Source organism: Falco cherrug, chromosome 5 (genome assembly GCF_023634085.1).
Source record: "Falco cherrug isolate bFalChe1 chromosome 5, bFalChe1.pri, whole genome shotgun sequence".
In the NCBI taxonomy this organism is placed as follows: Eukaryota; Metazoa; Chordata; class Aves; order Falconiformes; family Falconidae; genus Falco; species Falco cherrug.
In genome coordinates, this window is record NC_073701.1 from 90,046,031 (window position 1) to 90,334,388 (window position 288,358).

General features: G+C 37.7%; 2 protein-coding genes and 1 long non-coding RNA gene across 9 annotated transcripts; 2 read left to right on the forward strand and 1 right to left on the reverse strand.

Annotated features, from left to right (window-relative positions):
* Window positions 1-28,021: 28,021 nt before the first annotated feature.
* On the reverse strand, window positions 28,022-208,142 carry TBC1D22A (TBC1 domain family member 22A). Of its 3 annotated transcripts, XM_055712205.1 has the most exons (13): window positions 207,947-208,142; window positions 205,300-205,356; window positions 202,786-203,126; window positions 201,863-202,042; window positions 176,241-176,311; window positions 169,524-169,652; window positions 168,509-168,571; window positions 160,734-160,848; window positions 137,262-137,368; window positions 121,569-121,644; window positions 105,883-106,010; window positions 61,410-61,505; window positions 28,022-31,303 (listed from the first exon to the last, which is right to left on the reverse strand). In XM_055712205.1, exons 1-13 carry the CDS (start codon window positions 208,006-208,008, stop codon window positions 31,175-31,177), a joined length of 1,554 nt encoding a protein of 517 aa, XP_055568180.1. In that variant the 5' UTR covers window positions 208,009-208,142; the 3' UTR covers window positions 28,022-31,174. The 3 variants fall into 3 exon arrangements, with proteins under 3 accessions (XP_055568180.1, XP_055568182.1, XP_055568181.1); XM_055712207.1 differs by lacking the exons at window positions 28,022-31,303; window positions 61,410-61,505 and adding an exon at window positions 75,334-75,630 and having other exon boundaries at window positions 207,947-208,126; XM_055712206.1 differs by lacking the exons at window positions 28,022-31,303; window positions 61,410-61,505 and adding an exon at window positions 77,838-80,537 and having other exon boundaries at window positions 207,947-208,126.
* A 1,909-nt stretch (window positions 208,143-210,051) lies between these two features.
* On the forward strand, window positions 210,052-217,563 carry LOC114017862 (uncharacterized). The gene is made up of 3 exons (XR_003563150.2): window positions 210,052-210,352; window positions 211,445-211,499; window positions 217,252-217,563. It is a non-coding gene; the product is annotated as an uncharacterized LOC114017862 (long non-coding RNA).
* Window positions 217,564-236,590: 19,027 nt separating this feature from the next.
* On the forward strand, window positions 236,591-276,115 carry CERK (ceramide kinase). Of its 5 annotated transcripts, XM_055712201.1 has the most exons (14): window positions 236,752-236,882; window positions 238,148-238,279; window positions 246,136-246,249; window positions 247,416-247,538; window positions 249,527-249,652; window positions 250,183-250,246; window positions 254,062-254,207; window positions 261,366-261,440; window positions 261,521-261,673; window positions 262,482-262,587; window positions 265,192-265,262; window positions 269,737-269,942; window positions 272,265-272,473; window positions 273,406-276,115. In XM_055712201.1, the coding sequence occupies exons 2-14, from the start codon at window positions 238,264-238,266 to the stop codon at window positions 273,503-273,505; spliced, it is 1,509 nt and encodes a 502-aa protein (XP_055568176.1). In that variant the 5' UTR covers window positions 236,752-236,882; window positions 238,148-238,263; the 3' UTR covers window positions 273,506-276,115. The 5 variants fall into 5 exon arrangements, with proteins under 5 accessions (XP_055568175.1, XP_055568174.1, XP_055568176.1 ...); XM_055712200.1 differs by lacking the exon at window positions 238,148-238,279 and having other exon boundaries at window positions 236,591-236,882; window positions 269,740-269,942; XM_055712199.1 differs by lacking the exon at window positions 238,148-238,279 and having other exon boundaries at window positions 236,592-236,882.
* The last annotated feature ends 12,243 nt before the right edge of the window (window positions 276,116-288,358 follow it).

Consider the following 288,358-nt stretch of genomic DNA (forward strand, 5'->3'; position numbering starts at 1 on the left):
CTGAGGTGTTTAGAGCTCCACTTTGCAGGATACTAAACATAAGGCTGCACTGGAGCACTTAAACATCAACTTACTGTTCAGCACATGCGCAGTCCACTCCAGCTGTAAGCACCTGTTCACATATTTAAACTTAAGTATGAGATTATGTTCTCAGGTGGATCAGGGTTCATGGGCTCAGCCGCAGAGTTGAGCCTTGTGTTTTCCTGTGGTGTCTAGAGGTGCTGCTCAGCACAGAACCATGTCCATGCAGCATCGAGCTCTCCAGAGCCAGATCCAAACCACGGCATTTTTTGTAACACATCAATGTGTGGAGACTCTATGCCTTCAAGTGCTGACATTTAATTTCAGTAAAATCAAAGATAATACTGGCAGAAATACCCATCTGCCAATCAGCACATTAAAAAGTAGCTGTCTATTGATGTATCAAGCCACCTGACCTGCCTTCTGTTGAATAATTCCCCCATGCTATTCAGCCACCAACCCAGATACTCCCTAAATTAAACCAGATTTCCTACACTACTATTGCAATAATTTTCACATACATCCTAGATTGCTTTTCAGTACAATGGTCTGTTCCTTGTAACACAAGAGGAAATACAACCTGAAATATAAATTTGGAAATGAATAGAGTCCAAGTAATTATAAAACCTGATATTGGAATATATTATAGTTATGAAAAGCGTACCAGAGAAATTGGAATAAATTGAAAACTGGAAGGAGAGAGGATATTAAAAGGACATAGAAAAGTATAGTGCAGGGATCAAATTTACTGATGTGAATATCTGAACAAACTCAAAAGTGATATTGCCACACATACTAAATGGTTAAGAGAATTATAACAGGAAATAAAAATAATTGTGTATCTCCTACAAAGCTGTCTCATTTTCTGCTTACAAAAGCAGATGATTAGTGTCGCTTGAATATCAAGTTTTTGACATGCAAACCTGACGAGAAGTGATTGAGTTTCAGTAAGTTATCCCTAAGCCAGACTTTCTTGTACATTTACCTTATCTAGTTGCATTCCCTATCTAGGCTTTTTCTGCAAATATCATGAGAATTTTATATCTTACTTTGGATCAAGATCTTAATTTAAGCTTTCTAAAGTATGTTCTGTTACTGAAAGTAAAAATAAAAATAAAAAAATAGAACCACACAAATTCTAAACCCACTTATTCTCTCTGTCCTTTGAACAATCCACTGTTTTGCAAAGAATAAGTACCAAAAGTTAAATTTAATCTTCAGAAGTATATGCTCAGTTTTATAGCACTTCCAAAACACCAAAGCAACTGAAGATTGAATAATACATTTAAATAAATAAATAGTATTCTCGAAACGGATAGATTAAAAGCCAGTTTTGGCCAGCATTATTTTTAATCCTTTATGAAGCATGTATTGCACATTTAAATAATTAAGATACAGATAGACTACGGGATTGGATTACTAACCACTGGTGCTTGAAAGTAACCCCTACAGCGATGCACAGTTGCCCCCAACCCTGAAGTTACTGAACTTTCCATCAGTAAAATATCCCAAGCACCTGGTGGTTTTGTACCTCAGGAAGTTAGAAGCCTGACTTGAGCATCTGACTCCAGAAAAATAAAGAGCAGCTTCAATATTGTGAGAGTCTGCGTTGGCTCCCTCCAGGGTCAGGTCCCAAGCAGCAGAAAGAGTGGCTCTGACTGTAAGCTTCTTTAAAGGTTTCTTAAAGTTCAGTTGAGAGCTTGGGCATACAGCTCACAGCTGAGTTAGGAGCGATAAGGGCCTGAAAGTCTCTTTTATGGACTTTTTGGACATGCTCCAAATGCACGTGGCTTCAGTAAGGCTCACAAGTTTAAAGCTAAACAGATGCTGAGAAACCCATGGATCCAGGGACTGCAACAATCTTTTGGAAAGAGCTGTGGATGTTCAATCAAATAGCAGCGGTGGCCCAGCCCGCCCACCTGGCTGCAGAGATTGCAAGGTAAGCTGAAGAAGCTTGTTAAGAAATGCTTCAAGCAAAACTAAACAGAGAAAATCATTGTAAGGAGAAAAGGGGAACACTTCAAACACAGCCTAAAATGATTATTCTGCAAATAAGTTGCTGCCTTCAATCTCAGTAAAAATACCTGTTTGCATAAAGCCAGATGCCAGAAGAGCAGTGCGCGCTTTAATGTGTAAAGCAAGGGGAGAGACATCCTTGGAGTCACCCAGAGCACAGCACATCCTGGCAGGAAGCTGCTTCTCTGCTCCATTTCCCCCGCGCTGTCCCCACGAAAGCTCCTCTGCAGCTTCAGCTGGCAGCTCAGCCTCGCCAGGACTAGCTGTGGAGAGAAGAGTGCTTGTTCAGCCTGCCTCCGGGGGCTTGCCCTTGCCATCCTCCCCTGGTTGCTGCCAAGGCTTGCAGCAGACCTGCCGTCCTTGCAGGGCAGCCGCCCTCACAGCCGCAGCAACACGTGAGGTGCAGGCACAGGAGCCCCTGCCTGACATCCCTCCCCAGCCGCAGTTACCTCCCTCAGAACCCAATTTCAGCAACAAAAATGGGAACTCAGTTGTTCACCAGAAAGACCAGTTTAGGGACTATTTTGCCAAGTTTCTTTGAAAACAAAACTTAGCTGAAATAATGATGCAAATGCACACCAGCCAGCCTGTATGACTAATTCCTTCTCTCCTTACAGCCTCTTTCATTCCTTAGTTCAGAACGCAGCAGGATTTGAAAACAGCCAGAGGTCCTCTGGGTGGAGCAAGGCTTTTGTTTTTGCGGTGTCTTCAACACCGCATTATCTCCAGCTGCTCCCTGCTCTCTTCTCTGGAAACCCAGGAGTGGAGGAGGCAGTGGGCCTTCCCTGGTGTGCAGGCAATGATACCATGGGCTGCTGCAGGGCTGGAACCCCCCCAGACCTGGGCTTTGTTAAAAAGACCTGTCCTGTCCAAAGGAAGGGGGCTCAGGCTTGGCGACCTTCCCACAGAGGCTGTGGTGCTTCACCCCTGCCACCAAAAAGCAGCTTTTTCTTCTCCTGAGTACTGACCCCCACCAGAAGAGTTCTAGCACTACTCACCACTCTTTAATGAGACTGGGGTTGCATTGGTATTTCCTCTCTTTGGATGGTTTCATTTGTGGAACTGCCAGGAACAGAGGCTGAACTTCATGAGGAGTTGCTGCATCCTGTAGCCTGGTAGGGGTGAGGCTGTCACCACTCCCTGTTCCCAGGGCCATCCCGAAGGGACCCAAAGGTCCACACTGCCTATTGAGGACCCATGGGGTTCCAGGGGCCATTTAAACCATTTAAACCAGATCTTCTGTTCCCTCCAGCAGCCAGCTCTCAGACTCTCTGGTCTCTCCAGTGCCCATCCCAGACTGGGAGGGCTGTTTCCCTGAATGGGCTACTGGGGCTCCCTGTCCTGCCATCTCTTGTGTCCCTGTGTTCTTTCACGTGTGTGTGGAGATAGGTTTTTATTCTCATAATTTTAAAACTTGAGTTAGTATTTGCACTTTGTGCTGAAATGAGAATTTCGACTATGGAAACTATAATATTGGTAGGTATTTAAATTTTACTGGTATCCATGTGATCAGCAAAAAGATGTACCTTTTAGGAATGTCTTCATATTTCTGCACTGTAATCATAGCTTGCTTCAAATGGGCTGAGACTTATCCAAAAGGATTAAGGAAAAGATCATGCTGTTTTTACAGCTGTTGCTTCCTCTGATGCCTGGCTGTGTACCCCCAAACTAGAAAGAGCTTCTCTGGTAAAGCAATTGAAAACCTTGGGAGTGAGATATATAAAGACACTGTACACCTAATTTTATATTTGAGACATTTCCAGCCGATTCTTCTATTTCCATTTAGTAGGTCACTTACAAAGAAAAGAACATAAATTATTAATGGAAGACAATAGGTCTTCTTGGTTTGGTTTTTTTTTTTAATCATTCCCACTGGGCTCCGATCAGTGAAGTTACACCAGAGATGAACTGTACCACAAACAGGTGTGGTTGGTTGTTTTTGTTTTTTGGTTTTTTTTTACAGTCTACTTTGTACTAGTCAAAATGCATAAGTAAAGTGCTAATCAAATTATTTCAGAAGTTACATCCTACTGTTCAGTGGTTATTCGGACGCATTACTGCAAAGCCAGAACCAACTTTCAGGCTTTTGTCTTTCTTGCCAGTCTGAAAGTACATGTACTTGTACAACACAGAAGAAAAAAATAATGTTATTGTGTTCACAGCACAGATTTTGTGTCATCAAATGTTACCTGTTCATGCTGCATGTGTTACTGTTCATAAATAAACATACGTTCAAATTGTATCAGTAAAAAAGCATTACCATGATTATTGGCAAAACATTTTTTGGAGCTAAAAACGCACCCTGAAATGCAAAACTACCTACTGTAGCTCTCAACTTACTGAACTCAGTGGGATTTAACACAGGTCCAGTAAAGCCAGTAACCCAATTTTTGACAGATTTGGGGTAAAAGGGATCTGTCTTTTTGATATTACACTCCTTCTTTTCCTTCTCATCTCTATAGTTGAAAATACTGTTTGTTTCCAATTATTTTTTATTAAGCTTCTAAAATAAATCGGGCTTTTTAATTACGGAAATAGAAAAATGAAAAGCAATTTGAAACACAGAATGATTCTTTCTGCCATAAGAGGTGGAAGATAATTACTACCAGAGTAAAGTATTATTTGTAAAAGACACCAGGAGAGAAAGAGCTTTTCAGAGTCACCAGTAGCAATTACACGCTAACCTCTGCAGGAATCTCCATGGTCACTGAACGCTATCAATGCTTGTGTGAAAAATCCTCTCGTTAAGGTATTTCAGCATCTCTCAAAAGCACTAAGATAGGTATAACCTATTTTGCAAAATGCAACACTAGAACAACACTGGCAAATCTACGTATGCAGCAGTTGACATCCATGGGTTTCTGAAAGTCTAATGACTAAAAACACCCACCCACCACTGCTGCTGCCAGGTGAGCAGTGAAGGAAGCATGTCTGTAGACAAGTTTTAATTGACTTTTATGTGGCCTCTTCTATGGACTTTTTTTGTGCAGAAGCAGGTAACAGTACTTAAAATGCTAAGTGTGTGCTTGGAGTTGTGTCTTACATGACTGCCTTTGGAGGAGGAAGATGATACTCGCGATGGGAAGCGGCAGTAAAAACCACTCTGGTGTAGACAAAAATTTTAGATGTTGCTCCGTGGGAAGCCATGTGTGGTTCAGAAGTGCAGGGATATGTTAGATTACAAGAGTTAGTGCAGGCTAAGTAATGAAAAACATGCAGAAGCACATTCTGCAGTTATGAGTAATTTTTCTGTCACAACTATCATTTTTATTAGCTGCAATACTAATTGAGTTTCTTTGCAGTTACTTCAGTTCATCTCATTATTAACAGAAAATATATTAAATTGTGAATCAGAGCCTGTGGTGATCTCATGGAGGTAGGTTCATAATGAAGGACTAAAAGTGCCCAATTCTACAGCTATGTTGCATGGCACTGCAGAGGGAATTCACTGGGATCTCGCTAGATCTTCAGCTTCTGAAGCTGACAGGTTTACATGCCACAGAGAGATTGTGAAGGGTGGGAAGAAATATAATGTGTAGGAACCAGCAATTGTTCCCATACTGCCGTGAGAGTTTTTTAGACCCTTAGGTGCAGTGTGAGCTAGTGGACCCCAAGCAGGAGCAGTGCCACAGCCCACTCAGCTGCCTTTTGTGACTTAAAGCCATGCTAGCTGGTTGCATCTTTTGCTTGCAGGGCTTATGAGCAGAGCTCCCTACAAACCTGACATCACCCCACAAAGACGGCTCAGATCCCGAGCTTAGTTGGAATAACAGGTCAGCATCACTTTTGTTTTTCCGCATAGCACAGGGGAACAGCTGCGCATTAATTCTGACCAAACTGTCTCTGAATTGCGTTTTTTTTTTTTTTTCACGTGAAAACCAGTCTGGCAAATCTGCCTTGTGCCACATCACACAGCAAATTGATCAGTTGGTGAACTGATCAGTTTGCAAATAACAAATCGGTTGCATCAAAATTCTGTAATAATGATCTGGACTCTTTTTGTTTTCTTTTTACTGTAAAATATTTTGTATGCATACATTTGTATGTATGACCAATATTTGGTCATTATATTTCTAATTTTAAAAGATTATCAGGAAGTGCTGTTAGTAATTGACTTTGGGGCTAGGAAGCAGGACGAGACATGAAATGTTAAGGCTGGAATTTCCCCTGCTATCTGGAAGGACGTTGTGTGTAGTGAGCTGTAACCTTTGGCATGTCTGATCTCCAACCTCAAGGTTACCTGCTTGCAGGTCTGCCCATTGTGGACACAGCCAGGGTATTCACAAGTTTGGTTTATGCGGGTGAGAAGAAACAGAGATTATAGCACAAAGCGATGAAAGAACCAAAGAAGGTGACTTAGAGCTATAAAATATTAGTGCCATCAGGTGGGCTGAACCGAACGCCTGCCAGGGAGAGGCTGGGCATGAACAATTTTGTAAGCAGCAGGGGAGTGAGAGACTGATGAGTCAGTTCAGGAACAGGGTAGTCTCTGCAGGTGAAACAAAAAGCCAGTATCAATGAATCAAATGTATTCCGAAGAGAAGAAAGTCCCTGCGTTTGCCTGTAAGCCTTTGATTTTTTGCCTGCGTTTTTCTACCTGCAAAGCTATATGTTCTGTGTTTTGTTGTAGGGTATGTTCTTAGACCTCAAAGTCACAACAGACCTTACTTTTTTCAGTCTGTGAATTTTCACCTAACATTGATTTGCATGGAGCTGCTTTGAGCTAAAACTGTGTCTTCTAGGTAAGTATTACGAGCTGAGCCATTCAACACCCTCTTTGACAGACTGCTGTAAGGGATGATCCCACTGGTGAAGATCTGAGCTCCGTTTCCTGTCTGAACTCCCGAACCAGCTTTGGCTCAAGGCCGTGGCTGCTCACCATCTTCTTGTGTAACTCGAGAGAGCTCTTAGGTACCAAATTGATTTTTCCTGGGAGAAGCTGACACACTATGAACAAGTAATCTCTCTGTCCTTTTTGGTAAGGGTAACCATAGAAATCTCTTCAAACTTGATATTATTAGGCCTATTTTCCAGCCTCCAATCATATTTGAAGTTCTTTTCATCAGCCCTTTCAATTTTTCAATGTTTTTTGTTTGTTCAGCATTTGCCCTAGGACTATTCTTATGTATTTGATGAATTTACAGAAAGAAAACCCCTTCTCAGCTTCCCTTCTGCTAGGTTAAAGAAGCTGAGCTCTCATCTTCTAAAGCTGTTTCCACTCCTCCATCCTACTAGCCTTTTTCTGCACCCAGTCAAAACAGAAATCCCCTTTCTTGAACAGCAGTGACTTGAAGTACACACACATATTTTACTCATCATTTGTCCCCCGTGACAATGATTTTTTTATGGCTGCCTCAGAAGTCTCTGGGTTTTTTTTTCAGGAGCTGCTAAATACTAACATTTGCGCCTCTGGGTCACATAATTTTTTCCCCAGTTTGAACTTTACCATGTTCCCTCTGTCTTTGGCGGTAAATAAGTTCTGGAATATTGAGGAATGTCTTTTTTAGTCATTCCCTTGTTGTCCATATCTGCTACCTGGTATCCAGTGATAACCAGCAATCCAAGCGTGCTATCTGTGCCAGCAAGCCATGCTGCCACTTCAGACGGATGTGCTTGAGAATGAATGAGAGAGAACAGGGTTCTGCAGGGACTTCAGAAACCCTGCTTCAGTTGCCATTTGTAGTTAAATACAAACACATCCCTATCTCCAAAAGAATACCTGATATTCATATTTATTCTCTCTTTTAGGAATCACAAACTAATTCTTGCTGTTTAGCTCTGGTTATTCACTGAAACAGAGATTGTTTGCTCAAGGACCGAAAACCTTGAGTCACTCAGAAGTGTAAAGATCTGAGCCTCATGCATCTCACAGACACACAGAAACCTCTTTCTTAGGGGTCAGTAACAGCACGTAATAGCCAAAAAGACTGAAAAATGCACAGGAAGCTTATTCACCATAGTAGCTTTTTTCCAGCCCTCTGCATTTAAAGGTGGTCAACTTGTTATGCAGGGAATTAGTGCCATGGGACATGGCTGTTGGATAGTCAAGGTCATTTTGAAATGTGTCTGTCACCAATATTGACACACTCAAGCATCTGCGGTGCAACATTGAGAACTTTTAGTGTGACTTCCCAGGGCGCACACATTAAGGAATCAATTTGGCTTTTGGCCTCCCTGCATTTAACTGACTGGTAGCTACTTACCCAAAGCATAAGAGCATCAGCCATCAAAATGATTGTAGAGTTCAACTGTATTTCATTGGAGTGAAACTGAAAGTCCTGCTAAAGGAAGGGGAGCGACAAGAAGGTCTTGTTCTACCATTTCTGTTGACTGTTGCCTTCTAAACAAAGAGAATATAATATGATAAACACAATAAATCCATTTTTCAAGTGAACGCCTAAGTATTAACAGTAAACCAACATGTTCTAAAGGACTGTCAGAACAAAAAAACTCATTAAAGAAATAGGAAGATGACATCTTTTACATCTCAAATTCTCAGACCTGTTGCAAATTAATGCCTAGTCGTGCTCAGCAAGTGAAAGGGCACACTTCTGCACCTGTATTTTCATATATCTCATAGTATGACTTTGAAAGAGCCCCAGCTGTGTAACATCTAGACTCAGTGAAAGACCAGCCACTGAGATCAATACAGACACTCAGAACCCTGCAATACCGATAGGCCATTACAGCATTCTAAAATCAATGGACTATTTAACAAGGTGCTAATGTAACTCCATTGAGACCAAGACAGTAAGCCTGTCACAGCATGCTTGTGACAGATTTTTGCAGAATTGTTTTCAATTTCTGTGTATTTTTGAGAAAAGGACGCTCCTGATAACTGATAAATAGCAGTTATCTTTGTGCATGGCATCCTAAACACCAATCCACCCCCAGCCTGCCCCCGCTACGCAGCTGACATGCTGTTGTACTAACGCTGTTCTGCTAGAACCAGCCCAGCTGTAAAGCCAGTCCTATCTAGCAGTGGTTCAGCAAGGCAGCTCCCTACCTACACGCAGCATCCAAAGTTGTTCTAGTACACTGACATGAGGTGTACCACAGCTAAAGAAAGCAATGCTCAAAGCAACCTCTTCAGCTGCAGCCAATTATTTAAACTCTCACAGAGCAAGCTATACAGGATATTCCTCAAAGGTCACCTCTAACAATGTAGGCCAGTGAAATACCCCCTCCTAACATCTAATACACAGAGCAGATGCCACAGCAGGAATATTGATGGAAAACTTTTTCTCTACATGGAAATGTGTGATCTGCAACTACTATTTTATGATCCCAAAGTGAGAAAAAGTATGAGAGAACTGGAATGACATTGCTGTAATCTATCATTTCGGTCAACCAGTCTCAGGCAGTCATTAGATGCCAGTTCTCTACAGCAAAGGCAGTGTAAGAATTTCCCATTCTGTCCATCCACCCCTGCTGCAATTTTCTGCACCCATCAGTTGTACAAGTATCTGCTGGGAAAATATTCTAAACTGGACCAGTAAAATGGCTGATACTGTAAGAATGGTCAGATAACATAAGAAGCTGTTGGACGATGCTGCTATGGTACAAATTAAGATGCCAGCAGTATACTGATGGACTGGGGAAACCTTTAGTTCACAAGCAGGAAAAGCAGGATCTTTACTAAGTTGCCTAATCTACGGAAACTGTTGCTCCAAAGTTTTTCCATGATGTAGCATTTGTACACCGGACTTAGAGATTGCAGAGTGAAAAGGGAGAGAGATTTTTTAAAAAGCAGAGTTGTGAAGTCACTCAAAAGGGCAGATGCAGCTTGCAACGGTTATTTTACACTTTATATCTCAGGAACTGACAGTAAAGCAGCCAGGTAAAAGGACAGAGGACGTGGGCTCCATATCCCCCTTCCAACTAATATCTGAAGCTGTGGAATTGCACATGGCTTGCCAAGGAGAAGATTTTTCTTTTTCACTCATCCATCTTGCTTTCCTCCTTTCCTTTCTCCTTGATCCTAGTCACTTTCATCTGCTCCCTGCATTCTGCCAGCTTTTGTTTGAGATGTTTTCAATTCACTAATCCAGTAATTTTTAAACTTACTTTAAGGTTTTGTCTTCTCCTGGGCACATTTAATCGGATCACATATTGGACTGCTGGATGCTAGATCCAGCACAAAGCAAGCAGTGCATAGCTAGGAACCACAGAAGTAGTGGTGGGTACCGTCACATTTAAACCGCTTTGTCTGGCTCGTGATGCTGCACGGAGCCATACGCTGGATACCTAAACTCAGGTAATGTTCTCAGGCTGTTTTCGATGGGATAGGACGCTGCAGTCAGTAGCCATTGAAGGTGATACTGAATTGTGGTTAAATTCTTTGGGTCCTGATTTCAAGAATCTGGAATTTTCAACTACCTGGCAAGAATTAGAGACATTTCTGCAAAACAAGCTTTTTTTTGCCCTGGCTGCTAAGTATTAAACATTAGCATATTCTTGAAGCTTGGCGTAAAGTATTTCTTTGAGACTGTTTTTTATAAAACATATCCATCTGCAATTATAAACTAAATAGCTTTATAATTAAAAGACATACTTGGCCTTCTTTATCCTGTGAAGGTTTGCGTGAAATTGGAGCCTTGCTGTGTTTTTTTTTTACATAATTGAACCTTTTCACAAATGACTTCTTCATAGCTCTTAATTAAAATGTATATTAGCTTTTTATTTAAAGAGCACAAATTCATCAAAACAAATAACAGCCCAAGTTGTCACTGAATTGTTGCCTCTGTGTTTCCTTGTCACCTAGTTAAGAGATGTGGAAAGTAATACAGAGGTGTAGATGACATTTCATTCTTCTTCACTGGCGTCACTACAGACTCCCAGCACTTCTCCACCTGTCCTCCCCCAGGACCACAGAAACAGCAGCTCCTTTGGAGCATTAGTGCTGTTTGCAGTTCACTGATAATGCCTTTCTACTAAACTATTGTTTTACCTGCCTTTCACCATTAAAAGTGTTCATGCCTACATTAATACACCCCTTCTCTTTTCCAGAGCCCTAAGAATCATCTGTCAAAAGTATTTCTACTCAAACGGAAGAAAACATAATCCCCTTCCTTGGACAACATGTTAGTTTAAGTTACCTTTATCTCTCCTATGATAGTACTACTTAATTTCAGAGCAAATTAATTTTCTTTTCTGTCATAGCCTCCAACCTTGTCATATTTTGTCTGCATCATAGCACAGTACAGTAAGTCTATGACAAAATATGAATTAATTTTCCGTGGCTGCAGGAAAAAATTGTGTGTTTTTGTAGGCTGCAGTAATTGGGTGATCCTACTGGGACGCCCTCTTTGTCACTGCAGGATTTGAAGTGGCAGGTGTTTAGGTGTGATGCAGATTCATCCTCTCATGCCTGCACTGCCTAACAGCATGAAGGCAAATCCAAAGCTTCCAAAAGCCTGTAAAACTCTGATAATCCTGCTAAGATTTACTGCAACTGTTCCAAGAAAGAGATACGAGCGAGTCCTGAGATTAGATAAAAAAGAAGCATTTTTTTTAAAACGATAAGCAAGTCCACTCTGAAGGAAGAAAGTCTGTAATTCACCTTAAGTATTATCCAAGGAGAAACTAATTCCTGTCAGATGCAGGGTCAAGTTTTATGTGGAGCCTTTTTGACTTGTAATCAGTTTGGCTATGAATAAACATATGTGCTCTGAGTAACCGTGGAGTGAAGATAAAATATGACCACAAACACATCTATTCCGACTGTCTTGGAGGTCTGTGGAAAGGCTGCCATTGATTTTGATGGGATTTGGGTGTAATTCTGTCCTTCAGCACAGGTGCTTTTATTCAGGACATTTTGGTTCTCTCAGTGTCAGAACAAATGCAGCCCACATTATCATCAGAACAAATCAGAACAGCACGGTACTTCTGAAAATTAAGCTAGCAAATCTTTCAGAGAGAAGATGTGTTACCTCCAGATGACTCCTTCTCTACTGGTGATGAGCACCAGTTCAAGTGCTAGCTTAAATGGGAAAAGGGTTTTCAGCACAGCTCAAAAAAGCAGGCAGAGATTTTCTGAAGTTGGAGGTCGTTGTCCTTCCGTAAGTGGCATTTTGCTTAGCATACAAATTCTGGCACACTCATTGATGACAGCCATCACTAACCAGTGGATGTGCTTTCTAAAGTGGAGGGAATAAAAATACATAATTCTGGTTTGCAATGGCCAGTGCATTAACAAAAGGGTTCACTATTTCAGTGATTTCTGTAACTACCAACACAATGTCACAAACAGCTGTTTCTCAGACACATCAGCTATAAAAGTGAATTCATTTCACAGTGCTGAGAGCCACGTGCTAAGTTCTTCCCGGTACATGACAAACAGGGTCATACAAAATTTAAAATCATACTTTTGATTGCTAGAGCAATGGAAAAGAAGAAAAGAAAAAAGAAAAAATCATTTTCTATCACTTGAAATATTCGTATTTAAACTTCTGACTGGACCAGAAGTTACAGGGAAGTTGTAGGGCTTTTGAGGCAAGGCTGGAAGCATCTGTTTAAAGTAGATCAAATAAGACAGTCATACGGGTCTAGTCTGACCATAACGTTATTGGACAGTAGGTCAATGGTTGAGCCTAACTTTGGCACTCTATATAGCCTGTTGGTAATTTTCTGTTACAAAAAATTTGTGTCAGAAAGCATTCAGAAAATGAAAACAAAACTCCTTGTGGAAACAAGTCAATATCAGTGACTCTTTCCACTGAGCAGAAGCAAAGACTCCATAGACCCTTGTCAGTCAGACTGGATTCCACTGGAATATTTGTAGTTTTCAGCCAGCTTATCCTCAGCTCCCAGCAGGATGAACTCCTTGGGGCCGTACCCCAGCCATCAGTCCCTACACACCGTTTGAATCACACGACCTGGGGAGGCAGGAATGATGGGGATACCCTGGCTGAGCAGCCCGGGTGTCAGGTCCTACCTGGGCCACCCAGGGCAGTCTGTCAGCTCAGTGCAATGCCAGCTCCTAGTAGCACCGACACCCCTTGTTCCTTCATCCTTCCTCCTTTCCCACTGCATGTCAGATGCTTTTCCTGACTAGTGCTGGCCACTGAAGGACAGTTCCTTCTGTCAGACCTCTGCGCTTCACTGCTGGGAATAGCTGTGGGGGTTCCGGTTGGCTGAGGAGGAGCCTGCTGTCCTGTCCTTAGGATCACCACCCAAAAATGATGGAGCCCTACAGTTTTGCCAGTTACTCTGAAACTACTCCTAGGAAAGGGTAGGAAAAGCCAAAAGCAAATCTGTATACTACCTTCAATCACCACAACTCCGCTGTCTGTGGAAACAGTTGGACAGAAATGAAGGGAAACGAAGCATGCCTCACGTGGCTGCTCTGTCGGCATGGTCCAGCTGAGAAGTTGCCAGCCACTCCCAGTCCTTCTGTTGAGGACGCTTTCATCCAACCTCCTGTCCTCCATTTGTACTCTTGGAAGAGGATGGGGTTAAGGAAGTCCTGGTTTCTTTTACAATCCAGCTCCACCTTTGGTTGAACTCAGATTCAGAACTCTCCCTGATTTATTGTTTATTACCCCAAGCAGAAATATCTCTACCTCCCTTACACAAGCTCATTGCCTGTTACAACCACTTTGCACAGGTAAAGCCTACTGCCACTCTCAGCTGGCCTTGGCTGACCAGAAGCAGCCATGTCTGGCTAAGCCTTAATGAAGTGCTGATTCATCATAAGAGCTTTTCTGGGGATGTCACGCAAAAGCAGGAACAAATCTTGTCATACGTAAACTTCAAGCTCTACATATACATCCAACTTGTTAATCATATTTAAAAGGATGTCACAACCAGACTGATGCATGCTGTTTAGTACCAATGGTCAGTGCAGACAGGATGGTAACCCCCTCTGGGATGACAATGAATTTGGGGATGCTCATATCATCCTCTTTCCTATGAACTTGACTTTAAAGATTGACTTTGAAGACAATTAAGTGAAGCTTTTGTAGGTAACTAAGAACAACTGGATTTGAAAGCCATATGCTTTCACATTGCTGGAATGAATCATCGCAATATTTCAGAGGCACATTTTTAACTCTTCCACTGGAGGTTTTTGTCACCTTTCAGACTATAGCTTTTCAAACTATCAAAAAATATAGTAGGATGGCAGTTAAATTTCCTGGACTCTGCAAGCAGACACTCAAAGTTTGGGTTTTCTAGGAAGCACCTTTCAAACAACACACAGATATAAGTGATGCAGCTAACTCAAGGCATGGTAGACAGCACATCTGTAGCCAAGCTGTCTGAAGTAGTTGAAAGAAGACAAACTTTCAGTCATCCACACTGGAAAATCATAGTGTTTGGTTTTCACAAGATAAAGAGACCCCTGCATTGTTTGCTACTGAAAAGTGCTGTTTATAGTCTGCTTAGGTGAAATAATGTACTTTATTTCACGAAATTTAAAAGAACTGAAGAGTTACTTTTAAAATAGCATTCTGTATTGCCTGAAAGTTTTTACTGCAAAGCATAAGACACAGAGGTAAATGTCATCTGCATCCAGAGGCTGAGAGCTAAACTGGCAGTGCTTACATATGAAACAGTGAGTAATACAATGATAGCAGTCTGCTCTTCTTCAAATATGAGCTTGGAGACGTCAGTGCTGGTACTCGTCAGAGTAATAACATTGTGCATTATTAAAGACAAGATCTCAACTGCTGCTTGATGTTAATATAAGACACCTGAACATATTCTGAGAGGCTCCATGTCAGTCCAATATGGGCACTGCAGTTTTTACTTACAGTATAATTACCACCTTCTCTTACACTTTGAGAGTTTATTTCCTGTTTTGTCAGGCAATCTTTAATCTCTTCTCCTTAAAAAAAAAAATTAAGATTGAAAGTCCAGAAATAACTTGTAAGAGCTACCTACAGTTCTCCATATCTTTATTTGAAGAAGAAGAAAGTTTAGAGTCAGCTGAATCTCTGTCCCACCGTCTTCACTTTTCCTGGAGTAGAATTCCTCTGTTCCTGTTTTCCAAGACCGAGCAATACCGGCAGCAGCTGTGAGTAGATTCGCAAAGAGCCTCATGCAGGATCTGAGTTTAAATTCTGGCTGTTCACATGCTGTGTGCTAGCATATGTTATAAGCAACTATAAATTGTGTACAGATGTGTGCTAGAATTCCAGTGTAGCCAAGCTAACACTGAGTAACATCTCGTGTGCTTTGTAATTATACATAATGAATGTGCTGTCATAGAACAAAGTCCATGTTTGTGGCAGTATTTATCCACTGGCTTTGGAAGCAAGGGGTAAGAATTATGGTGTGAATTTTTAATCAGGATTTTTAATATGAGATATGCAAACCAAAGGCTGATTTGTGGACAACGTTTTGTATGAGAGGCTGTGCTTAAATGAGCACACAAATAGGACTTGAAAAAGATTCATTTAGAATATGTTTTGGAAGTCTAAAGGCAAAAACATTTACTTATGAGTAAAAAGAGAAAGTTTGCAAACATTGTCCTAGTTGGAAAAGCAAAGCGCCAACAAATAGAGGGAAGCACAGTAAAGGAAACAGGTGGAGCAGGCAGAGAAAGGCCACTATAAGGACCAGGAAGAGCAGGGCTGAGGGGCTATGAGCTCACTGTAAAGTAGGGTTTGAAGAAGAAATGGTGGGAATATTGACCGTCTTTATTGCCTGCTGCATGGAAGGGGCAGACCCTCATTGCCCGCCACCAGATATGCCCTTTCCGTGGGTCCAACAGAACAGCAGCACTGCTTTTCTCTTCTGGCCAATGGAAAACGCCAAGTAGCTAACAGCCTGCCTAAAAGAAATAACGCTTTTCAGTGAGCTGTGTGAACAAAATAGAGGAAAAAGCAAGGTAAAGGCCTGAACATACTCTCAAAATGTGAGCACAGGTTAGCTAGCAGCTGTCAGAAGATCAGACTTCTGTGGCCTCTCCCACTCAGAGCCCTCAGGAGAGGACTCTCAGCATGTGTTTTATGCTGATCTAAATCAAGGTTGCTCTGGTCTGACCATCCTTCTCATTTGCAGCTTTTTATGCCCTTCTCCTCTGTGTCTTTAGCACAGGCATTCATTTGATTGCATACTGAAATGGTTCAGGGAGCTGGAAAACCCAAAAACTTACCATGAAATAAAATAATTAGGTTTCAGCCAGGTAAGTTCCCTGAAAAGGATCCATATGAAGTCAAAGAGACGCCAGGGCTGATGCAAGAGATGGGACAGAGGTGTGCAGCCTTGGCCCACAGGGAAAGTGCAGTTTACAGTTACTGAGTCCTCGATTACCTTAAGCTGCTGTGGAAGCACACCACAATGCCTCTCGGCAGATATCACAAGCTGCTTTGAAACCCCATAGATAAACTTTTGCCCCTTTCAGGTAACAGGGAGAGAGAGACCTTTTTTATAAACTAAGATGCTTTGTGTTTCCCCCAGGTTGCCGTCCTGGTTGAAAGAGGACTTGTGGGTTTAATGAGAGTGTCCTCCAAATAGACAGCAGCAGCAAATCATTAGTGAACAGCATCAGCTCTGACAGAGCCACAGTTTTCAAGATTCATCCTGTGTTTGAAGGTGATTCGCTACATCAAAGCTAAGAAAATATAATAATAAGAGAAAGGAAAAAAGTCCGTTACAGTTTGGTTATATCTTGCATTTTTGTTATTCAGCTTACCTTTTGGTATAGATCTTCTTTGTGCTTGAATTACACGTTCCAGTGCATTTCTCCACACACACAGTATTTGCATCATTTGGCAGAGAACATGAAAACCTAAATGACGATCAGACTTCCCAGACTGTGCTGGAAAGGGTCTGTTAACAGAAAACACATGCAGTTCAATCACATCATATTAAATCAGCAGCATTCTTAACACTGAAGCATGGCATCTTATTATTTATTGACTGTTTACTCTTGACTCCCTGGGCCTGTACCTCACGAGCCTGATTAGCTGCATATCTGATGGTTACGTTTCCTCCTCTGTTAACATCGTTGGCTTAATCTGTGCAGGTCATTTTGCTGACCCACTTTGTCCAAATTTGTGATACTGCTTGGTACCCTCAGAGTCTACCTTACAACGTTGATACAGCTTAACACTGGCTGGTCTCCAGCCTCCCTCCGCTGCAAACAAAAAGCTGAATACTCCCATCTCTTATCTGGGAGGGCCAGCTGCAGCTGTTCTTCCTAGCTCAATTTTAACTGTATATTGCTGAAAGATTAGGTGCTATATACAAATTCAAAGTGAACATTTTGAAAAAATATCTATGGACAACATGTAAAAGCACAGAAGAATTAACACTGGGAAGGGCTGTAGTTCAAAAATCCCAGGTAACATTAGCTTGTCTGCCTACAGACTGTACCAGTCAATGAGCAACGTAGTTTTCTGCTGTTTTATTGTCCCACTGCCTTTTTTCCCCAATGGATGCTATGCTATTTCTTTGAGACGTCTCACAAGGCAAGCTATATCTGACCACATCACGTAGCAATGTTTCCTGACTTTCTGGAAGAACTGGGCTGAATTACATGACATTATGCCATATAATGATGGTCATAGGCAGCACTTAAGCAGTTGCTAGGCCAGGGTGAACTGCAGCAGAGGAAGAGAACTCAGCGGCAAATTTTGACTTGAGGAACTTTTGTAAGGGATGGTCTTTCATCTAAGTGTTTTAAACTTCAGCTTAATAGTGTCGTTGTGTTGGGCAATTGAGGAGTTCAGCAGCAATGTGCAGGAATCCACAAAGAACCTGCCATCAGCTTTCAGACCAGAGTCATAGTAGAGCTGGTATCAGCGTACAGGGTAACTTGGTAAGAAAGCAAAATATTAAGTTAGTGTATCATACATGCAGAATAACCCTGACCTCAACAACAACAAATCAGCTATTGTTACTGGTCCTACCCATTTTAATATTTTTTAGAGAAAAACAACATAAGAGGACTTGCTCCATCCCAAAGGATAGGTGTTGCTGCACGAAAGCAGGACTAACTACATTGTTAGGACTTCAGCAGTAAGATATAACATGCTCCACTGCATTCCCAACCAGCATTTCCTACTTAACAGATAAGGAATTTGTTTGGTGATTAAATTATTTCCATCAAATGCCCTCCTCTTTCCAGCTATGCTGGTTGTCCTTTTGTTGTTCTATTGACCTCCATTTTCCAGGCCATTGCACTTCCAAACAGCAGCCACAGAAGCATTATCCGATTAAGGAAACAATTAATTTGCAGATTTTAACATATCTGGGACTTTACTAGTATCTAGTTGCATTTCTTCATCAGCTGGTTTGTTTCAGGAGATTTTGCATGCCTTCTCTACCATTTTAGTTGATCACCCTGGTTTATTAGAAGCAATGCCATAGTTGCTAGGAGCAATGCCCAAGTACTAGACTGTAGAGGACTGAAGGCGGTGGGCTGATCAGCATTGATAACATGCAGCTGTGGGCTTGCCTCAGAGGCGGTGGGTTGATTGACATGGACGATGTGCAGCTGTAGCTCGTTCCTGCTAAGTGGTTAAATAGCCCTGAGGATGGTGGGAGAGGGGGTTGGGTGGGGGAGGAGCAGTGTGGTCTGGCCTCTGGAGGTGGAAGAAACAGCGTGGATGCTAGAATCTGACTGAGGGTAAAAGCCTTGTTGCTGCACTAGACCACTGTCTTGGTTTCAGCTGGGATAGAGTCAATTTTCTTCTTGGTAGCTGGTGCAGGGCTGGGTTTTGGATTTCCTGTGGCAGTAATGTTTATAACATGTTTTTAGTTATTGCTGGGTAATGTTTATGCTAAGACAAGGAGTCTTCAGTTTCTCAGGCTTTGCCAGCGAAAGGGCTGGAGGGATGCAAGAACTGGGAGGGGACACAGCCAGGACAGCTGACCTGAACTAGCCAAAGGGATGTTCCATACCATGTGGCGTGATGTTCAGTATATAAAGTGTGGGGGGTGTTTGGCTGTGGCCTGCTGATTGGTGCTTGGGAACTGGCTGGGCATTGGTCCATGGGCGGTGAGCAACTGTATTGTGCGTCATTTGTTTTCTTTTCTCCCTTCCCTTTGGATTTTATTCCTTTTCCCTTCTCCCACTTTTTCATTAAAGTTGTTGTTGTTGTTATCGTGATTGTTGGGTTTTTTTTATTTTACTTCATTTTAATTATTGTTCTTATCTCAACCCCGAGTTTTACATTCCTTCCTGATTCTCCTCCCCATCCCTGGGGTGGCTGTGGGGACGTGGTGGGGAGTAAGTGAGTGGCTGTGTGGTACTTAGTTACCGGCTGGGTTAAAGCACGGCAACCACATCGCACCTGATGTGCAATAGTGTGGCTCCAGAGCTCCCCAGATCTCACAGGCTGAGAGAGAGAGCTGCTTGGAAGATTTGCTGCGGGAGGTGATTGTCTTGCCTAAGGACAAGTGAGCTCAAACTTGAAAAGGTGACATAAGCACCACAGCTGAACTTTTTCTGTAAGGACTTTGGTATGGTCTCCCCACTGCAGCAGGGACACCGTGTTGCCTTGTGTAAAAATGAGGCAGGAACGTGATTTTGCTTTCCTCCTTCGTGACACCATTGGCCAGTATCTGTCTTTGTAACCAAGAAACAACAGCAACTTTAATTGGGATTCATCCCTACGCTATGCACGCGCTCTTTTTGTCTCCTTCCATTTCAATATTGAACCAGGCTGCAGAGATGAAATCTGGCCCTGTGGTATTACTCAAGGTGAACAGCTGAAGGATTCAGATAGTCGCTCTCTGAATGAGCTTGCAGAGGCTAAGTAGCTAGATCAGGAGAGTACAGGTGGAAAGCGATAAATCCCACAATCGGAGGCATTTACAACAGGCTATGAGACTCTTCTTTGTGCTGTTTGTTGCTTTAGGCTGGGATTTTTAAATCCCAGTCTTTGTTGTTTTCCCAGCTTTGCTTGCTCAAGGCAAAAGTGATGGTTGAATACCTCACGCAGAGGCTCCTAATTCTGACTGGGATATCCAGCGATACACACTTAAATGAGAAACAGCACTAGTATGCAGGATTAGGTCGTTCTGGTCTTACTGCTGCTGGTATTTCACTAGTTTTACCATATGGCAGATGTGTTCAGTATGCTATTTTCCTATATGGAATTTCAGCCCGTATGCCAAAGCTTAGCATGATGTACACTAAAGGCCACATTTTGCCTGGTTTGCTCCCCTGCAGTTGCTGACCAGTCCCCAAACAGCAACAGAAACAACATGCTGGATTTTCTTGGTTCTGAAAACAGCATCATGACAGGTTAAGCAAATGTCTTTTGGCCGACCCTGATACTGAAGGAAAGCAAGTAATTTCTGAAGACTGGCTTGTAATGTAATTATCCCTGTATGGCATAAGCTTTTGGACAGCGGTTATTTTTGCTGTTCTAACGTTACAGCTACGGACGTGATTGCTAAAGTCTTCTTTTGTATGCTCAGAAATAAAGGGTTACTGCGCAGGAGCTGATTGCTAAGAGTGCAGCTTCTGGCTCTCTGCAACCGTAGGAATGATGCGCCCTCCCGTGTACCAGCTCCGAAGTGTTTTTACAGCTACAGCGTTTGGAGACCAAAGATGCCTCTCTAGAGATTTAGAGATACTTTTTTAAAAAAAAAAACACCAAAATTTTGTTGAATAGCAACTCTGCCAAAAAGTCTCTTTCAGTCATCTGGAATTTAATGATAAAATTTTTAATGTGGAAGAAATGGAGAAGCTTAGACTTGCAAAATAGCAATAAAAACAGTGGGGCTGGCTCCCCCTCACCTGGCTTTTCTGTTTATGCAGTGAACCCAAGTCAGAAAAAGGGGGTGGGGGGTGGGAAGAGTACATTCCCAGAGTTTTTGCTATGCCCAGGGATGGTCTAATAAGATTTTGTACATCCACCTTTCATAAAATCAGTGAAACTTCTGCAAATAGAGCAGGTTAAAAAAAAGAAACATTTCAAGGTAACAGACACTTTGCATAAAGTTCTTTAAAGGATTTAGCATCAGATGTACATTTTAATTTCAGGGAACCAGTAGAGTTTAGCTAGAACTCCTGAACAAATCTTTAATTTTTTATATACTTTGATTTCAACACCATCATCCCTGTATCAGTTCACCACAAAACAGTGGTCATCAGTATCTATGTCCAACTATATCAGTTACTGCATTTTTCAAGAGTCTATGTTTCGTCCTAGGATATTAGAGCATATCAGTAGACTGTAAGTCTTAGCTGACCATGAGAGTCTTGGTTGACAAGGAAAACTCCTGGAGATAATTCTAGTTCAAAATGCATAAGAGTTATGCAAGCTATTTCTTTGTATTTTTCCTCTAAAAATGGCACGGAGTGGGATGTGGAGGTATCCCAAGTGTCCATTTTCATGTAGCTGACTAGTCCATCTCTGCTCTCAGCGCATCTCTTGCCCAGAGTGACTGGGAGCAGGACACAGGTTAGAGGTTGTCACTGTCTCCATATCTTTGTTTCTGCATGGTCCCTGGAAGCAACCTAAAGAGGTCAGCTGAGTAATTGAGTACTATGAATAATACTTTTTTGGGTGACAACATAGGTGCCTCAAAATGTGCTTTGCCTTCTCTCTTTGCACTGCTATCCAAAGTGGTACAAATTGCACTAGTGTCTCTGAGTTAGAGATGTATTGGACTGCCTTCCTTTCAACAGATTATCCAAACAGATCAATTTCTGTCTTCTTTTTTTTTTTTTTTTTCCTCTTTCAAAAGAGAGTAGTATTTTTGTCTTTGGATGGTTTTCAGGCTATTTCTTTTCATCTGCTATTGTAAGTTGGGAAATTCCATATATATATTTTTTTTCCCCATTGATCTATTTTGCCTAGTCACCATAAACTTCAATCTTCTTCCTCTGCTGCATTTATTCCATCAGTTGTCTTAACCTGCAGTTTCTTTAATAGCCCTTGTTCACATATGAGATTTTCATAGCTTTGAGCTACTTCATTTCTCTAGAGAGGAAATTAATTTGCACTTTAAACATAAGCAACACTTAGTCTCCATTCAGACACTGGCAGCTCTTACGCTGTGGGCTGCCTCAGATCTATCAGTAATTTTTTTTTTTACCTCAATTTGTTTCTTTCCTTTAATAAAAAAGAATGTTAGTGGAACCTGATTTCAGATCCTGAGATTACACTTCCTTTCACCCAGACCAACCAAGAAAGAAACTTACCAATTACTTCTGAAGTTAAAATCACTTGCTTTTCGATAAGCCAGAAGCCGATGCTGTATCACTTCCTCATTCTGCAGCTCCTGTTACTATGTCTTAAAAGCCAGAAGGAAAAAAGCTTATAAAGAAGACTCTATAAAAGCAGAGATTGAAGTTTGTGCTATTACTAAATGCTCAAATATATTTACTTTATACAATATAAAGTTACCACACAATATAACAGACTAGGAAGATGCTTTTGCAGTTCTAATACTGAAAGCCCAAAGTTGGATGTGACAAAAAAATCCAAAAGTATACACAAATGCTTCCCAGAGGCTTTTTTTGAATTGAGTTTACAACATAGCTGGTAGTACTTATTAGTCACCACGAGATTGTTCCAGATACATATTCTCATACATGCCGGACCTCAGGATCCCAAAGCTACACTGTTTGAAAGCAAACTTATATTCACGGTGGTTGTATTATTCCATTCTGTACTGATACCAGCCAGGTACGTTGGCCAAGTTCCATGGCACGTACCAATCATGGGGCCTATTCCCTCTAACCATGGGTTTCCTCCAACCATTTCTCCTGGCCCTTAAGTTAGGTGAAGGCTGGGGTTATCCTGCCTGTCAGAAAGGAGTCTAACAGGATTTACATGAAAAGCTCAGAGCAGTCTAATCAACTGACAGCGGTAATTCAGAAGGAAGGTGTGCATCTTCACAATATTCCTGCTCAGTAAAACTTGATGTTCTTTCTCTTAGATCTGTTTGATAAGTTGGAATTGAGAGCGCACCACTGCTGTCTTACAGAAACTTTCCCCACCAATACTTCACAAGAAAGTTGTGTAAAATACAATCAATATGTGCAAGTAGCAAGACAAAAGGTTAATGTTATTAATTTGGTTGAGGAACAATGATTTAAAGTGAGCCAGTTTGGGTCTGATGCAGACGTGGGTCTAGCTAACTGAAGAGAGGATGACATGGAGACTTGGCATTTCTAAAGATTTATGTTCCAAAGTTTGCCTTTTCTCTCAACTTGGAGAAACAACACAACCCCGTTCGTAAAGATTAGTGCAAGGTATAAAAGGCTTTGAGAACTCGTCTAACCTTTGATATGCAAATGCTGTATATGCATGTAAAGTAATGTGATGTATAGATAGCTGTTGGACTCATGCTAAACTTGAGCAACAACCTCAGATTTTTCAGTATTGGTATTCTTCAACCAACAGTTTAGTTTTACAACAATAAAGTTACTCTGTTTATCCCTTGGATTGATGTTACTGGTGTGTTACTTATTTTTTTGAGGGGTTTGGTTTTTTGTGTGGTGGTTTTTGTTTTTTTTAAATAATACACTCAGGACACAATCAGGCCATTTTGTTGCTGACATACTGTTTCTGTCTTCCACAGAAATATGCAACTACATGAAGCAAACACAGTTTCAAATTAAATTTTTCGGTTGGGAATCCAGTCTGCTAAGCGAGACCTCCTCTGGGCATTTCTCAAGTCCTTACTCCCTGCCAGATTATCACCGTCCCAGCCAACACTTCCCTGTAGCGTTCAGCATTCTGCCTAGGACACTGACAAATGCACGGTCCATTCTGTGAGGTAGGATCTTTTATCTTCCTCACTGTCTGGAAAACAGATTATACAGTTTGGACACTACTTAAATAGGAAAAGTAAACCTTACCATTCCTATTACTTTTGGCTAGACAGAATGGGAACTTGTCCTATACATTTTACTTAGCAGCATATAATATTTATTTACATAACAGGTGGTAGGAAGAAGATCCCAGTGCAATGATCTAAATTTTAAAATGAAGTAATTTGTCAACATTTCTTTTTTCACTCATTCCAATTTGCACGGAAGGATACTAAGTTTTACCTCTGGCTGTACTATAGGGCTATAGTTTATTCACAGCAAGAAAGAGCAAATATAAACAGCAAGCTAATGGCCTGAACTGCTATCTAACCGAAGCTAAAGCTTACCTAAGTGAAGCTGATGTTACAGAACAGTAGCTGCAACAAACAAGTCAGTGTGTCCTTCAGATTATAGCTTATTTGGGCCATGTGAACATAAAATTTGAACTTGAAGTGTGTATTTTAAAAATGCATCTGAGAGAATTTGTGATTCTTTCTAATGTATGTACAGAAATGCCGTTTCAAATTAAAATTGCTAGCAGCCACTTCAAATTGGGAAAATGCCAATGCTGACACCTAGCTATGGGCATGTCCTCCAGACAACTTTAGTGCCAGTGGGGAGAGAGAGAAATTTTTTGGGTGCCACTCACTTGGCATGGTTCAGAGGTCTACTCAGAGGCAGGGGTGATGGCACCTGGAAGGACCTGTTTCTCTCCATCAGCTAGGAAAGGAATGTATGCCAAGCTGAGAGACAGATGTCTAAGTTTTTGACATACTTTAGATCTGGGGAGATAATAACTTGCATAAATATAACAAAGTGACTAACTTAACCAACACTAACTCTTAAGTTGTCCACAGTGATCCCTCTGTCAGGCCGGTTATTTTGTGTTTACCACTTTTCTTGGGGAGTGCTTGTTGGATTTGGGTATCATTTGCTGACTACAATTACTTTTAATTGATTTGACAGCATATTCAATATTATTTTCAGAGCGTTTCCATAACGAATACAAGTTTCCACAAACACACACATGTCCTTGGATGGGGAAAGATGGATTTTTTTCTTATTCTTTTGTGGATAACAGAAATAGTATTAGCCAGTGCGATCTGAATTACCACTTTTGCATCACAGAGGATGACTGTGCGCGTTCAACAACAGGCTGGCCTTTACCATCAAAACATTCACATAAAATGTTTCTTGAGCAGCCTTTGTAGTAAGAATGTAATCTTCACCTGAATGTGAAGATGTTTGTTGCCCGGCATTTTGATGACAGTGATGGAAAGAAATGCACTCCTTTTTCAAACTTACATAAATTTTTTCCACTGATGCAATAATAATAAAGTATCTGGGAAAAATATAACAAGAAAACTTTCTTTACTGATATGCCAAATTTATTCATTCCTGCATGCAAAAGCTGAATTATTTATTTGCATGAAACAATATATTCTACACAGTTGCAGCAAATATTTGTTGTCTTAGGATAAATTTTTACTTGATCAGGTAGGTATAGGGCTAAATTTTTTTTTCTCCATATATATATATATATATATATATGTATATATATAGCCTGTTCTTAACGACAGACTAAAAGTGCTTCTGCAACCTGCTTTGAGCTGGAGTTACTTGCTTATTTTAAGACCAAAAGTGATGAAAGATTGCCAAGTCTGTTGAGTTCCCTTAGTTGTTAAAATGACATGAGTGAAACTGCCATCTAACTACGATAAGCCTGGGCATCTTGTTACCTCCTGTGAGCTGTCATGACAGCTACGTACTTTGTATTTCTGCTGCTGCTAAAAGAGTGAACGGGCTGATCAAATGGGCTGGTAGCAGGAACTGTTCACTGGAAATCTCAGTTCTTTCTGGAGGAAGATGGAAATACATGAAAATATCTAACCTGGATTTCAGAAAGCTCTAATGTCAGAGACTGCATCCTGAGTTTAAGCTGAAGTTGTCCAAATACCCCAAGAAGTGCCTTTCCTTATCCCTTCTGGAATTCAGAAATTAATGAGAGTAAAAATAATCTGTTCTCCTTGTTTGTTTTTGTTTTTTCTTCTATTGCTTTCAAATTCAGAAGTCTTCCCATGAGGAAGATCTCTGAGTAGGCACAGGTAATTGATGGCTGGATAAGAAATTCCTGGAATGAAGTGGATTGGGCTCCAAAATCCAGATCTCACAGAAATGAAATATCACATATGATACATAACAGGAAAATCAAAGCAAATACGTACACTAAATCTTGATTAATTTGACAACAAAGGCAGAACAACAGACACTGCAGTAGACTTCTGCTAGAAATTTTTGCACTTTATGACTTAGATTTCTAGATAATTTTGTATTAGGGACAAAATGAATACCTGTACTGTAGTTCAGACTTCTAAGCTTGTTTCTGGAGCATAAGTTTCCAAGGATCTCCATATGTCTTGGTGACAAATTCAGACTAATTTTCTGTGTTGAGGAAGCTTGATCACAAGCATAATGTGGATTCCAGTTCAAACAACTATGCTTTACTGACTATGCACATAAATTCTCATTTGGAATCTTACAGGGAGTTTTTGTCAAAAAAAAAAAAAAGCCTACATTTCAGAGCACCTGTCTCTGAAAGGCCTTCTGTAGTATCACATCTTTCTCAGGCTCTCATTTCTGGCACATGTTTTGACTCAAATGTGAGGTATGCACAGAAGATTCTGAAGTGTTAAAAGGTTCTTTGATATGGTGCCACAGCAATTTAATTATTTACTCCAGTGCTGCCTCAGCTACACCAAGATTAAGGAATGACGGGATGCAAGATTTTAGCTTTAATTTATAAAACTGCAAATGACCTGGAATTAAATTGCTCAGGAACTTCACTCTCCATCATACAGTGATTAGAAGCACTTGAGCTCAAGTTCATTACCATGGCAATGGCACAGCATCCTGCCTGCGTGATTGCTGGACCAGGAGCTTTTTCACCTCACCTCTTTCTCCCAGCTCCAAAGAATCTGAAGCAGTACAAAGCACTTGCCTTTCTCCCCACTCTGTTTTCAAGGAGGAAGGGACCTGAAGTGGGGAGCAGATTTCTGGGAAGTCCTTTCTGTTGCACTTCACATTTATATCTGTGGGATATCTGCCCAGGACATAAGATAGGTATCCAGGACTGCTTTTGTACAAGAAAATCAATAAACAAACAGCTTTCAGCTGTGCTTCCCAGCACATTCCTTGTGAGACCTTGGGGCCTTTACTCCACCTTCTTGACCTCTTCTGCTTTTGAAAAAGCAATTTGAAAAATCTCTCCTTGCTGATTTTCTGCAGTGTCTTCAGAAGATTCTAGCAGATGAAGAAGCATGATTACAATTCATGGTCACTCACACACGTTAACAAAGATTGCCTGTTGCATCCCTGTGTCTTTTCCCCTGAGTGCTGTGTGGAGTTTTAAACAGAGAAGTTAGTAACTTTTCCTTCCGTATAACCAGGTTTGTATATTTTTCTCACCAGACTCATCTGGATTACTGGACATCTCCCACCAGCTTACTAAACATAGTATCAGATTCACAGAATGGTTTGGGTTGGAAGGGACCTTAAAGCTCATCTAGTTCCAAGCCCCTGCCATGGGCAGGGACACCTGCCACCAGACCAGGTTGCTCCAAGCCCCATCCAGCCTGGCCTGGAACACTGCCAGGGATGGGGCAGCCACAGCTGCTCTGGGCAGCCTGTGCCAGTGCCCCACAATAAAGAATTTCTTCCTAATATCTAATCTAGATCTACCCTTGAGCTTCTTATATGTACAGGACATCTCTCTTTGCTTGTTAATGTACTTAAAACAATCTTTACCTTTCCAGATCTTATTCATCGCACATCACTACCTTTTACTGTGTCCCCCCCATGGAGCTGAAGCTTTCTCTCCTTCCTCATCTTCAGGGACATACAGAATTCTGTACCTCCTCCGTTTGCTTTGCCCTGATTTGCTCCATCTGGCCCCCCGTTTAATTCTGCTGTGGTGCCAAATCTATCTTCATCTGCTTTTTGCAGAAAATGCTCAGTACCTTGTATGTATATGGTTTAAACAGAGACATACCTTTGGAAGCTGTCTTATTAACTGGCAAAATCTACAAGATACAAGGGCAGAGAGTTACAGAAATGTAATTGTGAAGACGGGTTTTGCTACTGCATTTGCTCTTGTGATACAGGGTTCTGAGACCATAAAACATAAACACACCAAAACATGCTTTGATGTAGTACGAAATGTGCTTGATGAAAACAATAAAAAAAGCTTTCCACTCCATATAGCACTTCATAAATATGCATTTATTTCCTCATCTTTCATCACTTTTATAGTTTTAACCGTTGCCTCAGTGGTAATATTTGTCAGAAGCATACAATGGAACTTCAGATACTTCTACTCTGTAGTTCTGAAGTTAAATTCATGGGTCTTTCCATAAGGAACCGAGCCAAAAAATAATTAAACTAATTTCTTATAACATATTACAGAGTTACACCAGATTTCAACTTACATTTCTATCCTATTCCAGGTACTGTATTTACATAGTTAACTAATTTGTTTATTTACATTTTTCAATTTCTGCGGTCATATATGTTTTTATATCGTACATTCTTGTTTAAATTTTTATTACAGAAATTCTTTAACGCACATTTTAGACACTACAATTTCATTATTACACATGAGTTCTAGGAAATTACTGCCTGGTTTCACTAGCGATGTGTCAAGATGCCTCCTTCATAAGAAAATACGTATTAGAAAGGAATTTTATAATATCCAGAATCCTGAATTTTGAAAAAAATAAGTACATGGGATGTAATAATGATAATGTTATTTCTTTTTCTATGTATTATTTTGTTTGGAATGACATTACCTGAGATGTAGAATTGTTAAAGGTAAGGTGTGTTTTTAAAAATAGAATGAAATACTTTCTGTAAATCTTAAAGTATTGAAAATTTGAAATTTTACATAAATGTTGGCCTCCTATTTACTGAACACTATTCCTATCTGTATAGATATATAAATGTTATTTATATATCTATATCATATTTTCCAGAAAAGTCTATATCTACATAAATAAGCGTTGTTATTATATTAGGAAACTTCCCACTACCCTTAAAAAGCAATGTGCTCAAGTACAATATTCAACTTCTGACACAGACACAAGAGTAAATGTGACCTCTAATGGGAATACTTCCTTCCAAGGGACGTAAGAGGTACCTGTTGAATTTGGAAGACATGGCAGACAACTTATGTGGACCCGATGAAGGAAATTTTGTATATCCAGTCCCATAAATGTTATGCAGGAGCATCTGACAGCAGACAACTTTGGGTCAACTTTCCATGTTACATGTAACTACCTAAATAACATCTTAATAGAAAAAAGTTAATTATAGAAAATCCTTACAACATTGTACATTTAATGCTGTGTGTCTTCTCTCATTACAATAATACGCATTTCTATTAACAAATGATTGTAAATACTAAGTTTAAAGCAAATGGTCATAAATTTCAGGTTTCTTTTATTCTGCTGTTGGTAGATATTCTGTTAGGCACAATATGACATTCTTTGTAAACATAAATTTTGATACATTAGTAGACCATGAACTGAAGTTACAGAAGACAGTATATGCACATTTAAGAAACACAGCCCCACCACACCCTCTAGGCACAAATGCAGCAATCTAGGAGGCCTGATCTCGTATCCATCGCAACTGAAACCCCCAGCTGATACCGCTGGAACAGAAATGCATCCTAGCCACCAAACAGTCCAGCTTCTGAATTCATTCAGTTTTTTCTCTTCTACCAAAGTTTTCATATAATTTACAATACAGATCTCCATCACATGTTGGTAAAAATGTATTTTTATTCTATTTACCCTGAAACAACCTTATTATTATAACATCAGTGTCAGGAACTAAGGCCCCTAAAGCAAGCAATGTAACGTAGCACATCTAGAAAGCTTTCTTCAAAATATGTATCTACGTATTTTTAAGAACTTGAAAATAATCTTCCAATAACAAGTCATAAGAAAAAACCTCTTCAATATCTTTTATTTCCCAAACTTAAAAGTGCACTACATTTTTCGTGCAACTTTGTGCAACTTGAGAACTGAACTGAGGAATAACAATTCTGAGCTTCCAGTATATTGCTTATTGCAACTCTCACCCTTAATAACCTATATGTGTAGGGTAGGCACAAATTAATATGAGTTATTTACATCCAACGACGCAACATCAGAATTCTTATCTGAGAAGATTTGTTGAAAATAAATAGTGCACTTAAACTGTGTTTTAAGAAATTATTCAGTATCCCATGATTATAGGAAGAAACATTAATTTCATTCTATAAAGTTATAGAAGATTTTTATTCTGCTAATGACATGAGAGTGATCTGAGTACATAGTTACTGTTACTGAGAACTATCTTCTTGCTTCCTCTGAATACTCAGAAAAAAGGTATTAAATGGTTTAACAAATAAGCTTTGGAAAGCTATATTAATTTTCCTTTTCTAACATGCTAGAAATGGAGACTAAGGCAACAACTGAGATAGATAAAACTATATCTTGCTTTGTAAACCAAGCTTCTTCATATGTTTCTTAAAAGTGAACTTTCATGCTGAGAAATTGAAAGGCCTTGAAAGAAACACTTTAATTATTTTGACAAGACCAGATCTTCTGTTTTATTTGATATTTTAAGAACACTCTAAAATACACAGAAAGGGATTTATTTTCATGTTACAGATGAGTCTTCAACTTTAAGTAACTCCTTTGTATGGCTAAAATGCTTCTACAGCACCCTGCAAGACTGAGTAATGTTTAGAAAAATGAAACCAATTTCCATTCCAACCTTCTATATTCTTACATTATTGAAGTCTTCTAACCTAATTCCATGGAAAAACAACAGATGGTGTGCGACTATCAGTGTCTTCTGAGTTATAACCAGACCTTGAAACACTGGCCTGGCTGTCTCATATGGTCTTTACAACTATGAAAAGTTCTTTTTTTCCACTCAAAGTAAGTAACTTCTAGTGACTAAAACTGGCTGATAGAAGTCATGGCAGGTGACACTGAAGTAATGACAAAATCATTCCATAAGTACTTTTAAGTCTTAGGTACACATAAAAATTGCTTGACAGAAATTAGTCAGACTGTAGTTCTCCTAATTAGAGAAGGGGGAAAAAAGAAGAAAGTTATGTGATAGACTTCTGAACTCATTTTTCATGCTGTGCAAAAAAGTTCACTTCTAAGTTCATTCAATGTTTGATATCCTGCGCTGTCCATTTCTTTGGTATTCTGTTCTCATTCTGCAAATTCTAACAGAATTTTAATGGTCATCTTAATTCAAACGAAAGAGCAATGAGCTGAAAGCACAACCAGAACAACAGATGCCGTAATACTGCAGAAAACATTGGTCTTAATAATTTCTGGCTCTTTATGTTCATTTCTTGTAATGATTGGGGGCATCCGCAAATGCAAACTTCAGTCTGTAGGCCTCTGCTAGGAGTACGCTAATCTCTTCATTTCCCCAGTGTACCGTGGGCAAATTTTGTAAAAATATTAACAATTCCTAGATGGAGAGAGAAAAAAAAAGAAAAAGATACCAGTGTAATAGCAATGCATCACTTATACAGCGATTATTTATAAGCAATCACCCATGTAACACCAAACAAACCTGCGATCCCATTAGGTTTAGTGATTTTCCTGTAACTTGCATAGATACTTGCTATGAATGTCAGATACAAGATTATTCTTTCAAGTTCAGACACCAGCTATTAATTGTAGATGAACTATGTTTTCTAGCGTTGAGAAAAATAAAATTAAAAAGAAAAAGCCTCACTTGCTCTGTAAATGCTATCTGAAAGAAAGCAACACTGCCCAAGTGTGTGAATTCTTTGACACTTGTCCTTGTATAAATATACCGCTACTGGTGCACCCTGTCATGGATGAGACCCTAGTTGTACTCAGACAAAAAAGAACGCACATGCAACGTATCAGAACCATGCTATTAGACTTCTAAGAGGTAAATAGTGTTAGTATATCCATTTTATAGCTGGCAATCGAGACAAAATGCTCGTGGGTACTGGAGTCACTAGAAATTACTAGAAATCTAATTCCGAGCTCTCTAAGTCCAAAATGGTTTAAAACAGGTCCCAGTGTTCTTTTAGATTTGCTGTATTTCCTACATTATATTAGCACCTGTATACATCTTCCATACTTGCCAATTCCAACCAGCTCTAGAAGTTTTCCCATATTGTTTTGCATATGGCTCTTTAAAAATTCCCCATATAACTTCCACATTTAAGATCTTCAACCTACTTTCAGTCTGTAGCATCTGTTGCCCAGCTCATTCCAATATCCCTGTGCTAGGTGTGAAGACAAGGAATACCTACATTTCCTCTTTAGGCAGCTATAAAATATTCATTTAATTTTTAATACTTTAAATGTTTTTATAACCTCTTTATCAGGCAGGTTAGAGGTAGACAGCTACAGATAAAGCAAAGTGGCTGACTACATTGCAGAAGTGCTACAATTCTCTTCCCTAATTAGTCTCTTCACATGCAAACGTGAAGAATATCTGTGACTTCTGGTGCTGCTGCTTTCTAGGTGTGCCTTGTATATAGCACAGCAAACAAGAGTTCAATTTCTTTCAACAGTAATTATATAGCAATACAGATCAAATTAATCAATAGAAGTAATTTCAAATGATAAGTTGAATTCAATTTGAAAAGGTCATAAAAGATGGATTCCTGCTTTTATCGGGTGTATGTTTTATTGTAGTAACATGGTATCAGCAAATATGACCTATGTCCTGTTGGCCAAAACTCCAGGATTGTAGCTCTGTGCTACACTGTGAGGCACAGTCAGATCCCACTGATTCCACTTTGAAGGATCCTTCAAAAGGGTTACGTGAAAAACGTTTGCTTCCTATTCCATCACCGAATGGTGCAAAGGGTGCTCAACTATGCTACAATATATAAAATACATTTAAACTTATGTAGAAGTACAGAATGTACTTTTAAAGTACCTGTACTTTCAAAACATCATTTTCCATAGATAAATGAACTTGTATTCTAGAACTAGCCTATTCACCATGTAATCAAGACATGACAGTGGTAAACTTGCTGGAAGTACTGTGGTATAAAAGTACCTTTAAAAGTACGAAAAGTAAGAGGTCTGTATTTTAAACAACACAGCAATAAAACTTGGGAGTAATACTGCCTGTTAAGCAATGGCTGTTATCAGATACAAAATTATTCTTGAGGGAAAAAAATAAACTTATCACACAAGATCTAATACATATATGTAAAAGAAAATCCCAGACTACCAGACAGATATCTCCAAAAGACGACTATTTCTAAAGCCCTTATTCTTCAGTGTATTCCTCAGTTTCCTCTAAAGGTCTGTTCCTTGTAAACTAAATCAAAACGGAATATTAATAAACCTTCACATTGTTAATAATTATTACAAAGTTATCAGCCTCTTTCTCCTCACTGAGATTGTAACCCAATGAAATTCCAGCCCATTCAATCAATCTTCAAAAAATCCCAAACCCAGAAGCTACGGAAAGCAAATTTTATCATGTTTTGAAATACAGTTTATTAGCAAATTCCCTTACAGTATGAAGTCCACTATAATCCCTTTATTCAATACAGCTTTTAGGATAAGATTTGGCAATAATACTGGTTATTTGGTAATTGCTATCTATAGTTGTTATGCTATTTATTGTCACATCACCCCAACACTGACTCCATATGTGGATCTGGAAGGAAGGAACATCAAAACCAATTACATAACAAGTAACATGTTGATAGTCAATAAACCATAAAAACGTTATTCCAGTAAGTAGAGCACAGAGATCTCTCCTGTCATAATCAAAGCAATTAATCTACTTTGGAAACTCAGTTCTGGCCTTTTTTCTGTGTGAATTATTGACAAAGTTCAACTGCAGGGTGTGTTTTTTTAACAGAAGAAACTTAACAGAACATTAAAACCAGTAATAGAATAGTGTTCTTATTTCTAGTTAATAAAAAAATGGAAATAACTACAGTTAAAATCAGACTTGAACATACTGAGGACATTAATAGAGTTAGTTTTTAATGTCAAAACTGAGAACCAGTCTATTAATTTCACAAATAAAGGCAGTCCTAAACCACAGTATTTTTCTACGGGAATTGTTAATCCTTCCTGCGGCTAACTGCAATGTAATTACAGTCTGAGTACTTCTTGTCTACCACAGCTCTATTTTGTACTGACAGGCAGAACTTGCAAACTTACTATATTTTATGATCATGAACTTTTCAAAATTATACTGCAGGACCGCATATAACTAAATGAAAGGTAAATTAACTTTATATATAATCTTTCATTACTTAATAAGGAATCGCTAACAGCTATATTTTGAACAAGAGCTATATCTGTTACACACTATGCACACATAGAAAACACCGCAAAATTTATGCTGGCAATGTGATTAAACAGCTTATTTTACAAGAGTTATTTGTACTTTCAGAAGTTGTGCTTCAAATTTTAGAACACAGCACCTACTTTTAAAGAACTAATGAAGTGCAATACTACTAAAATTCATTTAGAGGAATTATTGAGACAAGCTAAGGAGGAAACCAATTATGGCCAGAAAAACTGTCCATTTATCTTTTTAGATAATATAAAACGGAACTAAAGCGTATGCATACATACAAAGTATTCTAAATGTTTTTATGGGAAAATGTATAATGTGGTGCCAGAGAGAGCCAGGACTGTACAGTGGTTCAAAAAACTTTTTTTCCAACCAGATGTAACCACTATACAGGCAAGATAAATGCTTAGTATAGGAATGATTTAATTCCCATTTCCTTTACAACATTCTTTTTCACTTGCTTGTATTTGGGACGGTCAAGTGTGAAAGGAAAGGGTGGCATGCGTGGCTAGTACCAAGCGGGCATCCTGTCCGTGGACTTGGTCCCTCCCCTGCGCTGCACAGTGATGCAGCCAGACAGATGTGCCAGAGCTGCTGCCTGAGCGCCTCAGCAGCTGCAGCGGCCAGGCTGGTAACGTGCTGTGCAATGCTAATCTCTAGTCCTCTTCCCAGATATTTAGGATGAAGGATACCCCTTGCTTCGGGACTTGGCCAAGCTCCGTTCAAATCCTCCCCCTGCAGCCCGCTATCGAAGCGGTAACAAACGCACTGGCTGGTAACATGGGAGCACAGGTCCAGCACACACTGCAGAGCCCAGCTGACCTTGGTCACTTGCCTCAGAGCTACCTTTCCCTGCTCTCTGCCCCGCGCTGTTAGCTACTGCACCCAACAAACAGGGCTCTAGTCCTGAGACGAGTTCCCTTTTCTTTCTTGAGTACCGTTTTTCCTCTTTCAATGCGCTCAGCAATATTTCCTACACTGCTGCCACTTCTTATTTCTCCAGCTGCCCTACCCCGCCACATGGAGTTGCAAATAATGAGCTGTATTTCTGGAGTGCTGTGCATCTTATTAATTATCTATGTCTTGGAGTCAGAGAAAACATTTCTTTCCTATTGGGCACAGCTGGAATTAAGAAAACTAAGATTTCAAAAACCTAACGTTAAAGAGATAGGAAGAACAGGTCATCTACTGCAGCTTAAGAAATCCCTGCTGCAGATACAGGTTAAGAGGTGTAAGTGGACCTGGATCCTTCAGTGGTGGAGCTGAACACCCGCATTGCTACCTGAGCATGCAAGCTCCGTGCCACAGGGCACATGCAAGGGTAGGCAGCGATGGCTGAGGGAGCACCAACAGTCCAGCCGGGGTCCTGGACACAGTAATGCCCTCCTTGTTCTTGTAATTTCAAAGACGATGGGTAAACCTAAACTTTGATAAGCAGAAGATGGGGAAACACTGGTTTATCTATGCTAAGTGTTAGGAGCCTGCAGTGCCTTTAAGCCTGTACTGGACACAGTCTGAAGGATTTAGGAGAGATATGTTCTTGGCAAGTCATAAATCAGTGTCACTCTAGAATTCCCACCTTGAATGTGAAAGTTCATATCCTGTCCTGTGACAATTTAGAGGAAAAAGCACCAAATCAAAAAAACCCAACCCCAATATCTGTTGAAATACTGAACGTTCAACTTTGTAAATTCCATCCTAAATTTGACATTTTATTGTACGTTTCTCTATTGCACATTACCTAAATTATGCGTCTAGAATTTCTTGGAAGGGTTACTAATTCTTTCCAAAGAATTGCCTATTAAACAATAATGATTATTTATCTCAATTTTGCTTTCTTTCGTACTCCATGACATCTTAATCATCAGACCACAGCATACAGAACTCAGAACAGTATGAAACCAACTACAGAAAAAAAGGTTATTCAGAGTTCTAACTAGGCTTGTTGTATGTAAAAAAGGATGCTGTGAAAAACATATCTAAATAGGCTAAAGGTTAATTTTTCCTACCAGCTTACATTCAGCAACTCAAGTGCATAGTGATCTTCAACAACCATATATTTTTTTATTCCTTGATTCAAATAGAATTTTTTTATTCTTCGTTTCAACTGAACGATCTCCAAATAATCTTCTGAAAACATACAGAAATATACTATCCTTATAATTAATTTCAGGTTCCTAAGGCGAACTTCATAGAAACACACCTTAACATTCTGAAAATGAAAGCTTATGAGAAGTTGATGGCATTATCGTTTCCCTTTCATGTTTTTCTTTTCATGACTTCTGAAAAAGATTCCTGGACTCAGCATATTAAAACCACTAAAATAGCAATTAAAGTCCTGTTTCATCCAGTATGGATCTCTTATACAAGTCATTAGCAACCTTAATTGTTAATCATAATATACGTGGTTCTAAAGAACCATGTCAGAGAAGCTATGCTCACTTAGCTGAAGAGAAGATTTCCATCTTCATTTACATGGCTATGAAAATATATAAATTAATATCGTTTAAAAGTACATTAAAGGACCACACCTTAGCTGATATTGTAGGTAGCCTTATGTCCTTGTTCTCAAATGAAAACAAAACCCCAAACCACAAGTAATCCCCATCCCTACATCTTAAAGCAGGAAACAAATTTGCACATTAGATCTTTTTCTTAACGAAACTTACTATCTACAGGTTATGACATACAATTTTATAAGGCAAGGTTAAGAACATAGGCTTAAAAACAAAGCAAGCATTACCACCGAACCTAACAGATGTTCAACTCCATAAACAAACACCTTATTTTTGTAATACCTTTTTAACTGCCTCAAAATGCTTCAAAATTACATGCATGTGAAAAAGAAGAAGTTAAGGTACTGACACAGAATATTAAATACCCAAGAAAGAAAAGGAAGTCACCTTATTCGAACACTGATATAAATTCATACTTAAATCAGCCGGTCAAATAAAACCAGTCTTAAGTTCTTCCTTACATTTAAACTACAGAAAACAGAACTTGCATTTTAAAAATCTCATATGAAAATTAAGTATCTGAGGAAGCATCCAAGAAGATTTCTTAGTACTCCAATTGCTACAGCACAGAGCAGAATGGTCCTGAAGCACTCAGATTATTCTTTTTGCCATATTGTTCTATGAAATATTGCTATATTTTTTGGTATTTGGAGATATGTGTACTTCTTATGCACCAAAATATAAATCTTAGCAAATTAATAGTAAAAGCTCAAGTACATCACTTGTACTAGCTCTATGCAAAAAGCATCAAATAAAGGAAAAAAGGGAAATATCCAGAGTATAACAAGTCAAAGATCAGAAGTCATTCTATTAAAAAAAATATGAAAACAACCACCACCCAATCATAGAAACTGCTGTACCAACTAAGACTGCAGCGATTATGGCAGAATTTCATTTCTGAAATGAATTTCTAATGAGTAAGTTACTATATTCTATCATTTTTTTCTGTAGTCAAGCAACATCAAAATATTTGTACAGCAGATTGCAACAGAAAATTTACAATTCTGTCTCTCCATAAAGTCCATATGCTACCCACTCTTCTTGGTTTGGTTTTCCTGACCATAATTTGGCAATGCATTTTAAGTTGAACAGTTTGTACAGCTTCAAATTCACACATATTCCCCTCTCTACAATGACTTAAATTTTAACACTGTAGTATAATAGCTAAAGGCTCAGCAAAAAAGACAGACAATCATAAAATACCAATATAATGAATCACAGGGAGAAGAGTGTATCAAAATTTTATATATTTCAGACTTAAAGCAATTAGTATGTTTTGACAAAAAAGGTATTTCACACTGTAAGTGGTTCTGAATAAAATCTTGTTTTAGAGAAAACATATATTAAGGATTGCTGATGCAAAATTACCTGTACATATAACTTTAGTACGGTCTGAGATATATAACTTTTACATCCAATAAATATGTCACAATGCAGCAGCTACTTAAACTAGTGTATTTTTAGAAGTAAAAAAAGTTCCTAAACATAATTCAAATGGAATATTTTTGTACTCTATGGATACAGGACTGAAAGAGGCCATTTCTCTTATGTCGCTCGATCTCCCATACCACATGAAGCCATATAAAGGTGTTTTATTCTGAATAATAAATAAACGTTCCCCACTTTTGCCGTGTCAAAACCCACAAAGTGTTTGTGCACCTCTAACAGACTGAAGGACATCAATACAGAGAACCAATGAGCTGACGGCGGAAGAGAAGAACCAAACCACCTCCAAGAAAATATCGCAGTTGAAGGACAGATAAAGAGCCGGCCCAGAGTCCTACGTCTCTACATCAGCAGGGAATCTGATAACTGAAAACTTCTAAGAGCCTGAGAATCCTCACAAAAATCGGTAACTACTAATCCAAAAGTCCCTTCAACTCTGAGAAGAACACCACTGTTCACATGAAGAAATTCTTAAGCTTCCTTGATGAGCAAAGCACGCAGGCACAAAAGCACAAGAGAGAGGATCACCCAAGCCACACAGGTTCTCTCAACATACAAAACCAACAACATCCCCCCACCCACCCCCCAATCTCTATCTGTTCCTTGATGCCTTAGGAGAAAAATATATGGAATTGCATTTCCTTTGTACCTCTTAGAAGAAATGATGCTTCAGCTGGCAAAAAGTTCCAAAAGTGCTTCAACAGACAGTTAGGCTGAGACATTAATTCAAATTAACACAATATAATTCAATTGTACACAACAAGCTAAAAAATAAAAATATTCTGAAACAGCATAAATACTATGTAAGAAAGATAATTAACAACTGTGCTCAAGACATTTTTCAGTCTGTTTGGGGACAAGAAGAAACAGAAATCAGAATTAATCTTACTGTATCACACAATAACATAAATCTATCAAGCTTTGTCAGAAAATATACACTGCTTTTTACCTCCTGATATTTTACATAGAAGTTGCTTTACCTAATTCTTTATAAATCAAAATGGAACAATTTATATCCTTTGGATCTTTCACCAACATTATGTTATGACTCCAATCTTTACCCTCATTACAAAGCAATTCAAATGCATTCTAGAAGATAATCATACTCCCTCTCAAGCTTTGTTTTACAAGGTTAAATAAGCCACATTCTTTTAATTCTCTCTGCTAGGGCCAGTTCTTCATTTCCCAGTCTATTGTTGTTTTTGTAAACATAATTCTGAAGAGATTACATAAAAAACAAACACATAATTCTCATGCGAGTCCCAGAGAGATGCAATTTTTCAAAAGCATATAGACAAAGAATATATTACTGGGACTACGGAAAAATAATAATTCTAAATGGAGTACATGGAAGCTCTAAGGTACATACAAATATCCTAAGGCCCTAGAGTTCTTAGACAATTACAATACTAACACATTTTATTTATATACTATTTAATCACCTTTCTTACATACCACTATACTGATAGAAATAGAAACCTACAACTTCAGCTTCAGTCAGCCAGAACTTGAGATCAAATTTCTATATAAGATGATGAACGCCTCAACTTCCATGGAAAAGAGTTTGCAAACCAACAGCTGAATACAGGATTTATTCTTTGCTTATCTACAAACCAACAGCCTCCAGACACAGACACAGAGAACCGAATGTCTTTTCAGTACAGTGGGTGACAATGGGCTGGGTTAACCTTTTCTGACTGCTGATTTTTAAGATTTGGAAGATTAAAGTCCTAAAAGAATTTAGCCCATGAGTAGCTCTTGGTAATCCTAGTCCGTATATGTAATGAAATAAACAAGTTTACTCTCTAAAACTTCACAAAAATCTGCATGTTGAAAGCAGTGGCCCCTGTCATGGTATCAATGCCCAGCAGAGTGGTCTGGCCGAGGAGCGCTCTGACAACTCCAGAGCAGCTCCAGATCGGTCACCAAAGATCAAGCAAGTAAAAATCCTTAATTTTCTACTATGTAAGGACAAATCTTACTAAAAAGATGGTAAAAGCAATATGGAGAGAGAAATACTGTTTCCATAGCAATTATTGTAGCATGACAAAATTATATCTTTTATAAAACCATACCTTGTGGATCAAATACCATTTTGTTTAAATAAATGAAAATGACCAAATGATGTTTAAGGGTTTGGCCAAAACTGTAGTAACAGTTCTAGTGGAAAAATACCTCAGTGGCGCATTACATGGTATAACGTAAGTGTTTGATGGGCTGGTTTGCCCACAGTGACTACATCCCTCACCTGTTAGCAGGCAGATGAGAGGAGGAATTCCCGTATTTATCACAGCAATCTCCAAGAGAAGAAACTATTGCACAGCTTGGAAGATACTGCTGTTTCTCACAGGAAAGAATAAAGACATCAACTACATGAAATATAACTTTCAGAGGTATGTTGCTGGTGGCAATTTCGGTTTGTTTTAACAGGCCTGCCCGCAAGCTGGCAATTCAGAGGCAGCTCCATGCTCTCTTTTCTCGGGGCAGCAATCTTTAAGAAAGGATGTGGTAGAGAACAGCAGCTATTAAGGATTTCAAATGTCCCCGTTTAGCCTGTTGTCCTATGCAGATCAGCACCTGAAACTACGCATGCGATGAAAAAGAATTAACACAAAGCTTTAGTGAATCAGTTCCTGAGGACTGGATGCGACCATTGCTATTCACTCAGCTAACAGCAAGCAAATGCTACTTTGCAGAAAACAAATTAGTATGGGATAAATGGGAGCTCCTACTATATTTGCAAAGGGATGTCTATTGTAGAAAACACTATAGAGAGCAAACGACTTGTCATGTATAAAGATCTTGCTCTTTATGGCAGCTGAAAGAGCTAGCTAGGAGGCTATGATGGCAATAATAAATCTGCTGTAACGGCATTTCTGGAAGAATTTTAAATCCAATTTGTTTACAAGTACATGACAAAACAATAGGCATTTTAATTCTTGTTATTTTTACTGTCTTGCAGTTGCAATGAGACAATTTTGTTGTAAGATAGCAAAATCTACATGCCCCAGCATTTAGGAAACCATAGGAGAGCACAGAAGATTGCAAGAAAGAAAATTAATCCTTCTCCATCTGCTTGTCTCAAAGAAGGGCATATGTCACTTCATCCTATTATTCAGCTCATACTCCAAAAGCTTTTAGTTTCTCTTTGTTCTCTTATCGGTAGTTTTGATTGAGTTTGGTAGTCAAGTGTACAGGCTCCCGTGATTTTAGTCTTCTCCAGGGTTACACACTGATAAAGCCAATAATTGACATTGTTATGCAGCAGTTTCTGCTGAAGAAATAAACATGGAAAGAAAACAGTTTTCTTTGTAGAGAGATGTCTCCAGTGACAGCTGTGAATTACCAACTAAATGGAAACCCTGCCAGTGCATTTAGTTTAGCAGGTCACTTAAATTGCTCAGGAAGAGCAGGATTTTTTTTTCTTTGTTTCAGAAAATCCTTTTTATATTGAAATGGAGAAAACACAGAGATCCCTTTGTGGTATTTACTGAAAATAAATAAAAACATTTGTTGATGAGAGAAAAATAACTTATAGTTATCATAAAGTCCTTTTTCTGGAAACTTACAGGACAGTAAAATCGAATTGTCATTGTGTGGAAGATTTGATTTAAAACTTGGATAGTAACAGCACCTCTGTAAAATACAGCCATAAAGCAAGGCCTACGGGAAATCTCTCCGGATTATACCCTCCCTGCATCACATCCTTCCCTTCCTTTAGCAGCAAGCAGGCCAAACACAACTGACAACTCGCGCAGATAAGAGGGGCCCCTAATCTTGCAAGGTGTTCCTCCCCGCCTGCAAAATGCATTGCTGGACCTCTGCGGAGTACCCTCTCAGCATCCTTAGAGCTGTAAAGCTCTGAACAGAAATCAGATGCATTTCCTGTTACCTCATATAGGCTTCCAAGATAAGGAAAGACACAACCTACTGTCAGAACAAAAGTAACTTTGTTTTAGAGTTCAATTATGTACTTGGACATGGTGATAAAAATTAAAAAATAATAATGAAAAAAGCAGTGATTACTCAACAACTTTTTTAAACAAAATTGTGCTTTTTCTCTGCAACTAGGGTACACAGGGATCCAAATTTAGACTTATATTTTATGATAGCAATGTGGTTCTAACAGTGTGCTGCTTAGTCAGTACAGGTAACTGCATATCACATAACCAGACATCAAAATGTTTAAGAGGTAACTGCATGAAGGCAAAAACATTATACATATTTTAGAAATGGCAACTGCTATTTCAAAATTGTACTCTAAGGCCAATTCACTGTCTGTTTCAACAACTGTGAGAACTTCAGATGTTTTCTGTATCTATACACGATAGCAACCATGTATGTCAGTGGGAGTATTATGTGTCAGATACACAACAGAAATTCTGGGCTGATTCCTAGAGTCATAGATGCTAAAGCCAGGAAAGATCATAACTTATCTTGGTCTGACCTCTTGTGTAGATACTAGGAACTAAACCTGAACCTTTTTTTTTTTTTCCTCCTTTCAGGAAAAACATCAATTTGAAAACCTTAAGAGCTGCAGAAATTCATTACTTATTTTGTTAGTGAGTTAGGATTTTTTTTCATATCCAATTTCTCATATAATCATCAATTCAACTATTGGTTTTACTTTTGACAAATTCAACATCTTAAGCACTTCAGTCATCCTCTCTGAACCCTCTCTCTGTCTTTGACTTCAGACAGCAGAACTGGATGCAATATTACTGGATGCAATTCCAGGGCCAGGTCGGATGAGGCTTTGAGCAACCTGGTCTAGTGGCAGGTGTCCCTGCCCATGGCAGCAGGGTTGGAACTAGGTGAGCTTTAAGGTCCCTTCCAACCCAAACAATTCAACGATTCTACAATTTGAAAAAAAAAACCAAACAAAAAAACCCAAACAACAAAACCAACAACAAAAAACCACACCCAAAACCAAACAAACCTCCAAAAGGCAAAACAAGCTCTTATATTTATTAATTTAAGAATCCAATTACCTCCATGTGCCACAGCATCATTATGGGAACTCATATTGAGTGAGCTGCCAGCAATGCCCCTGAGGATATTTTCAGAAGCCATGCATCCCAGGCTACAGTCCCTCACTCCAGAGACATGACCTGTTCTCCTTATCCTGTATTTGCAAAAATTTTTCATTTCACCATATCAACATACAGCTTGCATGAAGAGGTTAACTGAACAAGTGATTCGAGACTGGTTTATGTAACTGCTCCCTTCTCCTCACTTTGCCAGAACGGTAAATCTGTGTCATCCACAGATTTTTATTATCCGGTGTTTTATTAATGGAAATGCTGAATAGCATCATGCCAATTACTGATTCCCACAGAAGTTCACTAGACAAACCTCCTTGTGAACATGATTAGCTAAAAAATATTTTTTAGTCCTCCTGGTAGGATGTCATATTATGTTCTGCTGATACTGTTCAATGCTATCTAAAAATAAAAAGAAAATAATAACCACAGTATGAAATTATTATCTTGCACATTTACATCTATCAACTAAATACATAATATCACCAAAGAATAAAATCCAGTTTCACTGTCTGGTCTGTTATCTAGTATAGTTTCACTTTTCAGGAATAAAGATAGAAAAGAAGCTGTTAGGAATGACACTACAGAAAGGAAGTTTCATATGTTTTTCTTAACTGACTGTAAGAAAACTGGATATGTAACTAGATAAATAATAATTATTAGAAAAATTCTAAGTAAAATGGATAGAATTTAATACTTGTAATTAAAACTATACCTTTATTACCTTCATGAACATAGTATTTTTCTTCCCACAGGGTCTTCTGAGACAGATCAACAAAAATTGTCATCACAGGCACAGGAAGAACTTACATGTTACAAGCTTGTCATCAAAATCCATAAAGGAAAATAAAGGTATTTTTTCAGGCAATAAGAATAAATATTATTATTGTTAGCTGGACACTTTGTGGACTAGAAAACCAGTCTCTTTACAGTATTATCCTCTGATACGTTAGAGCTTCCCTATCCATGGTCTTCCTGAAAATTAGGAAAAGCCTTTGGACAGCACTCTCAAGTGTACAATGATGCCTACCCATGAAAAGAACAAACCCATTGCTAAGAAGAGTTCTGATAAGCTGCAAGTGGTAGATACATTAACTAAAAGTAATTGTAGATTCAAAATCTTCATGGAAGAAAAAATAAATACCTCAGACTACCCAAACAGCTAAAAGTATTCAAAATAATTTTAACTGGAGAGGATTTCTGTCTGAAAAGTAAAAAAACCCCACCTCCATAAACAAAGGTAATAAAACGTCAAATGCTTTCATTACAGTTTCACATTAGTGACCTACATTGTATCACTTACTGGTAAGTGATCATGCTGCCACAAGGGAAATGATGACACGCTCAGCAAGACTGAAATGGGATGAGACAGCATCCTTGCAGCCCCAGCAAAGCATGAAGCCAGTCTACTTATGACGGCTGGAACCACTCCAACCCTGATGCTACCTCATTTACTTTCTAATATTCTGTTGAGATGCGAAGTTGCAGTACAGATTTGGAAAGCTACAACAATCCACTGTTGATTCATGCTGTTAAATCACGCTGTTATTACGTTATATTTATGCCTCTATCACACTGCTTTATGATGGGAGACTTCATTATGGTCAGAGTCAGAGCAGATGATGAATGACACGTGCAGAAGAAACAACACTTGCCTGCATTAAAATATATAAAGTCTACATACATCAGATGAAATTAATTCTAGTGATAAAGCAGCATTACAAGTTTCAGATACAGACACACAGAACTGTATTTCAATGATTATACAAACACACAGGCATGTTTTGCCAAATGAAAGATTTAGCTGTTAATCACATGAGGACAGCAGTTAAGACTGCAACAAGAGGTTTTTTTTTTCTTTGATCCAAGAGACTATATTTATCTGTGTGCTCTTTGTATCTTCAGGAATTCTGTGCTCTGGATTTTTCTAGTGCTTCTTACAGTGCATCTTCAGCAACCCTATTTAGCAACTATAATCAAATGATTTGAAAAAAGATTCCTAGGAACCTGAACAGCAGGAAAAGATAATAAATCATTCTCTTCTATAATTTCACCCTCTGGATTACTGACAAGATTTTATCTGAAAAGCCAAAACTTGGACACCTCTAGATTTTAATACCTGATCTGATGTCAAATGGGTAGATTGAAACATTTCTAAAGAAAACACGCTCACAGATGTCACCTACATAAGACAGATGACACAATATATAACCTGAACAACTGAAAAAATTGTTAAAAGTATGAAATGTTTAAAAATTGGTAAATCTTAGTATATACCCAATTTGACTTCTAGCAAAGCATCAACATCCTTAACTTGGGTATGATTATACATTTAATGCAGAGTGAATGGGCCAAGAAAGAAGATACATTAAGGATCATCAGAGCATCAGCTGCAAACATGACCCATCTGCATTTCAGTCACATAGCTACAGCTGCTCTTAGCTAGTAACTAACCAGCAGCTGCTCCTTCAATGATTTTGACAATTAGACTGTCCCTTCTTCCATCTCCTCCTTGCATCCAGGGTAAAAATGCTCTTACCACACTATCAAAATTAATATAAATTTATGTCTGAATTTCAGAAATATTACCAATATACACAAGTGAATATAGCAGCAATCTGAAATGCTTTACCATAGTGCTGCTGCTTTTATGCAAAACAGACTGAAACATGCATCCTTTACGTAGATATATGTGTGAAAATCATGCAAGTAATGTAAACCTTATCTTTGCACTAAATTTTCCATTAGAGGGCTGGGTAATTAGCCAGCAGAAAACTCTCTTACATTTACAACGTGAGCAAATTTTAGTAACCAACTGTAGATGAAAACATAACCAACGAAAGCAAGCCCAAACACTATGGACTGATTTTTTAAAAGCTTTTCTTATACTTTAGGTTTCACCGATATAAGCTAGTTAAGAGATGGAAGTCTTGTGGTCCAGTGTGAGGTCCTACTGATATCCTTGGAATCCCTTATACTATTAAGTAGGGCTTTAATGGAATAAGTGATGTCAGTAATAACAAAGCACAGAATTCACCTGAGTTCTCAGATATTTTGAGTCATAGTGATGAACTTTATCTTCTGTGAAAATAATGACTGACTACATACTATCATCTGAATAAAAAGGTGTCATTAATATGTGGCCATCTTTCAAAACAGAACTGAAATTTAGAGATTTGCCCATAAAAATATTGTGAATAAGAACTCAGGTCTCACTTTTAAGTTGGTCCTTATTCCAACTACTAAACATTACTGTGCATTGATCACCTGAAGGAACTTCCTATCAAAAACTTCATATTTCAATCTCTAATTTTGATCATGTCTTAAATTCAGTCATTTCATTAGAAAGTATAATTTTGGATACTGAATTTCTTTTGCTGAATATCTAGACTTTAGTCACTCTGAAATATTTTCCAATCTGTTCAATTTTGTGATATCCATTGAATTACTTAAGGAAAAATAACATGATCTAAAATACGTTAAGTTAAATTTGTATTTATTCTGTGTCTAATTCTCTCCTCATGAAGTCTGTAGAAATGGGCATTACAAAGGAAATGTTAAAACACCTTTCAATTTCATGTTTTTAGCACTAATTATTTTTTTTTGGTCCACTTTCTCAGTTCTGTTCATACTCCCCATATCACTTTTGGTGGTATTAGTTTCAGTATAATTTGTTGACCCACTGATAGCCTAGCATTGCTTTTCTACAGTAGTTGTCTTCTATTATGTAGATATTTTTATCCTAAGGCTCAATATGTTAAGACAGGCACTTTACTGAAGACAAAATATGATAATTCTGCAATTACGACAAACTCAACATTTAATCTGAGGAAAAAATAATTATGATGAAACCATTCACAATACAGCACAACTGCCATGTAGCAAAAATGAAATCTGGACTGATAAGAACATCCAATGGAATCTGCAAGAATTAAAGATCCCATCCAGTTCCAAGAAGTGTACGGTTCTGTTAAAAGGGGATAATTCAAACATCACAGAAAGTTATACATTATGTGCTGTTTCAGTGCACTAATCAAAGTTGGAATGTAAATAAATAATATATTAAAAAGAACAGTTGTGTTTTGTGGGTTTTTTTTTGTTTGTTTGTTTGTTTTTTACCAAATAGATAGCATAGACAGTCTTTTCTGATTTGGATGTTTTGGTTGGGTTTTGGTGGGTTTTTTTGTTGTGGTGTTTTGGCTTTTTTTTTTTTTTGGTGGAGATTCAATACCTTTGAAATTTTGCCCATCCTAAAATTTCTGGTTGTAATTTCATTTTCTGTTGGTAGAAAGTCTTACCTAGTTTTGGTACTCCCTTAAGATCAGCAAAGAACAGCATATCCAGAATGAAACAGCACTTTTTCAAAACAGGGATGACACAACAACGTGGATGTAAAAACCTCAGCTCAGCTTTTCATCTCATTTCCTGCCTGGATCTTACATGCAGCATTAACAATGACAGGCGTTAGTCTCAACTATAAAATGGGAAGAGTAAAACCTTCACATCTTGATAAAACACTCTGCAAATTATACTTGAATTTCTCTGCTTATTTGCAAAATATTTTTGGGTTTGGAGCCTATTTATTGAACTTATATTTTATTGTTTTTTTTAATGTGCCCAAGTGAGTATGCTTTGAAAATAAGTACAACTGTATTTATGTAACAGCAGTGTGCCTCTGGAGCCCTGAGGACCTACTCAAAATATTCAAAAGACTATGCCTTTTTTCTCTCCATGTACAACTTTTCAACAGTAGCATTTACTAAAAATGGTGAGTTGCATTTGTCAAATAACTCAACTGAAGTCAAATCTGAATTATTATTCTGGTTCACTTGAAGCCATCCAAAGACCTGGAGGATTATCAAGGAACTACCTCATGGGGAAGCGAAGGAAAATCGGTCCTTATTTTAGCATCTTTCTGTCCTGGTTTTGACTGCAACAGAATTAATTTTCTTCTTGGTGGTTGGTACAGTGCTGCGTTTGGGATTTAGTATGAGAGAATAATGTTGATAACACACTGAAGTTTTAGTTAGGGTAAGCACTACCTAGCAGTAAGTCAAGGACTTTTCAAATTTCCCATGCCCTGCCAGTGAGCAGGTGCACAGGCAGCTAAAAGGGAGCAGAGCCAGGACAGCTGACCCAAAATAGCCAGAGGGTTGTTCCATACCATAGAACGTCATGCTCAGTATGTAAACTGGGGAAAGGTGGCCGGGGGGGCTGACTGGTGCTCGGGGTCTGGCCGGGCATTGATCAGCGGGTGATGAGCAACTGTATTATGCATCACTTGTTTCTTTTTCCCTTAGGTTTTATTCCTCTTTTTCCCTCTCTCCTTCATTACAATTAATATTGTTGTTGCTGTTGTTGTTATTTTTTTTTTTTTAACTTTTTTCCAATTATGATACTATTCTTATCTCAACCCACAGGTCTTACTTTTTTCTGGTTGTCTTCCCCATCCCACTGCGGGAGTGTGGGGGATAACTGAGTGAGCAGCTGCATAGGATTTAGCTGTTGGCTGGGGTTAAACCACAACACTGCTTATTAGACAAATTACATTCTTCATATCCATTGGGTTTATGTATATACTTTTCACCTCATTCTTTTTTCTAGAATAAGTGAAATAGAATTCTATTTCAATTATGACATACAATGCAATTTTTAGATGCAGTCAGAACTACTTAACCATTCCAGCTTCTCACATAAAAGTAAATACAAATTTGTGCCAAGACCATAATTTTAAAAGTTTACCAAAAGTTATTTTTTTTTTTAAAAAAAAACACTTATTGACAAAATTACTAATTACTTACACACTGTCAAAAGTCCTCTTTCTTGAGGACTGATTTATGAATTCTAGAAGAATGTTACATTTTCATAAATCTGGATTCATTGTGCCATGTGCAGACTTGCAGCATTAATGATATGTGTTTTTCTGAACACTACAGATTTGCTAAAGCATTTCACCCTGTACGTTCTGTAGTTAAACATAATAAACCTGTGGATCCCCTGTATCTTGGAAAAAACTTTATTATTTTTGTTTGTTGTTTGTTTGGTTTTTTTTAAAAAGAAAAATAACTATCATCACCCTGTGTAATATCCTGATAATACGTAGAAACATAAAATACATATGGGTGCCATCAGTTGTAACAATACTTCTATGGTTCTGTTTTGAAAAAAACCAAACAAACCACCAAAACAACCACCACCAAGAAAACATGTAACTCATTAGAAACAGCATTGTAAAATTATTTTCTCATCTCAAACAGCTGGATGACAGTAAGTTACTTCCCATGTTTATGACACTGTTGTAAAATAACTATTATAGAATTTTATCTTACTTTTTGTAATCACTTCTGAGTCTTTTATTGAGAAGTATAATTCAGCATAGATTAAAGTTAGATGTAGTGACCAAACAGAAAGTTACAGAGTTTCCCAGTATAAATACCCATGAAGTATCTGGAGAAATCACTTTATATGATTGCCATAGGTCCAGTCAGTGAGTGACGTTTGCATCATTTCTGCTTTGTAGTTTACTCCAAACAACAACAGCATAACATGCTACAAAATCCAGCATCATTTAACCATGGCAACATTTTGTCATTTCTAGATTTTCAGAATATACATACTTAAGGGGAAAAAAAAAAAAAAAAAAGTCCAAGTACTGCTCTTCACCTCAGGAAAATGTTATCCATCATTAAATACCTTATGTGTGAATGCTTTAGGAACTCATCAGAATGTATGTATCCAAAACCTAGAGTTTCTATAACACTGTTCAGAAAGAAACCTTTAAAACAACAATGATTATACTACATTTGGTCCAGGCCAATGTCATTCACTCCAAAAGTTGCATTTGCTATTAATTTTTGTTGCTACATCTGGGCCTATTTATTGGGTGTCAGTTCATTCTGCAAGGACAACTTTCAACAAAAACAACTGAGTAAGGGACATAAAGCCATATTAAACATTTTCCTGCAATTAAAACAACAACGTTAATGAAAACAATAGAGGGGAAAAAAACAATCTAGCACAAATTTCACCAAGCAATTTTCATTAAAAAATTGAGAATTAATTCCTGGGGCAAATAGGAAAAGCTAACCAATGACACTGTAAGGTTAATGGGATCAATCTAATCACATTCAAAATATGCAATTTTCAGAGAGTATAATGAAATAAAGATTTCGGTAAACTGCAGAACTTTGCAGATATGTAACACTAGGTAGTTAGCTTTACAAGACTGAACTGTGAGGATCCTACAGTTTTTACAGTACCCAAGTTTAAGAAAAATTATTACTACGCCACTGTTACTGGAATGATCTCTAAAGTTCTATATTCAGTAACTCTTCATGTCCCCTGTTTTTTGTAATCCTTTGCATTTCCTTCAAGAAACACTGATTCTGAAGAGACTGTTACAGTACGTAGTCAGGGACCAAGTGATATGTGGGTAATACCTTTTTTTAGGTTGCTCTGCTTATTAGCCTCTATGCAAAATGGGTAGTAATGAAAAGGTTTAAAGCTAATCAATAAAATGCATTAAATCAGTTATTGACAAGATTATACAAAGTACATAGTATGATTTTACAGAAGAACTGTAAGTAAAATAAAAATGCACTCTAGAGTTCACTCAGTTACAGAAAAGGGATAAATTTCATTATTAAACAAGAGTTAAAATTATTAGGTTCAGAAATAGAAATTAGGCATTTGTTGGTACATTTAAAAATCATCTTCCTATGACTCCCACATGGATGTGTTTTCCACCAAAAACATCTTGGATTCAAAGCTGTAATACTAAATTCCTTAAACTCAAATAATAATAATAAAAAAATAGAGCTGCACACAAAGGGGGAACACTTGGGACTCTCTCATAGTCAAGTAACTCTGGCCCAAAGAATGAATGCATGCAGAAGAAACATACATATTTACCATGAAAACATTCAGAAATTAAAGGTACCTTTTTCAACTGATACAAGTTGTACAAATACTATATTCCACAGTTTTTGTCCACACCAAAACAAGTTTTACAAGTGGAATTATGTTCAGCATCTCTTCCCTCTATACAGCAGTCGCCACTGGATTTGCTCCTGGATGCCTAAGAGCTTTCATCCCTCCTCCTTACTGACAAGGTCTCTAGTAACAGTCGGTACAGGAACCGATACATGGGCTTGCAAAGAGACACTCAAATCTTCAAAGTAGTCTTCAAGGAATATTCAATATTCAGACCACTAAATGTAGGCATTTAACAGATTAATTCTAATTTCTGCCAATGCCATGATCTCTTGTAACTAATAGTGTGACATAAATATTTGCAGAGCATAAGGTGAGATCAGAACGACTGATTCACACTCATGTCTTTCCTCTGACTACAAATATAACTTAAAGTGACTTTATTTCTGATTTAGACCTGGCTCACAATATTGGCTTTATTTCATTAATCCTTAAGCCTAACTACGTAATGTAACCTGTTTTCAATATAACTGGTCTCTGTAACATGGTGCATATCTACATATAATATTTATACTGAACTATTCACCTGGTTAACATCTCTCTTCTGTTACTTAAAAGATTAATATTTGAAAAATAAGGAAGACAAATATTAGCTAATCAGCTAATGTTGCATATAATTGATTCAGTACATACAAATGACCGCTCATTTTGTCATATAATTGCTTTGCTCTTTTTGACGAACACAGAAAAATAATAGAATTACAACTTGGTCCTAATAATATAAGGTATTACAACCTCAGCTGTCAAATATACTACATCTGTTGTCAAAGGTTTTGTTCTACATGAATGAAGGGGTAGAAGTTAATGAATTGCTGTATATTGCACATGAAATCCAAGCACAAAACTGCACTTTCAGTGCTTATATTTGAACTTTTTAATTTGATGCATCATCTAAAATTGCAACTTTCCCTGACTATCACAGAAGCTAACTATTCCAATAGCAACCTAATTTGGAACTAACTGAAGAAAAATACTGTCTAAATGCAGTATTTCAAATGGCATGAACACTTACATGGAGGTAAAAACAGAGTATTCAGTATTATAAATTACTAAAATTTATATTATATTACTATAATAGCCTCTTGAAAATTATATTTTAAATAGTAAACAAATATAAAAATGTTACATACTCATACTTGTGTGTACTGAGTTAAAATATGTCACTCATTAGAACAATTTGCAGACATGAGATTTATTAAGACCCTTGCTCTCCAAGCATACTTCCCACCTACTTGCAAGAAAAAGTAACTGGCGATCACTGGAAAACAACGCTCTATTCTTCTTACCTCTTCCACCTCTAGAAATAGCCACTGTAGCTTTTACCGTGCTGTGTCTCATTCCCTTTTAGATGTTCTCAACTAATGTGCTTAGGGAAGAAGGCATTTATTACTATGTCCCAGTATCTTGATTTTCAGATTTGTCAAACTCCTGAGTAGTAAATGACTTGATAAATGCATGTGCCTTGAAATTACACCTAAAACAAGTCATGGTAAAAATGAAATTAAAGTTATTAAATCTCAGCACTCAAAAAGTACAGTTAAAAGTATTTATAAGATTAAAACAATAAATATATTTCTTCTGCTTTTACCAATACCAAAACCCGAAGACTGTTGTCCTGTTTCTTACCACCAAGGTTTCACCCTTCTACTATTTCATGCTGCATTTCCAAGAAGAGAGGTCCTACAGATACAGTACGCTGGTCCTGTAGAGCTAGTCTCCTTCAGCAGGGATTTTGAAAATTTCTTTCCGTTTCGGTAATCCTACTTCAGTTTAAATTATTTTTAATTTAAATTATATTCTCTAGACTAGAAGATGGGTCTGTTAAAAACTAGGCAGATCTTCCAAGGTAAGCCATGGCCGCAGTAATTAGGTATTTACCTCTTTCCATAAGCAGCTAGATCTGCTACTCAAGGATTTTGCTCAATTGCTTTGGAGAGAGCATGGCTTAGTTTTCACTGACCCCTGTGATTTATCTGACAAGATCAGATCAGTTCATAGCACAGAGTAATTTCCGAGTTTCAGCAGCAAATATATATACTCAAGCTACTAACAATTCGGTATCATCATACTATAACTTGCAATTTTACTAGGTACAACTGATCAAAATATTTTGAGGAGTACCTACAACTTCTGGGAGGAAGTGTTAGGCTTGAAAGAGGGCAACACAAACAGATGTAGAAGTTTCAAATTCAGATAGAGATCCTAAAACTTATGTGTATTACTGGAGGTAAGTTAAATACTACCTTTTTAAAAAAGCCAGACATGAGTAATGTATTATTATTATGAACTCTTGGCCAATAAACTCAAGAAAAAAAAAAGGGGGGTGAATTTAGGTATAAAACTATGCACACGGCTATCTGAATACAATATAAATCAGAAGTGGGGTTTTTTTGTATGGTTGGGGTTTTTTTAATGGTTTTTATTCTCAGCTTTGTACATTTCAAGCCAATTTTTTCGGGACAACCAATGTATAAAATAGGAAAAATAGGCCTACAGTCTCATCAGAAGGAAATGATCACAGAAAGCTACACTGAAGCTTCAGAGGTAAGGAAAGGGTAGTGTCAGGAGTTTTATTTCCTTTTTCATGCTTCTTAAACCATTTTTAGTGTACTATACAAACTGGTCAGCATCTTCCAGTAACTTTCTAGACAGAGGGCAACTCCTCCTCCTGATACAAGGCAAGTACCACTACTTTCCCAAAGTTAAAAGAAGGATGACGTACAGTCTCTCTTATATTTTAGTTTAATATTGAAATTTTGCAATAATAATTTCTGTAGGACAAAACTTGTATTTCTAAGAATATATGATAAAATGTCTCTGTTTAATCTACAATATACTTACATGTGGAGATCAAGTAAAGATACTCATGATAATCAAAAGATGCAGAAGCTTTTGATCAAATTCAGTAGGTTTGCTAACAGAGCAGTTAAATTGAGACTGTAATAACTGAAGTCGGGACCAATGGACACACGATGTTTTTTTCCCCCATAAGACTGCATTTAGATACAAGTTTTACCAGTCACCTCATTCTCTGTTGATTAAGCAATTTGCATTCAAAAATAATGTCAGTAACTTTATTGTAAGTTGGCTCTTCTCAATATAAATAATTTAACAGTGCTAACTCCCAGTCATCTACTACTCGTACTCAGAGATTAAGGAGCAACCTCTTTAGATTGCTAGCTATGATGTTCAAAGTCTAAAACAGCAAAGCTTACAGTTTCTTGCAACATGTGACAATATATTGAATGTCTTCCAAAAGTGCTCACAGCAGGGAATAAAATCACAGCAATGTTAGTAGTCAGGCTCTTTAAAGTTAGAAAGATTTCCATGTTCACAGTCCTTCACTCTTTACTGGTTTTGGTACTTTCACAGAAAAGACCCTGTTAGCTTCTGCACACGGATGAGTGAGGGCACAGGATCCAGACCCACAAAACTATCTAATCATAGAGGTTACAGAAAAGAGGGGTAAACACTCCCCTGTTCAGAAAACTAATCTGTTCAGAAACATTACTTTTTTTTTTTTTAATGAAGAAGCATTTATTTTTACTGCAGTAGCAACAGGAACTAAATTTCTAGCACAGTACACACCAAGAAGCTAAATTAAAAATATATTTATTAGTTACGCCTCATATCATAAGAAGTGACAACTCCTGTACTTTAATGCAGAAAAAGTAACTATTTAAAAATTCACATCATAGACTAGGAACAAGACCACAAAAGATTAAGGAAACCTGTATTACTGTAGTTGAGCATAAACAGGTGGTATAAAATTATGTTTCTGATATAGGAGCAGGTCATATAGCAGATAAACACTATGAAGGATATTAACATTAAACTTTTTAAACTAAAACCTGTTACTTATGCAGACAGCAATATGAATTTAATTTGTCTTCCAAGCATCTTGTTTATTCAGTCACCTCTGTAACTATCTACTTACTCCACTTTCAGGGTGCAAAGTTTTATTATTTAACCTGAGTAGCTGTAGCAAATATACACTGACAGGTGTATGGAATCTGATTTGTTTCTTTAAAATCTTCTCTTTCAAGTTATTTTAGCTCATGTACAAGAATCCACTTTAACAAAAATGTTAGCTCATGTGAAAAGTGAAATAAAAAATATGCCCATAATAAATGCAATAGTCCAAATGCTGATAAATACAAGCTACAGACTCCTTTGTGATTGTATCCAAGGCTGTAATACTGTACTGATGAAAACTGGCAGACAAGTCCAAGAATGAAATAAGGAGACAAAGCTGGAGGGGCATGGAACATTGGGAGGGGACACAGCCAGGACAGCTGACCCGAACTGGCCAAAGGAATATTCCATACCATATGGTGTCATGCTGAGCGTATAAGCTGAAGAAAGAAGGAAGGGGAGGGACATTCAGCGTTACGGCATTTGTTTTCCCAAGTTACCGTTACGCATGATGGAGCCCTGCTGTCCTGGGGATGGCTGAACACCTGCCTGCCCATGGGAAGTAGTCAATGAATTCCTTGGTTTGCTTTGCTTGCCTGCACGGCTTTAGCTTTACATGTTAAATTGTCTTTATCTCAACTCACAAGTTTTCTCACTTCTACTTGTCCCATGCTCTCCCCCACCCCACTGCAGGGCAAGCGAGCGAGCGGCTGCGTGGGGCTTTGTCACCAGCCAGGGCTAAGCCATGACAGCCTCCTCCGCTTTCATGTGAAAGAAGGGGGCAAAGTATCCAAGTGAGCTGAGATTTAGGAAGAAGAGTAGATAGTAGCAAACCTTCTAACCTTACACTAATTCCAATTAAGTAATCATTGAAAAGGGAAGGAAAGGCAAAAGAAACTAAAGGTTCTGACAGCACTCACTCCACCACCAAGCTAAAGATGCACTTCAAAGTCACCCTCTACCTGACTTTCCTTAAAATGCAGGCCCTGTGAAATGTTTCACTATCCTCTGAAACAGGCCTCCATCTTAAAACTAATGTATACAAAACCTAAGTTTTACAGCAAAAAGAAACCTGACAACAACTTCATAAGGCATGAACATTTACATATGTGGTTACAATGACCTTAATTTCCCTAAAATTGTATTGATCATGTGATGGCGGAAGATGGTGGTTCACATTAGCATTTGAACTATCATTAGCTTGTAATACTGCACCATAAGTAAACGTGAAAAAAAAAAGAAAAGCATTTGTCTAAATCTTAATAGGACAGACAAGTGTGAACATACTCATTCTGGTCATGAGGTCAATAAGGCTTACTCCCTAGTATTTATGTAAAAAAATGATTAAATCATCATTATTTTAAAGGTTATATAAATCAGAATAAAGGACAGTCACTACCATGAAGATTTTATGGCTCAAGTATAAACCAAGAGACAACAAATTCACAGAAAAATGAAAAGAAGCAACGCAAAACTAGTCAATGTGATTGTAAAGCGCCATCAACAGACTCAAGCCTACCTGTCAAATCTATTCTGGGTTGTGCAGAAAAACAGAACTTACATAAGGATTCAGAGGAAAGTAACTGAATATCTGCATTAGGTGCCCTATTTAAGCAAGACGGTCAACCTAGGAGATAGCACAGATACTTTCTTGCAAGCTCAAGTACGTGATGAGGCTGTCATCACAGGCTGATAAACTGGCAGTCAGCATCTCAACACGGAATATGAGATGACACTAAGGTGTTGGAATTAGTCCATTAAAGGCTCTGAAAGAGAAAGCATCTAAGTTTTCCTTGGCGCTATAAAGGAAAGGGAGCTAAAGGAGATGCAAAGCAAGAAAAAATGATGGATTGAAAAATGATCTTTACAGCTTCTTTGCAGTCTGGGTGAATATAAATGAAGCAAAAATGCATTTGTCAAAGCCAAAGAAAAGGACATCACAGTAATAAAGATGTGAGCTGATGACAGCATGGGTGAAAATGTCTGTTAGACAGACAGAAAAGCCTGTATCTTAGAATCATGAAGAAGAAAAAATCTGCAAGACAGATTCCTTACCACAACATATTGAATATATTTTTGTAGCTCAGCCACGCCAACAAAATGATAACTTACTTAAAATGAAAATTTGGACTAAATCTCCAATACTTAACAGTTAAACCAGTGTCAGTCCAACATTACTATTAGCCTATATTCAGTTTGACAGCTGAATCTAGTCCCTGAAGTCCTGTTTCCTTACAAATCTTTCAGATACCTTGTACATGACACCATTAAACTCAGCCATATTTTCTATTAATGTTTTAATTCTAAATATGCTCAAAATCATGCAAAATGAATGTTTTATCACTTAACAGCATCAACTATTCACAACTCTCAAGAATTCAGAAGAATTCTGGACTTATTGCTGTAGTGATGAAAATGGATTACACTATGTCAAAGTAACACATACTGATGAATAGGAAGGTCTTCATTACTTGCATCCTTAATCACTTAAGCTTAGATAGTAGAAATTAAATTTCACATTTGGCATTCACATCTCAAATCATATTTTATGACATTTAAAAACCCACTGTGTTTATAGCTATATTAAATTTCCTGCTTTTTTTTCATTTTTTAATCCGACACTAGTATGGAACCAGTGAATTAACAAAGAACACTTATACCATCAACAGAAAAATCACAAGCCAAGAACGACCCATTTGGTCCTATAAAACACATTGGTTACAAAGGAAAACTTGAGCCAGGATTAAAACGTCTTCTGTTTCCTGCCTGCCCACTGTGTTCTGTGTTCCCCCACATGTGAGGTACGAATAGAGCTACAGAGCTACCCAAACCAGCTTTCTGTACCTGGGTATGTGGAGCATCCTACGTAGGTTAAAGCAGACCCTCTGTAGAAGTGAGAACCGTGAGAGAGTAACAAGCTCTAATTATAACTAAAACTCTATCATTCTTTTCAATAATATTAGTCTTTGTATTATACGTGGGCATGAAATATTTAAAATGTCTACCTGAACACATACCGGTATAATTTCAGTTATAAAAAGTGACCCTGGGAAATTTCGAAAACTGCATGTAGCAAATTTTGTTCTCACTATATAGTATTGCATCACATAGCTCATTGCATTAAATAGTAAATTTCCAAACAGGATTAAACCTGACTAGAAAGGTTACTGATACCTCTATTAAGCAGGACAAAAATGTAAGCAACTATAAACACCTAGCCAAACAAAACCATTTGACATTTCCCTCCTCCCCAGCTTCCTAAAAGCAAACGTTTTCTCTTGGGACACTGCAGTTTGAAATAGCTGCACTTCATTCTCCAGTGTACTGTATTTTATAGTAGTCAGACAGAAACAGTTTATGAGGACACAGAATGAAGAAGTGACATGTGGAAGGTCAAGAGGTCCAAGTTTTTCTATGGCAGAAAGATGGGAAAACTTCTGCAGACAATGTTGTAAATTGTTCTAGATTTACATATAAAGCATCACCTTTCTCCTCACTTGTCTGTTGCTAAAACTTACATTAACCTGCAAATCTCATGTTTCAGAGGAAGTCTACACTGATATCTTACACTAGACCAAACAGACAGCAATGAGAACAATAACTTGTTCAAACAGATTAAAATGAAGACAACTTCTGTCATGACTTGATTATCATCTTACAGTGAAAAAACTTTCCTACGTTGTCCTACAAACATGAAAAATACAGGATTAACATCAGTTTTATATGCTTGTGTTACAAGTTTATATATAAGCTATTTATATACATGTATACCTATAATACACACATATGATTATTTGAACATTTGGAGGTCTGAGTTGGAACATCTATTTCTTCCTCTACTTCCTTTATCAAAACTTGTTTCCACTGATACCATAACATTTAGTTCTACAGATGTAAACCAACGACCAGATAGTTTTCAGGTTGTATCACTCCATAGTATTAGTCCAGCCAGCCTAACTCCTTTCATTGCAGAATGTCTTTCTCTGCTAGACAACAATACACAAAAAGCCACCCTAAAACAAGAAGCACACACACGTGTGCTCTCTGTAAGAAGGAAGGAACTATTATCATAGAGGGCTGAACATTTGGCGTATAAGTCAATTAACTCATCTATTGATGTGAGGAAAAATAAACATCATACTTTTACTGATTGCTTAGGTTGCAGCAAGACATACTTAAGAGGATGGAAACAAGCATCTCCAGAGCAAAGAGTATTTTCTATCATTGTCTTGACTGTAACATTACTGATAATATACTTGATCAAATAATAAGCAAAAAGTATTGCATAACCAAGTCTTTTAAAACTGGTCTGTGATTCAAAACCTGCTCAGTGCCTCATCTGGCATATCACCACACCTGGTGTTCTGGGGAAATTATCCTGCCTTAAAATTCCTGTGAGGATTTTAATTCTACTGAAAGAGGTAAAACAGACACGTAAAAGAGCAGCATGAGTTTTCACAGCTGGAACTAAAGAACCAGGCCCTCTGACTGAGAATTAGGAGAGACTTCCCTTATCTCAATCATCTGCAGAAAAACAAATACAAGCCCTACCACGTGAAAGAGAAATGACTGGATGCATGTTTTGATGATTCTTGATACAGTTTGCAGAATGAAAAATTTAAGTACAAAAGGTACTATATAGCTATGACTTCTCAATAATGTGAATTCAGAGCAATCAGAGTACTCCAATAGCACATCCTGAACTCCCCAATTTTCCAGACTAGTTTAAATGTCTATTTCTTGAGCTACTACTTTGAAGACTAGGCAATGGTCTACAGCTATTATTAACAAAGCAGAAGAATAACAGATTTCGTTCTTGCCTGTGGGAGAGAACTATCATTTGGAGAATTGATAACACATTCGTTTAGTCATTTTAAAAGGTCATGTACACAACAAAGAAGGCCAAAGCTTTAAGTGATAACATATGATAGTGATAAAACTAGCACAAGTCTACAGATCCTCAAAATTATAATTGCATTTCTATGCTGTAAGCAAGCTAAAGCAGCGTGATGAATGTGTTCCAGTGTGTTCCTGATTTATGTACTTTGTAGTCTAGCTTACATAACCCATAAAGCAATTAATCCATAAAGAAATACCTTGATTATTAAATAAGCAAACAAACCTGAACATATGTAAGGAGAACAAAGCAAATCTTCATAGTAACGTACCTTGGGATTATTATTTACTTTAAGCATAGTTGTAATAGAGTCGGTACAGAGGGGAAAATTATGAACTTCGGTGCAGGAAATCAACAGGAAAAATTTAATAGGAAGGATTAAAAGTGAACAATTGTAGTTGAGAGGCATGGCTGCCAACATTAAAGTTGTTTTTGACAAAATAACATAAATTGAGAAAATCTGACAGCATCAGCAGGTAGCATAAATTGATGTTGTTATGTTGTGCCCTTAGGCATTTATTTATTGCAAACATAGGCAATGTTAAAGTGCTCTGAATAAATCATTTTATGAAGAAAGATAAAATAGATTGAAGCGATACACAAATTTACACAATGGTTCATTTGTACAGGGCGACAGAGTTCAGTCAGATGGAGAGAAAATATGCTGGTAACGGGCAGTTTCCCCAGGGCAGGCCATGGGGGGGGCTCTGCAGCGTGGCTTGTTTACCGTCAGCCTGTAAACAGGACTTCAAGGCCTTCCAGGCATCGCATGTGTATCACAGGGTAAAATTCAATATAAAGGATTTCTATGGAAGTGAACTGTCACCAGTTCACAAACATAACTGAACTGCTACAGGGGTATGCAAATGGTTTCCCTATTTGCCATATTCAAATCTCATTTCAAACAACTCCCTGGTAACGTTCTTTGCTGCAAAAATCTAAGGTTTTGAAATGTAGGGACCCGAAGTAAATACTTTTACAGTCTTTTTATTTCCTACTGAAAAAAAGGCTCCTTACTTTAAAAGGCTGCTTGCCTAGCTTTTCTGAAAGAATGAAGTCACTTCGTTAACTGTATGCTGTTATATTATACAGATAAGAAATTATAAATAAATAACTCCAGTGATGCATTTCAGATTTAAAAAGAAAATCCAGTTACCTTGTCAGAAAATCTTTTTCTGAAATACCAAGGCTCTACTTGCAGCAGTAACTCCAGAAACCATCTTCCCAAAGTCTGTCTCAGTTAAAACAGTATTTCTTTTCCAGAGTAGAAAAGGAAAATACATCTCCTACTGCTTAGTCTAACAGTTTTGGAGCAACTCTAACAAACAGTCAGACACCGTCAGTCTTGCTGCAGCTGCTACTATTTTGTCATAAATTTATCTCCAAGTAACGCTAGGAAGCCAAATTTAATAAATACCACCCTGTGCTTGGAAAATATCCCTTTTACTTACTTGAAAATCTTTCTCTTCCAGGATCTCTTTCCTCCACCTGACAAGGAAGGCAGCACAGACGTACAAGTGGAAGTGAGAAAACCCCTCTGGTTCAGACTAGAAAAAATAAAAATAGATCATCCTTTCAGTACACAAACAATACTTTTGAGCACCATATACCCCAAGTGTAGTTTTATGGCATTCACTGCTAACTACAAATGTCAGCTACATCTCTCTCTTCGTATCAGAAGCTCGTTTGCATTTCATCTATGCCAGAACTATCACAGCTATTATCTGTAACGGGAATTACGGGGAGGTATTCATCCATTTCTTATATTTAAATTCCTTCTTTACAGATGTGTTTTTAGTCCCTGATGTTATCTATCAGGTTATATCTGGCATGAAATACTGCACTGCCTAGCTCAACATTCTGGCGTGAACATATGCTTCATCTCCGTTACTAAGGGCAAACTGTACTACTGCTAGTAGCTTTTTCTTTATAAGTTCTGCTGTAGGAAATCATTACGCATTTTAAAAATAAACCTGGTCTGTATGTGACTGAATTAGAGGTTTTTATTAAAGCAGAAAAATCTACTCCCTGTAACGCAAAACATTTACAACTCAGATTTGTATTCCGATTGCCGAGACAATCAGCTGTGGAGCAGGCACGTTGTGCAGTATGGCGGGGGATCACGGTGCACAGGGGGTTCCTGAGCCAGGGAAGCCCCCGGGCAGCACCAAGACCTGCAGGAGAGCAGCACGGAGGCGTCGGCAGGGCCGGGGGCAGCAGTGGCCATCGCCACTCACACCAAGGGCAGCCCCTAGGGGGCGCTGCGACCAGAGCAACTCTATGCCTCGATCTCCAAGAGGAGACCACAAGTGGCTTTCCTCCTACGGGGGCTGGTGCTGTTCAGCATCTTTGTTGGCAACATGGACACTGGGACCGAGTATACCCTCAGCAATTTTGCTAAGGACACCACACGGTGTGGCACAGTTGACACAGCTGGAAGGAAGGGATGCCATCCGGAGGGACCTTGAGAGGTGGGCCTGTGAAACCTCATGAAGTTCAACAAGGCCAAGTGCCAGGTCCTCAGTGTCAGTTGGGACAATCCCAAGCACAAATGCAGGCTGGGTGGAGAATGGATTGAGAGCAGCCCTAAGGAGAAAGACTTGGGGGTGTTGGTTGATGAGAAACTCAACATGACCCCGCAGTGTGTGCTCACAGCCCAGAAAGCCAGCCGTACCCGGGGCTGCACCAAAAGGAGCGTGACCAGCAGGTTGAGGGAGGTGATTCTGCCCCTCTACTCTGCTCTCGTGACACTCTGTCTCAAGTACTGCATCCAGTTCTGGGGTCCCAGCATAAGAAGGCCATGGACCTGTTGGAGCGAGTCCAGAGGAGGGCCATAAAGATGATCAGAGGGCTGGAGCACCATTCCTATGGAGAAAGGCTGAGAGAGTTGGGGTTGTTCAGCCTGGAGAAGAGAAGGCTCCGGGGAGGCCTTACAGCAGCCTCCCAGTGCCTAAAGGGGGCCTACAGGAAAGCTGGAGAGGGGCTTTTTGCAAGGGCATGTAGGGATAGGACAAGGGGAATGGCTTTAAACTGAAAGAGCCTTTAGAGGAGATAAAAGGAAGAAATTCTTTCCTGTGAGGGAGGTGAGCCCCTGGCACAGGCTGCCCAGAGCAGCTGTGGCTGCCCCATCCCTGGCAGTGTTCCAGGCCAGGCTGGATGGGGCTTGGAGCAACCTGGTCTGGTGGCAGGAGTCTGCCCATGGCAGGAGGGTTGGATCTAGATGATCTTTGACTTCCCTTCCAACCCAAACCATTCCACGATTCTACAATCTGCAGCTTTCTGTCCTAGTTCAAGTAAGTAGATTCAGTCACTTTATAAAACTCCCCCTAGAAATTACAGTTTTTATAAGTATATGCAAGAGTTTAGAAAAAATTGTGATCCTACTTGTAAAAGACTTCTACTAAGTTTTCTCATATTACCAAATTAATCTTAGATTTTATTTGCTATACCACTGAGAACTGAAAAAAAGATGATATTTAATTATCAATGTGATTATGGTGAACTAATGCTATGTAACATCTCATTAAAATAACATTTAAAAATAATAATTATAAAATTAAGCTACATAATTTGAGAAATGTAGGGATACTTAAATGCTCATATCTAAATAATTTATAAGATCCAACTGTAGTGCTTTAAAAGTATAAGGGTTTTTTTATATTCTCTATTGGTCATTTTAAACTGCAGTTCACTCTTTAGAAACTACAGTGTTCTGCTAAAGTAAAGATACTAAATAAAGAACTAAAATAGCTTCTTATGTAAAACATAGCATGATAAAATATCTATTTTATTGCTATTTAACTTCGAAGAGCACAGTATTTCCATGTAACATTTTTAACAGTGCAATAAAGTACCGTTACTGACCTCCACTGTCACAACTGAAGTAAAAATATTCTCCTCCTAGTCTTTGTTCTCCTTTACCCTGGACTGACAGCAGCGCACAGTGCGCTACACCACGTTAGCAGCTACAGAAACCACAGACCATCCTGTCCACCAAATCAGCAAGAGTCAATGCCAGTTATTCACAGGGAAGTTTTAAATATAAAAGTGTAGTTGTGGCTGAAAACAGTAGTTCCTTAATTCTGGAACCAAAAAAGGAAGATTCTGATTATAAAATCCTGTGATATTTCTCCTACTTTAGGAAAACACTCTACTTGAGTAACGTTACCTGAGTAACATGGTAAAATCTCAGGACAGACAAAGCATATGGTAATTTTAATTCGACTTGTCTCTAGAGTTTGTCTTAATCAGAAAAATCAAAGTGAAGTCCACTTAAAAACAGCTTTACAGAATCATGTACCTACTACCACCCTCCCGAAAAATCCACATCATCTACTTTAGTGTTTACATTTCTCTTGGGATAGAGAGTTAACATATATAAAAGCATAAAATCATACACCAAGAAGACATACTTGTAAGCGAAGTGCTGGTATCACTTATCATACCAGAAACTATTGTGGCACTATTTAAATAATCAGACACAATTCTAAAAAAATGCAGAAATCCAATTCTATAGAAAACAACCCTCTTACTACTTTCTGTAAATAAGTTTACAGAACTTGCAGTATTTTTTTTTATATTCAGCCTTTTAAATCTTTTATAACATTTTCATCTCTAAAATGAGAAAAAAGTATTTTAATTTTTTTTTTAAATTAAGTATAGAAACAGTACTTCTGGTCTATTTTTTCTCAGCACTGAACTGCAACCAATTTCTCACTTTTAACATGAATTTTAAAAATGTCCTTTCAAGCAGTAGCTTTGTAATCATACACGGAAAGTTTCTGTTATTTTGGTATACACAACGTTATCGCACAAAAATGACAACCTTTCTTCAAATTCAGGTGGGAAACAGGGTAGTAATGTGGAATGAAAACTGATTGTGTTTAAGACTCAGTGAACAGTCTGTACAAGAAAACATCAATGCGTTTTCCAGAAGCCCACTCTGAAGTATGTACTGTCACTGGTGAAAACTTTCTGGCATAGTAAGAACCAGCTTGGTTCACCATTACCTGGTGAATTATCAACTGTGTTTAGATCTGCTTCAAAGAACGGGTAACTGAAGAGCATGGCACCAGCCTGAGCATTTGCAATCAAACAGGAAAGCAGGGAAATAAAAAAAAAGCCACATTACTGCTATGGGATGGAGGCACATAAAGCTGGACTGAGACTGCTGAGCAAATAAAGTACAGAAATACTGCTGAGGGTAGATTAAGAAAGAGGAAGGCTATTTTTGCACATAAAGAAGGGGGAAAAATGAATAGACTGTAGGCAGGAAAATTTCATTTACAATAATAACCATTAATCATGATCTTTTATGTATTGGATTATTTTTTATTCTACCTGAATATAATAAAGGTTTACATTTCTGTAATTATGTGACGTGAGCAAGAAAGAGGGAATTGAAAGGAACCTGGTTTGGTATTAATATACACTTTCTTCTCACTCTTCCAACATTATGTAAGTTCTTCAAAAGCACAGGGGAGAAGGGGCAGTATCACAGAAATCTGTCTGAAAGCAGCATTTTAACTATCCAAGTCAACTTGCAGTAGCTGTTCACAAAATTGTTTATTTTCCTTTCTCTTACATTGACTCAGAAAACAATATTACAAAGGCAGTCAAATTAGATCATCAGAGTATTCTTTTTTTTTTCTGATAATAACCTAAGATTCCGACTTTAAGCCTGAGAATTCATTCTAGTATCACATAATAAAGAAAACTCTTCTATAGCCAGAATGTCAAGATAAGTGGCTTAAAAAAATTTTTCAAAGCAAAAAAACCTCAGAACTGCAATACTGGAAACTAAAAATGTTTTTGAGGAGCTGCAGAAAAAGTATCTCAAAGTATTAAGAACCTGTACTTTTCCTTGAGATTCTTCTGTTCAATCTTTTTTTTTTTTTTTCCAATACAATTTTCTTCAGCTCTTAAATGAAACCAAATAGGTTTAAATATGCAATTCATTAAAGAAAAAATGCATACCCCCCTATAGATTTAAAAAATCATCATGCTTCAGAGATAAGTCTAGGCTACAAAGTATTTCCAATGGATAGTTTTAGACAGTTTTAGAAATTGAGTAAAACAGCTAATGCATAATTGCCTTTTCTAACACCTGCTACCTATTATAGTTTTTCCATGTGTATCTTTTGAAGATACAAACAGTTTGATCTCTAAATGTACAGAAATGCAGACTACCGGCTAAAAGCTATTTAAAATCAAATCTAGACAATGACCTTGATTTAAATATTTTAGCAAAAGATCTCAAGACAGATGTACAACCTTCCAGAAGACTTATTCTGAACATATTACAGACGACTCAGAGCACATTATCTAAGACCCATCTGTCATTATCAATAAAAATCATTTAGGTTGTTAACATCACAAATATCGCATTGCCCTGCAAATGCTGGATCTCTTCTGCAGCTGAAATGAAAGACATTTTTTATACCACACTCCCCAAACTACTTGAATTAGAAATTGCTGAAAGAATGCAAATTTTGTTGTATGACTAGACTGATTATTGTCTAGTCAACAATTAGTCTAACCTGCCTCCCATACCCTGGATACATCAGCATTTAGGGAGTGTAATATCTCATGTTATATCATATTTGCTGGTAGAATACAAATCATGATTATTTTTTAAGTATTCGGAATGATTAAAGCTATGAAATTGTGCCAGGGTTAGGTATTAAACCACCACATTCCACAAGCAAATAGTGGCTGAGGCACAAGGACTTCCAACACGCTTTATGATTACAGATGAAGAAAGCAACTATAAGAAACTCTGGGTTTATGACATTACAAAGAGCAGATACTTTAGCTGTAAAGGGATTTAAGTAACTGTTCCAAAATTATCCAAGCAATCTATGGCAGAAAAAGAGAAAGAAGCCAGCACAGGACCATCATGGAAAGTGGAATGTGTTGGCTCATCCTTCAGAATCTGCAGTTTCTCTCAGCCAGAAGCCTTCACCTTCCTAGGGACAGACTCAACTCACTGTCAAAACTGAGACTCAGAGTTCCAGTCTGAGAAGAAGCACAGCACATGCACACCACGGAGAGGTCCATCAGGGTAACTATCCTGCCCCCAGGCCCATACAACAGCAGATGACTACGAGTATAAGACTGCAAGCATATAGCAGTACCTCCTCAGAACATTCTTTTAACTTTCAGTGCTCAGAGATGTCCTTACACAAGCTGTAGAATATATCCATTTAATACTTGTTAATGGATTTGTCTTTACTTATCTGCCCAAAGCTTTTTGCAACTGTAAGCTGTTTTGGTAATCACAAAGTTCTGTGGCAAAGAATTTCAAAATGCAAATGCTTGCTATATAGCATGTCTATTTTAAACCCAACACCTGCTAGTTTCATTCAAAGCTGTTATCACACTGAAAGACAGTATGAACAATCACTTCCTATTCACTTTCTTCAGTACATTAATCTTCCCTTCTCTTTTGTAGACTAGAATGTTTGTCTATTCCACCATTCCTCATCTACCGGTTCCCACCATCTTTGCTCAGTGTTCAGCCTTCTTAAGCATCCTTTCCTGCAATTATCTGATGTTGAAATACGGTCCGAGCTGCATAACAGTATATAAGACACAGAAAGAACATAACTCTCATAGCTACATAATGATCCTTTGTTCTCCTTTCCCAGTAATTCCCAGCCTTTGAGTTTTCTTTTTCTTTCGTGACTGCTACTGAGCTCATATTTTCTTCTTGTGCTTGAGTGTAGAAAGCTGACTTGAAGCCCATATTTACTGCCTGGTTGTTTATAGCAACATGAAGTCCTGCAACTCCTTGCTGTCAGCCTCTCACCTTCATTATTCTCAATAACATGGTGTTGTCAGCAAACCTGGCTGTCTCACTTACTCCTGTATCCCTTTTGCAATCGTTTCAGCAGAAAGAGCTAAAGCCTCATCACAAATTGTATAAAAATTACATGTGATTTCCTTTAATTTTGAAACCTGTCTGCTTTTTCCTACCATCAGTTTTCCATCTTTCAGACAGTTTTATCCATACAAGGGCATTCCTTTATTTCCACATCCACGTTTTTTCCTTAATAGCCTTTAACGAAGAACCTTCTTTACTGTTTTCAGCAATCTCAGTAGGCTTCATCAACCCAATGCATATGTTCACTGGCTCTTAGAGCTCTGCAAGAGGTGATTTCTCACCATAAAAATCATGACAACACTTTATTAAGATGTTATATTTACTCATGGTGAAAGAATATTATGATTAAGTTTAGAGAACATGGTACCGAAGTCACCTAAATCTTGTTATTCTGAAAGATACTGGAATACTTTGAGGATTGCAACTATGTTCTTTGTACACTGCAGCCTACTAACACGCGTAGGGTCATAACCTTCTCCTGACTTTCACTCTTAGAGCCAGTTATATAATGAAATTCTGATTATTCTGTGGTGCTAAAAAAATCAGATTTTCATCATGATAAACGTTAAAAAGTATTTTACAGTTATACATAAATATACCTACTAAAAGCATTTACGTTTATTGAGTTTGCACATTTCGGATTGTCTTCTACCATTATTTTTATTTCACCATGACTATTTCCAAGGGGATGATCCTAAACCCAGTAGCTGACCAGCAGCACTTGTCTAAACTGAATCTTACCTGAAAATAAATATAGCAACGAAGCTGGATAATTTATGCTTAAAAAAAAATCCAAACCAAAAAACAACCTTTCTTATAGGTAAGGCCTATAAGTAGCTGTTTCTAATGCAAACATCCAACAATTAACACAAAAAAATATGGGTTGGTTTGATCTTTGCATTAAAACTGATACAAACACATTTGACAGCACTTTAAAATTTGTGATGGAAACTAACATTTTCAGGTCATAACAGCAAGCTAGAAGTATCTGGCACTTCCAGTACACCATGCAAAACTTATCATCTCAACCCTCAGTGCTCACTGTAAGTCCCTTGTAGAAGAGCTGTTTAAAACAATCCCACAACTTTACAAGAACTGTGTTTACATTTCCTATTTTTGTTAGGAATGTTCAAAAAAGTTATTTATCTTACATTGTTCTATTAGATTTGACAGTTTCATGCTGAAAACTAGGCAAAGATCAGTTTTCGTAATAATTTAGTAGTTGGCCTCTCTGTTCTAGTCAACAACTTGGCAACAGTTCCCAAAAGATGACTTGTGGCTGGGATTTTGCAGCAGAGGTTTATATCACAAGGAATACAGACCATTCCTGGCATTTTTTTGGATCAATGTCTTCTTGCCCTGTTAGAATGCTTCATATGGCTTGCAAAATTTATAGCAAGACAATTAATCAATATAAAATATAAATGAATGCTATTGATAATTACTATTTACTTGATTTATCCAGTCTCCTATTAATCATTTACTTTTAAAAAGCATATCTCATATAACTTTCTACATTAGCTTGTATTTTGCAAACAGAATTTCAATTACTGACTTCTTCACTTGCTGATACGTTCAACTTATATAGAATAAAAAATAACTAACTTCAAGTGTGTATTTTACTTTTTTTATCCTAGCTTTTCCAGAATACACTGGTGGAAAAAAAAAATAACAATGTTTTTCATTAAGTTCATTCAACGAATTAATCATTAAGTTTTTTAAAAAGTTCATTGTGACTAGGATGTCAAGTGTAATTCACTCAATGAGATACTTTAACATCCAATACTGAAATGTGTTTTTCTTTTATAATTATTTTTCTTCTGATGGGTGGTGGTTTATTACCTTCATATACAGGAATGTTGCTAGATCTCACTAAAGGAATGGGGCTTCTTATGCAACTCCCTTATAGTCCTTTCTGGCTGAACTGGGCATTTACAAAAGAAAGTGGAGTAAGGCAGTTTTCTTGGAGAATGGCTTCGATACAAATGCAAGGTGACACTGAACTCTACCCAGGGAGAACAACTAAATTTTGCAACACTTATTCCCACCATTACTTTGAAAAGAATTTAGTTATACAGGGCAGAATTAAGCATCGTGAAACCATCAGAAAGCTTATTGATTTGTTTTTGTTATTTCCCATGTTAATAAGCCTCTTCTCAGCACTGAAGAGTGACCATTAGTTGCTCCTTGTACTTACTGGAGAAAATGTTGCGTAATCTGCTGCTTTGGATTTCTACAAAGCAGAAGATAAAAAACTTCTATTTCACATACTAGTTATGGCTACACAGAACAGGGCAAGAACAGGGACTTGGCAATGTGAGCATGAATTCTACCAATGCTAATGATTCACTGCAATTTGTAGCTAACAAAAACCAACAGAATGGTGAGGGGTGAGATATAAAACCTGAATCTAATATGTTTGTGGCTCCTCTAGTAGAAAAAAAATAAACCCAAAAATTTTCTACAAGTTTTTCTTCCTTGTAAGTATTTGAGATCAAAACCTCCTAACTTGTTTGGTGATGAGAACAGCAGAACCAGTAGCAAGAACTAACAACTACTAAAGGCTGGTTTCAGTGTGCTAACAAATAACAGCCACATACCATTATAAGTCCTCATAAATAACAGGGGATAATTTACACTACTGAAGTTTTAGGAAGTAGTTGATTACTTAGAGCTATATTTTCTTTCGTTCACCATAGTTAATGTATTAAAGAACTAAGTATTTTGGTTAGAGCCATTAATATGGCTCCTAATCATCTTACCAAGCCATGAAGCAGTGTAATGACTTAGAGAATCTCTAATTAACAGTGAACATCACTATGTCCTTCCTGTAACAGCATGAAACACAAGCATACAATGTATTTTGTTTCTTGTATGAATATAAAACCGAAGCATACACTTCCCTGCGCCCCTTAGTCCTGAGTATTTTCCTCAGAAAAAGGCTTAGGCATAGGCAGTCAGATCACACAAGCTGTAAGAGGATATGAGAAGATGACACGATCAAGTCTTTTCAAAAACATCCGCACGCTTGAAAAGTCTAACCCTCTAGCTATTTCCCAGAAAATTCATTTTGCATCTTTAATTTACTCAGATGTCCCCCACTTTAACTTAAAATCCCTCTTGCATGACAGAAGTTATGGAAGTACTGACTGAGTTGTTACGGAAAGGCTGAGGAGCAGTAAGACGAGGATAAAACCAGAAGTGACAGACCAGTTCCTGCCCCCAGCACAGGTAAGTTGCACAAAACACTTTCTAAAAACTGAAGGCTATTTCTTTTTTTATAGGTTACATGGCAGATTGGAGTGAAAACCTTCAGACAAAATATTTTCAAAAGGCATGCACATTTGGGATACAAAAAAAAATAAATTATCTCATCTTTGTTTCATCTACATTCAATGACAGAACATTTATTGCAATGACTTGTTTTAAACTAGGCTTAAAGTTGGGCTTCAGTTATTCAGACACGATTGTCCAGCTGGAAATAAGTTTGTTTTGAAGTTTCCTTCTAATTAAGACCCTATTTATTCTATCTGAAATCACTGATTTAACTTGAACTTAAACTTTTTAATGCCTCCTCAGCTAGTGACTTGACACCACTTAGTTGGCAAAAAATGTGGTGGAAAAAAGCAAAGCTGTGTAATACCAGAATCCAAACTGCTTTTATTCACCAAATTCTGCTTAAAGATATGGTTTACCTTACCAAGCACAAACTGAATTCAGATCATTAGTAAAAATAGGCTGCAACTAATCTAGTTCTGAAGAATATTGCTGTAAGGCAAAACATTTTTACTTAAACATTAACCTGCTTTAAGCAGACTACTGATTCGAAATAAGGACGTGCACCATTGATTAAAAAGGAATATGGCAACTTTTCCAACTGTGAGCAGAACTTCAGCAGATCATGTGAATCAAAACCAGATCACACTTCCTCAATAACCTGCTTTTAAAAGGCAAATGAGCACAAATAAGCAGTATGAATAATATTTACTAAACTAATTCCCTATTTCACCTTTTGAATTTCTAAACTATTTACCTCATGTATCATTTTAATTATTTTTACAGTTCATTCCCCGAGAACCTTGATGCCGGGAAATTAATTAATGGACACAATAGAAGAACTGTCAGCATTGTTTAAATACAATTTCAGCACTAGCCTCATTTACATGCATCCCTTTATTCTAAACAATGGGACTGATTATTTTTTTTTGTATGAAATAGTTCATTAAGAAGAGCACAATGATATCCTTTTCTGCAGATATTCATCAGCTATCACATTTTGCTGAAATACATAACCCACGCTCAAGGCAACCACTAGAGCCTTTAGCCCCCGGATTTCAAAGATACTGAAATAGTTGCATAAAAGTTGTATAATTGACTAATTTGATTTAGCTTTATCGTATTATTAGCTTTAATAAAATTAATTACTCAAAGCAGACCTATAAAAAGTAAAAAGTTTTAGCTTAACACTTCACAATTGAAAAAAAAAATGTTGAATAAATGTACCAATACCTATCACGCATACTGAAAGACAAAAATATCTAAACAGTATTAAAAAACAAGTTACTTGCTGCGAAGCTGCAATAAGCAACAAGAACACGCTTACTGACACACTGCCAACATGTAATTCAAAGACGTCCTGTTAGTATGTTTTAGGACACGTATGTCACTTCCAGATATGGAGGCTTACATGTGTGCTTTTCTGGACAAAAGTTGGTATTTTGATTGCAATGAATGCTTAAACAAAATATTATTGGTCATCTGAGTAAAGAGTATTAAGTAATCCAACAAAGATATTACTGAATTCTTGTCCAGTGAACAGAAACCCCACAATCCTCAAACTCCTACATCTGTAAATTGACAGATGATTACATCAATGTAGTACGTAAACATTTTGTGAAAATGTCTTATTAGATTCTGAGCATAAACCCAACATTTATGCAGGTATTTCTTAAAGTACACAATGTTTTGCTTTTATTTTTAGTAATAACAACTAGATAGTCAAGCAAACTATTCCCTGACTTCTTCCTTCTTTCAAGGAAGACACCATAGAAACTGAGAACGAACAAATATGCATATCCCATTCAGTCACTTTTTTTTAATAGATTGTCTTGTTGACTAAGAAGGTAAGTGGATAGGACAGTGAGAACAGAAATACCAAAAAGGTATTTAGTACTAAGCATGAGCTATTGCCTTCCTTTCCTGTTTTCCAAGCTAATCTTTCCAAGCTTAGTCGTGACAGTCAAGACCACCACTCAAGTTTCTAGCACAACCGTTATAAAGATACTCAAGACAGACCACTAGCTTTTTTCATCCCCTTCTCTCATCACTAAACCACGTTACATTCTTCAAACTAGCAACAAAATCCTTATATTCTGATCACCGGTATTCTTCCAGAGATTAGAAAATCGTTGGAACAAGTATTTTCCTCCACTTACTAGCCAGCAAAAATATTACCTCTTATTCATGAAAATACTGCTTCCTTGCAGACCAACACTATCTGAATCAGTCTCTATCTAGGGATGGCAACTTGGCTTTACGTACAGTCTTGTCTCACGATGATGATCTGAATGCACCGAGCTTTTTGTGACCATATGACTGCTTAACAACATTCCTTGGCCTGCATGCTTTCATTTAGCTTCCATTAAAACTAACACACTAATAATGTCACAGAAGCTAAAGTAGGCAGCTGCTGTATGCAGCAGCATCTTCACTGATTAAACAGAAGAAAAAGCACATAATCTGAAAAGATTATTCAGCTGCTTTTCAGCTATGTCCAGCACACAGGCTCTATAGTCATGATTCTGCAAAACTGCAGGTTTATAAAAGGGCTGATGTCAAAAGCAACTGAAAAGCCAACACCATTACTCATTCCAAGTATCTTAAAATTGCTAGTCATTCAATATCACAGCTGGAAATGTTAATAATGCATGTATTTTAATTAAATTCATTAGATGCCTGACAGCTATCAATACGAGCTTCATCTTGTCCGGGTGAATAAAATAAGCTGCTTCTTACCTAAACAGTTAATCCAAAAGACTCACCAAACTAATCCAAAATATACTCTTCAGCCTACTTCTATTCCCATCCAACAGCTGGTTAGTACAGAAACAGAGTAACAGTGATGATCAGGTGCAGCTTTGCTGAACTCTGATCGGAATGAGAAACTACATCCCCTACATATAATTGACCTCATTAGCTTTAGCAAAAAAATCTTCCTGTGAAGAACACTATTGTTCTGAAGATGCTAACATCTAAATGGATGCCACAGCTTGCTCAGCACTTAAGTATCTCTCAGAACATTGAATCAAGGGAAGATCTTTATTTTGAATCTTATAAAAATGTTTAAAAATCAAAACCTGGTGGACAGCAGAACAATCAAGTTAAAGTCCACACTAATAAACAGTCTTCACACCAGATCACTGATTTGAGGGCAGCTGCATGAAACAAAAGACTTATCTGGGAATGGCAACACCTGTAGAGTTGTCACAATCTGCTTTACCAGGGTTCTCTGGAGGTCAGCTCTGATGCTACTACTCTTTACTCTGAGAACCGAAAGATCTGTCTTGACCCTGAAGGACCCTGAGCAATTACAAGACAGTAATACCGTTTGTACTTTTCTCCAGCTCAGATGTATCATACACTAACCATCAATACTTTCCTAAGTGCGTACAACTTTATTAATTCTAATATTACGAGTAACATGGGGGTTTTTTTCTGGACAACGTTACTCCATCACAGATACAGTACAGCTGAGTAGCTTGAAAAGCCCTTACAACAGCTTCTTCCATACCGACAGCCTGAGATGACCAGTACACCTTCATGTTTTTCCCATCTGATATGACATCATCAGTGTGAAGTTTAAGTTATTAAAATCTCTTATTGCTGTTAATACACATGGCTTGCTTTTTTCCTTCCACCAGCTTTTCTGAGCATCTCTCCACTAATCCATGTTGACATTTAAAGGGCCAAGTCTTCAGTACCAGTCTCTTGAGAAGCCTCCAACAGATGACAAAGCAAGCAAGAGTGCCCTAAATCAGCACCTCCACAGCCTTAGGCAGCTAAAAGCCAGAGGACAGCTTTGATACAAATAAAAGCTTGCTCGGTGAATTTTTTTTGGCTGAATACAGAATCTTCAGCTGAAGTTCACAGTTAACATCTAGTATAGTACTTCTGCAAATTCCTTAATCAAGGACTATTGACCAAATAATTTAAAACCCCAGCACTGGTCCTACTAAAACAACCCAGGGGCTGCATACTGCATTCGATTCCTAAACATCATTCCACATTTTCAGAAGCGTTTTACAAATTACTTTATTCAAGCCTTCAAAAGAGTGCTGACTGAGGTTATAAATTACTTTTACTGGATTTGTTTTTTGCTATTATAAAAGAAAAAAATATACTTCTATATAACTTTCTTCAAATCTCTTTTATTAACTTGTAACAAGCAACAATAAGACAATCAAAAAAATCATGCTGCCAGGCTTCAGGATTAATTTTATCAACAAAATGAATGTGAAAGGAACAAATATTTGGCAAAATAACAATTCAGCCACTAGAAAATTACAACAGAAATCAAACAAAATATCATCTACCCATGTTGTGAACTAAAATAATAGATTTATCTATTAATAGATGTATCATCAAAATATAAATTTTTATTGCATCTTTCCTTCAACTTTATAATACTTTTCAAGTGAATTGAATAGATTTTCCCCATTGTTTTCCTTATAGCATTGAAGATTGAAGATTCTGAACTTTTAGGCTTTAAAATCTGAATACAATATACCCTGAAATGTTGGAAAGAAGGATGTCAAGCTGTGTTTTTCAAATATACATTCAAGTCAATGCCAATGTTTTTAATATCTCAGATATTATTTAAGTTGCAAATACAGGTTCATTTGGCACACAGCTGCAATGTTTTTGACACAGCTTACCCGTCACCACCAGTCACTTTATATACATTAGTATTCCTCAGTTCCTGAACACTCCAATATCAAAATGGCAAAGGATGTAGAAAAAGCAAATAAAAAATAAAAGATTTATTGCAATTAGTTTTTCTACAACCTTAAAAAAAAATGTATGTAGAGATTTTATGATGGCCAATACTGATCATCTAACACCATTTTTGAAAACTCTTTCCTGTACCCATTATTTTTTAGTGTAGTTTTAAAAAATTACCAGTATAAAATGGAATGGCTGTGTGGAAAGCTGAAGCTCAACATGTACTGACAATGCCTGTAGCTCATTCCATCCAAAACGGAGGCAGTACCGTGCTATTAGTTGGAAGAAACATGCTCTAACCAACCAATGTGCATTGCAAAATGAGCTGTAAAACAAAGAAATCAGCTCATGTGAAGTTCTACTGAAGATATACACACTGAAGAGACTCCCAGAGCCACGGCAGAAACTGCTTATCCAGGTACAGGAATAGAAATAGTGGTGTCAAACAATTAAGTGATTCAATAAGTTTTAAAATTCTCAGGACCAGTGATGAGCTACTGAAGATGGATCCTGGATGCCTTTTAAGAATCTGCATTCGCCACATAACTTTCAGACAGCAAGGATGGCTGTGAAAAGCCTCTGCATCCCTGGGGTCTTAAAACTATAAAACTAATTAATACTCATTTCTGAAAAATGACAAGGTGCTGCTACTATAGTAACAGGCAGGAAGCAAAGGTTGTCATGCACTGTGCACCGAGAGCCTACAGGAATCCCAGCTGCACAGTTCTGTTTCCATAAAGGGTACAGGACCAGAGACAAAGAGAATTAGAAAAAAAAAAAAAAAAACAGAAACAGAAAACAAAAACCAACCTCAAGCCAACAAAACCTAACCCAAACAAACAATAAAACCCCCAAACCCACCAAAACAAAACAAGTCATAACCCAGTTAAAATAAAAGATATGAAGAATGTGTGTGTAATAAAATGGGACTCAATACCACAGGGGAAGGGAATCTACAAGTCAGAAACTCAGAAAACCAAACACCTCTTTACCACATCCCTAATTTACATAGCAGGTATTCCAAGATCATATCAATAAACACACTTAAAAAAAAATACTGCAGTCATACAAATATCTAGTCTGCACTGAAGTATTTAACTTCAAAAATATAAAATGTATTTTAAAATCTCAACAAAATTAAGGTTTTTAATTATGAAAATGTCTTATTAAAAAGCAAGTATTGGATTATCTCAAAATAAAACAACAGCACATCACCCCCATAAAAGCAACTTTTCCTGAAATATTAAAATGAAGTGAAAACACAGCTAAGAGACAACTTCTTCTATCTGCAATATAAACCTTAAAAAAGTATCATTAATGAAAGTTGTTTATGCCTTTCAGAAAGGACAGATTGATTTGTTTTCCCACAGGTTTGATAAATTACCACAAAGAAAGAAAGAATCTAGTTAGAAAGAAGAAAAACCTGTTTATTAACAAACAGGAAGACTATTAGAACTTAAAGCCTCAATCATGAAAATGCTACTGTTAATTTCGTGGAAAGGTATTTCAGCACAATGTATAATAATGTTTTTCAGCTACATGAGAATTTATCAAAAGATAATTAGAAGATATAGTTTTTGTTGAGATGATTTGTATTTAATAATTATTACAAATCTTTCAAAAAATCTGTTCTCCATTTATGGGAAGAAAAAAAAATGGTAGGTTGTTGATGTTACCTGGAAATTATCAACCATAACTTTTTGCAAAAGAGAAGAAAAAAGAATTGACAGTATTTAAACAAAAAAAAAGCAAGAAAGCACAGCCATTTCAACTGTTATCTCTATTGCTCTATCTACTAGACCATGTTTCCCCTCCAAAATAAACTATTTATTTCCACCTAGAATGCAAAAAAGCTGTTGTATAGCTTTTTATATCTATTTAGGTTATTCAAAGTATTATTACTATTTCCAAAGCCACTACATAAAACTTTCATTTTCAATACTATTTATTGTGTTTCATAAAAGTTCCATTAGAAACAAATTCAGAGCAAATATAAGATGGAGGCATCATTTCCATTTATTACTTTTCATAATACCTTTTTCGTTCAGAGGTATCAACACAATCTACGGAATTATTGCTATTGTTCTCAAAGACAGATAAAGGACAAAAGAATCACAGCAGCACCTAATTGTTGTCACCTATCAAAAACAATGGAAAAATATATTAAAAGTTACGCTATACAGTGTACAGTAATCATATGGATATTCATGATGATCCAATTTAAGACTATGGTGAAAGATTGTCAGTTTAATACGTTTTCAGTTTGTGTGGGTTATACTCCTTTTAAAAAACAGACACCACAAGGTCAGGATGATGCCTCCAGAGGAAAATTGAGATCCCTAAAGAGTTTCCTTTCAGAACAACAGAGGACCCCCAGGAAGGAAAGTTCCAGTGACCACAGTGAAGACCACAAGAAAAACTAGATCAAAGAACTGGGGACCTGCACCAATCAGTGCCAGAAAGACTGATGAGAGGATCAGGAAGCAAACACTGAGAGGATCAGGAAGCAAACATGTAGAGTGGCCAGAAAGGGCTCCGAGGAGCTTCCTAGGATTCAGAAAGTCATTCCGGGCACAGTTACTGCAGTGCTTTGGTTTGGATTGCAAGCATTCTTTTGAAATCCATTCTCACACACATTCAATATAAGAACAACACTGATGTGCTGGAGTATGTCCAGCGAAGGACAATGAAGCTGGTAACGGGTCTAAAGAACAAGTCTTATGATGACTGGCTGAGGGAACCGGGGTTACTTAACCTGGAGGAAAGGAGGCTCAGGGGATAGAAGTATGTAAATGATCACACTCTACAACTCCCTGACAGGGGCTGTAGGAAGGTGGGTGTTGGTCTCTTCTCCCAGATAACAAGCGTTAGGACAAGAGGAAATGGCCTCAAGTTGCACCTGGGGAGGTTTAGACTGGACATCAGGAAAATTTTCTTTACCAAAAGGGTGGTAAAGAACTGAACAGGCTGCCCAGGGAAGTGGTTGAGTCACCACCCCTGGAGTTATAAAAAAAGACGTGGATATGTGGCACTTAGGGACATGGTTTAGTGGTGGACTTGGTGGTGTTAGGTTAACAGTTTGGACTCCATGGTCTTAAAGGTCTTTTCCAACGTAAACAATTCTGTGATTCATGTACCGAACCATGGCTTGCATTGTAGATTTTCCACAGATCCACTCCTACGCACTGCACTATTTCCCAATGCAGACACTCAAAAGTTATAAATGAAGCCTGGAAGCAAACCTGCCTTACAAAGATGCACTGCATAGCTGTAGCATTGCATACAAACTCTTTATTTCTGCTCTCTCATAAACAGAAAGGATTCTGTGACGAGTAAAGAAACTAATTATTATAACTTCTACTTAGCAAAAAACAGCATTAAAACAATTCAAAAAGCCTTTTTGGAATGTTTTCAAGCTAAAGAGGAGAAGCTGTGTTAACCCACCTCCAAGCTCAGGTGGACCTGAGCGTTTAGGGAGTACCCAGTGTCCTGCCAGAGGTAGTACAGGTATTTAAGAACAATCATCTAGCACAGGAAAGACTTCCTGCAGAGTTTTTGTATCTTCTATTTCCATCATCGCTTACAAGCATAACAGAAAAAAGTGAGACTGCGAATTTGACGTAATGTTTTCCCATATATCCCCTCTATGCATGAAAAGACAATCAGACACAAAGTATTTTAGTTTCAAAAACGTTCAGCCAAACTAAACCACAGAAGTCTGAGACTATCTCAGCCATCTGCTTCATTTATATGCAAAGAATGTTCAATATTCCGTAATAAATTCATTGCCTTCAATCTGTCTCCTGTCACAAGAAAAACGAGAATGTTGCAGTGCAAACGATGGAAAACTGTGAATTTCCATTATTTCCTGAAGTGGCCAAGCACCTTTTGACTCCAGACTAAAACAGAGAATCATACTCAATTTTCTTTATTCTGGTATTCAGAACTAGAGAAATAATACAGCCACAGCTCAAATTACCACTTAAAAATGAAGATTTCTCAGAACTTGGTTAACACGCATCATACAACTCTTAGCACGCTGAAGTCAAATGGACACCACCATCTTCCCTACAGAAAAGGAAAGCACAGCTAACTCCATAATTAACAACACATGCTCTCTTTCATTATTTGTTCTCTATAAGAAAGCACGGACATGCACAATTGCTAGTCCAACCTCCAGCAGTAATGGTATTCATCAGTAATCTTCTTGTGAGCATTTACAATAGCCCAACTACTTGACTTCAATCAGCTGTAAAGCTCTTTTATTCTGTTATCACATCAGTGTGAGGGAATGAAAGCCAAGGATTGAATGCCCTCCTAAAGGAGCCCAGTCATGCTGTCAGAATAGCAATGAGCTTCATCCGACACTGCTCAGTGCATTCTTTCACACTCCCTCACTCTTGCAGAGGAATGCATGCATGACAAAAATATCTGTTGAGTGTGAACACTAAGAAACATATCTACAGAATAATATACTTGATAGAGCATATTACAGTTTAACAGAAAGAGCTGGAAGTTGATACGAAAGATGCAATTAGTAGACTTAACTGGCAGCAGTTGTGTTCCATTCGTCAGAAGAAAGCGATGGGTGGAATAATTATTCTACAAGTGAGACAGATATTCAATACAGAATGTTTCATCTATTCATAGTCAATTCTCCTTAAGCTCTTTTGATTTTTGCTGATACAAGGACCTAAAATGAGCAAGAACAAATTTACGCTTAAGAAAGAGAAGAAAACAGGAGATCTAGACAAAAAAAATGGATGATTGTCGATACTCTAAGTAAAATCTTTAGGTAAGCTCAGCCTGTCTCCTCCCTGTACTGCTTACTGTTGTGCACATTGCTTTATCCAAAACAAGGTGTTTAGCCTGATACGAAATCTCTACCAGTTTGCCCCCAGAACTAGACTACCATATTAACAAAGTTATTAGACAAGCCAGGCAGGACATTGAATTGTCATTCATAATTTCATATTGCTTTTAGGACTGACTCATGATCTTTTTTTTTTTTTTGCTTTTATTTTTGTATTTTCACCTACACGAACACTCCACCATGAAAGTAAGCTATGCTTTAGCAGGAAGAACAAACAAAAGTGCATCTTTCCCGCTCAAGTATATTTGTGGATTTTCAGTAATGAATACATTATAAAATGCTTTAAAAAAAAATAATTTCAACAGTGAGTTATGATGAACTCCACTTTCTGACCAGCTATAAAAGAGCGTTTTTCCTCTGGAAAGGTTATTTCTACTAAGTATTTTTAAAAAGACTTCAATCAAAACTTATTTTTGTAATGATACTGAAAAATATACACAATCTTGTGAATATAAGGTAGAGCGGCTGAAAGAAGGAGACATCAGAAACTTGGCAAACAAAATGCAGCAACTATACTAGGAAAACTCATTCTTTTTTAAGGCATTCTCTTCTAAATCAACACTAGACTGCAAGTCCTTTCATTCTGTAAATTTTATACTCCCTAATCTCAAAACCAAAGTGTTTATGCTTCTATTTCCTTACATTCACTAAAATACTCTGATTTTCCCCCCTCGGTTACAATTTTTAGATTAAATAAAAATAATCTTCCTTCTGTGTGAGCTTATTTAAATTCCTGTGCTGTTGTGCTAAGGATGAAGAAAAAGGATGGTGCTATAGACTGTGAAATGCCTTTGTGTTATTTGGCCAGAAGCAGATTATTTCCATAGTGCACTATACAGTCCATTTTAGAGCAAACAGGAATACAGTGACATCTCTCTACTGTGAAGTATCTGTCAGCACCAGCTCCTGCTTGGAGAAGCAGAGGAAAACTTCTGTGCCCTTCTCAGGAATAAGGCATTGATGTGGCAAGTGAACGGGGCTTCCGAACACTGTTTTGAGAACATGAACTGACATCTCAGCATACTGGAGAACATTAAAACTTAATGAATAACTACAATGATCCAGTGATACAAACAGCAACTTTTCCAGTAGGAATGTTTTATATATTCTCTCTCGCACCTCTCAATCATGCTTGTAAAAGATCAAGTCAGGATGGAGCTCTCCAAAACACCTTTCCCAGTGAAAATATACAGCTAAAATTGCATCTGCAGTGCTGCTAGACTTTAGAACACAGCATTCTGGTAAAACCCTTTCCCAGTAATATAAGGAAGAGAAGGCATCAACAGAAATCAGTTAGAGGTGCGTTTTTTTAACTCTAGGTGAGCAACAAAAACTTGCCATAACTTGGTGAGCCCTGAATTGGTCAGGCAGTTGGACTAGATGATTTTTGTTGGTCCCCTGCAACTGAAATACTCAATTCTATTCTATTATACTAATTATATCCTGACAAATAGTTATTAGCACATGCAGGCAGTAAAACATGTGGAAAGGGGCCAGAAATGATTGCTTCTAACAAGGCCAGTAAGCCACCCCCTGCCTCCTCTCACAACTGTGTGACACAGAACTGCCCAGTCCTGCCCAGCTCCTTATGCCTTGCTTAAACTTATTTATGTCTAATGAACAATAAAGCTAAGTTAGAACAGGACCCTCCTCACAGCCATGGGCAGAAAGAAAGAAACGAAAGGCAGCCAAGATACTGCAAGTCCAACCCCCCCCCCGACAGGAGAATAAGGATGTGCTCATAGCTCACACCTGGTTTCAGTAAATAACATTATCCAAAAGAACTAGGCAGTGCCAAAGGTAGATTGCAAGACGACGCATGCTTGATGAGCTAAAGACCTCTCAAGGTTGTTAACGCACTGGTTTAACACAAGTTTAACGAACTTCAGGGCATCAGTTTCAGAATTAAGTGTGGTATTAAGCCTGTAGCTTTAGTACAGGTATGCATACTTGCACATGTGCTCATCTTCATACTTGCAAAGAACTCTTTAGAAATATGAAGAGTTCTCTGGATCAGGATTTATTTTTAATCCTAAAACCAATGAAGCAGAATAAGGGGGAAATGGAAAAAAAAATAAATCAGAACTACTGCACTGGTGAGGAAAACTTTCAGTGAAGATTTAACTCCACAAAGTCTACTTTTATAGCAGAATTTTTGGAAGTGACACTAGAAAAAAGAATAGCAAGGAGTTGATTAATCTGAAAAAAGCTAAGATGATAAAATACATAAGGCAGCTTAAATCGTACAAATATAAATTCAAACACATCTAAAAGAAAAGAGATATCCATTACATTTTAATACTGAAGTAACTTAAATTCCTCACTAAAAAATTCCTTTGCAGGGTCTAAAATTTACTACAGTAAAAGCACCTGTAACATGACTCTGACTTTGCATAATTTTCTGTTAATGCCTTAGACTAAGCAATATGATGGAAAACCTAATAATGCATTATTCAGTTATTACATAACAGAACAAAACGGAAAAAAATTTCTACATTATTTTAAATTACTCAAAAAGATAACAGAATTTCCTTAATTTCCCTTGATTTGACAATCAGTTCTTTAAGGGATCAAAGCATGTTAACACAACTATTTTATTTAGAAGTATTAAATAGAAGACAACTCATTCCTCCTCCACTTCGTCCTCCCCACTACCTCTCTGCTTCCCTGCTGAAGGAATAACATTAGTTTTTGCTAATGCTTTTAAGCAATATGTCTTGTCCATATTGTAAATCTAACATGTTTAAAATTAAATATTTATTTCCAAATACATGTCCCTCCTAGCATGTAAACCCACATAGGACTGATATTGATGTTTTGTGAAGGATAAAATGTCTTTGATATCTACCTTGCAAGAATATGGAACTAAATAAAATATAAACAATGAGCAACTGGATTACCAGAAACATTGGAGGCCAAATCTGATGTTTGTCTGAGACCAGGAGAAGGAAGCAGTGAAGACGGAAGCAGATGAACAAAAAGCGGTCCTTGTCTCTGTAAGCAATACTAACACCTGAAAAAAACTACCTTGTACTTTGAGAAAGAGTTTATTCACACAAAAAGGTCTACCTATCATTAACGCATTTAACAACACAGTTTTGAGGAATAGTTGTTTACCTAATTAAAGGATTTCTTGGCTTAACTGGAAAACAAAGATGTAATTTACCTGTAATACAAATCAGATTTTATGTAAAATATTTGTATTGATCTCTTTCTTAACACTTCGGTTTGCTAATTTATTTGTCAGGAAATCAAGCAACCTGCTGAACCAGACTGAATGAAGACACCAGCTCTCCTCATTTAACTGGAGACCAAATGAGGAAGTTAACATTCCCTAGTGGGTGATGTTGCCAAGTGGTCAAATAAAATTTATGAGGAAGGAACAGCAGAAAAAAAATATTTACAAAACCCCCAAAGGATGGAACATTTCAGAATATTGTTTTTAAAAGCAATCCAAGATTTATGTGGAAAATGCAGGTATCAATATCTAACAAATCAACATTTTACATCTTTCTATTTAAATAAGTAAATTAGCAGAAAGCCTTCATTATTAATATTGTAAGTTAGTAAATACTGTTAAGGGAAAAATGCTGCCTAATTCTGCGTGTCCACTTGACATTTCTTGGTATGATTTTAGACCCTAAATGCAACATGAACCATTTCAACCATGATGTTGGCATGAAAAACACAGTGCTTTGCAGAAGAAAGACGTCCTTTATCACATGGAGTTTGTACAATGTTAGAAGTAACTTACTTTTCAACTTTTCTATGGTCTCTAGAGTTATCCTTCTGCTCTTTAGGACAACCTATGGAACTCCTATATGGTACATCTGAGAAAGTTTACAAGTGTCCAGTTAGTTTGGGAGAACTTAGGTAAACGTATTTTATTATGTGGAAAGTGGCCAAAAGTTGCCACATAGCTTTAGTGTCCCAGCATGGCTACTCTGAAAGAACCTCTAGCTTGAATATCTTATCTTTGACAGGTGTTAGGTAGCGTCTTCCCATCCTCCAGCATCTTGGCACAGAGATTTCTCAAGCCAGATGTTGGAATCAGTTTCAATACCTAACGATGGATTTTTCTGTCACAAAGCTGCTCAGTCACTTCTTGAATTGCTATAGAATTCAGGACGCACAGAGCCTTGTGGTAAAGTGTTCCACAATTAAACTGCATGCTCTGTAGAGAAGTATCCTCTTAGGTTTGAACCCGACACCTGTTCTTAAATGTAATTAAATTTTTCCCTATGCCATGCATATTTTGAACACCTGTACTATGTTCCCCTCTCAGTATTTTTTTCCCCAGGCTAAGGATTCATCAAAAGAAGCAAGTCTTCATTTTCCCTCATTCTTGACCTCGTCCAACCTCAACCCCGTTCCACAGGAACACCATGGATTTACATAAAGGCAAAATTAGGCTTTTACTCTCCATGCTAACGTTTTCACACAAGTATTATTACCTCAAGTTCTTGTTCCTAAGTGGCAACACACAGCTCAAGTTAAATGAATATGTACATAAAAATAATTTCCTTTTTCTCCCCAAATCTTTCTTACATGAATGGGACTGTCAAGTGCCATTTCATTGCTGTATACGCTGTCTCAGATTGCCCTTCTGCTTTTCTTGGTTCGTGAGTTCACTTCCATGCTTACTCTGAATGAGCAGTTACCAGCTGCTGGCTTTTTATTCTGTTATTCACCTTGTTTTCCCAATCACTTGTGAAGATACTAAATAATGACATGTTCAAAACTAAATATGTAACATCCATGTAACATAAATACAGATAGCACAGATGTATGCAGTTTTCTGTTCATCAATTTAAAAATTGTATTTTAATCTGAAACCAGGAAAAAAAAACCCCAAACAGTTCACCAAAGATACTTTAACTGCACATTATCCTGAAATGTGTTCAGTGTTTTGGGGGTTTTTTTAAAGCCTAATCTTCTCCCCAACACCAATATTTCCATGCAACTTTTCTCCAATTTCATGTTTAATAATGAATCACTATAACTGCTACTGTTTCCTCTATGCTCACTGGCTCTGAAGCCATGTAAGTCAACAGAAAGTAATGACAAATGGAGTTAAAGTAACTAAGTATATCTGAAGTATACTAGGATAAATGACACTTAAGACACCCTTTTTCTTTTATATCCTCCCCCCCGAAATCATCAGTCCCACTAAGAATTCTTTTTTAATTATTTTTTTTAATAGATTTACCAGTTAGAAATAAAGCTAATTACAGTGGACTCAATCTTAATACCAAACAAATCTAACAAAAGATGATACTGGACTTGAGTATTTTCAAAGAAACAGGGTAAAAAAAGACGTTTTCAAATACACAAGAAATAGTTCTGTGTAGTTAAACTTTAAACAGAATTATCTCAAACAACGCTAAAGATGCTGTTATTTTCTAGTTCCTTCTAGATATTAACAAAGTTTTCTGGAATTCTTAGCAAACTCCCCTCTAAAAAAAAAAATCTCATTTTAGTCAGTAGAAAAAAACCCAACCTCACAGTAAAATTAGAAATGAACCTCTTATAATGAGCCTCTGTATTTAAATATAACGTAACCTGCTGGCTGAGAGACCATCACACAGGAATATAAAGTGGACTTTATATGAAACACTGCTAATCACCTATCCTCAGAAAGAAAAGTATCTTTGGTTGAAATGCTGTATTAAAAGGTCTGGAAAATACATACCCATTTTTAAAAAGTTCTTTTTAAAGTATCAACTGCAAGTTTATTAACTATAATTTAATCACTGTTGATGAGCAACTAGCATTATATGGGTTTCCCTGTTCATTTCTCAAAGTTACAAATCAGTTTGCCAGTTAAACCTTTCTGAGTATTCTCATGTCTAAATCCTTTTCCCTTTGACTGCAAATGATGCTTACTTTCTGCTATGGAAAAGGCATAAAACACAAGTTCAAATGCTTAATGGGTTTATGAAGAAGAATGTTGTAAGAAGGATTGCTTTGACAGTTTGATTAGACTAACACAATCAATCAGTTTCAACAACATACACAACCCTTAAAAATGTAGGTACTGCAATTTCCTTAGTGGATGCTACTGCGTTTAAATTGAAAACCACCAACATCACATCTCTCCAATGCAAATTTCCATGGAAAATGAACTGAAGCACACTGAATTAGGATGATGGCAATTATAAACATACTCCTGTAGTTCTGTCTTCTGTTAGAAATATCCAGAAAATTCAAAAGATGAAACAACTGACCAAACATGTCTGGAAGTTGTTAACAGGTCTTATTCAAAGAATTATAGAAAAGGAAATATTCTATTATAGTTTTGCCTTCTTGAATTTCTTGTTCTGGGAGTCATAACATTATATAAACACTGCTTTATTCCTCCCTCCACTGAGTTTTACTGAATTTTATATTTTAAATGATGATTCACAAGCTATTCATGAATAGAATTAATCTGTGAAGTGGTACAGCTATAGCACAAGTGTAACCATCCTCTCATAAGCAATCTCACCTCACGGTAGGGAAAGATAAGAATACGAGGTTAGTAGCAGAATGGACTTCTATGGTACTTAAGTAGGAATAAGGATAGGTCCTTATTTTCAACTCTGGAGCTTGTGAAGGACAGGTCCTCCTCATTTTCAAGTCTATTATGACAAAACTTGAAAATTTTCTATACAAACACTATTTTCCATATTAATGATAATAAACAATGACTAGGTTCTGATTTATGGTTGCACAAATACATGATTAATTTTATCTTGTAAAATGATACCCCATGAGTCTATCATGATACAGGAACGACAGCAAAATTAGGTGTATTTGAACTTTTGTTAACCAAGCACAAATAATCTGAAATTACTATAAAAACACGTGTGCAACTTTTAATCTTTTCAGCAGGTGTTGAAGATGTACTGAATAACATTACAGACTAAGAGCTATCTGATAGCTGATAAACTCTATATAATAACAAAATGCATGACTGGACTTGAGATAGTGCCTATTTAATCCAGGTCTACATGAGATGGACCAAACAGGGTTATCTGAAAGCCCCTGTCTGCATTTACATCTGCAATAGAGATCATGAGAAGATCTGAGCAGTTTGGGCTGAGGCTTCTACAGCTACGGTGAATGCAGTTGGATTTGCATTTGTCTTCACACTCAATTTAGTTTTGGATTTTACTTCAGACTAGACCTAGCCTTGAGCCCTCAAACACTATGTTCCCACCATTCATGTGGTTTGAAGTTGTCCAAGTCACTGCCTTGAAACATGTATGTCCCAGTTAGGGGATATTATGTGTTGGAACCTCTTTGGTGTGTAGCTGAAAAAAAAGCTGCCATTAAATTTCCTGAGAAAGGAATTAAGACCAAAACTATTCCATGAACCAAACCAATAGAAGGCAAGTGAGGAGAAAGGGGGAATTTGCTCCAGAACTGCACTATTGCAAACCAAAATGCAGACCTGCATCTGCTGCATGTATATGCAGACCTGCATCTAAATCTTCCTTCTCAAGAGAAGAATTCGGAAAAAAGTGCCTAATAAAGAATCCAAGCAACCTAGAGGGTGTCAGCATATCAAAATGGGAATTGATGAATTCATGAGCTGCATATGCTAATTTATACAAGCAAGATCACCTCACATGATTGCAGGGATACTGCCCATGAGCACATGCAAGTACAAAGCTGCAGAACTAGCAGCATGCGTATTAACACAAGATTGGAAGGTCTCATTTCCATGGCTGTAAAAAATGTTTTTTAAACAACAGCTTAATGGATCTAGAATGAGAAAACATCTTTAATTTCAAGGGGAAGGAAAAAAAGAAAAAAAAAAATTAAAATGAAGGCTGCAATTAGAGGACTTGGAAACAAGAAAGAAAGGTGGGTGAATTGTCAGTACTGATTAAGACAGTGGAGAAATAAAAGATAGCCAGGGTGAAATTCAAGCACTGTGAACTCCTGCAGCTGGAATAAAAAGAAATCTCAGTAATCAACCAAATACAAGTGTACTTTACTACTCTACTAAAGATGGCTGACGTATCCTTAGTATAATAATAATCAACCGTTCAAAACAATAGTGCCGAAATTCAGCATATAGCACCCTGTAAACGTTGCAGAAAAGGGTATTGTACAACTTCATGAATTACTAGTTTTGGAGTGTTCAACCAGAGGCAGCTAAAAAAATAATTTAAAAAAAAAAATATTTTCTTAACTCATTTCAAAAGCTACCTTCAAACGAAGCTCCCCCCAAAGGCATTTTTGGCAGCCTCTGTCAGCACACATGAATGACAAACTTTTGCCATTGGCAACACACAATTCAGCTTCTATCCGACTGCATGAACTCAGTATTTCTCAAACATCCCAGTTAATATGAATTGAGAAAGCTGTGTAAAGAACACAATTCTTTCTTACAATAAACTTTTTTAAATAAAAGTGGAAAAATACAAGTCCAGCATTAAATGCAAGTACTACCAGTTTGAATTGGAATTTATCTTCTTTCAATCACACCACAGTCGTGGCTTCAAAAACTGCAACAGCAGATGTGGAGTCACCATCTCAGAAAGATGTTTCCCACAACAGCTATTTTCATCTTATTTGTAAATTCTTTCATTGTTTACAAAGTCCCGACAGTATCACAGCACAGTAATGATGCTCAGGTTGTGATTCAGACGTTATACTTAGTCTTGAGTGAGTGCTTTAGAGACATTTGTTTTGATTTTTAGCTTCACTGAAAGGTATTACTACCTATGGAAAATTATTCAAGACAATTGAGTTACCTGAAATGAATCTTACTGACTCCCATGTACAAGTTTAACTGTTTTATTAAACACACAGTGAAAACAGATTAGGGTGTAGCCAAAAATGTTGAATATACAAACAAATATACTTTCATAGACATATCTTTTCAAATAGGTGAACAGACTAGACAAATTTTTTTTTAAAAAAGACACAGTAGTACCAAATTAATTCATTAACTTAAAATGTGCTGGTTTTACTAGCAATAACTGATTTGTATACTTGTTTAGAATAACCAGTATAACAACCTAGTATTTCAAAACTTGTACTTTCTAGTGTACGTTCTATACTCTGAACAGAGATCTGAATAATCAGAAGGACAACTTACTTTCTGAAGCAGTGCCAAACTGAAGATTCTTATGCTGAATTTTTTTATTGTTTTGAAATGAATCTTGACAGCTAAAGGCAGCAGAGATTTAGTGGAATAATGCTTGCTAATGACAGCCCAGAGGACGGAAGAAATCAGATTTAATTTGAAAACCACTGTTGATAACTGATGCCATGTTAGGCATCACTTTAGAGCCTCTTCATATTCACCTACATACTGCAACATTTTATTTCAGTTTCACACTAAAAAAATATTAATTCCAATTAAGCACAGAACAGCCAAGATCTAGCACAGCTTTACACACACTTTGAAATAGTTGGAATCTTCTGATCAGTAATTCCTCAACTACTGCTGGGGAAAAAAAAAAAAAAAGTAAATTGGGTACCCACAAGAATACTTACAGAGAAAAATGGCAAGAAAATGAAGGAACTGAATGATGGAAGATCTGAGTAATGACAGCAGCAGCAAATTACATATTCTATCTGATTTAAAGAGATCCATATTAGACAAAAAATTCAAAATGAGAATAAGAGTTGGGGTTTTCGAAATTTTTGAGGGGAAAGTAGAGTACAGATAGTCTGGAAAATGTGAAAGAAAAATATGTTGAACAAAAAATCCTATGCAGGATCTACTACAAAAAGTTACAAAGTAAGAGAACAGAGAGCCTTCAGGAGGAAAAAGAATAATTCTTGGTATCAGTAATTGTCATCAGCTATCTAGGGAGAACTCTCATACAGACACTCCGAAATGCACATCTTAACTAAGGGAGTCAGATCAGAAAAAAAAGAAAGTAGATATGCAAATGATCAGCAAAAGCTGACAGTGAAGTTGTAGGAAATTCTCAGATCACCCATGAATAGGATGGAGAAGGAAAAGTAAAAAAGGACCAAGAACCCCTGTGAGACTGGAAGAAAGGGCAGAATAGCTCTCAAAATAGACAGTCAAGGGCAACGCAAGTGGCAGAGCAAAGCACAAGACTGTCATATATCAGGAAAACAAGAAAGACCAGAATATTAAGGAAGAAGTGATCATTACCAGGAGCTAAAGCACTGGAGAGACAAAAGAAGATAAGGTTCTTAATATTTCATGTAATTCTAATGATGTTGTGCATTCCAGAAACAAACAATAATTATACTGATTTCATAATCCCCCTAACAAGTATCTATGCTACTATAAAGAAGCTATTTTTACTGGATTTTACTGGATTTGTTGAATACTTGTTTGTCCTTTCTTTCCCCTAATAAGGTTGCATTTCAATTTAGATACTACATCTTAGACAGTGGAAAAGAGTTAAAATTATTCTGAAAGCTTAATACATTTCCTGTGCTGGCTGCTTAAAAGCTTTGTCACTAAAATTGTCTGCTTGGAAGCAAATCAGGTCAATCTACACACGTCAACCTACTAATCTTCAGTGTAGTAGAATGTTCTGCAGTACATAGATTAATTTTATCACAAATATATACAAATTATTTAACATAAAGTAGTGAGGCTACCCTGTTTTGTAAAGTGGTATCAACTGTACCTTTCTGTACATTTCTGAATTTCAAGTCTATTTTATGGTGATTTATTTTGTTTCTTACATAGATGGAGTTCTGCTATTCAGAAATGTGTTATGCACAATAATATAAACCATATATTCAGTATTATTTCCAATGTTGTTCATTTAGAGAAGGAACAAAATGCTTGCATTTTTATTCAACTGCTCATCTTAAATTTATTATGAACACTTCTGATGAAGTGTTTTTTCTGATTGTAAATTTTTACTGTTCAAAGTTGGAAACATCATGGATTCTCATATTAAGGTAATATATATCAACCCTGTGTTAGCTATGGATGTTTTAATAGATTTAAAACAAGGAACCAGAGAACTGTACATGTTACGATTATTTTACATTTGTTCTGGTTTTAACTACAACAATAAGTCATTAGAAACAAAAGGAAAAAAATCAAATGATAGTCAGGGTTTAGTTGTTAGCATTCACTTCTGTGGGCACCAATAACCTGCATAACTAACAACAGGAGCTTGAGAAAAGAGAACCAAGTAGATTCTAGTTTTAAAATACTAAACTTGAACTTGTAGCTTAATCTCACATAAGACACATAAGTGAAGCTCAGCAAGGAAGGGCTCTGTGGGAAGGAACAGCTCTACCCTGCATTGCAGGGGTGTCCTGCAAAGTTCCTGTTGTGCTCCTGCTCCTTTCCTCAGCGATTCTGAATTACACACTGACTCTGCATCCCTGCTCATAGCCTACACAGGAAAGTCCCTGCAAAGAAACACAAGCAGAATACCATATCCACTAACTCAAATTTAAAGAACATTATGAGAAATGGGCTATGAGAAAAAAAACCCTGAATCAGTATGCTCAAATAAGTTTCAGATAAGAATGCTTCCCTTGCTTCTTTCTTTTTTTTTCTTTTTTTTTTTTTGTTTAAAATAGTACCTAAAGGCAGAAAAGGTGAAACGTGTTAAGTATAACTTACACTGAATCAATTTTAAAAGAACACCCTGGAAAGACAGTAGTAATTATTTTACTACATTGCATAAAAGGATGCTTACAATGGGTTTGAAAACTTTTTTCAAGTGTTTAAGGTCTAATAGTAACAATAAATTTTTAAAGTAATGAAGGAAGCTTACTCTCCTTTCGCTAAGTAAAATCCACGTGGTTGTGCAAGCCACACAGCTGACAGCAGCACTCCAGTTTGGATCTGTGCTTCTCCATGCATCACAAAGGTACTTTTTATCAACAGCGGAAGAGTTTGTCATGAACAAATGCCCTGAAGACAAGCTTACAGTTATCTATTACTATAACCATCATCTGGCTAACAGAATTTTCATTGTGTATAGCTAAAATTAACGTCTCTAACTTTCACATACTAGTTTTATATTACCGTGTTAGCAGTTATAAAATGAAATTTAGTAACTGAAAATAAACAGTGTTACACAGACACTGGCACAACTTAATTGAGGTAAACCAGGAATAACTGAACTAAGATAGGCTACAACATATAACAATACTGTATGTAGAGAATCACCTACTTTGCAGAAGCACTGAGGTTACTTATTTTAAGCACCTGGCTTATGTGAATCTGTGTGACTCAGACTATGAAAATAACAGAATTAAGTTCCAACAGTGTCACATCCAGTAGTGATACTTTGGGATGTGATCACTCAGAGGACTTAAGTTAGGTCTAAGTAAACTGAGAGAATACCTATTAAGTCAACAGAAAGTGTGGAGTACAATTTTCAGACAAGAGCCATACACTCAGCACCAACTGAAACAATAGTCAAAGGAGATTAAAATCTGATATATTTAACTAATATAGCCTACTTTACCGAATATCTAGGATAATAAGCACATTAGTAAAGCAAAAGCGCACAAGGCTTTTTGAACAAGATTTTAGTATTTCTTAAGCCAAGTAAATGTCTTCCTTTATCCATGCTGTTTTATTAAAAAAAAAACACCCAAGCATAAAATCAGTTAATCTAGAAACTGTTGGCCTACTCACATAAGTAGCACTAACAAAGGAGTTTCAACATTGAGAGGACATTAACTTTTCTTTTAGAGAAACAGGAAAATGTAATTGTAAATAGAACCAAGTGATGTGTTTAAGGTCACCTACAATAATTTATTTGCTATGTAACGGGAAGTTATTTAATACCACATTGAACGCAATAAAACGTCTTGCATTTGAGTGATGTTTGATAATACTTCACCTCTACACACGCATCCCCACTCTGACCACTACTTGTGCGTATAGCACGAGACAGATGGGCTAAATTGTTTCCCTCACATCTCCACAAGAAGAGGAGACGTGGCTATGCAAAATCCCCTCCGCGCATGCAGACTTCCTATAGAGGGAAAAAACCATATTCCATGTACAAAGACAGCTTTATAAAAAACTTCACAACATGGAATTCCACAGCTGCTTCAGGACAATGAAAGCATAGGCTCACTGCCTTGCGTGTACTTATGCGATTTCATTTATGCAAACATAAAGTGTTATGTAGTCATGTAAAATCATTAGACTCATCCAGGTGAAAGCTTACCCAACAGAGAAAAGTTACATTATCTCAAAGCAACAGTGAAATGACAGTGAAGATTGACAGCTCAGCATGCCACGGAAACCTCTGACAGCTCACTCATCAGAAAGACATTCACCTTTGCCATTCTAGATATTCACCTCATTGTGAGGCAGGAAAGCATGAGACCAGCATAAGGGAAGTTGTAATAATGGACAATGGCATATGTGGAAGCAAAGGCAGAAATATGTTAGTGATTGCTTCATACGTGTATCTCAAGTAGAAAACATGGACACATATCTTCAAATCACTTGCAAGACAACTCCTTTTTTGAAAAGCATGTGATAAATTCTCAGTTCCTGACTTCCTAATCTGCATAAGCAAAACATATGTGAAGCACCTACTCAATATGTACTTGTTTTAATTATGTCTAATGTAAGTCACAGAATCATTTAAGTTGGAAAGGACTTCCCGAGATCATCCAGTCTAATCACTCTGCTAAACAGGGTCATCTAGACTGGGTTGTCTAGGACCATGTCCAGCTGGCTTCTGAACACCTACAAGGATGGAAACCCCATAAATTAGGCAACCTCTGCCAGTGTTTGATGACCTTCACAGGACAAAAATGTTTTCTTGTGTTCAAACAGAATTCCACATGAGTCAGTTTGTGCCCATAACCCCATGTCTTATCGCTGGGCACTGCTGAGAACTTTTGCAAATAGGAACATAATTCAGAGACAAAGGGAATACAGGAGGACTTGAGATCCTAGTTTTTAAACTACCTTTGAAATTACAGAAAGGTGCTACGAAAGTCATTTGTGTACAGAATCTAAAAGATACAGAAAATTAAAGAGCATATGGATGTGAGGAAGGCAATTTTTCTTTCTCTCTTCTTCTATAGCAATGTTATTCTCTTTCAGACTTTGGTCTTTAAGAACAGTATTCATTTTAATAAAGCCTTCCTCTAAAAACACTGACTACTTCAAAATAGCCAAGAAGAAAAACAAACTGTTTTCTAGACTGTATCTAACATTCTATAGTCGTGCATCAAGACCTTAATCAATAAAGCACTTAAGATTACATGCTTAATTAGCTGAATTCATGAGTTATTCTATTGAAGTCAATGAGATCACTCACAGTAAGTTAAGCATAAGAACTTTATTTCATCCTCTTGGCATTCAGAATCAGCTTCCATTTAGCCACAGAAAAATTGCCATCTATTTCAATAGTACTGGAAGCTGTCGAAAGAACTTGAACCTAGAAAAACCTACAGGTTTCCCTATGCATATCACTGAGCTTTGATTTTGTATGCTTTTTGCACGTCTAAATACCTTCCGTATAAAATAGCATGGCTACACAGCTTTGGCCTTGTCTTATTTGCCACACTGAATCCTCCCTGATGTCAGTGAAAGCTACCAAAGAAAAATGGACAAAAACTGGCAATATGCAAACATATTTGCAATCCACACTTACTTGCATTAACATTTCACATGATAAAAAAGTCCTTTTGAATATTATGAAGGGAATGCTAACTCATTTTTTTTCAGAAATTCAAGAGTGCTTCCATTCTGAGATTAAGATTTCTTAATTTAAGTGTCTACAAAAGCACCTTGTGTACTTAACATACACAGGTAATGATGATGATGTAATGAGTATGTTCAATGAAGCCTAAAAAAGGGATTCAACTGACCAGCTACACTAAGCCTCAGCTAACTTCTCTGGGATGCTCTGAGTTTACTTACTAGGTCTCCATCAGCTATCAGGGAAGCTTAGATACCTCGATGCAGCAATAGACATGCACAAACTTACAGAAAGGCACCTGAATTTTTGTGTTTATACCTCATACGAACCCCCACCTCTGCTGTTCCCAGTAAGCCCATAGGTAGGAAGGCCAGAGACTAGGAACTAGGAATCAGAGTTCCAGATCCAACAGACTTTTAAACCCAGAAATTCCCATGTATGGGGAAGTAACATGTAAATTTGAAGGCATGCATTTGTGCCAAATGAGAACGTAAACTTTCCTGGGTGTCATATTTAAGCATCTCTTGCATAAGCTACTGTCAGTTTTATGATTAATTGCTAGTGTAAGCGCATATTTCTTGGAGTTCAGGTAAATACCACTACACAGGCATTCACTCCCAAGAAGTAACCTGACACACATCCCTTATGGTCCCCAGCCTGCTCTGCCGTACCACAGAATTTGAGCAGAGATACCAAAACTGCCAAGATTGAGTCTTCCCACAAGGCCAAGAGAGAAGGTGAAAATAAAGACCAGGCTAAGCAGATGAGATGGCTAAGATCCTAATTAGGAAAGGTATAATTAGTAGAGCTATAGGTATAAAGCTTATTTTATTTGATGGAGGAACTGAGGGTTGTTTTTTTTTTATAAAAATCCTTGTTGTGGCAAATCATACATGACAGGATATGGGGGAAGGTGAGGACGTGTAACCGTTGATCACAGTGTGGGATCTGAGTGTGCATGCTGCTCTGTGAAGACTATGGTCCAGCTCAGAATCAGTACCCACTCAGTCTGCTTTCACTGGGAATTTGGAACTCTGTCGCTCAAGAAGAAACTGCAAAATACATCGGAACAACAAACTAGACCTGGGTGATCAACAAAAGAGTACCAATCATACATATACGTCACTGTAAGTCTACAAATAGCATATTGGCTTACTTCTTTTCTAGGAGAAAACCTGAGAGCTTATATAAATGTGAATGAGTGTATTTTAAGGTCACATTGAAAAGTTGAATTATTGTTTAAGAAACTTGGTTTTTCACCATTGCGCACATAATGCTTACGCACATTAATGACTGCACATATCATATACACGGTCCAGTTCTTTTTTTTGCCTAGCATTCTTACTGTCTTTTCTTTGACTTTTATTTCAGATTGCGGTTAGCACAAGATAAACAACAAGAGGTCACTGACTTCAGTGCTATGCCACAGAAATATAATTGCCTGCCACAATAAAGTACTAATGAGCACAACTCTTGTCAATGGGAGATTGCCGTGGCAACAAAGTTATCCCAGAAGATACCCATGTGGTAGAAGGTGATGACAGTCAGTTGCCTGACAAAGACTTAAAAAGTATAAAATCTTTTCAACTGCTCAAGTTGAAAGAAACTACATATCAGGAGTCTACTGACATAGGGGGAAATACTGACTTGCTGAACACAAAAGGAGCTAGAAACTTCCAAAGAAATGCAGAGTCAGAATAAAGATGTTTTGTTTAAACGGGAACATGTTTAGAATCCCAATTTTGCACATGAAGTCCTTCTCTCATATGTTCACATCTTCTTATGGTATCCAAAAACTAAATCAGATTCAAATCATACTTTTAGATTTACTTTTAAAGAAAACAATGTGAAAAGGTGTTCTTGAATTATAGCGAATGTGGGTAAGATCAAGGCTGGGTTCAGTAGACAGCAAGACAGTGAATTCCAGCTCTCAAGTAAGAAGCAAAATAAATAAATAAATAATAATCTCCAGGAGAAAACAAGAGGCTGCAGAAATAAAGGGAGAGGCATGACGTAAGTACAGGCTCCAGAGGCCACTGACGCTCTTTAATCCAGGAGCTGGTTTCCTTGACGGTATATGGCAGGTGGACAAGAACAGTCATTACCAAGTCACACAGTATTTTTATATGTATTTCCAAAGAAAATTAAACTCTCACATTCACATTTGATATCTGGGCAGGAAAGGTTATACCCCACTATGTCCGTGTCCCCTACTCCAGAAACATTTAACCCACTGGACAGTTTCAATCAAATTGGCAAATGCCTAGAAATCTTAAAATCATGATCTTACCCATATGTTAGTAAATGCATATTAAATATTCAAATGTCCAAACACTTAACAAGGTCACTAAGCAAGACTCTAAAATTAAGTTGTCAAACAAGAAAGTGTTCATGAATTAAAAGGACAAAAATAACATAATAGGATCTGTGTTACTAAGTTGTCTTAAAAAAGAATAGTTTGATAGTGATGCAAAATTATTCAGGATAGCTTTTATTGGTAAAAAAATAAAGTTGGCTGCAAAAAGTTGCAGAAAGCTATTGTGTCACTGAATAACAAAATGGCAAATGAAATTCAGTCTAGATAACCACACAGGGAAACACACCGATGTTGTCCTCAACATTAACCAGAGACCAACAAGCTGGACTAACTATGAAGTTACCTGAAAGCACTCATATTCAACAGGAGAAAAAGCATGAAAAATAAATATAAAAATAAAGAAACAAACAGAAAACAATTTCATCCCAGTCTATCAATCTATGGTGTGCCCATCTCCTTCTTGAAGCAGTTTCCATCTAGTATATGACAGAAATCAAATTTATAGTAAAACTATAGATTACAGAGAAGATAAGCACAAAAAGTGCATGTAACGGCTTCTATAAGTAGAGATATTTGTAGCTTGGAAAAGGAGTGATTGCATACAGAGACAGAAAACAGTTCTGAAACAGGTGATGGGGGAAAGTGAATAAAGAATGATTTGACAATTTCTCATAATCAAAGAAATAAGTGGAAGTTACTTCAGAAGAATCTTTTGTTAAATGAGAGAAGAATTTCTTTCCTCACTGCGTAACAAAATTGCAAAAAATCACCAGCATGGGATGTTTTAAACAGTGTATCTTAAAACAATTAGATACATATTTAAAAATATTCAATGGGCATTTTAAAAATACGTATAACAAATATAATAAAGCTTGTAAGTAGTAGAAGATGGGAGGGTATATACCTTCTCCACATTTTTGATCTCACTCTAAATATTTGTTGTCCACTTAACCTAATCTGGTTCAAGGACCTTTACAGTCCAAACCATGCTTTGTGTAAAACAGGAAAAATAGACCAGACCACTGGGACAGTGAGAGGTCTCAGTCTCCTGTTAAAGAAAAGGATGAAAACAATTTTCTGCTTAATAGAATGAACTCAATATGGAAAAGATATGTTAGAACTGCCATAAAAAGAAAAATATTCCTGGCCATGAAAAATTAAATCTGCTTTCAGTAGATGTATTTTGAGTCTCTTGTCTCAGGTGGCTTACGGCTCTGATTGAGGCCAGAGTAGTAATAATACCTTTCTTGTATAGATTCTCTGGTGTCTGTTGAGAAACACTCCTGTTTCAACTTTAATAGTTTGTTGTTTTTTTTTAAATAAATACTAATCACAAGACAACTCTACCAAAAAACAAACTAAAATCATTGTCATTTTTGTGGAATCAAAATCTCTGATTGAGTCTATGCAAAAAAATGGAAACACAGGAAAAAAATGTAACTGCATTTTTAAACATCCTAAATTTCAGTGACTGATGGCCAGACAAATAACATTACTACATCTAAACTTTTTTTCTGCCCTTTTTTTCTGCCTTTTTTTTTTTTTTTTTGGGGGGGGGGGGCGGGGGCGGGGCAGGGCGGGCAGGGATGTGGTGCTGTTGAAATATCTGTCAAAGTTTTATTTTAATATGTCCCTAGTTAGATGGATAAAAAGAAAGCCTGTGCTTCTGCAGTTATTCATGACCTTCAGCACGATTTCTGGGTCCTCAGCACTTCTGGATAATGATACAAATGTTGTTCATTAAAATACAACATTAGATGTCTACTTTTAAACAAAATCCCCTTAATCAAAAGCTAGTAATGAGCTACATAAATTACACCAACAAATAAATGGGAAACAAAGATGTCTGTTACCACATTGGTCAACAGAGTATGAGGTCCAACATGAGATACATGACAATAAAAATTAACACTAAGCCAAAGAGAGGGAAAATTTCATTCCTCCTTGAAGAAAGGATATAAATGGCTGGTCTATGATAATACTTGGTCTAATGAAGACACACATTTTTCAAAAAATGAAATATTGTTTATTTTGAGCACAGTAAGCATCAGTCTCCTGGATGAAGAAGAAAGATTAGATTTCAAGGAGGAAAAATTACATTTTTCTGGATCCATCTGCAGGACCTCAGGAAGAGGACATAAGCCAGTAGGTTCCAGCAGCAATGGGTGCTCTCTATTGATGTTTGTCTAACAGATGCAACCTGAGAAATTTACTACCCACCAAGAAAAAAAACCTTCTTAGGAAAAGACTGCAAATAAGCTGGAAAAGGACAAGCAATCGTTCTGATTTAACACTAGGGTTCAAATCACAGCTCTGCTCTCTTACCCTCCCTCCCTTGTACTGGCTGTGGTACTCATCAGCCCCCTCACTGGGCTAATCTCAAGAAAACTAACAAATACTGCCAAGGAGCAGGGGGTAACAGGAACTAGGAGAAAAACCTGTTTCAGTAGCATGAACTCATCGGTATTGCCAAATTCTATCGGTGTTGTTATTTGCATTTTCCTATACCTTTTCCAAATCTTTGTAACTGTTTTGCATTTTACATAGTAGGATTATATACTTGAATTTGTATTTATTTTCTATGGTAAGCCTTAAAATATCTTGGCAACACTAGTTTTCCTCACACAAGAACAGGGTAAAGCTGTAAAGTAGGAGACCAGGGCATTGTAAACACTACCTACCTCACCTGCCTGTTTTGAGGTGTATCCAATGAGTTGAGTGTGTGACTACCAGCTACATCAGCCTACTGGTGAGCTAGCAAGAGTGCTTCGAAACAAAAGCACTTCTTGGCAGGAGAAAATATTAGGCTGTACACTTGAAGTCTAAACATTCACACAGCACTTGCCACCAGGTATTTCAAATTGAAAACTAATATACATAGTTGCTACAATTTTTTTCTTTTCTTTTTTTTTTTAACCCTGAAGAAGTTTTTAGCTATGGAACTTATGTCAGTGTCTTTTCTGTAAATTATGTACCACTACAAAGTTACTTCCATGGAGAAATCACTGGACAAAAGACAGCACAAAAAGGTAATTTATATAAGAACACCAGATCAGAAGGAAAACACTGCAATGAAAAATACATGCACACCATTTACCTGAAAAGTAAATATAATAAAGTACTTGTATGCCAATGAAAAATTTTATCCTACTTAAAACAGCAGTCGATACAACACTGTATTATCTGTATCAGTATGATTTCACAGCATTGTTAAAGCCTTCCTTCTAGCTGCAAACTTCCCAGAAATCAAATGCAATTTTGAATTCAATATTTAAGCAGTTCAAAAATACTGATAGTTAAAACTAAATACTGTTGTGCTCTAAGTACTGGTATACAATCACTGATGTTCAAGACGCATATTGCTATTTCTATTCAAGGATGAAAATTTAGAACAGATGCCAACACTGTAATGGCATTGCTTCCTCCCCCCTCCCCAAAAGAGAAGTAGGCAGCTACATAAACACAGTGGATCTTAAAAGTGTCCCAAGGACAACATGCACTTTAAGAAATAAAATATACCAAAAGAAAATCTTGATGCAGACATCAATAAAATGTCTTGAGCTGAAGCATGGATACCTTCTGAGGTTTTGATGGTAAATATTTAATATATTTATCCAGAGTAGAACAGCACAGATGCTGAGCATGGAGACATCCACAACATTTCTAATCCAATAGTTTGAATATTTTAAGTCAGAGTTAGAAGCCAACAAAAGTCAGTTTCAAATACACAAAGCAATCTTTAAATTAGTGTCAAAATGCCCCTCTGGCAAGGAACAAATATAAAACTAACCTGCATTCCTTGAGTCCATAGAAATATGTTAAACACTTATGTATCCTGAATAATTCAGCCATCATGCTATCTCATTTTACCAATCCTTCATACCAAAAGAGATACAAAATGTGAAATAAAAAAGCAAAAGATAATAAAAAGATAAAACTGAGGTCTTATGTTACACTATTTTGGTTTGTGTAATCTTTCACACTTTACAGTTTATGAACATTCATATTAATCAGTTCTACAGAGTTAAAATTTGAATGTTTTGGGTATAACTTAACAAGCAATTTCTATTTTGAAAGAATTCACAAGGCATTTACAGCATTTATCTTAAAAACAAAAACAAAACAATGAAAACCAAACAGCAAAAAAACAATAGCAAACCTGAATCAAGTGAAAAAGTGGGGTAATTCATTCTCATTAAAATGCAATTCAGGTTAAAGCATAAACCAAACTGAATATTTATAGCTAAGAAGCTCTCACAACATATCCTTTGTAAGCAAGATGCATAATGTCTTTAATTTTTCTACTTTACAAAGTTCTGCTACAGAAGACAGTGATATATTTTAGTGGATCTCACAGATACAGTTACAGAATACCAGAGGATTTACCGAAGCGAGTATTTGGGAACCTTTCCAAATTTCTCTTCCCTTCAAATTTTAACTTGCTCAAGTACAGGTATTTCAGATTATATGTTCAATGATTTATTTCACAGAGCCTAACAAATGACTGATGAATCCTAAATTAAACTAGACAGAAAATATGACACCAACCAGAGCAGCAATGGTACTCTGGTACAATGGTACCTACCAGAGACAGAGGTAGACATCACTTAAGTGTCCAATCCTACTCTCACCAACGTCAATGGAAGAACTCCAACATATTTGGAGAAACAGAACGCAGTTCTAGCAGCTCCAGACAACAACAGTTATCTATTTCACCAGGAAGTATATGACAGCAGGCTATTTAAGTTTGTTGTTATTCCACTGACCCCCCCCCGTGTTACAGTTCATGAGAAAATGAGGCCTGAGAATGTGCTGTCTCCAGCTTACATTCCAGATTGGTCAATTTTTATCTTTCCACTTCAAACACAGAGAAACATGCAGCTCAGCAAGACAAGGCATTATTTCAGCTTTGATGGGGAGAGAGGAAGACAAAGGAGACAAAACGCTTTTTTCTGTGAAAAAAAATCATCAGCAGGATCCTCCCTTTCAAGGGAGGCCACTGCTCTCTAATCCTTGGGAGGGGAGCGAAGCCATCCATCATCGCCCTGGCTTTCTGCAGGAAACGAGGGAGCCAACCTCCAGTGCAGAAATGAAGGAATCTGACAGACCCACCTGTCTGTCTTTCCATTCCTTCCACATGAAGGAATCTGACAGTCCCACCTATCCTGATCGTCCTCCAGCACCACTCCTATGCTGTTCCCAAATTGTGCTGTGCACTGGGACTAGAGCTGCCTGTGAACAGTATCTTGCAAAATCCCTCATCGCTTCCTGAGAGCCATAAAGTGGGTAGAGTCTGAGCAGAAGCTCTTGCATCAGCAGTGTAAGGATGCCTTGTAGTCCCTGCTGTGGCTAATATTACTTCGCAACATGATTAGTTCACCTTCTCTCTGAACTTATACTGCAGTTAAAGGTGCTTCTGTTTGCAGTAGTTCAAGAGTATCGAGGGCGGGGGTGGGAGTCAGTACATGCACATACTAACTAGCCACTAAAATAGCAGAAGACATAAGTGTAGAAATCTCAGAAGAATCCTCATGTTGTCTTGCTTTCCTGTTTTAGGACATACAATATAGCAAAATCAAGCCTAATAACATCATCTGCCTTTGAGTACACTGAGAAAAACAGTCAAGCATCTATCCAGGCTGTTACAATTCTCAGTAGGATTGCTCCTTCCATCTGTATCTGGAAAGCTAAATTTCTTTCAAAAAAATAAGATCCCCTATTACATTTCTGCCTTTGCTAATTTTAAGTCTCTTTCAAATCCAACATCACAGGTCCTAGACCCTCTGAAAAATTTCTTTACCAGTGTATCTTTAAATGACATTTTGGCCTATAGCAGGATTTACAGTTGAAAATATGAATCAGAAGATAAAACTAACTGAGCAAATTCCATCTCTAAAGTGTTTTCCATTTGGAAAGCAGCACTGCTGGTACAGTTCTAAATGAATAAGTTATAAATCATATGCAACCGAACTGCTTAGGGACAAGTTATTTATGTAAAAATCCATAATGTTATTGCATAGCACTTTAGCAAAGAGTTTGCACAAACTTTACTGCATCTTGTAGGTTCACTGCATTTATTACCCATATTATCAAGTTGATAAGATTCATATTATAGGTTGTTAACAAGTTTGGTACAAGCACAGCTGAAACCTGGTAAGCGACTTGTGGAATTGCTTAAGGTTGTTTCATTCAGAAAAAGGGTTGGTAGGAGACTTCTACGTTAAGGTATCCTGACTGGTTTTGAATACACTACTCACCAAGAAATGCATACAGAACAGTTTGCAAAATACCGAAACCTAGAAAGCAGTACAGATGTGCTGCATATGTCGACTTAAAATACAGAATTACTCCTTAAGTACATTAGATATATATAAAATAATCTCACTCTAGGTATAAGAAACTCATTTAGGTATTTAGGTACAAGAAACCTTCATTTAAAAGATACCCTTGGAAATCTCATGTAAATACGTAAGTATTAAGCTTTTAAATACCATAGAGAACTATTGTAATATAGCAGAATTTGCTACAAATTAGAATTAAGTAATTAGAACCACTTATGGATAAAGATCCCATTGAAGTGTAACTTGAGAGGTGCCTATGGACTAGCAATGAGAAAAGTTTCCTTTCAGCATGGCACCAGCTAGTTTGAGAAAGCAACCTCATGCTTGGCCTTCAAAAGAACTTTCTCAACAGTACCATAGAAGGATAGCTCACAGATGAGCTCAAAGTGAAGTTCTGGCAAAACCAGCTATTTCTTGGGCACATCTGGGTGGTTACTGGGATTAAGGAAGAGCTTTTACATGATTTTAGCACATTGATGATAATGATCAAGTACTGAATGCAGCATTAGAGTTAGCAGTGTAAAAATCTTTCAGGAGTTAGAAACGCTGCGGCAATAGCAACAAAAATTATTCAAAATGAGAGAAATTAGCTACAGTGAAACACTGAAACTGCTCAATCATTACATTTATCAGAAAGATTTTATAAAGAATAAATATTTTGCACTGGAAGAAAATGTCAGGTAATAACAGATATTAGAATGAGTAACAGATGTTAAAATGAGACAAAGGAGGTATAAAAGGACCCCCAGAGGGAAGCAAAATTCAGCCAAATTCAATTCAGAAAACTGCTGAAGATGAACCACCAACTAAAACCTGCAAGGAAACCAACCACCTCTTATGACCGACTTAACAGCAGAAGTGACAGACCCCGTCATTTATTAACATTTTCTTATCATATTTGCATACCATTCTACAAAACACACTGCACTGAAACAACTTACCAGACTCATGAAACTAATAGCAAGCAATTCTTAACCCTCTGCTAGAGGTCTGGATGGATGGTCTAAGTAGACATTCTGGCATTAAAGTGTATGAAACTCAATAAACATTAATACATAACGAATACCTATAAAGACACTGATACATAAAAATTTAACATCTCTTTACGAGACAGAAATTAGATGTTACTGTCATATTTACTAAACTAATTAAGTTGAAAATTCGTATGGAATTTAACGTTTACTTTTCTTCCTTCCCCCTCTCCCCCCGCCCTTAACTTCAATAATGAAGATAGGAGATAAGGTTATATTGTTTAAATACATATAGTCAAAAATTGCAACCAGAAGATACTGGAATGTCAAGTAACAGAACCAAGAACAGGTAAAGTTTTTCTCTGGTATCAATTCCTTCACTTGACAGTCAGGCAAGAAATTGTTGAGGAAAAATAATTACCTTAACTAGAGGCCAGTAACATAAGGAGTTTTGTCTGGACAAACAGTAAGAGAGAAGACATGACAGAAGGATGAATGCTGAGAACTGGAGACTGGAAGCTAGTATTGGATTGAGTAGTTAAGCAGATGGGCAGTAAGAAGCCTGGAACTCAGAATCGATGGAGGACACTGATTAAGCACAATTCAATGTTTTGCTTCTCTGAAGAGACAGAAGGGAATACTGACATTAACTCATGCTTTGAGTGAGTGTTCATTTTAGTACTATAAATTATCATGACATCAAGTGCTTGGTTTTGAAGGGCAAGAAGACTAAAGACACTAAATGTTTCTAAGTGGTGATGATCACTGAAGGCTTTTTCTCTTATTATGATGATTTTCAGATGACAATAAACCAAAAAGGTTCAAGACAAAACACATAGAAATGTATTGGCGTGTCCAAAAAACAATATACAAGTTACAGAGGTTTAAAAATATACTTACTTGGTATGTGTCCCATAACCTTATAGTACACCGTAAAGGGACTTCTCTCATCAGCAAGTTATTCATCCATCGGAAAGCAAATTGCAAGTACTTCACCTCATGTTGATCCAAGTGCCTATGAACTTGTTCTGAAGACAGAATAAACAGACATTTTACTGCAATTTTTCTGAAGTTCATAAGTATCAAATGCACTGTCTAAAAGAATAAGGTACTCTTCCAATCTCAAGCAAATAAAATATAGTGGTACATGCCAACTCTTACAACTGAATGAAAATCCCCAAAATAGAAACAACTAGTTAACCATTACATTGGGTTTATTTTTCTGTCTCTGGATGTCTTAAAAAAACTGCCCTCAGTTGTGTTATGTTAAGAAAAGATTAAGGTCAGAGCTTTACAGTATATCACAAAAATAAAGTTACAAAATGAAATTATTAGCTATATATATCCTCACTAATTTCTTAGGCTGCAAATTATTTGGGGCAAGACTACAAGAGACAAGGTTTGCAAATAAAACAATGGCTTCCAAAAATAAAGTGTTGGTAATAAAAAGACAGTATTAAATTAACAGGACAAAGAAATATTAGGAAAGTACATGTAAAGGTTGTATTCAATCCAGACAAAAAAAAAAACCAACTGTGAAATTAATGTAGGAAATACAGTGAACAAATTTAAGTAATTTGCAGCTTAAATAATTTCTTAGTTTAACAAATAGATACAAATAAACCCCAGTACAAATAAATTGTTTCTAAAGCAGTACTCATACACACTCTGTTTACTGCAGCACGTTTACTATTTGAAAGCTGTGATAATCACTTGCATGGGTTATTGCTAGAGCTAATAGAACTGATCTACTACATGGCTTTTATATATTGAGCAGAATTTCCACCAAAAAGGATCACAGACATTCTGTTACCAGGTTTCCACTAACTGGCTCAAGTATGACATTGGCATTATGTGACTGACAAATACTGCAGAAATGCTAATTTCTTATTTTGGATAGATTTATGACAAGAAGTCTTTCTTAAAGCCTAAATAAGACATTCCTACTGTCTGTCTTTATGCAAATTACATTCTTGGAAGATTTCTCTACCCAGATCATCCTTTGTCCACATTCACTGAGGTGTATTATCAGCTAAAACAGTGAGTACGTGCGGACCTTACAAACTTCACCTTTCTCAGAAAACTCTAAAAAGGCACTAAAATACTAAATGAACAATAACAAAAAAATCCCAACAGTATGGCAGTGCCATTACAAGAAACACTACTTAAAGATTAAGGTAGCAGAAATTAATTGCACTAGATTATAATACAGACTTAAGTTATTAGAACAATTTTTTTCCTCAAGATGTATTTTGTGGCTATATGAAAGTGTCAGCCAATACGATACAGTTGTTTCAATATGGAAGCAAGCAAAAATTTTGTAGATTTTAAAAACAACCAACAGTGATTTTTTTTTTTTAAAATAACACCAGTCACAACACATTACACCAAAGGTCCACCTATCACAACATCCCATCTCCTGTGGTGTCTGACGACAAATAATCCATGGAAATGTATAAAACACCAGCATTTCTCCATGGCACTTCTCAGCCTCTATCTACCTGTGGCTAAAGCTCTCTTCAGCAGACCTGGCATCTATGTTTCTAAGCTCATATCCTTCTGCAATATATAGACAAATATATTAAACTGTATGTACATCTTAAAACTATCTGGTACCTCTCCTGGGAACCTTTTTAAAGTTGTAGCTATATATAAAGACTTGTGAATCTTTAAACTGTGCATTTCATGTCTTTTTAAACATGCATTTCCCAGTTGGGAAACAGACAACAGCCAATATGAAGGCTAGTTCTGCACTCTGCATCAGGTCAGTAACCTGTGCAAGTGCAACAGTTATCTAGCCAGCACTCCAAACACAACAGCTAACTGCAGGGCTTACCCTGCAGCCCCTGCTCAGAAGCATTGCTAATCTAGGTTACTTTTAAAATAAATAAATAAATAAATAAATAAATATAATCAACAAATGATCTTTAAAAAAGGTGGGAATTCTGCACGCAGAGGCTCTTCCCTTTCTGTAAAACGCTGATGAAGCAATTCCCCAGCTTGAAAAGTTATTGGAAGTCGACAGATGCAGTAACCATGTGTCTTCTGCCTAAACAAGGCAGTTTATATGCAAAGTCTGTATTTTGAAGAGAGTATAAGCTTCAGAAGCCTCTGTATTTTCCTTTTCCACACAAAGGCAATGCATGCCTGTAACTTCTAAACAGAATAGAATATTTCAGTTGGAAGGGGCCTACAATCGTCATCTAGTCCAGCTGCCTGACCACTTCAGGGCTGTCCAAAACCTAAAGCATGTTATTACGGACACTGTCCAAATGCCTCTTCAACACTGACAGGCTTGGGGCATCAAACACCTCTCCAGGAAGCCTGTCCCAGGGTTTGACCACCCTCTCAGTAAAGAAAAGCTTCCTAATGTCAAGTCTGAACCTCCTTTGGCACGGCTTTGGACCATTCCCACGTGTCCTCTCGCTGGATCCCAGGGAGAAGCGCTCAGCGCCTCCCTCTCCACCTCCCCGTCCCCGGGGAGCTGTAGGGAGCAATGAGGTCGCCCCGCAGCCTCCTTTTCTCCAAACTGCCGTAGTTCTAGGCAGATTTAGCTGCAAGTTAGATATACTGAAGTGAGATACTATGTTAAATTCATTTTTTAAATGCCACATAGAGATACCTGTATTGCAGACTACTATAATTAGAAAACCTGCTACATCCAGCAGGATGTAAAAAAAGTCAACTTTCTTTCTAACTGAAGTTACTAACTCACAAACATTTTTGTTCTTCGCACAGCATAAACAAATTTCATTTGGGTACTTGCAGCCATGGGAAGTAATGAAGAACAATAAATTGTGCCACTTGTGATATTTCAACTACAGTTGTTAATGGGCATAATAAATTTCTTGAAAGTTGCTTTCTAGTCTAAACAACTTGAAAAATAGACTACTAAACTCTGTGCATTATATACAATTGATGCAAGACTGGAATAGAAGATGCTTTGAGTAAAAAAGCTAATTCTTCCTACTTTATAAGTAATCATGAGTAGAGGCTATTTTGTTGATAAAGGTAATTTGGACAGTCATAATCTAAATTTAAATTTTCCATTTCAGTGAAAATAAGTACATGTGCGCAATGAGCAAGCAAGATATATAATTACTGTCAGCTTTCAGACTTCAAGTAATTTACAAAAAATACTTCTACTAAGGTTTCTGATAGTAAAATTATTTTACAGTTTAAAAAAAAAGACATTTCTTTTAACAAAATTCAAAAGAATGTAAAATTATAGTTAAGAAGTTTCCCAATACTTTCAATAAATCTATACATACAGTTTTGGTGAAGTGAGTCTTCTGATTATAAAGAATAAAATACATTATACAGATGCATTCCAAAATAGCATACTGACAAAAAGAAATATTCTGTACATAAAAAGCATTTATAACTATTTATAATTTTAATAAATACACTTATTGTATATACTAGTTTGAATGACCACATTTACCCACCTTAAACACATGCTTCTCATGGCAGAAGAACCTATAAAGTATTTATTATTAATGTTTAATGTCAGCTTCTCATGCTGTTTTACTGATTTCAAAATTAAATTTGCATGTGGCTACAGTGTCAAAAACTAGAGCCATGGTTAAGTAAAGAAATAACCTACACTAAAGCATGACTTAATTGCTGTCCTGACTGGGAGGTACTGTTGGAGTGAATGCCTAGGCAAATTTACATATAAGCAAAGAGGAACCACAAAATAATAGTAAAATTATGCATGAATCACCAAATTATGGTAGCATAGCACGGTGCTACTGCATCCATCTGTATAATTTATTACTTCAGAACATTAGCCTTTTGGTGTTGAGCTTTACTTAACGATTCCTATGAACCCTAGCAATCTTCTCTGACATCAGCTTTAGACCTAACTTTGACATTTTTGAAAGTACTTACATTTTTCTACTCATATTTCATACCCTGGGCACTTCATTTCTAACTCGATTATATCAAAAGTTTATACATATTTCATTGTAAATATAAAAAGCACTAATTGTTAAAAATTATCTGAAATGCCGTTAAGCTGAGAATCTGATTAATAGAGGTTTTAGTTCAATGAAAGGAAGAAAAATGTGTATTTCTCATTAAGAGCCACCCAATTTTTATTGAAAAATGTACACTAGCTACAAGAGTAACTCCTCTAGCACCAATCCAAATGAACAGTGAAATAACGAGCCAACCTTTGCCACAGAGGTGTACTAGCACAGACGTTTGCACACAGAGTTGTGTTTGTACATTGCTCCTTAACATATGAAAAAATGCTATAGAAATATGCTAGTGCTCCTTTTTTCCACAGAAACATAGAATCATTTAGGTTTGAAAAAACCTTTAAGGTCATCAAGTCCAACCATAAACCTACCACTGCAAAGTCCACCACTAAGCCAGTGCCCTAAACGCCACGTCTACATGTCTCTTTAAATACCTCCAGAGACGGTGACTCAACCACGTCCCTGGGCAGCCTGTTCCAATGCCTGACAGCCCTTTCAGGGAAGCAATGTTTCCTAATATCCAACCTTGGATAATATCCATCCCTTGGAGCAACCTGAGGCCATCTCTTCTTGTTCTATCACTTGTTCCTTGGGAGAAGGACTGACCCCACCTGCCTACAGCCCCTGTCAGGGAGTTACAGAGATTGAGTGATAAGGTCCCCCCTGAGCCTCCTTCTCTACCGGCTAAACACCCCCAGCTCCCTCAGCTGCTCCTCACAGGGCTTGTGCCCCAGACCCTTCACCAGCTCCGTTGCCCTTCTCTGGACGCGCTCCCCCACCTCGATGTCTGTCTTGCACTGAGGGGCCCAAAACTGAACCCCGTGTTCGAGGTGCGGCCTCACCAGTGCCCAGTACCGGGGGACGATCACCGCCCTGGTCCTGCTGGCCGCACTGTCCCTGACACAAGCCAGGATGCCGTTGGCCGCCTTGCCCCCCGGGCACCCTGCTGGCTCATGCCCAGGGCTGTCACCCAGCCCCCCCCGGCCCTTTCCCCCCAGGCAGTTCCCAGCCCCCTGCCCCAGCCTGTCGCGCTGCGTGGGGCTGGTGTGACCCAGGGGCAGGACCCGGCACTGAGCCCTGTTGAACCTCCTACAAGTGGCCTCGGCCCATCGGCCCGGCCTGCCCAGACCCCTCTGCAGAGCCTCCTGCCCCCCAGCAGATCAGCGCTGCCCCCAGCTCGGTGCCACCTGCAAACTGGCCGAGGGTGCGCTCGGTGCCCTCGCCCAGGTCATTGATAAAGGCATTAAGCAGGGCTGGCCCCAGCACGGAGCCCTGGGGACACCAGCTGTGACCGGCCGCCAGCGGGATGTAACTCCGCTCACCACCACCCGCCGGGCCCGGCCGGCCAGCCAGCTTTTAGCCCAGGGTACAGTACACCCACCCGGGCCATGAGCTGCCAGTTTCTCCAGGAGAATGCTGGGGAGATGGTGTCAAAGGCTTTACTGACATCAGGCAGACAACACTCTAGTGGCACTCTAGCGGGTTTGGGACCACAGCAATCAAGGCAAGCATTGTAGACTTGTCATTCATAAACTAGCATAATGGAAGACAAGCCAAACAGCATGAAGCACTGACACATTTCAGAAATCAATTTCCATTTCTACTACAGATGAGAACCTCCACTGTCTAATTCTCTTCATTTTTTAATTAGTCAACTTCTTATTTAAAAAAACCCTGACATTGCAAACAAAAAAATAAACACCATAAACTTAGAGCCGAAGTTGTAACATATCCACAAATAACACAGGCACCTAATAAGAAAGCATGACACCCAGAAGAGCCATTGCTTCAAAACTTAAAACCCTTTCACTTTGAAATACATAGTCTCTTGCAAATTAAACATAGGAGCCTGCCTGTCTTTTAATTCTTTTATGACTCTCTTGGAAGGTTCTCTGTATGGAAATATGAATCTAACAATGACAACAAGTTCTTTAAAAGAGAAAAAAAAATCATTGGCAGGTAATAAACTTCTGGAGGAACGTAGTGCAGACAGAACTACTATGCAAAACTAAGAATTACTTCAGATATAGAAGGTCTTCAGTCACTATTTTATTCATGGGGTTTTTTCAAGTAATTCTTGCTATTAAATTCAACTTAACATCTTTCCAGACTTTTAAAAAACCTGATTAACAGAACAGTGTAATACAAATTTGTCCCCCTGTCTTCTCTCCATCAGTAAGAAAGATAAAAATCCAGCAAGTTTTCAACTGCAGAATTTGAAAGAATTTGTTCTTTTCCTTAGGAAGCAGATTTGGAAAAAAAATTAATCAGTCGACTTAGAAATCCAGACACTTTCCATCCCATATTAGGTTCAAACGTACTAAGAAATTATTATTTATGACTTAATGCACTCCATTTGACAGCTAATGGTGAAAATGAAGCTTCACAGCATAGGTTATAGCAAATCCATATTTAAAATTTTTAAATATCCTGTGACAAATAGCCAAAATATTAAAATGTTTTGCATTTCCTCATGGCTGATCAGATTTCTCCCATAGACTATTGTGCAAACATTAACCTTTCACTAGAGATATCAGATTATCAGTTAAATTTTGCCACTGATCATTAAAAAAGAAAATCACGTGGTTTAATCTCAAATTCATTCACAAGGGATGTGCTCGCAAGCCTGGAATTTGTCTGACCATTAGATTAAAACCAGCAAACTGCACTGTCACAATTTGTGTGCTATTGAGTAGGCAACCATGATGCTTCCCTCCTTGTGCAATATTGCAATTTCTGGACTACAGAAAATTTGTCACGGTCCAGCCCATTATAAGTATGATGTATGTACAAGCTAAACAAATACAGTAACACTTCTTTTCCAGTTTCTTCATAACGCTGTGACTTGATATTTGACAGCTTCCAAGTATTAGCTTCCATCTACAAAGCTTCAGTACTGTTTTAACTGTGCAAAGCAACTAACGAACTAGATTGCATCCTATTTAATGCAGTACTGTAGTAGGCATTTATTTCTACTTAGCTGAACTGTGGGTAGCTATCAAAAAGACATTACTGTAACACAAATAAACTACATAACCTAGAAGAACACTGCTTACTAGAAACAGTGTTACTCACAAGGGCTGTCCCTGCAAACTTGCACTCATGAGACCAGAACCTCCTGAAAAGCAGTGACAGCTTAAGGTTCACCTCCAAGTTACCATAAGCATTTCACAAAACTGGCTTTCATAAGTATTGCCTGCAAGCTTCCAGATGTCCTTAGGGAAAAAGCATCCCTTTGATTGTATCAGCTGCCATGTGGATACGGTCATCCATGCTTGTCTTCTATCATTTTGAAGCACATTTTGCTCCAGTCTAGATTCACAGATTGTTGATTAACATGGAGCAGTTCAAGCAACTTCATTGATTCAGTTAGGGACTCCTCAACCAACCCATCCACCACCACCTTGCACGTACTATCCATTCAGTCAATATAGTAACAAAATGTTGAAATCTTTTCTACCACCCCTAGATTCTTTAAACATTGTCATTTGCTTAAAATTATAGCTCACCATACTGAACCTTGCTGTCCGAAACAAGGAACTTTGTAATCAGTAAATGACTACTTTCATTTTGAGTACCTTACCTACCGAAAGCAAATTTGTATTTCAGTCTCTCTCTTCCTGAATAATTTCTACATTGTTCAAAGCCAGTATGTTTATGTGCGACAAATATAAAAAGTTTAGAGTAAAATCTTAACATCAGATGTTCTCAGATGCAGATTAAGGCTTACAACCTCCCAGCCTAAATTAGTGAAAATCTGAACAGAAGTAATTCTGTCAAGACTACAGCTTAGCAATGAGTTACTATCAGTTATTGTATATTAATTTTCATTAATATACATTAATAACAAAAGTTCCTGATGACAGGAAGAGACATTCAAAAGACCATAATTGTGCACTTGAAGACAAGATCTCATTATGATACACAATTCTGCTTCAAGTAATAGTAGGGATCTCAGTAAAAGATTTACATGCTGATTATGTCTTGTTCCAGAATTAGTTTGCCTTTTATAACTGGCTAAAATCATCCATTGTAAGAATTACGACAAAAGCGTTTAAAAAAATAAAACTGAGAAGTCCTGTACAAAATGAAAAGACGACTGGCAGAAAACCAGAAATATTACCAAATTATATTATCCTCATGGCCTACAATTTAGGGGTAACAGTCTATTTGAATTTAGCTCACTAAATGTACAGCTTGTAGCTATGACAGAAATACCTTCTTCATACATAAAAGATATGGCCAATATTCCCATACTAAAAAGCCCAAGACACTGATCCCAAAGCAGCAGAAGAAAATACCAGAGGAAGAAGGGAGGGAAAGAACGAGGGAGGGAAGACCTAGTTGCCTCAGGGAATCAAATGCAAATAATAATTCTGTGCTATCCAATGCAAAATGGGGGAAACTATATAGGCAAGTTAGTAGCGATCAAAGAAGAGCTACCATTCTAGCTAAAAGTTAAAAATAAAACTTGTTTCCAGGTGGAATTCAAACTTACTATTGAAAATGCAACAAACAGCAGTTAGAAATATATTTGATGAGACACTCCTACTTCCAGACAACATTCATTGGACTTCCATAGCCTGTTCTAAATCTTAACTGTGTGCATTCATAACAGGGTTTATGCTTAACACTTTAAATTCCCCATCATGTTAAACTTGTTTTTTTCTTCCTTTTTTTTTTTTAATTTTCCATGAAAATAGTAAGTTTTGATTATTTAAAAGTTACAATGCTTACAGAGGTCAGGAATTCACAAATTATTTCACAGCCGGTCTCAACTCTTGTTAAGATCTCTGAACTCTGTTAATAGCATACAAATATAATCCCCATGGTTAAAACACAAAAATATCGTTTAGAAGATATATTAATTAATTATAATGCCCAGTGACTAGCACTTAAGAGTGGATTAAAGTATAATGTAGTAATTATAACCATAAAATCAGATAAAAAATAACTACTGGTGAGCTAAATAAAATGGCTTTGTTAAAATGAAAAAGAGCTTTATGGCACAAATTTATTAAAATGGTTATGAAATGCTTACAAGACTTTTAATCACTTCAGCACCAAGCTGACATATAAAGATAGACTGACAGAGAAGGTCCTTATTAATCACTGATTTTCAACAGCAGCAGTAAGGTCTAAATAAATTCGATGTCCATTTCTAATTCAAAATACTTCTGCACAGTTAAACTGTAACAGTTTTTTCAATTACTACAATTAGAGCTCTTTTTTCCAGATACTTCAACACAACCCTAGTTCAAAATTATATGTCAGTAAAATGTTTTACAATAAAATTAAACATGACCACAATTTTTCATATACAATGAAGTATTCTTTAACCATTTTTTTTTAAAAAAAATCATTAGCATGATTGAATATGGAACAAAAATTGATCACACATCACCTACTACCATAGTTTCATCATCTGTTCATTGTATGAACACCCAAGATTCAAATTAAAACCAAATTAGTTAACCTATATCTATCAGAGTATAATGAACAGATCACTTGTTCTGTGAGTTCTTATTAAACAACAGTAAGTTGTTAGATAAGAAAACATATTAATCTTGATTGACATTTTGCCTTTTTGAGATTCTAATTCTCCTAAACAAAAAAAGTAAAGCAATTCTTCTCTGCAGTTTAAAAAGTTCAATCATCACAGAAACTGACTGTCCTTTAGAAACTATGGAAGAATCAAAACTAATCAATAGATATTTTCTTAGTACATTTTGGGCTTAACTCACCATATCAAATTAAGTTCTAAGCAGAACTGTGAAATATTAGTGTTTGAAGTACTGGACAGTTCCAGGGGAACAGGCACCTTTATCTCTTGAGACAAGAACCTGCTGGATCTCAAACACCAATGCAACATTCAGAGGAGCAACTGCAGGACTCCCAGGTGAAGTCTGGACATTTAAAACGTTAGCAGCCCAGAAAGAACACACAGCTCTTAAATCAACTCAGACATCAGAAAGAATAATTCTACTGGAACTAATCCTATTCTAATGAAGGATGTTTTATAAACATCTCCAACTCAATAAGAAACCGTAACACTACACATAAATATTAAGAATTGTATCAACCAACCTTTTAGACACATGTACAGCAAATATTTCAAAGCATGAGAAGTACACAGAATGGTGCAATTAAATAAGCTCTTTCACTGTGGATTAAAAAAAAAATTTGTATGTATTTTTGCTTATCTACTACATTTCATTAAGAACTTGACCTGCGCATATATATAAACAATGCATATAAATATATACAATAACTTAATATTTTAAATTTCTGTGTGCATAAATAGCAAAAACATATGCAAAGTATAAATTTAAGGCCATGACATGAAAGTACTTTACCGCAAGTCCTCACTCGTGGCATTACCTACAGAACTGCAGACAAGTGACCAACCGAGACATTTGTAACCCAAGACAGAAGTAAGTATGATTAGTAGAGCCAAGATTAATTTGTTCAGAACATTAAAACAAAATGCATTATCTAATTTGTATTTCATTTTAAGTGAATGAAACAAACACATTTACAATATGGCAACGATAAAAAAAACCAGAACTGTTAATATAACATGGTTTAAAATGGTGAAAGAACATTTTAACTGCACCTAGGCATAAATAAAAATATTTTGCCAAACAATACTAGGTAGTATTTATTAAACCAGTAATTGTTGAAATTAAATACAACTTTATATTTCCATGAAAAATATTTTCCTTTCTTTTGAAAAATACGTATTTTCTCACAATATTAAAATGGAAATAAATCTGCAGTTCTCTCAATTAAAATATCATACGTAAGAATACCAGTAGTAACTCTACAAAAAATGATCAGAAGATGTGTTCACAGTGGATACCGAACACATACTGAAATATTACTGAACTTTTGAAAAATGTAGCTGAATTCTTCATAAACTTCCTTATGGGAAAGTTAAAATGCAGCACTTGTTTTATGCTTTTAAGTATTTTTCCATTGCTTCGATTTTCAAAAAAAGGGGGGAAAAATACATACAGCAACAGTAAGAGTTTTTTTTAAAAAAAAAAATAATTTTCTTCATTTTTATTTTCCCATTTATTGTCACTAAGATTCAAGGGCCAATTCTACAATAAGATTGTTAATTACTGGGGAAAGAATCTGGAACACTAATAACACAGAATTTATTTAACTACAAGAAAACATAAGCACAGATCAGGCTGTGCAGAACACAGATGCAAACCCCAGGAGTTGTTCTATAAAAGATGTAGAAAAAAATGTTTCCAAACTTACCCTCACAGAAGATGCAGAATATTTATACTGAATTCATTCATGAATACTGCCTTTATTGTTTATTGTAATACTACTAAGAAGATAACACTAAAAAAAGATAAATTTAACATTATAACACTTCCCCCCCCCTCCCCCCCAAACTGCCTTCTTGTTCATTTAGAGAATGCCACCTCTTTTATCAACATTTATGGAAATCTAAGACTACTTTTACCTACAAATCCTCAGCCTTCTCCAAATGGCTACCTCAAACTCTAATGTAATTACAAGATGTCTTACAGTAAACTGAAGAAGCTAAGACTCTCCCAAGCACGAAACCACCAAAATGTTAATACACATAAATTCTGGAAATACAAATCCTGAATTAATTTTGGCATTCCTATAGTGTCTCCTTGCTTTCAAGCCTAAATGACGCAAAAGTGGAAGACAGCATGCAACATGAGTGTGCCCTTTTACAAAACATGACAGATGGTTCACGATTTAGAGCAGAGAAGTTCTACTGACATTACAGGAAACAGAAAAGATAATAAGTTATAACATTCCTTATATTATTGAGCTATCTATTGATCCTCCTTCTTGGTATTTTTGTACAATTCCTAGAACAATCTGAATGATGATGACAAGGAGATAAACGAGATTGAATAACGTTTTGTCTTGAAATTCCATCTTGTCTATAACAATCTACAACAGTCCTATTAACAAACTCAAAAAATCCATTAAACATGATTCATCAAAATTATTTTCTGAAGTTTAAGCAGATTGAGATTATGATTAAATTAACAGAGCAGCTCGGCTGTTTGAAGTCTACTGCAATGTTCTGCAGTGTACACACAAGGACGGTTACTTTGAGAAGAGTTGTGATCCATAAGGCTGGGTTAATGAAGGTTGCTTAAATCACTAGCATAATGTCTTAACGCTCTCCGAAGGACAAGCATCACTTTTCATACACCAGTAATCCATTACTGTTAGCAAACAAGCCATACAAACTTCATCTACTCACACAGCTACTTACTACATGAAGATTCTCTTCACCATGCAGCTACCCAGCATCAAGAAAATAATGTGACACAGTAGCAGCAGGAATATTATTCCACAATAACTGTAATTAGCTCTTAGGATATTTACAGTCAACATAGATGGTGTGATTTCTTTTTTTAAAAAAAACCAACAGTTACTGAATTCATATCAGCCATATATTTCCCTTCAGCTACAGTAAAGCAGACCCAGTATAAAGATGAAAAGACAAGAAATGAAGAAGAGTAAAGCAGAATAACATATAACTTAATCAAACCATGTTGTGTTTCCATCAAAAAGCCAGCCAGGTCAGCATCCCTTACCTGAGGCATCCAAAGGATGCATCCATACTGAAAGTGACAGCAGTTCACATTTACCATTGCCTATCTAACAGCTAAAACTCTTATTTTAATCTTACATGTACTTTGGTGTATTTTTCTAGCAAAAGAAAGTAACCGAGTGAACAGTCTTCTAGAAAAAAAAAGAAACAGCCCTAAGAATTCTGAAAAAATGTGTATCTTTTACTATCCAAAACTTTTAATTGAACCACCATAATATAAGGGTTGTGATCAGAAGTACAAAGTCCAACTGACAGCCAATTACTAACAGCATCCCTCAGGGGCCAATACTGTGCAACACCTTTACTAACACAGATGGTACAGAGTGGACTCCATGTTTGTGCATGATACCAGATTGGGAGGAGCTGTTTACATGTTGAAAGTCAGGGCTGCTATTTGGAGGCACCTTGGCAGGCTGGAAGAATGGCTGATAGGAACCTCCTAAGTTCAGGAAGGGCAAACATTTTGTACCTGGGGTGGAACAGTCCCATTCAACAGCACTGACCAGGAACCAACTGGCTAGAAAGCAGCCCTGCCAGTAAGGACTTGGGGATCCTGGTGACCAACAGACTGTACCCAAGTCAGCACTGTGTCCTTGCAGAAAGCAAGGCCAACTGTACATCGGGCTTTCTTAGCAAAAGAGAAGCCAACAGGTCAGGAGAGGTGATTCTTCCTCCGTACTCACCACTGATGAGACCATGTCTGCAGCACCATGTCCAATTCTGGGACACTGGCATACAAAAGCAAGTCCAGTCGAGTGCAACCAAGGTAGGTAAGAAGCTGGAGCACTCTACACATGAAAGGAGGCTGACAGAACTGGGTTTGTTCAGCCTTAAAAAAAAAATGTCTATCAACAAGTACAACTACTTAGGAGAGTGCAGAGAAGATGAAGCCAGTTACTTTTACAGAGGTACACAGAGATAAAATAAAAGGCAGTGGACATCAGTTCCAGAAACAAAAATTCGGTTGTTGGAGGTTTTTAAAATAAAAAAAAAAACCAAAACACAATGACAATAGTCAAACCCTTGAGGTGTCTTACCAAGAGGCTGGAGAATTTCCATTCCTGGACTTACTCAAGATTTGGCAGGGCAAGACTCTACATAGCCTGATCTAAGTTGACCCTGTCCCCTTATATCAAGGGAGATTAAGAGAGGCAAGAGCAGATGGTTGGAACACTGACTTCCAGAGGCCCCTTATAACCTAAATAGTTTTAGGTTTCCGTAATGTCATTTACACCAAAGTCTTACTGGCTTCCTTTTAAAATAACAATGTCAGCTTTTTAAAACACTTCATAGCTCCTATAATGAAAAAACTTGTAATGAAATTTCCCTCACTCTGACGCGTTATAATCCCCAGTGGTTTTTTAATAGTTTCCTTTAATATTTTTTCTACATATGCTACAGGTATGTCATATGTACAACCTGCAAAATATACCTGCTATAACATGATCAATTCCTTAATGTTAGAATTTTGCTTTGCTTTTTCCAACTATACTGCTTAAAACAAGGAAACCATCCTCTACTACTCAAACGTGTAAATGCTCTAGAGTTAAGATTAATCTAAGATGTTACTTTAAGTATTTAGGACAGAAAGATCAACATTAACTAGCAAACACGCATGATGTCTACTGAAAACTACAAAAAAAATTGTTTATATAAATGTTCATTTACCAAGTTCAGGAAGTCTATTTATAGGTATTATAATTAAATGCTTCATTTAATATACACTCTTTTGCTTCTACAAGTATTCGCAATGTAAACACCAATATTGATATAAGTATAAAATGACAAAAAAGTCACATTGCAAAGAGATTATTCTTTTAAGTAACAAAATACACTGCTTTAAAAATTTGGCAATTACATTGCTACCCTATATACATAAGTATCCCCTTATATTTTTCATATTTTACATTGTACAAAATACATTTACAACAAAGTTTTACATGCCTTTACATTTATAGTGTAATGTTACATAAACATTGTTCTCCTGCCCTTAGTTTTGGATGTTATCCTTTAACATCCTAAAAGGGCACAAAAGAGCATTATCAAATATTCAGGATGTAAATACATGCAGCCCAACCCAAAACCTGCTATGGTAAGCACTGGCGCAAAAAACCTTCACAGTATGCGTAATAAAAAGATGAAGTAAAGCTTTCCAAGAAGATTATCAAATATTAAGCTAAAATACAGAAATATTTTTTCTATCTCGTCATTGACAGGCTAGTGTCGCAAATATATGCCTGGTTCTGCTTGGCAACATTTTGTTAATACTCTGTTCACTAATTTAAACTATCAAGAGAGTATGTTAAGAATGGGCAAGCATTATCTCTTGCATTTCATTTAATTAAACTCTGTTCTAGAAATATGACAGTCAGCATTTCACGAAGGGAATTATTTCAAGGATGAAGGTAGAAAATATTTCAAAGCGCCCTGCTAAAACATGAAAGCATAATCTAAAATTACTCCTGCACATACTGTAATTTATCTATAATATTAAAGATGTTATTTCCACAGTTGACAATTAATTGGATTCCACAGAGAAATTATTCAGGCATTCCAGATAGCAAAATGATGCACAAAGGCACAAACATAGTGCCGAAGGACAACCATAAACAACCACTGTGACTTGCCCGAATTACAACAATCATTGAGCTTAATGTGAAACGAATACTGGCTGCCTTTTGTATGTGGTCATTACTCTGCTGCAAAGAAATTGCCATTGAATTTTGATTATATTGCCTTAATAAAAAGTAATGAAACTGGCTCATGCTCTAGTGGCTTTCTTTTAAATGATACACGACAGTGATCTTGCAAAGACCACTGTGCCACAAACTGATTATGACACCTCATCTGAAGAAGGCGATGTTACCCCAACCATGGCAGGTAACCGCAGTGAAGTTGGTTTGACTTCTCGCAAATGTTTTAGTGAAACACTTTCAATGAAACACCAGTTAGAAATTAGGTTAGCTTTGAAGACTTACCATCAATTCGACTAACAAGTTCCTCCAACATGTTCACTTTCTTCTGAATTCCTGGCTGTGCAAATGTGTAGTTATCCTGAAGAAGAGACCACACACAAGTATAAGTTGGGGAACGGGGCGGGGGGAGGGAAGTTTCTTCTCTTTCACTTGCATATCTTAATCCATGCATTTTTCTATGTTTTTGTCTTGTTTTTACATTTCCTAGGTCTGTGTCTACAGTTGAGTAGTAAATCACCACATTGTAGACCCTACAGGTATTCCCGCATGAATTGCTCTCTACTTGCTAATCTCGCGCCCTTGAAGTTTCAGGTTTATTGCAGAAGTCCAAGTAGCTTTACAAGACTGTCATCTTAAATGTCAAAATGTGACACGCAAGAAAACTTTTAAGGTGATTTTTTCCCATAAATTTACAGTTCTATCACAAATAATGTAGGAAATATGAAAATCTAGACCCTAATCAGTGATAGGACAAGAATTTGAACTTTAGAACTTCAGAATAATACCTTCCAGCAGCATAGGAAATCAAAAGTCTATTTCAATGGAGTCGTGACTACACTGAACCCGAGGTTACAGTTAATAACATGAATCAAAATCTAACATACAAGCTATACAGCTAAAATGGCAGGGTATTTGCACGTATTTGTTTGAAAGTATTAACTTCAGTGTTGGGGTTTTTTATTTATTTTTGTATTACAGCTCTATAATATAGATTGGGCTAGAGTTTGAAATAACAAGGAAGAAAGATACTTTCACTTTAACCCCAAAGTGATCAATCTTTTTAAATAAAGACATTACTTAAATGCACAGGAATGTTTCTGAATATTTGATAGGCAATCCCTCAACTGTTTTTGTTATGGATTTCTATATGGAGAGATTCAAGAAAAGAAAATTACCAATAAATATTTTACAAGAAAGTGGCTATGTAAAATTGTTTTCATGTCACCACTACATACACAGAAAACCAAGATAAAAGTGAACATTACTATTGTTTAAATAATTCCTTTGTGAAAATCAACTGGAGAGCTGAGAACTATCCCAAAAACCATCCTAAAAAATTCATCAGTGATGGACTGTTAATTGTTCTGAACTTGATTTCAAATTTTAACTTGACCTTAGTGTAAAAGGGATGAATATAGGTTGATTTTTATGAATCTTGACATATTTTTCTTTTAATAGAAAGAAAAAAGGCCATATTGACTTTCTTTACTGTTTTTACACAGCGCTTTTTTTTATTATTTGTTTTATGAACCTGAATTACAATTCAATCTTCAAATTCTGTAAAACTGCCGTAAAGTATGAAACCTAAAAGTTCACCAGGGATATGATACACTAATAATTCTGTCCATTATAGTACATCAACCAACAAGTGATGTATGGTATCAAAGTCTATTACATGCTCTGATCACTTGTAACCAACTACAGTAGTGGCTATGTAAAAGATTATAGCAAAGTTTTCCACAGGCCTAGCAGTAGCACTTTCATATTTGATATTAGAAATCAATGCATAAACCAAAACAGTGTTGACAAGGAAGCAAGAATAATTCTCTGAATGTTGGTGATTTCTGTGGAAAATTCCAACTACAACAGACAACCATTTCATCTTGTTGGCGTTCTCTCTAAAACAGAACTGAGCATCCTCAGTAGCATAATAAAGCATCAAAATTGAAAGACTGGAAATTACCATAATCTTATTTCGGGAACAGAGAAACTATCCCATGCACTGGGACAATACCTTTTATACAAGTCTGACACATTCCTGTATTACTCATACTGTTTCCTAAAGATGCTGTATCCTGGACGTGATACATATTTATTTTCTTTACAGAACCTGGTCTAACAACAAAAACTGTATTCAATTTTTTTTTCTCCTAATGTTTACATACTGTTCTATTTATTTATTTAAAGAAAGTTAACTAATATTTCTGGAAGTACTACTGTACTCAAAGTACAGCAATATGGTACTCAATTATTTAATCTATAACAGATCGGCTGTAAAAGTATCTGCACTTATTTAATGCTGAAAGCCAACATAGAGCTAAACGACTACTGCTTTGATCATTAGTTTCTCCCCAGGCAGTGCAACTCCCAATTGCCATCTATGAATTTGAAACTGTTTTCTTTCTCAAAAAATAATTTACTCCATACACACCTGGAAATGCAAACAAAACTGCCATCTTGGATTTGAAAACAGGTAAGTTTCCTCTTCACTACATTTGATATTTTGCCTGTTCATTTATTTTTCTGTTCATTATTTCAGCCACAAATGAACACAGCTGGGAGTCACTCCTGTATCTGCTGACTCAACTAACTAGAAAGATGCTGGCTCCCCCAGTCCTTTCTTCTAATTAAACTATGCTGTATGTATTCCCTCCTATGACACTTGTAATTGGCTTTCTGGAGTTTGCTGTAAGAAGGACTTTGAAAACAGAAAAAGCATCCATTTATCTACTATTCTTGCTCCTTTTTTGCTTATAGGTGGAAGGAAAAGCTAGTACCACAGTTAAAAGAAAAAAATCCCAAAATGTCAAACTCATGGAATTCATGAATTATTGCTCAGGGCAATATAGAAGTACAGTGGTTAAGATTTTAATTCTTCTATCTTATGATTTAATTGGCAATACCGGCTTCAAAATTAGTCAGCTTTACTCCCAACTCTTTCTATTTCCTCCCCACCAAGAGGCGCGGGGGGATGGGGAACAGGGGTTGTGGTCAGTTCATCATACTTCGCCTCTGCCAGAGAGCCTGCTCCTGCACAAGCTCATCTCCACAGTCCACAGCTTCCACCGAGGCATCTCCACCTGCTCTGGTGTGGAGCCCTCCACGGGCTGCAGGTGGATATCTGCTCCACCATTAACCAGCATGAGTTGCAGGGGGACAGCCTGCCCCACCGTGGTCTTCTCTACAGACTGCCAGGGAACCTCTGCTCCGGTGCCCGGAGCACCTCCTGCCTCCTTCTGCACTGACCTGGGGGTCTGCAGGGCTATTTCTCTCACTTTTTCTCACTCCTTTCTCACAGCTGCTGTGCAGTGCTTTTTACCCTTTCATAAACATGTTACCACAGGGGCACCACCAGCATCACCAACAGGCTCAGCTTTGGCCAGCGACAGGTCCATCTTGGAGCTGGCTGGAACTGGCTCTGTCCAACACAGGGCCTCTTCTCACAGAAGACACCCCTGCAGCTCCCCTGCTACCAAAACCTTGCCACGTAAACTCAATAAAAGTTCTTTGCTAACTTTTGCAGAAAAAAAGTGTTCCAGTATTCAACTTTGCTACCTATTCCCCCTCACAGCTGTGGGTCCTCAAAGGAACATTTCATTACTCATCCTTCAAAGTTTTATTATATTTCCTCATTTATTCCTCCTGCAACTTTGCCCATCCACTTTAAGCAAAAGAAAAACTCCGAAAAAGTCATCAGTAACTAAGAATAGGAGTGTCTTGCCTCAACAGGTCTTCAGCAAACAGTTAATATAAAATGCCTTATATTTCCAACCACTGTTCGTGACACTTTCTAGTAAGTATTCACATATGACAAAGTATGCATGAGTACACAACAGAATCCTCAATAAAGATAAAAAATTCATGCACTGGTGTGCAGTATCTAAATTCCTTGATGTTCTGCTCAGATCGCTTCCAACATAATTCCAGTGAATTATGCTAACCTACTTCACAGCTGAATGGTTATAATATCTAGTGCAGACTTGGACACATAATTAGTTTCACCTTACAATACAGAAGGTTAAGACTTTATAATGTCACAAGGGCTCAAAACTTGCTTCAGTCTCAAATCTTCGTATTAGTAGTCTGTACTTATTCTGCAGAGGCTAGTATAACCACCTCAGTGCCCTGCAACTACAACTAGGTCTGGCACGACTTCTCAAAAAATAACCACTATAATTTAAAATAAAATATTTCAATTACAGCCTTCGCTAAACATGAAAAAACATGTTAAGTAATTCCTTACATTTTATTTTAAGAGTAGAAAAAGTTTAAAAGGAAGAAAATTGATTAGAAAGTGAAAATATAGAAAAAAATGCACTGAACAAATTTAACTGGGATTATCCTCCCATACTCTCAAAAAGAAATGGGGACAAGGGGGAAGAGAGGAAGGGGAAGAAATACAGCCAGCCAAACTGAAAATAAAAAACACTCTCAATAATTTAACAATAATGATTGCAGTCAAGCACAAGTATAGGCACAGTGCTTCTCACTTTTTCAGGTTACACAAGCTGTTTACCAGCAACATAGTGATGAAAATATTAGAACCATTTACAGAAAGAAATGAAAAGTTTTGACACAAAGTCCTCATGTGCTGTTTGTTTTTAACAAGGTTTTGTCAACCAGATCAGTGCTTTTAAATATGAAGGATACATTAAGCAATCTGTATACAGCATACCTAGACATCTACTTTCTCTACTGATGTATATTTAAGTATTCCTATACATCAATTTAGGTATGTTCAAGTATATTATCAAATGAACAAAAGACAACTGAAAAAAAAGCTTTCTAAAGTTGTATATTTATCTCATTATGTCAGAAAGGGAACTTTTCAAATTTTTTAAACTCATTTAAGGACTTCATTCACATATTTGTGAATCCTCTAAGCAAACTCATATTAAAAACCTTTGTTCACCTTGCTCTCAAAGTTATGTGAAAAGGTGGGGGCAGGTAGGAGGGAAACATGACACTTAGATGATGATAGCCAACATATATATTAACACTACCAGCGGTAGGCAGGGTTTAGCAACAAGTTTCTTGAAGCTGGAGACTGTAATATAAATTCAATCTTAAATACAGTTCAGGAGAAAGAGTGCACATGCACAAAAACACACAAGTGTGCTGGAGTATGCTGTTTGCACATATTCCACTGCATGTTCCAGAAATACTCTAAGATACTTCCTTTAAATGAAAAAAGCTTTCAACCTTGTAATTATTAAGCCTGATTTTTGAAAACTTAAAATATCCTAAGCAACAGCAAAGAGATTTACAAAGCATTGCAGCCCAAAATTTTCTACATGGAAAAGAATATCTTATTTATTCCTATATAACAGGATGGAAAAAAGCAACATCTTATTAAAAAAACAGGTACAGATTCTCATGTTATAATAGTATCCATCATCCCAGAATCAAATCCCCAATCTTCTACTGGGCTACGTAATGAAATCTCAGTTTTACACAAGTGGATGTATTACAAACAACTACAAAAACTGTTGAAGTAGCAATAAAAGAAGTGTTGGGGGTATATTTTTGGATTATGGCGCAGGCCAGGCAACAGTTCAAATCTGGGCAAGAGCTAGAAATTATAAATATGGACAAGTACAATCCCAAAAAGGTGAGGAAGTAAATTTGAGGTAGAAGATAAAATATTTTTATTCTGAAGCATACTGATAGCACAGTATATTTCATCTAAAACACATAAAGCAATGCCTTAATATAAGTATTACAAACCAATTACAAATAGATCTGTTCTCTTCCTGAAAATTTTACTCTCAGTGACAGGCCAGAAAACTGTGTTACTGGCTTTCAAAGAGACACAGGCTCCTTAAAAGCTTCTGAAGGCACCTGTCCTGAAGAAAAACTACAGCCCTCAAGATAAATCCTACTGATGCCCTCAATTTTCTATTACCTGAAGTCCCAACAAAAGCTTATTATTACTAACTTAAAATCGGCTACGGGCCAAACAAAAGAACCACCTTGGGTTTTCCCCAAATAACTACAAAAGACAATAAGAGCAAATTAAGCCTGCAGTGATACGCTTGCAGCATTTTTTTCAGTTTCCAGTTTGCTGCACTGAGATTTCTTTAACTCAAGGTGGTAACCTGGTAATTAAAATTGTTTAAAGATTTTTCTTCAACCAGACTTCAAACCATTCAGGTTCTAAGCTCATGTAAAATGCTTTTCATCCTTTGACAAGTAGCCCTGCAGCTTAGTTACTCAACCACTTTTTTTTTTTTTTTTAAAGCCAATCACTCAGCAGTATTACAAGATACTATCTAGGTCTTGCATAAGAAAAGATGGAAAGCAACTACTCCCTATACACCTTCTTCATCCAGCTCATCATTTTAGACTTCTATTACATTCCTCCACTTAGTGAAGTCATCCAAGCTGAAGAACATAATCCATCACCCAGAAACTGTTCCATACCTTTGATCACACTTATCTTGCTCCATAATTATTTTTTTAACTTCCAATCCATCATTTCAAAATGGGATGTACAGAAGGGATTAAAACTGCAAACAGCATACTGAGCACAAGCTCACCTTATGTTTTAAAAGTAGCAAAGTGATGGTTTTTTTCTTTTGAGAACTACTTGCATAAACCATTCCCCTCCCTACGTGCTAACATGTCATGCTTCTACCATGGATGCTTAGCTTCTTTACAAACTTCTGGTAAAGGACTTTATCAAATTGCATTTTGGAAATACATTTAAACTGTACAGCTTTTCACAGGCTCACAGATTCCTTCCAGATTTGTGCTGCTTTACAGGAGTTATAGAAAATATTAAATATGGGGGTTTATCTTTTGACCATTAATTCTGTTTGGTTTTACACTTTCTACAAACTTTCCTGATGCCCAAGTCTACTCGTCTGTGCTCTTTTGAATCCCCTTGAAAGCATTTACAAAATTTGATGCCATATCCACCCCATTCCATTGCTCTCATACCAAAGCAGTTTTGAGCATTGATTTTCTTGTTCACCCATTACCAGAGACCCTCACAGGAGGTAGGCACAGATACATTTGAAACTGAGCAGATTTAGCAATTGCCTCTGCAGTTCTTACTAGGCATCCTGATGCACAGTACCCTAGTGATGCATTCAATCCTCTCAAACTGATGGGGAGGTATTTAAGTCCTCCAGTGTCCACTAGAAATTCCAGGAGTGTTTCAACAGATCTCTTGTGCACAGGTGCTAGTGCAAACTCAATAATTTTCACGTAAAGCTTATTGTGGCATACTCCTACTATACAGTTCAGTGATATCACAAACAATAGATTTAACTGCAATTCTTCTAAATCAATGTACAACTTATACTTTGCAAAGTAGACACTGATGCTATATGACTTGGGCTCATTGTTAATGACAGTCTCAGTGTAGACAAGTTTGAAGGATCATTTATTCCAAAAAATTAAAATGTTGACATTTAACTCAGTTTTGCGTACATCAAGAGTTTCAGGATCTACTCTGAAACAGTTTGTCTGAGGCCAGATCATCAACAACCATGATACAGTCCTTAGCTGCTCAAGCTAAATCTAAAGTAGATACAATATTTTTACATTTTAACTCTTCAAAGTTTTGAACAGGCAATAGTAAGTAAACATGCTTTAATTACTGTCACATCAAAAGAACAGAACTACCATAACAATTGTGTTAATTACATTCCAACGGCTCATAGTTACAACTCTACTGCCCGAGTTTATGAACTTCCTAGCATTGTTCAATAAAACGTATTTTTTTTTCCTCCAAGTACTAATCAAGTCTTCAAAGAATTCTATGAACAGGAGCTTCAAACAAGACTTTAAGGTTCCGAAGGTACGTTGGAAATAAGTCACACAGAATAGCATGATGCTGCATATGTTTTGCTGTCAAAAAAGTCTGCCCTTAATGGTATTCATTCTGAACAGTAATTCATATGAATAATGTGTGAGAATATTCTCTTAAATTGAGAAAGTTAAAACCTGCTTATGGAAAAATTTCTAGACATTTTTTCTACTTTTAATGTTCTTTTCCTTCCTCCAAGTTTAAAACACCATAAACCAGTATTTGCTCCAACAGATTATGTAAGAAAAATAGTAGACATCTGAGCACAAATACAGTAAGTATTCTCGATAGAAGCACCTGTTGTAGTCATGCTTACGTTTCAGAAGATTAAAGTCTCACATATGACATACAGATAGATACCATTTAGGGGTATTATTTAATAAGTGATTACTAAAAAATGTTGAAGCTATCCATTTCTCATTAGAAGACAAGCCATTCTAGAATCCTGAACAGGCACAAATGTCTGCCCTAATTGCAGAACCTATTTCTCATGAAATTTCTCATGTTTATGATTTTTCGCTTAATACCTAAATTTGAAAAACTGGGTATTTACATTTAAAACTGTTCATAATTTAGAAACAGCTTTACGGAAGGCACTGATAATGAAAAGAATAAGAGTAAACTCAAGGTATTGTTCATTCATCAGAACAGAAGTCTCCATTCAACAATAAACCCACTTTCAGCAAGACTATCTGTTTACAATCATCAGCAGTCATCCCTATAATTATATATATTATCATTCATAAAGTTTTACCACACAATCTGCACTTTAATTCTAAAATATAAAGCTGTTACTTTTACAAGTGTTTTAAAACACAATTCTGATCAAGCAAGCCATTGTTTTTCCTAAGAACAGTCATAGCTTCAAGAAAAAAAAAACAAAAAAACACCAAAACACACACACCATCTTTTGTCATTCTCAGGATACCACTTGGACAAGACACTAGCATAAAATGAACAATCTGAATTTCTGGAAATCACTAAGCAGTTATTACTGTACAGAACTTCTATCTCACAGATGGAGTTACAGCGACAGTAGCTGCAGGAACAGACACAGAGCATGAATATGCAGCTCAAATGTTAAGAGAACTACACGCAGAAATAGGTACTGCTAGAATTTCTGACAATCCCTGACAGGACTTCCACATTTTTAAAACATAGATTTCTGACTGGCATTAGGATCTGTTTCTACAGAAATCGGAGCATGACTGCAGTACTGTCTTTCAGCATCAGCTATACCGTGTTAGTGGTGACTCTGAAGACTGCGTGGGAGACACTTCTATAGTGTATCACATTTTCCCTGAGCACACCACATTTGCAGTGCTATGTTCAGACGAGGAAGGTGGGAGGAAAGACTACTTTCTCAATTTATCTAAGCTTACCAGAAGCACTGGGCTGATGCAAACCCAGAAATCCCAGACAAGCTATCACTGCATTTGCACAGGTAGACGCTGTGGTACCCGTGATACAGAAACTTGACCCATGCACAAAAGTACATCCGCAATAGACATGCAGTTCACATGACAAAAGACAGGTAACAGACAGATGCCAACAATTACAGTCCATATTTGCTGTATCTGTCTATTTTGGCTAACCCATGTTCTCAGACAACAGATCATAACGCTAAATGAGCTATCCAAATGAATTGAATACATAATCAAGAAACTTGTCTTGCAGGAGTTTAATGAAAAGGCACAAAGAACGCTATCTTCAACCTATTTTTTCCTTAAAAATAAACCTTTGGAAGGTCCTGTGAAGAATTTTCAGAAGAGCCAGCACCAGCTATTTCTGCACGTACTTCTCTGCATCCGAGCTGCATATTCATGCTGTTTATCTGTTCCTGCAGATCTCCGAAAGGCATTCCAAGCAGCATTCCATCCATCCACCCATAATTCAGACTTGAAGCACACATTAGCAACAACTTTCCAAAACTAAGGAGCAAGAAAGAACTTTGCAGGATTCCCACTGCAAATCATAAATCTTACAATTTAATCAGCTACAGAGAGACAGCTAATATATACTCCAGTCCCTGGAAATGAATTATCTCCCTTTCATTCAAAAAAATTCATAGGCCCTAATAAATAATAATATTAATATTTTATTGCTATTTTTAATACATCTGGTTAGATCATTATGCAATGCATATATTTCCCCTTTGGTTATTTTATTACCATTACACTTGAACTGAAAACGGAGAGTTATACTCTATTTTATACATGAACATTACATTTTCAGGTGGCACAGATCAGCGTGAACTTTTTACTTGAATGTTAACGGGACTCTGTTGAGGAAAGTGTTATAAAGGACAATTTAGTAATAAAAAAGATAATTACGATGGATGTATGGGAATGTCTACTTAATTAAGCGGAAAAAATACTTGTGGGATAAGTGCTCGTTTTCCCATATGCACAGCCATTATTCCTACAGGTGAAAATGCAAAAGTGCTCATGCATTTAGAAGTGTTCTAAAGACAACCAGCTTTATCATGAACATGGTGGACTGACATCTGAAACGTTTTCTCTTTCAACTGCTCAACTTGAATTGCAAAATAGTTTTAGAAATTAACTAGCTACTAAAAAAAAAAATAGGAATACATGATTCTTATTCACAATACAAATGCACCAAAATACTGTTGTATAGATTACAAATGTGAAATTATCAACTAACGTGTTGAAAATAATCAAGAATGGTGGTCTTATTTAGCCATATTTTGTACATGGCCACACACCCCCTCAGAAACAGGTTTTTATAGATAAGCTTTAGAGCATCTTGCAAGACTACAAACTCGAGACAAAACTAAAGTTTTGTGGCTTTGTGGGACAGAACCAGTTTTTCCCGGCTGTCTGTAAAGACATTCCATTATCTACAGTAGATCATATGGAAAATACTAAGGGAGTAATAAGAACCAATTCAATGATGAACTCCAAGAAACAGTCAGCAGCAAATTTCTTGAGTGGCAGAGAGGCTTAAGTGGATCATCTAGACCACCGCATATTGGCCACAAGCTTGGTAAACTGAGAATTTACAGCTGTTAAAGTAAACCTATGTCTCAGCTGTCATGATCCTACCTGGGCCCTGCTGTGCAGTTCTACTTACTACTTTCCTGCGTGTGCTGGTTTTGGCTGGGATAGAGTTAATTTCCTTCACAGTAGCCAGTGTGGGGCTGTGCTTTGGATTTGTGCTGGAGACAGTGTGATAACGCAGGGATGTTTTCGGTGCTGCCGCTGAGCAGCGCTTGCACAGAGCCAAGGGCTTTTCTGCCCCTCACCCCACCCCACCAGCGGGTGGGCTGGGGGGGCACGAGGAGCTGGGAGGGGACACGGCTGGGACAGCTGGTCCCAGCTGACCAAGGGATAGCCCAGACCATATGATGCTGCCCAGCGTATAAAGCTGGGTGATGAAGGAAACTGGGAACACTCGGAGCGATGGTATTTGTCTGTTCAGGTAAGCATTAAGCATGATTGAGCCCTGCGTGCCTGGAGGTGGCTGAACACCTGCCTGCCCGTGGGAAGGGATGAATTAATTCCTTGGTTTGCTCTGCTTGCATGCACTGCTTTAGCTTTACCTATTAAACTGTCTTTATTGCAAGCCGTGAGTTTTCTCACTTTTACTCTTCTGATCCTGTCCCCCATCCCATCAGGAGGGTGTGAGCAAGCAGCTGTGTGGGGCTTGGTTGCCGGCTGGGGTTAAACCAGGACATTGCAAAGAATTGAGAAAGTTTGCTCACGTTTCCAAGTAAAACACTCTCACTGAGGTGATGAAAAGCTGGCTTATTTATTCATTTTAAAATCATTAATATAGCAACCTATAAGCGATTGCTGTCTTAACAGTTCCTGAAATTATCTTCATGTTTTTAAAACATCCATGGAGCTTAGTTGCCAGCCAGGGTTAAACCATGACACTACGGTACCTATTCAAGGTGTTCACCCCCTAAATGAATCAATCGGTGCTTTTTTTGTTTATTGTGTTGTCCGGCAGTTCTGCTCTGTAAGTTAGCTCGCAACGGGTAGCACTCAGCAAGGGATAGACAGGAATGAGCGTTCAGGTGCAGACAGGAGCACAGGATTACTACAATTTGATGTAAATCAACTTATGCAATTTGGGCATGATCTGATCTTAACAGTTCCAGGTCCTACCTCACCCATCCTCATCTAGTCCTTGCCCTCTGCCAGCAGATTTGGTGATTGTGCATGCAGAATGTGAGTTATTAGAATCATATAATCATACAATGGTTTGGGTTGGAAGGGACCATTAAAGTTCATCTAGTCCAACACACCACCATGGGCACGGACGCCTTTCGCTAAATCTGGCTGCTTAACACCATATCAAACCTGACCTTGAACACTTCCAGAAATGGAGCATCCACAACTTCTCTGGGCTTCCTCATCATAAAAAACATATTTGTTACGTCCAGTCTAAATTCACCCTCTTTCAGTTTAAAACCATTGCCCCTTGTCCTGTCACTACAAGCCCTGGTAAAAAGTCCATCTCCCGCTTTCTTATAAGCCCCTTTTAGGTACTGAAAGGCTACAATAAGGTCTCCTTGGAGACTTCTCCAGGCTGAACAACGCCAACTCTCTCAGCCCTTCCTCATAGGAGAGGTGCCCCAGCCCTCTGATCATCTTTGTGGCCCTCTCCTCTGGACTCCCTCCAGCAGGTCCATGACCTTCTTATGCTGGGGCCCCAGAACCGGATGCAGTACTTGAGATGGAGTGTCACGAGAGCAGAGCAGAGGGGCAGAATCACCTCCCTCAACCCGATGATCACACTTCTTTTGATGCAGCCCAGGATACAGCTGGCTTTCTGGGCTGCAAGCGCACATTGTTGGGTCATATTCAGTTTTTATCTACCAGTATCCCCAAGTCCTTCTCTGCAGAGCTGCTCTCAATCCATGCATCCTCCAGTCCATATTGATATTGGACATTGCCCCAACCCATGCGTAGAACCTTGTACATGGCCTTGTTGAACTTCATGAAGTTCGAATGGGCCCACTCAAGATCCCTCTGGACGGCACCCCTTCAGTAAAACAAACTTTATTCTCTGCAGGTTTTTTTTAACCCCTTCCTCTCAATAAGCTGATTTCTTTTTGGGTTAGTTCTCCCAACCAACTCAACCTGCAACTATGTGACCTTTCTATCTGACAAGCAAATGAAACCAGGAGAACAGGAGTAAATAGCAGCACTCCGCAGTTGCACTGAATTAACTGTAACATCATTAGTCACATCAGTAGCATAATCTTCCAAGCCTGCTTTTGATAGACGAGTGCATCCTTGTATACATCCAATCGAAAACCATTTCATTTCTGTAAAAGCTTAAATGTTCATTGATGCAGTTTAATTACATTATCATTACCTTCAGTATTTTGCTTATCAGTACTTGATAGTTTTGTATGAAAACAGAATATTAAGGAGAAATTATGTAATCTCTGAACTTCCTTTTCCAGAAAAGAACAGAGCAGCAGATCTGTGCCAGAAGATATTCTAGAAACTGGTAAAAAAAAAAAGTTGGAGGGCTTCCATTTCTTTACCTGGCTTTCTTCCTTTCAAGGTCTCACTTTTTCTCTTCATAAATTTTCACATTTTTTTATATGTAGTCAAATATTTCAAAATGTAGTAGTTCTGAGAGATTGAAATAAGCAAACCAGCATTTTTTTTTACAGGAATCAACATGCAACTATGTTTTTCAATAACACTACAGAAAACATTGAGCTACTACTCATCTGACCTTTAACCAGGAGAAACACACTTAAAATAACCTCAAAGAAGTTGAAGACCTCTGTTTGTTGATTCAATTTTATAACAATTTTGTCCAAAATGAACTCTGTTACAAGCTTAAATTCACAATATGCCTTAGCCAATGAAACATTCATATTAAGACATAAGCCATAGGCAAGAATATGTTAAAGCACTTTTATAAAATAGTAAGTACCATAAGGAAAGAAACATCTGTCAAATAATGCAGTCAAAATAAAGAATCTGTAAAGCACTGATTTAGTTTCACTGAAAACTACAGCTTCAACTCAAAACAACAATTATGGTTATTCACATTTTATAATGATTTATTTATGACTGGAATTTTCAACATACATAAATTCAGTCTCAACATTTTTGCTACATTAAAGCCCCTTGGAGAAACAACACCTCAAATTTTCAAGCACATGTCCAAATAATTTCAAAACAAATAAAGTTGAATGGGACCTACCACCAGGATTCAATTTATTAAGTACAGTAGAAGCACTTATCTGTCACTTCACCTTTTAAGAGAACATTAGGAATAAATCAACCAAAGTTTTGCTATCTCTGCAACAATTTCTATCGTCACCAATACTGAAAGTTTCACAGAACAGATCCTCTACACTCTACAAGTAACTCATTTGAAAGCAAGGAATAATCAGAAAGAGAAGTTATGAAGATAAAAAAAGAAAAGCAGCAGCAATCTGATAAATATTTGTAACCCTAATTTATTTTTTATCAGCTCACTGAAAGCACCAAACAAACCCTGAATGCCTACCAAAACATTTTTTTGTGGCCAGTGCAAAATAGAAATCATCACCTTTCAGAAACTTTCACACTTTTAGCAATGGTCAATATTGAACCCACTGTAATCCAGGAATTCACAATTATATTATTGTAATACATATATTCCGAGTGTACCAAATCAGATTATTTTTTACTTTCCAGCAAGATACAACATGTTTATTTCAAATAACACAGATCTGAAAAACAGATATTACATAAATATTATTTGGTGCCTATCGCAACACAAAGCCTATACAATTTAATTCAGGTTACTTCTTTGTAAACTGAAAAATTGGAAGTTCCTGCTCTACAGTGTGTCAGCATTGCAGCACAAGGTGCTTCAATATGCTAAATACCAGAGATGCCTGGACTCCCATTTACTCCATGGCAGATCATATGGATTCCTCCCTCACCTAAATGCAAAATATTTAGCTATCTATTTACTATTTCTTGCAGATACTTCTACTTTTCATAAACTTCTATGCCAGCCAATGCAAACATGCACACACAAATCTACCACTCAAGTCTGTAACTTGCTGCATTAACAAAAAATTGTGCCTACATTTACAGCTTCTCCACATAGAAAAAATTCCAACACCCAATGAAGCAACACAAGTATAAAGTTTTAAACGGATGTTTTAAAAATATGAAGATAATTTCAGGAACTATAAAGACAGCAATTGCTTATAGGTTGCTATAGTAATGATTTAAAAAATAATAAATAAGCCAGCTTTTCACCAGTTCAGTAAGACCATATTACTTGGAGGGTTAAGCAAACTTTCTCCATGCTTGGCGATGCCTTGGTTTAACCCCGGCTTGTAAGCAAGCACCACACAGCTACTTGCTCACTGCCCCCCAGTGGGATGGGGGACATGATCAGAAAAGTAAATGTGAGAAACTCATGGCTTGAGATAGAGACAGTTTAACAGGTAAAGCTAAAGCAGTGCACGCAAGCAAAGCAAAACAAGGGATTCATTCACCACTTCCCATCAGCAGGTGGGCGCTCGGCCACCTCCAGGCAAGCAGGGCTCCATAATGGTTACTTGGAAAGACAAACACCGTAACCCTGAATGTCCGGCCCTTCCTTCTTACATCATATGGTGTGGAATATCCCTTGGGCTAGTCTGGGTCACCTGTCCTGGCTGTGCCCCCTCCCAGGTTCCCCTGCCCCTCCAGCCCTCTCGCTGGCAGGGTCTGACAGACTGACAAGTCCTTGACTTAATTTCGACATTACCAACCAAGAACCAAAGACACCAGTGTGCTATCAACATTGTTCCCACACCAAATCCAAAACACAGCAGTGCACCAGCTACTAAGAAGAAAATTAACTCTATCCCAGCTGAAACCGGGACAGGTGACTGAGGTGCACAACGTGCCTCTAGAATTGATATTAACTCTGCTCTAGAACATCACACTACAATGAAACATGCAGACATATTGATGAAAAGAAGTTGCACGATTTTTTTTTCCCTTTTCCTTTCTTAATATTACACCAAACTTGTGCGGATTTCTTCAATGGGAAAACCTGTTTCTCCCCTGCTTTTCATGGATGTAGTCTTTCTCAACAGCCTTAAAGTAATTCAAAGCCATGACATTAATTGGACAACTCCACTACTTTCAGACAGGAAAAAATCAATTTACCTGAATGCCATCAAGCAACTTGCTCATGCACCAGTAACTGTCAGCTTCTATGTTCTGCAGCACTTCTTCAGGCAGACTGGAAACATCAAAATTTTCCACTTCTTCTTCTGTTTCAAGAAAAGAGAGAGAAAGACAAGTCAATGAAGTGCACAGAATAAATCAAGCAAGAATGAGGAAAATAATTGAAAACAAAGACAACCACCACTTATCTTCTAGTCAGAAACTTCAATGCACATTTACTTTAAGAGGGACTAAATGAATCATTTATTGCTCAACTGTGTTACCTAATGGCTTTAAATGTTAATGAATACTTAATTTCTTGCAGACTCTGAAAATCTCAAATCATGCCTGGTTAACCAGAATTAATATATAATAAATTACTTCATTCTAAACATTTCACACCTGAAAGAGGTTCATCAGAAGCACTCTGAGAACTCTCAAGCTATATATGAACAATCTCTGCAGAACATGTCTATATTTGCACCATGCACAGCAAAATATCTTGCCAGTCTTGACAAAAGAAAAAGCCCTGAAAAATATTTTTAGAAAAGCAGTGGAATTTATTTAGAAAGCTGACCACAGCTTTTCAAAGGGGATTTGTTTTTCAGGCAAGCGTTTGGAATAAGAAGGAAATCAGACAACAGGAAACAGACGATTCCCACCTCCCCACCCCAAACCCCTCCCCCCTATACTGGAAAAGCACAGAACCCCAATGATGTCTAATTCATGGAAACTACGTCTTTAACAAAAGTATGTTAAAAGAAATTCACATTTTGCTATGAACTGAAACTTTACCACCTAAGCCACACTGTTTTATTTTTCAACCATGGCATCTGAATTAATCCATTCTGAAAAGAACACAGAATGTGCTGCCTTGCCAGCTAATTCCCAAAGGCCCCATACACCTGGGAATGCTTTGAATAAATGCTGTAGCTCCCCTCTTGCAGCAGCTCACACTGTCATACTGTATCAAGATGAGAATCAAAGCAGCAACTTTCCCAACCCTGGTTTCTTCTCAAGGAGGGAGTGTGCAGAAGAGATGTCTTATTCAAATTTGACAGAGTATGATATACCAAAGAAGGAATTTCCTCCATTACACAACTGCAAGTTAGCACAGAATAAACAGTAAGAGAAAACCAAGCATACGTAGTATCTTAAAACTCCTCTACTATCCAACCCATAGCTTTGCAGTATGTCATTACAGAAGCCTAAGTACACCTTTAGGTTGTCACGTTTGATTACGCTACCTTAAAGTACTTTATTTGTCAACTGGTAATAACCATGAGCAGTACATATTACAAAACAATTTTAACATACCAGTGATTTTACCACTACTAATAGACACTGGTAGCAGGGTGTTACCAAAGCATTCTTGTTTGCACTGACGTCTATATGTGGGCGTGCATCTTCTAAGGGATCATTGTTTTTGGATTGTGAAATATTTATAGCTGTAGGAGAAGGTGATCAGGTCATGCTAATAAAACATTAGTTCAGATATTGGAAAATCTGGTAAGTAAAACAAAGGATTGCAGCACTGATTCCATAAAATAAAAGTACATGATCTCAGAGGTGGCAGGACTGTAAACAATGCACCAGTAGTCACCAGTGGTTATTAAAGGAATGCCACCTTTGTATTCACATACAGTTTTAAAACCCCAGTTTCTAGAATATCTACAAACAAGTATCCAACATATAGTAAATACCCTAGATAATAAATATAACCCTGCCTTGCAAAACAATAGAGTAGTAGACTGCAACAGCATATTTTTTTTTTAATAGCAAATCATTTTGTGAGGAGGAAAAAACTCCTTGCCCAATGTCAACAGCATATTCCTCCCAGCAAAAAGGAGGGCAGACTCCCCAGAAGTCATACTCCTCTCCCAGCAATGGAGAGCAAATTATCACAATGCTCTGTTGAAAACAGGGGTAACACGGGCAGTAATCGGGAGGTAACATTTGCCTCCAACACCTTTCTGTTCAGTTCCCATCACTTTCTCTATTAGATTCCCCTCATTTAAGACAGGTTCTAGAACAAATTTGGGTTCATTGCATTTATTACATCTAACTCCTTCAGAAAAAGCATATTAAGAGAAAAGTTTAACATAATATAAAAGGTTTTTTCATGGTAAAGATGCTTGACTACAATGGAGATAAGGATTAAAGGCAAATAGACCAACATCAAGAAAAAACCCAAAATGTCTAGCAATGAAGAAAACCTCACTAAGATTAGACAAGCAGTTAAGGTGATGTACATTTGGAAAAATTATTCCAGATTGAAGTGCCATTTCCACAGCTCAAAAAAGACAACAGAAAGATCCTTCTAAGTCCAGAAAAAGTAGCCAGTGTCAACATGTCCTTTACTAAGTCCACTAACAGAAAAATTAAGACTACTCACAAGACCTACAAAAATACTGAAAATTGTTAGACTTAACGTGGACAAAAAAGTCAATTTAAAATGCAAGTTTCATATCAACATGTGAAAACAATCAGTTATCTACCTACCTACCTCCAACCTGCTGTGCCTTGAGATTTTAAAAAAAAAACACACCAAAATTTTCAGTAGAGAAGTCCTTTTAAAAAGTTCAGAAATTAAGGATGAATATTCCCAGTAATTTAGAAGAGAAAGACTTTTCCAGACAGAAAAGATGATAAATGATATACCCTCTAAAGCAGGAACAAGTTTTTTGGTATGTTCTATACATTCTTTCTGCTCTAGTTTGGGTGATCCTATAAATCAGAAGATACAGACAGCATTTAGGAACCATCCAATTCTTTCACTAAAAGAATCCATAATCCCTAAATATAATGTCACAGAGTCACAAGCTCAACCATTACAGAAATAAAAATAGCACTCTTAGGAAGTGCTCATCCAGCTTTTTTGATCTGTCTCTCCCTTTGGAAGAGACATCCCAGAACATCATGCTTTTCTGTGCCTTATACCGACTGATCTCTAGCATTTTCATAAACCATTCAAACATAAAATAAGTATTCAGGATTTTTTTATATGTTCTTTAAACATAGTAGGAGCTTATATATTCATATATGTTCATTCCCATTGTGCTTTTCATGCATCCCTAAGTCATCTCTTCTAATGTCAGATAATAAAGTTTTGAAATACAACAAAAAATTAAAAATCAATCTAATTAAATGTGTAAGACAACCCAATTACATTTCAACTGCACACTAGTAGGATCAAATCTGTATAAAACAAGTGTCAAACTTGAGCTTAAAACTCTGCAACTAAATATTTCCAAGAGTAAATTAATTACTTAAGAGATACATTAAAATACATTTTTCATTAGGTCAGCCAAGTAGTATATTTTTATATATGTTATATTAACCGGTACTTTTTGATTTATACCTGGTATACACAGAACACCGAGCTGCACTGTGTGAGCCATCCAGACACTAAATCTAATAAAGGTGGCACAGCACCACAAAAGCTGCCAAACAAGCAAGTGCTCAGTGATGTGCAATAGTTTCTGCTGCATCAATTCCCCTTCACTTGCTGCACTTCACTGAGGAAGTTCAAAACTGACTATGAATATCTGAATGACCCTTTTCCACACTAAAGTTGAAATTAAAAAAAAGCCATCCATTTTCACAACAAGCTCCAATTCAGGAATATTTGATTGGCAGAATAACATGCAAAATAACAGTTTATATATGTTTATTCCTTTGTGTAGGCACATAGTGCCAAGTGCTTCTTGCTCCACGCAGTTTTATGGGGAAAAGCAATCAAGTTGTGTGTTACTCTATTTTTATTTTTTTCCAACTTGGGTGAAGAAAAATAACACTAGAGAAGTTTAGGAAAGAAAGAGGGGAAGGGATTTCAGGCCAAACAACAGAAAAAGCAAAACTAACCAACCCAAAAAGTACACGACATTATTTCAATTTTAAGGCTTGTGCTTGAAAACAGAATTGCAAATTCTGGTTTTAGATAACTTAAAATTTATTCTCAATGAATGAAATCTGAATAGACAGTAATACGAAGATTAAATAACAAGAATATGGGGAAAAATATTAGGTCAATGTGTACACCTATCAATATCTGCAGGAAAAAAACATCGCTGCATAAAATTTCCTGATTACAAAGTCTCACAGCAACATTTCTCATTTTCTTCAGTTTCCTGCAGAGATTTTTATCGTGTTATCTATGTAATTGTAGAAGACAGTAAAATAGTTGCCTGGAGGTAAAATGCTGTACCATGGAGTCAATGACATGATGATCTGAATATGCGCATTGTTGTAAGCATTGTATTAACAGTTCTTTACTCATTCCCAGTGTATGCTTCTGAAACTTCCCACAGTGAAAAAAAGCAAGAGTAACTTTTCCTAAACAGCTTTAAATGGATCCACTCCCGAAGGCAGAGACATTAAGGATAAAATGAAAAATAATAATAAAAAATATTACTTACAGATTTATTTTACAAATGTCAGTAGAAAATAAACATGCTAAACAGATGATAATGGCTTGCTGCCATTAAAAATAGGGTTTTACATGAGATTAAGTCTAGTTGATGATTTTGGTGGAAGTTGTTCAAAATGTGAAAATTAAGTTCATATCTGATCTGTCTTTTACATATATTTGATTTCTTCTAAAAAATGCTTGAATTTCACCTTTTCAGTATAGATAATTGGTAAAAACATCTGCCATTACAGACAGATGGAATCATACAAAACCATTTTTTTGCATTAAAGAACTGGAAAATTCTAATTCCAGAGGTAATTTATTAAGATATCATGTCCTGAAATAAAATTAAAATACTTAAAATATATGACGTTGTTGAAATGGGTTAATGATATTGCTACAGTAACCAGCAGTCCTCTCAACACATCCAAACAGCTGTCTGTGTCCAACTGTGTTCAAATGCAACCAACAAAAAGGCAACCCTGCATTCAGAATTCCTCTAAATTGCTACTTACACCAACATCAACACTCAGTCTTTGTAAAGTGGGAAAGAAATTAATGTAACTTGATAGTTCTACTGTTTCAGTATACTAAGCAAGCTGATACAAAACATCTCTACAAAATGAAGCGTACATTCTTTCAAAGGCAACTAATTTTTAATAAAACATATTTAATTGGCTTATTAATGTTTTAATTTTAGCTTTTTATCTTGAAACTGTGTCTCAGCACTCAGAATCAGGCAAAACTCCGATAAATTCACTGGAGTGCAAGGTAGGGGACAGAATGGATGATGGTATAAGAAAGACCCAGTGCTAAAGCCCAAACCAGACTGTAAGATCATAAAAAAATTATGATTGTTCTTTACATAAGCAAGATACAACACATAGAAATATTAGGAAGTTTAATTCTCTGAACACCTTTAAGTTGTCCTTTTTTAGCACTAATTTGTGTAAATGTATTTCTCATCTAATGCATAAAACGTCTGACCATATCCTTTAAGTCCAAATTATATAGCTCTTGCAGAGGCGCAAAGAAATCATTCTGACTGTACGTGTGCAGGTACTTATCTGTATAAAGTTTACTTTGTTGTAATCTACTTCAGACATTGCATCTTCTTATGATTGCATGCAGAGGTGCACAATAATATTCCCACATCTAGAAGATCTTACATATTCTTGTTCAAACTCTGTTTTCAAAAAGCCTTACGAAAAAGCTATTCAGTCAGGACATAATAGGGCATTTAAATGTAAATTCTTTCAGTAACAATTACCTAATTAAATATGTACATAAGCACATCAATATCTCTCATTGAAAAAATCCTAATTACATCTTTATCTGATAGAAATAGCTTTTGAGCTGTCAAGGATTAATCACCAAAGTAAAAACTTCCCTTTCTTTGTGATACTGCAGTCACAAAGGCAAAATTAAATCAAATCAAAAGAACTCAATCAACTCATCAGTCCAAGCTTAGGTAAACATCACCTCATTGTATTTCAAATACTCCCCTATTACCAGTCATGTTCTCACATCAGGGTGTATTGTTAACTTGCCTGTTTTACCACTGTTAATAATCCTACACTTGTTTTCAGTTGATATGCCACCATTTCCTTAAGATGCAAAATGAAGCAAGATAAATACCTTTATACATCACTATAATAATGATGTTTTAAATGTTAATCATTTTACTTTATTAATATTAATTCTGTAAATTTTACTGCACATGAAGAATGTTATAATCTATGTTGACCTGGAGAACAAGGTAAACCAGCACCTCAAAAAATACTGTAATCTTGATTACTTTGACCTAATTTTCATGCTCATCAAAATTAACGTATGACCCTGCAAGTACTCTCAATTGTTCTATCACAAAAGAGCATATACTTATTCTCCAATTCCAGATTCTGCATAACGGTAATTAGTAAATCACTGAGACATTACAGTCAGTGGGCCTACACTTTTGCCAGTAAGATTTTTCTATTCAGGCTTTTTCTAGTGTAGATTTCAATGGCAATTTTTTTCCCAAAAAAAAATTAAGCAGTCCAGACATGCCCTTAATTCCTATGCAGAACATATCTAGACAGAAATAGGCCTGGTTTTAAGAATGATAAAATTATTTGCAAAACAGGGACATTGCCAGCTCATGCTGCAAATCAGACAGAAGACATCAGTTCCTCATAGGCTGTGGACAGAGATTACTGCCCAACAACGCAGATACAAGAAAGATGAAAATCAGCTTTACTACTTCAATAACTACCATCGACACAGGGTATGAAATAGAACCAAGTAAACCAGGTGGCACTAACAGGTCTTCGACCCACAGAACATGCAGATGCCAAGCACAAGCCTGGCAACCTTTTACACAGGTGACAAGTATGGCCAGTACAAGTAGTTTACATTTAGAAAACAAGATATAAGCCACATCCTTTGAGTGTGACATTATTGTGAAACAGGAGTCTTCAAAGCTCATGACAGCTGCTCTTAAAACTGTATTTTAGCAACAATGAAGAACACAACATTCAGCACAAATTCTTCTTAAGAGTAATCACTTCAGTAGGGTTGCTGCTGTCAACCAAAACAGATTTCCAGGGAGAAGTGGTGCATGTGATAGCAAATTACAGGACTACTAATTAGCATCCAGTATGCACAATGAGCACAGGATGCTGATGAGCATTTTCTTAGAATGCCTGATAAGGGAGTTTCTGAGAAATCCAAAAGGTGCTTGGAGAATAGGAAATGAAAGATTAAAGTTGAACATGTCTCCCAAATCACTTTTTTTTTTTTAATTACCTAGTTTGTGCTTATCATTTAATTTTTTATCAAGCCTATGCATGTGCATACACAAACATGCAGAGCACAGAAAGCAAGAGTGGGGTAAGAGTAAACCATAGCACAGTGAAACAAGTCTAAAGCAAGCCTCAGGAACACAAGTCTGCCTGTGTTAAGGAATGGAACTGATTACAGAGCTATTTCAGAGACAGTCACTCTAGCACTGTGTTTCTAAAATGGAAGAGCCTTCAAAAAGAATCTACAAATGAATGTAGATTTTCAACGCAATTATTTACTGGACAGAGGGAAAAAGCAACTGCATTAAAGGCAAAAATATATTTTTTTAAAAAATAGTCTATGCATCTGCATATGCAGGGTGAATTCTAAAAGCATTGAAAATAAACATTTCTTATCTAAAACTACAAAAAAAAGTCTTGCACATAATTACTTAATATTCAAAGACAGGCAAAGAGAACTCATTTGAACAATCCCATAAACAGTAATATGTTTAATAAATTAGCTGGATAACTTAACCAGGCTAAAGGTTCAACTTTAGCTTGGATAAATATAAAAGTAATAGAAATTATCCAAGACATTTTATGTAAATATAAAAACTTAAAAATTCATATGTTTTTTTCAGTGATGAAAGACTGACAAATTTGCCACTGTCAGGTAAGTTCAGCAACAAGTTACATATGACAGTAACTTTATATAAGTATAAGTTCACCCACTCATGAAGAAATTTTTACTTTGACCTATTATTGTTCTTGAACAACTAAATAAATTCTTAAAGAAAAATGGATGGCAGGGGAAAGAACTAGTTCTTCAGGGAGACTGTACACACAAGCCTATGATAGTGGATGTCTAATGCAAATCTAAAATACACATTATTGGTCAAATTTTTAATAAAAATGACATGCTACCTTATTTTGTAAGCTCCCACATCATTCATAGCTAATAAAGAAATGCACCTTACAGACTTCTTGCCTTATTTACAACAGAACATAAGTACCATCTATTATTTATACTTATTAACACAACATGCACATACTAATATGAAGCAGCTTATTTGAGAGGAATGAACTCTGACCACACAGGCAACACTACTTCTTATATTGGTTAAATGTTGAGTGCATTCCTTAATTACCTTAATCTACTGTGATTTACAAATTCCTAATGAAACTGCTACACATGCATCTGTGGCAAAAAAAAGCCACAAGGTTTGCTTTATTCATGAGAGTTAGCACTTCTATATACTGTATAGGCATTTATCATTAGATAAAGAAATAATCACACCACATGGTACAACCTCTAGGAAAAAACCCTGTTCCATCTATTCAAAAATAAGAGTATGTCAATTACAGTACAACTGTAATTTAACCTTACAATTAACTAAAGACGGAACATGTAAATCAGTTCAGAAATGTCTTTGACAAGAATACAATTCCTCAGGCAACAGATTTTTTTACAAGTGTTGGGTTTTTATTAAACCTAATGTGCTATGAAAGCATTAAATAATTTCTGTTTCTATGAAATAAAGCAATTAAAACATCTAGAAGAAAAGTTGTTTTGCAAAATTTCCCGTTTTTTAGTTATTGTGCTTAAGCGCTTGATTTTTCACTTTTCTAATTTGTTTTCCAGTTTACAGTAGAAATTAAAAATCTCAGATTTTCAAAATTAAAAACAAGCAAAAAAGCCCCATGATTATGAAAACCCAATTACTTTGATTACTATGATTAAAACAGGTTTGCATTTAAGCTACAAAGCTTATTCCAATTAAAAAAATTCAGCATACAAACTTCTGACAACTGTATTTCAAATGGTTTGAAATATATAAAACATTAACTAACCACATCTCATTGAAAATAAGACAAAGCTGTTTCCAACTTTTTAAGCAGTGATCTACCTAATTTGAAAACCTTCTCTTAGATCTTAAGATGCTACCAATCTATGCAACAGTATTCGAATGTTATATTCCTGACATTTGTACAGCATGTTATCAGTGCTTAATTAATTCTTTCGGCTTTTCTTCCTGTGACTTACTTCATAATAAACACACAAAATTGTGGTTTTTGGGTGCTAAAAGCTATTAAAGTAATTTCCCAGTCTGTTGGAACGTGTGCTTGAGAAGATTTAGATCTGAAAGTATAACCACCTCTGTGCTGCTTCACTATAGAAAGATGATCGTTAATTATAACTATACAGAGACCATGGGGAGAGTAAAACGGATGCACAAGCCAGAACTAAAATATGCTGCTCCCTTTGGAATATGTCTCTCCAATAGTTACATTAACTGTAATTAACTTTCTCCTTCACAATTATTTCAGTTTTACACTTGCAGAAATCTTTTGATAGCTCTTTGATTTCATTTTACTGCTTCCGCCATTATTCAAGATCTTGTTTTCCATTTATTCCCATGACCCAACATTTACAGTTTGTAGTTTCAAATAAAATACCTTTCACTAACCTCTCATGACTTCCTCACAGGACAAGTCTACTGGTTTCTTAATAGCCTTCAAAAGCGAGACAATCACAAAAAGATATTTCAAACTTATCAGAAATGCACTACTAAGATAACATTCATATTATCAAATTAATTTAATTTCTAAAATTCTGGGAGTGTGCATTAAGCATCATGAAATAACACATCTTCTTTAGACAGATGCATTTAAAACTTTAGAAATACACATACAGATGCAAAACAAACTTTAAAAGCAGATAATTAAAATCCACATCAATAATCATATTTATACACTTAAACACATCATCCTATGCACTAAAACAGGACTTTCATTAGCAGAACTTTTATTATATACATGGGGAATAAAAATCCTTTTTTCTCAAGTACTCTTTAGCATACCTTAGAGAAAAAAAACACAAACAGAAAAGCTAGAATACTTGAATAATACAAAGACTGATTTAACAAATCCAAGAGTTAGCTGAAAACATTAAATATTTAGATTTAATCTCTTGTATTTATTATGATGTATTTATACTGATTATTAATGACAAAAGGTTTGACTTTTTTTCTTATGAAAATGTAAAGTAATATTTAATGCAGAGTATAGTTAATTACTAGACCAGAAAAAAAATCCATATTAAGCTCTAAACTGCCCGAGGCACTTGAACACAAGCAAGATGTGGATCTCCGTTTGAACAACAGTATAGAATCAAAGAAAGGTTTGGGTTAGAATGGGCCTTTAAAAATCATCTAGTTCCAACCCCCCTGCCATGGGCAGGGACACCTGCCACCAGACCAGGCTGCTCCAAGCCCCATCCAGCCTGGCCTGGAACACTGCCAGGGATGGGGCAGCCACAGCTGGTCTGGGCAACCTATTCCAGGGTCTCATCACCCTCACAATAAACACTGCTCCAAAATAAATAATAATAAAAAAATGACATAACCAACAGGACAATTGTTATGACCTCACAGACTTTCTTTGAGGGACCAGAAATGCCTTGTAGTAGTAAAATAATGTCGAATAAACTTTCAGGAAGAACAGTGACAGCAGAGACAACCTCTAGTCTAAGAAGAAATTTTGATCACCAGTTAGCAGAAATAGAAGACAAGCTGGTATAATTATGCGACCTCAGCATTTTTATAACTTCTGTGTTTAATCACAATATAAAATTAAATTAATGAACCCTAAAGGTCTTGAAGACTTCATCTAGTAAAACACAGAAGGTAGCATACTGAGTAACCCAAGCTGGATGATCCCTCCATGAGCTGAAACCACATAGCCAGGAAAAAAAAAAGCAACTATCAGAAGCAAGTAATGGAGGATTTGTAGGATGGACATGTATCTTGTCACACCAACTGATTTATTAGGGAGAAGAACACAAGACAAGTTTACAGAATTAAAAACTGCTTTCATGCTCTATAATGAGATATTACCACATTACAGAAACATTCATTTCATTAGAAACATTAGTCCCATTTGAACTTAGAAAATTCTTATTATTTTATAGAGATTTGTTCTATAAGCTCTTATAGCAAAAATTCAAAAGAATTCCTCTGATTCTGTCCATAAGACAGGGTCTGGAAAGTCCCTTCATCGGAAACATCTAAACAAAGAATCCATGCAGCTCCCCCGCAATGGAGTGACATTCGATAAGTTCCCTTCAGACCTCTGTCAGACTTTTTGACTCTCTGATAACATTTCTGGCACCAATATGATTGAAGACATTTTTATTGGTAACTTTCAAGTCTCTACCTGGCTATATATCTAAAATATAAAACCATGACAGTCATCTAAAAGGAGATTTAACTTCCTGGGCTTATAAACTCCTTTCCATTCCTCACGTTTTGAATCTGCTTTTCAAAAAAGTCATCACATCACAACTGCACTACAAATAATAAATGGAGGCTCGGTCATATATTGTAATATACTGATCAATATTCTCAATATACTCTCCTTTCATATGGTATTGAAATGTGCAGACAAAGATTAAAAGAAAAAAACAAATGAACAACCTCAAACCCCACCTGCTGAAGCCTCTACTCACAATAATGTGGAGAATGGAAGAACAGATAGCAGGAAAACATAGGTTTAAGGAAATGTAATCCAATTATTTTTGCCCTAACAGAAATAAGAAATTTTTGTACTAGAACAAGTTATTATGTTAGGAAGAGCAGGAAAATTAAGGTAATCTTACGGACATAAATTATTCAAAAAACATTTTTATGAAATAGCAATTATCATTTTTTCAGTTACTATCTGATGCCAACAAAGAAAAAAAAATCAAAAATTTTTGTATAATTTTCTCTATTTAACAACAAGTCAGTCACATACAGCAGCATCTTTAAGATAAAAACAATGAATTCAAATAGTGGGTACCTGGAAGTAGTTACCACCAGTCATCAGAAATTATTAAACCTGATTAAATCCTCTGCCTGACACCTGTCGTACTATCTTTGAGAAAGCAGGTGTATGCTTCTTCAATAGTTGCTCTTACAGCTTTTCTCCATAGCCAAACTTTCTTAATCCCTTTAGACACATTCTTTTCAACCTCGTCAGCCAAACATGGATCAAATATACAGCCAACTGTTGCTTACTACACTTTCAATGAAAAATATTGCAGTATTATAATTAGAGATATCACTGCTCTGAAATACTTATTTAGGTAGGTTAAAAGTGACAGCTGAGACTTGGAGCACATGGGCTTTAGTATGTAGATGCCACTCTGCAAAAGGAAAAGCATTTTCTAACATGACAAGTTTGAAGGACTTGGATATTTTCTTCTCAAGTACATAAAAGTCCTTTCCTTTTATTCAAAGTCCTACAAAAATAATGTTAACATTATTAAAAAAAGGAAAAAGAAAAAAGCGAAGTTCAGGAGTTTTTCTCTTTTTTTTTTTTTGTTGCTGCTGTTTGGGTTTTAAATCTGTTTTTCCCCCTCTCTTCTCCTGAGGAAAGAGAAATTCGCTTTTTAATATCACAGTTTTCCTGTGAAAAAGGAAATGATTTCATAAGAATTCATTGAAGTTTAAATTTAAAATTTAAATTTACCTGAGTAACCTTTAATACAGTCTTAGTCCAAATCCACCACTTTCCATTTTGTCTAACTTGTACATTTATCTTATTAACATATTTGACTCAAAACAACAAAAGTTAGGAAAAGCTTTTAACACAGGTGAAAGCATCTTTCACCTTTTACACTTCTTTATAAAAATTGGACCACATTGCATCAGATAAGCAAGTCAGGGCAATTACACTGAAGAACTATTCTTAAACAAATATTTTAGTTTCTTTTAGAACATTATGAAATCATAAGCACAAAGGAATAAAGAAAATACTTTCCAAAGTAAAAAGAAAAACTTATTTACTTTTCTTCTTTATCAAATGGAAGCTCATAAGAAAAATTTTAAACCAAACTGTCACCTTGAACTATATTTTGATAATTTGCCCACAAAAGTACGTTGAATACATAACAGTTCAGAACTATAAGACTTTGACAGCATTATCTGAAAATTGTTTGAATAAAAAAATATCATTAATATCTAGACTGTAAGTAGCAATATTATAAATCAATGCAACAATCCTATTAAGATTTAGTAAAACCTATTTCACTCTTTCAAAGTAGAAAACAAACTCTTTCAAATTAGATGCAAACAGGGACAGTTAGAGAAGCTTCATAAAACTTCAGTAGACAAATACAACGGTGACAGTTGTTCTTTCCCCCTTGTCATCCAAACTTAAATTTTAGATAGATAATCGGGAGTATGAAAGAATAAATACAACAGAGAAGTTCATTCAGTAATAAAATGGAAGTATTATTATTTTTCAGCATGCTGTGGGGTTTGGGCTTTTTCCTTCTGTATGTTTTATGACTCAAAACACACTCAGCATTTTGGTACATGAGCTGAATTCTGACACCACTGGTAACTCTACTAACATATAAATCTGCACATATTTGAAGTTTTCTATTAACATGATGATAGACTCCTTGTTAATGACTTCTGAGGGGGCTGGGTTTTGTTTTGTTTTGCAAAGGCATCTTTCACATATACTTTACACACTGGGTTTTTTTCCATTCTTTATTAACATTAAAGACTCTATGCTTTAGTTATTGCCCTTCCTTTGAAGACAATCACAAAACTTAAATCTCTGAAGGGCTAATACACTTCAACATTTCATGGTTTGAGGTTTTTTGGTGGTTTTGGGGGGTTGGTCTGGTTGGATTTTTTTGAACAGAAACTCGTAAAACACTATGCGCAATTAATACCATTACTCAAAATACTAATTTTCTCTCATCTAGAGAACTACAAAACAGGCAATTAAGCAGTTTGATATACTTACTAGGACAACCTTAATATTTTTTTTTCCCCACTTCTCACAGCAAATATTAACTGTAGCCACAGAATTCTAACTACTTTGGTTTATTCCACTTCAGATAGGAACCTTTTCTAAACGCACCCACAAAAAATTTTTAGTTAAAATATTCATGTTTTTCCCTGACAGACAGTGAAGCTGAGGGTACCATCCTACTTCATCAACTAACACATGCTTATGAGGTAAATATCCAGTGCTATTACTACTATACTTCTGTAATCAAACTAGAGAAGATACTTTATCACAGCCCACACTTTATTCAAACTTGCAATATATGCCAGTTCCTGAGAACAGCAATTTCAATTTTGCAATCTGTGTGGTCAACCAAATGGATTTTTGAGAACTTAATTTTGTTTCAGTGGAGGGCATGAAGATGACTGGAGTTATTTTCTCCATCACATCAGTATGATACAACTTCATATGCTAATGTTATAAAGATCTGTGGAACTGCTTTTAAAAAAAATTAAGATTATATGACAGATGTAACATTAAAAATAATTCCATATACGATATGCAAGAAAGGTAGCAAAGCCTCAACTTTGACACCTTTCAGGGGAGTTTTCAGGGGACTAATAAAAGTTGGTGTATCAATTTTTTTTTTTAATTAGCTTTGAAGTTGAAACTAGTAACTAGAAAATATATTTACAGTGTTTGGTTATCACAATTATTGATAAAAACTTGTTCAGTCAGATTCAAATATTTCTCCAATATGTCTATCGGATTTAACCATGCACCCAACTTTTCAGATGAACTGTTATTAATTAGCCTGGAAATCTGACAGTGTATTGAAGACAGTGAAATCAAAACTGAAACACAGAGTTAAAGGATTGATTGTGTAAAACAGTACTGTCTATTGCAAAAAATCACAGCCATTCAAGACAGTATTAGAAGTAAAAACACTAGAAAAGCAAGTTGCCATACCCTACCTACATATGTCTGTTGAGATGCTTTTATGACTGCTCCTTAACTTACTAAGGAAAAAATTAATGGAATTCACAAAGACTTAAAATCAGCATGCAGTTTAATAATACAGCTAAAGCAGTCTAAGAGCTATCTGACATTAAACAGAGATCTTGCTTCTCCCTTCTTCCCTAACACGCTCCTATCCCACATCAGCACTGATGTTGGTCTCTGATCATCAAGATGACAGCAGAAAGTTAAATTACTCATTTTATTATGGGGCTCGTTTCCTGCCAGTTTAACTGAACTGATCCACTTTGCCAGAGAAAAGCCAATACTGACCAAAAGAGAAAAGAGGAAGGCACATTTGGGTTGGAAAAGAGAAAGCAAATCTACCTATTTTGACAGCAGCAAGCCCTGATTTAGCTGTGTGATCTAAGCGAATGGCAAGCAAACCCTTTTCTGTCCAACTAAATCTGATTTGGAAACACTCAAATATGCAGATCCACTGTTAAGTTTAAAGAGCAGTGAAACAAAGCTAAAACAGACGGGGTTCACTGACGTCTTGAAAAAAACAATGGGATCTGGAAGAAGTTGAATTCTACACCACATAATCTAGTTCCCACAGTTCCAAGCCCCTACTGGGAATCAAACATATCGAGTAAAATGTAAGTAGCAATATACTACCAACCAGCTACACCAGTTATTTGCAGATGTGTTCTCAGCTGCTCATAATTAATACCTTCTCAAGGTTACTATACCCCAAGAAATGTCGGCACCACCAATTGGGTTGGTACAATTAGTAGATTGGTAACAATCAACTAATTAAATAAGTAAATCACCCAATTTTGACAAAAACCAAATAAGAGAGAGCTTATGCAGACACATTCACTTACGTATTTGATACCAAAGGCCATCACTGACTTCCAGTAGGTTAAGTAACCAGGGAGAAAAAAAAAAGTAGACAAACTCTTATCACTAGCCAGACACACACAAAATGCATACGTGGGTAGAGCTCAGCTATATTCATTAGAGCTTTTACTATGATAACTACCTGAAAAAAATAGCCCTTAATTGAAATGGTTATATAACTCTAACCCAGAACAAAGCGCTGATTACAGGATTGATCAAACTGCAAGTGAAAAATTAATATTCCAACAAATTATCTGAAAGATAAATTGATAAAATAAAGATAACTGATTAAATAACTAAACACATAAACAAAAGGATCAAAAGATTAAAGGTAATTCATAGTTCACTGGTCCCCTATCAATCAATTCTCTCCATTCAAGCCCTTTAGACATATTTGCCCTACTTCATGCCCTTTCATTCCCCAACTCTTCAAAACCTAAGCATGAGATATCCTCTTTAATACTATCCAAATTTTCCTTATAGTTGTTTGCAATGTCTCCAAATGTACTGCTTTATTACATGCTGCAGTATATTATGGCAAGCACTGCCAGTTGACAATTCAAACAATTCACTGCTAGTTATTTTCACATGGATTCTCCTCCTTAAAGTGAACAGAAGGATGTAAAATAGTATGATTTCTTTGCCCAATTAGGCCTGAAGAGGTATATTATATATTAGTAAAGAAAATTGCTGGGATATTGTGAATTATTCATTTTTCTTAAGACATACATAAAAATTTAAAAATATAATCCAGCCAAGTGCTTCAAAAGAATGCTAAGGTTTTATTAAGGCGCTAAAAATGAGGTCTGTATTTTTATTTCCTTTGATGCAATGTAATTCACCTGGAAGAACTGTGAGGGTTTTTCACTACAATGACTCAAAATATTTAAATAAATAGAGAAAATAAAAATAAATCAAACAAAAGTCTTCTGAATTACAGAAGGATATGCATGCATTTGAAAATGATTACAAATTGCAGTGACTTAAAACTGGGGCAATTAGTACATTCTGCATGAAAAGAATGGCTGAATTCCAACTAAGGAATCTGATAGGTGGCATAAAATAGATGATGCAAGGAGGAAATGAGACCTATAAAAGGATCTCAGCAAACTCCTAAATAAAGCAAAACAAGCCAAATCGTAAGAAACAGGATAAAACGTGATTTAGCTCCACAAAGTCTATTTAATAATGAGTTCAGAAACACCCTGCTAGGACTCTCTTTCAGCACCTATCATTTCCAGCTGCTTTGCCACTGCAGTCAAAATCAGTGCTGCCACACAGCAAGAAGACTGGTACAGAAGTATCAAGTCCTCAGCACTGGGGACAGGCATGACACAGGTCTCTGCTTGCTTGTGGACCTTCTTCACCTGTTCCATGGTGCAAAGCAGGAATCATGAATGTGTGAAACCAAACTCAAATGGTTTTTATCTTACTCATCACAGTCTTCCCTCTCTTGAGCTGCTCAGCACCACTTTCAAAATACATCCACTGGACAACAGACTGGCCCAACAGGATGAGAGTGGGGAAACATAGTCCTAGAACCTGAAAAAGTGAGTGGCAGTTATCTCAAAGCCAGCTAAGATAACATTGAACAGTTTCTGCATCATTTTAGTCCATGCACACATACATATATATAACTGTAAGAGTTTCGTAACATGTGAAAGCAGAGTGCTTTGAAGACAAATGACAGGTAAATCAAAAGTTTTAGATCACCATGCAGCTCGTGTATGTTGCAGATCTTTTACAGAGGAATGCATATGATGTTTTCTGGAGTTACATAGAAGATTGAAATGGATTTTCAGTATTTTCAAGACTTGAATTCAAGTTTTGTGTAAGCTCTCTTCATTGGTTGCCCATCCAAATATCAGATAATATTCCATTCCATTATTAAAGAATATTTCATAGAATATTGTTCATGTTTATGAAAATTTCAGTCAACTTGACTAACATCATGAGTAATAATATAAAAACTCATGGAAATTATTAAGAAGCAGCACTGAAATATATTTGTGTATGTGGAAATTACTGGTGATTTGCATTAAGAAGAGAATTTAATGTGATCAAATGGAACTTGTGGCACTGAATTTTCATATGACAGAAGAGTGATTTAAATTATTTTGAATAGCTTTTCATGACAATTTTACAATGGTTTTAAAAAATTGGGAAATAATTTTCTTAATACTTTTACAACTTGCAAGAAAGTGTTAAAATGTCAGTTATGCTTCACGTCAGTGTTTTTATGCAAACTGAATTTGTGTAAGTTACTTAAATGATTTCTAACAAATGTGTAAATAAAAAAAATTTTAATACAGTATTGTTCAAAAACATGCATTTGTTTAAACAAAGAAAAGCACTGAAACACTAGAAATTTGTTACAAAGTGTAATGCCAAAATCATCAGAAAAGTTCAAGAGCATACAACAACTGCAAATAAAAGCTTTTCATCTCTCAAACTGAAGAAGTCATTCATATTCCAAATCAATCTTGTCCTAGGAGGTTTTCCAGTGTTTCTTTCCTGGTAAACCAGGAGACAGCAAGGATGGCCCTATCAGTCTCCAGCCACTTGAAGGGCCTGGGAGAGGGAGAAGCATCCAGTTAATACAGTTATAGCTCCTTGTTCATATTCCATTTCACCAAAACAACTTGCCATTCTTTCAGGTTTCACTCAGTCTCATCTAAGAATATCTAAGAATGTTACATCTTTTCCACTTATCTCCTCAAAACCCCAATGCATGAGCCCTATTTGTAGTTCTCCAAGGACTAGCGAATTGGTGGAGCTGAATAGGACAGGTCTAGGTGTTTAGATGCATCAATCCTGCTATCTCAGATAAATGTATCACCCAAGGTTTCAGCTCTGTCTTGTAAAGGAAATAATGCATGCTAAAGAAAATTTTTCCTTCTAACCCTGTAAGTATGAGAAAAAACTTCTAGCAGCTCTCTGGAGTCAGTGGGTTATACTCTCTGCTCTCTGGCTTACTGCCTCAGCACTCAAATTCAGTTTTATGTATGTTCTAAACAGATTTACTTACTGCATAAAAATTACAACTCTTTCCTGGAGAGAAGAAAAATCTCCCTCCTATATTGACGACTTTTTCACATTTTATGAAGAAACAATGAGGAATTACCTCAGATACAGCCGTGACAGTGCTCTGAAACATCACTCCAATTATATTATGAAAATGAAAATTGTATTAGATATACCATTTAACAAACTATGTAAAAAACAGAATTAGTAGTTTTAAGTGTAATTATTTGCAGCAGAAAAGGAAGGAGAGAAGGCAATAACCAGTACAAAATCTCATTTTAAGGACAGGACACACAAGAGGGAATTAAAAGAAAGGTAAGCAAGGGAGCTATACACAGATGACTGCTTTTCCAGGATTAAAGTACCTTTATCTTATCACAGATAACACTGGTCTGGGACTAAATCCCATACAAACCCCATTAGGGTTTGGGCCTGGATTCATTATTCCATAAAAGTCATGTATGTATCAATAAAAAAAATACTAGGTAACAGAAGTTGCATTTACTACCTTCAACAAAATAATTTAAGATCACAAGACAAATACTTACAAGGGTAAGACCCCCTCTCTTTCCAAAGTTTTCAGTTCATGAGCTCTTCTAAGCTCCTCAGATTGTCTCAAGCTCCTTTATTACAAGATTGCTGACAATATCTCAATCGCCATTCCAGTCTTCAGTAGCCTTTTCTTGATGTTCTTTATCCAACCAAATTATGAAATGCTACAATAGTGTTCATTTCCTGCCCTTGACTTCCTACTAACTCTTAATTTTCTCTTGATTCAGCACTGCTTGAGGTTTCAAAGTGATTTCACACAGCCATTCCACTTAGTAATGGCCTGACATGCATCCTTATTATGATGGTGTTTCTCTTGAGCTCTCATCTCTCTGGATGGTGACCCAGGTCCTCTCTGTGGTGTTAAATACACACACAAGGCCCAGGAAATTACTGAAATGCAGACGCAGTAGTGAGACGTCACAGGTAGTGAAATGTAGCTGACTCCGTGAGCAAGAAACCATGGACAACTGTGCAGCACAACTTAATACCTGGAAACAGCGTATATCAACAGGAACTCAGGAGCAACAGAGAAGTGTACAAAGAAAGTAACACCTGTGGCAACTTGAAATAGAATTTGCAATCCAGTGCAAAATATCCTTGTCCACGTTAAATCAGTGAACAGTGAGCAGTCACATGGTATATCTTACCTCAATACCAAAAATGCCTCTGGAATTGTACCCACATGGACGATATTCATTTTGACACAAACTAATATGCTAGAAAGACAAAGAGCTTTCAGGAAAGCTGCCCTGACAGTAATTACCATTTGTTCTGACAACTCATAACAGTGCTTCGTCATGTAGGAGGTTGTAAGTAATGACAAAATAGTTTTTCTGTACAACTGGTGTTTGAAATTCCAAAGGAAGCTTTATATTACGGCAGAATAAGCTTAAAGATGCCTAGCATTTTGGGGGAGTGGGGGGAAGTTGAGATTGACACACACAATCACCTAGTATGAAGAACCTAAGGTGCAAATTCCTACTTCTAATGTAGACCAGAAATCCTAATCTGAATATACTGTATTCCAGCAGGGGCTGGTATCTAAGCCCTCTGAAATTTTCTTTTAACTACAGTTGTGCCTCTCCTGGTTTGGTTTGACAACCAAGTTTTATCCCGTTGAAAGCATTACAGTATTCTACTTTTATTGCAGAACAGGGAACTAATGAGACACTACCAAATTACACTTCCATCGCATTTACATGGCTGTAAAGGTTGAAGGAATGCTCGCCACATTTAACATACTCATTTCGTATATTCAGTCGCTCAACCTATTCTAAATGTGTGAACTTATGTGCTGAAATTAGGTACCTCAATCCATACTAAACCATCAAAACATCCACGACTTTGGTCCTTATAAAAAGACCCCAAAACCTACTTTTTAGTATTCAGATTTGAATGAAAAGGCACGTAAATTGTCACTTCCACACATGTCATTTGTATCTTCAAAAGTTCTTTAGCAACACCTTTCCAAATAGTGTCTGGATGTCTTTAGCAGAACAAAAGACTCCCAGCACTAGAATAAATGTCTCACACTTGTTATGCAAGATTAAAGATTAAGGGCTCTCTTAGTCATAAATAAACATTACTTTCCTCCCACCAAAATATTGGAAAAAACTTCAACTGTACAAACACTATCAGGATATACCATCAAATGACCTTATCAGCACATAGTTATTAATGGCATTGTTATTAGTAAGAATTTATTATTAAACTAACTCTTCAGGACCTGTTTTTTTTTTTAATTGTAGAAAGAACCTAAAATAAAAGGCATTATCAATTTCAACGGCATGATTCCAGACCCAAGTGACTAAGAATTGCAACACAAAGGTTTCAGTTAAATTGAGAAAGATACAAAAAACAATGAAGTACTAATAAAGCAGTTTAAGTTACAAGCCAATACTCACTTAATCAGAGCAAGAAATAAGATCTAGAGAAAATTTCTAAGATAAATAGAGTATTACTAGATTCTAAATACACTAATAGCTTAAACATTTTTGCTAGGAAGCTCCTTCAATTCTGCATTAATTTCTATCAAAATCACTTAGGTACAATTCAGAGTCCAATTTTCTAAATCTCATGATTTCTAACATACTTCATAAATGTAACGTCCCTATTTCAAGTATAAGTAAAATGCACATTTACTCTAACTTGGATGCATTACTCAGTGTAAACTGAATATATTCAAAAGATTCAAATAAAAAAGCTATTTAAAGTCAAATCAAGTTTTTATGTGTCACTGGGGGAAATAACCACTGTTAGCACTTAGCCAAGACCACCACTATATTAAAGAAAGCACCTCCATTTCAGTATTTTTCTTATTATATAGACATTAACTTTTCAATGAACTTTCAGAATACAGTTTTCCGAGTTTCATACATTTGCAGTGGCAAAATCTCTTGTATGGTTGTTAGGTTTTGAGTTTTGTCTTTCTTCACTGGACACTCAGTGGAACAGCTATGCTCTCCTATACAAAAACACTGACAAACTGGCAAATATATTAACAATCATCAGGGTCTCCAAATGTAAGTTGGTGATAAAGACAAACTTATTTACCATATTAATTAAATGGTCTATTTAACATGGAATATCAATTCTCTAATCACATCTCATTTGAACTTCTTATTTCAATTAACAACCCTAAAGTCTACTGGAGACCCTACTGTTCTAGGATCATTAAGAACGTTTTCATTATCTGTCAAATGAGGGAGTAAAAGGCAGAAACTGCAAGTACTCTCAGGAGTAGGCCTCTACCCTGCTTAAGAGATGATTAGGTAGAAAGCAGTGGTAGTTCTCATTAGTTGCTTAGCAATGAAATGTCCCCCTATGAAACAAGAAATGAACAAAGCAACAGAGGCGTTGCCATGCAAATGAGTAAATGGATAGTCTATCATCCACTCAAGGATAATCTGTCCTTCATTAAATCTAATAAATCTGGATTAAGACACCAATGGGTATCTTACGTAGATAAGGTAGGACTAATTCACTATATACAGCCCCACTGAAGTTAGCCAGACAGCGTGTTGTTCAAGTTTACATATAAGCACTGTGTATTTTCGTTGTACATATGTATGACAAATAGAAGTACAAGGAAAACAGTTTTAATTCAAGACACATTAACGCTGTCATTTTTACTGTTTAACCGTAGCAGTTATATCCATAGTGATACCCCAATTACTAATGAATAATTGCTAATGATTAGCCATACTCTTAATGTTTATAAAGACATAAATACTAATCTACAGATTTAAGGCATGAATTGTTTTCTAGTAAGAGTTGAGTATTTAACCAATATCTGAGTTGGCAAATAAAAAAGTTTTCAGAAAGTATACTCACATATAAAGCCACAAACTCAACAAATACAGCTGTTTATGCTCCTGTTGTTACTAGTGGTATGTGTTGTAAGCCCCAGAACAGCAGAGTTCTTCACCAGAGAAATTTCATTACTGCTGCCTTAAATTTCAGTCCCTAGTTTCAGGTTGCCATTCTTTCAGTCACAAATCTAGTTTAGTAGGTTCCCTCTACTTAAATTTCCTTACCACTCATTTAAAAGGTTTCCTTGTTTCATGGGGTTTTTTCTTGTTTTAGTGTGGGCACCTTCTCACTTCATATGTACAATTAAAAGTTTTCACAGAAAACATGGGGGGAGCGGGGAGAAAGGGAGAATAAAGCCATCTATGAAGAAAAAAGCATCAGGAGTGGTGAACACTTAACTAGAAATCACGGCGATACCAAAACCTAGACTGTGATTCTTCCCCCTGCTTTCAGATATCACAAATGAGAACGTTGTCGCAACTGCTACAGAGAGGTTTGGTTGGTTGGGTTTTGTTGTTAGGAGAAGGTTGTTTGGAATAAAAAGCTGAACGATTCCTGAACTCCACCAACTACTTACACAAGATCTATTTGCTTCTCAGTATATATTGAAGAGAAATAAATGGATTTAGAGTTTCAAAATTTTATGATTAATGCATCAAATAATGTTTTGATTAGCTCATCCAAATTGTTATTCAGATTAAAATGAAGATGTTGTTCCAAAACCAGTACCAAGTCGTAATTTGGTATTAAGACAAATCTTACCTATATATTCACAAACGAAGACTACGAAAAAGGGAGTAACCAGATCATTTATGCCCTGAACATATCCACTGGCTGGATGACGTATTGCCCAGATAAATAAAATTCTTTCAAAGATCTGAAAAAGAGTTAAAGAAACTATCAGAAATTTTACAAACTATTTTAAACCATATACTTGAATATTTTACAAGGACAAATACAATAATCATTAAGAAACTAGTATAAAAACAAGTATAAAAACTAGTATAAAAGCCTAAATGAACACTAGTATTCATAATTAACATTCAGTGCGAAGTAAGCTTCTCAGTTCTTCAAAAGAAATACATTTTCAGGGTATTAGCACATGTTAAAACCAACCAGTTACAGTAGTTACAAAAGAGTAGCACTTATTCATGAAAGCTTTTCCAACAATATAAAATTTATCTTTCCTCAAGAGACAGAAATATTAAATCATTTTCCCATGATTTTTCACCTTGTTGAAAGTATTTTATCAATATACTATTCTATTTATTCCTAAATTACAGAAAAAAGTACTTCACATAGCTTAGATGTTTTAACAACATGCCCATAAAAAGAGATTCCATAATAGGTAAGCTTGCCCAATACTGCAGTGTGGGGGTTTAGGCTTCAGAAGAATGTATACTGGCAATTAAAAAAAAAAAATACGAAACCAGAAAATGTAGAAATAAGGCAGCTGTGCCTGCCATATCACATAACCTCACCTCGTCAACTCTGTGAACTGTATTTTGATTAGGATCTGCAAAAGCTCCTAAGGCCACCACATATCTCACCATGGGAAGGACAGCATGAGAACAGTGCGGAGCAGGGAAGTCACAGAACTTCTCTGACACAATATAGGACTGTGACAAGCCATATTTTCTCTCAATTATTTGCTTCTGAACGAGCTACATGTCTTTTAAATACTGCAAATAAGTAGTGGAGTGAAAGTTTCAAAGTGTTTTGCCCCAGTTACAGGTACTCAATCAGGTATAATCTTCTGAAGCAAAAGAATATTTGCTCTTTCCATCGAAGGTCTGGCCAAGAAACCAGAACGCAGAGGCAGGTAAGGGGAGCAGAGGAAGGACAGCTCAAACCAAAGGACTATGTTGCTTTTAAGATCAGAGCTCACTACTAATAAAACAATGATAGACTTTGTAAGGACCCCAAGGAGATTCCATAGTTTGCTGCAACCCCAGAAGTCAATTAATGCTCAAGGCTTCAAGAAAGCCCATGAAAGACTTCACCTGACAGGACGCAATAGGGAGAGGAAGTTTAGTTTATGCAGCCAGTCTTATTTCTATTCAAGCTCACTTCAAGTTTTTTGCTTTTTTAGATTAAGATACTAACCATTCTAATTCCATTTTAAATAAGAATCTTAATTATTTTGTTTAAAAGCCCTCTTGCAGACATTTTTAAGTAAGGAGATATCGAGGCATATATGACTCGCATCTGAGTACTTGAGAGTCCCATCACAGGCTTCCACATGAGCTACCTGAAGCTGAAACACATTTGCATCTTTTGCTTTGGAAACAAGTCCCAAATATCAACATCATCTACCTTTCTCACACAAGTTTTCTTTTGATAATCAACTTCCCTTAATCTCCAGATTTTACAATTCCCTGGAATGCTGAAAATCCACAGAACAAGGGACACTGTCAACAACAATAAATATGAAGAGTTCGGTGGGCGCTGAAACACAAGCCTTAGCTTAGGTCTGATCCATTACAGCTGCAATTACGGTTCAGTTTTTGCACAGGGTCACTTCAGTTTGGGAGCAAAGATTAGGCAGAAAGTGAAATATTCACATAGCAAATTCTTCATAAAAGCCTCTTGTTTTCATTAGCCAAGATGCTTATTCCTTTACCTATAATTTTTTCTTGGTGCCGGTCCGGTTACCTCATGTTTTTTTAATACACACTGCACATCATACTAAAAAGATACCAACCTCTGCCCATCAAGCAATAGCCAGTGGGGTTTCATTGTCTATCAACAACTATATAAGTGACCTGTCATTTACAGCTTGCTTTTACATTTTACATAATTATACATTTATTAAATTAGTTGTTTGTGTCATATTTTTTACTATTATTAGAAAACTGCAAATCTATCTAGGTTCGTTACCTCATAGCCATCCTTCCTGCTTCTGTCAGCTGCCATTTCTAGATTCAGTAACATTAATTTTTTCAGTATTATCACTGTTATTCCGTTTTACTTCAAATAAAAGACGTTTAGCATACTGCAAATACAAATAACTCTTCAAAACAAATAGATAGAGATGACTAGAAAAACCCATTTAAATAGCAATTTTTGAACGTAGAATAGTGTTATGCACTAGGCTAAATAAACTCCTGGTGTGATGAGGTTACAAAATACACACAGTGAGAATCAAAAAAATAATTTTTTAAAAAATCGGTAATTCAGTAACAGACACTGTAAAAATTAAAATAGTAGTGCTTTTCATTAAGGCATTTCTCAAGTCAAACAATCCCCACATTTGTACCACCAAACTTTCCTTTACTCAGAACCTGATAACATACATAGTTTACATTGCAAATTGAGAAGCCTATGGATTTCAAACATTTTTAAAATCCAGGTATGAAAACTAAGTGGGTAGGGGTGTTGTCTGGATTTGGGTTGTTTTTAATAATACTGAGCAGGAAGGACCACTCAGTGATTTAAACGTTGGATTTAATATCGCCTTCTAATCAGAAATTCAACAAATACACACTGAAATAGTGTTTTCAATTTCCTAACCATTTCCATAAAGTTTCATTTGCTGTTCTGAATTGAAAGAAAAAAAAAAAAAAAAATGAGCACTGAAACCAGAAAGGCAGACTGATTTAAGTTTTTACACAGCACTCATCACTGTGTTCAAATAGGGCTCATTAAAAAAGTCACTTTCCCCAAAGGTTTCCTTCTTGATTTTCAAATCAGCAACAGAATCTGGAATTACTTTTCTACTATGAGCCACTACATCTCATGAGATGTCATTACCAATCAATTACTCTCTCTTGAATTTAACTCTCATTCATGGTAACATTAAGAACTATATTCATATACATGAAGAGAAGGATTCATTAGCTTAAATGCAGATTTTGAATTTCCTGTGGGTTTTGCCACCTCAGAGGAACTCCAGACCCCCCAAACCTTCAATCACAAAGGCTTTTAAGAATTTGCTTTTCGTTTTCTATGTATAGGAAAAAAACCAAAGAGGCAGGGACAAATTTATAAACTATTTTTAAATTGTGTTGTTTCCTTGGAATTACTTCTCCCATACTATGCAAGCATCGACAGGAAATACACAGCCATGTACTAGACATTTAAACAAAACTCAGTTAAAGATACAGAAAACGTTGATAGTAAGTTACAGACTACACCACACCAGCTAATCAAATCTAACAAACCTAAACTTGCCGTCACTAGTCTTTAAAATAAACTTTGTGAACCATATGGAGGAAGACCTCTAACTCTTTTCTCCTCCTCTTTGAGGGCCACAATTTATTCCCAGTCCTTTAACATTACCTTCCTCCCACCCAGGATCCACATAACTCCCATAAAATGTAAAGCACTTCAAACTGATTTTAAAAGTAACATAATAATGAGTTATTGCCACACACCAGACTCAAAACACCTTCTAAACTGAAACATTTTATTATGGAAATGAAATTCCAAGTTAAAATAAATTAAAGCTTTTATTAACTCTAATGAAAAGCTCTTTGGGAACAGAGACTCAGATACCACCAAGAGCAATACAAATATTGGAATAGTAACATTTGGAAATTGAAGTCAGAAGACATCATGAGGTTTATACACATTATGCTTCTAGTCTTTTGACTAGCATTTTTCATAGAACCATAGAATGCTTTGGGTTGGAAGAGACCTTACAGATCATCTAGTAACATACACACACACTAGACACCTTCCACCAGACCAGGTTGCTCCAGCCTGGCCTTGAATGCTTCCAGGGATGGGGCAGCCACAGCTTCTCCGGGCAGCCTGTGCCAGGGGCTCACCACCCTCACAGTAAAGAATTTCTTCCTAATAGCTAATTTAAATATTTCAGTTTAAAGTTTCAGTTTAAAGACATTCCCCTAATCCTATCACTACATGCCCTTGTAAAAAGTCCCTCTTCAGCTTTCTTGTAGGCTCCCTTTAGGTCCTGGAAGGCTGCTGTAAGGTCTCCCAGCTTTGTTGCCTTCAGTCTCTTGACCTCATTCCATGTGACATTCTTCCTAGTAGCGGTATCATTATTCCAAACCTCTGCAGCATCAAAAATATGTACAAAAAACATCATAACCACAGTAAGTCTTGCACACAATGCCACACCCTTTGAAACCTGTCTGACGCATACTTTGATTCCCTTCTTTATAGCTCCTGTCAACTTGCCTTAAAAAAAGGGAAAGTGACCATTGCTCACCTGGGACCAGCAACATCTCCCCCCTCCCTAAAAGGCAGTCAGCTCTGGGAGCAATGAGAGGCCCTTGTCTGCATGAGCCCTTGGGAATAGGAAGGGATCCCCTATGAGGATAGGGGATGAGGCTGTGCTAGGGTAGGGCTCCAAAAACCCAGAAAGGGAGAGGATGCAGCAAGGGAGAAGTTGGATGTCATGACTCTACCAGCATCATTTACACTAGTCTTTGTAAGATGACATTACGCAAGTTGGCTTCAGTTCTCTTGGATCAAATGGATGATATTGGGTATGGACAGGGATTTTTTTTATTTTTGGGGGCGAGGGGGGACATGCCACAGAGGGATTGTTGTTTTTTTAAAACATGAAAGCAGCAGCACTCTACTTGTGCAATGCCTGGATCACATAAATAAGAATTATGTTCATCTATTTTATCTGGCTCAATTATGCTTGTTAGGTGGCCCAATTTACTAAACATTCAAATTAAAGAAATCTACCAGGCTGTATTCAACATACTAATTTAAGGGGCTGTATACATGAAATAGAATTACTAGCATTGGAAAATAATTCAATGCCACTTGCAAGAGCAATCAGTTTCTAAAAAGTATGGATTTAAAATGTTTACTTCAAAGCAGTATTTAAGATTAGAAAGCATTAGAAAACATGCTTTTGGACAAGTTTAACAAATAACTAGAAGTGAAAGCAATGCTAATTTTGTGGGGGGAAACACACTCGTAAATGACATCTCAGTCAATCCCATTAAATGAATATGCTACATGAGCAATGTTGTTAATCTGCAAAAAGACAACTAAAAGTGAAGAAGATCTAAAAAAATTCACCTTTAATGGTCCCACAAAATTAACTGAAACTGCAATCCAGGCTCAAACTTCACTGAATAATAATTGGTATTGAAATTCTATTGATATTACTGGATTATACTTAGGAAAAAGTTAGACACAGTATTTCCTTTTTATTTTAATTATTCCCAAGCAATAATGAGAGGTGTTTTATCCTGGGAGTGTCTACTAGTTCTGAAGTTGACTGTCAGCATTTTCATTAAACCAGCCTATTTTCAGATTAATTACAATTCAGCTATAAAAAAAAATTCTCCTGTCAACTATGACTGCTTCTAAAAAATACTGCACTAGTATCTTCTTCACATTAATATACTCTCCAAATTTCCAAATAAACTCTTTAGCTCTAAGTTAATCATTTAACCAAAAAGAGACTGCAAATACCCTGTAACTTAATTCTTTGCAATGTCTTATAATAAGATGCTTTCCTCAACACACCAAATATTTAACAAAAAAAAAATGTTTCAAATGTTGGAAAACCTTGACCATATCTTCTTTAACTATCAATACAAGTTTACTCTAACATTTCTAACTGTATTATGGAAAAAGCACGTAACTATGGTAGATACAAAGCTGTGTTTCTATAAACTCTTATCAAGTTTGCATCTAAAAAAATGTATTAACCATCTCTTAAAAGCAGTCATAGAAATATATTGTGTTATGCATAATCTAATAAAAAAAAGACAAAACTAGTCCAAGATCCCACAAGTTTGTCTGACAATCCTATTATTTTACTAAATGCTTTATTTAAAAATATTCTCCAATGAGAATAGTTCGTCTTTCTTAGTATCATTTATTATTATCATCAGTTTTTATTAAGCTACTTCTTATCCAAATAATTTGGTTAAAAGAAAGGACATTAAACATTCTAAATTAGCTTTTTAGCTGGAATTTCTATTTTAAAGTTGTTTTTACAATTGTTCAGCTAATTTAGAAATAAATACACCACCTAGGAGTCACTCTTGAAGACAAGTTTTTTACTTTGCAATCTTCCTTTAAAAAAAAGAATAGACACACATTCTTACACCAGACAAATTAAACAGCTTCTAATTTCTCCTTCACTAAAACACCCGGGGCGGGGGGGGGGGGGGGGGGGGGGGGGGGCGCATGGTGGGAACGAACCATAATTTTGGGGCATTTCCACTTGAACCAAGAAGTACAAAAACACAAGCCTTGTATATCTGAACCAAAGTCATATTCAAGAGACCGATGATCTTCACTGAAAACTTCAGAACAGTTTAACCACACGATGCAAGGAAGTAAAGAAACCACCCAAAAAAAGCCACCACTATGTTGAATGCAAATACATCTTTAGAACAATTTAAAAGACTATTCCTGATACAGTACAAGTATTTCTTTCCTCTTAGAAGTATTTAAGTATTCTTCTTTCAGTAACTATTTTTTCCAAGAAATAATATTCACCTCCGGTTTCATTTATTGGCTCATTTCTAGCTACAACACTGACACAACTGACACATTCCTTTAATAGTTTATTTCTTACTGGTATTGTTTCACTTCTTGTCCCTTTATTGTTCTTACTTTACTTTTTGATTCGCCCCTAGAAAAGCCCAGGTAAAACACCACCATGTAGAAAGCAGAAAGAACACAGTATTTTTATGTAATTTTCTTTCAGAATACCACAATATGCTATTTCTCCAAACTGATTTCTTCAACATGTGGAGGAGCACTTCCATTAAATAATCACAAGAGCAGAAAAACCAGTGAAAGCTAATTCTGCATTTAACTTCTCATATCATCTAATGAACTATCAGATGATGTTCTATGTGGCTTTATAACGATACTAAGAACATACATGAAATACATTTGAAAGTCTAACTAGAAACATTAGGAATAAGAAGATACTGAAGGATTAAAAGTAGTAATTGAAAGAGGATGATTCACACCATCTGTACTATTTATTCTTTACAAAGAAAAATCCCCATGGGATTCAATTACCCAACAATATAGACCAATGTGATTAACATTTATTATTAATTCATGTATATTTAATACAGTAGTAAAAGAATTTCAATAGTGTGCTCAACATACAAAACTTACAAAGAAGCATAATCAAAGAAGGAACACAAACCGGTCATGCTATAAATTCACAAGAATATTTCCCAAGTGGAAGACTCTACGATAAGAACTTCCAGACCTTAAATGATTTTGACAGTTACATAGAACTATGGGAACTATGCTCTGGAGTACTTGAAAAACATTTCATTAACTAAATATATAAAAAAGCAAAAAAGGAAAAAACCCTCAAAGGCACAAGACCAAACTGACTGATTCAATGCAGGAGATCAATGAGATGCCACTCCTTTTACTACTTGTATTTACACTGCTATTCTTAGCCTATACTTACATATCCTCATTTTTTTGACTTTTGTTAAAGTTAGCCCTGAAGTCAAAATAGCAAATGTTGTCAAATTAATTACTAAACAATCCTGTGATAACAGATTCATTAATAACATGGTTTCTTAGAAAAAATAAAATTCTTCGGATCTTATTCTTACCTCTGTTACTTTAGGCTGAAGTCTTAGAACTTCAGGACTCATGCGTGGGATATCTATATGGATCTAATTAGAGAGAAAGAAGAACACCGTAAAAGGAACCAGCAACACACTTTTTAAATAACACTATAGTAACAACAATCCTATGGTTTTACAGTATTGGTTGTAATCCCACTGTATAACTATTTTTGGAATAACATGGATTTACTGTATTTCAAAACATATGGCCAAATCTGTAAGTCACTGTTAATCTATCAGTGAAGCAAAAAAACCCCATCAAAAACTACATATACTTTGTCTTCACATTTTAGGATCCTTACATCACATTTTGACTGTTTGCAAGTTACAGTCATATTAGCAATACTCATTTCCCCAAAGTAACTATGATTAAATACATACTACTACTTCTGAAAAGTCATGTTCAATTGACACTACCATATACGCATCTTACTACTAAAGATCAGGCTTGAACCTGAAAGAACAATCTCAGCATCTTCTGTCCTAAGGAAGGCTAAAGTAGTATTGCTTAGTCTTTATTTACTGATACAAAAAATTCATTTTAATAAAAAAAAAAATTAAGTTATTTGCTTATCTGGGTGGTTAAGAAAGTTTGACATGCCCCTCTTTACTGCAAATCATACAGTTTCAATGTCTTAAGCAGAAGCATGGAGCTAGCAAGAAACAGTCACTGTTATACTTTCCCTCTCCATCCTCATTCATTTGAAGAAGAGTCTGAGCAGGAGGTCAAAGATTTGAAAACCCTACTATTCTTAAATGGAAAACCATGGAAGTGACACATAGCACGACTAAAGCTAGCGTTAAAGAAATCTACTATTTTAAATTTCAGACCAAAATATTTCATTATTTTGCTGCCGCAGTGTAGGGAAACAATTGATTAGAGAGCTGTCTATCAAGTAAAATAAAAGAAATAGATAAAACAGTAGCAAACTTCAAAAAGAACCTCTTTCAGTTCTTTAGCAGATCTCCTGTAGGTAAGTCACTTTAATAGGTGTTCTACCTGTCTGTACGTATCTTGGTGATTTTCATCATTTCTGGAATCATAGTATTGTTCAACAAATGCAAAATACTCTTTGCGTTTTCTTTGTAAAGTGCTTTCTCTTCTGTCCACATTTGCAGGAAGATAGCCCTGAGAGAAAAAAAAACCAAAAAAACCACACAAACAAAAATCCAGTGAAATTAAAAGGGTATTACTCTTTGCTTTACAAAAAGCTGTACCGGCATTCGATTACATGTCACAGGAATGCTAATAAACTGTATAGTACCATACAGTCCTACATGGATCTGAATAATCCTTTAGTAAATCAGCTTTCTGAACATTCCAACTGATACAAAAGTTCAGATAAAAACACCTTACTAAAATCAGCTTTTTTCTTAAAATTTTTTTCTTAAAGGTTTTCAGCTTTAACAAGCAATTTTTCATCAAGAATTCCAAGACAATGCTTGCCTTCCAAAGAGAAAAGCTCAAATAATAAGTTCAGATAAATGTAATTCTATATGAGTTCATTATTTTCTGTATTTTTATGTGGCTATTAGTTTTATTAAGTTTTTAAACAAAATGCATATTATCTCAGTGATTTTCAAGTAGGAATGATATACTCTAGCAAATACGTTTAAATTATGGTTAAACTTGTAATACAATTGAGTGTTAATTCAAAAGCTTTACAAACATTCTAGCTGCTTTATTCACTGTTTCAGAAGAGGAAAAAAATAATTTCAACTTTCATTTCATCACAACAGGTTATTAAAAGTTTCATCACAGAAAAAGACTCAACAGCACCAGTGACCGGGCTCTTAAGATGCACGAACGCTAGCTGTACACTTCCTTCATTATTTCCCAAAAGCAATTTATGGTATTATCCTATTTTGCTTAAGGTATGGACACACTAATAAAGTCATGTATCAGAAATACAGGATTATATATTGTTGCGTCAAGTACAGAACGTAGCTGAACAGTTCTTCTTTGAAATCATTTATATATATCAAAAAACTCCTATCTTACCCAAAAAATAAATCCATCTTGATTTTCGTGTTTGATCGCTATTTCTGGCATCTAAGTCTACTTACATTTAAAAACCAACAAGCTCGGGTTACTATTTCAGCATTTTATGAGAAGTATCATCAACACTACTAAATGTTCACTTCTACGTATAAGGTATACTTATTAGAAACACCGTTATTAAAGTAACTGGCCACCAAAAAGTTTCCTGAATATACAAAAATAATTAATGCTTTCTTGTAAGCAGCTTGATCTCAAATGATAAACACATACCACCTAACACTGAAAAAAAAAAAAAAAGCTAGTCCATTTTTACATACATGGCAGTCCTGAACAAAAAAACTTTGTATCAGAAACATTCTAAAGATAAATGACTATGAAAGAGATCTGGACATCCAAGGCAACGTAAAAAAACCCTAATAATCATATTATTCACTAGTCAAGTCAAATTAAAATATTTCTTGCCAATATTACAAAAGCTCACTTTCCACAGCAAAGCTATCACCATACTAATAGTAAAGATTAAAACAAAGAAAAAAAATTGTCAGACTTAAGTTTCTTTAACAAAAATACTTCTCCTAAGATCAAAATAATGCTATACTCGACGAGCAGCATGTATTTACTGTTACAGAATGAGACATACCTACTGCAACTAACTAATAAAATGCTACGCATTTAACTACAAAAACAATTTCCATATTCACTCCTAAATACTACAAAGAAAAACAGAAGGGCTAAACCTAACATGTTAAAATTGCTAATTATACAATAAAAATAAACACTAAGTGTACAGGTTCCATTACTATCCAGTAACATTCCAACATCATAACCCATTTCTACAACTTCTATTTCACTCAACATTTAGGGACAAAATACGCAACATACTAAAACATCAACAGATTTTAAAAAATATCTCTATATGAAGCAACCATAATCCAAGGAGAAATGGCCAGTAACCTGCTAGACCACTTAAACACCAAGTGTTTAAACATCCGAGGGTACCGAGAGAGCTGCCAGAAGTGCTCACTGAGACACTTTCCATCATTTATCAGCATCACTGGTGAACTGGGGCAGTCCTGGCAGGCTGGAGGTCAGCCAGTGTGACACCCATCTACGAGAGGAGCCAGGAGGAGGATCCAGGGAACTACAGGCCTGTCAGCCTGACCTCGGTGCTTGGGAAGGTTATGGAGCAGAACATCCTGAGTGCCATCACACAGCATGTACAACACAAGCAGGTGATCAGGCCCAGTCTTTCAGAAAGCCACACTGACAGGTCCTGCTTGACTAACCTGATCTCCTTCCATGACAAGGTGACCCGCTTAGTGGATGAGGGAAAGGCTGCAGGTGTGGCTACCCAGACTTCAGTACAGCCTTTGACACCATCTCCCACAGCATTCTCCTGGAGAAACTGGCTGCGCATGGCTCGGATGGGTACGCTCTATGCTGGGCTAAAAGCTGGCTGGCCGGCCGGGCCCGGCGGGTGGTGGTGAGCGGAGTTACATCCCGCTGGCGGCCGGTCACAGCTGGTGTCCCCAGGGCTCCGTGCTGGGGCCAGCCCTGCTTAATGCCTTTATCAATGACCTGGGCGAGGGCACCGAGCGCACCCTCGGCCAGTTTGCAGGTGACACCGAGCTGGGGGCAGCGCTGATCTGCTGGGGGGCAGGAGGCTCTGCAGAGGGGTCTGGGCAGGCCGGGCCGATGGGCCGAGGCCACTTGTAGGAGGTTCAACAGGGCTCAGTGCCGGGTCCTGCCCCTGGGTCACACCAGCCCCACGCAGCGCGACAGGCTGGGGCAGGGGGCTGGGAACTGCCTGGGGGGAAAGGGCCGGGGGGGCTGGGTGACAGCCCTGGGCATGAGCCAGCAGGGTGCCCGGGGGGCAAGGCGGCCAACGGCATCCTGGCTTGTGCCAGGGACAGTGCGGCCAGCAGGACCAGGGCGGTGATCGTCCCACAATACTGGGCACTGGTGAGGCCGCACCTCGAACACGGGGTTCAGTTTTGGGCCCCTCAGTGCAAGACAGACATCGAGGTGGGGGAGCGCGTCCAGAGAAGGGCAACGGAGCTGGTGAAGGGTCTGGGGCACAAGCCCTGTGAGGAGCAGCTGAGGGAGCTGGGGGTGTTTAGCCAGTAGAGAAGGAGGCTCAGGGGGGACCTTATCACTCAATCTCTGTAACTCCCTGACAGGGGCTGTAGGCAGGTGGGGTCAGTCCTTCTCCCAAGGAACAAGTGATAGAACAAGAAGAGATGGCCTCAGGTTGCTCCAAGGGATGGATATTATCCAAGGTTGGATATTAGGAAACATTGCTTCCCTGAAAGGGCTGTCAGGCATTGGAACAGGCTGCCCAGGGACGTGGTTGAGTCACCGTCTCTGGAGGTATTTAAAGAGACATGTAGACGTGGCGTTTAGGGCACTGGCTTAGTGGTGGACTTTGCAGTGGTAGGTTTATGGTTGGACTTGATGACCTTAAAGGTCTTTTCCATCCTAAACAATTCTATGTTTCTTATTAAAATAATTTAAGATGTTATTGTTCTAATTTCTTCATTGTTTAAGATGGCAACAGAATAAGTACAAACCACACTACGCTCCAGACACCTGAAGAGGTACTCGCTTTGGGAAAACTATCTTTTAAGATGTATTGACTCGTGTCTGGTTCCAGATACTTTAAATCACACCAGCTTAACTTTTGCCTCAAGATTCAGTCTGACATTTAATATCCTGTCCCAGTGCTTTCTATTAAGTTACATATTGAATTCTGCCTCCCATTTATTTTCAATGGTTGTTTTTTGGGTTGTTGGTTTTTTTCCTGTAGGACATCTTAGTTCCATTAGAAAAGCACATTTGTGAGATCAAACATGATTGTTCGAAGGATACCAATATTTTCTCAGCAAGTCTTTTTGCTATTATTCAGTTTTTAAGACAAGCCATCTTTCAATTGGACACATCTTGTTTCCTGTACACTTTACAAATTAGGTTTTATTTTTAAAAGTTGGAAAGGCTTGCAACATATCATCAGGGAATAAATTGGTGGACAGTTTAATCTGTTTATTCATTAATTTCCTCCAAAGGCTTTTGCAAACTTATTTTTAGTTTTGTTATTCAAAAAAGAAGTGAGCCTGAATAGTTCTGCTTTATGATTAGGTACAGTATATCTAAAGTTTTTGCTGTATTTTAAAATACATCATCTATTTTTTTTATATAGTGTTACCAGTAGAGATGCATCACATCAACAGCCCCTAAGCATTATATTGATTTTCATATGCTTTCCCTTTGAAAAAACGTACTCATCAAATGTATGTTAACATTATTATTTAAATCTTACTTTTAAAATTCCAACTTCAATGCTGATTTTACAAAGATTACAATCACAATTCGCCTTCTGCCTCAAATACTACCAGCTGTACTCAGTTCCCCAAGTCAGTCATAGTTTGGGCTTTTTAAGTAAGGCTTCTGAATAATTCAAAACAAACATATCCACCTTTTATTTAGTTCTAAGTTACACTTTGGTTTCTTTGGTTTTCTGGTCTTTTTTGGTTTTGAAACTGACCTTTAACCAAAACAGTTTTGCTTCTGTACACTTATTTCACCAATAGCTTCCAGTGCACCTATAGCACAAAACATGATCACATTACACCCTCTTACCTGGGACATACGTTAGGCATAGGCAACATGTTTAAACAACTGATGTGACTTAAAAATTAACTACCATTTAGAAAAAAGCATCACGGAGTTTACGACCGCAGATGCTCAAAGAACTTTTTCTTCCCCACTTTGGAAAGATGAAACAAGCTGCTGTGTTACAGTATAGAAGAGTAATGATTACTAAATCACTCATTTTTGTGTGTTTCCAAAAATGTATTGACAACCGCTTAGTAGATAAGAAATCATGACAAGAAATACATAATAAAAGCTAGGAACTTTTAAAATATTGCTATTTATTATTGCTATTTATTTAATATTCCACTCTGAAGAATATATATTTATAAGATCCCTTCTCTGTCTTCTCCAAGCTAAGCAGGCTCAGGTCTCTCTGCCCTTCCTGTTAAGGGAGATGCTCCAGTCCCTTACTCATCTTTGTAGCCCTCTGCTGGACCCTCTCCAGTAGTTCTCTGTCTCTCCCGAACTGGGGACCCTTAGAGCTAGACACAGTACTCCAACTGTGGCCCCATCAGGGCAGAGCCCTATGCCTTAGCTTACTATGTTTCAAAGTCAATATTGAGTTAGTCACAATTTTTTTCACTTTGAGTGTTTCCAAACAGGCATCCTAAACTTTAAGACAAAAAAAAAAAAAAAAAAAAAAGAAGCTCTTTTCATTACCAAAGTCTCAGACACCAACTTTGGAAACAGAACTAAAATAAACTGTGTACTGCATGTTTCATTTCAGTTACAGTAGGATACTTGAAAATCCACCATTAATAAGCTGCATCTGCATTTAGCAGCCTAGTTCCTTCAAATGCAAATTTAGAAGTCATCAGCAAAAGAGACTCTTTCAGTCACTGGAAATCAGTCTCAATCTGAAGTAAATACTTCGCATTCCCCACTGAATCATTCTACAAAAAGCTAAGCTATTTAAGTCTACTCTCTAAAAAATTCAAGAGTGTTAAACTGCTCTGTGTATAACTCGGAATTTTAAACAGTTCTTAAATGCACGAAGATTTGCTGATAAAGTGTCTTTCAGAGCCTCTGGAGAGTAGACAGCTTGAGATTTTTTTTTTTATTCTTTTTAATACAAACATCCTCACAAGTTTTCTCCCAACCACAGACAAACAGCAGCTAAAATGCACAACCATTTGCCATCACAAGTATTATAGCTGAAAAGATTGACATTAAAAAACTCCTATCAGGAAAACACTGTATTTTTTTAGAAGAAGCTTTTAAAATATAGTGCAAACCGTTTAAAAAAATCAAGTTCTGTAACACCACACCCAGTGAATCCCAAATTCCCGAAAGCTTGTCTCTGATGTCCAACTGAAACATCTCCAGTGCTGTTCCATGTTAATTCGCTCAACCTGTTCCCAAGGTAACACCGCTGCAAAATCCTCTGACCGCTGGGCAAAGTTCAGAGAACACAGCCAGCCAAAAACTCACACTACAAAAAAGTCATTAACTTCTTAATTAGCTTGTCTCCCTGAACTGACTCACAGTTCTGACATCAGAGGAGCCAACACCACAAGGTAACTGACCACAGTAGTTCAGATTTGTTTTGTCTTAAACCACTACAGAAAAATTGGCCAAAAAACCTGTAAGATACTATCACTGCTTCTCCTCAATATAGTGCTAATCCTTTCTTGTAGTTACTTTAACCTTAAAGTCAGTACGAAGCCTTTTTGCAGGACACCAATAGGCTTCATTTCCTCTACCTATTTTCAAGAAAACCGTAAAATGTACTTGTCTTTGAACTCTCCACCATTCCATCAAAACTGGTTGAAAGAGGCAACTATCATCACATAAGCCTTTCTTTCATCAAAAGCCAGGCTGAAAAAGTAAAGATATACAGCTGACATGATTTACTACTCCTTCTCATTCCCCTCCTTTCAGTTTGACAAATTAATCTTGAAATTGAGCAAAAGAACAGAACTTGCATTACAATTCAGCAACAAGACACAATGATTTCAAGTATTACTGATGGATTACATGTCAAGCAAAATTATTTGCAATGCTTGAAAAAACCCTATTACTACTAAATGCAAAGGAAGAAGAAAAAAAAAAAATACAACTTACTGAAAGAAGCTTCCATGCAATTGGACGAACCCGTTTGGGAATGCCAGACCAACTCAACTTCCGTAATTCTTCTATTAAACAAGAAACGTGTCATGAGAACCAAGGAAACTACTAACAATATACATAGATATATTCAAATTAGCACAAAGTTGTTTACAAAAATGATCACGTCTTCTTGTAAAGTCCAATGAAATCAGAATTATATGGCAGTTCTAATGAATCAATAAAATACCGGATAATTACTATCCATAAGGATACCTATGATAATACATACTGACTGTGATAAGGTAACTTTCTGGGATATTTCTCACCATTACTTTTTAGTTTACATGCCTTATATTAACATGCAAGAGATATCCAGTATTATCGTATAATATGCTTACACAGATCCTAACTAAAAATGAGATTTGCAGTTACAGAAAGAGAATGAGACTTTATGTCCAAATGCTGGAATCGAATCCCATGCCATATTCTCACTCTTCATGTTGTACTCCACTCTCTTGAAAGCTGCTTGTCAGATACCATACCCAGCTAAACCAATCTGCGGGACTTGACACATACTTTTTGTGAAAATTGCTTATCATGTGAAAAAAGTTATAGCAAAATTACGAAAAATGTAAAGACAAAAGACGCTTAACAGTGTCCCCAAGAAACAGTATTTGAGATATCTGCTTGTACCTCTTCTTACTATGAGTAGAAAATATGGTTTAAAACTGCTAAAGTTCAAGTTATCAACCTGTTAAAGAATACAGGACAACAAAATTCTACATTTTACTTTGCATAGACTTAGTCCAATTAATTATGTAGTAATTTAATTAACTATGTATATTCCAGTGAATTTTGCTTCTATCATATGCCTATATTTTCCAAATTCTATGTTTCAACAAAGCCGTTAAAAACATTCTGCCTACCTGTCTATCTACCCACCCCAAGAAAACGAAGCACAGGAGAAAGTAATTAGAAGAACTACTGTCTGAGTAGATATCACAACTGACTGATTTTGGCCATTTATAGATTCATATTTTCTTTGGTTTTTTGTTATGACAAGGACTCCTATTGGCAACATCTGTCTTTACCCTCCCACCCCCAAATTCCTTCTGCTACTCTTAAAGAAAGGTGCATCTATAATATCAAGAAATGCAAATTATCATGTTAGGTGTGGCATGTTATTTTAGAGCAAATTACTTCTAGACTCACAACTACTTGTAACCAGGAATGAAAACACAGTCCACTGAAACCAGTACAATATTTAAAATACATGCAATATATCCCAAGAAAAAGGAATCAGATTTTAAAAGTTTATTGATGCTAGATAGTTACTGAAGAAAAAAAAGATAATTCTAAATTGTAATTAAAGGTTGTCAAAGAAGCAACTGAAGCAAACAAAAAACTCTAGTATACTGGATTTTGCAGTGTTAAGTTACCTGATCATTAGGATGCCCTATTTTTACATTAGATACATGCTAGCAAAAATGATACTTGCAAAATCCATTTTGTCTTAAATGAGACGACAGCATTAATATGAAGTTAAATAAATCATTGTTAAAAAAAATCCAGCTGGATGAATTCATACTTCCATCTCTTTTTCTTACAGAAAATTGGCAGGAGGCAGAAACGAAAGATTGTTATGGTCATAGGTAGATGAGTGGTTTCAGGGTGGTCACTTCAAACCAATGATGACTATTCCAAACAGACATGGGCTTATCAACAATTGTTGAAGTAAGAGAAACTTCACAGTACTGGACATACGCCTTCAGTAAGTTATATGTTTTCCCTCTCCCTCTGAGCAGCAGGCTCAGTTAAGACAACAGCAGCTGCACAGAGATCTCACTTGGAACAGTGAGGCTACATCACCAAATCCAAGCAAAACAGTGACCAGATGCTGCATTTAGGATCAAAACAAAACAGAAACTCAGAAAGGCAGAGAAAAAGAACAGATATTAAGAAACAAGATGTTAAAAGGCCATCATATCAAAGTGAATGTGTCTACCACAAGTCTCAAATCCAGTCTAAAGAAAAAGGATGACTTTCTTATAACATCAATGAAACTCTTTCAACTATAAGCTTTGAAATACAATAGTATTTGACAAAAATAAGTTTCATTAATAGAAACTTTTCTACATTTCAAACCCTTGAAAAAGTTAAAAACACACTGACACAGGAAAAAATGGGGAAAAAAAGTATCTCCTAACATGTTTTTGACATGGTTCATTCTGTTGTTTGTTTTTAAATGAGCTACTTTATATCTTTTCTACAGAAGAAATACAAGGTTGCCAAGGTGACACCTTGTTAAAGCAAGAGTAGGTAAGTCAGTCAAGGTTATTTTCTGTCAGTACAAATTATATTTAGATAAGTATTATTGTGTAAGTGAACAAAAGCAGCAGAATACCTAAGCATTTAGGAACATCATATTGAGCATGACCAAAGATATATTCAATCATATTCTCTGGGCAATCCAAAACCTAGAATACCAAATCTAAAGGAAAAAGTGTAAGAACACACCAAATATGAATCTTTCACCTTGAGATATTCTATTACTTGATTTCCAGCAAACAAAGGATTCCTGAACTTTGTATTTCCTTGTACTTGTAGCCTATCCATGTCTATGATAACAGCAGATTAAATTAGTTAATAACGTAACTACACTCACTGTAACTGATTACATTTTATATTCTTTCTTATTTACATTTCATCCCTATCAACATGCTGATCATCTACAGCAAGTATTCTTTGCTCAAAAACTGCAATGTCAGTTCTTTATTACTCCTCCCTCTTTATTAATTGGCATAATCAGATTATCGCCTACTCTTTAATCTGAAAATAAAAGCATACGCTATTAGGCAGAAACAAATTTAAGATTGTTTTACCAGTCCGAACTCCAAAACAGAAAACGCAATGTAGCCTTGTTCAGAGAAATCCAAACTGGCAGACCGAGAGCCATTTTGGGTTCAGAGAAGATCTAGACATGGCAAAGCACTGAAATATTTTTAATTCCCCTTCTTTAAGCACAGGGTACATCAGAAGGAGAACCTACTGAGGTACATAAAAAACAGTAGTAACAATGACAAAATTCGCTGTTATACCAAGGTTCCTTGAGAGTAGCATGACCGCAAAACCAGAAGAAAATCTTCATCCCTTTAACACTAATTTCCTAATCTTTAGTTCCTACTTACAGATCACTTGAGTCCCATTTATCCACTTCACCCTCTTCTCCAGACTTCCTTTTTCCTTATTTTCCTTCTTTGTGGCTCTCATCCCTATATATTTCAGCTGTATCTTTCCTCAAATCATCAACTGAAATTCCACACCTGTCTTCATTGTTGGCCAACAGAGTTCACTGTATAGTTAAGAAAACCTTGAATTATGAACTAGAAAGTGGTACCATCTTTAAAACAGAACTGTAGCTTAAAAAAAATACAATCTGAATAATAAAGATATTTTCACAGGAACCTGGTTTTTGTTCTTTATCTCAGAATAATCCCAGATATCAATGTTCTCTTGCCTTCTTACTTATACCAAACTATAACAATAAATTTAACTACAACTTTTTGCCTCACAGATGTTTTAAAATTAACATGCAAGAATGTGCATTAGAAAGGAAAAAAAATGACATAAAGTCCAAGTGTCCACTACCCTTCTATATTCTTAAAGCCCGTAACAAGAACTGCCATTAGAAAAATGAAATTCTATTCAGTTTCAGACAAGCTACAGTAGAGGATCAGTGTATTGCCAAACTACATTTAAATGTACCAGAATCATTAAAGACAAAAATATATGCTTTAATGCAATTATTCTTGATGTCATGTTACCTCTCTAGAGCTTGGGCTATTTTTTATTGCTAAGTTACAAACACCAGACTGCTGCTAGTGATTCTAAAAACAAAGTCTAGACAACAAGTTTTGCAGGGTTTTTTTCATATAGTCTTCGTTATTCTTAGTTAACTTTGAACAGTTGTCATGCTATAACAACTTCGCACACGCAAATTTTATCTTGAAGCTTTTGTTGGAAGAACACTTTATCTCTTAACTATAAAGTTAATTGTAACCCCAAGTTAATTCTAAATTAATTTTGTAACAGGCAATTTTGCTGTCGTGAACTATAGTCACTCTCTTTACCCAATGACTTTAAAACTTCAAATTAATTTGCATTTGTAAACATGATGATTCTTTTATTATATTGTATTTATAAAATATTTCTCACTCTGGAAAAGTATTTTATCTTATGGAGCAAGACAACATCATATGTTATAATAGTTTTGTCATTCTACAATATAAAATCCACGTGTTTTTAGCTTGAAAGTTACTGAATACAACTATTATTTCTGTTACTTCTCTCTGTATTGTGAAAATAAAGCAAGAATATTTTTGTTATCTCACTTGGCAACTTACTCTAGAAATATATTATTCTTCCATGGCTTTGTGAGATGTTTATGATATACAGTATATCAAAATCAGGAAAGCAGTTGTAATATGTTAGAGTCTAAGCAAAATAAAGTCAGGACTAGTACATGCTTTCAAAAACCACTAAGAAGCTCACAGTACTTCTGAAGACTAAATATCCATGGATGGAGGTAGCACAAAAGCATGCTTATACACAGAACTCCAAGGAATATGGTAGTATCCCACTTCCTCCCTTATTCTTCCTCTGAAGGATTTGATAGGCACTGGAAGAATATAGTATGACCAAAAGATCGGTAACATTAGAAAGATATGATACTACTAGAATTTAGCGTGAACTGAAGTCTCAAAGAAACAATGAAAGCAGAACTTGTGCAGACTATGAACACTAAGGGAGAGGGCAAAGTTTAAATCGAACTACATATCACAGGCTGGCACAACTAATTATTTCATCATGAGTATGCTGTCACTGCAAACGTAAGGGATTCAACAGAAGAGAAATGTAATAAGCAAATGAAATTCTCCGATATTAAATCAGTGACTCCTGAATTTCACTGACACTAAATAGGAAGTAACACCAAGGATTACCCATTCACGATAAAAACTGAGGTTTGGGCACTGAGATGCTTTAAGTACAATGGCAGAGAGACTGGCTGCTGATACACTGAGGACAGAAAACAAAAAGCAGTTCTAATGTCTGAGCTATGCGATGTCATGAACAATGGAGAAGGGGCACTAATGGATCCTGAAGAAAACACAATAGGCATGACCAAAAAAAGCATGCAAACAGCTGTGCCACAACACACAGCAAGGCTGGAGTACAGAACACAGCTGGACAGGAACAGGCTTCATTAAGGAGAGCATCAAAGAAGAGCAGATGGACACTAGTGAAGTAAAAACCAATAGGATATTTATTTTTTTTTAACATCAGGAAGAAGATGAAAACCAGCCTGCTACTTCGAAACAGAGCAGAAATCCAAGGACATTACTATTTGGAATGGGCTTTTTGGCTCACAGGGATTAGTTCTTTACGGTTATAGCTTTGAGGGTCTAGTTTTCCAGGATGGAGAGACAGGAGATGGTGAGCAGTAGAATGAAGGACACAATTTCTCTGTTCAGGAACTTCTATGTTATCGTGGTATTAAGTGATCATCTTCAGAAGATCTTGATATTTGGCCTTAAATAGATGTTTATCTAAGAAGTTCAAGTTAAAACAAAATATCTGTATGCCAAAGAACAAAAACAGCCAACTTCACAATAGATGCCTAAGGTCAAGAACAGTTAAAAGGCAAAATTGTAAATCCATATGGTACAGTTTTAGGTCATAGCAACTTCAGCAATTTTCCCAAAGCAGGCAGAAGATGGATACATTAATCTGATTCACATGCAATTCCAATTTTCTAGTCTACAGAAGCAGACAAGATACAATTCTAATACTGTAAGTTCTCAACCACTGTCAAAACCAAGAACTACCACTCAATCTAATAGTATTGGCAGCAAATGACTAAAAGAACCAAAATAGATATCAAAATACCTGATTTATGTTATGGAGTAGCAGCTCCACAGACTTGGAAAAAGCACTAAGCCAGTGATAACAGGATTCTTGATCCACCCACACAGGTGTCCTCTTACCAGCCAAGCTAAGGAAGCCCTCCTGGCAGCTGAAGCAGGTTTGACTTGTACTGTATGATCTTCACAGGTTTAGTTTATTGTCAGTCTCCAACTGCAATGATCACGCACAAGCTGCCCAACAGGTATCCCCGGACAGCACCTGGTTGCACACTTTACCCTTTCTCCCATTACTTGATCTTCTTTTTCCACCACACTTCTACCTCCTTTTCTCTGTCCCAAATTAATAAACCACTCCAATTACTTCTTCCTTTAGTGGTCCCAGTTTTGCTACAGCTATAACCGAATCTGGTATTTCAGAAATGATTACCTAGGCACTGTTGGTCTTGTAATGCTGCACCTTCCAAAGTGGCCCCAGTGCTCCTCTCCAGGTAATGACACTGTTTGGACATTTCTCACCCAATTCCCCCTTGGCTACTTGTGAAATCCAGGCACCCCATAAGGTGGGGTGCTATCTATAACTTCTGTCAGCTTCTCACACTGTTATGTTCAGCAATTTCTCATGTTGCCTCCAGTAGTTGTCCACACCCTAGGGAGTTAGCTCAGCATCCAAGCAGAGCAGGCAGCAACTTAAATATGTGCCTGCAGCCCTAACACATCTATCTACAAGTTTCAATTCCACCCATGATTCGAAGTCAAGCAAGTCCCCAAGCTACCAAACACTACATCATAAAGTAACAGTATCACTGGCTATATCCTTCTAAAAGCCAAAACAGCGGGAAGCTGTCAGAAGAAGTAAAGGCAAAGTAAACATATAATATGAACAAGAGTACTGAAGAGGAATAGTTCATAAGTAAAACGAATATATAATAAAAGAGAAAAATCTGCCTTAACCAAACACTTCTACAAATTATATATGTATTTCTCCTCTATACCAGAACAGGATTACAAGCTCTGGTGTTGGTTTAACAACAACAAAGGCCCCAAGTCTTCAAATGCAAGTGATCTCCAGCTGTGCATCATACAGCTGCACTAGTCGTTGTGCAGTAGTTAGGAACAAGTATGCTTTACCAGCTCTGACCGATTTCTGTCACTGGTAGGCTGGCTGAAAGGAAACTGATCTTACACATAAGTTTATTACTACCTTACACAATCATTTTGCTAAAGCTGCAAGTTTTGGCTACTGTTACACACAAGCACAGCATTTCAAAAGCAATAAGCATAGTATATGCAGAAAATAGAAAATAAGTTGCACTTCAGAAACTACATTCATTACTTCCGGGTAACACCAACTGCTCATTTTAAACTCTGTACCGCATTGAACTCTCCCTAATCACCTTACTGATATTTTTCCTCCTCCCTCAACTCAACCCAAGTAGGAATCTATGCACAAACATGGGTACCAACCCCTAAAAACAAGACATGTAAAGAGAAGAAAAGAAAAAAGGACAAAAAAAGACCCAAGGGGGGGGAGGGGGGGAAGGGGAAAAAAACCAACTAAGAAAAGATGCAAATATACTGTCAGAATCAGAAATGTGGAGCATATGACTAAGTCAGTGACAAATCGTCCAGGACAAAAATTCCACTGACTCTTAAGGAACTCATGTAAGGCCTAAGATAGGAATTATGCAAACCAATTAGAATATTGCTTATTCTAAAAAAACTTTCTATCCTGTCATGCAGCTGAAGTTTCCTTCTATGTTCAAGACCAAGCAAAGACAGTTTTGACAGGGAATTTAAATTATGGCACTATTTCAAATGAAACCTCTGTGTCTAGGCTAAATATAAACAACTACTTGTAGGACTCACTGAACTAAGAAGTTATTCTTTGAAAATTTAAAAAAAAAAGGAGGAAGAATGATTTCTTTCTGCGAATTTCAAGATAAATCAGTTTTCATCCCTGACACTATTCTGCAACGAACATGCATTTCCTTTGATTAGGGATAATGTGGGCTGTCACAATTCCAAACAATGTACAAAAATACAAACAAAAATCCTATGGGACTGAGTGCAAAGGACTGCTCTTCCTGGAAGAAAATCACAGCACAGGACATGGAAATAAAAATAAACAAAGATGTTTTGCCCTTGGTGTATAAAAACTAACACATTTGAAACAGATCCTCTAATTCTCACAATGTAGGATTTGGGAGTAAATACATCCCTACATTCTTCCATGCTGAACACAATTATTTATGTTCCTCTACAAAACCCTTATCCTCTCTGGGTGTTTTTTTCATACCTGGATTGTCTGCTGGGCCTACAGAATCCTTGCCAATATTCCTTCTCTCAATATATTTGAGAAGCAGCATTCAACAGTAGTCTTTACACCTTTTGCAAGTTGTTCCTCAAACAGGACTTGTATTCTGCTCCACTTTACCTTTTGGACTGTGTTTAATAACCTACTCTACTCTACTGTCATGTCATATAGGATCCTCCTGAACTTTCTCAAGGCTTTTATTTCTCTTTTGCTTTTATAACTGGTACGGTAATTGCTTTCACTACAGAAACTGTTAGATAAACTGATTGCACATTGAGAGTTAAGTCAATTCCATCACAAACCATTAGCCCTGGGTATATGATAACTCAATCTTTGTACCAGCAATGACTGCTGTCCTATATGAGAGTCCTCCAAAGTTCCAGGATCTCAGACTACTCCAAAAAATCATATAAAATTCTGGTCCTAACTTTTCACTTAAAAGTGAGCTCAACTAGCATTTTGCTAGTGACAAACAGCACATGTTACAACTGACAGATGCCACGCAAGAATTCTTATCAGGTGTGGTAACAAGCTTTCACGATTATCACCCCAAAAGCATACAGTCCAACCCTTGCACATCACTATTGTTAAAGCACCAATTCACATTACAGTCTTCTCTGATGGTTCAAGAGCAAAACAAGATGAAAGAAAACCAAGAACCCTACCCTTCCCAACAACAATTATAAAAAGCAGGAAAAAATTTGCTCCTAAGCGACTTAGTCTAATGCTAGTATAGCATAAAATAAAAAAGTGCCAAGACAGGCAAGAACAAATTGAAACATATACAGAGTACCAATTCAGATATACGTAAAAGACTGTCAGTGAAGCCAAGTTTAATACTACTGTTAAAATACATCAATTACATGTACATTTTATTTCAAATATGAACATAACTTTTACAGCAAGTGTAAATGTTACTGTTTTTAAGATGGGCCTTATTCTTATAAGTGACCCACCAGAAAACTTCATAAAATCAAAAGATAACACACAATTGAAATACTTGCATTCAAATTCTTAGATTACCTTGAGACACATGAGTTAATTTAACAAATATCCTGAGGGGGGTGAAATCATTCTGGCATTTTTATATGAAAATTAAAATTTTAAGTTCACAGAATCATAGAATAGTTTGTGTTGGAAAGGACCTTTAAAGATCACCTCGTCCAACCTCTGCAACAAGCAATGGTACCTTCCACCAGACCAGGCTGCTCAAAGGCCCATCCAACCTGGTCTTGAACACGCCCAGTGATGGGGCATCCACAACTTCGCTGGGAAACCTGTGCCAGTGCCTCACCACCCTCATCGGGAAGATATTATTGACGATGTCCAACCTAAATAAACACTCTTTTAGTTTAAACCATTACTCCTTGTCCTATCACTGCAAGCCCTGCTAAAAAAGGATGTCCCCACCTTTCAAATAAGCCCCCTTTAAGAACTGAAAGGCCATAGTAAGGTCTTCACAGAGTCTTCTTCAGGCTAAACAACCTCAACTCTCTCACACTTTGCTCATCAGAAAGGTATTTCAGCCCTCTGTTCAATTTTGTGCACCCCCCCACCCCGGACCCCCTCCAACTGGCCCATATCTTTCCTGTGCTGAGGACTCCAAAGCTGGACGCAGTACTGCAGGTGGGGGTCTCACAAGAGCAGAGTATAAGAGCAGAATCACCTCCCTCAGCCTGTTGGCCATGCTTCTTTTGATTCAGCCCAGGACATGGTCGGCCTTCTGGGCTGCAAGTGCACACTGCTGGCTCATGTCCAGCTTTTCATCCACCAGTACCCCCAAGCCCTTCTCCAAAGGGCTGCTCTCAGTCCCTTCATTCCCCAGCCTGTATTGATAGCAACGGTTGCCCCGACCCAGGTGCAGGACCTTGCACTTGGCCTTCTTGAACCTCACGAGGGTCACACGGGCCCACTTCTTGAGCTTGCCCAGGTCCCTCTGGAAGGCATCCCATCCCTCAGGCATGTCAACGGCACCACTCAGCTTGGTGTTGCCTGAAAACTTGCTGAGGGTGCGCTTGGTCCCGCTGTCTGTGTCATCGATGAAGATATTAAACAGTACTGGTCCCAACGCCGACTCCTGAGGGACACCACTCCTCACTGATCTCCATGCGTACGCTGAGCCTCTGGCCACTACCCTCTGGATGCGACCACCTAATCAGTTCCTCATCCACCAAACAGTCCATCCAACAAATCCATCTCTCTCCGATTTAGAGAGGAGGATGTTGTGGGCCACCATGTCAAAGGCCTTACAGAAATCCAGATAGATGACATCCATAGCTCTTCCCTTGTCCACTGATGTAGTCACTCCATCATAGAAAGCCACTAGTTTGTTCAGGCAGGTCTTGCCCTTGGGGAAGCCGTGCTGGCTGTCTCGAATCACCTCCCTGCCCTCCATGAGTCTTGGTGTAGCTTATAGGAGGATCTGTTCCATGATCCTCCCAGGCACAGAGCAGAGACTGACAGGTCAGTAGATCCCAGGGTCCTCCTTTCTACTCTTTTTTTAAAATTGGGTGCAGTGTTTCCCTTTTTTCTGGTCACCAGGGACTTCACTGACTACAATGGCTTTTCTAATATAATGGAAAGTGACTTGGTAACTACATCAGCCAGCTCCCTCAGGACTCTGGGATGTATCTCATCAGGTCCCACAGGTTTAAGTATGTTCAGGTTCCTCAGGTGGTCACAAAACTGATTTCTCACAGTGGGAGGGGCTTTGCTCCCCCAGTCCACATCATGCAGTCCATCCACTCCAGAGGCATGGTAGGAACGGTTGCCAGCGAAGACTAAAGCAAAAAGTTTGTGGAGTACCTCAGCCTCATTCTCCTCTGTTGTTACCAGTCTATCAGTCTTGTTCATTTGGGGTCGGGGGGTTGGCGGGTGGTACACTTTCTTTGACCTTCCTTTTTTGGCTCACAACCTGTAGAAGCCCTTCTTGTTATTCTTCGCATTCCTCGCCAAGTTCAGCTCCAGCTGCACCTCGGCTTTCCTGAACACATCCCTAGACAACCAGGCAGAGCAGCATTCCCTATGCCCTTCCCTGTCCAGCTTCCACTGCCCTTCCCTGTCCAGCTTCCACTGCCTGTGCAAGTTCTAGTCTGTAAGTTGCCACATTTGTTGTACCCAATTTTCATCAGCTTTTCATTTAACACATCTGACTCTTCCCTTTTCCTCCCATGCTTCCTACTGAATATTTAACCTTCCCACTGAGAAGTGTTACATGCATTCATTTTCTACAGCACGTTATAACAGAAAACCCATTTAAGCTGAATTTTCTCCATATAATGCATGATTAAAAGACTTTTTTTAGAAAAAAGTTCCATACTGGGCCAATATGTAACACACAGCACACTCAAGGGAGCCAATAGTTAGAAATTAATTAGTTGAGAACACAAAAGAGCTACAAAAACATACGAAATGCCTGACAGAGGTCACAAGTTTGACTTAAGAGCAAATAAATCCACAAAGATGTCACGCAAAGAAAAAACTATTTCATTACACCTCTAAAAAGAGCATCCTTCCAAGAAACAGAAGTAAATGAGATGCTTGACAAAACGTTGTTAGAAAACAGGCATGACATGCTGCTCTTATGAACAGCCTTGACTTTACAAAAAAACTGGACAAGATGCCAGCTCATGCAACATCCAATACTGAATGCTTCCTGGCAACCAAGAAAGAAGAATGCCTTGTATTTATCTGCACATGCCTGAGTGTCTGGCCTTGAAAGCTGCCATCAGCCCCAGGTGGCTCCTGACAGCCACAGAAGCTCTAAACCTGGAACCCATCTCACAGCTTCTAAGAGCCTGAACAGTTCTCACCTACATCCACAGACACTACATCTTCACAAAGAGGCAGCAGAGAGAGGCTAGAAAACGAAGCACTTTTTTAACATGTTCCCCATATAGGAAGATGACAGAAGTTACCTCTTCAACATGTACACCAGCAGAAGTTTTCATTTCCTTCCTTTCCTGGAAATTTTCTGCCTTTCCCCCCTAATATGTGCGACTATTCCAATGGATTCACAAAATAAAAGGATGAATGAAAAGACTAACAAAAAAACTACTGAAAAGAAATGCTAGAAGTAACTTGCTAAGCAGGTAAATGGAAAGAAAGTCGGATGATGTAGCCAGAGCTGTATGCATACCAAAATACTCTAGCTGTTTGACTCTTATAGTTATACTAAAATGACATAACAGACTTCAAGGGCTGAGGTTTAGTGTAACATCCAAAAAAAGAGGAATTCTCATATACTATATATTGGAGTATATAATATGTATTTGTATAAGCCTAATATATATTACCTGCTGTTAATACACAATGAACAAGTCTTCTCTGATCAATTACCAACAAGTGAAAGTAGGGCCTTTCATCATTAACAGCTACGCATGCTTAGTCCAAGTCTTATTTAGTAAGGAAAATAAGAATAGAAAAGAACCATCAAAAAACTTTTGTCTATCAACCATGAAATGCAGAAAAAAAAGCATCCAACAGTCAAAATGAAGAGTCTAGGTGCAAGTTATATTCACTTTCTGAAACATTTTTACTCACCTATTACTGTTGATAATTAAGGCAAAGGATGCACACAAAATGCAATTTACTTGATATTACTTGGAAGGAAACATTCCTAGAGCACCTATACAAATGCAACCATAACAAAATTTCTTGTTTTCCCCAGTTAGCTGCCAATTTCTTCTACACTGATTTCTATAATAGCTTACAGAGCAGCAGGAATGGCTAGTATTTTACACACACCCCCAAAAAAAAAAAGTCTAAATTTCAGTTTCTCTTCCCCAAAAATGTTGTTAGGAACTTCAGTTTTGTTGTCCTCCGTTTTCACTCCCAATAATATCTTGGCCAAGCTGACAGCCCTTCACAATGCTTCCGAATAAAAGACTTGCATTATTGAGGTGCTGTGGACTTTGGCTGTTTGGGGGTTTTGGGTTTCTTTGGGGGGTTTTTAGAGTACTCACAGCATTTCTATACCCATGACGTCATGGAAACACCTCTTTTCCCCAAGTCAGTCCTTGGCTATTAAAGCGTTCTCGATTTTGTTTTTAATAAAGTCAAAAAGAAAAGATGTGTAGAGTACAAATAGACTCAAACTACACCATATATTTATTAATTTTTATTGCACAGAATGTAGCAGTACAGAAGTACAGGTATGAAGTCATTTCCAAACTTGGAAATGACTGCCTTGTAAAAAACTGTTTGGCTCTATATATCAACCCCATAGTCTGCAACACTTTAAATCAAGGTATCAGAAGAAATCCATCCTCAACCAAGACTCAGAGTACCAGGAAATGTACTTGCACTTATATTTGAAACTTGTCCTCTATTTAATATCTAATTAACCATTAAACGATTTGTCATTGAAATGTTATTTTCCCTAGTCAAAGCATAATTTCAATTTACTGTCAGTATACTAACTCTTTCCCATTGCAGATTTCCCAAGGAACTAGATGTCCTAGTTATGAACCAGGAACATGCTCCCCTGCACAGGATTTCTACGATGGAGTTTCAATGCCACCTACAAATCCGGCACACATTTTCAATGCAAAAGTATTGCAAAAATATCCTTGCTTCAATATAATTAATGTTTTCTTAAAATTCCAGGACAGTGTTTTGCAACTGCTCATTTTCAAAATAATTATCACAGACATGATCACTTGTTGAAAATGGAAGCACAGGACTGAATTTAACCTACTGATTTAGAGGTTAAATTAGCCAGATCCAGAACCAGTATTTGCAAAACCTTGTCTATAAACTCTGTCCCAGATTAAAATGATACTTTCTGAAGCAACACCTTGAACCCCAGCTGCTACTCTGTCTTTCAGTTGTAGCATTATTTTACATAATTCAGTGACTAGTATGAAAATTTTTATAAAACCCCATGGATTTTAGAGCAAAAATATCTCCATTTGATAGATCTAGCCAAGTGTCACTTCTGCTTCAGAGACAGCATTTATTCTTTGCAGAAATATTGTTGGGTTAGGATATCTTATTATGAAGGGATAATGTGGTATGTAAATGCTTCAAATTGGTAGATAAATTCAGATATACATTGTAGTGAACAAGATCATCTGATTTTGGAAAAAAATGTTTTATTTCTGCTCTTTGAAGAAAAAGTTACTCTATTACTCTAATTACTCTAAAGTTATGCAATTACTCTAAAAGAAATCTTAGGACAATATCCTTTTACTGCAGTAGATCTAGAGATTCTTCATATTCCATAAATGTTTCACAGAGCATTCTACATAGAAAACATGCCATTACTTTACCAGCTTTCTAGCCCTAAGAACTATTAGTAGAGCTACTACCCATTACACCTAAAACACACAAAAGGAAACAACCAAGTTAGAAGTATTTTTTTTTCAAACTACAAGCTCATCATTCTATCAGTTACAAATAAATAAAAAATAAGCAAGGAATATTAAAGGAGTTCAAAATTTCTCTGTATGCATTATTCATTTTTGATGCAGCTGTTATTTCATTGAGATTATAGTAAATGGCTACATGAAGTGATGGTCTGCATAAACAACTCCACAATAGATATGATAAACTAAATGTACATGGTTTACATACCTATAACATAAATTCCTTGGCTAATTTAACTACACAAAGCTGGAAAATTCTTTCAAGAGCATAGATGCACAGAACAGCAGCTCCCCCAACAGCATGTTATAATACAGGCAGTACATATAGAAAATAGCTTCAATAGAGGGCTTGTTATTACTATGGCAACCACAGCAACTGGTTTCCAAAATGAATAATAGCTCTGTTAGGCACTTCATTATTTTTTTTTTTTTAAGCAACCATTGCCTTAATCTTCTCAATGGAACAAAGAGTCCTTCTGAATGCATGCAGAAAACAGGAAATAAAGCCCAACCCTATGTTGTAAACACAGGGTAAGACTCTTTTTAGGACCTTTGCTAGAAGGGAGCAGGAAAGTACATCTTGTCTGCTATTTCACATAGCAAGTCAGAGAAGCAGAAGTAGATGAGGTTGGTTTTGGAAGGTATGAGAAATCAAGCGAGGAGAAGACTATGAAGACTAAAGCAAAAGGAAGACTGATAAAACCACTAGAAGAGTTGCAACAAGTGAAGCCAACAATGTACATTATGAAAATAAGTAATAAAGAACAACTATGCCAGTATAAGATTTTAAATGGCCTTATAGTTTTTCACAGTTCTCCTGCAACATTCCATTTCTGTGCATCAACCTTTTTGTTTTCACATTGAAGACATTCAAACAGTCTCTAGCAAACTTTCCAAGTAAAATAAGTTATCTACACAGAGATAGAGAAAATAGAAAATACCACTTACAGTACCAGTTAAAGGAGACAATTTTCCTACTTAATTAGAAATAACAGTCAGTATTTGTTTCTCCCATTTAGGGAGAAGATGGAGTTTTACAGTCTATTGACCAATCACAAGAAAAATGCAGTTTTTAAGTGAACAGCCAAGTAACCATTATTTATTTTTGGACAATGTCAACTGTGCTCCATCCTCCCCCACTTTTTTATTAAAATATTCATATGCATTTAGAACAAATAAAAAAGGCATAGATTTATAACATTATAGCTTCATGTTTTTTAGAAAACACTCATACAAAACAGACTTTAAAAAAACAGAACACTACTGCAATATATACTTTCAAAAAATGCAATCTGACACTGGTCCTTCACAGTGAAACTACAGTACAAAAAAAGGCATACCTCAAATAATCAGGATTAATAGATACATCTCTAGATTACTGAGCCACAAAATTAATGCAATTATTCACAACAGCTAGTATTAGAGAGCTTCCCCCACTAACAAAAAACCAAAACCACTAAGTCTACCTACAATATACATTTATTTCCCATATAAGAGCAAAGACCTTTCTTTTTAGTTTCCCTCGGTATCTTCGGCTTAGGAGGAAAGCTGCTGATAAACTTCATGACATACAGAATAACAAGGATCCAAATCAGACAGAGGATTTCACATGTAACAGCTCACTAGGTGTACAATTCTGCTCTTGGATCACTTTCTCCACTTGCATTCAAAGTTGAGTTTGGAAAGTCAAACAAAAAAGCATGCAATCTTGCAAAATTAGCCAACTGATTTGTCATCCAAAATAGCTTACAAATTGCCTTTCAACTACTGCATTTGGCTCTTTCTGTTCATATTAATATAGTGAATTGCATGGCACTTTCAGGAATCTGACATTTTACCATTTCCTGCCTCTAAGGAGAGCTAATGTCTGCCAATCAACTCTAAAGTGAGAAGACTACTGGGACTGTAGTGTATTGCTCCTAAACATTTCATGAATTTGGAAAGACAAGAAAGCCGCATTAATTTCAGTTTCTGGTCAAGCGCTAAGGGAGGTAGAGTAGCTGTGCTTAGCTCACAGTTCACAAAAAATAAAAAGTTGTTAGTATATAAAAAGAAAAATCCTTTTACTCTCATTTCAGTTCCCAGCATCAGCCAGTAACACACACCTAGCTGTCAAAGAACATCTATACCTCAACTGAAAATATTTCCAATACAATCATTGGAGTAAAGACTCATAATTAAAACAGAAAAAACTATATCTTTTTTAAAAAACATTCTAGATGGGGTTTAGAAGTTTTTCCTGCATTTCCCACCTTTATTACAAACTCCTGTAAAAGGCTAGCCCATAGCCTCTAATCCATGTAAGGTTTTCTCATTTATCTGCAAACATATATTACATCTCCAAAGTAACTGTCACTTATTGATAAAACACGTGAGGACATATCTAACCAATAATCAGTATCAGGAAGGCAGCATAGCACAAACTTACAGAGTGAACTATGCTCCACTATGATTATCTACCCAGGCAATAACTGCTTTATTGTATATCTTCCGGTTTTGGACTTCCTACTAATGAACTATGACTTAAGTTTCTATTTATTTTTTTTTTTAACAGCAGAACGGATGACAGCAAGAAAATATACACAAAGAGTTTACTTCCTTGAGCCTTGGTAAACTGACTTACAAGTAGGATGTGCCACTCATTACAACATGTAAATTGCTAACCTTTATGTTCAAAAGCTTCAGGACCCATAGAAAGTTCAAAGTTCTCAATAGTCTTGCTCGTGACATCCTTAGGAAGTTCCTCCCCTACCATGTCATCTGCAGGATGACGTGTGAAGCAGGCAAGGCTGCACCCTTGGAGAGTTTGACTACCACAGGGAGCACCAAACTTGTCACCCAGGTCTCTTTCGCTATAATAATGGGGATTTCACATAGCATCTGTGTAAGTTCAGCTTTCATGATGCTATCAGGAAAGAAAGGGAGATAGTGCACCGAAAAAAATAAATTTAAAGAAGCCCAAAAAACCCAAAAAACTACAACAAAACTTCACCATATAGTACCTTTCTTTCTCCCAGCTCCTCCAGAGTACAATATGCCTCTGAATCGTATTCTTCACCTCATGGCCCAAGCTTAAAGACGATTTTTGAATACCTGATCACAAATCAATACAATGAGGGGTATATGATCTCCTGAAAACTCTATTAAAGCTTCAATGGACATGAAAAAACTTTTAATCGATGAATTCTGCAATTTTAATAGAATGCTATCTAATTCCCATTGTTTTCAATGATCAGTTACTGGTAACTACCACGGCAATTTTGTGTATATACATGAATTTGGATGATAATTTGGGGATTTTATTTTTTTTTGGAACAGTAATTCCTTCATATCAGCTGAACTTACAGTCCCATTATAATGCTCTACATCCAAACCCATTTGAAAAGAGAATTAGCACTAACTTGCTGAAAGGAACCTACTGCCAAGAGTATAATGTGGGAGTTTTAAAGACTGTACTAAGAACGTATTTCTTTGAGTAGTGTTCAGATCAATGGTTTTAATCTAGAATGCTCTCTGTGGACTTCAGCACAAAACCAAAGTTTTACTCTCTATGCCATGCTGCTGCAATTAGTATCAGCAAAAACAGACAAGAGATCCTTGATTTACTGGCAAGTATTTCCTGAAAGAAGTCCAGAGTCTCAGAACTAGGGCTCTTCTGTGTAGCCGGTAATGCCCCATATCAGTTTGTTAATCAAGTCTGACTTGAATATCAAAGCTCCTGCCAAAAAACAAAAAAGAAAAAAAAAGAAAAAGTAAAAGATTTAAGGTACAGGCTCCTTTTTCAGAACTGAGGCAAGAGAAGATTGTTTTGTTTGTTAACAGGATCTGCAGCTGTTCAGTGCAAGGGCCAAGTGTAAGGTCCTGCGCCTGGGTCAGGGCAATCACCAGTATCAGCAGAGGCTGGGGAACCGAGTGGATTGAGAGCAGTCTCCAATTACTAAATTAACTATTTTAACTTGTGTTTTGAATACTATGAAGTAGGGGTATAAAAGAGGAACTGAAAAAGAATCCCACACACAAAACACCAAAAACCCGAGATCAGAGGAGTTACAGAAAAGAGAGGAAAACTGGAAGAAAATAAAAAGTTTACTAAAAAAAATAAATTTAAAGACTCGTCCAATACCAATAGTTGAAAATGCCAACACATTATATAATCCAATGACTACTACATCAATCAAATATCTTCACAAAAGAAGAGAAATATATCCTATGGAGACAAACTACGCAAAATCCTCTTGAAATTGTTCCAAGAGCCCATTATCACCTAGTTAGAATGAAAAATAATATTTAAATTGAAATATCCCACTAAAGCAGTACTCGGAACAAATGCTGATTATTACGTAAAACCACAAGTTATGAGACTAAGCCATAGAAAACAGGAAGACAAAATACTAATCCAGCAAAACGTAATTAATATAATGAATTATTTAGATATTTAGCACTGAATTATTTCAGAAGATTTAATTAAAAAAAAAAAATGTCCTAAACCCTGCTGGTAGACTAATGACTTTTTTACTAGTCTCGTTTACTGGCTGAAAAAGCAAGCATGTTTTATAGATAACGAGCTAACTAGAACAGCAATCAGAGATGACACCTTTTAGTAGTAATAGTTTGAAAAGACAGATATGTCACATGAAGAAGCAGCAGCAGGACACACGTTCACTTTATACTACGTATTAACAAACAGGAATAACAATAACCACTGGTGTGATCAACTATAAATAATTCAAAACTGCAGGGGGCAATAAAAATCTGAATGACATGGATGGACTAGGAGCACAGAGATAAATTGCTACGCAGTTCAGTGCGGATAAATTAATGAAGCTGGAAACAGTATTAATCAAGTTCATTTCAATTAATGCATTTTGTAAAGTTAATGAAACTTTTCAATAACATCAGTTTGACAAACTGTTTTAAAGGACATAACGGATTGCTGTTACAGACTACTACATTTATGAACCATAAATGAAAGAAAAGATAATTACTATGTTTAATCACATTTAATATACGTCTAGAATATACAAACAACCATAAACACAAATAGAAAAATCATACTTTAAGTTGCTACAATATAGATGACAACTGTGATGGGGGGGGGGGGGGGGAAGACACACCTTAAGTTTTCTTTCTAGATTTCATATCTAGAGATCCACCCTAGAATTCTTTTATCACAGTACACAGCAGCAACACACTTTTGTAATGAGATAACCTAAGATTACACCATTTGTAATTCCAGAAATTACAGAATTAATTTTTGTCATCAGATTAATCAAAGTTCAGCTATTCCTTACACGTTCTGTGAGACTTCACATTATCTACTACCTCTATAGCAAAGGACTGGCTAAGAGACAGCACCCCACTCAGCAGCCTGTGGTGTGCTCTGCAAAGGTTTGCCTTTTAGAGTTTGGGTTTTTGTTTTGTTTTTTTGTTTTTTGTTTGTTTTTTTTTTTACAATCAGTAAATGAAACTGAGCTTTTGAAGGTGAATATAAGATACAGCAATATGAGTAAGTTTAAGATAGGAATGCCTTACCATTTTCATGAGTGCTTTTACAGGGTCTTTATTATTTTTACCAAGGTAGCATACTAAACTTCAGTATGTTATTTTGTTCAACTCTGAATACATGTTGACTAAGCAGAAAGAAAAGTCAACTTAACATGCAGAACAACTTTACATCTTAAGAAATCAGTTGGTTTTGACTTTGAAGAATTTGATATACATGTGCTATGTTGCATAACAGTAGCATTACAGTGTTATGAAGCTTTATTAAATCAATAGAATACAGTACACCAAGGTTACTGTTGGTTGTTTATTTAAATAAAACATATTTAAATAAGTATGTTCCTGACATTCAATTACATACTCATTAGCTCTATGTATATAAGAAAAGCAGAAAAGCAGTTTGATTTGAAGATAAAGAGGGAGTTAAGGAAGGGCTTTAATAGGCTATTCTTTGGATTGATATTACAAAAGCCATCATGTCTGCTGTGCTGAGGTCACAAGCATGAGATAACTTGTTTGTTGTTTCAAGTCAGTCTGATTTTATCAATAGTTTGCTTACAGTGTTTGCACAGTAAACAGCTCCCTAAAATGTTCTACAAGACTACTTAAAAACACAAGTCTAACAAATTTAATAGAGTTAATCTTAAATTGGAAAGAGGGTAGACATGGCAGTACTGTCCCTCTTAAAAATGTAAGCAGTGGCCTGTTGAAGCAAAAAGAAATTTCTTCTCAGAGACACTCTCCGCACACTACTTTGTTAAAATCCCATCCCCTCCCCTCCTCTTAAAGCAACCAATTGTTTGCAAAAGATTGTGGAAGCACAAAGCCCATCTTCATTCAGTAACGCAAGGTCCATTACAAGTTAAGACGAGGCCTGAAATGAAGTAAATCTACATCGAATTGACTGCAAGGCAACCATAAGCACAGGTTGATTGCACAAAACAACTAGTGTAAATTGTTCCCTCTAAATAACCGGCCGTGCAGTACCAGGAGTGGGAGGCTCTGTAACACACAGGCCTTACAGTCTACTCGGCAGCTGTTGCTAAACACAGCTGTCCTGCTGCTGTCTTCAGTCCTATCCTGCTTCCTGAATTTGCACCCAGTACACTTCAGTATGATCTGACTGACAGGGGCCAGTCCTCAAGTCCCTCTCCCATCACAACTGTTACTTACACCAGGCTCCTTCTACCAGACCACCTTTCTCGCCATAACATGGTACAGCTTGTTTAGCAGCTTCCATTCTGTAATTTTAACCTTATGGGATTATCTTCCTATTCTCTGCATTACATTACTACTTGAAAGTATATTCTCTTGAATACCTCTCTCCTGCAGCACAATTCACGTCCCTAGACGTACCATTTCTATAGGAACTGGCCTTTTTTCATAGAGCTAACTACTCTTGACGTTCAATTCACATTAAGCTTCTCAATTTATATTGGAGGTAATAACAGCATAGCAATAGTCAAATAAAAAGTGTCAAATGGAAATAAGGCATATTATTTGCATCTGTTTTATCATGCAAACAAAAAAGCCTGCAGGACAGAGAAGTGTCTTAGGCTTAAGGAAAGATTCAGAACAACTGCAAGGGCAATTATAAATTACAAGAGTGAGGTTTTGTTCAGCTCTACAAAACATTAAAAGCAAGTTAATGGCACTTTTGAGCCATGGACATAGGCTCTTTATTCACAAAGAAGAGTTGAGCAACCTAAAAGAATGAATTCTTTTATAAGCTGAGAATTCTGGAGTGTTTTTCTTTTTTTTTTTTTTCCTTTTCTTCCTTTCCCAGTTCGTATTCTCAGATTGTACCTTGCTTTAATAACTATTTGTGTATATAAGCATCTGATGGATCAAACTGTACACAGAAACATTAAAAATGGTTCTGTCATTATGTAATATTTACCAGTGGATTCATATCCCAACTGCATGCTATACCTGGTGTAGTATTTTGCTCAGTATATAATCTGATAGGGTTGATAGAACCTACCTATTTGCACCACTTCACAATATCCAACCTATGGACCAAACCCAAATCCAAAATCTATTAGTGGACTTCAGTAGCCAAAATAATCTTCACTTCCAAATTTATATGCACAATCCATCTTTTTGAGATTTTTCTTGTAAAAGAACACTCTTTCACAACCTCTATTTGACATACAAGACTAACATTCCATTCTACACTGTCTTTATGGGATAATGATTATTCAAATTAACTGAAAGGATTTCAAGGTCATATGTATTACTTAGTGTTCTTAGTCTATGTTGGTTTCTCATGTTATGATAATAAGCCTTGAGCTGAAAACCTGTGTGACTCAGTTCCACAGTTTAACTTATTTTATATTGCTTTGAAAGGATTTCTTAATCTCTTTCAACAATATGCAAAACCATATCAAGAAAACAAAGTCAGCAGAAATAATTTACTTTTGGTACTATTACTTCCAAGCAAAACCAACCCTACTACATGCAGAAACGAACAGAAATATTTGCTAAAATATCTCCAAGACAGCTACTCACCAATTCATTATGACAAACAAAACCCAACTATCTGTGGATCTAACACAAAACAAAGACCCACACATACCACAATATCACACACACACAAAGAGAATGAGCCAGCTACAACAGAATAGCTACCTGCCCCTTCAGTACCTGCCCCTTCAGTACTCACTACAAGTCATGGAATCACAAAATCACAGAATGGTCACGGTTGGAAGGAACCTCTGGAGATCATCTCATCCAATCACACTGCTAAAGCAGGTTCTCCTAGAGCAGGTTGCACAGAATCACGGCCAGGCAGGATTTTAGTATCTCCAGAGAAGGAGACTACACAGCCTCTCTGGGCAGCCTGTTCCAGTGCTCTGTCACTTTCAAGGTAAAGGAACATTTCCTTATATTCAGATAGAACTCCCTGTGCTGCAGTTTGTGCCCGGTGCCCCTAGTCCTGTTGCTGGGAACTACTGAAAAGAGCCTGGCCCCATCCCCCTTAACACTCGTCCTTCAAATGTTGTACGCATTGATAAGATCCCCTCTCAGTTTTCTCTTCTCCAGGCTGAACAAGCCCAGCTCTCTCAACCTTTCCTCATAAGAGAGATGCTCCAGTCCCCTAATAGTTTCCCCATAGCCCTCCACCGGACCCTCTCCAGTAGCTTCCCGTCTCTTGAACTGGAGAGTCCAGAATTGGGCTCCAGATGCAACCACACCAAGGCAGAGTACAGGGGGAAGATAACCTTCCCCAACCTGCTGGCCACACTCCTCCTAATGCTCCCCAGGATCCCATCAGCCTCCTTGGCCACCAGGGCACACTGCTGACTCATGGGCACTTGTCCACCAGAACTCCCAGGTCCTTCTCCACAGAGCTGCCTCCCAGCAGGTCAACCCTTTAGCTTGGAGCCTGTTACCTAGTTCTATCTTAGTCCATTTTCAGTATTGCTCTGAAGGAAAAAGAAAAAAAATAAATCTACAGCGCACACAACAAAAACCCAAACAAACCACCACACACAACCCACAGCAGTTTCCTAGGCTACTACTGTCATGATAAATCAAGAATCCTTTTAAAATTAAGTCTGCATTGTAACATGGAGCTGAACCAAAAATCTCCCCAAAATGCGTACACACATACACATCAGATTCTGATGAACTGCACATACAATCATACGCATATATACATGTTTGTATATGTATATATGCATACACACACTTTCCCTAATATATATAACGTAGCCCAAGCACTACCATCACATATCATCTACTACTAACACCTTCCTGATCTTCAATAGTCTTCATTTCTTTCACTCAGAAAAATCATGTATTATTTATAGATGTTAGGAAATCTACTGGATATATCCAAGACACAAAAGTCAAAATATTTTTTATACTTAAAAAAATCGAAACTAGACTTAGAATTCTAATTCCCCGAACTTCAAATTCAGTACTGATTAGTTTGCACAGAAGAGAAACTGATTACAGTTTGCACTAAAGAAAAAACAAGCTTCCTATAAACAGACATAGAAAAGACATTTAGTGATACAAGAAAGATTGACAGCTTATTGATATTATTGAAATGTGAAAATATCCAAGAGCAACATATTCAAATTTCACATCCCTATGTATATTACTGTGTGAGATCTAGAAAGTTCAATAGGGAAAAAACCCTAAACCTAGTTTGTTTTAATAACATTGACTAAACTCACCAGTCAGCGTGACTGCACTCTGAATAAGAGTGGAGATTTTATTTCACACCTTTCCAAAAATATTTTATTTTAAACCCTAAATTTTATTCACTCGGAAAGGATTCCCATTTAATTAGACAGAAAGTGAAATGGGTAAGTGTAATTTAAACTTTGTCTTCCCTCTGACTTTGTAACCTTATATAACAAAGACTTCTACAGTTACAACAGTCTTAATCATGAGTTTTCATGTCAGTCACAATCACATAGCTCATAATATCTGTTCAGAACAAAAAGAGAAAAAGTGCTACTTGATTATCATTTTCAAGCTTATACAGAACACACGATTTGTTTTAACACCTCAGTTTATTGACAGTTGCATTTTTTAAGAACATCCTATAACTCAGTGAAGTGTTAAGTCTCCTCTAGTAAGTATTGTTTCCATAGTTCTACTTTGTTAGCATCAATCTCACAGTAAGACACAGCATGGAAAGAAGGGCGGAAAAAAGCCACAACTTGACCTATATTATATTGAAGAAGTCATGACAACTACAGGACAGGAATGTGTCAATTCAAGAACTGCAAACATGCAGTTTCTACTTCCTTCCACAAGTTTCCTGTATCTACCTTCCAGAACAGTCTAACTAAAAGTCATTTTCTTTACCAATTATTTTGATCTATACTCCTACATCTAAGTGACCAGCCAAGTTCTCCAAATACAGCGTACTATTTCTACTTGCTCCAGATTTTCACTTGGGATACAAAGCCACTTGATTTTGTGACACCGTTTCAAGCACTTGTATTTACTATTCAGCAGTTAAAATCCAGTGCACAAAGAGAACAGTCAAGTTATCTGACAATACATTTGTTTTCACATTAACATGTTGTCAGCACTTACAGATGAGACACAGAACTACTGTATCAGTCTGTGAACATAAAGAATGCTCGCTGGGTAGACAAGCAGTAATACTCCCACGCCTCAGTTTTTCACATTCATATTTCTAAGCGTGAGAATCATTCTTATAATGCATGCTGTTCCATTATCAGGCATTAACACTAAACACAGCTAATTACACTTTGTTGTTTCTCCAGACATTAGTCCACTAGGAATAAATAACATGAGAAAGAATAGAACAAGAAGCCATCTAACACCCTACATATTAGTAGGATGAATGCAAATTGCGTATTATAAGCATGAATACAAGCATTCAAATTTATTCCATCTTCCTTTTGCAAGACCCATTCTAAATGTTGAAAGGATTAGATCAAAACCAAACCATCAGACATAACAGTTCATCAAACAAGAAACTTTTATAGTTAAAGAATAATTTAGATGTAATTCATCACTCCTGTAAGAAATACTCACCGAGATCTGTATTGGGGCCAGCAAGTAGCTGCTTAAATTTGTCTAATCGGGATGCTTCTCTTTCAGTTAACGCAGGACTAACTGAGGCATGATAGTCTGCCATTCCACTCACCAAGGGAGGTGTGGAAGTTTGTGGAAGGGACTGTGATCTCTGCATGGAAGAATTTTCACTAGCATTATCTGAAGGGAAAAAGAAGCATAACGGTTAGCCTCAGCTAGTGAGAAGGCTACTAGTAAGTTTTGTAAATTCAAAGTAGAATTATATTTTGAAGAAATGGAAGCTTCCAAGTATAGCACAAGTTTGGACTTCAAATTACTTGGATTCAGCAGTATTCCACAATTCCTCTTCCAAGCAGTATTCCACAATTAAAATACACTCATTAGAGATCATACTAACAGCAAGGCTAGTTGATTTCTAAAATTTCTGTGCTACTGAAAGCAGTTTGTCTCCCTCAACAGTCTAAAAAAAAAAAAAAAAAAGACTGGGAAATCATTGCAATAAACACAGGCCAGATCACATGAGGATAAATACCCGACTCCACATGCATGGTTTTCCCCATTTTTTCAATATACTTTACATAGTAGCATTTTAATCACAATTTTTTCAAAATAGTAGGAATACTATTAATTGCATATATCTTGGTGCAGTTAACTAAAATACATTCAAGAGTGCAACTTCCTTCCAAAACTGAGGATGTATTAAGGCTGAAAACAAAAAGTTAAATTATACTTCCCTACTTCCCTCACCCATGTATTTCTCACACACATGCTCTACAGTTTAGTATGGTATGCAGGATCCCCCTCAAATCAGTATCGATTAATAATATTTTCCTGTGGTATTAAGAAAAGGTTGGGAAGGGGTTAATGTCTTAAAGGGCAAATATTATAGCTCTCCCCAGTTGATTTTTCATTTTTTCACATACCTGATGAACTTGATGTATGACCTTCACTCACTGATTTAACAAGCCGATTATCACCACCTGCAATTGAAGTCAGCTCTGCGAATTCTACTTTTTCTTCCTGTAGATGTTCTTCCTCAGATTTATGCTGTTCCTGTAGCTTGCTGTGATTCTGAATTACTTTGTGAGCTGTTTCCATGACCACCTCTGTATTTAAGTTTTCAGCAGCTATTGCTAAGAGTTCATCATCATCATCCCCAAGATCCCAAGCATCACTTGTGTTACTTTCAAATTCTTGGAAGGTGCTGACTTTCTTTAGTTTCACTGGAGTTGTAGGTGGCTTTGAAGCTGGTGGTTTTATCAAGCTGTTCAAAAACAAATAAACAGTATTTAAAGAACGAGTAATGGAGTAAGAAAAAACTGTGGATAGGGCAAAAACCCAAAAGTCCGTGCTTGACATTACATAGGTAGCAAATATTTATCTCCCTCCAATCCTGTTACATCCACCCATGACAAAATACAGCTGAATATGTCAAGAACAAGGGCAGGTAAAAATTGATTCTTCTTGGCTTTGAATGGAAGCTGAACAAATCCTTCCTTCCCTTATCTTAAAAAAAGAAAACAAACAAACAAAGAAAACCAAACAATAAAGAGACCAACCCCAAAGTCAAATAAAAGGAATACTAATGGAATAGTTTATAAGACAATCAGGACACACTGCACCTCTCTCTTCATGAACTTCTGTAGAGATTTCAGTCCTTTCAATGCAACTGCTGCATAACAACACAGGAGCAGTAACCAAGTCATCAGGTCTACTCTTAAGTCATCATAAGCAATCACGTAATACAATCACTGCCATAAACAAATCAAGTTTCACCTTAAAGCTCATCAAATCTATCACTCCTCCCCATTCAGGCACTCCAGTATAGATTTGCTACAGAACTTTGCTCTTCTCATAAACTAGTACCTAGAGGAAATACCCTGCCTAAGTGCAGCTTGATGAGCTCCGAACATTCTGTCCCTCTTTCAACAGATGAAAGAAGTAACCTACCCTAGCTTGGGACTTATTCTCAGTTAGAACAATCGCAACTTCCTTCGGATTTCAGCTAAAAAAGGCATAAAGGTGAGCGTGTTCCCAGTTGACTCTCAAAAAAATAAAAGCTTCTGCCATTAACTTAATGGCCCTTTCTGGCCATGTCTGTCTTTCCACCTGTGCTAGTTTACCTTTTTTCTGTTAAGGCAGCCAGAACTGGAAACCAGAAAAAGTTCTCACACAATCTTCATACAATGTCAGTAACGTTTCTGTTATGCATTACAGGGAATATCTTTCTTAACAGATGCTACAATACTAACACTTTTGCCCATCTTACCATCATTGTCTAAAATAGCAAGATCTTTCTCCTCTTCTGTCACAACTTCAAGCAATAAGCTTCTAGGTTTTGTAACTTTCTAGTTTGAGTCTCTAACACTCCACATTTTGAACCAATTCATCCCACTCCTTTTTCTTCAGTCCTTAAGGTCACATATTTCAACTGCTTTCAACTCTGTATCATCTGAAACTTAAATAGCCCACGTTTACTTGTGCCATTTCAAACCAGCCCTTGAAAAAAATCCACTAGAAGTACGGCCTCCTCCCAAGCCAGCACTGCTCTATCTAACAGGGGTTTTTTTTCCCCTTCCTGCTTTGGACTGTTCACTTCATCAGTTATAAAATTTCCCAAGAATTCTCACATACACCAACATTTTAATTTCAAAGGAGTTGTGAAACCTACCAACAAACCAGAAACAACTTTGTCTTTGACAAAGCTTAAAACAGCCTTTCAAAAAAAGCAACTCACAAAAAACAAACAAAAAAACCCACACCAACCAACAAAACAAAAAAAACCCAGAAGCTGTCAGAATGCAGCACTTCAGCTAAATACCTCAGCCATAAGGAGATGAAAATAATTCACTTGTATTAGTTATGGGTTATCAGCATAAAATTTATTTTGTTACTAATGATGTTTACCATGTTGTCATTTTCATATACATTGTGTTCTGATATCCAACAATTGTGATCTAAGGCAATAATTTTTTAAATCACTGTAAAATCTATTCTACCTGCTGTCTCCTTATTCACAAGCCCACCTTCACCTCAAAATGATCTACACCACAGCCTGACTCTTTTCTCTTTAGATAAGACAAATTCAGTCCATCAATAGAAAGATGCATGCAGGAAAGCTGCTTATACCCGAGTTGTAAGCTTCTTCTGCTAAATTAAGATTAATATTTACCATACGATTTCCAATATATAGGACACTGCAAACAGATGATAACAGTTGGCAAACTCTGTTAAGAACTGAACAGCTGACTTGTTATTCCCAATACAGTAAGCATCAGGAAGTCACAAAAGAGCACTTAGAACAGAGAAGCCAAGATTACAACAAAAATTGAAAAAGGACTGTTAGCAATAAGCTTTATAGACATCAGGGAAGAAAGAGCAGAGAAGGCAGAGGAGATCCAAACCACCTGGCATATTTAAGTATTAGGTTAACTTACGTTCCATGCAATAATGGATCAAAAGGTGGATGCTGAGCTCCATACACATGTTGAATACTAAAGGAAAAGAAAGACAGTTATCACAAAAGTAATTAAACATTTGAGGGTTTTCTGTGTAGTAAATAAATAGTAAATAATAAACAGAACTGAAATGTTCCAACAGTTTCCTGTTTCAAAGAATCCCACATAACACCAAAAATAATGTTGAAATTGAAGTGTACACTAAAAAGTAACTTAATAAAAACCACAGATTTGCCACACAGGAGCTCTTTTTGAGGCCTAGGCTAATTTAGGCTGACTGACTTTTCCACTCAGGAACTAAAACAAGAAAAAAGTTAATTCTGCAATAGGAATCTACACTGCTTTTAAAGTCTTTTTCTGTTTCATCATTTCTTCATTTACCTCTCGCAAAAAAATAAAAATTCTCAATGAAATGTCTGTAAAGATATGATCTTCTATGTGTCCTTGTCACTCAAATTCCAACCAGCCCCTTCTTAACAATTACTAAAGAACAGAGCTGAAAGAAAAATGCAAAATACGGCATGCTAGAGAAAAAAAGCCATGGGAGTATTAAAATCAAATGTTTTGAAATTAATAAGCTTCCAAAGACAGATTTATTCACTATAATCTCTAACACAATGACACAGTATGCTACTGTGTAAATAATAAAACTCTCTACAAACTAAACGTTCCTTCGAGTTTTCAGCTATAAAATTATTTTATAGGTAAAAGACTCCACAGAAGACACATCAAGATTTACATGTGGCTTCATAATAGAAATTATCGCAAAACTCTCTGATTGCAAGAGGAACAAACCATACACAATGTTAACATCTACTTCACCTTAATCTGTACTAAAAATAAAAACCACATAGGAGACAAATGCCCTCCTGATAAATCCAAACCAACCTCAAGACCATGAATACAAATAAATCCATCCTTAGTAAACCTGAGATAGAAGCAAGCCAAAAAGACAGCAGTCACACAAATTTTGAGGCTTAAACTTACACAAGGGTAGTATTAAGAGTAGTGAAATTAGCCCTAGAGATGACCGAGAGTGGTGGTTTATACACTTTATTGATTTTTACATGATTCCATGCCAATCAAAGAGTCAGTATACCTCCAGTCTTTCTACACAACTGCATGCCATACAGTCCACATGTCCACAAGTCTGCATGTTCTCCTGGTCTACACTCACATAAGGGTCAGATGTCACTTTCGGTTTTGGTATACACACAGAATTTCCTCTTTCTTTCAGACACTCCAGTCAAGGACCATAATGGACATTCACACATAAAGTAACAATGTATAACATACATATAAACAAAAATAACAAAAGTAACCATCAAGTAACAATAATCCTCTCCACAACATAAAAAAAACCCAAAAGATCAAAAGCACATTCTCCACAGCGCCCTTGTTTTTCCACAAGCCTGCAAGTTAATTAACTGCACCTATTCATAGACCCTGTGTAACTGAGGAGAGTCAAAAAGTGTTTTAGCCCCAAAAGAGTCAGCAAAGTTACAAAATAAGTAGTCAAGACATACAAAAACAGTTGGACTGAAAGACTTAGATTATGACTAGAGAAGCAAAACCACTACCAGTCAACGCTTACAGGTAACTGAGAATGGAAGAAGTTAAACGACAAGCAGAATTATTTTCTTGAATTCTGGTAAAATGGTACAATGTATAGTTACTGTTCTCTGAGAATCAAGAATACGCCTTATTTTCAGAATAAGAACATAATAAACTGAATTACTCTACTGTGGTAACAGTTTAGAGATGGGAGCAGAGAATATTGTTAAACAATCATCCGAACATGTGTTCCCTGCCTCATGCAATGGTCAAAAGAGTTAACGTGACTTCGGAGGTCTATCCTCTGGGAAGTTTTGAATGGGAGAATGTGTTTGTCCTAGCAATGATAGAACAACAGGGTCTGCTGTTCGCACTTCAGGAAGAAAGTTGAGAAACTGATGATATTTTGAAATATCAAGCACAAACTGAAATACAGCAACATGCCTATGAAGTGCAGTTTCCTGGGTAGTATTTCAAAATGCCATTACTTGGATCAAGACACAAAGCGCTGTAACTTGTATCGTTGCTAAAAGCTACAAATACATTCTCTCATTCAAAATTTCCCAGAAAATGCATCCCCAAAATCACATTAACTTTTTTGACCGTGACATCAGGCAGGCAATGCACGTTCAGATGATTATTAAACCACTTTGACGATACAAGTTACAACCAACGCCTGCTGACACCACCAGCAACCTTCCACCAGATAACGAGGCGCCCAGCACCGCGACGCTCCGGGGCCGCGCTAACGAGAGAGGACGGCGGGAGCGACGGGGTGGCGGCACCAGCCCGCGGCTGCGAGCAGCGCCCGGGCGGACTCGCTCCCCGCCGGGGGCGCGGGACCTGCGAGGCTCCGCTGAACGCGGCGGCCGGAGCGCGGTGGTGGGGAGACAGCGGGGCGGGACGGGCCCCGCAGCGGGGCTGGGCCAGGCTGACCCGCGCTCCACGGCCCGGCACCACCGGGCTGCAGGCTCCCCGCGCCGCCCCGCGCTGCCGGTGCGACGGGACGGGCCCGCGGCCGCCGCGAGGAGCCTCCGCCCGCGGGCCCCGACCTTCCCGCCGCCCCTCTCACCTGCCCGGCACCTTCGCGCCGCTTCGCTTCCAGAACTGCTTCCTGCCCCCGTCGCTCGCCATGGCAGCCGTCACCTCATCCCCCTTCCCGCGGCGCGGCTCTGTGGCCCCGACCCGCTCCCTCAGGCTTCACTCCCCCCCCTCCCCTGCCACAGGAACAGGACTGAGCGCCGCCATCTTGAAACCAGGAAACAACCCCGCTCTTCATTCGCCCCCTAAGGCAGCCTGGAGCTTTCAGCCAACCAGAAGTGAGAGTGCTGCCGGGTGCGCCAGGTTGCTCCAATCGCAGCGAGGGAGGGCTGGGCGGTGGGTGGGGAAGGCCCGCCCCGCCCCGCCCCGCCACTCGCCGCCCCGCCCCTCCCGTCACGGAAACGGGGGCGCGTCCGGTCCCGCTCGGCTGGGGGTGGCCGGGCAGCGGGTGGCAGCAGCGGTGGCTTGGCCGGGCCCTGTCGCCGCTGTGTGAACCTGGGCTGAGGCTGCCGGCGGCAGGGTGCCTGCGCCTTCCCTGGCCTTGCGGCGGTGTGTGTGGTACCAGCCTGTAATGGTACAGAGACCCGCTCTTGGCTCCTCTCTGTGATTAACTGGCGCATTCCTATAAGTCAGGTTTTACTTCATGGTACTCCGAGTATGGTGTTTTCAGGGTTTAATCTTTTTCGATTTAACCATGAGGAGTAATTCAGAGTACTCTTTAGGAAGAAATGCAGAACTTGCCATGTCAATGAAAGGAGACATTAACTGGAGATAAGAGGACAGATTTCAGTCCAATTAGATCTAACATTATTTTATAAAAAAATACATCAGATTTTTTTCCACTGTGTTTTTCTCCGACTATTTACAACCTAGTTACCTTTTGATGGAGGAGAGGTAGGCTTTAATCTTTTTCTGCTTTAAGGTTCTCCTGAAGATTGGACTCATTCAGTCGTAAACTCTTTGTTTATTTGCTTTGAGATGATACGAGATTGTGAGTCTTTATCTGTAGAATTCTCAGCAATTCTGGTCCAAGGATATATTACTTCTGCAAATAAAATACGTGTGGTTTTATGTTACTCTTTGGAGTATGGCTTCTAAGAAAACAGTGCTGACTTACAGAGTTTTTTGCTGCATCCTAATGCAAGGCTAATTTAATATGTCAAATATTGTTCAGGGAACATTCTGCCATAATGAACTCAAAAACTGGCATGTAGTACAAGACCTGACCTGCAATGCAACATTTGTTCTTTAGCATGTATTTCATGTGTAAGTTATTTATTAAGAACATAAAATAATGAAGCTTTTTGTCTGCCTCGGGATTTACTTCAGCAGTTACTTTCTAAGAACTCACAAAAATAAAATGTTTCACAGGTCTTGCTAGATCACAGTCTACAAGTGAAAGCTGCATGTCCTAGTAATTTCAATGCTACTTATAGATGAATACGCTATGGGTAGTATCATCTTCTCAACTTGTATCCTTTGAATAGGATCCCTCTTATGGATTCTGAACCTTTTGTAACACATCCTGACCTTGCGTATCAGCAACTTTAATAGAATACACAAGAACCAATGTAATATTAACTACATCTGTTAGCTAAAGTGAAAACGAAACCTGCGAGGCCATGAGTAGAACTGTGATTGGGCTTAGCTAGATATATTTAAATTAGACCTGTTGCAGTTAGAATACAAAAAATGAGGTCCTTTCAGTTGTGACAGTCAAAAAGTGATAAATCCGTAAAGATACATTCTTTCATTAGCATTAATATAGATGTTGAAAATGTATTTATGTTCTTTTTATTTGTTCATTGTTGATATTTGTCGAAGGGAAATGTAATTAGATTCAGCCTAGATAGCCTGAGCCATCTGTCATCCTTCTAACAGTTGACCTGAATTCTGAAGTAAGGACATTTAGCTTTTGTGTCAGTCTGGTGCAGCCGTGTGGAACTGCTGGTTCCTTTCAGAAGTGGAAGTTTTACTGAGTTGCATAATAAAGTCAGTACAAAGTTGATTGTATTATTTAGTTTTCATTATATTCAGTATATGTTACATTGTGCTTAGGTTTCTAGTTTGATGCCAAATTTTATACTGGAAACAAATAACTGTTGCATTGATTTGTTCCAGTGAATAGGTCTGGCCTGCAAATGGGCCTACAATTCTGTCAAGAAGAACTGGAAGTACACAGTCACAAAATTTCTGTCTGCTACTGTGGAAGGCTGCTGCCAGTTTAGACCCTTGGACTGAAGCTGTCCGGAGCTGGTCTCCGTCCTCTCTGTAGCTGACTTTCAAGAAGGCAAGGACACTATTTTCATTCCCTTTCCATTCACTTTCATATTTCTTCCTTATTCAGCGCTTTATTTTATCCCTGATGCAGACCTGTGTTGTCAAGTTCTGGAGATGCAAGACATTTGGAAGGAGGAACTTTTCAAGCCACCATCAGGTAATTTAGGTACATTTTTTTATGCCCGTCACTTAAGATGATTTGACCACGAGAGTGTGTCCTTGAAAAGGACTTCTAAAACAGTATGAACAGAGTGTCATAAGAAGGTAAATTCACAACTATACAGTACTTGGAAGGTGAAGGTGGTCTGAACATGTATTTTAGCAGTGTTCCTGCTGAACTTCTTAGGCCACAGAAATGTAACATGAGCAGCTGAGTGCATATACAGATTCCGTGTCAAGCTCTTTATTGTGTTTGAGAATGAGATCTGCCAGTGTTCAAGTGCTGTCATTCAAAGACTTTAACAACACTGCAGTCAGCACTGGGACTTGCCTACTGCAGCTGATTAGCATAGTCTTCAAACACTCCCAAGAATCTAAATAAGCACTTGGGAAATTGGTTAATGTTGAGTTGTTCTTAGCTGTAGTTGCACTGCTTCAAGCATCCAAACTAGTTATTTCGAAGTCCGTGCAGCAATATTAACTAAGCTAAGCCCTACTGGGATTGCAGTATGAACTTGCAGTAATATTTTAGTTACTACTTGCATGGGAATTTTTGTTATTTCAGAGTAACAAGAAATATTAAAAGGCCTACTGCAGTATTTTTTTGTTTCATGCAAAGTTTTATGCAAGAATTTATAGTTATGAAGAGGTCTGTTCCCAGCATGTGAAAGTAATGTATTGGGCTAACACAGCAGTCTGTGGGCTGTGGACTTCTTTTTTTCTCTCTCTCTCTTTTTTTTTTTTTTCTCTTTTTCCCTCTTTTTCCCTGCTTTTCCCCCCTTTTCTCTCTTTCTCTTCCCCCCTCTTTCTCTCCCTTGCTCTCTTTTTCTCTTTGCTTTTATTTTTCTTGGACATTTTTCAAAATTGAGTCTCTGCATATAGACGGTAGATGTTATTGAGAATGCCTAAGACATTTTTATATGTTCCAAATTGTAGAAATGTAGATGTGTTCTTGGCTGATCAGAATTACAAGTGTTGTAGCTTGCACTAGCAACGTTTTGAACAAAGTAGACACAGTGATAGCTGGTGAGCTATATATATATATGCAGGTGTTTCAGTAGACATTCAGTTATACCAATTTGTTTTTCAGCTTGTCTGTTGTAGAGAGCCTCTGCTAATATAGCTGTGCTGGTATGGTGACACAGGTAAGCTTTTCTGTGGAGGTGCAGTGTATTTTGGGAAAAGAAGCTTTTCTGATGATGCATGGCAAAGTATAGATTGATGCTAAACATAATTAAGCTGACAACAGCACTCCTCTGGTAACTTAGCTACACTCACACCAGGGAGATTTGCTGTGATAAAGTTCTGTAAGCTAGGGAGCATGTTTTTTCATGCTTATCCTTACATTGCTGTGTCAGCAACACGCTGTAATGTAGATGCATCTGCAAGGTGTGGTTTAAACTGACTTATTCTGCAAGCTAACAAGACTATGCTTATATGCATTTTTTTGTTTGCTTTAATCAATGAGGAAAAAGACTATAAATTGAATTCAAATGAGCCACTTCCATGCTGAAGGATTAGTTTCTGCACATGTTTTTATGACTTTAACAAACCAGTGGAAGTGCTTCTGAATGTAGTACACAGGGCTTTCTATGGTGGCTGGTCATTGTTTCTGTTTGCTCCATGCACAGGCCTTTCTACCAAGCTGTTGTATCCATCTGCTTTCTTGTAAATATCATGGAAGAAGCAGTTCTTTAAAACAAAATTGAGCAAAGGGAGTGAAGTTGCCAACCAAACTAACCCAAAACCAGGGTTCTGCACAATAAGGAAAGGGTAGCAGAAACAGAGAGCACCACTTATACTATGGAAGACAATAATCCTAGAGGGTGCAGTACTTGGTGACAAAAATACGAGGCAAGGTAAGATAAATGGGAGAAGTAGACATGTAGAACCATGGAAGAAGGAGCAAAGGCATGTTAAAGAAGGACAGCCAACAGCTAGACTGACAGAGGTTAGACATGGTCCAGCAAATCACATAGTCACAACAGCTCTTTCAGTGCAGTATATTTTTCCTCCAGAAAACTGGAGAAGAAAGAAGGGGTAAAGAATCGACATGAGAGAGTAATGGCTTGGAGGAGTCATCATTGCAGACAAGCAGTCATCATAGCATTTTGTAACTTCTTCTCTGTAAGTGGCCTTCCCTATTGCACATGAATTGAACAAGATTTTGAGAACAAGAGTGGGCTTGCCAAAATACGCTTATTCTGGTAGTGCACATGTAAGGAATCGTGCACACTCACACTCTGTGTTCACTAAGAGTGAAAGAAGGGTGTGAAACCGAATAAACAAGTATGTGCTGTTTCTGGGTAAATGTCTTTGTCTCTTGTTTCTCCTTCTAGAAGAGTGATCGATCTGGGTAGTTCTCAAAAGCTCATTCACTAAAATATTAGTAACAGTGCTGATGTTAACATTTCATGCATTTTTATGTGCAGGTTTTAGTATTATTTTTGTCTGTGTCACAGCATAAACTGATAATCTGACACCGTCTGTTGGGCATAGCCTGGAACAGCATGCTGTGTCCAAGGAGTGCTTGCTCACTGGCAATCCAGTGGATGAAACTGCTCTTTTCTATAATTTTCTGCAATATGCAGTTGAGGCTTAAATGACTCAGAGGAGGAAGATTGCTTTGTAAATGGAAGCCTTGGGTAGAAGACAGGGAGGCTGGCAAAAGTAACAGGTCCTCTTTCCAACATACTTGAAATTCCACCTTATTGTGCCTCCAGTACGTACAGTGAAGGTTTAAACATAGCACTGCAGCATGACAGAACTCCAAAGACAGAGAAATAAATCAATGCGTATTTGGCTGTGAGCCATGACAGTTCTTTTCTGTTCATTGCTGATAGAAGTTTCTTTTCCTTAAATTAAACAATACACATCAGTTTCTAAACTTCACATTTAACTTGCTATCAGAACAAGGTGAAAAGCAAAATCATTGGAGCACTAGTTGATTTTTCCTGAAACTAAAAGAATTTGAGTTATTGGGAGAACTTTAGAGGTGCCAGAACACCTGCTTAGTACTGTGGCTTGATGAGAAAGTAGGCAATACCATTTCTCTAAAGTCAGTAGGAGTAGGCAATTCCTTGAAACAGACACAGAACCAATTATTTTTTTTCCCCCAAAGTCATAACAAATAGCAAAACTGTTTACTATTGCTTTAGTCTAAAAACTGGACATGAAATAGGGCAGCATGTAAAAGGTGGGTATCTGGAGCTTTTATTTTGAATCTACGAATTGTCGTCTTTTTTTTTTTTTTAAGTATCACCTGTAATTAACTGAAGAACAAAAGCAGATTGGGCTTGTAATATGAGAGTGAGTAGGGCTCTCAGGTCCCTTAGGTTTCCTTTTGGAACAGCCATACTGATCTTGCTGAGTGGCCTCACTTCTTTTCTTTTAAAAGTTTGTATTATTGAATTATTTTTTGATAAAGTACCTGAAACAAAGTGTCTCTTAACTCCAAGATGGAATTCAACAGCAGATTTAGGTACTTTAGTTCAACTTCTCAGTTTTTATAATTTTGGTTCTAGTGGACAGTTTCATCTTAAATCTCTGGAAATGCACCAGGCATGGAGAGAAGTATTTCTCAGCATTATTTACGTTTTGGTTATCCACTGCTGCTGTGACTGCTGATGCTGACCTGCCTTCAGTGTTGGAAACCTCCAGACCTGTAGAAGTCTGTAAAAGACATGTTCCCTTCAGTTCATTCCCTGGCCAGTCTGTGTTTCCTCTCCTGTTTGATCCATTGCTCTCAGAAGGTGTATTCAGCACAGAGACGTTGCATGTGGCATGCCACTAGCGTCAGTCACGTGCTTGACTCCTTCCATTTTATGGTCAAAAAAAGCTATTTAGAAGTGAGTCTTTATGTCCTGTGTACATAAGAAGGAGACACTATACTACACAGGAATTTTGATTAATTATCTTCAGCAGATATTTTCAGGTGTTATAACACATCAAGTTGTGTGTTAATAGGCATCTACAGTTTATCCTGAGAACATACATTTCTTCTCTGACAATATTTATGACTGACTGCTACAGGGTTTGATTGGGTTTTGGGTTTGTTTGGGTTTTTTGTTCTAGTCTTGTCTTTGACCATCAGGCTCTGTCACGAGCACTTATTGAAATTCCTTTTGTGGTTTACCCTTGGATCTCTATATCTAATTTGAGTCTACCACTGACTTCTCTTTTCATGCCTCAAAGCTACCGTTAGAGCCTTTTTCATGTCAGTTGTGTGTGTACAAGGGATTAAGTTTTGTAGGTGTTTCTTGAGGATAGCAAAGCCTTTACCATGCTATTCAACCTCATTTCTCTCTCAATTAATTTCTCTTTGATCCAAATGTATATTAGAAGGCAATTAAGTTTCACTGTTCACGTTTTAATCTATTTCTGATTTTCTCTGCATAGCAGTTGAAATGTACACTTAAACCAAAACCAGCCTTCTTCCCTTCTTTTTTACTGTTCCACGTATTTTCAGTATTGAAATCCTATTAATAAAATTTCTGTAGAAAAGGATTAGTGGTAGAGTGAGTTCAGGTACTGTAAGGTGAATGAAAAATACAGGATAGAATATAAACTCACAGTTGGCATTGCAGTGTGTTGCATAGATAGCATTTTCAAAAATATCTGCAGTATAATACATTATAGTTATTCAAATAAAGTGAGTTGTACCAGCTCACATTTTCTTAAAGAGGAATGGAATTTGCTACTTTAGAGGTATGTCTGTATCAGGTCTCATTAACTGTTTTTTATTAGTTGAATCTTTATTGCTGGTTTTGTGGTTTGTGTGTGGTCATCTGAATGAGAGCAAATGTAAACATGAGTGAGGAGTATAATGAAGATATTGTAGTTGGAGGATCCTTCCAGCATGACCTTCAGTAGAAAAGAGTTACTGAGTGCTTCTGTGGTAATGCTGTTGGCTGAGCCACCCATTTACTAGTGACAGCATTGAGAAGGCTTACAGTTTAGCAACAGAGGGGCTGAGAGCTTGGTGAAAGAGAAATCAGCAAAATTATATTGCAAAGAAAATGAGAATAACTCCACAGATACTTGGGTGAAAAGATATGATAAGGATGATAAAGTATTTTATACATTTGCTTTAAAGCATTGCTGCTCCTTATCCAAGAGATATACTCCTAGTGAATTGGATTTACTAAGTACTCATTAGCTGAAGATAAATGTTTTCCCAAATTTAAGAATCTTGGTGGAATTGGAAAAAAATAAAAACCTGCATAGTTTTGTTCTTTTTAGACCTTGTAACTTTTGAGAAAGGGATAGAAATAGTGCAAGTTTTCAGCTAAGGGAAAAAAGAAAACTCAGACTAAAAAGTGACAACGAAGTATTTTGCTATTCTTATCACTTTCTTGTATAACACAGCATATAGCATCATGTTGTAAAGTAATAAAAGAAAGAACAGCTTACCTTCTAAACCTTGAAATGAAAATTTGCAATTTCACTTGAATGGTCTTGACAGTTGTTTCAGGACTGGCAATCTTAGAGCAAGAAATGAACTAAGAATACTGACGTAAAACCACCAGAGAGTCCCTGAGATTTGAAGAGAAAATGATAAGGCAATCACAGGCAGCTCCTCAGAAGTTAAAGCCATTTTAAATAGAAAGAGCTCAAAGGATTAATCTCTTCTACTGAAATCCTGAAGTATATTGGTAATAATTCTAGTATGCATGGTCATTAAAATAAGATTTCACAAGTAGCCAGAGGAAATAAATACGTTATGCATCATTTTTCAAAAATCTCTCTAACTCTGAAAATCAGCCATGGGCTGCAGAACAGGAACAATATTGAAATACTAATGAAGCTTGAAAACTTCTGTGTTTTCTCCTTTTTAGCTTTGTTTTGTGAGAGAAAAGATTTGCTCAAAGAGATAGTATCTTATACTGGAGTAACTAATGTACCGAAGGAAGAACAGATAGGTTTCTACCAGACAAATCTTCCTCTGTTTTTTTACACAGCCTTAAAAAAAAAAGTGGAGAATTTCTTTGATACTGATAAATAAGGTTTTATAAGTACTGCATGACAAAAACTTCAAATTTATAGTTCACATCATATTGTATTCTTGTTCCCACATTAATAGTACTGTAATTATTAATATTACTAATACCAAGCTGATCCCATACCATCTTTGTTGTCTATGATTTATATTAGGTCATATGTGGCACCCTTCTGTTTGTACCAGTTCTCAGATAATGCTAGCCAACATTCTTACCAGTGCTCTGAAAATTCAAGTGCTGTGTATTTGTAGGTGGCAAAAATTAAGAGTTGTAACTAATGATAGTGGCAATCTACTAAAACGTAGCAGAGTCATAATATGATTTAATGGTTGGAAATTAATACTAGAAGAAGATAAGGGAAAATACTTTCTAAAGAGTGAAGATAAGCAATTGCCTCGTTGGGTAGGGGATGTAGGAGCTTCTCCAAAGTTGATTTCTTTAAATTAAGGTAGGATGTCTTGCTGAAAAATGTTCTGTACTTCAGCTACAATTCATTGGGCTTGATTGAGGTTTTTACTGTGTGAAAAATCTTTGTGCAGAAAAATCAGACGAGATGATCACAACAGTCCCTTGGGCTGTGCAACCTATGAATTACTCTCAAAGCTATTCCCTTTTGAATTTCTTCTTATTACTCATCTCTTTTTTGGCTTGTGTTAAAATCTCTATGACAGAGAAAGAGTTACATTAAACTGTTTTAGACATGGCATATGTATATATATATATGAATGCACATTAGATACAGACGCTTAATATTATAAAGAAATAAAACTGTAATGTGATATTGTTCCTACATCACCAAGAGTAGTGGGCTTTTCTTCTTTGTCACAAGAGGAATTTTAATGGAACAAATTTATTTACATTGCTGTGTCTAAAAATGAACTTTCCTGTGTTTGTGCAGGTGAAAAAAGGGGGCCACGTCTGCACGGTCTTTAGTCCAGCTGAGATCCTAACTACTGTCTGGAAATGTGCTCTGTCTGTCTTCACTGAGAAGTCAGGAGAGCTGCCTCCTTCTGTAACATGGCTCATGAGAGGGGGTCTGTATCGAGGCCTTTTCCTTAGGAAAAAGTAACACAAGCAATTTCTTCATAGCTCGTTAAATAATTAGCCAGTTGAAGTGTGAACATAGAAGTGCAGTGAAGGAATAAATCACAACAGCAGCAGCTATATCAGTTTTTTATAGTATTCCAATTTTCTGTCTGTTACACACTGCACAACAGAAGAAAATGTCCATTTTATTTCAGTGCTAATAGTTGGCAGTATGCTCAAACCAAGTAAAATTAATGAGAAAATTATTATGGAAGAGAAATAGCAGTCAGTTTTCATCTAGTGCTTAGAAATTATAGATCTAGGATTAAACTGCCTATGGTAGGCTTTGTGTTTGGCCGTGATGTTTTTCATAGCACCCTTGTTGTTCAGTAACCTTTCGGTATCTAACTTATCTTAGGAAATCTGTTGTGTTTTATAAGCCATGTTGAAGCTTATGTGCTTTTGTTTTCATGCATCTCAAAATGTGAAAGAAGCATTTATATTAACAAGTCCTTGTTTGCATTCAGGTTCTCCTTTCTTGGAAGCAAAGGACTATTCATCAGTACTCTGCATCTCATTGCTCTTTTCAGTGTGCTCAAGTGTGTCTGGAGAGGGGCTGAGGTGCCCTTGGCTCCACTGGAAACATCATGTCATCATCTCAACGAGATATTGTAATGCCAGAAAAGGATCAATACTTTGATAAGGAGCTGCTGGCTCAAAACCACATTGTTATTTGAAAAAGGACCACTTGGAACACTCTCCAAAGCATTTCCCATGGTATGAAGCTCTAGGGAATTGATTTGTCTCTCTGCCTAGGAAATTGTGTTGATTCATCTGCAAATATGTGCCTGCCAACCTCAGATAACAAGAAAAATTGTACCTTCTGCCCACGTTAGGCTTCAGCCTTTCAGCCATTTCAACAGTATACTGTCTTTGTGAAGGAAGTACTTCACTTTCCAACATTCAGTGGGGAAGGGAGGAAAAGGTTTCAGCCTTTTTCCTGCTGCTGGCGCCGGATGAGTCTGGCCTTTAGTCCCTATGCCCGCACAGCCGCAGGAGCACTGCATTGCGTGGGGTGCAAGGTCTGGCAGGCCCACAGGAGCTTGACTGGGAGAGGGTGCTGTGCTGCAGTCCAGCCACCTGCCCCTATAGCCAGCTTCCCTGCCAGGCTGCAGTGCCAGCTGCTGTCAACCACGTCCACCTCAGGATCTCCAGCTGAGACAAACTAGGGCAGCTGCATGCCTCTGGGTCAACGTGTTGTGAAAGGCAGGACAGCTAGAGCCAGAGGGCTCTCTATTGAAACAAGCTCAGTTCTCTGCCAAGAAACAAGTCTCAAAAGAGATTAGAGTTGTTCAGGGTGCTAAACCAACATCACTTTGTGTAATATCACTGGTATACAATGATCAAGGATTATGCAACTGGTGAGTGAAATGGACTGAAAAACTTTTGGTTTCTGTATCTTCTTCATGAAATCAGTGTTGGCTTTAGCAGAAAGGCTGCATGGAAGTCCTGTAGCTCCGCATGAATAGTCAGTCATCTGAGGGGAAAACACTACCTCGTTAGATATTACAGCTTCATTTAACCCTCCTGTTGGCTCAGGTCCTAAGTAACTCAATTTGAGGATTTAGATGCCCAAAGACATGGAATTATTTTGTGAAGGTTTTTTTTTCTCTTCTTTTTTTCGTTGTAGCGGGAAGTAATGACTCCAATAACCTTAAGAAATATGAAAGAGGAAAAAGGGAGAACTCAGCATATTCTCATTTTATATAGATGTACATATTGCTTTTTATATTAATTGTTTATACTGTGGTTGATAAAAGCTCAGTGCAGCTTTAAATGAATTTGAATTGTTTTAATAGGGAGAAATTGCTCATTGGTGTTATCATAGTAAACAGATATTTACCTGGACAGAGGGCAAGCTTTACAGTGTCAAATCACTTCTATCATACTTGTTCGTGTCTAATTTGCCAAAAATGCTCCCTGGTTCTTCCTTGTGTTCTGTGGTGCTGAAAATCTTGAAGTATTCATGTCCATTCTAGCTCAATTTAACTGTTACATATCACTATTGAAACACTGATTATAACATTGGGATTGTAAGAGCTTCAGAATTATTGACAAAACCATTGCTTCATCTTATTTTATGCAAACCTAAACAATGCAGAACCTGTTTTTCATACAGAAACATTGGGATTCTCTACATCTGGAAGGCAAGTGCAGCCTGAATATGTATTTCACCTTAAAAGAATTGCTCAGTGTTTATTCACTGTTTTGTTTCTTTCTGTGGTGAAGCCCTATGATCTTTTCCTCTGGCAGAAGAAACAGGCAAGCAACTTTGTCAGTGCTGTTATGAAAAGCCTTTCGTAGCATCCGTCAGCTCCTGCAAACTTCAGTGGGATTGTTCATCTCTTTGATATCAAGGAAAAAAGAATCAATATCTGAGAGATCTTTTGTAGACCTAGGAGTCCTGGAGAAATCAGCCAGCAATAGCATCTGTGGTTCTCTGAATATTTATTATTCCATGCAGCCTTATTTCTGATGCCACCTGCTCATCTAACCTGCACTGCTATAGATTTTTCCCTGCCAGGTAGGCCTCAAGGTATGCCTATACAATGCCTGGGAGAAACTGAACCTAGGTAGTGAAGTTTCACCTCGCTCTGAGAAACACTGATTTTTATACCAGTCCAGATACAGATATTATGGATTCTAAGGGCCGTAACATTGAACAAAGACATTTTTTTTTCTCTGAAATATGCTGAGAACTTTTATAGACGCCACAAGAAAGAACAGCCTTGTGTACTTTTGAGAGAGGACAGCGCTTCATGACTTGGTCTTTTTCTGTTACAATTAATCTGCTTCATTTGTCCTCTATTATGCAATAAAATGAACTCACTGTAGCATCGCTCTGTAAGTGGCTTTCACTATAATTTCATGCAGGATCAATGCTTTTTCTCAACTAATCAGGCAAAAATAAAAATTCCTCTTACTATCCCTCATACAAAAGTATCATCAAAGCCCACTGTCTTGGCATCAGTTTTCTGTTATCAAGTATTGGACTTTCAACATACAACTTCTCCTATTGAAGGAAGCACATAGTTCAGGAGTGTCTTCCCACTTGCAGAAGAGGATCCAGGGAATGTTTTCCTTGTCACCAATGTTTCCATCCTGTACAGTACAGTAAATGGAGTTTTACAGTTACTGATAATTCCTCTTCGTGAAAGAGCAAGCAGTTTCCTCTGAGGCTGGTATTAATGCCTCGTTATGAGATTATGATAAGAGGTCTCCCTGGTATCTGCCAGCAAAACAGCTGTTAGAGTAGATGTGTTGGTACAGCTCAGTGCTGTAACGTTCTGGTAATCTCATTCTTGAAGATCAATCCAATTTATCATTTGCAGCATGTCCAGGTGTCAGTCAGCTGAAGACCAAAGAGTTCTGGCATGATGTTTGAACCTGGCCTTTTTCATGTCAGCATGACCACTGGACTGCTAATGGGAATCAGCATTTTTGGAACCCACAAAGTTTGATAGTAACACTAGGGTATTAGGAGGAAAAGTCTGTTTATTACAGTAACTGCAATATTGATAGCGTCAAGATTATCATTGAAAAATTTTAATATGGGAAAGGAGAAACACAGTCCTTCATTAAGTTTAAAGAGCACACCCTACTCCATCCCACACTCAGAAATGTTGCCCTTATACATAGATGGATGACTGGAAGGGGGATTTCTGCTAGAAACAAGTGAAAAAATCTGCATGTTTGTTTATCTAATTTAAGAGGCTTTTTGCTGAGTCATGTTTTCCCTATACATGCTTTCCAGAGATTTAGCAAAAGAATATTGACTTAAAAAACGAATTCTTCCTAATTGCAGTGCTATCATAGCTGTGCCCATACAAACCCATACGAAAGCTGTTTGAGCGACAGTAGTAAAGACTGTGCCAAATATATTCAGCTGTTTACTTTCGAGCTAAGCAGTGCTACAGGGATCTTGGCATATGGCCCCCGCTATTTGAAATCTGAGGAAATTCCCACCGGGCCTGAGACCAAACACATTCTTGCTGCCATTTCGTGGGCTTTTACTACTGCAGTGTTGTAAAAGGCTGATGGTTAGCAAGCCTCTTGCTGCTCAGGAATCCAGCTGAGCTGCTTCACAGAGTGCTGTTCAGCTTGCCTTGGCTGCAAACACAACTCAGCCACTCCCAGCTGTGTTCTGCCCACTTATAGCAATGATTAATTTCTTCCCAAGACTTCAATATAAAAGTCATCTGCACTGAGTGATGTGCAATGCTTCTGTTCTTCTTTGCTACATTTTTTAATATCAAGGCACTGAATGATTATTTTTTACATTAGATTTTTTAGAAATATCATCTCTTACATTCCTGTTTTTATTCTTGTGGCCCTACAGAAGCAGGCTGAATACAAATCTGTAACTGAAAATTGTATTTTTACCTAAGAGGCAGATTTTAATCCCTTTAAACAGTACATATTACATATTGATTAATAAATAAATAATAGATATTAATTAAAAGTGTTCATAAAGTCTCAGTAAAATTGCTTTCCTTCCTGATTATTTATTTTTCACCAGTTTGGTGTTTCTAGTATGTGTTTATTCTAAGCATGGCTCAGGGCATTATAGGGTTTAACCGGGCATAATGCCTGTAAGGGGTGGAAAAGCTGATTGTAGATTGCAAAGTTGATAGCCCAGCACTTTCTACATTTGTTCAAAATAATTACGGGTGCCAAAGGCAGACTGCCTACAACTTCTCATGACAACTGCGCTGCTGCAGTTCAGACTAATGCCCAGCCATGTAGGGAGGTCAACTGCACTACAGCCAAAGAAATTAAATACAGTGATTAAAAACTATTCATGTTGAATGTCCTAGAATATTGTAATAAAGAAAGCTTCTGTAATTGAAACATGTTCCAACAAGCCATGAAACTATTCTTAAAGTTGCATCATTTTGCATCCAAGAGAAAAATCTTATTATCTGTTGGATATTCATTGATTTGATGAAAGCTTTTGGCTACTTAGAAATGAGCTGGATTTTTAAGCATGATGGAAGAACCTGGCTGTCTGAGGGAGCTTCGCTCAGGTGCTATAAAGGTCACCAGAATTCCAAGTCAACCATTTCCTCGCAACAAATAATAGCAAATGAGCTTGCATCTTAGGGACTGCATTGTTCATGACTTTTTGTGCATTGGTGCTAGGCAGTGCCCTAAAACAATCAACAGTATTTACTCCTGAACTATTCCAGACTACAAAAACTTATGTAGGGTTTGATCATTCACTAGTAGCCTGCTCTAAACAAGGTATTTAGTTTGCAAGCTGATTTTCTGCTTCTACTGTCAGCTTTCAAATATTGGTAACTCCAAGGAAAACAAAAGATTATGTGCTAAAGAGGAAAATGCATTATGCCTTCCAAATTAATTTGTAGAAATAAACTTGAAATTTGATGTGCTTGTGCACTTTAGCTATTGCATCAGCATGAAAGTAGCTTCTTCACCAAACTAAAGTGACTCAGCACTTCTGATTACCATGCTTCTCTATGAGTCAGAGATTTTGCATAGAAAATGCATCTACCCATGGATTTCTGCCATGGAAAACTGCCATGAGAGGATTCTGTGCACCTGCTCTTAATGAAATTATACCTTTTTGGTTTTAGTTGGATTGATTGAATGCTTATTGATTCATTAATAACCATGTCACAGCAGCACTGGGTAGTAGGTGTGGTTTGGATAGACTATACATAAGTGAAAAGCAGTTCCCATACAGTGAGCTAGAACACATGAAAAGGAGAATGAATCGTAAGATAATACTTCAGAGATACCCCAGAAACACATTGGACTGAATGCTCCCTGCCAGCTAATGCTTCTGGATTCCTAAACCAAAAAAAGAAGTCTTCTACATGGGGTTAAAAGTAGCCATAGGTCTTGGTGTGTTAACACCTCCTTCCTTAAGGCAACAGCATCTTTGACTCTGAGACTATGATAATGATGAACATGATTCTAATTTCACAGAACTGCCATTTCACTAGCTATTCTTTACATCTTCAATAAAAAATAGATAAGAAAGGAATCAGAGATTCTCTAGTATTTATGTAAGGTGCTATGGAAGATCATTTGTAGAAGTAGACAAATAAGCAGCATGTGCTGTACTATTGGTGGACTGAGGAAGAATAAATTGTAAGTTACACAGCCAAATACTGATGCTGTAGAGGATGTCTCTGTAGATTCAATCCCAGCTGGGTGAATACAAGATTTACTTGGGCCTGATAATAGCTTCACCATTGAAAAACTGTTAAAACCCAGGATATTTTAATTTGGTGGTTAACAAAAGGTTTCTACATTAGCTGCTGTCTCTTGATGGTACTGAGATATCAGCTTAAGAGTCTTATAACTCAACTATCACTATGTTTGAAACCTGTTGGGGTTTTTGAATACTTGTACTGTGGCAAGAACTTGAAATGCAGTTTCTCTAACAACTTTGATACAAAGGAGGTACCTTTTGCCAGTTGCCCATGGAGATTTGGAGCCTGGAAATTCCTCAGGTGACGTACAAAGACAAGTAAAGGTACAAGAGGGTTATTTTTAAAATTTATTTTCTAAAACACAGAAGCTATTGCACTGAGCAGTGAAGCTGATAAAACTATAAAAGTGGTGTGGCCTAGTGGCCCTGGGACAAATCTGAGTTTTGAATGTATAGTGTAACTAGGTCTACGTTAGCAACTTGATTCAGAGCAGTAATGCAGTTTTGAAGCAAATACTTTGATGGTTTCCGTATACTGTGTATTCTTAGTTCAGTTCTGAGGATAGCCGTGGTACCCATGAAACAGATTCTGTTTGGTAGGAAGCTAAAGTAGAAACATTGCTCCAGAAGTACTGCACTGCTCCTCAGGAACAACAGGTCCCTACCTTGTGGACTATACCACTGAGAGGTCTTCCAGTTTGTCCCTACGACTTTTCCCTTAGCATTGAACATCCTACATAGTGGAGATGTTTGACCTGGGGAACTAGCCAACGTCTAAATCAGGATGAGCCTCCAGAGCCTCATACAATGGAGATGTAAGGAGCTTAACAGCACTCTAATCTGCCGATTGCTCTTCTAGAAGGGGACAAAATGTGTCTAAATGATTAGAAGTTCCCTTGGCTAAAGCATTTATCCTGGGATTTAGGTGACAAAACTCTTGAGGTCTCCCTGCTAGACAGTGTTATCAGATATGAGGAGTGATATTCCATCACCCAAACCTAAGCATTTAGTGCTATTCTACATGCGGAATAGCTGTAGGGTATCCATCCACCCTAGCTATCAGCTGCCGCTTCAGAGCGTGTGGGTCTTTCCTGAGACCCTGTGTCATATCTGCCAGTCCCAGGCAGACATCTTGGCTACCCAAAGGCCTCTCAGTTGGCGTTAGGCACTTTTGTTTAGGCATCTAGATCACAACTGGGTTCAGCACCCAGGTGTACACTAAACTTTGAACAATGAACTCCACAAATCAGAGCAGCTTAGAAATCAAATGGCTTCCATGGCTTGGGTCCAAACACAGCGTTTCCATGTCTGTCCAGGAAGTAGGGCAGGGATAGGGAGTGATGGTGAGGACTTCCATTTTAAGTCTGCTTTATCCACAGGTGTTTATGCCTTTCCAAAGAGCAAAGTACTATTTTTTCATACATTTGAAATTGTAGGAGGCAATACTCTTCACACTCTCATTAGTCTGTATTTCACTTTCTGTGAAGCAAGCATTATTTATTCTCATGTATCATACTCTTTGTACAGCTAAATAGATTACCAGAGAGAAGAATACAGGAAGGAGAAAATTTTAAGATTTGTAGGATTAAGTTTCAGGGGTGAAGAAGTCTAGCTGCATTATAGTTTCATTACTCTGAAGTTTAAAGTAGTGGGTGAGGTGTTAACATCATTATTACCAGGTGAATTTGGAGATTCATGTAAATGTTTTTTCACCTGGCTGTGCATACATACCTGCACACATACCCATATGCTTTATAGTCATAGTGCCTTCAGAGAGTGAAAGGAATGAATGTCTTTCTTCAGATTTATTTTGTCATTACTCATGTTGCTTTTTACCTGATAGTTTTCAGAGAACCATGTTGCCATTGATTCACTTACGTAGAAACAGTTTGTGTGTTGTAAGCCAACCTCAAGCTATGGTGCTGTCGACACTGCTATGTGTGTTTAATCAACTGCATGCAACATTGCTTGTCTTCTGAAACAGTGTTTTGTGAGTATGGGGTTTTGTGCTGGTAAAAAAGGGAAGGTGTAGGGTTTTATCTCCTCTTACCCTTGTCCTGTTTGTAGTTGGGCACTGTCAGCTTCTGTGAAGCCTGTAGTTGCATTTCTGTTTTTTTACTGAGACAGTCTATAGCACACTTCTCTATTTCTCTCTCCCCACTTCATCTTCTATTCCACAGTGTTTCAAAACACTTCCTTCCAAAACCAGCATGATTTGTGATGTTGAGATTATAAACCATATGGTATAGTGAGTAAGTCACATCTTTTCTCAGTAGCCAGTGGTTGCTGGCTGTGAAAGACACACATAGCATTACATTAGCTTCTGTCCTAAGAATTTGAGTCGCAGTCTCAAGATTTACTAAAAAAAAACCAAGAGGAATGAAATGTTGTATGAGTCCATTTTAGACTCATTTTAGATTTAGAATATTTATTTCAAGTCAGCACTACTTCTCTGGTTTCTATTACAGTTGCTGTTTTGGCCCTTCATAGATTTATTGTATGCCCATCCTACTGTTACAAGGAAGTTTTTCACAGCTAAATCTAGTCTGAATGTGTTATTAGTTCAAGTTTCATTATTGCATTTCCTTTTCTAATCAAGGCAAAGAATCTGCCATTAACAATGTAATCTCTTTTCCTGTTAACTTGCTCTTACAGATACAACCATAAAAGCAACTGGTTTGAATGGTTCCTTTGCACTCATGTGGGTTTTTTTTGAAACATTGGTTACTCCTAATTGTCATTTCTTAGACACAGTGGTTTAGAAATACATCTTTCAATCATGATTTTTGCAGAATTATTCACATTAAATCATCTAGAGATAGTTTTGAGGTGACTGATTTCTCAAAGCACTGAGTGAAGTTTGATTCATAGTTCTGACTAAATGATCTGGCTGACTAAAACCCAGTGCAAACTTTTGAAATTGTATCACTTTTGTCAAAATCTACAGTTTCTATAAATTGTATTTAGAATGGCATGTAGACTAGTCAGCTCTAAATATGTTTCCAATAAAATGGTGTACTCCAAATTAGTCAGACGTTGCCACCTGGCAAGACAGATTACAAATGTTTATCAGATTACTCCTCAGTCTTTGAATTTTCTTTTCAGTATATTCACAACTACTCCAATGATGACTGGCATCCTTTTAAACCTCTATGAAGTTGGGTACAACAAAATTCTGTAAATATATTTGTTTGCTAGAATTAAATATTTTACTTCAGTTATTAACAGATCCTCTTTGTATACCATTGCCATCTCTTTTGGGTAGCTGTGTCTGATTTTATATTCTGTTCTTAGCTTTCCGTTTAATTTTGAGACCAGAAAATCAAAAAGAGAGGACACCAATTCAAGTTAACATGCGTGCTGAGATGTCAAAAGGCCTAGTGCAGAAATACCTCTGCTTTGTGGATTTTACGCGAAGTATTGGCATGTATTTGCATTCTAGTATCACTGATTCAGTCAACTTCATATGAGCTGTCATCATCACAGTAGTCAGCTGAAAAACAATCAAAGTGAAAATTACTCTATTCAGACAAACTACTTCAATCCATCTCTGATCTGATCATTCAGAATCTTCAGTCTTTGAAAGGGAATTTCACCTGCATTTTTAAGCATTTACTTTAGGTTTATATTGTGCTTTTAAAACATTGTCCTAACCACAGAAAGTAACATTGTTAAGTAAATCACATGAATTAATTAAACCAGTTTCAAGGACACAATTCACTGTCATTTAAAGACAAAAACCTTCTTCCTTATTCTACCTTAAATCCACAAATGCAATTTCAAAAGACTTCACAAACAGTGTCTTTGTCTTTGCAATGGTAGATGTTATTAAAACATAAATTTGTGCATCTGTGAACTTTCCGATTATATATAATGAATCAATAACAAGACTGATGAGACAGTGTCCAAAGACAAATATGACTGAGAAAACCTATATATATATTTTGTCCAAAGGCAAATAAGATTGAGAAAACCTATATATTTTTTTTAATTTCATATACTCTTGTATGTTGTGAATTAATATAATTCTGATATTGTGTACGACTGCCATCTTCTGCTGAAACTGAAATGGGGGGATAGTTTGAATGAAAATATGAAACTATAAATCTTGAGTATAAACCATTAATTTTTTTGACATGGACTTTCAGGAAAGTCAAACCCATGATCTCGCCACTTGTCTTCAAAATGGCAGTATTCACAAGAAAGAGTTTAATGTGTCGATTTTTTTTTTAGTTTAGCCAAATGTCTTTGCCCTTCCGAGGATCCTCCTTCCTCATATAGTAACTCTGCTATCTTGTAAATGGTGGCTATGTCTTATAACATCTCTTGCTCTTATAAGAAGATGGACCTCAAGATACATCTTTAACTGCAATTATTCGTAGTCTTGTAGAGGTACTGAAAAAAGCATGAGCTTGTGGATATCAGGTCAAAAGTAGATGTCTTCCAAGAAGCCTGGTGGAATGTTTGTGTTTCAGGGTACGTTTGACAGGTGATAAGTTCCCAAGGACAAAAATTGATTAAAGTGTTGAAGAACCTTCCAAATATCAAGAAGGGAACAGGAGGACTTTTTTGTCATTAGGCATTTCACTAGCTTCTGGGTGAACTCAATGTACTTGTGACCATAGGCATAATTACCTTTTTAGTCAGAAATAACAGTTCAGTGTCATTTCCTCAGTGATAAGAAAAAAATAGTGGAAAATCATTTAAAATAGGAATATAAATTAAGTTTATGTTTGTCTGATTCAGTGTGTATCAGCTAGAGTTTTAATACTGGCAGCTATACAGAGTCAAAAACTTTTTTAAAGAATGTAGATTCTTCACATATACATTGATTTCTGTGTTGTTTATGGTTTTTCAAGTTGCTGACATTGGGAGGCTACAAATATGTCCACTGATTCTTGGAAATGAATAAGTGATTTGAGTTTCTTGGATAACATTGCTGTTCAGATAATTTCTATTTTAATATATTTTAGATGATAAAGACCACAGGCAGTACTTACAGAGATGCTTCCATGGTTGTCTAGGTATTAGGTACTTTATCTGTTTTTATGAGCTAGGTTAATTAGTCCAACTAAGCACATCTTAGGTAATAGTTGGTCTGGAGTGTCATGATAAGTAATGGGGCTGTGATTCTCATATATGCTTATTTGCTCATGTTGATAATCTGATTATTTGTATTTTTATTTACTTTCTGTGTTGTTAATAAGGATATCCAGAACTGAAGAAAGTAAACCAAATTTTTCAGTGTAATGATTTCTATACTAAGATTGGTTTATTTTCAAATTATTTCATTAGTTGATTAGTTTAACATTTATAAGTATACTCTCCAGATTTTCCTCTTCTGGTTTAGAGATACTTGTTTCCAATTTAGTTTACATTTTCTTTGGAAGGGAAGGGACTGTTTTCTGCCTCCATAATCTGTGATTTTTTTCCCCACTGTGCTTTCCTATTCTTTTACCTGCAGTGTTCACTAGCAGTTTTGCAGCATATTCTTCTAAAAGTAGCATAAAAATATGTCTCTCCATCTTAAATGGAAAAATAATGTTAATTTATTCTTTAGTTTATGAAGGCCACACTCCCTGGTATAAGTTAGAAGAGCCCTGATATTGCCTGAGGAAAGAGAGGATTTAGAGAAGCACTCTGGGAATAAAAGTTCCAGTTAAAATGATTCAACTTCGAGGTCTAAAAATGGGTTATGAGAATAAATATATCTTTGGTGATGGTAGGAATATTTATGTTAACAATTCTTTCATCCTGAAGCTCTTTTATTGCATGGATTGGAGCCTACACTTGAAATATGTCAATAGTGTCATGCCGGTGGCACACATGTGCCCTGTAATTGTTTAAAAACCCCTCCAAGCAGAGCTGAAAACCGTCAAAAAATCTTACTGTTCTTATACTCAGTAAGTGTAAGAGTTAGTATGTATGATGGAGGTTACTACTGAACATGATATATAATTTGATAATAGTTTGATACCTGAACTATAAAAAATTGTCTACCTAACCAGAGTTACTGCTTGCTAGAGCTCTTCTTAAGAACTGGTCCATATGCATGGTTTTGTAAAAAAGCACCTGGGCATGCTTCAGGCAAGGGCTGCATGGGCCTGAAAAAGCAATTTTTCTGCAGTTTTGAAGGACTGGAACTATCAGCAAAGCACAGCTTGCAGACAAAAATACACTTATACTAGAACAACTAATATAGTTGAGTAGACAAAAGAGGGAAACTTTCGGGTGTTCATAGAATAATAGAATCATAGAAACATTTAGGTTGGAAAAGACATTTAAAATCATCAAGTCCAACTGTTAACCCAGCACTGCCAAGTCCATCACTAAACCATGTCCCTAAGCACCACATCTACGTGGTTTTTAAACACTTCCAGGGATGGTGTTTTCACCACATCCCCGGGCAGCTTGTTCCAATGCATGACCACCCTTTCAGTGAAGAAACTTTTCCTAATACCAATATAAACTTTTGATAATCACAAGTTAAGGCCATTTTCTCTTTTCCTATCACTTGTTATCTGGGAGAAGACCTACCCCCGCCTGCCTACAGCCTCCTTTCAGGTATCTGTAGAGAGTGATAAGATCCCCTCTGAGCCTCCTTTTCTCCAAATTAAACATCCCTAGTTCCCTCAGCCATTTCTCTTAAGACTTGTGCTCTAGACCCTTCACCAGTTTTGTTGCCCTTCTTTGGACACACTCCAGCATTATTTCATAGAATCATAGAAGCATAAAATGGTTTGGGTTGGAAGGGACCTTTAAAGATTATCTAGTCCACTACCGCTGCCATGGGCAGGAACATCTTTCACTAGATGAGGTTGCTCAAAGCCTCATCCTTCCTGGCCTTGAACACTTCCAGGGATGGGGCATCCGCAACTTCTCTGGTCAACTTGTTCCAGTGTCTCACCACCCTCACTGTTAAAACTTTATTCCTTATGCCCAATCTAAATCTACTGTCTTTTAGTTTAAAACCATAACCCATGTCCCCATTGCAACAGTCCTTACTAAGGAGTCTGTCCCCATCTTTCTTACAAGCCCTCCCTCGACCTGCTGGTTATGCTTCTTTTGATTCAGCCCAGGATATGGCTGGCTTTCTGGGCTGCAAGGGCGCACTGCTGGGTCATGTCCAGCTTTTCATCCACCAGTAACCCCAGGTCCTTCTCCTCAGGGCTGCTCTCAGTTCATTCATCCCCCAGCCTGTACTGATACTGGTGATTGCCCTGATCCACATCGAGGACCTTGCACTTGGCCTTGTTGAACTTTGTGAGGTTTGCACGGGCCTACCTTTCAAGCCTGTCAGTGTTCCCCTGGATGCCATCCCTTCCCTCCAGCATGTCAGTCACACCACACAGCTTGGTGTCCTTGGTAAACTTACTGAGGGTGCACTCAATGCCACTGTCCGTGTTGCCAACAAAAATGATAAATATCACCAATTCTAGAACCAACCCCTGAGGAATGACACTTGTCACTGGTCTCCTCTTAGACATTGAACCATTGCCTGCAACTCTTTGAGTGTGACCATCCAGCCAATTCCTTATCCACTGAGTGGTCAAATCCATGTCTCACCAGTTCAGAGACAAGCATGTTGGAGGGACAATGTCATATGCTATGCACAAGCCCAAGCAGATGACATCAATTGCTCTACCCTCATCTACCAACACTGTAACACCATTGTAGAAGGCCACCAGATTTGTCAGGCATGATTTTCCCTTGGTGAAGCCATGTTGACTGTCACCCGTGACCTCCGTATTTTCCATGTGCCTTAGCATAGCTTCCAGAAGAATGTGTTCCATGCTCTTGCTGGGCACAGAGGTGAGACTGACCGAGTTCTCCAGGACTTCCTTATTTCCCTTTGTAAAATGGGGGTTATATTTCTCTTTTTACAGTGGGAACTTCACCAGACTGCCACGACTTCTCATATATGATGAAGTGGCTTATCCACTTCATCCACCAGTTTGTTCAGGACCTGCGAATGCATCTCATCAGGTCCCATGGACTTGTGCACCTTCAGGTTACTTAGGTGGCCTCAAACCTGAGTTCTGCCTCTTCAGTTATGCTTGCTTACAAGCACTGCAGGGAAAGATCTACTTTACCTATTCAAGCATTCTCACCAGACCAAACATTTCTTATACACCCCCTTACACGCCCTGTACCGTGCAAGGCCATCAAGAAGATAACTAATCTCAGATTCCTATACTGTTCTCTTAAAATGAGAAGGAAGATCAACAGTTCCTGTCCCTTTCAACTAATAATAACAGTTTCTCAGCTTAAGACCAAAGTTGCACACTGCCAGACAGCATTATCATTCTGTCAGGAAGGAAACTTAATTTCATTGTTTCTTAAAAGGATGTAGTTGGATGAGAGTGGGGTCTCGCAGCTCCTCAGGGACTCCGGGTGAGGCTAATGATTAAAATATGAATAAGGAACTAAACAAAGAAATACTTATCAATACTTCTGTGTATATCTGTGGGTTGGAGCCACAGCTATAGCAGCTTGAAACAAATCATATTTAGTATTTTTCATAGTGATAGGTAGGTTATGCAGAGAATGTGGAGATAGGTTGAAACTTTGGAAGAAAGGAAGGAGTCTGTAAACTCTTGTGGTTCAGGAACAGCATGCGACATTTCCTTTCACAAGAAAACAAAGTATCTTGTGGATCCATTCCTGCATCCTCCAGTATATGAATAACTTTCAATTACCTTTTGGCTCAAGTGAACAAAGTGCTGCAATCATCCTTTCTGACAAGCTTTTAAAACTCCGTTTTTCCAGATCATTTCCAATAATAACTGTAATTTAAACTTTTATGATAAAAGCATAGAAGTGCTTTAAATTAGCTCAGGTATTTTTCTAGAGAAGGTGATGTCATTCTTTCCATCAGCAGCAAGAATATTCCACTCATGCTTTAGTCTTTGTTTGCTGATAAGTAGAAAAGGAATTAGAACATTAGTGAGTACTTTGATATTTGAAATGAATTATTTTCCTTTGTTCTATTATCTTTGTCAGTTAGTTTCCACTTTCCAAAAGTATTTCAATTGGCAGATTTGGTCTTTGGGTGTATTTACACTGTTCTAATGGGACTTGCATGTATGTACTTGAGAACAGAATTTAACTCATGTGTAAGTATTTCAATTTGCCTGAGATGTACTGAGGTAAACATTTTTTATAATTCCCAAGCAGCTGTCTAAAAACTTTCTTGGCGCATTTTCACCGTGGAAGAAAAGAAACACTTCCTAGTTATCTATGGGCAGTAAAAAGCATGCAGAAAAGAGTAAAACCCTCTTCTTGATTTTGATTCCAGTTTTAAATTCCTGAGCAATGAGATTAAAGTTTCAGTTCTGCACTAGCTGTCACTTGGACAAGACCACGTCTGGCTTTCAAATATGTGTTCAAAGGATGATATTAGGAACATCTTCACTGATCTTGGCCTTCCTTCTCTTCCCTCAGTGGGACTAAGTACCATTGCAGATGTTCCTTGGGATATAGAGGAGTCCTTCAGCCTGGAGCCATCTCCCTGGGAGCACGGCATAGCAGCTGAAAGGGTCCATCACATGTCTGTGACTGGCTGTGTTTTCCAGAGTTCTTGGTAAAAATCTGTGATTCCCTCTAAATCTCCAACACAGAATGGAGTAGAGTGGGAAAAATATGGTGGAATATATTTTCTCTTTGGTCACCAGTGCACTTATGTGGGTACTATCCAGCTTTCAGTTTCATTAAGATATTTTACAATTTTTCGCTTTAGACTCACTTTGTCAGTTAAGGTTGGAGACACAGTACTTTCTACTTCTGCCAAGGTACTACAAGGGCCTACTTGATTTTCAGTCTGGAATAAATTAGTTTCAGGGCCCTAATGAAGAAGTACACCTCCAAAAGATATAGAAGAGAGATAGCTCAAGTTTGTAATGATTTAAAGAAGTATTTTAGTAATGCAGGTCACGCGGAAGAATACCTGACTTCTCCTGTTGTTTAGGTTGATGTACCTGCTTAGGAGTGTTTCTTAATTAATTGCCTACATTATCATGTAACGATCCTCTTTAATACAACACAAAGTTGCTAGAAGTACTTTTTATAGAGATTATAGACTTATAGAATGGTTTGAGTTGGAGGGAACCTTTAAAGATCACCTAGTCCAATCCCTTTGATTCAGCCCAGGACACGGCTGGTCTTCTGGGCTGCAAGTGCACACTGCTGGGTCATGTCCAGCTTTTCACCCACCAGTACCCCCAAGTCCTTCTCCTCAGGGCTGCTCTCAATTCATTCATCCCCCAGCCTGTACTGATACTGGTGATTGCCCTGATCCACATCGAGGACCTTGCACTTGGCCTTGTTTAGCGTCATGAGGTTTGCACGGGCCTACCTTTCAAGCCTGTCAGTGTCCCCCTGGATGCCATCCCTTCCCTCAAGAGTATCAACCACACCACTTGGCTTGTCATTCGAGATGAATGACCTATTATAAAATCAGACACTGAGGAGAGAAAGCTGGGTTTAAGAGTTGTTTGCTATATAGGTAGTAGAAGGGTCATAGAGAGAAACCTTGTAAGTTGTGTTACCTTCCTGCATTCTTTCCATTTGACATTGTGAATTGTACTCATTATGCAACATATTATTGTTCCCAAGTTAACTGCAATTGCAACCCTTCCTGTGGCCTCTGTGGACCTGTGAACAAAGTGAGGTGCTTTTAAAACCATGCTATTTTACAGGGTGGAGCCCTGTGATCAACCATCTTTAGCACCAAGATTTTAGGCTATAAATCCTGCAGTTTACTGGTGTCACTGCATCTGCAGTTCTGTCCCCTCAGTGGTAATTAAAGGCTTATGTAATAAGCAGTAAAACAGTAATTGACATGTGTATGCTTCAGTCTACCAAGTCAGTCATCCTTTAGAAATTCTTTCCCTGTTAGAGTCAGGGAAGAAAATCATAAAGTATTAAAACTGATTGGAAAAAAATACTGTGTCAGCTCAAATTTTACCTTTACTTTCCAGAGTCAGAAGCAAATGTTGCTATTCAGGGGACTGCCAGGGAGTGCTGGAGCAGATCAAACAGCATCGGCAAGAATTCCTGCAAGACATTCCTATAGTAGCATAGAGGTCCCAAATCTTGGACCAAAACACTGTTATGCTAAAATGGTGTGCAAGGAAGAAATAAGTGGCTTCTCCTTATCCAAACAAACAAGAAATGTGGATGGGGAATGCCATTCCTACTAGCGGTGCTGGTATATCTTTGTAGGCTTCTAACAAACCAGAGACTATTTTTATGTGGTTTACAGTTGAAGGCTTTAGACTTAGCTAAGCCAAAAAGAGTTGTCAAATTAATAAGAATAAAAGGAAAAAATCATAGGCAAGAGTGGTAAAAAGAATGAATTTTTACTTCTTCAGATAGCACGGATCACAGCATAAGAGTATTGATTCAGGTGACTGTGGGCTGTAAAAGATTAGATCTAATTTGCCCAGTGGAGAAATGATAAATAAGTACCCCTATGTAATATTTTTAAAATTACAGCTTTATATTAGCGATCCATTAGCTCCTGGAGCATGTCTGTGGAGGTGAACAGCAAAAGTCTCTGTTGCATTCTGAGTACAGCATTAGGCTGTGGTTTCCACACAGCTGTTCTGGCTTGCTGAAGTGGTTATGGATAGTGGAAATGAAATGTGCTAGATATGGTACATCCCGAAGCAGAAAGGACGTTCCTGGCCCAGGGATCTTACCATCCAAGTGCAAGAGGGATGATAACAGATGATGTAGCTGGCAAAATGCAAAGAACCAGTGAGATGCTAATGACTGCTCAGCAGTGGATTTGGCAGACTAATGTTCACAGCAGACTTTTGCAACGAACAAACTTTAGCCTCAGACACTTTACAGGTGCTTGTGGAGGGAAGGATGAAAAAATGTAACAACCGACAGAAACAAAATGTTCCTTGAAATTGTGAAAGTGTGGCATATTTAGGTACTTTCAACAATAAAGGGGGGCAATGGCATGTCTCTCAAAGCCAGAGGAAAGGATGTTGCAGTAATTGAGATAGACCGTGACAAGCATTCGTGGATACAGAACTTTGTTGACAGTGCCTAGCTCATTTGTTTTCAGAAAATGAAATGTGAGTACATTACAAGGTTCAGAGCAGAGCTCATGTGCAGAAGCTTTCCAGACCTGCAGCGGCTCTGAGCAAAGCCAGCTGGAGTGTCTCTGGATGGTCCTCATGAAGCAGCGAACTGGCCCCGGGCTGCACCCCCATAATAACAGAGCAGTGACATTTTCCTCAAAACTCTATAGGAAATACTTAGCACCACGAGGCTTGGAGTATGGTCAGAGCAACTGCCACTGCCGCTGGCCTGTATTTTGGGTAGGATGCTGGCGGTTATTGTGGTAAGGTTCAGGCACACCCTGGAGGAAAGACAGCAAAGAATTAAGTGTTTCATTATAGTGAAGTATCTTTTAAGTGAGACCCAAAATGTTCTCATGGGAAAGGCGGCAAGGTTAGATGGAGAGGTTTGCGGTACCAGACGTTTGTGGCAGATATACTCATTGCCTTTGCACTGCCTTGATAAGGACTCGTGCACCGTCACTGCGGTAGGTGCTTGAGCCTCCCGCAAAAAAAAACCAAAAACACGAAAACAGCCCAAACACGTTAGGGTGCGAACCCCGCTTTCTTCGGGGAGCCGTGCCCGCGGCCTCGCTATTTCCCCCGCGCCGGCCGCTCCCGGGGCTTCGGGCCGGCCCAGCCCCCGCCGCAGCGGCCGCGCACGTGGCTCCCGGCGGCGGGGCGAGGACACAAAGCGGGCGGCGGGGCGGGGTGCGGAGGGTCCGCCGCCCCCCCCAGCGCCCCGGGCAGCCCGCCCGCGGGGGCCGGCGAGGGTGGTCGCTGCCCCGGCGCCGCCAGCGCCCCGCCGAGCCCGGCGCCGTGCGCGCCGCCGTGCCGGGGAGCCGTGCCCGGGAGCCGTGTCCCCGCAGGCCCCGCCCCGGCGGCGCTGGCGTAGGCGCTGACGCCGCGGCCCGCCCCGGCCGGCGGACAGGCCGGCTAGCGGCGGGCGAGGGGCGCCGTTAGCTGCCGGGCTCCCCCCGCGGCGGCCGCCCGCCCCGCTAGGCCATGCGGTAGCGGGCTGCGGCGGGCCCGCGCTCTCGGCGGCCATGGAGGAGCTCCCGGGAGGCCGGCGGCCCCGGCTGGTTTCCACGCTGGGGCTGGGGCAGCGCTCCTGGGAGGTCACCTTAGACGCGGAGCGGGGGTGGCTGGCCTGGCGGGACCCCCGCCCGCCGCGCCGCCGCGGCGGCGGTGAGTGGAGCGGCGGGCCGGGCTGTGGCGGGCGGGCGGCCGTTAGCGCACCTGCCGCGGCCTGGCGGGGGCCGGGGCCGCCTGAGGGGCTGCCTCCCCTCCGCGGCGGGGCAAGGGCGTTCGCGACGTCCCCGGCGGCGTGGGGCAGCGCCCAGGGCGGCTTCGGGCGCGGGCGCCGGCGGGGACGGCCTGCACCGGCCCTGCCTGCTGGAGCCGGGTCCCACGGCGGCGGCGTGCCGCGCCGGGTGCGCTCAGCCTTCGGCGCCGAGTGTTTCCTGTACTTGGGCGCCTTTTCGCCCTGCGAAGGGCGGGCGGCAGTGGGCGGCAGCCGGTGCCCGCAGCAGCAGCCGCCTCCGGGGTTCAGAGTCCGACGGTGAAAGAGGACGGGGCCGGGCCGGGCGGTGCGGGAGCGGGGCAGATGCAGCCGTGACAGGACTGTCACCGGCGGCCGGGCGGCCGTGCTGAAGGGCTCGGGCGATTAATCGGCTTGCGCGTTTCGAAACGAAGCGGAAAGCTGCTCGCCGTGAGCCGCAGATGCTGCGTGCCCCCGCAGCAAGGTCCCTGTCGGACGGGGAAGGCAGCTCCGGCGTCCGCTCGGGAGCGGGGCCGGTGACCGAGGGGGGAGCGCTGGCCGGGAGGGCGGGGGCGTCAGCCGGACCCCGCTGCTTCTCGGCGCTGTGAGCAGGGAGCAGCGCGTACTTTGTAATCCCGTATTTAAAACAATGGGAGCAGGACATGAGAGACTTGCAGAACTCTAAAAGCAACTTTTTTTAGTTACATGACCTAGTTGTGGCTAAAAAACTCTTTCATACTGAGCCAGTGTTTCAGGCGATTGTTATTTTTCAAGTAAATTGGGGTTTTGGTTTTTTTTTTTTTTTAAAGCTCTTTCTAAATGGCTTCATGGAAATTTCCAACGGAGATGTAACTTTTTCAAGTTACAGTTTTGGAAATATTTAATATAAGCCAATAGTTTGTAGTGGGGTAACAATGCTGTTGATAGTTCCCCTTTTGTGCAGTTAGAATAGTGCTGACCGACAAAACTGCAGCTGGGAGGTGTTACTGGTGAAAATACCTGACAAAATTTCAAGATAACTTCAGAAAAAGTCTGTATATGCAGTATCTCAAGCTTTCTACTACACTTTAGGTGGTATTTTATCAGTCTTTGGCCTTGGTTTTTTTATATAGTAATTATTCCCATTATTAATATAGCCCTATTAGCACGATACGCGAACATCTGAAAATGTGTGATGTCCTTCTTTTCACAGCAGCTGCCGTAGAGTGGAGAACTGCTGTCATCCCCATTTTAGAGGTTGGAGGAACTGAAACAAACTAATAATAGAAAGGTTGACTGGAAGTTTAGCTGAGGAAAGTTTGAATATAGATGTCTCCAGCCCCAGGCAAGTTCCCAAACTTAAACAGTTAAATAATTTTTCCCTTCTTACCATGTACCTTAAATATTCTCCTAATTTTATCATACTATCTTATTGGCCTAAGACCTTTTGAAAAAAGGTGAGGGGGAAAAGGAGGACAACTCAACAAGAATTGTAAGAATTTGATGTTGTAGTTTACATAACTGAGAACTGGTCATGTTTTAAGTACATCGCTTATTATTCATGATAACATAAAAATAGTTTGTTATCTTTCCCCTGCTATTGTATGGATACAATTTGATACGATCTAGTTTTTATCAGCACTACTGCTGAAAAAAGTATTTGAAAACTCCTGAACTTACCTCAAGAAATCTTGAGCTAAATGAGCTTAAGACTTTAAACACCAATTAGTTCTGTAATTCTGCCAAGCTTAATATATTGTTGTGAAAAATAAGCTACATGCTTTTAAAAATGAAATAAAATTAATCTAGAGAAATGTGGATCTTAAATTATAAACTTTCAAAACCTTTTGGTACAGTTGCTCTCAGTAGGTAAACTAGCTCCTGCTTTATAGAGAATTTTGTTGAATTGGGTAAAATCCTTCTAAAAATGCTTTTGCAAAATTAATAGTTGACTGATCTGTAGGACAGAGCAAGTTCAATGGGAACGCCGCCATTCTACTCTGTGATGGCTTCTTTTAGACCGTGCAAGTGACGCAAAATCACGCTAGATCTCTTACTAACACTCCAAAGTTTCCAACTGCTTACAGTTGTAAGTTGTTGTAAATTTTTTATAACTTTTTAAGTTGTAAATTTTTTTGCCTTACTCCTGGTAGGCCAAACTGGGTGTGAACCTGACCATCGAAGATTGTTCCAAAGTGGATGTCAGAATGAGGGAATGATGCAAGGAGGGCAGGATGGATAAAGTAGACTCTTTTTGAGGCAGTTTCTAAAGCAGTACTCAGTTAGAGATTCCGCAGGAGGCGAGTCTGGTTACTGAGTGTGGCTTCTGTCCTGTAGTATAGCTATTTACAAGTTTTTGAAAAATATGATGTGGACTCAGAACAGAAAAGCGAGGGTGGCAGAAGAAAAAGAAATGTCTAAGTATTCTGGAGGCATAGGTATAATTTATGTAGAGAGCAATACAATAAGTTATGTACCTGCTCTTTTTAACACCCCGATTAATTCATGCGTTTCCTGCACATCACAGTTTTATATTATTGCTGCCCTGTTGTCTTTAAGTTCTTCTAGGACCTGGGATGGCTCATTGTGTTCTCTGCAATTATTTTCAAAATATGAGCAGCATACATGACTATATAAACACACTTTATAATAGGGAAGGTGGTTAGTTAGAAACGTATAATTTCAGAGGAGTTGCTTCACCAAGATTGGTATCTTTCTACCATTTAGCCTTTGACTACGTGACTACTGTGCATTATGCCTATATACAGACTTAATTATGTAGTATAAAATTTGCTATATTTTTTGTTTTAATAGGTAGTTATTACAGTGAAACAGTTGTCTTTAAGCTGAAAAAACTCAGAGCTGCTTATTTTCTGAGTATTTGTTACTGTCTTGGATTTAGCTACATAAGTAAAAATGGTTGGTATATATTTTCCCAAGGTTTTCAGATTTTGGCAGGTAAGGAACTAGAGCCCTAGTTAGGTATATTGCAGAGGTGTTGAAATATCTGCCTCTCCCTGTTGCATCCAAATCGAGGAATGGATAGGAAACACCAAAGTGTTTGTGCTACTGTCCAGGAAAATATAGTTTTACAGAATATGGGGAAATTCTTGTGTTTTCTTATCTTTGTACAATGATATTAAAATACATGTATATTTTTGAACAGTGTTCTGTCAAAAGGCATTTTGTGAAGAAAGAAGTATTAATTTAGGATAATTATTTTTAATTCTATCTTTGAGAAGATACCAATAACAAAAAAAATGTTTGTTCAATTCATGGTATGTTTTTAAAACCTTAAATCCTAAATACTGTTTACTTTCCTTCTTACTGTTAGATCTTGTTTAACAGCCTCATACTTTCAAGTTTTGTCTTGAGTGTAATGAGGTCCCCGTTTCCTGTTCTTTGGTTGGACTTGTTTGAACTTAGAGGGAGAAGTTTCGTGTCAGATTTTTCATGTTTTCTCTGTTGCTTTTAGCTAGGCACCTTTTTTTTCCTAGGCATGCCTTCATCTTCAAATGTTCTGAGGAGTGTTATTTCTCAACCTTTTAACGTTTCTCCATGATATTTGCTTGTTAATGATAAATAGTGTATGCAAAGCTGGGCAGATAAGTCATTTTATTATTTCCTCATGTTGATGGCACAATCAGATTTTTCTCAAGTAACACATGATGAAATTTTGTGTACCAAATTGCGTAGCAGATTATATATTGCACGTATGTACTTACAGGTATTTTAGAAGTATTGGCTCAGACTGTATTGTGCCTGGTACTAAAACATTACAGATACAGAATGAGATCCTTTTGTCGTTTTCCTGTTTTTTTTATTTTTAAGTACAAGCATGAAGGGGATGATCAGACTAGATACTGAACTGTATGCCTTCGTGCCTTCACTTGTGTGCACTTTCTTTTAACCTTTCTATTTCTCTCTTCAGAATTCTCTCTCAGCATGTCTCTTTTCCAGCTTTCCCCCCACAACAACAACTTGAGGAAGCCTCAGTACTAGCATTCACAATACTGATGCCATTCTGATGTTGTGGATTCTAAAGAAAGCTCAGTTTCATAAACACAGTACTGAGACAGCAGAGGTGGGCCTGCTTGGAAATAAGGTCTGTCTGTCTGTCCAGCACCTGTAGTGTGTTGGCACATCCTTAGCAAGGTCATTTTTCATCGATTGTTTGCAGCTGGCAATGGGCACATATAGAAATCTGAACCATGTTTTTCTCTGGACAGTTCCACTGACTACATCGAACAGTACGATGTGGGGAATAATAGCTTTAGAAGGCATTGTTTCTTTGGAATGCATAATCTTCTGGAAGATACGTTATTCAAATATAGGTGCATACTATGTTAAACAATACATGTTTTCCAGCATACACCTTTTAGGTGTTTTTGGGGTTTTCTTCCCCTTAAGGTGTAGAAGTGCATCTTAACTCTTGCTTTACCATTTAAATATTCATAGTTGAGTTGAAAAGATTTCATTTGGAAACTAAAAAAATAATGGGAAAACATTCAGTAGTGTGATTTTAAATATGCAAATTGATCCAAGTTCAAATTGCTGTGATTTGATTCAAATTCAGATACGTTGATGTGAAGCAGCAATGGTGTGTCTGATCGTAGTAGGACCTGATCTATTTTATGTTAGTTTACAAAGTACTTGAAGAATTATGTTGGGGAAAAAAACCCCAAACCAATTTCACTGTACATGGCTGTATGTTGTGAGATCATGTCCTTCAGATGTTTCCCTGACTCTTCTACAGTTTTAAATTAAATCGTTTAGTCATGAGGTCTGTTTTCTTCTCCCTCCCATAGGATGTGAATTCTCTGTGATTCTGTTCTGTAACCCTATCCACCATCTTCTCTTATTTTGGTCTTTGTTAGACTACAGCTTTCTGTAGTGCATGGGCAATATAATGCAATATAATTTCCTATAGAAAACATTCTTGTTTTCTTGCTTTTAGGTGAAGGCAAAGCTTAAACTTAGGGCAAGATATCTTACCATTCATGAGCTCTGTAACAGTAACTTAATTTTCAAAGTGACTGAAAAAATACTTTTTCCTTAAATCTGCACCCCAGCTTTCTATTTTTTTATATTTTTAAGTCACAAGAGTATACTAATACTTTAAATAAATTGTGAATACCACTCTATAACTATGGGCGATGCTGTGATCAGTGACATTTTTATTCTTTTGCACATGTGTGTTGCTTTGAGCTAACATATTTCTGAGCGAGTGATCTGGCCTGTAGGATGCGTAGCTGGCAGTGACAAAAGAACAAATCTTGACTGTGTTTCTGAGTGAGTTTGTTTGTAAACTCAGGAAGTATTCTGTGGCAGCAGCAGACAGCAACAGCAATGATGCACCAAAAGGCCTTTCTTAACACAGAATAACACGCTTCACAACTGCCAGCTACTTTTTTTTTTTTTTTTGCAAAGAAAACCACTGTTATTGTGCTTACCTTGGGTACTTTCTCCCAGTTGCTTAATGTGGGCAAAAGTAGTATGCATCTAATGCAGTATTTTACTGATTGGTCAGTTTGCACTTCGAGAAAAGTTTCTGTTAAGACTGTAAGAGCGCTGTGACCCAGAATGAGTGATGACTGGCACAGCCAGCATGCTGGGAAGGCTGTCACCTGTACATTGGTGTTTTGTTTGGGTTTTTTAAAATTTCTTTTTCTTTCCATGCCCCTTCATCCAGCTGCTCTGGATGGATAACTCATTATTTTTAGTGTCATGTATGCTAGACGTTGAACAAGGTGAGACGTGAAAACATAGATGTGTAAAGATCTTTAAGCTTAAGAATTTGATACGTACTTCAGTATTTCTGAACTTGGAATTCAGTCTCTTGAGTTTAGATGTGTATGTTGAAAAAGTCATGGTATTTTGCCTGGAGTTTTGTCAAGGAACTGTTGTGTGCTACTTGGTTGAATATTGTATTGAGCCAAGTGAAATTCTTGGTTTGTTCAGTATGTTCTGAGCCTGTAGTTCAACTTTTTAAAGTAATGTTGATCTAGTAGTGCTGGTGTAAGTACCATCTTTTCTTTTCCTTTTTTTTTTTTTTTTTTTTTAATGTGGCAATAAGATTTGCCATATTTTGGGAGAAATTCATATAGGTGAAGACCTAGACCTTTATGAGTGAACACAGTTATGCTAAATCAGTGAAAGAAGTGGCTCCTGCTACTTGGTAATAGGTAAATGCTACAAAAGTAGGTGTGGGAAAGGGCTTTGATTAGTACATATGTGAACCTTGTCAACCTCTCAAAAGAGGCGGGATGACCTTCTGCTTATTTTTATGTGGTGGGTTTTGGTGATTAAATGGCAGATGAGGGCATTGTGTTTATAGGAGAAGGACTGTACTGCTTGTACTGAAGGTCTCTGATTGCTTCCCGCTGGAAACTTCTCCCTTCTGGGGAAAAGGAAGGGTGGGACTAAGTAGTTCATTTGCTTTCTGATTAAACAATATGCTGTATAACACTAAGTTGAATAGTGATAGTCATATTTGGGCTGATAAAAATTCTTGAACTCTATTCAAACACAAATGCCACTGCATTCAGATTTCTTTTTATAAGCTGTAGGGAGTGTTCTGAATAATATGTTTATATTTGAGACAGCTTTGTATCTTTCTGGCTCTCTGTAATTGCAGTATCAGGTAGCGTGTGGTTTTGACTGTCTTGAGTATACTCGTCAGGGCAGTGGAGTTGCTTGATGCTTGTACAGTACTGAGGGCCACAGCTGGCATAGCTGGGTATTCATAGAATAGAAACTTCTCAGACTTTCACCAAACCCAAGGATTTACAGAGGGAAGGTGAGATGGAAGGTGCGATCGCTCTGTTCTTTGCTTTGTTTTTTTTCTCTGCTCTCCCCCCCCACACCCCCGCCTTGCTTTTCAGGAATCTGTTTTTTCAGATATGTGACTCTTGGGGTTTAAGATTAAAAAAAATGCGCATACATAACTAAAACATTTACTTTGTGCTTTTTGCCACATCTGTGAAGAGATTTTCTGGAAAAGTAGAACTTCCAGTCATGCAATTGTCAGGGAGAACACATCTGAAGAGTTAGGAGAGCTTAGTAGAAGTGGTTTCAAGGTCTAGGGTTGTTAATATAAGCTGTGTAATATGTGCTAAAATATGTACTCCAAAGTAATGCTTTGAGTGATACAGATTTGGCAATGCTTTTCAATTTGTTTGCTGTTTGTACAGTTGGACAGCTTTATGTAATAGAAAAGTCCTAATAAAACAATGACTTTTGCTGCTGCTCCTAGCATATATGCTGATAAGGATCTAGTATGTAGAGCTGTTTCCCCCAGTGTTAATTAAAGCAGTGTCATTTAAATTTTGAGCTACTTGTACTTTGTCAGTTTTGTAGCATATCCTTGAGCAACAACAAAATTAGTTACCACTTAACTGCAATCTTTGTAAATGCAACAAGCTTTCTTTCATATTCTGGTGTGTGGATAGGCGGCATAGCCATTAGGAAAATTACAACTAAAAGAAGTTCTGGGTAAGAAAGGTTAAAGAACATGCTCCCTTTCCTTAATTTATTGTTCCATCTCTGGTCTGTATTTTTTTAGTGTTGGATAAATGGATAATCTTATTGAGATCTCATAGCAGATCTTTTTTCTGAATGTTGGGAAGACCAATGAACTGTTACTATCCAATATTAAATAGTTGATACAGTCTTACATGTATACAGATATAGATATCATACATATACAAGTAAAGTGTTTTTAGCGACTTCATGTCTGCTGTTGGATCTTTTTAAAGACATTCGGTGACTGCTGCATTTCCCCATCATGCCTTAAATATAGTAAATGCAATTACTATAAGCTGAAATTTGTTTTGTAAGTAGTTAAAACATGTGAATACAGCCAGATTCCTGAAAGACTTCGGAGGCTACATTTCTTTAGTATCAAGCTAAAAACCTGTAGGAAGATAAAAATCTCTAAAGGAATACAAATAAAGTCAAATACTAAAACACATGGTAAAGGAAAACAAAAATCATGTGTGTAGTCCACAACATGTCAATAGAAATCACAATAGGTGACAGCACTGTTAACTAAAGGAAAGAAATAGGACAGGGGAGAAGAAAAACTGAGCTTGTGGCAGATGAATTGTAGTCACCACTGTGATAAGTTCAGGAAAATTTTTTGCTTATTTTACATTCCTCACAGTCACCACCATGGTACTTCTGCAGAACAGTGAGGAAGATGAAATGTAAGATAAACCCCAGTAACAACAGTATTAATTTCTGTATTTTGTGTTTAATGTATCTTTATATCTCTCTCTTCTCCCCACCCCCATTTGAGAGAAATAAGTATATTATACTTGTTACTATATAAGAGATTGTAACAGTAGAATATTATGTAATTGCTTTGCAGGTGTGTATCTATACACAGAGCACTTGCTTATCCATGAATACAATGCATTTTCAGTTCCACTTTTTTTTTTCTAGATAAGGTAAAAGCAGAGGAAATTTTGAAATCAGTAATGAAAATGAGACAAAATCCCCAGTTTGATGGGAATTAAGACTGAGAAGATACTGAGGGACTGCAAGTGAAAAAAGAGTGAAGGTGGAGGGCATAGTTTCATAGTGTAAGAGCAAGAAGCCTTTAATTCTGAAAAACACTAGTTTTGAATTTGATACAAGGGAAATATATTTAACAGTACATATAACATCTAGGATTTTCTTCTTAGGAGATCCTGAAGTTTTAAAGCTTAGTGGGATTTAAAGTCTTAAGAATTCATATGAGTGCCCTTCTTTCACAAGCCAGCTGCTTACTTGAGAATAACAAATAGCCTCAGTAGTCTCTCTGTGCTAGATTTAGTTGCACATTCTTTGAAATAGCTTGGGCTATTCACTGTCAAATATCTGGGCTAGGTGTCATTGAAAGGGCAATTTCATTACTCTGAAATCCATGTTGCTGGATTTTGGCTTCATGCAAAAATGGTCTTATACTCAGAATACTTAATTTTCTGAGAAACCAGACATTTAAAATATTATTTAAGGTAGTTCATAGGTGATTATGGGTTATGTGCTTTGACTAGAGGATAAAGGAAATTCAAAATATTCAGCAAATTTTTACTTATGCTCTTGGTTGTGCTTATTGAACAGCTACCTTAATTGTATGTCTATATCATATTATGTGTAGAAATAATCATTCTGCTGCTGTTTTAAGATGTTAATGTGTAGGATCTTGTGTTCATACAGAAAACTATTTTGTACCAACCTCTGAGATCATTGCTGTAGAAGAAACTGAACTTAATGAGAAACAGCGTAATATTGGCAGATGGCAAAAAATGGCAAAGCCACATGCTTTCACAGGTAAGACAAATACAGTCTCAGGATGCTTGTGCTAATTATTTTGTTGGAGGTACTTTAGGGCATACTCAAAACGAATCTTCAGATTCCTTTTAACATTTTAATTATGCATTTAAAAAACCCCAAAACATCCTCACCCTGCCAAAAAAAAAAAACCACAACCCAAACCAAAACAACTCGGAAACAAAGGAACGAACAAAACTTAGCAAAAATCTGCCAGTTCACATTTAAAGATTCTTATTTTGGAAAATAAACCCCTTCCTTTAAGAACACATGCTGTGTTTAGTTATTTAATGAGGGCCTAACAAATGTCTTATGTTTCTGCAGCAAGACACTTGCTTTCTACTACGTGATAAGAAAGTCAAGGGAGAGGCTAGAAAAATGAGTCTTAAACGTTTGAGAGTTTAAAAAATTATCCCTAACCATCAGAATGTGTGCCTGTAAAGGTTCTTTGCATTATTGACTGCATTCTTAAAACAAAGTGCCAGAAATAAATTTCTGTTTGTTTTTGGGAAGAGTGGTGACTTCTGTGCCGCAAAGCTGGGGCAAATGCGATTGCTCCCATGCCAAAATTCTGCGTTGTGGAGTACTTTCCTCACATGTAGTCCTTCAGTAACAATGATTAGTGATATTGTAGGTGGAAAGGTAAGAGTGCTTCTTGTCTCACCAGCCTTGTCCTTAATGCACAAAAACCCTCAACCTCTTTTCTGAAATTTCAGCTTTATGAAATTGAATTCACCCTTGTTGGTTACATGGGAGCTGATGTGAGGGTTTGGTTTATCCTCTTAAGCTTATGGCATTTTATCTTATGTAGACATTGCAGACTTTCAATATGGATGAAATTATATATCAGCTCAGTGAACTTCTATGTAAGTACGTCTATAATCAGTTTGTGGAAAATGGATTCTATTTATTTTAAAAAGAAGCTTATGTTTGGGTATCTGCTGTAAGGTAAAGACCTAGAGCAAGTGTTTTCATTTTGACTTTCAACAAATGTCCTGTTCATATTCTCTGAATGGCTCTGTTTTTTGCAGAAATGTGTAGTGGGGGTGAAATACCACTTTTTTTTCCAAGGGTAGATATTTTGAAGATCTCTCTGAAATGCATTTGCTATTTCACAGGACTGTGTCATTGTGCCTTTTTATTTTTTTTTTTTTTAATTTAAATAGTGTATTACGTGAAGAAAGACCGCAATCACCGCTGGCGGTGTGGTGACGTGACGTTTTCATGTGTTGATGAGTACTTGTATGATCAGTGGATGCAGGCGCTCAAACAATTACTTGAAATGCAGAGTAAGTCTGACTAAGCTACAAACATTTGCAGCATCATTTTACAGGCTTGTATACCAATTAATGCTGGTTTGATATATCTGCTTTTTTTAACTCTTCAGAGGAGCTTACATTCAAAAGTTGAGGGAGCTGAAAGCTGAAGTGTCTCTTCTTCACTAATTCTGTATCTCACATATTTGACAAGTTGTACCAAGTGTTTTACTGTATAATCAGTCAGGACTACAGGTGTCATAATTTTGCCCAGATGTAAATTATTTTCACAAAATATGAACACATTAGAAGCTTAGAAGAAGCTTTAAATGACTGTAGCTTGGGAGAAAGAAAAGAGCACATGTAAGCTCAGAGATATGAGGTACTTGGAGATCTGAGGACAAGGACTGCAGTGATCATAGGATTTGTGTGTGGCTTTTTGTGTGTCTGTCTCGCCTTTCCAGTCTCTTTCATCAGCAACATGCCTTCTGTAGTAAGAGTTCCATTAATTGTTTCTAGGACTCTTGTACATCTATTTCTTGGAAGACTAAAAGCAGTTCTGCAGGAGTTATTCCTGAAAGAGATACCTTGACAGATGTCAGGGAGCGGCAGGAACAGAGCAACTCCATGGCAGAAGGGAGGTCAAGGATGACCATATCACAGGCAGTGTCCCCACCAACCAGGGTAAAGTCCCGCTGTATTTGAGGGGTGGGCAGAGTAGGGATGGGGTTAGCAGCAGGTTTGATTTACAGCTCAGATGAGCTCATCGGGTCTATCCAGGGAGGCCAGACAGGAGCAGCAGGAGATGGAGATGGAGGCAGGACTGGACATAAATTACCTATAGCATAGGTCTGAGGTCCATCTGAGACACCAAGCCAGAGAAGGGATTGGATACAAGTATACCTATGATGTGACTCAAACAAATACTTAAGACTCACAGAATAAAAATGGCTATTTAACAAAAAATATTCTGAACAGGTATTGGAAGCATACATCTCACACATACAAAACAAAAACGTTATTTACACAAGGTATGTGGCTTCCAGTAAAATATTTTGAAAAATGAGGTTTGTGCACATTCAGCACGCCTGTGAGAGGTGTGACCTGGGCGGTTATCTTGATTTGAGTGCAGGTGTTCATTCTATTGGTAACAATTTCAGAAAAGGTGTCAGACGTTCTTAGAGAGGGTGAATGGTGCTTTGGGTGAGTGGCAGCTTGAAACCATTCAAAAGGTGTAGCCTGGGTGCATTTATTATGCAAGTGTGCTGATTTAATAACTGTTTATTCTTTCATTTTGCCATCTGAGGAAGTACAAATCTTGTAACAGATCTCTCTGTTCTATACAAAAAAGGAAAGGTCTCCAGGTGCAGCAAGAAGTACTGTTTTGTGTATCTGTTAGTACAGAGGTGTAACAATTGTTTCATTGCTACCACCAATGTAAATCCATAACTATTTGAACAAACTTGAGATAGTGATATCAAAGGTATTTTCTGCGGGGAAGGAGTTATGCTATAGGACAAGCGCTTGTGCAGATATAGTTCTGTGAGGTATTCTTACTGTATCTTTATCACAAAAAGGAAATACATTTTAACTATGTTACCAAAGCAAGAACATTGTTTAAATAAATTAATGTAAAAGTATTTCTATATGTGCTTTCACTCATAAGTGCCTTTCCTATTGCTGCCCTTGGTTTGTCTTTTGTCGTTTATGCCTGTGATACTAATGCAATTTAGTGGGAAGGTACTGCAAGAATAGTACGCTCAAGAATGAGACATGGGGTCTGATGAAATGATTCTGAATTTCATCTGCTATCTTATTACCAATTTGTTCAATACTGCCAGTATCCTCAGTATAATAAAGAGGACAGATGAAAACAGGGTTTTATAGCTCTTTCAGAAAGAGTTATAAAAGGCTTACATGCTGTGTTCTCTTTGATGTTTACATGTTTGGTTTTGTATAGCTTGTTGAATTTTTGTTTTGTGTAAAAAAAGTAGTAAACAAGAAATTTTTCTTTACTGCAGGGTCTAGACCAAAGCACTTGCTTGTGTATATTAATCCTTATGGAGGAAAACGACAAGGGAAGAGGATTTATGAGCAGAAAGTTGCTCCGCTCTTTAGTCTGGCTTCTATCTCCACTGATGTTGTTAGTGAGTAATGAACATTTTCCTTTCTTAATAAATGTAATATGAGCTCTTTAAAACATATCTGAGTATCTTAAAGTTTTTTCTGTTAGTTTCATTTTCTCAGTAAGAAAAGGTATGTAAGTGGTAGAGAAGGAGTGTTTTCTAATTAAAGCATAGGTGGCCATAAAATGGCAACCTTATATCAATTTTCTGCTTACTAAACTAAAACGTCTGGTACTTCTGAGCTATTTGAGCTCTTCATTTATAAGATACTGCCTTTTTTATTTCTTTCAGTTTTACTGTTAAAACCAGTTGTTCATTTGCACAGTTTTTTAGTGAAATATTTTTCCGTATGTACTGCAGTGCATGTTTCTTTCAATTCTTTCCTTGGCATAAAACTTTTTTGAAACACATTTTATGGGCAGGCTGTTTATGGTCACATTGTTAATAGAATTGTGGTTATTAATCAATTAATAACACTTTTATAATCATATTTATATACAATTTTCTAATAATATTTTTATAATAGTAATTTTTAATGTGTTTATTCATAGTAACTGAATATGCTAACCATGCTAAGGACAATTTATTTGAAGTTAATATTAATAAATATGATGGGTAAGTAACTTCATTTGCCTTTTTAAAATTCTTTCTCTAGCTAATATATTCTGTAATTTGTCTGTTCTTGTCTCTAACTTGAGTAGCCTTCATTGCTGATATGTTTATTGCCACATCTGAAAGTTCTGGGGCATATTCCTTTGCATAGGAGATCCTATTTAGGAGTATCAAATTAAAACTAAACTGTTTCAGTAAACCAGTTCAACACACGATACGTTCAAGTGTAGTATAACAATATTTGCATGAGATCTGTGTTGAAAAGGTGAATGTAAGATTAATTCTGCTCGTCCAGATGTTGAGCATTCTATAATGGCTCGAAAGCTACCCTGAAGTGTTTTGTGGTATAGGTGTTCTTGACACATACATCAGTCCAGAACACTGCAACAGTGGCATTCAGGCTGTGTGTAAAACCCATGAACTGTTTAGAAATGTTTGAGAGGTCCTCTTGCTACAGGACTGTTCAAATAATGGCTACATCATTTGGCTTTATTTGTGTTTGTTCTGTTGTGGAATTGCTATTTTAAAAGAAGACCTAACTGAATGGTGAAATTGCATTCAATTATTAAATCTGCTGTAGAAGCAGAATATTTTAATAAATAAGTTAGTCATTCCAGTTTCCAGTTCATGACATGAGACAAGTTACATGACTCAAAATCATGAAAATGTATGTGGTACCGATGCAGATAAACTCTCATAGCTATAGTATTTTAAAATAGTATGTTGTTGTGCTTGTTGCCATTTAAACTGGTAAGCTGCAAAAATAAAACACTTTCTGTCTTTTCAGAGTACTTTTGCTAGGCGAGCAGATCTGTATGCATTGTGTAAGTCAAGTGAGGCCATGACGTTGACAAATCGTGGTAGTAAGAACCTACATTCACAGGCTGAGCTCCTAGACTTCACCTGTCTTAAAATGAGTTGAATTTAAATAAGCAGTTTTGACTATTCTGGGATTTTTCTTAATAATGCAGAAATGCAAGGAAGGGAAACTTGAGATCCTAGAAAAACCTAGTTAGTCAAATCAAATGAAAAGGAAAAATCTGAAGTGATTTGAAATAGATAGTACTGGTAGTTGATGAAATCCCAGTACAGAGCAGAAAAGGAAAGCAAGTGAGCCCATGTCCACTCCTACCAAACTGTTTTTTACAACAAGAGGCAGTGACCAGTTGTAGTTGTACTTGAAGTGTTTTGGCAGATTCAAAGTCTTTTATTGCAGGTTTTTTTTTTTTATTATTTTTATTTTGGTTTGGTGGGGTTTTTTCGGTTTTCTCTCTAACATGACTGAGCTAAAAATTTGGCCAGAGTGCTGCATCTTTTTAGAATCTCATGATTCTTCTATTCCCATTCTGGGCCTGAAGGGCGGTTATCTTGGGAACTACAACCTATCTTTCCAAGCCTGATTTTTGTCCATCATGTACAGGTCTGTTTCTGTTGTGAACAGTGATGTTAGTATCAATATAAGAGCTCCTTCCTACTTTTTAAATAAAAGATCACGTGGTTATAGGGAAAGAAGATTTTTAAAATGGTTGAACCGCATGCATGTATGTATTTCTTAAAGACTGACTTTTCTCATGTACAGGAAAAGCTTCTTTGGATTCCTACATCAAATTGTTGTTCACCGGTTCTCTTAGACTGGTTCTAATGAGTGGCTTTCCCTTCGTTCAGTGATGGGTTTCTTCATTTAATCTCCAGATTCCCTATTTGGCAAAGCTATACCTGTAATTTTGGAACTACATGCAGGATTTTTAATAACTGCTTTGCTGCTTTCCAAGTGTATTTACTTGAGACAGCTTATTTAAACTTCTTACGCATGTTTCCTGTTCTTGCTGTTTTCCCTTATAAGAATTTCTGATGGTGGGTTTTCTAATGTAACAGCTCAGTGGTAGAACAGCTTCCCTATAAAGACAGTTAGAATATAACAGGTTTTTGTACGTCATTGTGCAGAACAACTAGAGCATGCTGTAACATTGTGCAGGTAATGACCGTGTTCAGAATAAGTCTGACATGTATGAATAGCTCTGCTTCCTTATCCATATGCCTGTTGCACAAGCCTTTGTAAAACTGTTTCAGGTTGTTTTCCTAGTTCTTGAGTTAGTTCACAGTATGGCTGAGATTAGAAGGGACCGTAGTTCTTTTAAAACTCATTTGTCTTGTGGACTTGCTTCTCCTGAAGTCCTTTAGCGTATGTAGTTAACTGCTGTCATCTGTCTGAAAAGTGAAATGCTTGTCCATTAGAAAAATAAACCCAAAATGTAAGAATCACTCTAAGGTGATCTCTTACAAGTAGCTCTTCACTAGGGGCCTTCACACATGTGACTTGCACATTGTTGATCTGATGTGTCCAATGAATTTGGTCATGCTGATATTGTGTATGTAAAGTTCTTTATCTGTCAGTAGTTACTTTTGATTTGTATAGACGTTCATATCATTGTCATCTCTGAGCCTGGACATATTATTTGTTATAAATAGAATACTACTGAGACAACATTGACCTTGAACTGATATGGAAATTTTTGTCCACTTAACCACTTTCTTAGAGTCTGCAGAGAAAGATGAGGCACACTAAAGTTGAGGAATAACGTAGTTAAGCTATGAGAAGAAAAATTAATTATAAAAATTAAAAACAAACATCCTTTTCATCCTTCTCTCCCAGTTTCTTAGGTCTTGACTTAGAGTTGGACAGTGTGTACTTTTAAGACTGTCCTCTCCATTCATGAAAAAATGACTGGGTTTTTTCAAGCTTTCCTTCTGCTGAAAATACAATAATAAGTGCATTTTAATCATCAATACTTAAAAATTAAATAAACTAACTTTTCCTATGAAAAAAAGTGCTCATTCTGCAATATCTGTTGCTCGGTATGTGGAAGAGTAAGTATTAGTTTATGCATTAGCAATGATTGCTATAGATAACAGTAAACATTCCTAAACATGCATGCTGGGGACTACATACATAACTTTGGATTTGTCATGTGTTTCTTTAAAGTGTATTTCAATTAGTGTTTCAGTTAAAGAATGTTTATGCTTTTAGAGTTCAGGGTGTGCATTTGATTATTGCGCATGAAATGTATACTGCTGTAAAATAGTCTTTTACTTCCTAGTATTTGCTTGGCTGTGGACTCTCTGCTGAGCTTTAACATATTGAGGATCTGTGTAGCTGCTGCACCAGCTCTGACCTGAATTAAATTTGCAAAACAAAGTTTTGCATCTGGTAACATTTAGAACTCTGTGTTTTATTATGAATGGTTATGTAGAGATACATGACTTCTGTCTGTTTGATGGGCTTTCAGCATGTTCAGAAGAGCATGCAAGCATGCACTTTTCTGTTTTTTGACTTTCATATAATGTATATACCTATTAAATTAATAGTGTAAAATATGATTCTGCCTGAAGTCATGAATATTAACTTAATTTTCCCTTTTTAGTAAAGGTACCCTATTTCCATTTTATTTACTTAGAAAGCTGTATGTACAGTCCTGTTCAGTGTTTTCCTTGTATAGTGAATTTCCACTGATACTTGTCTGTCTGCGCACAGCAATAGAGGATAAAGATATTTTTATTTTTTTTAGGTTTCATTCCAACTTTTTTTTTTCTAACATGACAGACGTGTCTAGGTGCATTTGCAGTTGTGTAGCTTGATTTTTTTTTTTTTTCTGCTTTTTGTTAATGGCCAAGTTGACTGTGGGCTACTATATCCTGTAAAGATGGAGAAGGAGAATAGAACAACTATTTTTGATGTGTCCAGTGCATGCCCTAAGTAGAACACTTGCCGTGTTGTTTATTGACTGTTAGTGTGCATTCTAATTTGTGTTTCCTGGCAGTGTTGTTTGTGTTGGTGGGGACGGCATGTTCAGTGAAGTGATGCATGGTCTCATTGGAAGAATGCAGAAGGACTCTGGCATAGACCAAAATAATCCCAAAGCACCATTAGTCCAGTGCAATATAAGGATTGGCATAATTCCTGCTGGTAAGAAAGGGTTAACTTTCAGTTTACTTTATCCATTTATTCTTGAAATTTCTTTGCAGTCAGAACTTACTGAACATAGGCTGAAGTGTAAGATATGAGCAATGATATTGCATAAAGACACCTAGCTAAAGCTGTTTATATCCTGGTATAATCATTGATCACATGCAACTTTATTTGGGAAGGATACTTTGTAAAGGAAATCAAATCTTAATGTTCAACTTTAGAATTTAATTACTACTTTCTTTTTTTTTTTGGTGGCTTATTGTGTGGTAATACAATATAAGATGTTGAAAATAATACCTTTGTCCATCTGAACACATTAATTTATGAAATTTACTGAACAGAGACTGACTTAAATATTTTTCCAGTTCCAAATGCTCAACAAATGTAGTTAGAATTGTAATGAGAACCTCCCACTGGTCTGGCAAACTCCAAACAAATGCTAAGATTTCTCCTTTTCCACTCCCTCCACCTTCCCTTTAGTTGTCATCACAGAAAGCATGAATCAACTACAGCTGAGGAACAGTCCTCGGGTTCCAGGCCAAGTTGCAGGGTTTGCCCCTTTTTAGAGGTGCTGTACCTTCACAGTTCTCACTTTTTCAGGCAGTCCTGACTACTGTCTTTGAGAGACAGTAGTCTTTGTCTACTTTGAGAGACATTTGAGAAAACTCATTCTTGGAATTCAGATCTTTGGTGATAACATAGTTTTTTGTTGGCTATAGGTACTCTTTGGATCAATCTCGCTGTTAGAGTCTAGTGTCCTGGGTTTTACCTCACCCTGCCCAGTTGGTCCCCAAGGTTCCTTCAAAAGTGGACTTACAAGATGACCCTCTCTTCCAGGACTGGCTTCAGTGTTACAACTCTTTTTAATAGCATCTGCAATTTTAAGGACTCTGTGGAAAGACAAATGGACAATTTGGTGTCTTTTCTATGCTGTTCGCTTTTTCTTGTCAGATGCTTGAGCTCTGAATTAAAGAACTGGGATATGAAATAAACATTATGAGCTTCTGAGTAGAACTAAAACACAGATGTTATGAGAAGATTTAGCACAGGTTGTAAAAATACACCAATGTAAATAGTGTATTTGTACCCTCAGGCTTTAGGTGACTAATTTTATATTCCTTATATCTTTGTTAAGAAAGTATTCAAACCCAAATGGTCTGAATTGTTGCTTGGAAGAAGCTTGGCTCTTTCTGCTTGCAGTACTATAAGGGTTAGATATGTAAAAGTTGCAGTGTGAATACCCCCTTACAGATTTTCCTTCTCCTTGTTAGTTAGCACATTAAGGGTTCTGTATAACAATTACGATATTCAAGTATATTCTAATTTTATTTGTTAAAGCTTTGTATTAAAATCAGTTTGTATAGTACATTTAACAAGAATGGAGTTTGAAGTGTTCCACCCTTTGCTTCCTTTATTTGGGCAAATTTCTTGAACTAAAGGTTTTTGCTTATATGGCTGGTTTCAGGAGATTTTGCCTACTGGTGATACTAATGACAATAGAACGTAGAATAGAAAAACCAGAATCTCTTCAGAACTATTTCTTTGTCCTTAGGAAATTAACTATAAGCATGTTAATATTGAAAGATTAACCTTGCTTTTTCAACAATTTCTTAATGCATTTTTTCCAATTGCAACCCGAAAGTATGATCTTCACCGATATTTTCATATTGCTAACATGTATCAAGTCACTTTCTTCTCTTAAATACTGCAGTGTTTTGTTTGTTTTGTTTTGTCCATTGTAGCTGTTTGCTATTTGTATGTATACTGCATGCTCTATTCCTTGAACTAACTTGAGGTACAGCCTTGTAATCAGTACTATGATTCAAATATTTTCTCCAAGTTATTACTCAGATCCCTCAAAAATTATTTGTAATGGTGTATAAGGAAGCTGGCCTTTCAAAATTCTATTGATTTAGGTTTTGGAAGTACAGAGTATAATACATATCTTGGTCTGTTGTATATTGTACAATATTTAAAACAATCCATTACTAAAAATATGGACAAGTGCTTATTTACTGGAAAAGGGGGTCAAATCACTGAGCAAATCGTAACCCTTTCTTAACAGATCTAGCCATCACAGGGACCTTAAATTGTGTATGAATTAGACAAACCCACGCACTGCAAGATGGTCAGGAAGGCAGCAAGAGGGTGGGTTTTTTTTCCAGCCCTTGGTGAAGCTTTGTTCATCTTTGCTTGATGTAATGGAGCTCTGACCGTGACCTCAACAGATCCTCTAGTTCCAAAACTAGTGTAAGAAGTCTGTTCCAAAATAAGTAAGATACTTAAAAAGACTTTCTCTTTTTTTAAATGACAGTCCTAGAATACAGCAACTCAAGAGGAATAATGAAATATAAATCATGCATCTAGAAGAACATCCATGGTGCTCTCCTTAGTTCTTTATAACCAACCTTTTTCTCAACATCCTAAGAACTCACAGATATCAAAACCAAACACTACCCAGAGTTTAGAGGTTAAGTTCTAAAGCTCTGTGTTTTCTGGTACATGGAGACAGTGTACTCTGTTAGGACAAGAGCTTGTGCTAGGGCAACGCTGAATCAGTGTTTTTCCCTTTTTTATCATTTAGTTCCTAATGTCAAGCTGTGATAACAGAAACATGGCAGGTTGTGGTTTGTGGTTGTGACTAAACAGTGCCTGTATTCAAACTAATGCTCAGTTCAGCACACTTAATCTTTGCTTAGAAACAGTCAATTTAATTGTACAAAGGTTTGAAATAACAAATGAAACAGATTTAATGCTAAAACACTCTCATCTATGTGGCCATGTTTGAGTAATTTAGCTTTATCTCATAGGCAGAATCCCATTATGCAGGCTGGTTTTTGTAATGTTTGATGCTACTTGCAAATCTTTTTGCAGAAAGCCCCTTCTTGGCTCGTCTGGTTTTTTTGATCAGATGTGTCTCTTTCCAGGTAGTCTCCTTTCTTAGTGTGTCTTCTGGTTAAAAAATATCACTTATTCTTATGCTTTATGGTACATTTTTATGAAATAACTTGGGTTTTTATTCACATGAATAAAAGCTAAAGGCTTTACTCAAGTGGCAGTTGTAACTTCTGAATTTCTCTTAATTGCAGCCATTCTTCAAATCCGGCAGTGTAAATTGACTGATTGCTGTTGTAAACACATTTGCTTTTAAGAGTGCTTGGAGGTTGTAGCAACCTGACAAAGTTTTGCACTGCAATGTGGTAACTACAAGTCTGCACACCTACGAAAACTTCTGTTTAATTATTACTTCTAGTGCCATCTAGCCTTAAAAAGTGTGTTCAGCCACGGTTTCTCGCTGTATTCAGAGTGGTATTATGCTGCTATAGAACTTAAGAACAGAGAAACATTTCTCTTACGACATGTGGCACTGAGGTTTCATCCACATGTTTTAGTGTTAAAATACTCCCTCCAGAGTAAGTCAGAGTAATTAGTTCTTCTTCCTAAACCTGGTGTAGAACAGGAGGATAAAGCTGTCAACTGCGGTTGGAGGACTCTTTAGTAAAAGACAATGGATTAGATTAAATACTCTTGTGATCTCAGCAGGTAGAGAAAAAAAAATCCTACATCACTCTGTGCTGTGGTGTGTTAACAATACATTCATTTTTCCAAAACACAAGTCTGCCAACCTAACCGGGGGATAGGGTAGAAATCTTCCAAGTACTAGGGAAGACAGGGTAAAGTGTAGATACAAAGTGTTAGTTGCTACAGTGATTTAAGTTTCTAGTGTATCCAGATCCCTCTCATTTTTGTTGTAGCCAAGGTATGCACTCTGTGATATCTAGGATTGAAGCATGCAGTATGATTATAATCAGCTCGTTGATGTGTAGCTGTAGAAGAATGCTGAAGACAGTACAGGCTTCCTGTGTGCAGGTAGTATAGAAAAATGTGGGAGGATTCGTTCACAAACAGATGCAAGTAGAATCATAAGGCATGACTGGACTCTCATACTACTGTCATCTAGGTTGTAAAATTTCTTTTTGAAAAGGTATTAAAGCATAGCATAAAAAGCTACCTAATTCTTTTTTTTTTTTTTTTTAAGTGACTCGAAGTGATGTGTCCACAGCCTTCTCTGTTACAATATTAGTAATATTTAATGATATTTGCAGTTTAGTATGCATCTCATTTCAAGGTTCGGTATGTCCTGTTTGAAATCTGAAGTGCAATGTTTTGTGTTCCTCCTTCAGCATTTTGAATCTGTTGTGCTTCTAGAAATTACAGTCTTAGAGCTAAATACTGCATTTAACATGGTGGGGGCTTCTCTGTGATGTTAATTTCATCTCTTAAATTTACCATTATTGTATTAATCCTTTTTTGTTGTACTGTGGTACTGAACTTCTGCTGAAGTGATTATGTACCAAAAAACCAAAGTCCTGCTGAACTGTTCCATTTTAAGCCAGTCTGTCATTCTGCGGATGTTAAACTTGATCTCTTGGTTTCTGGATGCAGAAAGGAAGTTGTATAAAACCTTGAGTAAGAACGTGACTGTATGCCCAGGCCATTAATTTCTCTTTGTAACAATAGCTTCTCCCCTTGCTTTTAAATGCATCAAATCAGACTGTTGCCCTTTAAAATCCCCAAAGAAAATCTGGCAGAGTATGTATATAATTTTTCTGTTGGTTTAACCAGAACAAACAAGATCCACCACCTAACATGAGTCAAGAGTCATGCTCTGTGAAAACTTCTTGGCCAAATTAAGTGCTCTGGAAATCCTAAACTATTAATCAAGGGATATTAGTCAAGCTATATTCTAATCCTGCTTTCTGTATCAGATTTGTACTGATGAAATAACCCAGACTTTGGTGGGGTGTGGTATGCATCTATTCAGCGTGCTGTTTCAGCGGTAATAGATTCTAAATCTATTCACGAGCCACCTAGAGGTCTAGAATTCTTGTTTGGTTATGAAGTATTCAAAGAGATTCAAATCCTTAGTCGTCATGAATATTTTTGTGACCTTTAAACTAGTACCATTAGGTTCATGCATGGTGTGGTGTTACGACTATGTATATTGTCTTGGTATGTAAGTAAGGAATGATAGTGGTTTTGTTGCTCCGTACTACTGGCTCTGATAGGAAAAAAACCAAACCCAGTGATATTTTACTGTTTGTAGTTGGTACTCCACTGGCATTTCTCAGAAGGAGGGAGGATTGGACAGTTGATAAACACTGGTGTCTTTGCCAGTCTCCCATTTTAGAATCTCAGAATTAATTTCAGACTTCAGATTTCAGATCTCCCTTGCTACTTAATGAATAGAAATGAAAATAAGTTCTGTAGAATTACCCAACAGATAAGTTTGAGTATAGGGAGGTAAGTCTCCAGTGTTAGACTGTAGCTTGTATCAATTCCCCTCTTCTCCTCCCACCTATAGTGTAAGACTGCTTGGGAGCTCTGTTTACATCAAGACAAACATAGCTAAGGTAATTCTAGCAGCCAAATGCAAACAGATCCTGAAGAAATGAGAACGGTTGGATGAAATGCTAGGCTTGTACATTTAGCAGTAAAAGCTCACATCAGATATTTTAGTGGCGCTTTTTTTTTTGGTGCTTGGTTTTCTTTTCAAAAGTAGTAATTTTCTTTTTTGCTTAGCTGAGTATAGGAGGCAAAATGAAACTGAAAAAATTTGGCAGTAAAACATACCTTTAGTATCTGAACTTTACTTAATATTTTCTGCTGTAAAACTCCAAATGTGGCATGATAATGTCGTCTACCTTGCCTGTTACGATACTGAAACTGGAGTCCTGTTTCCTGTGCAATGGCATATCCTTGTGATGGTACACTTGCACCATCTTGAACCTCAGCCTTTAGAGACAGATCTCTTTAGTCACACTGTTTCTTTTGTTCTGCAGTTTGTTATATTTCTAGTCTCTTCAGTCAGCTCCTAGAGCTGCTTCTTACTCACTGTGGCAGGGTTCTGCACAGCGTTTACTTGATAGAAGATCCTCTTATGCCCTTCACTGGTAGGGAAAGTGGTGTCCATTTCCTGGGAAGTGAGTTGGATGAGAAAGGACTTGCTTTGCTCTTATTCATAATTGTATATGACCTTACTGTTTTCAAAGTGATAAAGAGCCAAAAGTGCATTTTAAACATTGATTGCTCACTCTTCCATTTTTAATTTTCTATTTCAATTCAATTAGGCCTCAGAAATTAAATGCATTAGATACAGTGTATCTGAGCTTCTCTATATCAGTAGCAAATCTGAGAATGTATATGTGGACAAAATAAGTTTTTGTTTTCAGATATCCAGACTTGATTTTAAAGGAATTTAATTTCAGGGAATGGATGGGAGAAACTACCAAATAAATTTGGGGTTAGGGGCTGCAACAAATATGCTTCAGTACATCTGGCCCTGACTTCCAATTCCCTGCTGCAGAGTAGAAATCGGAACCCTACATTTAGGCTTTTAGATTGTTTTTTATAGGGATTGGGGAGAATTGCTTATCTCTAAACAGCACCTAAAATACTGAACAGACATAGTGACTGAGGAGGGCCTAAAGGTAGTTAGGAACAAAGAATATGGGTGAAAGCTAAGGCTTCTCCCTTTCTGCTTGTAGGTATTTTGCTCAAAACTGCAAAGGCACATCTCTGTCCACTTTGCTCCCCTGTCTATGAACTAATTCCTGAAAACAGTTAATGACTAACCTTAAAATAATAGGACTAAGCAGGAGTTTCTGGTTTAAGGTGCAACTGGAGGACGAGAGGATGTTGACAGCTTAGGATTTAGATCAGTCCCCCAAAAAACAAGAGACTGGTCAATGTCTCTCTTTTTTTCATGAGATCTCAGTGAGTAAGAAATCTTAAGCAATGGAGAATCAATGTATGCCTGCCTTCCTCTCCATCCTTAATTGATACAAAAGCCGTAATGTACTCCTGAAGTTTTTCATGTGACTTACGCTTCACTAACTGCTATTTATTTATTGCTTAAATAGTGAAAATCTTCATATGGAGAGAAAGACATTCTACTTATTGGGGGGGGGTGGGGGGGGGTGGCAGCATTTGCAATTTAAATCATAGTATTTGTATCCTTGTATTATTTACTTTGTTCCATAAAATAGAAAGAGGCAAGCCAAAGGAGCATTTATTTGGAGGACCATGCCAATAATACATGTTTTCAAAAGATATGAATTAATCTCTAGTGGGTTGTTGTTGTTTTTTTTTCAGGATCAACAGATTGCATATGCTATTCCACTGTTGGCATTTCTGATCCAGTAACATCAGCTCTTCATATTATTGTAGGTGGGTGGTCACAGTTCACAGTTTTGTTATGAAAATAGCCAAACAAAATAAGCCTTAATAGAACCTTCTAATCTTCACAGGTGACTGTCAGCCTCTGGATGTGTCTTCTGTACATCATAACAACACGTTTTTGAAGTACTCTGTATCATTGCTGGGTTATGGTTTTTATGGAGATACATTAAAAGATAGTGAAAAGAAGCGGTGGATGGGTCCGATGCGATATGACTACTCAGGTAACTTGTGTAACCGTTACATTCTTTTGTCAACATGGAAATGTATTGGAGCAGTTGATGTACTGTCTCCAAACCAATCATCTCTGAAGCTTTTAAACATCAGAAACAAACTGAACCTGATTTTAAACTCGTTGTGCAATCTACTGGGTACTACAAGATTATGTAAAGTTCTGTAACTTTGGGCATAAAATTAATGGTGTGCTTATTAAAGTTGTGGTGAATATATGTCACTTAGTGATAGCTTCCTAAAAGGTAGTGACTCTTCTGTGCTGATCATTTTGACTTTTTTTTTTTTCCAATCAGTTAGAGCTCCTCTGTCTTGGATGTTCATCTGACTGAACGAATTGTTAATTTTGTCCTTTTTCTAGCACTGATTGTAAAGAGATGAGTGGCTTAGCCTAGTTAGCTGATATTTGGATAAATTCTATGCTACTGGAAAGTATTTTTTGACACCTTTGTTTTGTCTTGTGTTAGGGAAAGAGGATGCAAAAGCAGAATTTAAGTAATGTAGACCGATTTTAAGATTAAGGAGTGATATATAGCTAATATTTTTAGTTGACTTTTAAAGATGTCAAGCAAAGTAATGGCTCTATTGGCAAATGTTAAAAAGTTGGATGGCAGGGGGTGGTATTTCGTTGTCCTTTACAGTCTAAAACATCATAATACCGAGCTATGAGCTTGGGGAGGGCAACTACTGTTTTGCAGTCTTTAAAAAAGGAAACAGATGAACAGTCAAGGTATGTGTGGAGAGATTTTTGCAATGTGAATTTGTAATGACTTAATGCTGCTTAATACCTTTTTTATGTAGGCTTGAAGACTTTTCTTTCACATCATTACTATGAAGGAACAATTTCTTTTCAACCAGCAAAACATACGCTGGGATCTCCACGAGATAAAGATAGCTGCAGAACAGGGTAGGCTAATGTTTATCTCTGGATATTTGACATGAACTATTTGAAAAGGCCTGTACATAAATAGAGGTCACCAAAATGTTGTTTTTAATATCAAAACACTTTCTCTGAAAGAGACAAGCCTGTAAAAAAGTTTATTGACTCATTAAAGAGAAAACCTCATTTTATCAGGTCAGTAAAACAGCACAATACCCAGTCATAAGATGCTGAGGGTGCTATGCTGTGTTACTGCTAACAAATGAAAAGTCTGGATGTCTCATAGCTTCTACAAATGGAAATAAATATTCAAAAATTCTCAGATGTTCACATTGTAATTGGATCTAGCAATTTTAGTGATTGTTTTAGTGCCATGACAACAGCTGTCATGCTTGTCCTGAGGATATTTAGCCTTTTTTTATAGACTTTTATAGACTACAATGCTCTACAAATTCTGTGAGACATTTTTCAGTTGTTTCTCTAATCAAGGGTGCCGACCTTAATGTCCTGGTGTGCCTTCCTTTCTTTTTGCTTTCACCTGCTTGAAGTTACTCATTCATTATTTTTCTTTATACATGAATGTAGGTTTCAGAGATATTGTAGTTAGAGCAGCCAGTAGCACAGCATGATACAGAGGAGCCAGAAACTTTGGCCAGAAACTACACGGAACTTGTTGAGATTGTACTGTATTAGTGCTGTGACGTGCTACGGGGCATGGTCTCCAGTACTAGCTGGAGCAACTATCCTGATCCATCAGGTGCCTTAATACAGGGGAAACTGCAGAGAGAGAAAGCTGTCATCCAGGTTTTAGTCGGGGAGTAAAGAGTGCCTAGTGTCTCCTGAGGGATTTTATATATCCTCATAATTGCTGGAAGGGCAGTAGGTCTGGGCACAAGCAATTTGGGGGAACCCTCAAGTGTGGTGACGATCATCGTGCAGGTGATTGATAAGCTGAATAGGACAAATGCTCTGCTAGTCTTGTTACAGAAAAGGAAAGTGGGGGGTGTTACAGTTAAGGGCAGTCTTGACAGTGGTGACTGTGAGATTATAAAGTATAAAGTCCTAAGAGAAGCAAGCAAGACAAAAGTAGAACTGCAGCCCTGAACTTTAGGAGAGCAGATTCTGGTTTATTCTTATCTTGGCAAAATTCCATGGGAGACTACCCTGGAAGACAAAGAGGCCCAGGAGAGTTGGCTGGTACCTCCTCAAAGCACAAGAACTTGCGATATTAGAAACTTGAATAAGCGTGATGGAAAACCAGCATGGGTGAGCAAGGATCTGAGAAGTCAAGAGAAGTTGGAAGTGGAATGGGTTACTTTGGAAGAACACAGAGACATTGCCTAAATGTGCAGGGATGAAACTGAGAAAGCCAAAGCTCAGGTGGAGTTGAAATTGGTGAGGAATGTGAAGGGTGTTACCTCTTACAAAGAGCTTATAGAAGAATACCAATCATAACAAAAAGCTGAAGGAACCATGGGCCTGCTGCTTAGTGGTGCGAAGCACTAGTGATAAAAGATACGGAAAGGGCTGGAAAATTACTCCTTTGCCCTAGTTTTCACTGATGAAGTCTGCCCCCAGGCCTTATGGGTCCCCAGGCCCATGGATGAGGGGGAAATGGTGTTACATACCTTGACTTTAGCAAGGTCTTTGGTACTGTTTCCTGTAGTATTCCTAAAAACAAATTGATGAGTTATGGACTAACTCAGTGGATGGGTGGAAAAACTGGCTGGACTACTAGAAAGGTTGTGAGTACCTTGTCTAGCTGGCAGCCAATTACTAACCATGTCCCTCAGGAATCAGTACTGTGCTTAATACTGTGCAACTTCTTTATGAATGACTGCTGGGGTGGCAGAGTCCACTCTCAGCACTTTTATGATGATATGAGATTGGGAGGAGTCGTTTACACGTTGGAAGTCAAGGCTGCTATTCAGAGGGATCTTGGTGGGCTGAAGAAATGGCTGATAGGAACCTCCTGGAGAAGTTCAGGAGAGGCAAACATTGTGTACCTGGGGTGGAATGGTCCCATGCAGCAGCACTGGCTGGAAGGCAGCTCTGCCAAAAAGAATTTCAGGATCCTGGTGGTTGATAGCTGTACCTGAGTTCACAGTGTGTCCGTGCAGCCAGGAAGGCCAACCTTATATTGAGCTTTCTAAGCAGAAGAGAAGCCAACGGGTCAGGAGGAGTGATTCTTCCCCTGTACTCAGCACTTGTGAGGTGAAGGACTGGCTCCAGTATGTCAGTGTCTTTCACTGTGACAGTAGTCACATATTGGAGCAAGCTGCCCAGAAGTCTTGCGGACTCTACTCTTGCAAATACTCAAAACTTAACTGAACAAGACACTGAACATCCTGATCCTATAAGACCTGCTTTGAGCAGAGGTTTGGGCCACATCAGAGGTCCCTTCCAACCTATGTAATGCTATGGCTCTGTGATGCTGTTATTTCTGACATCCACTAATCTTCAACACTGTACTTAAGTACCTATACTGCCGGCAAGGCTATCAGGAGTCATGCCACATCAGGGCTGTCAGTGCCATGCTGCATCTTGTGGTGTAATGATTGGACAAAGCAAAAAAAGTTGAAGTGAGTAATAGTTTTGTTTTCAGGAACTGAGTGGTATTTTTGTTTTCAGGTGTTACATTTGCAAGAAAAGTGAGCAACAGCTGGCAGAACAGCACAAGGAACGTGGGTTAAAACATGAAGGTAATTTGTCATAAAAAGTAAGATGGTGAAGTATCATACAAATTATTATTTTTCAGGATATATCAATTCACGAGTGTGTGTTTTGGTTTTTAAACATTGTGAGTCACTAGATAATCCATTGTTTAAGGAAAATCGATGTAAATATGCGAAAAATACATAAGGTGTCTCTCCACCCAAACATCAGACAATGCTGATAAAATTATACTTGTATATTTCAATCTGTTGGGTTTCTTTCCTTTAGGAAAGATGTGTTCTGTGAGCTAGGACTCTGATCTTTTTGTTAGAAGGATTTCACTTTAACACTTGTGGCACTGCTGGAGTAAGATATGCAGATTCAGTTGGCCAAGTTTCACCTCTGGTCTCAGTTTGTTGTCTTGGATAAAACCCCTCTTAAACAGCAGACAGCCTTCCCATGGGTGCTTGCTTCTGCGTTTAGTTTGGTTTGGGGTTTTTCCCCTTCCCCTTGTAAAGCCCAGTGCATAAAATCATAAAATTCTTACGCACACGTTGGTGCTTATGACCTAGATTATCTTATAATTACAGTTAGTTTGCACAGTATCCGTGCCAGGTTCTAGACTTCTGTTAGCAAAAAGAGTATCATTTTACTGTAAGAGATGCACTGGTAGCATAAAGACTGTACGTGGATTCCTATGTCAGTTTGAATCCCTGTTACACATGCTTATATATAATGCTTTCATCCCAGCTACTGCTTTCAGATCTTTGATGGCCAGATTGGAGTATTTCTCAAGTTGTTTTAGTGTACGCCCAGATTCAGTTAAAGAACTTGCTTTACATAATATTTGTTTAGGAGCTAAATCTGGTAATAGGTTTTTTGGTAAGGAAAAAAAAATCTGTCTTTTTGAGAAATAACTGTAGCTGGAAATTGCCAACCTTTTTTTCTGTGTTGTTTTTTTTCATTTGGTTTGCGTTTGTGTGTGTGGGTTTTGTGGTTTTGTTTTGGTTTGGGTTTTTTTTAGTTTGGTGGTTTCGGTTTGTGTGGTTTTTCTCTCTCTCTCTTTTATCTGCCATTTTGTTAGCTTTGATCCAGCAAAGCAACAAGACAGGTACAGGTTAGGGAGCAATCAAAACTGCTTTACCCAGCATTGCACAATATGTTAAGCATCTGATTATGCAGGATATTGTTTACTTAAATCCATTTTACTTCTGGTCACTTACTGTCTTTGCAGTCCAGTCTCTTCTCCGTGCAGTACTGGTAAGCAAACAATGACAGTCAGCTACTCCTGATTTGCAATAAAAAGGATTTTAAATTGCCGCCTCAGATAGGCTCTTTACTCAGCAGGGTGTATTGGCTGCCTCATTCTGCCTATTTGGTTTGTGTACAATTCAGGTGAGTTCAGAAAGATGTTTGCACTGACTGTCACTGAACGTATTTCTTTGTATTGTGCAGAAGTCTATGTATGTGCCGAGTAAACTTTTGAGCGTTTAGCACTTCACGCTGATTTCAGTAACTTGCAGTATATATACACAATAGACAGCTGAAGTGAGTGCTGTTTATGCTCTCCCTGCTTATGATTGCTCTGTTGCATGAAAGATATTTTGGGAGAGTAATTGTGCTATTACAGTGATGCACCCTGCAGAATGGTTATGAAAGCAGTTGGTCATTCAAAATGTGATAAATACCCTGACTTTGTTCTTACTTGAACAGTCAATCTTTTTTTGAGTAACATGCTGAAATTTATGCTGAACAGTACTTTCACATCAGGTGAAAACAGTCTATTACAGTAACATATATAAGCGTTCTAAGTAATTTGAGACTTTTTATTAAGTAAGCGTACTTCAAAACTAAACACATACCTAGACACACTATAGAACAAATTATTAATGCTTCTTAGATAAAACCCAAAAAGGATGTGTCGCTAAAGGGTGGTGTTTTCATTTTGTTGTTTGTATGTCAGAAAATGCCTGGTTTACTTGTGAATAAGCACTTGTGTAGTTCTAGACACAGATGTTTCCAGTTCCAGTACTTTGTTCTGTTTGGTTACATTCATCTCAGAGCAAGGCCTCATCATTTGCCTACAGACTGACCGAAGTAATTCTGTAGTTTGATGTTTAAGTCTTTCTCATCTCTCTTAAGATACATATTTTTAATTTTAAAGTATTTCTTTCTGTAGTGTTCTGTTTGAAAGCAACATATAAAGAGGACAGTAAAGCAAGAAATACTAAAACCACTCTGGCAAATAATGCAAAAATGTTGAATGTAAGAGTTGCATTTTTTTCTTGCTATTACTGATTTGTTTATCAGGAAATAGTGAGGATAGTCTAGATAAAGGAAACTAAAAACATTATTCTTTTTCTAAGTCTTTTGTCTCATAATCCTAATTTGGTTTTCCTGGAATTCTGTTTTTCTGTTACTAAAGAGTGGATAGCAAGAAGTTCCAATGAATAAAAATTCAAGGGAGTAAGAAAAGTTCAAAGAGCAACTACAGGTTACTTTCCAAACATTTTTTTTTCATGTTTATTTTAGTTCTTTTCCTGATCTATAAGCTTGGAAGAAGTCACTTCAATATAAATGCATCATAGACTGTAAAATTGCCTAGGTTGTCTTACATCTAATAATGATTCCCTAAAGTTAATGTGAAGCTCCTATAACTAACACAGTAAAGACTATCAGAATTTCAGGACATGAAATGTATAGCATAAATGTCATCTAAAGTCCCATCAAAGCAGAACCTTGAACATACGTATAAGTTAACCCAAATGTGGGGAACTGAATAATGTTAGATTTCTAAGTCCATACCAGTTAACATGCCTCAAAACTTGTACCTTGCTCTGGTTTGATGCTCAAACAAGCTTATATAAACAAACCTTTTTATCCCTTTTTGTTCATTCCTTAGTTTTACCTCTATCATCAGCAATGGCACTTCACTTCTGAACTGTCTGGAGCCCATGTGTATCTCCATAGACTATTCTGCAGTTGTTACTTCTGTGGAGTTGTTAATTTGAAATATCTCAGTCCACTTACCTTGGGAGGAGAAAAGGAGTGTTAGGGCTGCTTTATGGCTTTTTCTTACCGTAGTGAGGAAAGTGATGGTGTGATATAAAAATGCAAAGGCATTTTTAAATCTGTTTTTATCCGTATTCAAGAAAATACAGTTTAGAGGATAACTCTATGCAGTGCCTGTGTTGTGGTTTAACCCCAGCCGGCAACTAAGCCCCACACAGCCACTCACTCACTCCCCACCTGGTGGGATGGGGGAGAGAAACAGAATGGTAACACCGAGAAAGCTTGTGGGTTGAGATAAAGACAGTTTAATAGGGAAAGCAAAAGCCCACGCACGCAAGCAAAGCAAAGCAAGGAATTTCAGCCATCTCCAGGAAGGCTAGGGCTGCATTACACCTCGTGGTGGTTTTGGAAGACAAATGCCATAATGCCAAATGTCCCATCCCCCCCTTCTTCCCCCAGCTTATATACTCACGACATGACACCATATGGTATGGAATATCCCTTGGGCTAGTTTGGGTCCACTGTCCTGGCTGTGTCCCTTCCCAGTTTTCTTGTGCCCTCCAGCATTCTTGCGGGTAGGGCCTAAAACTGAAAAGTCCTTGACTTAGGGTAAGCATCATGTAGCAATAGCTAAAAACATCAGTATATTGTCATCATTGTTCTAACCCCAAATCCAAAACACAGCCCTGCACCAGCTACTAAGAAGAAAATTAAATCTATCCCAGCTGAAACCGGGACATCCTGCCAGTGTTTCTTCATTAACAGAAAATTCCTCTGCCTCTTGAGAGTATTGAGGCCATCGAACGTTTAAGCTGTCTAGGTCTAATCTCTTAACAGAACAGTTTCACAACAAAGTTGAAAGCAGACTTTTGTGGTGTTTTCCAGAAATCTCTGTTCAACTCCCTTGTAGTATTCATCTTCAGACATTTGGGCTTGGAGTTTGGGTGGAAACAGACTTCTGATCTGCTGCCTGCTGGTCCTTGCTAAACCCCAAGTCATCTCTTCCCTTTTTGTATTTTTTTTTTTTTAATATAATTTGTGGCACTGAGGCAGAAGAGGAATATTGATTTAGACACCAAATACTAAACCACTGTCTTTGTGTCATTGTTTATTTAAGATGAACATGTGGGAGAGCAAGAATAAAATCTTTTAAAACTTAAAAATCCCTCTGAACTTTCACACTACAAGAATTTTAACTTGCCTCTGTCTTTTTCCCTGCCTAAGGCTTCATGGGTTTACCTTAACGGCATTGATCCTGAATTTGACATGCATCTATCAGAAATGGTGGGCAGTTTTAGTACATAATCGCAGTCTGTGAAGGGAGAAAGCAACTTTTTCTATTAGTGTATGAAAAATAGATCTTTTAAAATGCAATGTATTTTAAGTATTTATTGACAGTGCATGAATATGCCCAGTGAATACTTTTAAGTTGCCAAGAATGATTGTTTTTTAGTGTGCTTGTGAGTGGATCAAGTAACAGTCTATCTCTATGCCTTTAATATGTTTCAGAAGATGAAGAAGAATGGAAGGTTATTAAAGGGAAATTTCTAGCCATCAATTCAGTAAATATGAGCTGTTCCTGTCCACGAAGTCCAAAAGGTCTTTCACCAGCAGCTCATTTGGCAGACGGTTCAGCTGACCTCATTCTAGTTCGTAAATGCTCCAGACTGGATTTTTTACGGTATCTTGTCAGACATAGAAACCAACATGATCAGGTGTGTATTCCCTCTGACAATGAATTCTCCAGAGTCAGTCTAAGTTGTAAATATTGATATTCTTCTATGACAAAAAGAACCTCTACAAAGCAGGTGTTGTGGGTTTTTTTTGTTTTGGTTTGGGGTTTTTTTTGTTCTGTTCTGTTTAGTTGGTTCTTTCTGGATGACACAATCTCAACATGTGTACCATTTAAAAAAAAAATGAAATCGTTTCAGCTAGGTCAAGTATTTGGCCATAGCATTCTAACAAAATTCCACTTTTGCTAATTGAATTCTGTTTCATAACATTTTCCATATATTTGCTCTTTGGACAATATTTGAAGTGATTTTATCACAACTGTGCCCCCACATATTTGTCATGAAACATTACACTGCTGTGAGCAGTTTATCTGAGATAGAAGGTATAGTGAAGAATAATAAATCACTTTTTGTAAACCGTATGAAAATATGGTTTAGAAGAAAGTTGCCAGAACTGCAATTTGATTGTAAACTGCAGACTTTTAGCAGGATTTTACTACATGCATGTGGCCAGCATATAAACTTTATGCATTCAGCTTCAAAGTTATTCCTTGCATATGTCGTAGCTGTCAGGATAGACTACAAGAGAAGATTCATCGCTGCTTTGGATTGTAGTATCTGCTGAAACCAGAGCTATGGCTGTGAATACACACATTTAATATTTGTCACAGCCCAATACTATTAATGTGTTCTGGAAATTATCTAGCAATGGACTAATGTTATACCTAGTTATAAAAGCAATAATAAATCTCACTTGTTTATGATGCTATTCTTCCTTCTCGGTTGAAGAATTAGTATAGATTGTCTCCTGCATTTCCTTATTACCACTCCCTGGGACATTGTGTATGTGTATCTGTATTCCTCCTTCCCGCTGTTCTCAGTCTCCTCTTCTTCCCTTCACTCCTTCCCACTTCTTCTCACTGTTCCCTTAATATTTTTGATTATTTGAAGCCTTCCCTGGCTACCTTTCTAGTGGCCTTCAACATTTGCCAAGAGACTACATTCTGCTTAGACTTGAAACACCCGAGCATTCATGGGGGGCTCTGCGAAGCTGTGGATACCAGGTTTTGCCACTAAGCTGTTCGGACTGGATTAGTGCTTAGTGAACTTTGTTGTGTCCGTGAGCCACTGCTTCCAAGTGCGGAGTTTGACAACTTCACAGTTTGTTTATGGTTATAAGCCAAGGGAACTTAAGACCTAGGAGGTCCCTTCAACTCTGATGCTTTTTGTGATTGCCACTGTGGCCGTTTGCCTTCCAGTGCTTCCCAGCTGTTCTCTCTGGGGTACGTTGGTTTTGCAGTGTAGATTAAATGCAGGGTTGTACGTATGTCCTCACTTCAGGTTAGTGCCTACGATAATAGTGGGAAACCCTGTTTGAAAGCTTAATATAAAAAGAAAAAGGAAGACAAGGGTGACTGTATATTAATACAGACTGGTTTATGAGTAAGCTGTTTCTTTGTTCACTTTTGCTTCCTTGCCATTCCCTTCCTATAGATGCACGCAGACATACTCTGTTGCTTTTACTAAATTACATGCCTGTATTTATTATAGCTTGCTAAATGTTTAATTCCATATCATTTAAATTGCTTTCGGGGTGTGTGGGGGCACCCTTTAATTTGATTGTTCCTTTAATTTGCAAAGCCTAATTTAAAGCATGTGTACAATATTGTAGTGTAAATCCACAACCTCTATTATAAGAGCAATTTCTTAATTGTCCTACTTTTTCTAGCTGAATTAACTAGTTTAAACTATTTTTATTTTGTTGGAATGTAATAATATTGTCCTCTAATTTTCACATACACCCAGCTCTGTGGTGTGTGATCAGACCACCACAGGGATTCTTACCTCAGAGCATTGTTCCAAATGCAGAAGCAGAAGGATTTCAGAAAAGCCTTCTTTGTGTCTTAAGAACTGAAGCTGAAAAGGTCCTGAGGATGGTACAAAGATCCAATCCAAACCTTTTTGACTTTGATTCCACGTTATTATAGCTTTTATAGATTATTTTTAATAGTTTTTATACCCCATTTACTCATAATCTGAGAACGTGTTACCTGACTATAAAGTGGCAATATTGCAGCTGCTTGAAGAGGACCAGTGAAAAGTAAGGTTCCATTTTGGCTATATTGTTTCTGACTTGTGCAGTTTTTTAAAAACAAAAATTACTCTATGCCTCAGGTAAGCTTGTCTAGAAAATTGGAGTGGGCAGACTCTCTCAGATGCAAAATGCTGCATGCTGAGATTTTTACATGTCAAATGTATTTAACTAACTGTAATTGCCTGTTTTGATTTATTTTTTCTTTGTAGTTTGACTTCTCATTTGTAGATGTTTATCGGGTGAAGAGTTTTCAATTTACATCAAAGCTTTCGGAAGATAACGAAAGCAATGTCACAGTCATAGGAAAGAAACGTTTTGGCCAGTTCTGCAGAGATCATCCAGCCTGTTGCTGTAATATTGCTAATAGCACCTGGAATTGTGATGGAGAAACTCTGGACAGTTCAGCAATTGAAGTGAGGTAAGCATTGATTTTTCTGTCCATATACTAGAAAACCTTAAGCCCTTTCATTGTTTTTAAAGAAGCTCATATATACATCCAAAAAAAGGTGCCTCTGTATACCAAATTTGAGACTTCTGATAATAAACTTAATTATTTTTGTTACTTTTTTGGGTCCTTTCCAGAGAGTGCTCCAACCATGTATATTGTAAGGGATCACTCGAGTGGCTGTACCTTTGAAGCCATACTTACTTCCTGGGAAACTGGTATTATGTGCTTTGAAGTACTGAAGGTGAAGGTAGTGTTGGGAGGATTCCTATTAAATGAGTGGAGTACCTCACTACTCTGAGCAGTAGCTTTTCCTATTAAACTTAAGCCTTAGTAAGCTGCTTTGTCTTACAGAAATTCTGAGTGTGTCCCATACTTTGTGGGTTTTGACACACAGCACAGAATCTTATCTCCAGCCTTGGCATACAGAGAAAGAAGTTTGCAATTGTGCAGATAATCAAATTAGGAAGGGAACAGAGATCTATGAAACTTGAAGGTCTTTTTTTCTTTTTTTGTTTGGGATTTTTTTTTTGGTGGATTGTTTTTGGTTTTTGTTTTTAGAACAAAGGGAACCAAAACCACAATATGAAATATTTACATGCAAATGTTCCATTAAACCATAATTACTTAGCAGTCCAGCCTGATTTTTATAGATATTGTGTATCGTATAAGATTAGCTTATCTAAGTGCCTCATAGAACTTTTTGTGTGGAAAAGAGGAGTAACAGGGGTGATGGATGCATGAAAGCATCCAGCCGCCTTTGCAGGGCAGGATTGTAGCAAGAATGAGACAGTGGTTTCTGTAGTCTGGAGCAAGGAACTTTGCACAACTGCTGGAAATTAATGGATTATGAGAACTGAATATGCTGTACCCATTTATTTCTTATTGTTTTCCATATTTTTCAGGGTTCACTGCCAGTTAATGAAACTGTTTGCAAGGGGAATTGAGAAAAACTGTAATGATGAAGCTGCCTACAGCCAGAGTAGTGTTGAACAATCACTATAGACATTGTTCCTCCAGTGGGGAGAAGAAAACATAAAAGCTCAAGGAAATTGAGTAAATATGCATTTTAGTCAAATTGACAAGTATTTTAAAATTTTAGATTTTTTTTTAATGGCTTCATAATAATTTCAGGCATCTTACTGCATTTTGTCATTTTTTAAAAAAAACATTGTAATAATGAAAATAAATCTTGGAGCAATGTAATCTAAGTTACGTTAGAAAAGAGAGGATTGGTGTATATATACGTATTTATGACTGATGAATTCTCTGTGCTTTTCTAGAGAGCTAATTTAGGAGTTGTGTTGCAGTAATATATAAATGTTATAAAACATTGGTCTTTCCATTGTCATCAAACCAATATATCAAGACAAGGTATTTTCAGTGTCTAAGAAGGCATTTCCTGATGGGAGCGTTATGTAGTTGCATGTGGCTTAAATGCTGGACAACAAAAGTGTTTTTTATAAGTAAAATCTTTCATTTTGTAATTCTGACTATACCTTGCAACTTATCAATGCAATTCAAAACCACATTCCTGGCTTTAAGTAATAACAATAATGGTTTAGGAATACTTCGAAAAATAAAAGCACATCTGTATACAGATGGTACCTTATCTATATATTCTATTTACAAAGGCTTCTTTGCATGATGCTTTTTGGGATTAGAAAAGGTTTTATGATGTCTTGGATGATACCAAATAGTACACACTGCAACTGAAATGTCTTGCAAGCAACTTGCAGGGATAGTTATATAATAACGGGAAGGAACAGGCTAAGGAGAAAATATCTTCTGAAACACCAGCAAGTTTTAGGTTTTTTAAAATATCTAAAATTAACATATGTGAAAAGATTCCCACTTCAGTTCACAATTCTTTGGAGATTCTACTACATATGTTAAAATGTCTTTGCAAAATAAGATGCTTGAATGTTAAGTTTAAAAATATGATTTGATGCTTGAAAGTGTTTTTTAGTAATTTTTATTTAAATATGCAATAATTTGTTTTGTGAAGTCAAGGGAGGAAACTGGCATCTGATAAATCACAAATTCACTGTGCTGATTTGTTTTTATAGCAAAAACCCATTAGACTATCAGATGTAGCTATGGAGAGATTATTTAATTTGTGTATGGATTTGTGTATTGTGCCACATACATGTTCTGTGTGTAGGCTTGGGGCTAAACTTTGCTGCTGTTGTGCAAATTTATTCCTGTTTGAGGATCAGAAGTTAGCCCCTGCTCTCTTCTATCTGAAGTGTGTAGTTCTCTTTAAAAATTGTATATTTTTTTTTTTTGTCTGAAGAGCTAATGATTCTCTATTCATGTGTATTTGTTGGCACTTCTGTCATTCAGCTTGTATTAGTTTCATGTCTCTTGTGTATTTGGTCTGTGTAAGCCATAGTGATTGGTCATTTTATTACTGAAGCACTTGAAAATTGTTATAAATGGCAATTTTTTCTATTGAAATTACTTGCATTCCATTTTTGTGTAGTATCAAAATGGTGTGCTACACCTTTGCTACAAAGTATTATTCATACTGCTCTATATGACAAAAAGCACTTGCAAATTATATTTGCTTAAAATGTAGTCATACAAAGTTTAGGAGCTGTTCTTTGTTTATATAGTATTTCAGAGAAATACTATAATATCTTTCCAAAAGTACTGCTGTTTACTTTCCTTGTTAACGCAATGGGTTGAAACGTTCATTAATCCAATGCTTTTCAGACATCTGTAATGTGTTATGTATACTGTATTTTTAAAGCCATGTTTAATAAGTGAAATAGTACTTTTGAACCAAGAACCCCATTTAAAATGAGATTATGCGGTTCTTAAAATGCAAATATTTTTGGAAAGTGTCATTTGTTTTAAAAGTTCTGCGGTTATTGGGGTCTACCCATGAATATTGTGAGAGAACACAGACTTCAAGTTACTGTAATTCTTGTGCAGGATGTGATGGCGCACGCTCAGCTTACCAACGGAGGAGGGCATTTATGAGGCATTACAGCTATCCAGATCATGTTTTCGTAAACGAGAACGGGAGTAAATACTAACCAGCTCTTTCCATTGGTTTATTAGCAAGTTGTGAGGCCCTTACTTGAAAAACGGAGGCTTAATCTCATTGTGAATGTATATTGAAATGCTCTGAATATTTTTAATATCTGGAACAGAGTGCTTGGTGTTTCCAAAGAAAGCTGCCGTGAAAAGCCCTCTTCTGAGAAGCAAGCCACCAGAAAAGGAAGAGGAAAGATCATTCTGTAGTATGGTAATGAAGTGTGAAGTAAATAATAAAGGCATTGCAATGAAAACATCTTAGGAAATAGAAAAGCTGCATAGCTGCGTTTGAATAATTCTATTTGTAGCATATTGTACTAGCAAAGTACCGTATGTGAGTTGTGTGACATGTCCAGCTTATTTTTAAGAAGAGGGCCACATAAGTAATGTTTTAATTCTAGTTTTTTTTCTCTGAATGTAGCCTCAGTATGGAAACTATGTCTAGGAAAACCAAGTTCAAGGTCGGTGGGTTTTTTTCCCAATCTTGCTGGCTTCAAGATTAGAAAATGTGTTCAGTTGTATGACATTAGGGCATTTCATTGAAAAAATAAAGTATGTCATACAGCAATACAGTGTGGGGTTTTTTTTTCTTTTCACAACTTCATTTGAAAAATATCTACCTTTCTTCAGCAGAAACCTGGCTGAAGTGTGCTCAGTGTAACCAGTGTGGGCAGATGAAACTAGGTGGAGAGTAATCCATAAGTTTTCATCTGGGTTGACCACAGCTCTGTAGCAAGTGTGAGTGTGGACAAACACTGAGGGAAGGAAAGCCACTAGTGAAGCTGGACTTACACTAAAACTAAGCAACTCTACCAAGGTAAACTAAAGATTGAAGCGGGGAGAAAAAACTTATAATGCAAGTATTTAGAGTTGCTTCTTATGGAAAAATCTAAACTACAAGAAGTGAAAGAAAACTACTGTTCTGAGCATCAAATACACGTTATACGATAAAGAATATATAGTAAATAGGTTATTTTTAGAATTACATTGCAATAATTATTACAGAGGCAGCACGTATTCTAATAGGTAAAACATGTTCAACGTTTTTGATGATGATGAACATCGTGCGCAGAGGGAAAGCGTGGTTTTCAGAGGTAGAGACTTCTGTTTAAGTGTGTTGCGTTTATGTGGCAAGGTTTTGCTAGCGGGGGGGCTGCATGGGTGGCTTCTGTGCGAAGACGCCAGGAGCTGCCCCCATGTCAGACGGGGTCAGTTCCAGCCCGCTCCAAGGTGAGCCTGCTGCTGGCCCAAGCTGAGCTGATGGGTGATGTTGGTAGCACTTCTGTGACAGCATATTTAAGAAAAGGTAAAAAACGCTGCACAGCAGCTGTAAAAGGACTGAGGGGGAAATAAAAAAAAACCAAACCCAGCCCTGCAGCCATCCCCGTCAGTGCAGAAGGAGGGCAGGAGGTGCTCCAGGCACCGAAAGAGATTCCCCTGCAGCCTGCGGTGGCAAAGACCCTGGTGAGGCAGGCTGTCCCCCTGCAGCCCACAGAGATCCACGGTGGAGCAGATCCCCACCTGCAGCCCATGTCGGACCCCATGTCGGGGCAGGTGGATGTGTCCTGAAGGAAGCTGCAGCCTGTGGAGAGCCCGTGCTGGAGCAAGTTTCCTGGCAGGAGCTGCAGATGTGGAGAGGAGCAAATACACGAGCAGCTTTTCTGGCAGGAACTGTGGGGGACCTGGGTGGGAGAAGTTCAGGAAGGATGAAGGAGCAGGAGAGATGAAGTGTTACCAATTGACCCCAGCCCTCATTTCTCATCCCCCTGCACTGCTCAAGGTGAGGGGAGGAGGTAGAAGAGTCAGAAGTGAAGCTGAGCCTGGGAAGAAGGCAGGGAGGGAAGAGGGGATGAGGTGGTTTTGGTTTTGGGTTTATTTGTTATTTCTGGCTATCTGTTACTAATTGGCGATAAATTAAACTCTCCCCAAGTTAAGTCTGTTTTGCCTCTGTCTGTAGTTGCTGAGTGATCTCTGTGTCCTTATCACGACCCACGGGCTTCCAGTCGTATTCTGTCACCTTGTCCTGCTGAGGAGGGAGAGGGACAGAGCAGCTGGGCAGGCGCCTGACCGGCAGCCAAGGTCAACACACCACATGCAGTTATGCAATGAGGCAATGTTTGCAGGGAAGACAGTATGTAAAATCAGAAATTTCTGTGTCTTGCAATTCCAGTATTTCCCTAGAACTCCTGCCTTAATCCCTATGAAGTACATGAGTGATGTGAATTCATCATTTTTATTCTCATTAGTCACATTGCTCTTATTTCGAATTTTCAACAGGATAGTTAAACACCGGTTAGAATCTGTTAAATTTACTTAAGTTGCAGTAAATGAATTCTGTCCATAATGAAGCAAGTCTCCCCAGACTTCTGTCTTACCAACTGACATGCACATGATGTACATCTTGCAAAGGCTTATGCATGTTCTTAATTAATGCGTGACTAGTCCTATTAATTAGAAGGGGGTGGGGCATTCACTCTGCAATCAGTCATGCCTTTCAAATCCTCTGCAATGAGAGGATTAACAAATTTTTTATTATTCTGTTTCCTACTGTTGAGAAATAATATGTGCCTACCAATATTGCCAGCGAGAAGTTGTCTTCCAAAAAGATGTTTGCTCCTTTAAGACTTAGATGTCTGAAAGGGTGACTTGCTCTTGTTGGTAGCTATTTCACCTAAAGTGCAATTTTGTGCCGTATTTCATAGTAATCCTCCAGCAATAAATAAAATGAATAGGTTTTTTTCTCTTTTTTTGTTATGTACGGAAGACTTCGATAGCATAGAACAGGGAAAAAATAGAAGGGGAAAAATAATTATTCATAAAGGAAAAATACTGAAATGATAACAGAGGTGATGCAAATTAAAAAATCCATGGAGAACTCATTCTGGAAAGGATGAGAGAGAACAAATGCAAAACAAATTTTAAAAAGAAGAGGAATGAAAAAAGAAATAGGAAACCAAAATACAGATACATTTATTTATTTTGCTGGAAAGCACTGCCCAGGCACGTGTACTATAACTGCACAGTAAAGCTAGCACTAAAGGTTTGAGTGGATTGCTAGAAGTTTGACTGTTTACAACTAGTAGACAGAATAAAAGGTTTATCACTGTTGTGAAGACATATGTTTAAAAAAAATGTTGTGTCATGCTCTGTATCTCCGCTCACAAACTTTACCAAAATAGCGGCAGCGCTAGAAGAGGTGTTAGAGGAGAGCAGCTTCTTGTAGCAATGTGCTGCATTCTGAAATGACTGTTCAGTCAAATCTGCCAAATATTTATTTTCCATGTTAATATTTAGCAGCTGTATTTAGGGAAGGGGAGATTGTACAGCAAGAAGAAATGCGAGGTTAGTACTTCAGTGCTGCTGAGGTTAAGGCGGTGGGTTAGCAACTCACACCAGCTAAGGGTCTGCTCCATAGACCCTGTAACATCAAGGAGTTCCCCACGGAAAATGATTGCAAACAGAAATACCTGTGCTATTCCTGGTGCATGTTTGTGTAACCTATTCTTCTGAGCTTTCAGTGATGTATATTCTGCAAGTCAGTTTAGCCATCACAATAGATTGCTTAAATATTTTTAAAGTTAGATAACTTTGGTTTCTTATTTAACTGAATCTCCCTTGCTGTACATAAAGCATGCTTGCTCTGTCCTCGGTGGGCACAGAGAATGGCTCGTTGCCTTCGGGGGAACCTCTTACCTATGCTGTTGTGTTCCCTCTCAGTCTTTTGTTCTTTGTCTAAACAGTATTAATATTCTGACAGAGAAGGGAAAAAACCCCGTCAATATTCGAGCACATATTGATGTCAAGAAAAACTGTTTGAAGCTGATTTCTGTTTACCACCAGAGAAGGGAGTCTATAGCAAGAGAGCTGGTATTGACAGGGTTGCTCTGAGAAAGGAACGAGCATCTGCATAAAGTCTTCAATCAAATCAGCCACTGTTAGTTCCTAGCTATGTTTTCACAGAATGCTGCCTGAAGCTCTGATGGGTGCATTTAGAGTAGATACCTCCCCCCAGCAATACCTATCATATAGATAACTACTCTGAGGGTTACACTGCTGGTAGGTGCTGCCCTGCTCCTAGCCCAAGAAGCATCGACCCAATAAAATAAGTAGATCTCGGGTGGCTGGAGCTTTCCATTTCCATTTCATCTCATAATGCTGGGATCTTCTAGGGAAAACAAGCATAACCTGAACACCCAGGTGTTGCTGTGGTTGCAATTTCCTACTAAAGGCTTTCAGAAAATCCTCACCAGATTGGTAGCGGAATCAGGAGTAAACGTAGGTGTATTCCCTCACCACAACAGCAGGTTCTGTTGTTTGCTCTCCTCTGAGCATAGGCAAAACTTAGAGCTAACAAGAACTTGCATTTTTTCCTGCATAAAAGAGTTTACAGGCTCGGTGGAGGAAGGTGAGGTGAGGAGGAGCAGTCCTGCTGCTGTCTGTGCTCAGAGGAGTCCATCCTGAGGCTGTTACGGTGGGAACAGCAGGCAGTAATGCTTCCTCTGGATGGACTCGTGTGGAATGGATGAGGCGAGCAGGAAGATCAAAAGATCTGTGGCTGTGCAGACTCAGCACTCCAAACTCACCCTCCCAGCCAACAAAATGTTGCACTGCGCCTGTGTAAATTGCTCAGGTTTTGGCACTGAAGGCCATTGTTGTCTGCCTTGCCTTCATTTGTGCGAGGAAATTTCACTGGTCTGGGATAAATCTGTCCTGTAATACTGCTGTGAAAAAGCACGGCAGGAATTTATTAGCAGAGTAGACTGTGTTCATTTTTTTCACTGGAGCTAAAAGAAAGGAAAAAGGAGGTGATGAAAGGGTTGTTGATTCACCCTGTCCCTTACTGAAGGAACCTGACACAATGCATCTTAAATTACATGCACAAGGGGAGTTGGGAGGCTACTGCTACTCGAATTGATTTCTACCAGAGTTCCTGATTTTCACCTTCCAACAAAGGCTACCGAGATACCAGAATTCCTTTCTCCACTTGGCATGGGTGGGGGCTAAGGAAATTAAGGCTATACCCATCTAAAGGCAGAAATAGTTGTATTTTAATTCCCTTCAGTCCCAGGACACAGCATACATCCCTCAGTGGTGACAGCCAGAGCTTCCTGTGGAGAGGAAAATGCCTCCCCGTGCTCTTAGTGCAGGGCAGCGGTGACAGGATCTACAGTTACTGTGGTTTTAATGTTTCTCTTAAAGCCACTTGCGTGGGAATGCCTCTCTGCTGTCTTCATAAAGAGTGAGAAACACACATCAGGTCACGATGACCCCTGCAAGTGCCCTTTCTGCTGGCACCCACTGATGTCTTAGTACCAGCAGGCCGTGGGCCATGTGAAGGTGAAATCAGAAGACATCCACCAGGAAACAAAGTAGCCATTACCTTTGAGCTAAGGCCACAGACATTTTAGCAGAAGAGGAGGTACTGTTGCCAGCGATGCAGTTTTTGTCTCTCACGCGTGTTGAAATGTGTGCTGGGAAATGCTGGTATGTACCAGGAGAAAGGCGTGGGTATCCTCCACAGCTGTGCAGCCCATACTGATAAGCAGGAGTGGCCTGTACTCACCGGGAGCACTGATGTGCAAAGGACCTCAGGCTAGGATGTGCTTCTCATGGATGGTGCTGATACAAGCCACGCTCTGCCTCCAGAACACTGAATTGACATTGGGAGCAACAAACAACAGGGAGAACCAGGTTATACAAAATAGAGGAGATGATGGAGATCGTATTAATGCTGTCTGTAAGAGACTTTGCAGACTGTGAACTGCTGTGCGGCAGAGTTGCAGGGGCTGAGCACGGCCAGCTCACTGAAGGCAATGCCCACTCACCTAGCTGAGGGTGGGGGCCAGGAAACAAGTGCGCTGGCACTCCAGATCTTATGGCAGCCTTTGGCCAAAGATCTAAAAATTAACCACTTGTAGGTAGTTATGTAGTGCCAGGGAAGTTGAGAGGTTCTGTTGCAAGTCCCAGATCTCTAAGGCATAGCAGGTCTGATCTCATGAGTGGTGACCCCCAGCTGAGCCATCCTCCCTTGTTTAAATAATGGCTAAGGCAGCATGACTCCCGAGATGCACTGGGACACAGTGTGGTGGCTTTCCTACCTAAAGCTCTCTTCAGCCTCCTGTTTGCTCTTTTGCCCCTCTCTGCTTGCACCAGTACCAGCCTGTTGGCAGCTACCAATAAGCAGGAAGAACATCAACGCTGAGAGGTTACCACCTCGGAACCTTTTATACAGGGCAGAGGCATCTGTGGTGCAGAACAGTTCAGATGGAGGAGCTGAATCTTGTCCTTTGGGTTTGTGGCCCACGCCAGGTGGCATGGATGTGGCGTGGAGGGCCCCACTGCTGTGAAGCAGCCCTCAGGAGTGACCACAGAGCAGCCCTACTGCTGCTGCCCCAGCGTCACAGCATATTTGTGATTGTGGGTATTTGGGAGCAGTTTGACATGATGAATTAATTGTGAGAAAGGTGTATTTCTTTTAGGTGGGTCTGCTGGAGGATATGCTCAACTCTAAATAAAAATTCAGGCACATCGTTGGATGAAGTCTGAGACCTGTAAATAACATCGGATATTTTGTTGTAACCTCAATTTTCCTCTGTTCAGGCACCTGTCAAGGTCTTGTTTTTCTGTCTTGGCTGACACTGCCGGCACAGTGGTGTCAGTACAGAGAAGGCTTACCAACACTGAGCGATGCTCAACATCTGTAAACGACAGTGTTTCAAACATCACTAACTGGCCTACCTTGGCAGAGCAGTGTCGAGAGGGAAAAGGCTCTGCATGTTGAGTCTAAAGGATAATGCTTGAAAATGACACATCTAGGGAAAATTGCACACGCACAAGATTTGCCTTTGGGTAGAAGTAGATTATTTTGCATACAAATACGAGGGGATGGAGACAGCACAGATAACTCTGCCTATTGCACGTTGATTCAATCTCTGAACCTGCAGTCTACAGTTACCCTGTTAGAAATATTGCCACTAACTTTCAATAAGGAAAGAAATATAGCTTTGTTTTGGTTTTGGCGTCTTTGTATCACAAATCAGTGCCTATAATCCAGGAAAAGAGAAGATTATTTTTCAGTAAAACGTCGAACAATGCCTTTACATGCAGTTATATACGTCACTTGCTTTCTCCGCACCCTAAGCTGCAGTGGAGAGTTCTAAAGTTTAAATCATTTTATGACAATAAATTCTCTGGTACACTGTTTAATAATTCTGCATGTTAATGTAAATACTTTTTTATCTACCTTACTGCAGTGGCTGCTATTCAGCGTTTTCAATCTAACTTGGTCCTACAGCTCCCTCTACTGAAATTTATTTCCCTTGAAAATAACGACATTTCAAAACACAGCAGTCATTTTTAAGGTAGTCTGGCAAATCCGTTTCCTACAGTTCCCTATGGATGAGATCTGCAGTAACATGCTTCGGTTCAAATTATGTGTTGCTTCACACCAGTAATTTCTACTTTTATTTCTTTTTTTGCAGGATTCAGTATGATCAAATAGCGACAGATGCTGCACATCTTTTGTCCCAGACAACTGAATGATTTGAACAATGTCTTCATTAAAAAAGAGCAGAAATATAGGTTAAATAGGGGAAAAGTATAATTGTAAACGTTAGCATCTGCGACCCTTAGATTCTTGTTTATATACCAGCTTTCTCAGCTCAGGAGAATTTGCATATGCTGCAAGTGTGTTGGGCACACTATTGAAGATGACTTAAATATTTGTTTCCACCAAATCTCAGGTAGTTCTAGTGCTCAGTGAAGGGAGAGTTCACTGTGCTGTGCCCTGAGCAAAAGTGGAAGAATGTCATAAAGAAAGAAAATAAGCTGACAGCCTGCAAGGGCAAACCACGTAATGCATCATTTTCGGTCAGTGCCATGGGGTGTAGGAGAGGCCGGGGCAAACCTGACTACATCTGGTGCTGCTTTTCCTCTCCCTGCCAGTTCCTGGCTCTTGGGCTCAGCCCCATTTGCTCCTTTCATGGCTGTAGCAGCATTTCTGAGTGTTCCTGGTCTCCTCCAGCTTTTCCTCTTCCTCACTGCTATCCTGACCTTTCACTACCCTCGCTGCTTTTGTTTACAGGCTCCTTCTGGAGTTCAAGTACGGTACTGTAGTACAGGCCCGATGAAATTTCTCTCTGTTCCTTTGACCTCCTTTGCTCTGCCTTTGGTACTCACTCTGGCTGGCTGCCCACTGCTCCTGCACATGGGCTATCAAGCTCTCCTCTATGTTATTTCTGTTCTGGAACTTTTCTGTTTAATTTTGTGATGCAGACTTACACCTGAAACAAGGGACTTACTCGTACATCTCTGAGAAGAGATGTTTGACATCTGGACACGTCCTTGGGCACCCAAGTGTTTTACACTATAGCATACCCAAGCCATACTGATCAGCTTTGAGTTTGTGGTTTTGTGAGTGTTTTTCTGGCTGCATATTTGAAAATTCTCCAAAAGTCCTCTTACCAAGGGGAAATACTGATGCATAATAAATGAATGACAATAGCAATAGGAAATTATTATTCGTTATGTGGAATTCGACTACAAATAAGTGCATATTCTCCAAGGAAGCGTTTAAAAGCAGAGTATCGCTGACATAAGGCTATGTAACATCACCATCGGAGTAAGACAGTGCTATAGTCATATTTCTTTCCGGTTAAAAAAAGCACGTAGCTGTGAACAGTGAGCTTTTCTTACTTATTTCTACATTAAAAGGAATCTCCAAGGAAACAGAAGTACTCTGTGGCACTGCTAAGATGTTTGTTCCCTCTCTTAACCTTACAACAGCCATCTTTATTGAAAGCCTTTAAAAAAATAATGATTTCTTTAGCATGCTCAAGTATGGACAATATAAATGTCAATATTTATGCTCTACATATTTTCTCCTGTATAGCAGAGCAATGATGTATGTGTAAAAGCAATTTTGCAGAAAATAGGATAGAGTGATTTCAGCTCAAATGTTCCTAGCATTTCTTCCTATGAGCTGGCTTGTTTACAATGGGATCCGTAATCCACACAACACTTGATTGAAGTGCATCCTAATGTTTGTAACTGGATTTCATCACGAACCATAAGCTGTAAAAAGGAAAAAGGCTGTTCCTACGGCCAAAAGGGCTGTGCAGTCTGTGCTGCGTGTGAACGTCTTTTAAATTCAGGAGTATCAAGATCCCTGGGGCCTGTAGTGGAAAATGATGAGAGAGAACACAACGCTATCAAAAAGGTAGCAGGAGAAGTACCAATCCCTCTGCCCTGGGGGGAGCAGTAGGGGAAGGATACATAGCAGAGAAAAGCTCAAACTGAAGCCAGACCTCTGTGTGTATATCCCAGGTCGTGTTGAAGGCTCAGCCAGTGGCATGTTGATTACAACATCCAAAGTGACTGTACTTTGGAGCCTTTGGCATGTGACCATTCCTCTTCAATAGCCTTACAGAAATGTTTTGAAATTCAGTTGCTCCTCAACAGGGCCTTTGGAGGTAAGCACTATGCTGGACGCCAGAGGGTTTCCTCCTCTTCTGAAGGGCAAAGGGACAAGACATGAGCGTACACGTACATCTCAGCAGATGAAAATCAGCTCCTTTGAGTTTTAATAGAGCTAACCAGTTTACCGCAGGTGAAGATCTGGTGCTCTGCTTAGCTGATATACATGCTTAATCCAAGCACATGTCAGGAGCTATTGCACCAAAACTAAGAACAGACTTTGCATCTGTGCTGGGACCTCTAGAATTGTGTTCTATCGGCTCTGACAAAAAAGTAACTTCTTATAGTACTTCAGTATACCCTGAACCGGAGGAACTAGAGTAATAGGAGGGTTAGGTTCATTTCCAGCTGGGTCTTGAGTAAGGCAAATTTGCATTTTCTATTGAATACACAAGCCCATCTAAACAGAGGCAAGGAGAAGACAGTCTATTGACATTATGTAAAGGCGGCATATCAGTTTAAAGGGTTCTGTTTGCCTAGAAGAGTGTGAAGGAGACTATTTAATTACCTGTCTAGGGTTGACAAAGATAAACACCCTGTTATTATTCTATGTATTTGCTTGTAACTCAATTAAGGATGTGTACTTAATTGTATCACCAATATGAAGAAATAAGTGTTAAGGTGTTTGAAAGCTAGAGGAAATGAGATGTCCCTCAAGAAACATGAAAGGTCAGGGAGCAGAGAAAGCAAGGAAGCATAAAATTATGGCATTGGTATTCAACTAAGATCAGAAGTGAAGGGCTGTGTTCTCTGAATTCCCAATTGTAAGGTTGAATTGAGGAGTTAACAGAAAAAGTGCAGACTTACAAAGCAGAGCGACACAGCACAGCAGCATGAACTAAATCAAACACGTCTAGCTGTTCTGTCAGTGCTGAAGGAGAGCTTATGTTCTCAAGTTATTTCAGTTACACTGAATCATGCCTGACATATCTACAATATTTGCTGTCTTCTGTGTACAACACTCTCAAACGATAACATTTAATGCATGGCACTAAGTGGTCAGCCTATTTCATTTCTCTGTTTCCCTATATTAATTTTGCCATTAAAAATACAGAAACAGCAAAGGACGTGAGTTCTTAAGTCTTTTTTAAATTTAAAATTAATGCACAGGGCTGTCTGATCATCTCCCTACGTGTCCCTTTTAACGTGCTGTGTCTGTAGTGTGGATTACGGTGGTATTATGTCATATAAACTAAATAGGTTAGCAAACCCGAAGGTTTTTCATAGCAAGCGGAGGGGAACGCGGGGAGGTGCACTCTGTAACGCTGCCCCTCGGACACCGGCTGCTCCTGCCAGCATCAGCGCAGTGAGGTGACCCCAGCCCCTCAGCACCAGGGCAGTGAGAGGAGGAGTGGTACGACATGACAGCAAAGCACAGCTGTACGATGCCCCTGTTACGTGGCCCCGCAGCAGGACAGCCAGTGCGGGCTGATGTCCCATAACGGCACCCAGAGTTGTCACTTTAGGAGCAAACTCAGGAGAGTAAGTCATGAGGCGTCTTACCGTTCCTGACTATTTTCCCTCTTTCTATGGAATCAAGTGTTCTCATCGGTGCAAGTCTGAGGGGGGCAGAAAGCAGGCAGGGGGTGTCACTTGGCCATGCTGGGTGAGAGGTGGCACTTCTGGGATGCTGTGACAGCACAGCACTGAGGGAAAGGATCTTCCCTGCTTTTCCCCTGCCATTACGATTCCTCCATCTAATCTTCCTTTTGACACACCTGACAATATAAACATTTTCTTTGCAACTACAGGAGACTTCCCCGCTGCAATTTATCATTGACACAATTTGATTAAATTTAGTTTTGCTCTTTATGATTTTATTTCTTAAATTATCTCAGCAGTTTCAGAAGAAACTTTTTTTTTAAAATCCATCTGACAGCTGATTGTTTTGAGGTTTTTTTACAGCATCTGACACAGCTGACACCACTGTTCTTACCATAAATATCTGCCACATTAGTTTAAAGCTGTGATCAAAGCTGCTTTGCATTCTGCTGGCAAGGCAGCTGGACCTGCACAAATTACGATAATAACCACAGAAGCTCCTTCCTGAGAAGAGTGCTGTTTCTGTAGCCATGTCAGACAAGCGCTGCCTTTTAAGAATGATTGCTCAGCTCTAAATGACATTTTGGCTTTCTTTTAGAAAAGTAAGTTATTTATTTTCCTGTGATTTTAACTAAAGAACACTATCATCCCTAGAGAACAATTCTGTTTTTCAGCACTGAAGCAATTACTTTCAGCTGTATCAAGCGTCTGATGTTAAAAGTCTGTGTGCTTTCACGGGTTTGAAAAATGCCTTTTCTTAAGGATTCCTAAGCTAGTTTCTCTGTGGCTCTCACCAGTCCCACAACATCAGAAGAAGACAGCTGCATATCACCTGGTCAGCACTGCCTGACCCTTTGCCATTCGTGAGCAAATATGTATGTACCAGGAAATGGTTACACTCAAAGCTGAAGCAGGAGACAAATGTATAGGGTTATGATGCCATCATTAAGATGATCAAAAGATCATCTGATCCAACTTTTTGTAGGAAAGGGAGCCTGGATGATATTATCTAGCATCCTGTCCAGCCACATGTTGAAAACCTCTCATGATGGGGACTCTACCATGTCCTTGGGGAGTTTGTTCCAGTGAGTGGTTGTTCTCACTGTAAAAAATTTCTTTCTTATGTTGAGATAAAACCTCTCCTGGTGCAACTTGGAGCTGTTGTCCCTTGTCTTCTCCATGTGGCTTCTTGTAAAAAGAGAGAAGAGCCTCTGTCCTCTTTGTAGCAGTTGTTTAACTACTGGAATACTGTGATGAGGTCCACCCTGAGCCTTCTCTTCTCTGGGGACTAAAACCTTAACTCCTTCAATCAGTCCTCAAAGGGCAGGTTCACCAGCTCTTTGATCATCTTCATGGCCCTCCTTGGGACCCTATCCAGTCTGTCCACAACTTTCTTGAATTGTGGGGACCAGAAGTGGATGCAGGGTGGCCTAACAAGTGCTGGGGGGTGTCACAGAGCCCACAGGAGGACAGAAAATGGAGAAATTACAAGTTCAGCAAGAACTGAAGAGCCTTGATAGCAGTTTGTCTTTCTGAGAAGCAATATCTCCCACTTCTCGCCTCTGCCAAATTTCTGCCAGCCAGCTTCCCCTGCACTTGGGAAGGCTGCTGGGGGACCACTGAGCTGCCAGGACTCCGGCAGGTCTGGGAAAGCTCACACACTTTCTAAGCAGAGAGTGATGGCACCAGGTCCCCTCCCAGCAGCTGGCACAAGCTTTAGTGCTGCACTGCCCAGAGCAAGGAGGAAACAATGAGACCTTCAGGGGCTGTGTCATGCATGGCCACGGCCACTATATA

Excerpts from the sequence above, each read along its gene's own strand:
- TBC1D22A (XM_055712205.1), bottom strand. The coding sequence starts at position 208,008 with ATGGCGAGCGACGGGGGCAGGAAGCAGTTCTGGAAGCGAAGCGGCGCG. Across the intron at positions 205,357-207,946 it reads GGCGCGAAGGTGCCGGGCAG|TATTCAACATGTGTATGGAG; the intron begins GTGAGAGGGGCG and ends CTTTTCCTTTAG. Across the intron at positions 202,043-202,785 it reads TCATACATCAAGTTCATCAG|ATAATGCTAGTGAAAATTCT; the intron begins GTATGTGAAAAA and ends TTTTCCCTTCAG.
- CERK (XM_055712199.1), top strand. The coding sequence starts at position 236,741 with ATGGAGGAGCTCCCGGGAGGCCGGCGGCCCCGGCTGGTTTCCACGCTG. Across the intron at positions 247,539-249,526 it reads ACAATTACTTGAAATGCAGA|GGTCTAGACCAAAGCACTTG; the intron begins GTAAGTCTGACT and ends TCTTTACTGCAG. Across the intron at positions 262,588-265,191 it reads AAAGATAGCTGCAGAACAGG|GTGTTACATTTGCAAGAAAA; the intron begins GTAGGCTAATGT and ends TTTTGTTTTCAG.